Here is a 242519-nt window from a genome sequence, read left to right as displayed (position 1 = left end):
AAAGATGTAGAACGAGCATTTGGAGTTCTTCAAGCTCGATTTGCAATTATTAGAGGAGCGGCTCGATTCTGGAATAAAAAAGACTTACATGATGTCATGTTTGCATGCATTATTATGCACAATATGATAGTTGAGGAGGAACGTAGTGGATATCCAAATGCCATTATTGACTATGAAAGTTCACCCACTGTCCCTCTAGCTGAACTTTCAAGAGATATCAATAATACGAAATATGTTAGTTTTCTTGGTCGACATCGGAATTTGATAAATCAAGGAGAACATAATGAACTAAGAAGAAGGCTGGTAGCACATTTGTGGGATAAACGTGACCAACTAGATGGTGTTGAAGATGATGACGACAATAATGGTGAATGAGACCCTATGCTAATAAGGGGTACTCTTTCCTTGTTAGGCCAAACAAGGTTTTGATAAGGCCCCTTTGACCTTCGAAATTATCAATGCAATAATTTATTTTGGCCAAAAAAATGTTGTAATGTTTTTTTTTAAACCGTGTTGTAATATTTTTATGCATTTAGTTATGAAATTATTGTTTATGTGTGGTTTTATTATATGTATAATAATTTACGTCGATTTTCATTCATGTTTCAATAGTTTTTTAAAATTTAATATAATTCTAAGATTATATAATCAATAAAATTATTACTTATAATCGGATCTATAATCACTATTTTTAAAATTAAAATAGATTAAAATTATGATTAACATTAAATTATAATTTTGTGATATATTTTATGAAATACTATGGGAGACCAAACCAAATGCTATTATCTATAAATAGGAAAATGGTGAAATATTATTATTTTATTGTTTAGTGTAAAATTTGTTGAAATTGGTGGGAGACCAAATGCACTATTTTTTCACCAAAAGTAGTGAAATTATAGAATGGTGTGCTAAGGGTGGGAGATAAACCCATTTTTTCACCACCAAAAATAGGATTTGGTGAAAAAATGGTGATTAGGGTGGAAGATGCTCTTAACAAAAGATTAGGGGTTGAAGTTAAAATAAAAACATTTGGACCATTTCTCGATTTAATAGGGGAAGAAATTTATATTAAAAAACGATTAGGGGTGTAAATTTAAATAAAAAAATATTTTGACCATGTCTCGATTTAACAGGGGTAGAAATTTATATTAGAAAGAGATAAGGGGTGGAAATTTAAATAAAAAACATTTGGACCATGTCTCGATTTAATAGGGGTGGAAATTTATATTCAAAAAAAAAAGATTAGGGGTGGAAATTAAAAATAAAAACATTTGGACCATTTCTGGATTTAATATGGGTAGAAATTTATATTACAAATAAGATTAGCGGTAAAAGTTGATGATTTAATAGGGGTGGAAATTTATATTAAAAAAAGGTTAGGGGGTGGAATTTAAATAAAAAAAAATTTGGACCATTTCTCGATTTATGCGTGTCATCCTTGCGCAGGGGCCATGCTAATCTTCTCTGTATCGTTCCAATTTTATCGGATGTCCCCGAAGGGACAATATATACTACTGATGCTGAAGTATATAAAATGAATGGAAAAGCATTGTTTTTTCGATGTGGGACAGAAAATCGTGTAAATTAGCTGGGCGATAGCGGATGGGCCTGAAATTGATGGGCCGGGCTGAGTTTTTGTTGTATATCTAAAATTTTGTATACACTCTTTGAAACATTATATTTAAAAACATATTATTATATGAATTTATATATATATATATATATATATATATATATATATGTTTTCTTTTGAACAGGTTTATATTTCATATTTCAGATTATGCATATGAAGAATTAAATAGTTAAAGTGGTATTGGTTAAAATATTACTTTTGGAAATAACAAATAATAAAAATATGATATGATATGTGAATGTAGGTTTATGACTTCATTCTATGCTATATTCAGTGAATTTATAATATTTTACTATAAATGTGTTGATATATACATATTTTATACAAATCTATATGTATACATGTGTAGTTGTGTAAAACTACAATATCGTATAATAGCTGCAAACCATATAAGAGAACGTATATTACACTAAGCTAATCGTGTGTGACAAGCTCGACCTAGGGACCATTGACAAGAAAATTCAAACCTAGTTATTTGATATATATTCACATGCTCTAATCGCTAGGTCAACACTTACGGGACGGATACTCGTATTTCTACACACATAGTTTTACCATTTAGAGTAGCGGTGTTACGAATCAAATAGAACGAAACACATGGTTGCTCAAAATTGTTTGATTTTTCTATAAATATTGAACAATCAAAATTGCGTAGGAGTTTTGTTTGATAACCAATTGAGTTGAGTCCGAATGACAGGTCTAATCGAGTCAGACAAACACAAATCGAATTCGAGTAGTTTGGTTTTCTATACATCTTTTATCTCTTTTTCATTTTTTTTATTGAACTCGAGCGAACTTCATAACTTATCGAATGAAAATATGTGTTAAAAGTTGATTCGCTATGTTTAAAAAGAAAAATCAAGCTCAAGCGATCTCTAATTAGAAGCTAATTTTCGTGAATTGAATGTGTAAATATGACGAATTACACAAACAAACAAAAAATCGTTAAGCATGTTCGACATCGCTAAAAAATAATCAAACTAAATAATAATGCCACAAAAATAAGAGAAAATAATTATTAATGAGTTCAATTAATTAAGCCATGAAAAAATCATCTCATAAAGCATGAGAATAATCATTACATGTCAAATGTTACAATTATATTTCCTAGATGCAGCATTACATGTTAGAGAAACAAATCATAACAATAATAATTATAATAATAATAATAATAATTAATAACAATGAATGAATTAGATTCCTAAAAATAAAAAAATGAAAATAAAAAAAAATAAAAAAAATTAAAAATTGGAAAGAAAGAGCCACTACAGATATGATAATAGTTTTGTTCTGAGCAGCAATCACTCTCCCCTATTTGTTGTACTTATTTTCCTCTTTTGCCCTTTTCCCCCTAATTGCTCTTAACCACCATTTTTCTCCAAAGTGTACCTATTTATTCCACAGCCAGACAAACTGTAACATGCAATATATCAGTTCATAATCATTATTCAAATATATTATATATTTTAAAATTAATAAATATATTCATAACCCAAAATTAAAAATTAAACAAAAAAATCATCTATCTATGAATTATATTTAATTTGAGTACACCAAACTTATTTAAATACAATCTCCCTCCATTTTTTTTAAAACCAGTATTGGGGTTTGGTTAAACTTATAAGATTGTTAAGAAAAAGTTTATAAGGTGCTTAACAACTTATAAGCTCTGCCAAAGCGCTTAGTAACTTTTCTTAAAAATATTTTAAAAATTCGAAAAATAAATTGCTGATGAGCAAATAAGATTATTTCTAAAAAGTACATTTATCCCACCTTGGTTATTTAAAATCTTATAATGAATAAAAATTGTTTATAAGATCAATATCGAAACACTGTAAAAATTATACCTAAAATAAGACGTAACAGCTTATCAGGTCTTAAAAAAACTTATCACAAACATGCCCTAATAATATTCATGTATTTCATGTATTGATTAATATTTAAGAGATGTCAATAAAAAGGGCAAATTGAACTACATGTGTAAGAAATTTCTGCAAGGTGCATATAAAATATTAATTTTAATATTTAATTTATTATTTTGGGATCAATTAATTGTTTAATCTGATGATTCCATTAGCCACTCACATGGTCATGGTCAGATACACTTTTGACCATGTGATATAAAGATTCTTCTTTCTGATTAAAATCTTTTCTTTATTATATATCTAATTGTATATATATATATTTATGATGAATAAAGGTGGCAAGCATGCTCTATTTGATCTATCTTTTCTTTTCTTTTATATAGAAATTCGTGTAATTAAAAAATATATATATAATTAAATTTAATTTGTTATATAAAAAAAAAAAAGACGAACGATCGTTTTCATATCTTTCGAAATATATAAAAAAAATCATTTAATACAAATAAAAACATGCTCAACGAAACTATAACGAAAAAAGTCGAACCGAGGCGAATTAACAAAGAATTTTTATAAAATTAAATTTTGCAATAATTAAATTTAATAAAGATAAAAAGAAAATATTAATTATTAAAATGAGTGAGAAATAATTTACCCGCAGCATTAGGAGGGGCAATAGAAGTGGGCTTGGAAATGAGAGTGGGTATTGGGCCAGCTGGCGTGGGTGAGTACACGTGGGCAGGAAGGCCCATTGTCTGTGATTGGTGGAAATAGAGAGGGTACATCGGTTGAATCAGTGTGTTCGCACCTACCATAGCCTGCCCCTGGTACAATTGACTATAATGCCCATTCATGTAGGACCCACCATTGTAACCTAGCTTCTGCGCATACAACACCACCACAAATTTTAACTTTAGTAATCAATTTCATATTATTTTGGTTTTATATTATGCTACATCGGGTAAAATACACTGGTTACATTTAACCATTCATAATCACATTAATACACACATACCCATATTGGTGTGTAAATCAACAATAAAGAATCAACTTGGTATAACTTTCACAGAAATAACCGATTATTTGTTCGAATGTGTGTGAATATATATATATATATATATATATATATATATATATATATATATATATATATAAATAATAAAAAATAAGCGACAGCATATACTTGCAATTTGACAGCTATACACTATAAAAATTGTCTCTTTGAGAAATTATGTAAAATCATATATTTGCACTGAATAAATCTCTTTTTTGTTTAATAATATTTGAATTTCCAAAATTTCGTGCAGACGACAAGCTTGAGTTGACATAGAAAAGTTTACTAATTAAGGAGATTCAACTCGAGTTATTAGACATTGCGATTTCCTTGTTCGGCCGATTAGATCACGTGATGATATGTTATGAATTAGTCACATGATCGATAAATAACGATTATTTGATAATTTTTGCAACCAATAATTGGAGGTAATCGGTAACGCATGCAGCGGATATTATAACAAATCTCGATTTAATTCGAAATTTAATATATATATATATATATATATATATATATATATATATATATATATATATATATAGAAGGACATTACTTACATGATTGTAATTCATGTCGGTTGTTGCAATGTAGGTAGGAGAGTAGCCGTAGAACGGAACCGCCGCTTGGTGGTGGTGCTGATGCGGGTGGAAGGGAGGAGCCGCCGCTGCAGCCGCCGCAGGTGTACCCGCTGGATAGTACCATTGCACGTGACTAGGAGGTGGTGTCGTTGACCCTCTAGCCCTTGGTCCAACATTCACTCCTTCATTATTTCCCAAAATAAAATAAAAACGCATCTTAATTACATTTCGGATTTTATTCCAATAATAATAATAATAATAATAATAATAATAATAATAATAATAATAATAATTAATATTTAATAGCACCAAATTAGATTACATAAAAGTGCAATTCATGAACAAACAGTTACAAAATGAGTTATACCCTGTTGAGGAGGAGTGTTGTTGTTGTTACTGGCGGCGGCGGTGGTGGAGGAGGATCTAGGACGGCGGGCACCAAGGGCGGCGAGATTGCAGTTGGCACGGCGGCCGTTGATGATCGGAGAGGGATCTTCACAAGCTCTCTTAGCGGCGTCGGCATCCTTGAAAGTAACCTAAATAGATCACATATATAATATCAAACAACGTACAATTATATCATGTATATATATATATATAGATATAGATCTTCTGTATCTATATATGATGATGATAATGAGAGAATAGGAGGACTGACGAAGCCGTAGCCCTTGGATCGGCCGGTGAGCTTGTCGGAGATGATGACGGCCTCGAGAATATCGCCGTACTTGTGGAAGTGGTCCCTCATGGATTCCTTGGGAGTCTCCCATGCTAATCCTCCCACGAAGACTTTGGTCAACGATGTGTCTCCCATGCTCTGCACGCTCCCGCCATTGTTGCTGCTGCTCATCATCGTCATTTCTCTGTGTGTATTGAAGAGAGAGAAAGAGATCTAGAGAGAGAGAGAGAGAGAGGTGGTGAAAGAAAGACTGAAGAAGAGTGAAGAGTTTATGAGAATGGAGAAATATAAGTAATGTAATGTGTGTGGGATGACAGGATGTGTGTGTGTGTCAGTGTGTGTGTATATATATACATATAAATATATATATATATGGGAATAGAATAAAAAAGGAGAGAGACAGAAGGGCAGACAGATGGATCCTGGGTTGAGGCCAACATCAAACTTCAATGCTCTCTCTCTCTCTCTCTCTCTCTCTCTCTCTCTCTCTCTCTCTCTCTCTCTCTCTCTCTATTTATTTTCCTTTTTTATTTTTATTCCATTTGTACAAATATATTAATTTGTGTATAAATTGACGATATACCATATTCAATTTATATTCATCGAGTGTAATACTTATTAAAAATAAAATTGTACACATTTCCAATTTTCATTAGAAAACCCTAATACGTTTTATACCGATTTGTTGTTTTTTTTTAATAAAAGAATCGGTGGCCAACTAAAATAAAAGTACTGAGTAAAACTACAATTTGTTGTTTTTTTTTTAAATAAAAGAACCGGCAGCCAACTATATAAAAGTATTGAGTAAAACTACACTCTCGTATAATAGCTTGCAAACTATACGAGAGATAATGCAACTAGTAATCGTTGGCGAGGGAATTCAAACCTAAGTCAACTGACATTTTAATTTCAGGGTACATTTGGTGTATGTTTTTTGCCCTCATAACTACCAGTGTACATTGTTTTTTTTTTTTACACAAATAAACCTCTAGTATGTGTATTATACAAGTGTATAAAATATAAAAACAAATACAATGCATTATACATACTATGATTGGAATAAAATTGAGGAAGTTGATAGAAAATACTGGAAGCCACGTTGCTAGTTGCTTAGTAGTAAGGAATATAGTACAGTTAGAGCCTCTCACGTTGTGGTGTGGTGTGTCCAAAACGGTACCGTTTTAAACGGTACGGCTAAAAGTTATTTAGCTGTCTTCTTGTTGACTGTGACGTATGTTTGACGTGTCCCAATTATTATAACTGCACGTGGAACCCAATTCACTATTTACTGAATAATTTCATGGACAGAAAATTACAAATAAATAAATAAATCTAGATATGCTCTTGAATAATTGAAAAGAGTGGCGATTATTCCAGTTAATGATTTTTTATTTATCTCTAATTAAGTATTAAATATTTTTTTGATTGTTCTCTTATTTGTGTATAAATGATTTTAAAAAAAATTAAATATATTATACTTACAAAACCTTTAGAAAAATTACTCATCATACTTTTAAAAACATAATTAAAAAAAATTGCTTGAAAAACTTTAAAAATATTAAAAACAAATTTATTCTTGTAAGTATATATAAAAAAAAAAGAGAGAGAGAGAGAGAGAGAGAGAAAATTGAAAGAGCTTGCACTTAATTTTTCTTTTAAATATGAGTTATGACCATTGGTGAGCCTTGATTGCTGATTTATTGCTGAATTTTCCTCTCTTTTTTTTCTAATTTAAGAACTTTGACAATTGGACTCGGTGGGTGTCTAATTTACATTTTTTTAATTATTTTCTAATTTTTTTTTTTTTTTTAAATTGTTGAACCACCGGTTACGGTTCAACATTTTTATTTCAACATTTTTATGAATCTGAAACGAACCTTACTACCCAATTTTGGTTCCGGTTTGCATTGACCTGGTTTCGGTTCCGATTAACCAGACTATTGACCGGGGTTGGTTCAGGTTCTGGTTCGAAACCGGACCGTGGTCAGGTCTAGGGCTAACTCAACCCAATTTGCCTCATGGGTAATGCCCGAATGGAGATGGATCTCTCGGCCCATTAACTTAATGGGCTAACTTGCCTTTCTCAATAAGCCTTCAAACTTTATACTACTTCTAATTTTTGTATTTACTTTGTTAAAATATATTTTAATATTTTTTATTTCAATTATAGATTTTCAACAAATAATACAAGTGAAGTTCTCATAAAATATGTATATATTATTTTATGTTGTGGCATATATAAGAATAAATGAAGTGGAGTGGGGTGAATATAAAATATAAAAAAAGTTGGAGGGCATAGTTGCAAATGGGCACGTGAGAATGATGAGGTGCACAGAACAATATGCTCCATGCTTTGTCTCCTCTTTTATCCTCTCGAAAATATAACATGGCCAGCTGTTTGCCAATTAAGGGCATTTCTGGCATTGAGAAAAAAGGTTTGATTTGACCATTGACCATATATTTTTATTAAATTAAAAAAAATATATATAATTTAATTAGGAAAAAAAAAACAAATAATATCTTTAATCACTGTGCAATGGGAGCACGCATATAATGGTGGTGCTAGCTGGAAACCCTCATCCTCTGAGTTGGCAAAAGTGGGAGGGCTATATTTGTAATTTCGTTCCAACATTTGTGGGGGTCTCTATAAGATTTGTTACATCTTTGATGAGTTTGGTGCAAAATTAGAGATTAGACAAAGTTTTAGTTTAATGATTTTTAGTTAGTACACTAGTGGAACCAGAATTTTAAGTTTGCAGTGATACGAATGCATTCAATTTTTTTCGTTTTCATATATTTATAGGGTAAATTACAACCACCCCTGAGGTATGGTTAAATTACAAAAACTCCCCCTCTTGTTTGGATAATTACAACATCCCCACAATTCCTCAAATTTAGTGGAATACACGATATTTTATGGAATATTATCACTTTTGTACCCGTTTTATCTCATTCGAACTCTACATTTTGAAGCAAAATGATCATGATATGTGTTTTTTGGCTTGTATATATCAGATTGTGGTGCATCAGAAACTGTATTTTTGCACAAAACAAGTACAAACTAAAGCACATTCCACGAAATCTAGATGATTATATTGAATTTGACACCATAAGGGTGGAGGTGAAGAAAAAATCATAGTTGAGGGGTAGATGTAATTATCCAAATAAGAGGGGTTTTTTTCGTAAATTGACCATACCTCAGGGGGGTGTTTGTAATTTACCCTATATTTATATAAAGCAATAGAAATTTGAGAAATGTTGTTTGGTGAAGGGTGACCCCCCAAATCTTATGCTGGCTTCGCCACGTGAAAAAAGAAAGGATAAATTACGACCACTCCATAAGTAAGGTTAAATTACGAAAAACTCTTCATGTTTGAATAATTACAATTATCCATCAATTATGAATTTTCTTACACGTCCACCCTTATAGTGTCAAATTTAGTGGAATCTTCTACGTTATGTGGAATGTTCTCTAGTTTGTACCCGTTTTATCCCATTCAAAGCTCCACATTTTGATACAAGATTATTATAAGATGTGTCTCTTGACATGTAAATATCATATTGTGGTGCAACATAAACTGTACAATCTGCACAAAATGAGTACAAACTAGAGAACATTCCACAAAACCTACAGGGTTCTGATAAATTTGACACCAATAGAGTTGACGTATAAAAAAAATTCATAGTTGAGGGAGCTGATGGTAATTATGTTTTTTCATAATTTACACTTACCTGAGGGGGGTTCGCCATAATTTACCCAAATAGAAAATATATGACAACGAAATTTTAAAAAGAATAAATATTCAGCCCAATCCCAAAATCAAAAAATTGATTTTAATTTTAATTTTATATGTTATTATTATATTTATTGTTAGAGGGGGTTGGGGTGGGTGGTAGGGGGTGGGGGTGGTCAATGGAGGTCAGCTGGGGGCTGGCAAGAAATGATGGTGGCGACGTGAGGGGGTGTGTGCCATAAGGAGCTTTTTAGCATAAAAGAATCCCATTACAACTCACTACTCTCTCTCTCTCTCTCTCTCTACATAAATTATCGACCTCACGTGACTTACACATGGCGCACGTGAATTAATTCGTCCCTCACACTAAACACTCACAAATCACAATTAGGGGATGATTAACTGGTTAAGTGGTGAGTGACTGTGAATTAACTTGAGATCCGGCCCGTTTAAGTTGTCTGAACTCAAACCCGGATACGTCCTAATACCAAACTCAACACACTATAATTAATATTTAGAGGATAAATTTCCTTTTTTTTTTTTTAAATAATTACTTTATGAATAATTTAACAAATAGATTTATATATATAGATAAATATTTTTATAAAACTTCTCAAGTTTTTTCAAGAATTTTCACCAAGAAATGGGCAAAAAAATGTCGAGATCATGACACTTCTTCTTCTGTTAAGATGATTAAGGGGCCACAAAAAAAAAAAACCGGCTAAACCCTGAGACGATAAAAAATTCCGACCACATGCTGTCCTAAACAATTCCAACTGAAGCTATTCCTGCATGAACAAAACCAAGTAAATATGATAATTATACGAGAATGTACATTCGAGGCGAAACTGGTCAGTCAATCAGTTTACGGAAAAGGCCGAAACTGAATTGCTAATATACTTGATTAAACGCAAGCACACTGTTGGTATCAAACAATATTTGTTTTGGTCAATTCGACGTCGTGTCTCATTTATCATTCCCTTGTATCTCAAAATGCTAAAAAAGAACGATCTCGTAGAAAGATTACAAATCTTCAATCTCGTTAGGATATACATCAGAAAGGGTGACAGCATCCATCGACGGTTAATATATATTATGTATTATTTGGGTAGGGAGAGAGGGAAAACTTACTCAATATTCAATTTCTGGGTTTGAGTAGCTGAAACCTTGTGAAACGGACCCTTGATGAACAAACTGCCATTGGCACCCACATGGAGAAAATAAAGAGTTAGTTTTCGGGTGATGTTCTTACGGTATTAAAAAATGCTAACATCCCCCGATGAAATGAGAGCACAATATATATATAATGGCTACCTGTGAATCAGAAACTTGCCGAGTCTCTTTCTTTGAAGATCCATCAGCACCTTTACCAGGTCCCTTGATGTCACCCTGCAAATAGGTCTCAATTCATTCATCGCAGGAAAATAAATAAATAAATAAAAAATGTTAAGGCAATGGTTATACATGTATATCATACCTCTAACTGAAAATAGCGGTGGTACGCAAAGATCAACATTGCCACACAAAAAAATACCGAGTGTTAGATTGAGCTCGTATACTATTTATTTCAAATTGAAACCAAACAAAAAATGATTCTCTTCTCATGCAACTCATGCAGAAAGCTCTTCGGGAGAAAATATGAAAAGACGAACAAAGAAATACCTCTCTGTATCTGGCCAAATAAACTTTTAGTGGAGCTATATAATCCTCAAAGCCTAAGGTCGCGATTGCATACAATAAATCATCCCCATTAATCGTCTTCCTTTTCTCCTTTTGGCACTTATTGCTTGCCCTGTTCAAACAAAATGCAAAACGAAATGATCAGTCAGTAATCAAAAAGTAAAAATCTCGGAACAGCCGATCGAGCTACTTAATTTCGAGGCGTGCGTGTCTGCTTGTAAATAAATATGCACAATAGATAGCTAAGAATTTACAAAAAATATTGAAGCAGGGATAAACACTACACATAGATACACACTATTATGTATCTCTGAATTTGTAATCGGAAAAGGAGCTGCCATAGTATGGGAAAACAATCTGACCCTGGGGTTTAAACTCTAAATGGATATAAACACTATAAAATTATTTCTCGAAGTAGTATTGCCGAAGTGCTGGAGGGAAACGATAACTGTTACCCTGGACCGTAATATTGATGGTGGAATACTTATGCGAGAAAATCTTTAATTGGATCAACTAAAACTTCTGTGACAACCGAAAACACAATTTAGTAGCGCAATTATCCATGAAATATGTGGTGGCTTAAATGAATGAAAGGTTCAAAGAAAACAGAGAGGGATCAATTTTTCGGCAGCTGTTATGCATGACAAACGGGCTCAATCACATGTTGTGTGCTCAATTCCCTATTAAAATCCTGTGTTATTACATCGTATCTTTTGAAATTACCAATTTCTATTTGACCTCTGAGTAAGTAACTAGTACTGTGGTTAAATACTTGACCTAACATACACCAAAAAGTACAACCCCTGGAGTGTAAGTATTCAAATTATTTCAAACACAAAAACGTCGTCTACTTTTTTCAATTAAAAACCGCAGAAGGTTCTTTCATATCATAGAATCATTGATCGAACCATACTCAACATTCAGCTATCTCTCTCGATATATAACTTATAAGCATACGAATTTACGAGCACCGTCTATCAGATAGAAAGCGAAAAACTCAATTCAATCTTTGGAACAACCAAAACACATCCAAAAAAAAAAAAAAAAAATCTGGCACAATCTAAGCAAAATGACTGACTATTCAAAGCAATCTAAAGTGCTTACTCGCTTGTGATGAAGCCAATGAACTCCGATACACATTCCTGTACGGTGTCCTTTGCATCCTTGCCAATTTTTCCATTGGTCGGAAGGGCCTTCTTCATGATTCGGCCAATATTCGCAATCGGAAGGAATCGATCCTGCTCACGCACGCCTAACCGCGGGCTCCGATCGCCGCCGCCGCCGCCGCCCTCGTGGCTGCCGTCGCCGCCAGGACTGTCCGCCATTTCTCAATTTAAAAAAAACGAAACCCTAGCCACATACAGAAAAATAAAATTCGAAAAATTACAACAAAAAAAGGGGAGATGGGGAGAAAGAAAAAGCAAATGTGTAGGTCAAATTCATCTCCATATCAATCGCTACATGATCAAACATAAATGTATATATACTTTCACAGTCGGTGAGTTTGTTTGGGAGGAGGAGGGGAGTTACCTTGTGGAGGAAGTGGATTTGAATTTGGCGCGCAGGGGAGTAGAGAGAGAAAGAGGAAGAGAGAGAATTGGATGTGATTGGAGAAATCTGAGAAGGGGGGGAAGATCGGACGACGGGGAGATGAGGAAGGAGACTTGCTTTATTAAAACTGCTTCAATCTGAGTAGTGTGTTCATCCGCTGTCAAATTACATCCAGTCGTTCATTTTTGAGAATATTCCTTTTTATATTTAGGGTTTTGTATTAAATTCTAGGTCCAATTTTTTTTTAAGTTTATTTTAGCATATTAATTATATTCTATACTTAATAATAACTAGTAAGTAGTAACCATAACCCGTGCGTTGCACGGGTACCATTATAGAACAAATGATATTTAAAACTTAATATGTTGAATATAATGAAATTAAATAATTGAGAATACATCACACCATAAGAAAATCGTAAAAAGAAACCAGGACATAACCCGAGCAACCATTATAAAAAAAAGTTTTAAACCTTAACATATTAAATATAATGAAATTAAATAATCGAGAATACACCAAACCATAAGAAAATCGTACAAAGATGGATAAATGATACTGAGAACTTGATTAATACAATTAACTATAGTTTTAATGATTGACCAATCAAACCTAAGGCTCTATAGTTTGTCGAAGTACAACAACATATTGTGACTTGCCATTTCTTGCTTCGTTGTTTCTCAATCCTCAAGAGTCAAGATTGATATATGCAGAAGTTGTGACAAAGTGAACAAAACCATGTAGTAGATATGAGAAGAGTCATAAAATACTGAATGGTGTGCTTGTATGAAAACGTAAGTAAACTATCAATAGGGGCTATAAAATGACCAATAGATCGGTATCGGTAAAAACAAAAAAAAAAAAAAAATCAAATTTTACAGCTCACAAATTTACCTATTCAATGTTATCAGAAAAAGCAGCAACAAAAGTACCAAAATGGTATTTCGATAAGTCAAGTCTTCATAGGAGCATTATAGGCCTTAACAGTCTATCTATCAACTAAAATCACCACACAATTAAACCAAACAATATCAACCCGAAAACCTTCTAGGGCTTCCCGAACTGAGGTAGTGCCTCTTCAAGAACAGGTTACGCCTTTTCCCATGTAACTATGTCTTCAAGATATTTCTCTGGTCTTTGGAAAATAAAATGAGGATATTTTCTTCTTCAATATCAACACAAATCAGGTTTTACATGTACATAAAGTTATGGTTTATATGCACTTAAAAGTTACAGACCGTGATAATGATAGAAACTCTTCAAAAAAAATATACATAATAGACATAATTTGCAATTAAAAATTATTTCCAGATTCCACGTACAACCATTCTATATTTATATCCATGGCTAGATTAAATCACATAAATTGTTGAAGGAATTTCATAAGAATTACAACTATCGGGATTAAATCTATAGACGAATTCCGGCTGGTGTTCGAGTCCAGACCATGGTCCGAAGAGATATTAGACGAATTCGATTTCATCTTGCTATTGCCATATGATAATTCTTGTCTTAAATTTTCTAATCGATAATTCAAATCCGCCAGCCCCGACTACATAACCTGAAATATCAGATTTTACACGGCACATAACGAATTCACAGAGAGAGCAATATCACGCAAATGAAAAAAAAACAAATCTCTAAGATACAAAAATCTTACCCCTAGGGAAAATTGCATTTCATCATCGCGATAACGAAACAATCAAATGTTGATGTAAAATTCTATACGATAAAACCAAATTAAAGTAACATGTTATAAAAATATCTTGAATTTTGAGTTGTCTTCCAATGTTAAAAGAAACTTATTCAACGCGCTAGCCTCAAAATATTTTTAAGCTTATAAACAGAGGAATGATTTTATTGTCGGGTCATCTTCATAGGGTGGGATCCTGTTCATGACGTTTTCTGTCTTCCTCTAATAGCCAATTACGTACTCTTCATCTTTGCTTCCATAATTTATCAAAGTTACTACAAATGACAGAACCTACCAGAGCAAGATTGAAAATTGAATATATTGTCCTTAAATATTCAGTAGATTTAGTGAAAAAAAGGAGAAAAAAAATCCTTAAATGCTTACTCATTTTCATCTGTTGGGAAACCTTATTTCGTCACGCAATTTCAGTCGTTGAAATCACTTAATTTTCCAAATTCTCTATCACCAAAATTGCGGGGTCATATAGAAACTTGTGCACATGAACAGTGAACCTCTGTATTTTCAATTATCTCATTTATCGTAATTCTTAATTTATAGAAAATATTTCCCGTCATTTTCGTCTCATATTTTTCACCATGTGTCTACAACAAACAAATGGGTTAAAAGGCGTTGTATGAATTTCTAGCAGAGAACGGATGAAAAAATCTATTCCTAAATCGTTGTATAAGATTCTCATCATCTGATATCCTTGTGACTGTGAAAACCTGTCAACACGCTGATTTCTGTTTTGAATAGAACGTATCAACCAAAAAAATCCATGGTCGCGTGCATTCTCCAAATTTGTGACAGATATCAATTACCATAATATCGTTAAGAAATACATTAAATCGAAAATGTTATTTACAATTATCTTTAATTACATTCAACGAAATTACCAACTTCTGAAGACTTGACACCGGAGACTGCATCAATTTGTTTTGGAAAATCCAAATTACCAAAATTTAGTCAAAAATGAAGAAAAAATAATATATGTTGGGAAAAAAAAAGCACATGTAAATAAACAAATATCGGAAACATTGAATGGTGAACAATAACAACACCAAAAAGGTTGATGGAAATTTGATGTCAGACGATTGTAATAATAAATCAAATACAAATATATAATCCTAATTCGGAAACACAATACATAACTGCCCGCCTTACTTCTCAAGAGAGATCCGGCTTGTCTTTGTCCTATCTAAGTTGTTTCCTCTGCATTCGAATTTACTAAGCGAATTTGCAGAAATAAAGTGAGAAATGGTTGGTGAAAACTTACAGTACGGATGTGAAAGGGGATGAGAGAAAGAAAATTGTAACCGTAGATGAAATGCGTTATGTACAGATCAATTGGAGAAGAATAGATCGTGAGTTCTTTTAACAAACTATCAGGGAGGGGGGCCGTAAAGAAAGAAAAACAAAATTAGGGACATAAGGAAGATCGTGTACTGAATTTTATTCGGAGTGGACGATTTTTGTGTTTAACGTTGTTTGAAAGAAAAAAACTGTAAAAATAAAAAAATTGACTAAAATTTTCCTAGTAACCATGCCCAGTGTGTTTCACGGAATACCATTACAAAAGAGAAGAAAATAAGTATTTAAAATTTAATTTGTTGAATACACTGAAATTAAATAATTGAGAACACATGACACCATAAAAGAATTATAAAAAAAAAATAAAACAATATTGAAAACCTGTTGAATACAATTAATAATAGATTTCATAATTGAACAATCTAACCCAAGACTTCATATGCTGAAGTCCAACATATCATCATTTGACACCTCTTACTTTGTTGTTTCTCAACATACTTAAGATTGATATTTGGGGAATCCGTGACAAAGTGTATAGAAAGACACTTTAGTTTTGATAAAAATAATAGAAAAAAAAGTATAAAAATAAATAAGTAATAAAGTAGTACATGGACATAGAAATAAGAGAGTCTCAAGGTACACCCAAGAATTGTTGCTAGTTTCCACCTCCAACGAAGATGAATCATTCACAACCCTAATTTTGAATAAATTACAAAAGAAAATTCAAATATGAACGATTTTCTTAGAACATATATGAATTTATTATATAGTGGATGTGAGAAGTTATTAATTAACGGGGAATTACTGGAAGTGGGGAGTTGTTGTTAATGTGTGTTATTTAGGAAAATTATAGATAATAAATATTATTGAAATAGGTAGTGACGATAATAATTGTAATAAAAATAAATAAATTTAAATTTCAGTAATAACATTTACATTGCTACAAATTTGATAATGCAACATGATTAACTACGCAAAATGCTTAACAAAAATTCTTATATCTCGAATAAGTAGTTAGATCTTGTTGCGGGTCGCATTTTATTGTGCAATTCTTTTCTCGGATGCAGCAAAATCAGTTTTGCGATCACTTCACTCTACAACTGAAATAGACAACTATGTGCAACAAAACTTTGCCACATGAAATGAAGCGTCGGTGAGACATGAAAAAAAAGAGCAAAATGTTAGTTTAAGTTTTACGAAAATCATATGAAGAAGGTAGCTAGGTTTTGGGAAAAACTTGCATACACGATTCACATTTAAAAGAAGAGTAATTGTTTAATCAACCACAAAATATATCTACTACTCTTAATACACGGTTATATGGTAATTTGTTTTTCTTTTCCTTTTATGGGAGGCAAATAATTTTTGTCATGATATGCACGAATCTTTAATGATTATTTATCAAATAAAATCATTGGATAGTTTTTACAATATTTACTCTTGCGTTTTAAATTTTTTCCCCTTATGCAATTTTTTTTCTCTAAAGTTTTTGATTGAATTTACAACGATGACAATTCAAATTTATATACAAAAGCTGCAACAATCATTAAAAAGAATACTAATTTAATTTTCTAAATTAAAAATAATGAGAACACGTACATTCACATTAGTTGAGCAAACAAAAATTAATTGCATAAGTTCTCAAATCAAAATCTATGTCAACTCTATCAGAATATGATGGATCAACGAACGAAAAAAGAAAAAACAAATCGCAGATTTATGTTGCCTATTCAAAAAACAATAATGGCCTTGGAGCTATCAATATACTCACAAACTTAAAACCTAATAATATAAATAATAGTTCCCATAATTACATGAGCCTAGCATGAATGTTTGTAGATGTACAACATGTTGCCAAGCATTTCGTGTATGATGTGAGATGATAATGGTTTCTTCTCTTCTTTACTGAATTTTTCTAACATGTTGCCAAGCATTTCGTGTATGATGTGAGATGATAATGGTTTCTTCTCTTCTTTACTGAATTTTTCCCGTTTGATGTCTTAAAATTGCTGAGTAACTTTATATACAAATACAACAACAAAGTTTTGTAAGTTATAAAACTTAAATATTATAAATAAATTATAACAAAAAAAGCTTTAATTTGAACTAACAGAAGCACATAATAAATGTCTGACATAATTTTTTTTCCTTCTATCGAATTGCGTGAGTACCTCGTTCCAACCACGAATGATTGTTGATACGAACAGACTTGCTGCAAAAGAAATTTACAATATATCAAATACAAATGCAAAAATAAATAAATAAATAAACGGCATAGCACAGTTATTAAATAAACGAAGAAGAAGACGAACAAAATTTTAAATGAGAAAGAAGAAGAAATTTGGCAAAAAAAAAATGATTTTTGGTGGAGTTCTTGTGAGTTTAAATAGAAGAATAAAATTGGTAGGGGTTGAGATCATGGTGTGATAACTTCTACCATGATGAATTAGTGGGGTTTAGTGGGTGGTTAGAGTTGAGAACAAAAATAAATAAAAAATATATAAATAATTAGAATCATACTTACGGTATATTTAAATATAGGAGTTAGTGTTTAAATTATAAATTTATTAATTAACGGTTAAATTAGACATTTATTAAATTACAAAATTAACCCTAGGTTTAGGTCTAGGTTTTAGTTCAAAATATCTTCGTTTTATATATAAGATAATAATAATAATAATAATAATAATAATAATAATAATAATAATAATAATAATAATAATAATAATAATAATAATAATAATAATAATAATAATAATAATAATAGATTTTAATTATAAAAAACCCCAATGTATGTAACCTCCGTAAACAGGTCTCCATGATTTTATATATAAAATAAAGAAACATTCGTTAACCTAAGAAATCCTAACGGCATATTGTGAAAATAAATTAATTTGTGTTTATATATAATTTATTTATTGCTATTTTGCATCCATTTTTTTTTCTAATTACTCTAACTACACAAAACATCGGCTAGTACAATCATAATCCACTACATCTATATATTTTTTTAATTATTATTATTGTTTTCTCTCCTATTTTCAGCTTATTTTTTCTATAAAAAAATGCTTCATTTGTTTAATATCAATTTCATATTATGACAAATAAAGTTTTTATAGTTTTTTTAATGAGTTTGTATTATTAATTCGTATAAATTTTGATGTTGTTATATCACTAACAAATTTTACTATAATTGTCATTATCATGTATTAGTTAAACTAATCATCATTTTCATTTGAAATGCTATCCCGTGCATTGCACTGTTGAAAATGCTAGTGGATTTTAATTAAAAATAATAATTTGTCATTATAACCTAGAAAAAATATGTTCAATTTAATAAAATATTAAAATAAGCTAAAGAATTACTTAAATAGTTATCCAAATATTGTTTGCAAGATGAGTTATAATGAAAAAAAATGACTTTAATTTGTATTTTTTATTTTAGCTGAAATATTTCTAATACTAAAATTCACATATATTTTTTATAGATTAAAGGTGGGGGTAAGATTGTAATTGTTGAAGAAAACTAATGTCTTCACAATTGTATAAGTTTGACTAAAAATTATACAGTTGTATTTGGTGCGTTTCATAATTGAGAGGTGTGTATGCGGCACAATCTATAATTCAGGTTGCAAATGATAAGTAGTTGTGTATATAATTTATCTAGAATTAGTTTGTGAACTATATATTTTTTAGGTGTAGGAAAATGGATATAAAATTATTGTATGTTAAGTATGTTAATGTAAGGTATCAATTTTGAATTCATCCACTGCAATATCCATTAATACTCATTTCACCTATGGCCCTATGACACAAAATAAAATAAAATAAAACTACAAAATATTATTTATTTATTTATTTTTGGTACCGATTCATAAAAAATACTCCATCATTCCTCAAGTGATGGTAATATATTTACTTGGCACAAGAATTTGAAACATTTTGACAAGAATTATTCTTCATTAATCAATAAAATCGGATTTCAAATCATTAGCTCGTCTCAATGACTACGCCTACACGAGCGAGATCCTTCCGCAATAAATCCACATCTTTGAATTGAATACCGACGAAACCAGCATCAACGGCAGCCTCGACATTCCCCATCCTGTCATCAATAAAAACACAACACGACGGCTCGACATCTAATTGCTTCAAAATATCCCGGTAAAAATCAAGATCCGGCTTCCTCTTTCCCATTACGCACGAACAAAAAGTCCAAGACATGTAATTCGAGAGTTTTAGCTTCTCCTCAATTATTTCATACCAAATGGGATAATTAGTCGCAGTATGCATTTCGTATCCATTTTTCTTGAGATCAACAAGTAATCCTTCGACTCCTTCAATGTAGGAATATCCTCGTCTCATGCAGCTTTTGAGACCTTCTAAATCAATTATTCTTTCATCCTTAAAAAATATGCGACCCAACTCCTTCTCGTTAATGAGACCCTTCTCGAACTGAATCCATGCAGTAGGATGCTTGCACTCTAATAGCTCTTTCATCGACATCCCGAAGAAGGAAGTGACATCATGGTAAAAAGGGTCGCGGACAATTGTGTCCATTACGTCGAAAAGAAGTACGGGCGACCTTTTGCTGAGAGAGAGAGACATTTTCTTGGGAATAGTAGAATAATTGGTTGCCTGCGGTGGTGAAAATGAGTTTTGTATATTAACAATCGGAATACTACTATTAAATCTCCAAATTAACTTATGGGAGCCCATTCATTCGATTCAATTTTCCCCGCTACTAGTTGCACCTGTGGACACGTCAAACCAGTGAAAAGTGAAAACCCGTGTTGTAGGGACCGGACTAACGACCCGTAAAAAAAGTAATAAAGAGAGTTTATTAGAGGGTACAAAGTCAATTTGCGATCACTGACTTATGTCCAATAAGCTTACATGTTAGATTTGCCGATTCTTCCCACTTCACGAAGAGCAAATTGTATGTTTACAAAGCAAGCTTTTTGTCTTCAAAAACTGCAAAACACAAATATTCGACTAGAATTAGTTACGAAGTTGATTAAACAAATATTCGACTAGAATTATTCGACTAAAAATGACACAACCACAAAATCAACACATCGTCCTTTAGTGGCTATATGCAAAGCAACATATCTACCTTTTAAAGAGTATTTAAAAAAAAAAATAAGAACACTCCTATCGGACGAACGAGATGAACGAAGTACCAATTGTGGATCTATTCCAACTCAATATAATAACTGGATGCGTCGAAAGAAAGTTTAGAATAAAACAAGAAGTACATTTCTTAGTCGAACACGAAACGAGAATCATTTTTATTAGTCATACTCGTGTACTATATTACACCCGAAAACCTCGACCATTCTCAAACAATTCATTGAGCTTCACACTCAATAGCAACAGCTAATTCTAATTGTTCAACAATGTTCACCAAAGCCGCAGACAGTTGACTTTAGAAAGAGGTCAAACCAATAAATTCCGGTTAAATTGAAAAATTCAAAAAATAGGAGTGAAATCAGGACTATAATGGGGATCTACATCACTAATCTGAAAACAAAATATTTTTCACCAAAAGGCAAAAACACCAGCAATCAAAATAACAATCCAAAAATAAAATAAAATAAAATTGAAGACTCAGACAATAAAGCGATGGATAATGTAATTTTGAATAATAGAGATTTTGAAGTGATGGATAGTGTAAGGTGACTAACCAGCCTCGGCGGCGGAGAAGTGGCTGAGTACGGCAGCGACGGTCGCACACTAAGGCCACGGCGACGGAGGAGTGGCTGAGTACAGCGGCGAACGGTTTTAAGGTGGAGGAATCGACGGTGGTGGGTGAATGAAATCTGAAGTGTGTAGAGAGATTAGAAGAAGAACCATAGAATTTCATCTGGATTGGAGCGGGTATATAGTTTGTAAATATAGCGGGTCGGGTCGGGTCGGATCGGGTTTGTGGAGCGGAATTTGACATTCAAGCTCTTAAGTCCGACCCGCACCGTTTGGGTTTCTTTATTACAAAATTGCCTCTCAATTTAAAAGGTAAATTACAAGTACTCTGAGGTATGGTCAAATTATAAAAAGAACTCTCATGGTTGGATAATTATAATTACCTATCAATTATGAATTTTCTTACACGATCACTCTTATAGTGTCAAATTCAACATAATCTCTTACATTTCGTGGAATGTTTTCTAGTTTGTATTTTTTTTGTGCAAAAATGTAGTTTCTGATGCACCACAATCTGATATATACAAACCAAAAAACACTTATGCTGATCATCTTGCTTCAAAATGTGGAGCTCGAATGAGATAATACGGGTTCAAAATTGAGAATATTCGATATGATGTAGAAGATTCCAGTAAATTTGACACAACAATGTGGACGTGTAAGAAGATTTATAATTGATGGATGATTGTAATTACTCAAAAATGAGGGGGGTTTCGTAATTTGACCATACCTCAGGGGTGGTTGTAATTTACTCCAATTTAAAATGTCAGATTTGCGAAACCGGGTTTTCGGACTAACTGACGGGTTTATACTTTGTATATTAACCCCTATGAAGGGGTTGAAATTGGAACATAAATCCCGATTTTGCCAATTCTAATTTGAAAAGTCTCGATTTTGGAACAATATTTTTCAATTCGAATTCTGGAGTTTCGATTTCTGAATTTTTTCGATTTTTTTGGCAAATAATTGTAATACATGTTAGCTTTCAATTTTCGGAATATTTCAAAAAAAGATTACCAGAAATTTGGAATTTCTTAATTCTACCAATTCCAATTCCAATTCGAAAACTTTCGACTTTCGAACAAGTTTATTTATGAAATTCCGATTTCTTATTTCTTTTGGAGCTAAATTGGAATTAGTTTTGCATATCCGGAAGAAAAAAAAAGATTTTTTCTGAAATTCGGATCCAATATGTTCGATTTCCGCCCCTACCCATGGAAATTTGGAATTTCTAAATTTTGCCAATAACGATCCAAATATTTCCAACTTTGGAACAAGTTTCTTCATTCCAATTTTTTATTTTATCATTTTTTTTAACTTAATTGGATTTAGTTTTCTACTTTTGAAAAAACATTGAAAATTTCTGAAAGTTCTAATTCCGATCATATCGATTAGATTTCCGCCCCTACCCCTAGCTCATAGGTATACCAAAAAAGACACTTATGTAAAAAGTTGGAGTGAAATGGAAAAATGAAGAGTGGGAAGTAGGATATAAAAGTAAATAATGAACATAAAAACATAAAATGATGCAAAATGTAGATCTCTATCGTTCATCTACATACAATATATATATATATATATATATATATATATATATATATATATATATATATATATATATATATATATATATATATATATATATATATATATATATATATATATATATATATATATATATATATATATAAGTTTAGCCTATCTTTGGTGAAATGAAGTAACCGAAAAGGCTTCAACAGCAGCTTCGTCCATAATTGCTTTCTACCCCATTGAAGCAGAAAAAACTAACAATTACTTCTCTCGATTTGAAAACCGAAAAACAAAATCAAGAAAGTAGCATAGCTTATTATTATTATCTATAAGATTGCGAATCAGCAATGTAATTTACCTGCAACAGTGATGTGATCTTCCCTGGACAATCCTGATTCAAACAATATACATAATCGATTAATTCTATATAATAATAACGGAGGATTGTATTAATTTAACTATCTATTACAAATTCACGAACCTCGAATCGTTTCTCGACCCATGTTATCTCCTCCCAAGTATTTGATTCAAACGAGTTCCAGTCGTTCGGAGCTTGTATTGTTTCCACATGTTGTAATATCCTAAGACTATCTGCTAAATTTAACATAAATTAGTCTTCAATGCCAAAAAAAAAAAAACAACAAACAAACACTAATATTATATAAATATATATATATATATATATATATATATATATATATATATATATATATATATAATATATATATATATATATATATATATATATATATATATATATATATATATATATATATATATATATATATAAACAAAGTAAAAAAAATCCACGAAGTCACGTGCATAAATGCAAGAAACCGTGGATTTTAATGTCCAGTTTCTCGTATAGAAGTCGACAAACTACTGAGCTGATAGGCTCGAATTTCCACATGTACAAAAAAAAAAAAAAAAAAAAAGAAAAAAGATGACGAACTCACTTGTGATGAATGCTTCAATCCACAATTCACGTTTCGACCACGAAGGCGCAACTTCTCGGAAAGGAATTCCGATCTTCAAGCATATGCTGCACATATTACGAACTTTTTGAATCATGGTAAAAAAAATTCGTATATACACTCTTTACATTCACAAATCCTTCATAACAACATATGACGACTATACACGAAACTCTATTATGTGTATTTTCGCTACATTCATTTTTGTGAAAATATCTGCTACAACTTTAGTACTTACTCTATAATCACTTGTCGAATAACTCCAGGAAGAACACCGTCACTCAAGGGAGCAGTCTGAATTTCGATGCTTCTCAAATTCGGTAATTCATTCTGCCCAAATGTGTTACTATCTTGATCTTTCTCCTACAAACGAATACTCGTCGAAGTTAATCTTACTATAATATTTGACAGGTAATTCGAGACAAAAAAACCTCAAAATCGAACACTGAAAACATTTCATCAAATGCATTTTCTCTCACCTTTCGACAAACAACGAAAAAGTTGGTCAAACATCCTTCCAAAATGCATTCGCCGTCGTTCGATAACAAAAGCTCGGTAACTGAAGGTGGCCTCAGCTTCTCCAAAGGCTTCCTTAGCCTACCACCTACAAAAGCTCTATCAAACAATCCCAAATGCATTTCGTATTTACCCATTCTAATTGCCTAACCAAACTTTCAAGAACGTTTATTAGCTAACGATACACATCACGAGAAAAAAAAAGGCTAAAATATCAACTTTCTATCAACAACAATACACTCGATAATCTCCTACAGTAGAACCTCATAAATTAATAACATCGCTTAAATAATAGTTTTTTCTGGTCCCAACTCGGTAAAAACCTACTAAATTATTCGTTCGATAATTTAATATTTCGCTAAATTAATAGAATTCTACTAGTCCCGATTGTATTAATTTATTGAGGTTTTACTTAAACCTCTATAAATTAATATAGTCAGGACCAGCAAAATTCTATTAATCTAGCGAAATGCAGATAAACCTCTATAAATTAATAGAGTCGGACCAGCAAAATTCTATTAATCTAGCGAAATGCAGATAAACCTCTATAAATTAATAGAGTCGGACCAGCAAAATTCTATTAATTTAGCGAAATATTAAATTATCGAACTAATAATTTTATACGTTTTTATCGAGTGGGGACCAAGAGAAATTATTATTTAAACGAGGTTATTAATTTATCGAGGTTCTAATGTATTAGATACGAAAAATTAGCCACAGCATTTTTTTTTACCTGACCCAATCGGAATACTTTGCGTTCGCAAAATCCCGACCGCGACCGACCACCGCCAGACGTGCGGCGTTCTCGTCGAGACCAAAAACAGGCAGAACATATCTACCTATATGTAAATACAAATCCAAACCCTCAGAAGTCTTCCCCTCATCGAAACCACCCTCCGAAAGATCCAAATTCTCCGAATTGCCACTCAAAAGAGCAGTAATTGCCATTTCCTCCCCAAATCTCCTCTCGTTTACGACAAAAGGCATCGCTTTCCTCATAGAATCATCGACCAGAGAACGAATCGCCGAGTCCCACATCATTGCTCGGTTCGATAATTTCAAACCGGGGGTTTTCGATAGAAGTTTCGGATTGTGATTCAGCAGCAATTTGAATGAATTCGATAGCCGATCGAGATGTCTTTCCCAGAAGAGGAGTTCGGTGCCATTGTTGTGGGTGCGCGTGGTTGTATATGCACCTGAACACAAAAATCCGATCAATTGAACAAATCCGATAATTCAAATCTACCGTAGTTTCTGAAATGCTAAGGAATCGGAAATTGAACACATTTTTACCTGGGTGTGATTCGAGAAAAGCTGCCACTGAAGGAGTGTCAGCCGCAGGTAAAACGACGCCGTTTCTGAACAGAAATCTGTTGCCATGGGACATTTTTTTTTAGTGTATTGTTGTGCGCTTCTGAGAGAGGAAGGAGGAAGCTGCTATTTGCTCACCGGAAATGACTGTTTACAATACCAAAAAAAATACAATTACTAAAACACCCTTAATGGTAAAGACTAAAATAACCTTCGAATAAGAAAATTTGGAGGGTTTTTTTTTTTGCAAGGGTGGAAGAGAAGGGGCTTCGTGTGTAATTGGTGAAAAAAAAATCGGAAAATCAAAATCGTGTCGGAAATGAGAAGATTCCAAGTATGTTTAAGAAAAATTGGAAATCGTAACTTTTGGAATTCGAAATGGAAATAATGTTCTAGGATCGGCAGTATTCGGAACAGAATCGGTGAAATTCAAAAGTTTTCATTCTAATCTAAACATTGGCGGAAAATTGGCTGAAAATTTGATAGTGAACTTCTAGACATTGGCAACAAAAATTCAAAAAATCGAGTATTTGAACAAAATATGGCAACAAATTTTAGAAAAATTGCTCGAAATTCAGAGGTAGACTTATGATAATTGACGGTGAATTTGTGAAAATTAATAGTGAACTTCGACATGTCATAGTGCGTCAATACTATTATTGATAGTGTGCGCGCCCACTGTATTCTTAGAAACTTTAATAATAAGCTAATAAAAATGTGATGGTATTTGCAAAATACACGAGCGAGACAATTTTATCAAAATATACTAAGAAAATAAGTGTATTTTTTGGCTAATAGAATTATATTAAAAGTGAGTTTTAGCCAATTGTCCCAAAAAATAATAATAATAATAATAATAGTTAAGATAATAATTCTTTTTTTTTTTTTTTTAAGTGTAGAAAATAATTTAAGAATTTAGGAAATTTGGGTAAGATTAGAAAATAAATAAATAATAATAGTAATTGTGCACATCATTTATTGGCTGGGGAGAGAAATCGAACCAGAATCGTGTTTTCGTCAGCGTGCCCATTCATCTTTACACGTTTTTATTCGACAAAAGAACCGTCGCATTGCTTCCTACAGTTTCTTCCAGTTTGTGCTAAAATCGCTTTTGGAAATAAAAATCGCAACCGACTTCAGTTCAAACTTCACCACCAATATTTTTGAAAAAAAAAAAACCACAGTGAACCGTTGCTCCTGAAATGGGAAAAACATCAATACAGAATCCTACACACCGATTCCGACCAATCGCCACCACCCTACAACCGGCGTCTCCCATATATATAAATACAAATGCATGTATCTATCCATCCATCCATCCATCCGGCCACCACGAAAATCGAGAAATTAAAAAAATGGACAACGGCGGCGACCAGTCTCTGTTCCCGCCGGAAAAATGCCCACAAGTCACCGACGAAGCATTCAACCTGTTTCACGCCATAGACAGAGAGCTCTACACCCGGTTGATACACAATCTGGGCCGTGACCCGGCCGGTTCGGTTCAAGTCATGGCCTTCTGGATATGGTTAGAGAGAGAAACTAACGACATGAATCTCATCAAGAGGATGCTCTCCCTCCCGCCGTCTCTCCTCAACGAAGCCGCCGACGAGACGGACACCTGTCTCAAGTGCGTCGAGACCGACTTGTTCCCCTTCGGGGAACATCATGCGAACGAGGTTTCCCTCCTGTCGGGCCTTCTCACCACCCCCATCGTCAACCTCCGCTTCCTCCACGACCACCGCATCGCGGTCCTCCGCGGTGTCACTAGAGTCATCAACACCGTCTGCTCCCGTGCCTTCAGCGACATCCTCCGCCCCACCTGGCGCGGCGGCGGTGGTGGTGGTGTTCGTGAAGTCGGGGAGTCGAGCAGGGATGCGGCGGCGGCGGCGCCGCTGATGATGCGGAGGATGTTGTTCCATCCTCCTCACTTGAACGTGCCGTTTGTGCCGCTTCCGCCGCCGCATGTTCTGACACCGGGATCCCACGGCGGGGGCCCTCCTCCTCCTCCGGGGTTGGTGGCGGCGGATGCCGTCGGGATACCGATTCACATGCTGGGGGCGGCGGGGAGTTTTCCGGTGTACGATTTGGCGGCGCAGAGGCAATTGATGGGCAGCGAACTGGGAGAAATGCTGAGCAGGAACTTGACTATAAATAGCCCCAGAGAAACCACTAACGCCGTCAACTTTAACGGAGGAGTAGCCGTCGGAAATGACGGAGAGGAAGAAGTGGGCCCGGATGACAGGACAATTTTCTTGACATTCTCTAAAGGGTACCCCATCACGGAGGATGAAGTTAGAGAATTCTTCACTAGGTAATTTATTAATTTTAAATAAATTACAAAATATGTTTATTTATTTTATTATTATATATTTAAAAAGAAGAAAAATAATTATATATAATTAAAAACAACACTGCAGGAGATTTGGGGATTTCATAGAGGATATGATAATGCAAGAAGTAGGGGAAGAGGAGCAAGTTCTATACGCGAGGATGGTGTCGAGATCAACGGCTGTGATCGAAGCAATCGTCAGAGGGAACAAAGCGAAGTACTCTATAAACGGAAAACACGTTTGGGCCCGAAAATATGTCAAAAAATCCACGTCGTCTTCGTCACCTCCAAGAGGTGATCATACTGCTAATTCTTCTTCGTCCGGACAAGCGGGTGCAGCAGTTGCCACCGGTTCTCCTTCGTCGCAATTTTCTTGATTTTCGTGTGTGTTTTTAAATAATATTATGTGTATCGAACATACATGTAATCTTGGATATTGTTTGAGGTTGCTTTCTTTTTTTTTTTTTTTTTTTTTTTTTAAATTATTGTAATAATATAGTTTGCATAATACTGTATTTTTAACAAGTTTGGAAACAGATATTGCATTTGGAGGTATTTGCAATACTGAATTTGTTACTACAACACCAATATTTGTTTAAATAAGTAAACTAGAATCAAATAAGCAGAGGATTATATTTTTGCATTTAACAGAATAAAGAAGTGTAGGGAAATTGGAATGAAATTTCTGATTTTCATCAGTAAAGAATAAATTCAATTTGGAAGAACAATATTGAAAATTCCAATTTCTTTCTGATTTTACAATTTTTTTTTTTCTATTTGATTGGATATATATATGAGATCTCGTTTATCAATCCAATTTTAACATATAATAGATATATGAGATCTCGTTTATCAATCCAATTTTAACATATAATAGATGATTCCGAATTTTTCGATTTGTGAATATCAAATTTATGTATATTTTTATATTGCTGGAGAAGAATAACAAAAATGTAATTTCTAAATTTCCAATCCATTTTTTATTTTTATTTTTTAAAAAAATTTGGAACAAGTTTTTTAATTCCAAGTTCCTAAATTTTGATTTTTCCGAATTTTGTGGACTCATTACCGGAAAAAAAAATTCCAACAATTTAATACAAAATGTAATTTAAAGACACAAAACATGCAATTAAACTAAATAATTAATTAATCTATTATTATTAATTTTAAAAAGTATATATATGTATATCAGGACAAAAGAAAAACGTAAAAAAAAAAAATAGCGGGAAAAAGAAGTGTTCTCTCTGTTTTAATTTCTCCCCTTTCTTTCTTCTGCGAAACCCTAGAGACTGTCTCAAATTTTGTTTTGCGTTGAAATCGTGAAATTATGCGCCCTAGCCCTATTTTCGCAGTGCACTGGGCAGAATTATGAAGGTGAGGTTTGTTTATTATTATTATTATTATTTTTTTTTTGTATATTGTTTTCTTCCGGTGAATTTTGGATGCTGAAGATTATGTTTTGACTGGGGATTATTTTTTTCTCCCGTTAAAGATTTTTTAGTAATTGATGCGCCAACTTAATTGAATTAATCATTGAGATTGAGTTTGAATTGTGTTGTTGTTGCTGTTGTTGTTTTTTTTTTTTTTTTTTTTTTTTTTTTTTTTTTTTTTTTTATCATTTCGCTGAGTAGTTTATGTTTTTCTGCTATTGATATTTGAGAAAACATCATGCTGAGATTATCAAATTTTTGTTTGGCGATGTTTGTGTATTAATGAAGTCCCTGCTTTTGATTATGTGTATTACTATGATCCCTGGATATTCGCGACGAAGAAAATGTATAACTCGTTTCGAGCTTTTCCCTTTATCCTTCCGACACCAATTTTTTTTTTTTTAATTATCTACTAATGTTATTTAACAAGTGAATGACATGATAACTAGTTACTGATGGTAATACATACAAACAAGATGAAGAAAGAGAAACTTATGAATTTACGATACTATTTGAGAAACCAAATTCTTGCCCCTGCACGGCTAATTCTTTCCTTGTGGGTCGAATGGTTGAACATTTTTCTTCCTTTTCTCAATGGTTCCTTTTGCTTCAGATTCTATGACAGATCGTCCAGTGCACAGTGAGTACCATTCTGGAGATGCGTGGAGTGGATCTTTTGAATATGGTCAACTTCTCGGCGCATTCGACCATTTCTTCTAATCGGTTCGACAAATTGACGCGGCATGTCACCCAAACGGAGCTCTTTGAGTTGAGCGACGTTCTCAATGCCTAGTGGGATACGCCTCAAGTTCTGACATCGGCTTATTATCAGTTTCTGAAGGCACGGTAATGCCCGATGCTCAATTCTGATTACTGTCAGCTCTTCCATTTGATCAAAATCCAGTATCTTTAGCTTCGGAAATCGTCCAACATGAAAATCTAACCGGTCTCCTTTGTAGGCATCTAGCAGCTGGAGCTCCAGCAAACTGGGAAGTTCCCCAAGAATTGTGATGGGGTTGTTGTCTTGTCTCAGCCTAGACCACTTGAGACGTATTCTAACCAGGTCATGAAGTTTCGAGATCCACTGTGGCATCTTCTCCAAGCGCCCTTTCAAATACAAACGCTGAAGGAGTGGAGGAGGGTTGTCGATTCCTTGAATGTGTAGAACTTCCTCCCTGTGTAGTGATGTCATATTCAAGGAATAAAGATCCTTTAAAATTTGAATGGCCTCGCACAGAATCGGACCACTGTTACTTGGTAAATCAATAATCCCTAGCTTCCTAAGCTCCTTCATTTTTTTCAACTCCTGAATCAGTTTGTGATCCCCCCTTACAAATGACAGCTTCTGCAGATTAGTTAGTTTACTGATTTCTGTTGATACATCAAATCCAATCACCGCATCGAAGGAAAGATAACCATTAAAATTGTAGCGGCAAATAAGCAAGTGTCTGAGTTCTGCCAGCTTAGTCAGCGTGTTTGGCACTGCTGTCACAAATGTATGTTTGAGATTTAAGGTCTCGAGGTGCTGCAATCGACCAATGGACGAAGGGATCAACTTGATTCTTGTGTTGCTCAAGCACAAATACTTCAGTAGTAAAAGCTCATCAATTCCGCTAGGAAATGAGTCCACAGATGCACCATCCAAATGCAATATTTTCAGTAGCTTGAATCCGGAACTAATGCGTATTGCGGTCTTGGTCTTCAGGCATGCGAACAAGGTACGAAGACGCCACATGTCGTTGTTTGCCATAGTGAATTCAGTGTTCTGGATTGATAGTCTTCGAGTCTGGTCTGAAATCTCACACCTGTGATTTGTCCAAATTGTACAAAATTTCTCAGTTTCTGATTTGGAGAGAGCAATCTTGTGCATAAGGGTATGAACTCGGCAAGTTTGTGGCCTTCCATCAAAGTCCAGTTCACCCGCCTGCATTAAGTTCCTTTCTATGAGCTCTTGGAGGTACTCTTCTGCGATATCTTCGACTTGTTTGCCAATTGTTGTTCGTATGAAACCTTCGGCTATCCACAATCTAATCAATGTTCTACGCTTCACCAAGTAATACTCTCCAAACATGCTCATGTATAGAAAGCAACATTTTAGATTGTATGGCAAATCATCATAACTCAACAGCAGTAGTCGTCCGATGCTTGATAGTTGGCCCGAAGCGATCTCTACTTGAAGACTATCATGTAGTTTTTTCAGCTCAGATTCACTTTTCTCTCTCGACAAAACTTTTCCAATTTCAATGATCCCAAGTGGCAGCCCTTCACATTTTCCCAAGAGGTTTTCAACCCACAAACTCTGTCCTGTTGCTGAAGGAAACACGCCACTTTGTGGGATAGATCTTCTTCGGAAAAGTTCTCGAGCCTTTTTTAAAGGTAATGCTTGGATCCTGTGGACATCGACCCAACTTTCCCTACAAGAAGAAGCTATATTACCTCTCCTCGTGGTGATTATAACTCTACTGCAGTTATTTCTAGGTAACACATACTTAACGCCATCCCAAACTTCTGTAGTCCACAGATCGTCAAAAATTATAAGGTACCTTTTGTCTTGCAGATAGTTATTCAGCGTGCTGGCTAGATCCTGGAGTGCTTGAGAAGGATTCACGGAATGCTGAGCTGTTTTGTTGCATAGTTTGCTTAGCATGATGGAGAGGAGTTCTTCACTGCTCACAGACTTTGAAGCAGTGAGCCAAACATGGCAGTCAAAGTCAGTCTTGAGCTGATCGTATACCAGTTTGACGAGTGCAGTTTTGCCGGACCCACCCATTCCCACAACAAACATCACCTTGTAAGCCCGTTCAATATCAAGTACCCAAGAAGCCAGTTCTTCTCTTTGTTCCTCAACACCCACAATTTCACCTTCTGGGGTGTACAAAGGAGCAATACCTGATTCATGATGAGCTCTTGAAGTTGAAGCAGGGTGAGGAGAAACTGTTTTTTCATTTGAAGTCCTCATATCTTTGATGGTTGTGATATTTGCCTCAATCTCTTTTATCAAGGAGCCGATGGAATGATTTCCTATACTTGACCATACCCCGATACGCCAGTGGGTGTTTTGATGGGAAATTTGATATGCTCTCATATCAAGAACATCCTCAATCTCATAAGTTACACCCTGAAGAAGTCGAATCCACTGCTGGATTTGGTTACTCTGCTCTCTCTGGGCGTCCAAGTCTTTGAGAATTGCTGTTGCCATCGACAGCTCACTATTCAACCTTTTGATTCCTACCCTGACGTCATCAGACAAGCTCAATTCCTTAGACAACCAATTGTCGCTTTTTTGAAGTAGAAAGGTGACTGCAGCCTCGGCCATCTCTCTCTGTTTTGGAGTCTAATTATCTCAAACTGGCAATGGCAGATTTTGAAGGCTAAAGTAAGAAATATCCCACAGGTAAGTTTCGTTCATTCAGAGCATCTCCATCTTGATGGTATAGTGTCTTTCATTCATTTTTCAAGACTCGTTCATTTTACTTATTTTTTTATTAGATGGGATATGAAGGAAAGAGCGATTAGTCGCATTAAACTCTAATTTTCGTGAAATGGTGTGTACTAAATCTTGCTTTCTACGCGTTCCATTGTGTGATAGGCTTCAAGTTGTTGGTGAGTTGGTAATTTGAACAAGCAATTTGATATTATATTACCAAGTTTGTTATGAATAGGTTTTTTATTGAATAAAAGAGAAAGACTTGATCAGATTTCAAGTATTTTTCTTTAACATATCGATGCCCACCTGCATAGATGATTTATAAATTAGAGACTTGTTGAAATGGGACAATTAGAGGCTTTAAGATAACTTTTATCATTGGCTATCACATCAACATGCTACACTCAGTCTCTGCTAACAAGTTGCATACATTAATTAACAAAAAAACAGTAAAACCTTTTTGCATATATGGAAAGGGCAGCTTAGTTTCATTTCCTTTCTTTATTTATTGCAATGCAGTTGTTTGGAATCCAAATAATTGAGATTCTCATGAATAACAAAATACAATTTTATTAAATGAATAAGAAAATTACATGGATAAAAGTGAGGTTGTTAGTGTACTATCGTTGATTATTTGAACAAAACTTATGTCTCAAAGTCTGTTTTAGTTATGGTAAACGGAATAGCTCTTTCGCTATCGTGTTATTTTATTTAACTAGTACATTTTGTATGTATTGAGTTGGATAAAGTGAATTAGTTATCAATCATTTACAATTGCATTGCTTGGCTATGTAAACAATAAACCATGCCAGTTCGCACTTTGTGACTCGAGTCAAGTTTTATTTAATTCAGTCTTCTTTAAGTACGTTTCTCCGTCACCGATGATGCAAAAATATAGCAATGGCAGAATGGAATGGAAGGCAGGAATATTTTTGGCTAGCATTGAAACTACTGCATACTTCTAAAAATTATTGGAAGATACAATATTTGCTACGAAACATCCAGAGGTAAGTATCTGTCTTGTTTCTAGCTGTCTTGGAACAAAAATACGCAGTCAATTTATTAGGAGGTTTCGGGCTTAAATGAATTGTGAAATTACCCTGTATGGTGAATTTTAAATGTACTTGGGCGAAATCAGACGGATCTGATTGGAAGTAGCATCTGAATTTCTTTTGAAAGTGAAAAACTGACCTCAATTTTGTTCAAGAAACTTTTGGAAAAATCGGAAATTGGAATTAAAAGACTTGTTCCAAAATCATTTTTTAGGGTAAATTACAACCACCCTCCTGTGGTATGCTCAAATTACAAAAAAAGTATTATCTTATTTTTCCCTCACCCTTTATTGATAAAAGTCTGATCCGTTGGATTCTTAGTATTATCTCGGATCATTAGTGCTCGTTGCATATCATGTTTGATCACATATAAAACTATTTGAAAAGATCAAAACAGGTAATGAACTAATGTTATTTAACAAGTGAATGGCATGATAACTAGTCACTGATGGTAATACCGACAAACAAGATGAGACTAACGATGAAGAAAGGTACACTTATGAGTTCACAATACAATTCGAGAAACCAAAGTTTTGCCCCTGCATGGCTAATTCTTTCATCGTGGGTCGAATGGTTGAACCTCTTCCTTCCTTTTCTTAATGGTTCCTTTTGTTTCAGATTCTATGACAGATCTTCCGGTGGCCACTGATGACCATTCTGGAGATGCTTGTAGGAGATCTTTTGAATACGTTGAACAAGTCGGCGCATTTGACCATTTCTCCTAATCGGATCGACAAAATGAGGCGGCATGTCACCCAAATGGAGCTCTTTGAGTTGAGCGACGTTCTCAACGCCTAGTGGGATACGCCCCAAGTTCTGACATCGGCTTATTATGAGCTTCTGAAGGCACGGTAATGCCCAATTCTCAATCGTGATTACTGTCAGCTCTTTCATTTGATCGAACTCTAGTACTTTTAGCTTCAGAAACGTTTCAGCTTCGAAATCTAACTGGACTCCTGTGTAGGCATCTAGCAGCTGGAGCTCCAGCAGATTGGGAAGTTTCCCAAGAATTGTGATGGGGTTGTTGTCTTGTCTCAGCCTAGACCACTTGAGACGTATTCTAACCAGGTCATGAAGTTTCGAGATCCACTGTGGCATCTTCTCCAACTGCCCTTTCAAATACAAACGTTGAAGTGGAGGAGGGTTGTCGATTCCTTGAATGTGTAGAACTTCCTCCCTGTGTAGTGATGTCATGTTCAAGGATTGAAGATTCGTTAATATTTGAATGACTTTGCACAGAATCGGACCACTGTTACTTGGTAAATCAATAATCCCGAGCTTCCTGAGCTCCGTCAGATAACGCAACTCATGAATCATTTTGTGATCACTATCCGCCCTTACAAATGATAGCTTCTGCAGATTAGTTAATTTTCTTACTTCTGTTGGTACCTTGAATCCGTTCACCGCACCAAAAGAAACATACCCGTTAATATTGTAGCGGCATATAAGCAAGTGTCGGAGTTCTGTCAGATTAGTCAATGTGTCCGGCACTGATGTCACGAATGTCTGCTTGAGATTTAAGGTCTCGAGGTGCTGCAATCGACCAATGGACACGGGGACCATCTTGATTCTTGTGTTGCTCAAGCACAAATACTTCAGTAGTAAGAGATCTTCAATTCCTTTAGGAAATGTGTCCACGGATGCACCGTCCAAATGCAGTGTTTTCAGTAGCTTCAAGCTGGAGCCAATGTGTGATGCGATCTTCAGGCTAATGCTTGATGTGAATAAAGTACGAGCATGACACAGGTTTTTGTTTGGCATGTTGAATTCAGTGTTCTGGATTGACAGTCTCCGAGTCTTGTCTGGAATCTTACCTTTGGCATTTAGCCAAATTGTACAGAAATTCTCGGCTTCTGATTTAGAGAGAGCAATCTTGTGCATAAGGCTATGGAGTCGGCAAGTTTGTGGTCTTCCAGCAAAGTCCAGTTCGCCTGCCTGTATTAAGTTCCTCTGTATGAGCTCTTGGAGGTACTCTTCTCCAACATCTTCGACTTGTTTGTCATTCTCTCTCCCTACAAAACCTTCGGCTATCCACAATCTAATCAATGTTCTTCGCTTCACCAAGTAACACTCTGGAAACATACTCATGTACAGAAAGCAGCACTTTAGACGGTCCGGCAAATCATCATAACTCAACAGCAATGCCCTTCTAATGCTTGACAGTTGGCCTGAAGCGAGCTCTGCGCGTAGAGTATCATGTACTTTTCTAAACTCAGATTTGGCGTACAAAAGTTTTCCAATTTCAATGATCCCAATTGGCAGCCCTTCACATTTTCTCAAGAGGTTTTCAAACCACAAACGCCGTCTTGGTTCTGAAGGAAGCGCACCACATTTTCTTTGGAAGAGATCTCGAGCCTTTTCCAAAGGCAAAGCTTGGATGTTGTAGACTTCGACAAAGTTTTCTCTACAGCTGGAAGAAGCTATATCGCCTCTTCTTGTAGTGATTATAACTCTGCTGCAGTTACCTCTAGGTAATGCACACCTGATATCATTCCAAACTTTTGTAGTCCATAGATCATCAATAATTATAAGGTACCTTTTGTCCTGCAGATAATTTTTCAGCATGTTGACAAGATCCTCGAGGGCTTGAGAAGAATTCGTGGGATACTGAGCTGCTTCATTGCGTAATTTATTTAACATGATGGAGAGGAGTTCTGGGCTGTTCATAGACTTTGAAGCAGTGAGCCAAACATGGCAATCAAAGTCGGTCTTGAGCTGATCGTACACCAGTTTGACGAGCGCAGTTTTGCCGGACCCACCCATCCCGACAACAAACTTCACCTTGCAAGCACGTTCAGAATCGAGTATCCAAGAAGTCATTTCTTCCTTTGGTTCCTCGACACCTACAATTTCATCTCCTGGAGTGTCCTCGGTAGCAATTTCTGCCTGTTGATAACTTGGAATTGAAGCAGGATGAGAGGAACGTCTATTTTGATAATCAGCCCTCTTGTCAGTGATTCTTTTAAGGTTTGCCTCGGTCTCGTTTATAAATGCGGCGATGGAATGCTTTCCCATTCTTGATCCTCTGTCATACCATGGGGAGTTTTGATGGGAATTTTGATATGCTCTCATATCAAGAACATCCTCGATGTCATAGATCACACCCCGAAAAAGGTGAATCAACTCCTGAGTTTGGTTATCCTGCTCTCTTTCGGTATCCATATCTTTGAGAATTGCTTTCGTCATCGGCAGGTCGGTCTGCAACCTCTCGATTCCTTCCTTAACTTTATCGGACAAGGTCCATTCTCTAGTCAACCAATTGTCTGTTTTTTCGATTAAATAGGTGGCTGCGGCCTCGGCCATGTCTCTATTTGGAGTCTAATATCTCAAATAGCAATGACAGATTTGAAGGCTAAAGAGACAATACTTGGTAAGAAATATCACTTTTACTTATTCTTTTATGAAATGGAAGATCAAGGAAAGAACGACTAGTCGTATTAAACTTGAATTTTCATGGGTACTAAATCTTGCTCTTTCTAGGCATTCCGTTGTTTGATAGGCTTCAAGTTGTCGGTGAGTTGGTAATTTGAACAAGCAAATTGGGATTATATTACTGAGTTTGTTATGAGTAGGTTATTGTTTATTGAATAAAAGAGAAAGACCTGATCAGATTTGAAGTCTTTTGATTTAACATATCGATGCTCACCTACTTAGATGATTTAAAAATTAGAGACCTGCTGAAAGAAGACAATTATTGGCTTTAAGATAACTTTTATCATTGGCCTATCACATCAACATGCTACACTGGTCTTGCTAACAAGTTGCATACATTATTTAAAAATAATTTCATTTCCTTTCTTTATTTTATTGCACTGCAGTTGTTCGGATGAATACAAATAATTGAGATTCTCATGAATAACAAAATGCAATTTTATTAAATGAATAATAAAATTACGTAGATAAAAGTGAGGTTGTTTAAAGGCAAGTTGATGATAATTTGGTGGTCGGGCTTGGTTAGTAATTTTTGGAATTGTATAATTGAGTTTGTCATGAACAGATTTTGTTATCGAATAAAAGAGAGAGACTTTATCAAAATTGGAAGTCTTTGCCACTTGCATGAAATTATATGCAGAGTTGTCAAAATGGGACAAATAGAGGCTTTATGAAATGGTATTGGTGTAGGCCAACAAACAAGTTGCATACGTTATTCCAATTAATTAGGGGATTAATTTCCATATTGTATGAAATTATTGAGAGAGGTGTAGATTTCGACAGTTTTCCACTTATTTGGAACAAAAATAGGGAGTCGATTTATTTGGAGGTTTTGGGCTTAAATGAATTTTGAAATTACCCTGTATGGTGAATTTTAAATGTACTTGGGCGAAATCAGACGGATCTGATTGGAAGTAGCATCTGGATTTCTTTTGAAAGTGAAAAACTGATCTCAATTTTGTTCAAGAAACTTTTGGAAAAATCGGAAATTGGAATTAAAAGACTTGTTCCAAAATCATTTTTTTTATCAAACAGAAATTTGAAATTTCATTTCTTTTATTCACATGTAATACTAATATTGATACTATAAGTATACTTGTTGGAGTCATTTTCAGAAAGTAAAATCGAAACGAAAATTGAAATATCATTTATATTGCACTCCGATCCAAAAGAAAATCAGAAATTTTGAAAATCGAATTTCTCTTGATTCAAAATGAAAAACACTGCTTCAATATTTAAAAAATTCGAATCGCAAATCTGCTGAGTCGAGAACTTCGTTTCAATTTTCAGCTCCTAATCTCACCAATTCAACTGTCTCTGACTGTAATTTAACACAGCTGTCTTGAAACTTGTTCCCCTTTCTATAAAGATTCTTCACTAATCCATATCAATTTCAGATTCTATGACAGATCTTCCAATGCACCGTTGTGAAGATTCCTGGAGTCGATCTTTTGAATATGTTGAACAAGTTGACGCATTGAACCATTTCTCCTTAGCGGATCGACAAAATGAAGCGGCATGTGACCCAAATGGAGCTCTTTGAGTTTAGTGACGTTCTTAATGCCTACTGGGATATGCCTCAACCTCTGACATCGGCTTATTATGAGTTTCTCAAGGCACGGTAATGCCTCCTCGTCAATAATGATTACTGTCAGCTCTTTCATTTGATCGAACTCTAGTACTTTTAGCTTCAGAAACGTTCCAACTTCGAAATCTAACTGGACTCCTGTGTAGGCATCTAGCAACTGGAGCTCCAACAGATTAGGAAGTTCCCCGAGAATTGTGATGGGATTGTTGTCTTGTCTCAGTCTAGACTGCTTAAGACGTAGTCTAACAAGGTCATGAAGTTTCGAGATCCACTGCGGCATCTTCTCCAAGTGCCCTTTCAAATACAAACGTTGGAGGAGTTGAGGCGGGTTGTTGATTTCTTGAATTTTTAGAGTTTCTTCCCTCTTCAGTGACGTCATACTCAAGGAATGAAGATTCCTTAACGATTGAATGACTTGGCACAGAATCGGACCACTGTTGCTTGGTAAATCAATAATCGCTAGCTTCCTGAGCTCCTTCAGATTTCGCAACTCTTGAATCACTCTGTCATCACTATCTGCCTGTACAAATGATAGCTTTTGCAGTTGAGTTAATTTGCTTATTTCGGTTGGTACTTTGAATCCATTCACCTCATCGAGGAGCTGCAAATGATCATAGTTGTAACGGCAAATTAGCAAGTGTCGGAGTTCTGTCAGACTAGTCAATGTGTCCGGCACTGATGTCACAAATGTTTGCTTGAGATTTAAGGTCTCGAGGTGCTGCAATCGACCAATGGACACGGGGACCATCTTGATTCTTGTGTTGCTCAAGCACAAATACTTCAGTAGTAAGAGCTTTTCGATTCCTCTAGGAAATGTGTCCACGGATGCACCGTCCAAATGCAGTGTTTTCAGTAGCTTCAAGCTGGAACCAATGCGTGGTGCCGTCTTCAGACAAAAGCTTGATGTGAATAAGGTACGAGGGTAACATGGCATTTCGATTCGCATATCGAATTCGGTGCTCTGGACTGACAGTCTTCGCGTCTTCTTTGAAATATCACCTTTAGGATCTTTCCAAACTGTACAGAAATTGTCATCTGCTGATTTAGAAAGAGCAATCTTGTGCATCAGGCTATGGAGTCGGCAAGTTTGCGGCCTTCCATCAAAGTCCGATTCACTTGCCTGTATTAAGTTCCTCTCCATGAGCTCTTCAAGGTACTTTTCTCCAATATCTTCGACTTCTTTGCCATTCTCTTTCTCTACGAGACCTTCGGCTATCCACAATCTAATCAATGTTCTTCGCTTCACAGAGTAATGGTCCGGAAACATGGTCATGTACAGAAAGCAGAATTTAAGATGGTCCGGCAAATCATCGTAACTCAACATCAGTGCCCTTCTAATGCTTGACAGTTGACCTGAACTTGAAGAAAGCTCTGCTTGTAGACTGTCGTGTAGTTTCTTCAACTCGGATTCACTTTTATATCTGCTTGACAAAGCTTTTCCGATTTCAATGACCCCAAGTGGCAGCCCTTCACATCTTTTCAAGATTTTTTCAGCCCATAAACGCGCTCCTGTTGCTGAAGGAAACAGACATCTTCTCTCGAAGAGCTCTCGAGCCTTTTCAAAAGACAAAGGTTGGATCTTGTGCACATCGACCGAGCTTTCTCTACAGGAAGAAGATATATCACCTCGTCTCGTAGTGATAATAACTCTGCTGCATTTATCTTTAGGTAATGCATACTTGACATCATCCCACACTTCTATAGTCCACAAATCATCAATAATTACAAGGTACCTTTTATCTCGCAGATAATTATTCAGCATGCTGACAAGATCCCGGAGTGTTTGAGGAGAATTCGCTGTTTCGGTGCGTAATTTGCTTAACATGATCGAGAGGAGTTCTTGGCTGTTGACAGACTTTGAAGCAGTGAGCCAAATATGGCAATCGAAGTCAGTCTTGAGCTGATCGTACACCAGTTTGACGAGTGCAGTTTTGCCGGACCCACCCATTCCCACAACAAACATCACCTTGTAAGCCCGTTCAAGATCAAGTACCCAAGAAGCAAGTTCTTGCCTTTGTTCCTCGACACCCACAATTTCAACCTCTGGTGTGTACAAAGGAGCAATTCCTTCCCGGTCATAATCAGTTGCAGTTGAAGTTGAAGCACGATGGGACGGAAATCTGATATCGTAAGCAGCTTTTCGCCTTTTGATGCTTTCTAGGTTTGCTTCGATCCCTCCTATCAAGGCTGCAATTGAGTGATTCCCAATTCTTGATCCTATGTGATACCAGGGCGTGTTTTCATGAGCGTACTTTTGATACGCCCTTATATCGAGAACATCCTCGATTTCATAGCTTACATTTCGAAGCTGTTGAATCCACTCCCGGATTTGATTGCGCTGCTCTCTCTGATTATCGATGTCTTTGAAAACGGCTCTCATAATCCCAAGCTCGTCTTTCAAGCTCTTGATTCCTGCCCTGATGTTATCAGGTAAGTTCAATTCTCTGTTCAACCAATTGTCAGTTTTTTTGAGGAAAAACTGCACAGCTGCATCTGTCATCTCTCTCTCTCTCTCTCTCTCTCTCTCTCTCTCTCTCTCTCTCTCTCTCTCTCTCTCTCTCTCTCTCTCTCTCTCTCTCTCTCTCTCTCTCTCTCTCTCTCTCTCTCTCTCTCTCTCTCTCTCTCTCTCTCTCTCTCTCTCTCTCTCTCTCTCTCTCTCTCTCTCTCTCTCTCTCTCTCTCTCTCTCTCTCTCTCTCTCTCTCTCTCTCTCTCTCTCTCTCTCTCTCTCTCTCTCTCTCTCTCTCTCTCTCTCTCTCTCTCTCTCTCTCTCTCTCTCTCTCTCTCTCTCTCTCTCTCTCTCTCTCTCTCTCTCTCTCTCTCTCTCTCTCTCTCTCTCTCTCTCTCTCTCTCTCTCTCTCTCTCTCTCTCTCTCTCTCTCTCTCTCTCTCTCTCTCTCTCCCTCTCTCTCTCTCTCTCTCTCTAAATCTTTTGGCCTAGCCTTGTATAACTGTGTATTTCTTGAAAATACGCGTGCATCCTCGGTTGCTTGAGGCTGGAAGAGACAACATTTGCTACGAAAGAACATGTAAGTTTCTGTCTTGTTTCTAAGTGTCTCTATCTGACAGGTTCATTGTTTGTCATTCATGCTCCGAGAGGGGTTTATTTACCTTCGAGCTCATAGTAAATTCAAGAATGGCTCAATTTTTTTTTCGTATCTCCTAAAAAGTATTGACAAAGGGAATTCAAACTCGAGTCGAGTGATATAATAATTTCTTGCTCCGACAACTAGATCACCCGATGCGAACTAATGTTGACAGATTGAAAGCCATGGTAAGGTGGTAGTTGGGCAGTAACTGAAATTATACAATTTGAGGTTGTTATGAATATATTTGCCACTTGTATGAGGACTTGTCAAAAGGGGACAAATATTGGCTTTAAGATTCCTTTTTATCATTTTCTATCACATGGGACTCGGATAGGTCAACCAACAAGTAGCCTACATTATTTTAAAATTCAGAAAAATTAAATAAATTATATTTAGGGGTTTATTTCTGTGTAATATTGAAGGTCAAATTACGGCCACCTCCTGAGGTAAATTCAAATTATGAAATCTTCCTCCTGTTTGGATAAGTACAGCTTATCAACTTTGTATTGTCTTACACGTTAAATTTACCTATTGAATGGGGGTGTTTTTCGTAAAACATTACATAGTTGAGAGGTGTAGTTGTAATTATCCAAACATGATTTTTTTTTTTTTTTTTCTGTAATTTGAGCTTACCATGGAGGGCTGGCCGTAATTTGCTCAACATTGAAAACTACTGAAGGGTGTAATTGTATTTATCTATTGATTTTGGAGTAAATTTTTAGGAGATTTTGTTGGCACAAAATTTCGAACTACGGTTAGGTTGAAATGGAATTTTTGAATTTTTCTGGAAGTTTTCTATTATAAAACATTATTTTTTATTTCGATTTCTAACAATTTTTTTTTTTTTTTTTTTTTTTTTTTGTAATTTTTTCGATTTAGAGATGAATGAGAAAAAGAAAGAGTTTTTTTTTTTTTGGTTTGTCGACTTTGATGTGACAAATTCTTTTTTGGTTACAATCTTTTTTCCTTTCCAATTTCCGATGCGATTTATTAACTTCGAAGTTTTCTTAAACAAAATTTGAATTAGTTTTCAATATCCAAAGTTTTCATTCCAAATTTCGATTGATTTTCACTTGTAATTGAATATTCATGATTGTACCAAAATCTCAAGTCTTCGAAGCTTCTCAGAAATGGTCAAGCCCTACGGGGCAGGGCATTCAGCATTATTCTGGAAGACTTATTCACAACTTCATATCCATTTCCTTTGTAACTTTCAAGTCCCAGAAAGAAATTTCGGAGAAAGAATCGTTCTCCTTTAACGCCGTGCAAAAACTGAATAACTTATGATCAACTAAGTTACCATCGTATTTAACAACCGCAGTCGGGGGGCTATGGCCCCCGTGGTCCTCCGTTGGCTTTGCCACTGCTCATAATCGAAAGATAGTTTGAAATTATTTCAATCCGTAAGTTAGCAACGGATAAACGAAAATTTTGAAGTAATTGGTTTAAAGTAGTATATGAAAATAAACAACTAACTGTAAATAATTGAAGATGGGGTTTAACAAATCTCTATGCCTAACAAAATCGGAATTAAGGAATTCTTAATCGAGCCGATTAGAAGCAAAAACACCAGCGTAGATAGAATTTTGTCCGAGAGATTCACACATTTTGTCACAAATCGGTTGTTTTATACTGTTTTTTACATAAAAGAATATCTCTTTTACGCAAGTTTTTAGTGTGTGTTTTTTATTTCTTTAAAGGTGTTAATAGATGAAAGAACACATGGTTTCTTTATTGGACAATTTGGATAATGTCGTAAATCGACCTTGGTGTAAACAAAGTATAATAACAACGAGATAAAGAAGGAATGCATATGAACGTAATCCGTTGAGAGACAATTGTGGATGTGTTTTGGTGAGTGAGAGATTTCATTTATATAAATGTAAAAACATCGAAAGTTATAAGAAGTTACAAAGTCATTTTGCGATCCAACCCAAAGCATTATTCTAAGTTTTAGTATGAAAAATATGTATCATATATGTATGTTTATTCTTAATGGAAAAATTGCTAAAGTATTAGAGTAAAAACTAGACAGTTTAGACTGAAAATAATAGTTGTAGAGTTTAGACTGAAAAATAGACAATTTAGATTTGAAATAGACAGCTTAATTGAAGAATTTGCACTGAAAATAAACATAGATGAAAACAACTTTTTTCCCATAATATTGTGGCGGAAGGCAACGGCACGGAACTGGTAAGGAGAGGAGGAAAAGTGAAAGAAATATGATTTTTTTAGAATGGATGTAATTTTGAGGATGGATGAATTGAAGGATAATAAGACATTTTCAGTCTAAAATGATTATTTTATGTCAAATCTCTTTAACTAAACTACTCGGTATACTTTTATCAAAACGCAAAAATAGTCATATACGATTGTCCCGATTCGAAAGGATATTAGTGCTTAGGATGTTTAGCAAATTGTCCATATTCTTAAACATGTAACAATTTTTGAAAACATTTGGAATTGTTTTTGGGTAAAAAAGACAAAAAAAAAAAAAAATCGTTTCAATTTATAATATTTTAAGCACTTCTCAACATAAATAAGGCTTAGGTGGTGTCTGCGAACGTTTTTCCAAAGTGATTATGAGTTTTTTAATGTTTAAAGAAAAACTGATTTTGTACCAAAAAAAAGCTCATAATCACTTCAGAAAAATGTTTGCAAACACCACCTTAAAATATAGGGTAAATTCTACTTTACCTCCTTTACTTTGGCAGGATATCACTTTACCCCCTTATACTCTCAACTGTATCGATTTACCCCCTTGCACTTTGGTTCGATATCACTTTACCCCCTTCTACTCTCAATTCATCGATTTGCCCCCTTGTACTTTGGCTCGATATCACTTTACTCCCTTCTACTCTCAATTGCATCGATTTGCCCTCTTTCAACTTGAAAAATAATCTCAATGTGGCCATCGCCGTTAGTTTTCGAACCTTTGACCTTAACACCGTTTTATCTACGTTTGGAAATTACAAAAAAGCCACCCCTCCTAGTTTAAATAATTATTAATAAAAAAATAATAAAAAAGAAAATTGTGGCTAACGTTGTAGACTATGTTTTCTCGCTGTCATGAATTTTTTTTTTTGTTTTTTTTTTATTTTTATTTTTTTTTTATTTTTTTAATAATTATTTAAAATGGAGGGGTGACATTTTAGTAATTTTCATACTAAAATCAAACGGTGTTAAGGTCAAAAGGTCTGAAAACTAACGACGAAGGCCACATTGAGATAATTTTTCAAGTAAGGGGGGCAAATCGATGCAATGAGAGTAGAAGGGTGTAAAGTGATATCGAGCCAAAGTACAAGGGGGCAAATCGATACAATTGAGAGTAAAATGGGGTAAAGTGATATCGAACCAAAGTACAAGGGCGAAAATCGATGCAATTAAGAGTACAAGGGAGTAAAGTGATATCCAACCAAAGTAGAAGGGGGTAAAGTGAAATTTACCCTAAAATATATTTAATTTGCGTGGAATATTTTCCACAGCATAAATACTAAAAAAGAAATGACCAAGCCTCACTAGATGTCACCTTTCATTGAAGTTATAACAACTATCATCAACACTTTGATATATATTTTCCCAGCCAAAGATCATAACCACAGTTGATTTACCACATATCACTATTAATAAACGTCCTTCCCATTTCTTACTAGAATTCAGAATGTACACAATCTTCGTTTTTCCTTTTTTTTTTTTTTTTAATACATATATATATATATATATATATATATATATATATATATATATATATATATATATAATATGTATGATTAAAAAGAGATCGAATAAACCTGGGGCTAGCTTCACTGGCCGATGATTTTATTGAGTGGTTTCGAACTGGAGCTAACGGTCATAAGAGCCTGTGAAGAGATGTGTCGGCAAATTGCGGTGTAGATGTGGATGATGTCAGCGAGTTGGCGTACGGAGAGGTTGCCGTAGTCGTCGTTGTAGTAGTGGCAGAGAATCTTGATGATGTTGCATTATACGAAAAATGTGGCACAGCTCTTTCCTGATACAACAACAAAAAAAAAAAAGAATTTTCCATCACTAATTTGTGACCCTAAAACAACATTTAATTTCTTTTCGATCCAACATTAAAAAAATAATACTAATAAATCAAGAATGCTTAGTAATACAATTAAGCTCGTTGATTGATTCTTGTTTAGAGATTAATTACCTTATTGTTTGGTGAAAAAGCAGAATATGTGGCGTCTCCCATTGAAGCACACACAGCTGTCATTCTGAGCCCGTGGGAGGAAGAGGGTTCAATAACCTGTCGAATCGAACCAAAATTTAATATGGATTTATTAAATGAGTTCCGAAGATCATATTATAATAAAACCTTGCAGTGAATAAATATATATCAGTACCCGATCGGAACAAGAGCAATATAATAGCCCAAAATAATTATTTATCTATACCTAGATCAACACGAGTACATCCAAGAAAAAAACATACATAAGTGGTTTTTTTAACGGTTTATCGTAATTTCTTCGTATTATTGTGGAACAACATTTATTTTAACATTTTACGAAGACTGACACAGCGAACAATGATCGGAGGATGGCAATTGGCATAAGCTCAAACTAAGTGAAAATTAACGGAAAAAAAATTGATTCTCTATCTAAAAATGAAAAATCAACACGAGAATATTCAAACACTGAAGCAAATTCATGCATACCTTTATTCTTTTTGCGTCCGGAGATCCATTAGATGCATAAGCGGAGTGCAAGTTCTTGGCGGTGTAATTCGTGAGCGGACTATCCGAAGAGAAAGAAATTCCAAGGCTCAGATCAAGATTCCCGCTACTACCTGAAGCAACAATTCAACTTAACAGAATCAGCGAAAAAAACGAAACTAACAAAATCGTTTCCACACACACACACACACACACACACACACATATATATATATATATATATATATATATATATATATATATATATATATATATATATATATATATATATATATATACCTCCGTCTGTGGAAGTGCTAGTTATTTCGGTCTTGTAATTACTAGGCATGACGTTGGCAAACGGCCGTCTCGGATTATTCATAATAGTTGCTTTGTCGTAAACCCTAATTCAGAAACGCAAATGGAAGCTTAAACGAAACCCAATAAACGAAAAATAGGTCCTCGTACAAACATATATATATATATATATGTGTGTGTGTGTGTGTGTGTGTGTGTCTATAATCCTTTTTATACATGAAAAGTTGAAAGGGAAATCATACTTATGGTGGAGGATTTGACCCATTTGTGCTTCCCATTGACCATATTTGTGCACGGTTACACCTCTGTACTTTGAGTTTCCTCGAGCGAACCCACTGCTTTGTCGCCGAAGTGTTTGAACAAATTCTTCTTTCGTCAAGTTCTTTATCTACAAAATCATCAATTCTTGTCATTGAACTTCGTTAAAAAAAAATGTGTATATATAAAATCTATATATACATATACATATACATACACCAATCTATAATAATCAACCTGTTTCATGTCCTCTACATAATCATTGATATTGAAATTAATGTCGGCATCAACTCCACGAAACTTGACCGCTGCACGATCGTATGCTCTGCGAGATACAGAATGTAATTTCACTAAAAATTAACTTCTAAAAAGAATTTGAAATTAAAAGATTCCGAGCGTCCATTTCGTAACTCGCAAGTCGTATTTCTTACCTAGCTGCTGCATCAGCAGTGTCGAATCCTCCTGGAAAGAAACACGAAAAACTCATCAGTAAGCAGAACCGAAACGAGGAGAGGTAAACGGTCGATTACATAAATCATTTAGGCAAAATTTATCGCTCGTTGTTTCTACACAACAACGAATTGAAAAACGGGATAGATAAAACGAAATGCTCACTGTTCTTACCCAAATATACTTGTTTACCACAATCCCTGCAACATCACAACACACAGAATTCAGTTACAGTCACAGTTACTCACTCAAAATCACACCCACAAAAAACACACAAACACACACACCCACATTGGTGGGTGTGGATCGATGGTAAATACCCGCCGAGTGTAGCATAGAAAGAACCGGAAAAGCCCACAAAATTTGATCATCAAATTGTGAAAGATGGAATAATTTCCAAATTTATTGGGACTAAATATAGAAACAAGAAAAACCCTTACTAATGATATATAATAATAGATATATTCTATATATAGCAGCAAAAATACAGGTACTGTAGTATGAAGTACAGAATATATCCAAAGAAGGAACCCTAATTAAAACCCACACATCCACATATATAACCCACCCAGACATGCATGCAATATATAATGTATGTATATGTGTGTGTGTGTGTGTGTGTGTATAGACGGACCAGATATGCGACTCCCATCTTCCAGTTCTCCGGTAGAAAGTAACCCCTCTATACTGCGAGCTCCGAGAGCGGGGCCCACGCCGACCTTTCTTCGCCGCCGCCGGCGGTTGCACCTGATTATTAGGGGACGGCAGTTGTACTGCAGTCAAAACCCCCAATTCCACCCCACCGGCGGCGGAGACCTCCGTCGCCGCCGACAAATTCAACCAGTACCTAGCTTTGTCCGCCACCGGTGACGAATACAAATCCCCCACCGGAAAAAGCTGCAGCTCGTTTCTGATATTATCATTAACCACGTCGCGATCGATTTCGACCACGTCTTCGCCAAGGATGGAGAAATTGAGAGTGGAGACGAAGTCTCCGGGAGCACGGCTGTCGGAGTCGAGCTCATCGGCGGCGGAGCCGCCATTGTTGGTGGCGGAGGTAGTGGTGGTGGAGGTAAAGGAATCGGCGTCAGCGGTATTCTCCTCCGCCTTCCGATTAGTTTTCTCATCGCAGGAAGCGGAGTCGGCGGAAAATCCGGCGTCGATGTTCAGATCCAGCATTTCACACACCACTGTGTGTTTTTGCGTAGAAAACAAAAAAAATTAAAAAAAAAAAAAAGAAAAAAGAAAAAACAGCTGTAATTCTATGCAGCAGTTGTACACCGCCTAGCTGGGCAGTATTTGCAGATGGTTTCTCCGTAAGAGAGAGAAAATACTAAATCGAGATACCATCTGGTAACTGTGTTTATATATATCTGTATCTATACATATCTCCATTATATGTATATATATACCTGAATGAATGAATGTAAGCACAAATCAAAAACCGAAAACCCCAGTCACCAAAATTGATGAGAGGGGAAAGGGTTTTTAGTGAGAGAAAAAGAGAATCGGAGGAGTTGCATTTCCGAACCGGGTTCAATTATTGCCGTGTTGAGTAAATTCTGATCGCTTTCTAAAGGAAGGATGAAGAAGAAGGAAGAAGAAGAAGAAGAAGAGAGAGAGAGAGAGAGAGAGAGAGAGAGAGAGAGAGAAATGTAGAGAGAGAAAGAAAAGAGGAAAGAGAGTGGAATGTTAACAGTCTAACAAACAAACGCTCATGAAATGAAAGATGTCTGTATTATTATTTATTTATTATTATTATTATTTATTTATTTATGAATGTATTTATTTATTTATTTATTTATTTTTTATTATTATTATTATTAGTAGTAGTAGTAATAATAATTAGAGTCGATGACTTAGGTAAAAATTGAATTATGAAAAATTCTCTTTTATTTAAGTAATTTTAACTGCCCTCAAGTATGTATTGTCTGACAAAAATACTTCCTTATATATTTTATTGAGTCACATTTCTCGAGCTTGATTAAATATTAATGAATCCATTGTATATCTATGTGCTAATCGTCTGGGTGATGCCATCGAGACGATTATCAGTGCTTCACACGATAAATTCGAAACAACTAATTAGTATATGTATTTATCAATTAGATAAAAATCGTACATATACTTCGATGATATTTTCATAATTCAAATTTTGTAATGAAGAAACAAGCAGCGAGTTATATATAGGTGCACTGGATAAATTACACCCACGTACAATAGTTTGTTAATTATATGAGAGACGTAAACCACACTAGACTACTTAAATATTATTGCTATGATAATTATGTAACTTGTATATACACTTAATCGAGTGTAGGGTAATTTAATTTAACAAATTAGCATGAGTAATTGATGTGTAATTATATATTTATTCATGCCAACCCTAGAAAGTACGCACTTATATTTTCTTTAGTAGACTTATTTGGATGAAAACTATGTAATATTCGTAACACATATAATTAATTAACCATCCTAAACAAAATAATAAAATAGTACTTATTCTATGCTTTTTTTAGTAATAAGAATGGTATTTAGTGCAAAAAAGAAAAATAGTAATTATTCTATACTTATTTTAGTAAGAACCGAATTTAGTACAGAGTTGAGAGTACATGTATTGATATAGGGAAAATTGTAATTTCGGTCCTTTATGTTGGTCTATTTAGAGATGTAGTCCTTCGAGTTATCCCATTTCAATTTCACATGCAATAACTTTGTAATTTTGGCATTTTTATCCTCTCTTAATTGCTTGAACTCAAATTTTATCATATGACAAACAAATTTAACGGATTTTACTTATACGGACTTCTAATTTTTTTAATTCCACATCTATCTTAGGTTTTGGTAGAATTTTTATCACATGAGATGACAAGTTCATAAATCAAGGTAGAGAACTATTTATAATTTATAAATATTCATATAACTAAATTAGGATGAGGTTGTTAGCCACAAAATTTATCAAATAGTAGAATTAAAATTTCGAAATAGGACTACAAAACGCTAAATTTGTAAAGTTATTGTGTGTAAAATTGAAATATGACAATCTAGAGGACTAATTCCTAAATTGGTTAACATAGAGGACCAAAATTACAATTTCGTCGATTGATATAACATCTCGAATCTTAGGCTTGGTCCAAATAGGATTTTTCTTTTAATAATTAAATAAAATTCGGCAATTAAAAAACAAAGAAAAATACAAAGATTAGTGTTTAAACAACAAATCCTATTTTTTGAGAAATTTGGTCGCATTATAATCTTAATTTTAGCAAAATTGTTACAATAGCACCTCGATAAATTAATAAGTTCGCTTAACTAATAATTTCTTATGATCCTAACATAGTAAAAAAACACTACATTATTAGTTCACTATTCGAATATTTATTTAAATTAATAGAATTTTGTTAATACCGACTGCAGAGTTTTATATTTATTTAGAAATTTAGATTTATAAATATTATTAGGGTGGAATGATAACATCACGAATGATGTCAATTTGCAAGAAGAGGGGGATTCTTGTCGTTCACACAAATACCAAAAACATAAATAAATAATAATAAATAAATAAATAGAATAAATAAATAAAATAACTTAAAGAAGAAACCAAGGCCACTTGCCATTTTCATGCATTGTTCCCCTTCCCCCACACGAAAGGGCACTGTCAAAAATCAATAATGTATGAAAATGGAAAGTTTATTCTTCCATCAAGATTGATTTGATACCCACCCACTTAAATTTAGTACTTTACTATTTAATTACATATATTTAGTCATTTAAATCTTTTGTTTGGTTGTGATTAATTATTAAGAATTAGTGATGTACTTCATCCACTTCGTTTAAAATTTTTGGCACAATTATTTATCAAGACAGTTAATAAATATAAATGAATTTTATAGACGATAAAAGCTTATTTAAATGCAGAAGTAAAAAATTAAAACAACTTATTTTAAATAAGATAAAGCAAAAGCTTATTCTCCAAACCTAAGAACATGTGTACTGAAAAAAGCTAATAATCTATTTTTGAAAACTTTTGCAAACATCACCTTAATAAATCAAAAAATGAAAAAAAAAAAAATAGAATGTAATAAAAGCGTTATTATTGAAACGAAAAAAAGTTCTTTAAAAATTACTATTAATTTGAAGCGAATGGAGCGTTCGATAGACAGGGTTTAAAAAAGTAATCTGGGTTCGCTGTAAATGTCAAAATCTGCAATTAAATTTTACAAATCAATAATATTACTAGATGCTCTATATATACCCATGCAACTAGTTTTGTAAATGGTGACTAAATTAGGGGTGTGCAAGGGTCGGTACGGCTCGGTTTTTCCAATAAATCAAACACGTACCGATAATATCGGTTTCTCATATTTTAAAAACTGAATATGTCGGTTTTTTCGATTCGGTGTGAATCGGTTTTTCGGTTTTCGGTAACGGTTTCGGTATCAATTCGGTTTATTTTCGGTTTCGATTTCGTCTATTTGTTCGAACCGGTTCGGCATAAAACCCATATATTTGGACTTTCATTATATTTATCTGAGAAAATTAACAAATAACAACCGAAAATTAACTAATAAAAAACACGTCACAACCAAAATTAATTAATAGAAAACGACGTCACATGGAGGCGCTCGAAAGATAGAGGCACGCTAGGGTAAGTATTTATAATATATATAAAAAATACATCATTTTGTATAAATCGGTTCGGTTCGGGAAATCGGTTCGGTAATTTTTAAATTCTCCATACACAAACCGATATTTACGATTTTTCAAAAAAAATTTACCGTGTATGCGGTTTTAAGTCGGGACGGTACATATCGGCTCGGTTTTTTTCGGTTTTCGGTTCGGTTTTTCGGTTTTTTTGCTCACCCCTAGACTAAATGGAGAAGAAAAAAATGATTTATATGTTTTAAAATGAAGAAATCCGCAATTAATATTTTGCTCTCGCGTAATATTTTGAACGTAAACGAGAGGTACAAAAATTACACTAGACAATGTAAATTTTTTTTCTGCAACAAGCTCGACTTAATAATATTTATTACATAGAAAATCAAACTCGAATCGTTAGATATATGCACGCGTTTCGTTAATCGTTCATGTAATTTTGTAATTTAACAATGACATTTGTTTTATTTGTACGCACAATTTGGAACACATGTAACAAATACTAGTTGAAAAATAAATAGTACTTGGGCATTAAAATAAATTATTTGAAGTGAAAGGATAAATTTTAGTTTTAATATTTGTTTAGCTAAACTTTAAAAAACCATGGTCTAAAATCTAAGAAAAAATCTACCATTGATACATCACCTCAAAGGCAAAGCTGCTTAGCTAGATGGTTATAAACCAATAACAGACCGCCACGTGGGCATCAAGAACCTTAGGAATGACATGTGGATAAGGTAGTGTCGGCCGACCTTTTTTCTTTCTTGACTAGACCCCTATTCTAGTTTTACCAAACGCGCCATAAGAGCCGTGCTAATAACGTAGCCCAGATATTAATTAGGAGTAATTGAACATCTATATATCTATATCTATATGCATGTATGTATAACCCCATCCACACATTACCAAATGAACTCTTTAACATAAATTGTTTGATTGACTTTGTTTTAGTATCTATAGATTAACTTTAATTACATTATAGATGTATGCAATAAATTTTAGTCAATTTTTGTTGGGATAATTAACAAGAACCCCTCGTCTAGTAAAATGAGTTAAGAAAACATCTCCTTCAAAAAATAATTAGAGAAAAACCCAAAATCCCTTTTGTTGTTAATTTGGATAATTAATAAAGCTAATCTTCTAATTATACCCTTACTCTTAACCCTAAAGTTTGACATATCATATTCCCCCGCTGTTATCTCTTTTCTTCTCATTTTCCCTCTTCTCTTCTCTCGTTTTTTTTTTTTTTTTCTTCTCGATCTGCTTCTTCTCTTCTCGATCAGATTTCGGCCGACGCTGTTAAATACTGTTCCGACGAACATTGGCAGACATATTGGGTGAAGAACTGTTGCAACCATCATGATTGGACATATTGGGGGTGGAGCTCTGACCGCGAAGGCTGGCGACGACGAGGTTTCGGCTCGACGATATGAAGACCCCGTCAAACAAGCTGTTGCCGATACGGGTTGTTTTCTTTAACTGATTGATTTGTTTTTATTTTAAATTCATCATCTCCATTAAATTTTGATTTTGAATACTCTGCAACATCAATTTTTGTGAGTAAAAATTGATGGAGTAATTAATTACTGTTTGTTTTATTATAATTTTATTTGTCGAAGAAATCACGTTTCTCAAACAACACGCATACTATTGAGGATTTTCTACAACAATATGAATAGTGTGATGTGGCGGCGGTGTGGTGACGATGGGGAGGCAGATTTAGGGTTTTTTGGTGGATCGGGCGGAGGACGGCGCTGGGTAGAGAATTCCGCGCATGCTGAGACCTTAATCGACTATGTACATGTTCATAGTCGATTAAGCTAATCGCTATGCTCTGGCAGTCGATTAAGGTTGATCAATCCATTTTTTTTTGAACTTTTTGTTTATTGATTCCAAATTGTATAATCTCATTTATAATATTTTTATATTTTTTGCTTTTGTAATATATAGTTGATTTTGTATTTTTTTCGCAATTGTGATTTGTTATTTTTATTAGCAGATTCTTAATCGACTATGCTTCACATCATAGTCGATTAGTATATACCTGATATAGAAAAAAAATATTAAAAAACAAAAAAAAAATTAAATAATTAAATAATTTCCTTAATCGACTATGAAGCATAGTCGATTAAGGTTAATTGACTATGCTTCATAGTCGATTAAGGAAACTGATACAGAAAAGACGGGAAATAAAACGGAAAAAAAAAAAAAAAATTGCTGAGCGCGTGACCCAGTGCTGATGTGGCGGGCGGGGGTAAAGCTGGGAAATATAATGGTTGAAAATGAGTGTGGATTTTTCTCAAATGGACTAAAATATTTTGGGCCTCCCTCCATTAAAAAAAGTAGTGAGGGGTTTTTCTCAAAGAGCCCCATTTTTGTTAGGTATTATATTTTAAATCAAGGTGATGAAAGAAAGAAAGAAAAATATATTGATTATTGGCTTAATCTACTTTGTACTCTAAAAAAATTTAATAGTAATTTGCACATCCGAAACACAATATATCACGCGCAATACACTCCGAATGAATTTTTAAAGCTACTGAAGGTATTTTATTATTTTTCGTGGAATTTTTTAGGAGGCCGGATGTCAAATTAGTTTTTTTTTATATTTATCAATCCTTTCGAACGTATAAAGTGTAAAAATAAAAATACATCTTTTTGTCAACATATTTTAAAAATCAAGTTAGTTGAAAATAATATTCTCTTTCTAGGATTTAGATTTATATTAAACTAGCATCTTTTCCCCGTGCGATGCACGGGATCGAATTTTAAAATTGAAAAAAGGAATCAATTTAACAAATTGAATTTCTATCTTTATTTCTTAAAATTTGAGATATATTAATGAAAAATAGGAGGTTGAAGCCGGAAGTATTTTTCACGATTCACCAGTTTTGATAATTGTTGAAAATATAGTTAGAAAATTAGTAAAACAAAATTTAAAAATAAATAATTACAGAAATGCCATTAGGGTGTTTTAAGGTTGTCCAACATTTTTTTCTTTTATATATAAGATAAAAAGTATTAAAAATAAATAATTACAGGAATGCCATTAGGGTTTCTTAGGGTTGCTCAACGTTTCTTTCTTTTATATATAAGATTAATATTTTCACCAACTATAATAAAGATCCATCAAACGAATAATTTAGTAAGAAGATTTTATTAATTCTTTTTGTAAATAAATATAGTTTTTTTTTTCCTGTAACTCATGTGGGATTTTTGTTATTTTCGCACTTCGTATGCTCGAAATTAAGTTGGAGGTAGAAAAATATCACAGTTCAGTTTGACATTTTGCATTCGAGAAATAAATAAACCAACAAAATATATGAAATTACATTTGTTAAGTTTTATAAATTCAATTCAGGGTGTATAATGAATGAATCAGTGTGTTTCGACATACCAAAATTCTATGAAGTTCTTTTAAGAATGCGAAGCGAAAAAAATACTACTCCCTCTGTCCCATATTATATGTATTTTTAGAGAGTTTTTTTTGTCCCAAATTATTTGTCATTTTAGATTTTCAATCTATCATTAATTGCACTATTTTCAATTTTACCATTTATCACTCTTAATTAGTTAGTATAAAATAATTATTGTCAGGGACATATTAGTTTTTTCCTGTGCTTTTCACTATAATCTATGCACATTTGTTGATTTTCTTAATACGTGTGCAACAACCCAAAACGTCACTTAAATTGGGACGGAGGGAGTATATTTCTAGGGCGTAAAACAGAATTAATCCCATTGATTATTTGACCCCATATTGAATGGGATTATTAAAGTAAGATTCTATTTAAAAATAGGTGTCTTCTCAACCCTCATTCTAATTATATAATGTTGTAATACTTAATTATGAAGATAATACGAATATTTAATTACATATGAAATTATTTTATCTAAAACTTGAGATTAGACCAGATTTTTCATGCAAGTGGTTTCAAATTTCAATAATTAGTTAGAAGGGGACCTCGATTTCTGAATTCTATTAATAATAATAAATTATTTAACAATAGTAAAACACCTGTATCCTTATATTAATTAATTAAACAAATAGTAATTGTCAGAAAAAAAAAAGAAATAAATAAAATAAAATAAAATAAAAAATCAAAAGACAGGTTTGTACTTGTCGGCAGGGGGTACGAGGTTTTAATGCTTATGGCTGTGGCAGTCGACGTGGCCTCTTCTCCTCCTTGTATACCGAAAGTCTTTTGGCATCATATTACATTATTTCCCGAAATATCCTTCCTCTCATCCGTATTCAGTTTGGGCCGGGCCGTGTGAAAGGCGGGCTTATTTCGTGGGCTATAATCGCAAGTGTTTCAGGGTTTGGGCCGGATCCAAATTTACATTCTTTTAATAATTTTTGGACTGTGGTCCAAAATTCACATGTTGTACATTTGCTAATTCCTTATTAAGTGAAATAAGTAGGGTAAATTACGGAATTCCTGAGGTAAGGTCAAACCGAAAAAGCCCCTTCTGTTTCGATAATTACTTCCACCTCTTAACTTTGAATCTCCTTACACGTTCACCTTTGTAGTGTCAAATTTAGTGGAAACTTCTAGATTATATACAATATTCTGAAGTTTGTACCCGTTTTATCCCATTCGAGCTCCATATTTTGAAGCAAGATGATCATAAGATATGTTTTTCATCAGAAACTGTATTTTTTCACAAGACAATGTACAAACTAGAGACCATTCCACAAAATCTAGAATATTATGTTGAATTTGATACCATAAGAGTGGATGTGTAAAAATTATCTAGAAGATTACCCAAACATGAGGGTTTTCTTTAGTAATTTGACATTCTTTCATGGGTGATTGTAATTTACCCAAATAATTATATTATAGCAAAAAATTAATTAATTATATTTATTATTAAAACCAAAAATTAGAAGGTATCTTTATATTAAGGGAACTTTACAAATAAGCCCATCAATCGATACTTAGTTATAAAGAGATTTAGACAAAAAACTCATTTACCAATAAGTCCACACATAGTCCAGATTTTTGTAAAGGACTAAAATAACCCCTCATACTTTAATATGCTCCAATTTCATCATTAACTTTATTTAACCCCAATTTGACCCCAAATTTCACAAATTATTCAATTTTGACCCAAAACTTTTTTTTTCAAAACTTTTTTTTTCCAGCCGGATTCCGGCGTTGCCTTTCATTTTTTTTTTCTTCCGAATTTTTTCGGCGGTTTCCGGCGTTGACCGGCGGTCAACGCCGGTCTCTAGCGTTGACTTTTTCAAAAAAAAATTCTTCTTTTCTTTCCAACTGTAACCTTTTTTTTCGTTTAAACAGCAATATTGCTATGATTGACAGTAATATTAACTATATTACTGTTAAACACAGTAAAATTAAACTAAACTACAGTTTAACACAGTGATATTGCTATATTAATCTCTAGCACAATAATATTAACACAACAAAACTCATTATTATTGTGTAATAGAGTAATATTACTATGTTGACCGTTCAACAAATGTAAACATAATAAAAAACCAAAAGAATTAATATTACTGTGAGTGACAGTAATATTACTATAACAACAGTAATATTACCGTCAAACACAGTAACATGGTTGTTAAATCGTAAATCGAATCGAAAATCGTTTTATCAAAAATGTGAATCGTAAATCGAATCGAATCGTAAATCGTAAGATTTAAAAAAAAAAATATAAATATTAATATATCCATAACATACTATTTTTCAGCAGAAATCATGTCGCATATAATAAAAATCCATGTCATATGTTTCTTTAAACATGGACTTTTCAACACAACAAAACCACAAAAAGTGTAATACAAAAATAGTATTGCTAATGTCATTAATCACTTGTTCGTCCTTTTCGTTTTCCAAGAATTTCACCAACATCATCTTCAACAAAATTTCCATCATCCTCATAATCTCCTTTCGTTTTTTGACTTTCCAGATAATTTAAAAAATAATTTAAGAATTTCTTTAGAACATTTTGTACATAGTTCATCATTTTTTCTAGTTCCTCCTAAATGATCTTATTCGCATGTTTCCTTCATCAATCTTTTGGTAATGTTTCTATCCTGGATCATCACTGCTCTTGCTTTTCTTCCCCTTTGATTTCCCCATAAGAAATCTGCAAAATAATGATAATATACAAAATTTAAATATATATATATATATATATATATATATATATATATATATATATATATATATATATATATATCTAGAAGAGTGTGCAAAGTGTAAAATAATTAATTACCTGTGTAACTTGGTTGAAGACCAAATCAAGAAGAAGCCCTAGGCCTATCCTAGCAGCTTTGACGGCAGATGGTGGGAGTGGGGATGATTTTTCTTCCTTGAATTTTGCTGAGAGAAGAGAGAATCAAGGAGAATGGCAAAAGACAACGTTTGTGGTTGGAAAGTGGGTCTTCTAAAAATCACTTTATAATTTAATAATATATAATATATTAACAATATGAAGCAAATCTGACCAAATCGCCCAACTCGTACAAATCGCACGATTTGGGCGATTTACCAACGATTTAAACGATTTGGTTACGATTTTTTTAATTTTTCGATTTATTCACCGATTTGAATCGAGTTGAGTCTGAATCGAATCGAATCGGACGATTCAAATCGTGAATCGTTCGATTTTGACAACCATGCACAGTAATATTACAATAATAGACAGTAATATTATTATGTTACTCCATGAATAACATAAACAAATAAAAAATCCAAACAAAATAATAATATTGATGTGGTTGACAACAATATTACTATAATAACAGTAATATTACCGTCAACCACAGTAATATTATTGTGTTTACAGTAATATTACAATAATAGACAATAATATTATTACGTTACTCCGTGAATAACTCAAACAAAACAAAAAACCAAAAAAAATAATAATATTGATGTTGTTGACAGTATTATTGTATTTACAGTTATTTTACTGTGACAGTAATATAATTACGTTCACTTGTCAACAAATCAAACAAAATAAAAAAAAACAACAACAAAAAAAATAATAATATTACTTTAATTTACTGTCAACGGCAACACAATTACATAAATGTATTGTCAACGGCAGTACAATTACGTTAATTAACAGTCATTGACTTTATAATTACGTTAATTTACTGTCAGTGACAGCACAATTACGGTCCACGTTTAGCGGCGGATGTAAAAAAAAAAAAAACAAACCAAACAAAAAAAAAAACTTTAAAAAACACTAAAAAAAATCAACGCCGGAGACCGCCGGAAACCGGCGAAGAAATCCGGAAGAAAAGAAAAGAAAAAAGAAAAAAAACAAAAAAAAAAAAAAAAAGTTTTTTTGAAAAAACATTTTGAAAAAAAAAAATTGAAAAAAAAAGTTTTTGGTCAAAATTGAATAATTTGTGAAATTTGATGCCAAATTGAAATTAAATTAAGTTGAGGATGAAATTGGAGCATATTAAAGTATGCTCCAAAAAAAAGTAAAAAATCATATTAAAGTATGCTCCAAAAAAAGTCAAAATTGATTTTTTGTGGTCAAAATCGGATTTTTGTGGACAAAATTGATTAAAATGGAGTTACAATTAAAAATTGAGTATAAAGTGTTGAGGGTAATATTGACATATACATGAATATTTCTTCTATTTTATAATAAATGTTAAAGGGATGAACTTATTAGTGAAAGAGATATAGTCCCTAAACCTAGAATAATAAACATGCTTGGTTGGGGACTTATGCACAAAAACTCCTTATATTAATTGTTTATTGAATGTCAAAATTAGTTTTCCCTGATAAAATTTAGGGGTTATATGCCAAACACTCTTCATTGAGATTTTAATTCTTGATAAATCATTTATTTATTAATTAGTATAATTATTTAATTTAAAAAAAATTATACCCATAATCCACACCCAAATCTTCTCCAAAAATTATTTCCCTCATCACGCCAATTCAGTTTTTTTTCCTTATCTTTTTTATTTTGTTTAATGGTTTTTTTTTTTTTTTCGATTTAAAATTTTAAACTATTAGTGAAAGTTACCATATTATATTATTATGAAAATTATTAAAAATAAAATAAAATATACAAATCCTCATATCTCACGCCATTTCCTATCTCACGCCATTTTGAGTTTATGCTTTTCCATTTTATTTTTTATTTTTTAATATTTTTTTAATTTCAATTTAAAACAAAAATTTGTTATTTTTTAAAATTTTATTTCAGTTTTTTAAATGGTTCATATTTAAAAAATTGAAATACACTACATATTCATCGAAAATTAATAAATTTTTCGAAAACCACTATAAAAATTATTATAAAATAAGCATAATCCACATTAATATTAACGCAATCAACTATTAAATTAGTGTAATCACTTTGAAATAAGCATGTTTTAGGGAGGAGAAAATCAAAGATACATGACAACCACTCTATATAAATAGCTATATAAACATGAAAACCACTTTATATAAACAGCTATATAAGCTTGAAAATCACTCTGTATAAACAGCTATATAAACATATATATAAACATCTATATAATCATGAAAACCACTCTGTATAAACAAATATATAAACATGAAAATCACTATATATAACAAGTATGTAAACATGAAAACCACTATGTATAACAAACTAAACATGTAAACCACTCTGTATAATTACAAATTCGTTTTTTTTTTTGCTCGGATAAACAACATAACGTCCAAGCAAAACAAACATGTTCATACATCTACAATTCTCTCGAGATAACTCCTGATTGAGATATTCGGATTCGATAATCCATTGAAGACCGGTATTTTTTGGTGTTGATAACTCTACAAAGTGAATCAAACAATATCGAACACCTAGCGTCTCCACTTCACCCACTGTGACGGAAACATATCCAAACCCCAATACAAACGGAATATATATATATATATATATATATATATATATATATATATATATATATATATAATTATACTTACAAGGTGTATTCATAACAGAGGGTTTTTTGTCTTCTTAGAGTGATAACACCCAATTAACACAAAACTTCAACACAAGAGAGAGAGAGAGAGAGAGAGGGGCGATAACACGGTAATTAAATCAGTAACTAATTTCCTAATTATTAGGATTATTTAATGGAAATATATTATATATAATTTAATATCAAAATTAAATATACATTATTTCTTAATTAGGGGTATAATAGTGATAATTAAGTATTTTTAGTTAATATGTATTGTTTTGGATTTATCTTAAAAATATAAAACAAAATTGGACTCATTGTAATGATACTTGTGTAATGAGGGGGTTTTGTCGAATTTTCCCTAAATTTTATTTAAATTTTTAACGCTTATTGTTAAATAATATCCATTATCGTACAAAATTAATCATATTTAAATATAATTTTTACATTATTAATGGCTCATTAATTAATTTCGCGTAATTATGAATTACGAACGGAAGTTAATAAGAACAAATTTAAATAACAATAACCGATCCTCCTACATACTTGAGTTTCCCCCGCCTCCGCTCCGCCACCGCCATTTCAGCAATCCCTTCTTCCTCGCCGCCCTCCGCCGCTCCAAATTCTCTCCCGAGACTCCACCTTTTACCCAACACTGAATCGTTCATTAGCCGTACTGAGAAAGGGGGAAAACAGTGTAGATAGTCGAACCAGGAGATTTCATCCCCCTTTTTTTTTTTTTTTTTTTTATTCCTCTTTGAATTAGGTTACGATTGTAGACGATTGTACTTGTCGAATTGCGCACTGTTGCCCTTTAATTGTATCTTGGCGTATCGCCTTTTAATTCAGGTACAATAATGCTTAATTAATTACCAGTGCGTTGTGCTAATTCTCTGTTCGTAATTGTGCTATTTGGAAAATTTCTTCTTCGTGGATAGTGCATTTTTCAGATTTATTTTGTTGAAATATTCTAATCAAAATATCTACGTTGAAGATATATAGCCATTTTATAAGGATTATTGCTTAATATATTATTGAAATAACTGCTACTGAGGATAAATCTGTTTTCTTACTTATCAGCTAGCTGCAGGCTCTAGAAAAGGTTCGGATTTTCGACACAATGATATTTCTCATCTTCTACCCCATCTTCCAAGCTTCACGTGCCCTCTGCCATATCGAAAATTCGGCAAAAATGTATAGCCGAGTGCAGATCCGACAACTACTCCGCATCCGTATCCAGATACTGCAAATCTCCAGTCGAATAAGCTCACATTTTCCGAACTACCACTGTCCGATAGTAATGGAGGTTGTGGCACTGGATCATCAGATGTGCATTTCTTCGACAATGGCTGCCCACACAATCCAACGTTGCCAATATACGAATCGTTCGTGTACGTCTCGAACTGGTTTCCCCGAGGCACACTCCCTGTCAGATTGTTGTAAGAAATATTAAAAGCCGACATGAAAGTAAGCCCTGTAAGCTGCTGAGGAATATTCCCGGATAGTTTATTCCGCGAGAGGTCTAACGATTCCAGCTCCACCAAATCCCCCAACGAAGGTTGGATTCTCCCTTCGAACCCGTTTCTCGACAAATTGAGCACAACCAACGATTTGAGCTCTCCGATTTCTTCAGGGATTTTTCCAACAAACCTGTTGTTGGAGAGATCAAGAGAGACGAAAATTGTAAGTATTCTCACGAGGACCATTTCGTATCCTTTGCTCATAATCGTCACTGAATCTTGATAGTACTCGTATTGCCCAATTGTTTTAAATGCTGCAGACTTGCTTTTTCTGTTCATTAACATTTCGTCCAAACTTTCCAGAAACTCCCGAGGCAAATCTCCGGTAAAGTTGTTCGACGAGAGGTCGATTATTCCCAGCTTTGGAAGAGAAAAGTTTCTTGTAGCCGGAAGTTGTATTTGCCCGTAGAATTTGTTGTTCTTCAAGACAAGAACTTTCAGGTCGGGTAGTTTATCCATCCAGAAGGGAAACGTGTCTGTGATCATGTTGTTTCCGAGATCCAACACCTCGAGCATTTTACAGTTTGCTATTGACCTCGGAAGATTTCCTTCCAAGAGATTGCCGTTGATGTTTAAAGACCTCAGTTTGCTTGCTGGTGCAAAATTTGAAGGGATTCGTGTATACTTGTTCCGCTGCAAATTCAACACGGAGAGAGAAACCATCATGCCTAGACATTCTGGAATTGATCCGTTGAGTTTATTATGAGAAGCATCCAGAATCGAAAGGCTGCTCAGTTTGCAAATCCCTTTTGGAAGCGATCCCCGAAGTGAATTTCCTCGAATATCGAGAGTTGCCAGCAGATCCAGTGTGATATTAGGATAGAATTCTTCCATCGAATCGAGACTATTGTGGGAAATGTTCACGTATTGGAGACTGCTCTTCCAAATCCAGCTCGGTACTTTGCCCTCTATTTTGTTGCCCGAAAGGTCAAGGTACCAGAGGCTGTCCGTCACTTTCAGAAACTCCGGGAATTCGAAAACGTTGCAAGAACGCATCGTCAATTTTCCCAAAGGAGAAAACGTGCCGTTTTCTTCGTGACCATTAGGAAAATCTACCTCGTTTTCTGAAAGATCCAGCTCATTCAAAGAGCTAGTCCACAGCCACTTAGGAACAGGTCCTCGAATTTGATTGTTCGAAAGATTCAATGTCCTAAGCTGTTCTAGGTTCTTGAGAAAAGCAGGGAACTCTGTCAGGTTGCACCTGCTCAATTTCAGCTCCTCCAGCATTGGAAACACCAAATCCTGTTTGTCGGCTCCGATGGTTAAGCTGTTGAAAGAAAGATCGAGGCTCGTTAAGTTTTCGAGGTTTTGGAAAGCATCCATCTGCATCGAGCCGGTGAATTCGTTGGCAGCTAGCGAAACGAAGCTGAGGCTCGGGATCTCGGAGATCGATCTCGGTATACCCCCACTCAGATTGTTGCCGTTCAAGTAAACCTTCTCCAAAACCGAAGAGGAGGCTGAAAATTCCCCAACGACCCCACTTAAACGGTTGTCGTTCAAGTACAAGATTTTTAAAGACGGGAGTGTGAAAATACGAGGCTCTATTGTGCCCGTGAGTAGATTGAAAGATAACCGAAGATCTTGAAGTTTCGGCACGCTGAAATCTCCGAAAGCCGGGATTGTGCCTTCAAACTTGTTGTAGCTAATGTCGATTTCAGCCACACTAGTGAGGTTTGCTAGTGACCGTGGGATCGAACCATAGAAGTTGCATGTGTAAAGAAGCAAATTCGTCATGGCCTTCAAATTGCCGATCGAATCTGGCAGTTTCCCTGTGAAGTTCGTTTCGTACAGAGAAACCATTTGCAACGAGCTTTTTGAGGGAAATTCAGGCAACTCCCCCGTCAGGTTCGAGTTCTTCGACAGATCGATGGTTTGTAATTTTGGTAAGAGGAAAACATTTCCAGGGAAGTCGCCATAAAGTTGAGTCGAAGCGAGATTCAACACTTGCAAATCCGTAAAACCTGGTAGAAAACGAGGCACCTCAGACGAGAGATTGTTGCCTTCCAGGTTGATGAAGTTTAAAGATTTCAGATTCTTGAACGAGGTATCAATAGGACCGGAGAGCCGACAGTGAGGCAAACTGAGGACTTTAAGGTTGTGAAGTCCCGATAGGGCACGAGACCAGGTTGTCCCTTGGGCAGAAAGATCCACATAATCAAGATAGACTTCCGTCAGATTTCTCAAATCCCGAAAAAACGAATCAAGATTCGGTTTCTCGAGCCTCAATCTATGCAGCTCTTCGAAATGGAAGACATGGTTGGAGTCCGGATCATTGAAAGTCGGAGGCAGCTCACAAAAAGAAATCGTGGAGAGATCGAGCGACACTAGTTTCTCCAAACGAGAAATTCCCGGCGGAATTTGGTCGGAGAAGCAAGAGTAGGAAAGATTGAGGTGCGTCAAATTCGCGAGCTTCTCAAAACCGGAAGGGATCGGACTCAGCTGGAAGTTGTTTCGAGCGAGGCTGAGATTTTGGAGATGGATTAGATCGAACACGGCTTCGATTCTGCCCGAGATTTGGCTGTAGCTGAGGTTTAGGCTAACGACGTGGCCGTAATTATCGCAATGCACGCCTTCCCACGAACAGCAGTCTACTTTCTCGTCCCAATTCTCGACCTTCGGGTACGAATTGTCGTCGAAAGTGATGGAGGAAGCGTTGTTGTTGAGGATGTCTTGTTGGAGTTTGATGAGAGCTCTTCTCTGGTCATGGAGGCAGCGTTGTCGGAGATTTGTCGACTTGGATACAAGTGCATTCTCTGAGATGGAGAATAAGAAGATCAGAAAGAACAGCATGGAATTATTCGAGTTTGAGGTGAGTTTCATCTTTAAATTTTTTTTTTTTTTTTCTTTTCTTTGATGCTGTTATAATTGTTTGAAATTTTGGGTGAGATTTATAGGTGTGAGAACTCTTACAACTAGTTGTTGTTAGCTGGGGTGTTAGTTCTTGATTATGTCTTAAAACCCATGATTAATTTCTGGATAATTAAGGATTAGTGCAGTTGTGTTTTCTTCATTATGGAGAAGTCACCGTCAGTTGTCATGCATATAGGAATTTAATAGTTGTACAGGAGAGGCCCCAATTTCTTGATTATTGTGTTTTTACCCCTCATTTTCTTGGAAAATAGCAGATGAGCCCTCGAGCTATTAAAATAGGTTAGTTAAGCCCCTGTTTTCATTAAACAATGTACTTACATCTTTATAACATGTGTTTATTACAGTAATTTAATACTTAATCCCAAGTTATTAATAAAATAAACAAACATGTGGGGTAAAATAAAAAATATATAATTTCTTTATAATATTTGAAGTCAGGTCTTCAATCCAAGTCAACGAGGGAGTCTTCCTCTGTCAGTGTCACTGTCTCTGATGTTGAAGTGAGTGAAATATAATATTTATTAGCAGGTCCTTTCATACTGTCGTTGGATAAATTACGGTTGCACCTTAGTGTAAGGTCAAATTACGAAAACCCCTCATATTTGGGTAATTATAATTATATCCCTCAATTATAAATCTTCTTACACGTTCATTTTTATGGTGTCAAATTCAACATAATTTTCTAGATTCCATGGAATGTTCTCTAGTTTGTACTCGTTTTGTGCATAAATGCAGTTTCTACATCACAATCTGATATACGCAAGTCAAAAAACACAAATCTTATACTCATGTTACTTCAAAATGTGGAGGTCAAATGTGATAAAATGGGTACAAACTGGAGAATATTCCATATAATTTAGAAGATTCCACTAAATTTGACACCGCAAGGGTGAACGTGTAAAAAGATTTATAGTTGAGGGCGTTGGTTGTAATTACTCAAACATAAGAGATTTTTTTCGTAATTTGAGCTTACCTCATAGTTGCGGCCGTAATTTACTCTATTATCATTTGGCACTTTCTGTGGAAAATTCTGAATCGAATTAAAAGTATGTAGAGAGTAGATGTTGACATCTTTTCATGTATTGGAAAATATGGCACAGGAAATTAGTTGATGCATTAAACACAAGCAGGGAAAGCTTGAAAAGTCAAGGATTCAAAGTTCAAACACAACACATACTTCGGTTCAGAATGAAGCGTTAATAGAGAAAAGAAAAGAAAATCGCGTTTTTTGTTTACATATATTTGGCGAGAATGGACTCGACTACGCCCTGGGCAATAGGGTGATAGCAAGCACATGCCTCCGAGAAAACCCTCTTTGCAAATATTTTCTCCTCTTCTTTTCCGGTGCCTTGGACCAGTGCAGTGTACAGTGGGCGCAGATATTTCATCCTCCCAACTTCTTTCAGAGTTTTCTCAACCTCGTTGTAGTAATTACTACACCTCGATGAAATAGCGAGATGGAGAAATGCTACTTTTACCTCGTAATCTTTGGACTCCGATAGCCTGTAACGTTCATCCAGAGCTGATACCTGCGTTAAAAAAACAAACGTTTTAAAACAAAATCGGCTTAACAAGAAAATGTGTATCGAGGAAAATCAATTTTGGTTCTTGATAACACATGAAGCATATAAGGCTGGAAACCGGATCGAAATCCACCGATTTGAAAAAAAAAATCGATTTTTTTTTTTGAAACTCAAAAGTAACATCTGATTCCGATTCGGAAAATTTCGGTGTCTGAAAACCTATTCCGACTCTGAAAGGCGAAAAAAAGTTGGAATTTAGGAAATTGGATAGAAGAAACAAATACGAAAATCGGAAATATTTACATTGGCATCATTCCACCCCAAGATTAGAGAGCTAAGGTTACTTTTGCTTTACATGAGAAGCTACGAAGACTATCGAAATTACGTATATCATCTTAACTACCACAGACAAACAACTCCAACTAATTACAAACCCCAAAAACATCCAACAGCTAAAAGCAGAAGTAACAATCTCTCAGAATAGTGCAAGAAAATATACTTTATCTACCACAGTAATGAAATGTAATAGATTTATTATGCCATATTAGTACCTGTGAAGCTTCAACAGATTTAGGCAGGTTTTCTAAGTAAAGCTCCCATTCTTGTCCACCCCATTCAGCAACTTCATCTTCATTCGGCATTCGACCTGCCTTAAATTCATTAGCGAGTGATAAAATCTTCGTATAGATTTCAGAAACGGGCTCCATTGCATCCGAAGGAATCCCAGTACCCTCGGTCCATACTTTTAGATCAACGTGATCTTCTATACCAGGAACATTTGGTTTCAGGAAATCAAGAAACATATCAGTGTCGATCGATTGGAACTTGAAAGTGGCAATATACTTTTTGAGAAATTCGTCGAATGCAGGCCTCCCAATCTGTCACAAAGAACGCCAATTAAGCTTCTATAGGGAAGATATGAAAGAAATAGAAAGTATGTTCTTTATTTACCTGTCTCTCGATTCGCCACAAAAATTGGAACCCTTTCTCGTAAGGAACTTGAGAGTATACATCATCCGGGTCTACTCCTTGTTGGTTAGTTTTTAGTTTGGTGAATTCCATGTTGTCTTTAAACCTCTCCATTTCTTCGACGAGTCCTTTCCAACCGATTCCGATATTCAGTACAGCCCTTTCTATTCCTTGCACAGCCTCAACTATCCGCCGCTCCGCATATGTTGTGAAACCCTATCAGCACACATGCAATATGTAAAAAAAAGTGTAATGTGTGCACAAATATTATCGACTTCCCATTTGTCTATAGTTTTCCCATCTTATGGCCGCTAGATATACAATAATATCCAACCAGGCCAAAGTAAATCTATTCATGCCAAAAACAACGACCCTTATAAAAAGACAGAACACAATTCACTTTAATAATAGTAAAATATCAGGAGAAGAAGCCCTGCGGTCTGGTAATTAGAAGTTCTACGACCAACTATTTGTAATCATAGTAACCTATCAACGAAACCACTAAAATTCAAGTAGGCCTTGTGGTATATTGCAAGGGATGCATAGTTCGACTATCGTTTGAAAGAATTTAATCGTGAACACCACATGCTAGCATTTGATTGACCTGTTCGAAGCTTCATAAACTACTAAACAAAATTGACATAAGAATAATATAGGGATCGTTAATCCTCCGTACAACAGGCAGGTTTTCCAAGTCCAGTGCAAACGGCAAGTGTATGGATACCGTTACATAATCAACGACTCTTTCAATTAGTTTGTTCTGTAATAGGCAATAGACTACTCATGCATCGCAATACCTTCTCTCGTACTTGGCAAATAAGACAGCTAAGTTAGCTACTTCCCATAAACCTTTCTATATACTCAAATTACAAGCTATCCCCGTCATTAATTAGCAACCCTAATTGCACGAACAGAGACAAAAAACAAGATAATCAATATACCTCATTCAACCAGAAGTGATCATTAGTCTTATTGGTGATCAAATTCCCCGTCCAGCTATGCGCGAGCTCGTGAGCCACGACCTGGGCCCCACTCGCGTCCCCCTTGATCACGGTCGGAGTCAAAAACGTCATCCTCGGATTCTCCATTCCTCCATAGGGAAAACTCGGCGGCAAAACCAACAAATCAAATCTCTCCCACTCGTAAGGCCCGAACAGAGCCTCCCCTACCTTAATCATCTCCTCAGTTCCGGCGAACTCTCTGGCGGCAGCATCCAAAACCGCCGGCACCGCCTCGGAGTAGATCTTGGTCCTGGGACCCAGCTCCCTGAACCCTAACTCCCCAACAGCAAACGCGAACAAGTACGGTGGCACGGGTTGCTCCATCACGAACTCCTCGACGATCCTGTCCTCGCCGCACCACAGCGACTCGTCGCACGCGCCGCCGCATTCGACGGGGAGTGGGTCCCGCCTGGTGACGTGTCTCGCGGCCATCACCGCCGACAGGTAGCGCGGGACGTTCAGCTTGGCGGAGTACCTGATGCGCGCGGCGGGGGTGTCTTGGCAGGGGAAAATGGACCTGGCGTGGATGGCCTGGCACTGCGTGTAGACGAAGGGGAAGGACTTGTTGAACGTTTGCGGCGGTGTCAGCCATTGGAGGGCGGAGGAAGAGGGGGATGTTTTGAAGACGACCAGCAATTGGGAGTGGTTGGAGAGGGCGACGGTGATGGATTGTCCCAAAACGGCGTCGGGTGAGGCCGGGTGGAAGGTGAAGGGGAGAGGAGCGAGAGTGGCGGGGTCGACGACGGCGGAGATGGAGAGGGAGCGGAGATCGAGGGTGAAGGGGCCGGAGTGGGGGGCGGAGAGGGAGAGGACGGCGGCGGAGTGGATGGTGGAGGAAGGGAAATCGAAGTAGAAGGAGAGGGAGATGTGGGTGGTGAGTGGGTGGGTTGAGTCTGTGTAGGAGTGAGGATCAATAGGCGCCATTTTTTTTTTTTATCTTACGGCGGTGCACGGCGGTGGAAGGTGGCGGAGGGTTTTAATAAGGGGAAGAAAGTGGAAGAGGGAATAATCAGATTACAAATCCCACTGAATGTAATTTAGGGATTAAATAATTTGGAGGGAGATAAAGAGGTGGGAATAAACTCATAAAGCCAATTAATTATTATTATTTTTATTATTTATTATTATTAAATTAAAGGGATAATTCCACTGTTGCGATAACCAGTCATCAATCATTAAATATTAGGAGGGACAGAACAGTAATTCCCGCTTTCTACAATTTTTCACTAAATTTAAATTTGGGCAAATTGCACATCGCTCCCTATAAATTTTTAATTTTAAAAGGAGTGAAGTGCATTTTGTCCTTTATCTAATGAAAAAGTAAAAAGAATAACTAATAATAAATTTATTCATATTTAGACTTGTTTTAGGGAGAATTATACTTTTGGTCTTTTCATGTTTGACTCGATTCCACTTTTGGTCCATGTTGTTCTAAAGTGAACAAAGTTCATCTCCACCGTTCAATTTTAAACACTTTCGGTCTCCGACGTTACATGCCCGTCTGCAAGTAACCGAAAAAAACACTATTTTGGGGCCATAATGAAGTTTAATATTTTTTTGAGATGAAAAATAATTAGAAATTCTAAAATATACTACTTACAATTAAATTTTTAATAATATTAAGTATAAATGAAATTTGGTTAAATTTTTTTATTATTAATTTTTTTCAATTATAAGTAGTTTGATTAATAATAATATTAAGTATAATTAAAAATATATTTTTTTAATTAATTTCTTTTCTATTATTAAAAATTTAATTATAAGTAGTATAATTATAATAATATTTTGGATAATTAAAAATAATTTCTTTATTTAATTTCTTTTTTTATTATTAAAAATTTAATTATAAGTAGTATGAGTAAAAATAAATATTAAGTATAATTCAAAATAATTTGTTCAATTATTTTCTTTTTTTATTATTAAAAATTTAATTATAAGTAGCGGTGCGGCGGGGTTGACCGCTTCAGAAAATTCGAATCTTCAAGTCCCTTCCATATTAGGCCTGTTCGTCGAGGACCTGTAAAAGGGACCGGGAGAGGTGCTCCCGGCGTTAGCACTCCGACGTCAAAGTTAGAAATACCTTAAAGATTCAGAGAGAAATATATTCGGGAGAAAATGGTGTGTCAAGATCAAGAATGCTTACCTTGAGGGTGATGAACCCTCTATTTTATAGAAGAGCATTTTCGGATGTTAACCATTTTATCCAATTCAGTTAATAGAATCGTTTGATGTCCATGGAACTTTATGATTTTTAGTGGTTAAGTTATGAAGATGTTTCATATGCCTTAGTGTTTAAGTCATGAGGTGGCACCTTCAGCACGTCTTTCATCACTCGATGCTCGGTACTCGGCAGTTCATCACTCGACACGTCATCTACTTTCCGCTCGGCGCTCGGCACTCGGCACTCGGCACTCATCACTCGGCACTCGTCACTCGGCGCTCTGACTCTTGTTAGCTAGTCAGAAGTCTCCTAACTCGTCGGAGAGCTCTCCAATCTCCTGCTCGTCGGATGTCTCCTAGCTTGTCATTCACTGACAATGTCTATTCCTTACCCTTGCCGGACCAATATTTTGGGCCATTTAACAAAGTCCGATGAAGTGGGCAAGTAAATCCGGATCCTATGTTGTCTTATCTCCTCATTTGGATGTGGGCCAACTCTGTTGGGCCTTGCCTTGTTGGGCCCTATAAATATGGCCGGATCAAGTATTATATTTATGATAATATTAAGTATAATTAAAAATAATTTTTTTAATGATTTTTTTATTATTAAAAATATAATTATAAGTAGTATATTTTAAATTTCTATTTATTTTCCAGCCCCATTTTTTTTTTAAATCTCAATTTTGGTCGCAAAATAGTGTTTTCCGTTACTTGCTAACGGACATGTATGTAACGACGGGGACCGAAAGTGTTTAAAATTGAACCTTGGAGGTGGACTTTGTTAACGTTGGAACAATATAGACCAAAGGTGGAACCAGGCCAAACGTTAGGGACCAAAGATGTAATTCTCCCGTTGTTTTATTATCAATCAATTTTCGTGGGTGCGCTTTCACACAGTTCTGTGCAGTACCAAGTAAAGTCGCTAAAGTTACAAAACGCGACTTCTGTACAAAGTTCATAAAATTGGATACCCGAAAAACCCCAAAGGCAACGAATATTTGCAAGACGAAAATTACTAAGTGCAAGACCTTACTTCATGCAAGACCAAAATATAAATAAATTTACTAAGATCAAGACTGGAAATTACAAATATAACCCCAATAATAATTTAGATATTATTAATTTAAATTAACCTAATTGCTATTGCAAGACCAAAAAAAAAATACAAAAAATTTTTACTAACATCTTCTTCTTCACCCTCATTTTACACATTTTTTTCCACAAAAAATCTTCCATATTCTCCAAAATCCTTATCACATAAAACCCTCAAATCTTTACTAAAACTTGAAAAGAAGGACATTATGGATACACAAGACTTAAATATGGAGGATTCTAAGGTCGAAGAACACAAAGAGTTAATAAATATTGTACTTTGTGATCGTTTTTCTCGTTTTTCGCACCTCATTTCACGTACAAAAAATTCGACATGTACAGGTCGAAATATCCGCTTAATATCGACACAGTAGTGTCGAAAATTTCAACATAATTCGACACTCCTTAACTGTCGAATTATATTGAAATTTTCGACATTCTGGTGTCGAATTATATTGAAAATTTCGACATTCTGGTGTCGAATTATATTGAAATTTTCGACGCTGGTGTGTCGATTTTTCAAAAATCGACACCAGTGTGTCGAAAAATTTCCAAAAAATCGACAAGTACAGGTCGTTTTTTGTAAAACCGCAACTCCTTCAACAATAGTGCTACAATCGAACCCTAGAATCATTAACTATGTTCTAAAATGACTTGAATTCATTATTCTAACAATAAAATCATGTTTATCACATTTATTTCTCAAAAAAAATTAATTCAAAAAGTAATTTCCTTGTTTTTCGTGAGATTGTTGTGGCGGGGTTGGGGCAACAACGGACTTCAACGGCGACGGGGAGTGGTGGACTTCAACGGCGACGGCGACGGCGACGGGGCGACGGCGACGGAGCGATGGGGCGACGGTTGAGTGCTGCAATTGATTTTCTTGTTTTCTTCTTCCCTTCTTCCTCCTCGTTTTTCAATTCTCTATTCAATTTCTTTTTTCTTTCTTTTTTTATTAATTTTTCTTTTTTAAACTGGTCTTGCAAAAGGAAATTAATAAAATAATTTTTATTTTGTTTGTATTTTATTAAGGTTATTATAGTCTTTTTATACTGAATTTAATAAAAAAAATTAATTTGGTCTTGCACTAAGTAATTTTCGTCTTGCAAATAGTCGCTGCCAACCCCAAAACCAAAACCAAAATCAGAAACCAGAAAAACCAGAGATGGATGATTACACGAGAGAAATGATGGATTTGAAAACCCTAGTCACTCGTACTTTGGAGAAGAAAGGCGTTCTTGCCAGGATCCGTGTTAGCTTTTTTCCCCCGCATTTATTTATTTATATTTGTGAAGTAATTAATTCGTCTTTTTTGTGTTTGTGCTTGTCGATTTATACGTGGGCTTGAAAGAGTATTTGTTCTTAGGATCTCATAATTTAGGGTTGTGGTGTATTAGTATAGAGCTAAGACAATTTTTTATTATTTAAAAAAAAAAAACTACGGATTTACTTTTAATTTTTCGGTAGTTGTCGATAGATTATGCATTGATAGTAAAACATGCCATTGCTAAATTTTGCTGAAGTAGGATTGCTTGGACTTGATTGATGTCGGAACTCCAAGATTTTGGTTTTAAATTTTTGGTTTCGTATCTAGCTTCTGGAAGGCTTGTTAAGAAGGTTCTCGGATTTCAGTTGATAGACAACCGACGTTAGTAAAAATGCAGTTTCTTAATGTGTTTCTATATTTATTGCAAGATTAGAGTTATTTATTATCCATCTGTAAAAATATTTTTAAAATTCGTGGAGGACAAATGTTCGATATAATATGCTGAAAAGTTTCGATTTTTGTGGTTATTAGGCTGAATTGAGAGCTAGTGTGTTCGAAGCAATCGAAGAGGAAGATAAAGTTATCGAAAAAGACGAAGGTCTTCCTCCTGCTTTATTAGGCAGCTGCAATGATCGTGCAAAGCATCTACACAATTCGCCTTCGGGTAATTTTCGTTTACGTTTGAAAATATGGCTGAAATTTTATGAAAAGAAATTATAAATAATGTTTAATTTTTTAATAAATTCCAGGAAGGCTTCTAACTGCCTTAATATGTGAATATCTGGATTGGGCGCAATTAAACCACACGTTGAAAGTATACTTACCGGAGTGTAATTTGGTAATTTTATCCACACTGTTGTTGGACTATTTTTTTTTTCACCGTGTGGTTTTATTTATTTACGATTGGACAGTTTTGTTGAATTTAGTTTTTAATTTCAGCCAAAGGATTCTTGGAAATCGGAGTTAAAAGATTTCGGGAGCAAGAACGCGTACGACATTAATCGGAACGGAGAAAGTGGGCCCTTGCTTTTGGATGTTCTTGAGGGTTTCTTAAAGTACGAGGTCAGATAAAAGTCCATTTTTTCATACAAAGCCTTATATACGATACTGTCCTTATATGAAGCACACATTAAATGGAAGCTATTTCGACGTAGAAATATTCAATTCCCGAGCTAATACGTATAGGCCTCGTTTGGGAACTATGAGCTAATTAATACTTACGAGATGAATAAAGTAAATTATTATGGATATTGTAATCCTAACCAATTCAATTAATTTTATCAATTCTATCAACATTCCCGAACGAGGCCATAGGTGTGAACTTCCATTGATAGAGAAGCTATAAATTATATTTTTGTGCCTTTGTATGGCAAATTACTCGCTTCACTAGAGTGTAAACCACTGCTATATAATTGTATTTCCGTTTCTTTTCCACTTTCTTTCTCATAAATAATCAGTTTTCTTTATTTTTTATAAATATATATATTATTGTAGAATTTATCTCAAGAAAGAGGTGGCAGCCAAAGATCGAACACGCCTGAAGTCGAATTTATACCAAACATGGAAATTCGAAACAATAGGAGACCTTCATCTACTTCACCGGCTGGTGGTTTACCTCCACTAGGAAGGTTAATCATCAATAATTATTCCATTTATTTTTTTAAAATTAAAAAAATTAAAAGATTATAACTTGTAGTTCATTAATACTCCTTGCAGGCCTCATCACGCTTCACAGTCATCTGGTAAATACGACAACTATTTGAAGTTGATCCTTAAACATTTCTTAAGTTATTTATTATTTTATTATATTTTATTTTGTTATATTAGATCGAAGAGCAAGGTCATCTACATCGGGATATAGGAAAGATGAATACAATTGGCGGTATGGTAATAATGAAGAACTTCCGGAAGATGTAGTCCGTGCTTCTACTGCTTTGGAAAATCTGCATTTGGATAGAAAGACTCGTAATTTGACCACATCTTGGAGGTTTCGTTTCTCAACCCCTTGATAATATTGATGCTTTTCGTTTCACAGAGAAAATTTAGATATTGAAAAATAACATATCGAAAGGTTACTTCTTGAGAATGAGGAATTGGTGTACATTATTATCTTACAAATATAGAGGCCTAGATGTCGAAGTGTTAAAAATGGTGAGCATTTAGGGGCCTTGGCCCCCCGCTATTCCTAAAAAATCTTGTATTTTTATATATCAAGTTATTATTTTTTTCGAGTAATGTAGTATTGTTGCCTCTTAGAGAATTTTTTAGTGTATATTTGGATTGGCCACACGAAGACAAAATCTTGGCTCTACGACCTTATAACAAAATCATCGTTTACTATCTTTTCCCATGAGTGTTGTTTTTAAATTTTATTGACTCGAACTAATCCTTAATATCATTATTTATGTCTGTATTTTTCAGTGCAATATGATAGGCGATAAATGTAACTTATTTGTGTTATGTATTTGATTTCAGACATGCTGAGGATGAAGTTTCCGAGGACGATTGTACCGGTTAGAGACCAATTCCAGACGAAAAATCTTTTAACTTAAAACTTATTAATAGGATTTGTTTTTCTATTGATCCAACAATGTTGATTTTTTATTGTTTTTTTTTTTGTGTGTTAATTTTTGGCCATGAAATGGCTTTGATTTTATGTAACATGTGCTTGTGTAATTTAAAATCTAGTGATCATTAAAACTAATTTTTATGTCCTCTCCCCATTTTGTTTTCACCTTTCACCTAATTAGGATATTTTAAACTTTTATTTCAACAATACATTTGATTTGTTTTGTTTTGCTTTATTCATTGGTTTTAGTGCTTGTAATAATTACCATTAACTTAATTTTAATATGGATTTATATCTGTGTTTAAAAAAAAAAATCAGAAATTGCATGAGATGTGAATATATTTTTTGCATGGTTTTGTGGTCGATAAAATCCAATGAATAATTGATTTACTAATCTTTATATATAAAAGAAAGGTTTTATCCGAAACCCTAGATCCATTTCTGTGAAATCTTTGTAATTTTATCGATGTCTTTGCAGCCGAAAGAGCGGCCTCTCGTTGCAAATGTTGTAAAGGTTCCGAAAAATACGAACACGAGACTTAACCAAGGGAGTTTCGATACTAGTAGCTTCCGGAAGAAATGCAGTACGAGGGTTTATGTTTTAGTTAATATAAACGGCTATAAACATCGTGTTTCGTCACTATTTGTAATGAATGATACTGGTAGTGATATTTCATGGTTTGAATGCATCTGCTTAGTTTGGTTTATATGTGGTGCAATTGCTCAAACTTTAGTGGCTTTAAATGAAAGAATTGATGATGTCCGACGGTTTTGTAGATGCAACACCTGTCAAATTCATCGAGTATGATGTCTTCATACATGTTAGGGGTGTAATCGGACGGAAAAACTATTTTTTTTTTCAGAATTGAAAGCTAATTCCAATTTTGTTTCTAAGAAAATAATGAAAAGACCGAAACTAGGAATTTCGGATATTGGAATGAAAAAACATGTTCCAAAATCGGAAAATTTATGATGAGAATGAATGGAATTCAAAAAAAATCAATTTTTGTTCACCTAAAAAGTAAAATACTAATTAATAATGTTGGCATTTTAAGTATATTATTCAGAAAAAGTCGGGAAGAAAATTGGAATCCCCTATGTATTCCAATTCCGATCCAAATAATTTCAAAAAAATGGAAAATTGAATTTCAAAATTATTGTTACAAAATCAAGAAAATCACTGATAGAAATCGGCGAAAATCGGAAATTATGTTCCAATTGTCACCCATAAAAAAATACATTTAATGCAGTAATATAAATCTAAAGTGACAACTGACAGATAATATGAACCAAAAATATTTAAAAAAAAAGATAGTTATTATGTACAATGGTCAATGATGCTAAAAAAAACTTAAATATGTGTTTCCTTCTTACACTTATTTCCTTACAAGAGAGACTATTGCCAATGAAATAAACAAACAAAAAAATTAAATGTTTTATCAGTCCTCTTACTCTTGATAATAAATCGAAAGTACCGAACAAAATCACTCTTTATAAACTCCATTTATACCTTCTCGTCCACCTTATGTCCGTTCGTCTCCTCATTTTCGAGGCTTAAACTCCGATTATCCTCATTCGAAGATTTCCCTTCGTTTTGCTCTTCAACACCACTCGACTTCTCCTATTGCATACAAATTCTTGTTTTTGTTACGGATTTTTCTAGTATTTTCTAACATACTTCACAAAAACCCGACACAAGAAATAATAATATACGACTTCACAAAAAAAAAAAAGGGCGGCTTTTGTATTTTATTCAACTGTTTGTAATTTCGGGAACAATTCGGCTAGGTAAGATTATAATTTAATATGAGTTCTAAGACTCGAGACTTCAGTTTGTAATGCCTAACTCTTAATAGAGAAAAGTTAATACTTGTTGGAATTTTACGAATAAAAACACAAACATAAGGAATACGCATATAAATGCAGGAATACGAACAAGTAATACTAACCTTATTCTTGTCTCTCCATCGAGAAAGCAAACTAATCTTTCTCGTTGGCATTTCTTGCGAATGATCTTGATCACTTTGCTGAACCGATCTACAGATAACACCCGAGATTATTATCGAACTATTAAAGATGCCCGTTTTTTTTTTTTCTTTTTATGGGCAAGGAATTAAACGAGGGGAGCGGTAGTAATTTCATGGAAATAAAAAAATAAAGTTAGAAAAAAACAATTGTGTTACCGAGGAGAAGACTGTGCTTTGGTTTGGCCCGACTGGTACTGCAAGGTAGCTTCGAGCATAGACTCTGCCATAACCGCCCTCTTTTCCATCTCCGCCAGGGCGGCAGTTGTTTCTTTATATTTATCCTGCACGTGATTGTTGCAATGTAAAGTGTAAACGAGAAAACCCAATAAAATCTAAAATCAAATTTAAAAAAAAAAAAAAAAAGAAACCTGAAGAACTTGAGCTGCGTATTTCTGAGCAGCAGCATCTTGCTCGGCAAATATACGAGCATCCTCCGTCACCCTCTGTGCTTGTTCTACCCTCATTAATATCTGTTAAAAATGAAAAATTAAAAAATAATAATAATAAAAGAGTCGGAAATTTTCACCGAAACCGAATAATACAGCAGTAGTTATACCTGAAGCATGGCGTTCTCTTGTTCGTGCTTATCAACAAGTGCTTCCCGAAGTTTAGAGACCTCTTTTTCTAATTGCTGAACCTATAATAATAGAATTGAAGAATCAAATTAAAACAAGTAAAAAAAAATTAAAAAAAAATTATAAAGTATTGTGCATGGAGCATTTTAGATACCCTTGCACTTAGTTGTCGCCGATTGTCGTGCTTAACCATCTCCATTAATGCTGTTTCAAGCTCTTCTGCTCTGTTATAAACAAAACTAAAACTCGTTAATACAATTCATTGATAAATATTAAATTACGCATTTCCATATAATAGTTAAAAAAAATTATATCTTGGTAAATACGAATTTTAAGACAGAACTACAGAGTTGCGTTCACCTGAGCTCAGCAGATTGTTTTTCCTCGAGCAGCTTCGATAGCTCAACCTTAAGCCATACCACCTGAATAAAATCAACATCTTATAAAGTTGCTGTAAAAAAAACATGTTCGATAAACGGCACAAACAATTTAGTTACATTCTATGCATGCAAAAAATAACTAAAATATTTGAATTCAGAAATTGTTACATCTATAATTTACACTTTCGGCAAGTAATGAGTAATAGCTACCTGTTCTTGAAGATCTTTAGTGGGGTCCACCTCCACGTCACCATTCAAGCCCATATATATCTCATCCACATTCGACACATTACTATTCATCTCACTATCCGTTTTTTTTCCCGATTTATCATTTCCTACAAGTATCGAACTCGGATCCTGTTTGAAACTATATAAATCCCTCCAAACTCTCATTCCTTTCGATCTTTCTTCGACTGCAGCTTTGACCGTCGGTCGGTGTTTATTCCGTAATTCTTGCAATCTTTTCTCTTGCACGTTTTGGAAGCCCATGCAAGCTGTCAGTACAAGTTGACTGCTGTCGAAGGTTGACCCCGCTAGTGACTGAAGCAGCGTGACCGCATCTCCAGCATCTTTTGTTGTAACCAATGCAGGTCCTACAAAATAACTGAACAAAAATAAGTCTCGTATTCAAGTGGATTATTTATTATAATTTTTTTTTTGGTAAATATATTTCGAAGAATAGTGATGGACAAGTACCATATAGCTCCATCAAAGCGAGTGCTGTACGGAATAGCATTACGCGATTTCCTTCAAAGAGGAGCACATCCCAGACTCTAAGAACTGAAGGCAGATAAAACTAATTAGTTTACTTTTACAAATTTTAGTAGTTGATTAATAAAGAAATGATATATAAATTCTCCAGTAATTTTTCGAATTTAGTAATGCATGACTGAGATAAAAGAATCTGACCGCTTTCCCATGGAAGCATATTCATAAATATTGTGAGGAACCACGGTCCAGTCACCCATGCCACCTGTACTCCCAAGTAATCCAGATGGTTTACTGTGGTAGACACCAAATTTCACGAGGAGCATAATTTTTTTTTTAAATAAATAAATAATAATAATAATTGAAAGAAAAATAAAAATCAAAGCTTTTAGCAGAAAAGTTATCAAAAGGAACGGACCCATTTTGGGAAATTTTTCGCGCACCAACTCTTCAAGAACAAGCTGATCAACCTACCAAGAGATGATTAATCATATTATGCCTTTTTATCAAAAAGACTAGATAAATTGTCTCTTATATTAAGCAAAAGCAAGGAATACCTGACATTCGATCATTTCTTCTGAATAATATCCATCAAAATAGTCATCTAGAATACCCAGTAAGGCCCTGAAAATAGCATCAATAATGTCTCAAACAAGTTCGCAATTCTATGCATTTTATAGAAATGCAAAACAAAACACACTTCATGTAATTAAATTACAATATCTTGATGTGCAACGCAACATTTTACATGGTCGGCGACTATAAAGTATTTCACAAAATGGGCCTGAAATAATATAATAAAATATTTTACCAAGATATTGACCTACCAAAATGCATTTTCCTCTGGCATCAAAAGCAATAACAAACCTGCAAAGAAATTCATGGCCTGCATAAAAAAGTAAAAGATAAATAAAAAAAAAAAAAAATATATATATATATATATATATATATATATATATATATATATATATATATATATATATATATATATATATATATATATATATATATATATATATAAGTTATTAAAAAAGAAAAAGAAAAACAACGACAGATTTACCTGGCAGTATCCAACAGAGGGATTATGACGGGCGTATGCAGTAAGTAACCGCCTTAAAGCATTTCTACCATCCTCGTCTAAAGCAGGGTGACCAGGAAAAGTTCTCGGTAAATCCTGTATCAATAAAATTACATATCCAATTATAAACAGTAACAAGAAAATGATTTCACATATGAAGAAGAACGAAGTAAAAAACCTTCTCGATCTGCCCTTTCCATTTTTCCGGCACACCGACACACTCCACTTGGTTCGTAGCTTCTACATCGGTATCTGGAGATAGCAAATTCTGATAGTAATTCTCCACTCGACGTGCTCCAACACCAACGAAGGCTTGCCACATCTGCAAATCCAAACAAAAATAATAATAATAATAAATAAATAAATAAATAAATATTAGAAAAAAAAAAGAATATTCAGTCTTACGACTCTTTATCTTACTTCTCCCCTTAGTGCCATCGGCACTCCTCCTTGAACAAGACACTCAAGCTCCTCTTTCCAATGAGGTGGAGATTCCGAATTCATAACGGGAATATTCGCTCTCGAAATTACGTCTTGAACGGGGTCCGATTCAGATCTTTCTAAATCGTAAAACTCCTCATCGGATTCCTCTTCGGAAGCTTCTATAGAAGGAAGCTGCGTCTCACTTTTAACCAAATTGGCCTTCTTTTCTTTCACACGAGAGCTCATCATATCTTCAATGGCACCAAGAGATGGCCTGATCTCTGTCCACGTTAGTACTCGATGAAGTTTTTTACCGGGCCCCTCTTTATTTTCTTCGTCATTTTCATCAACATTTTTGGAACTATCGCCAGCTGTAATATTGGTGCTACTGGTTTCGAGTATACCATCGGGTTTCGATCGCCTTTCAAGAAAATCCTTCCATCTATCTGACCTCTCCTCCTCTTCTTCCTAAGAGAATTATCAAATATAAATATAATTCGAATATAAAAATATTCTTCTTCTACTGAAGATCGAGTTTGTAGAGAAGACGGGAAAACAACCTTGTATATGCTAGCATATTCCCGGTATCTTTGCAAGTGTTGAGGTCTCACCGAAAAGCCATAAGCATCCCTGTTTACCGGAAACAAATATTAAAAACAAAATTATATATAGATATTACGAATCCATTTTCCGTCACTCGATTTCTAAACAGCAGTTTCGAGTTTCGGATGCCTTACCAGTAAAAGGATACAGACTAAATCAATATATACATGCCATACATACACACACCCAGTTTAAATCAGGAATTTCTTTAGATCAAAAGGAACATAGCAAAGGAAACCCTAAAAACCCGGAGATCACAATAGAATCATAACACTCTTAATCCTCAATTCAAATGCTGTCGATCTAAATAATGTGAACTAAAACGTTTCGCAGATTTACAAATAAGCAAGAGACGGTCAAAATTAAGCAAAGCCGAAACGAACGAACCTCTTGTGATCAAAAGTAGCAACAGGAGCCGGGCTCACCACAACCGCCGCCGCCGCCGCCATCGCCGGAACAACAAAATCCAACTCAAAAATAACTCCTTTTTTGTTCTATTCCTCGTTAATTCGCTGCAAATCAATAAACTGCACCGGTAAATATAAAATGGGAAATGCGCCTCTCTGCTGTTTTCTCGTTTATCGACTACACTACACTGCACAGAGTGATGAATAAAACAAGTGCCGACGGTAGTGTGTGTAATTACTGTGTGGGAGTGGGGGTGGGGCCCACCAATAATCACATGGAGAGTGCGAATTTACCGACGGGGAAAATGGTTTACATGTGAGAGAGAGAGAGAGAGAGAGTTGACTTCCTTAGAAGAGTGAATTTGCAGGCAGAAAATTGTTTTGAATATGATCCCTTTGTCGGTGCTGATTAGCAACGGCGGTGAAATTCGGTTTGTTCGACCCTACACCCGGTGAAAAACACCGGGTGGGTCTTCTGCTGCCACGTGTTCTTTTTTTTTTTTTTTTTCTAAAACCCCTAAAGGTAAACCCTAGCGGGGAATCTATTATAAAATACAAAAAAGAGACACGTGGCAGCAGAAGACCCACCCGGTGTTTTTCACCGGGTGTAGGGTCGAACAAATCGTGAAATTCAAGGGTTCTCCAATGGAGGTGGCTTTTTTTATTTATTTAATTAATTCGTAGCGATGATTTTGTAATTGGTTTTGAATTTTTTTCCGTAGCTGATTTCTATAAAATTATAGTTGATTTCGGTAAATTTTAGTTGTTTTCGATGATTTTGTAGTTGATTTTGATAAATTGAAATGATTACACGGCAGTAAAATTACGAATATGTTCGTTCACAATAGTGTTCTCTTTCTCTCTCTAAAAATCATCAAATCCACCCAAACCCCAAAATCCCCAAAAGCCCCAAAATTCACAAAAACCCTCAACCTCTCTCACAAATTCTCCCAAATTCGAAAATCTCGTCAATTTAAAAGGTAATTAATCATCTAAAGTAGTTATATATATTGAATTTGTGGTTAATCATGTGAAAATCCCCAGAAAATCGCGATTTGGGGCTGTTTTAATTGTTGGGTTTTCGAATTTTCCACGCCCAAAATGGGCGTGTGAAAGCAGTTTCCACGTCTGGTTTATGCGTGGAAACTGCTTTCCCAGGCCCAAAATGGGCATGGAAAATTAGTTCGGGCGTTCGGTCCAGATGCCGATTCTGGACCGGTCGTCCGGTTCAAATTTTTATTTTTTTTTAACCAGTATAACCGAAATGAATCATTAGATTTAAACAAGTATCAATTAACAAACTCGTTGTAGCCTAGTTGGTCAGACGTTTCATCTATTACACAATAGATCCGTGTTTGAGTCTTGGTAGCAACGCGTATTTATTAATTTTTTTTTGTCCAGTATAATGAAATAAATAATTATAGTTAAATAAGAATATGTTATCAAAATGGTTGTAGCCAAGTTGGTATTTCTAAGAACCCGTGTTCGAGTCCTAAACCGGGCGCGGAAAGCTGTGTTGCGGGCCCAAACCGGGTCCGGAAAGTACTTTTCCGCGCCCAAATCGGGCGTGAATCGAGCTTTTTTGCGCCCAATTTGGTCGTGAAACGTATTTTTCGGCGTCCAAATTGGCCGTGAGTCGCGATTAAAGAACAAAAACGAACAAATTTTACCTCATTGGGTTCTGTATCTCGACGACCTTCATTCGATGCACTCATTTTTCTTTGCAAATCGCTACAATAACATGGGTTTTGGAACGATTTCTAATATAAAAGCTATTAAAAATAAAATTGTAGAGAGAGAAAGATAAGTAGAGAGTGGATTTTTTAAAACCGCATTCGTAATTTTGCTACCGCGAATATCACATCCCTTTGATAAATTATAGTTGTTTTCGATAATTTTGTGGTTGATTTGACAATTTTGTAGTCAATTTTAATTTTGGTAATCTGAAATGCTAATTGTAGTGGGACTTTTACCGAAATTGGCTTATTTGCAGCGGTACTCTCATTTGTCAATTTTCTAACTTTCTAAAAAATCGAAACTCTCTCAACTATAAAATCGAAAACTTAGAATATAAAGGTCGTTCGACAAATTCGAAACCAAAAACAACATTTTTTTTATGGCCAATTCATATTACTTTTACAAGGTAAAAAAAAAAGGAAAGTTAGATCGTGTTGTGCAGCACGTAGGGCATGAAAAAAAGGAAAAAACTTTGAAGTTCCCGTCCTTTAGGGGCCGGGAATATGGGTTTTACTTTTTTTTTTTTTTCTTATTTATTTTTTTTTTTTTTTGTTTACTTTATTCCTTTAGTATTATTTGGTAGGGTGATGATGGTGATTTTGACGAAAAATTTGACGATGAATATACAAACGAGTACAATAATCCGAATATTTGTTATCATGTTCATCAAATAATTACAAAATTCGATATTTAAAAAAAAATAAAAAAAACTAAAAAAAATAATTAAAACATGAAGTTCCCGTTCTGCAGAACACGGGAACTTGAATAATCTTCAAGTTCCCATGTTCTACAGAACGGGAACTTCATGTTTTTTGAGTCCTCCGTTCTGCAGAGCACGGGAACTTGAAGATTATTCAAGTTCCCGTGTTCTTCAGCACGGGGGATTCATATTTTTTTTTTTTCGAAAATAAAAAATTAAAAAGTTTTTTGAGTTTCCCGTTCCACAGAGCACGAAAACTTGAAGAAAGTTCAAGTTTCCGTGCTCTGCAGAACGGGAAGTTCAAAAAACTTGAATTCTCCGTTTTACAGAGCACGGATATTGAAAATTTACATGAATTGAGCCTCGTCTGCTACGGATTCAAAGTCGAAAAAAATCTGAAATTCGAATGTCTTGAGAGAGTCTGGGAATAGGAGAGAGAATTTCAAAAAAAAAATGAAAAAGGTTCCGCTGCAAATAAGCCAATTTCAGTAAAAGCCCCGCTGCAAATAGCAACACCCTTTGGTAATATGATAATTTTATAGTCGATCTGAAAAAAAAAATGAAATTAAAAATAAAATGTAGTTGATTTCGAAAATATTTTAGTTGTTTTCGAAAATATTGTAGTTGATTTCAGTAATATTATAGTCAATTTTTTAAAAAACAAAACTGAAAATTAACAAAAAAGAAAATGAAAAAAATAATTATTTTTGAAATAAAATATTATTAAAAAATATTAAATTAGTATTTTTGAAATAATAAAATTAAAAAACGAAAATTAACATTAAAAAGGGGGGGAAAGATCAAGTAGTGGGTAATGGGAAATAGTGGAAGGGTAAATTTGGAATCGATGAATTGGATCTACGGCTCACAAGAGAAAAGTGGTTGGACATATCCTTATAAAAAAAAAGGGGTAGCGGCTAAAACAAATACTGTTTCTTTCTCAATTCAATACCATCAACATAAAAAATAAAAAAATAAATAGGTAATGACATTATTACCCTTAATGAAAATCAATATCACACACAAAAGTTATCGCGGTTGTAAAGGCCCGGTTATGACGGTGGCAGAGGCGGAGGGATGACGGTGGTGGGTATGGTGGGGGTAGTTATGGCAGCTGCAATGACATTAGTGGGTACAATGGGGGTGGTTTATGGCGGCTGTTATAGCGATGGTGGTCGTGGTTATGTTGAGGTTTTAATGGCAATAACGAGGCGACGGCTATGACGTTGGCGGTGGTGGTAGCGAATCTAGATTTTAATATTGGATAATTGTCGATGACTACAATAGCTATGTTGTAAGTGTTTGCGGACGTATAGGGTTCAAAATTGGGATATTTTCAAACTGTGCGACTACGAATTACTATGAGTATCTATATATGACTATAGTCGAAAAACATAAAATAAAAATCTAGTTTTAACAATTTTCCATATTCATGTAAGGAAAAAATAGGTTTTTATAATAATGAAAGAAATACTAAAACAACAAAAAAAAAAAAAAAATAAAGAAATACATTTTACGTGGAAAAAAAAACAAACAAAAATGGTAGATACAAAATTGATAATATTAAATGTTAAATAAAAATGATAAATAGCATTTAAATATTACTTGGTGAAAATTTCTTAATTTGTGTGTGCAGGGCAATTTTGAAATGAATTTAATAAATAATGTGGAACAAGCGTCTTAACGTCATGGCCAAGAATATGGACATGGTACTCGGCGCTTGGAAGGGACCGATAGACTTCTCGGTGGGACCCATGTACAATTTCCATGTCGTGCTTGGCTTGGACTTCATGCGAAAGATAAGTGCCGTTGTGATGCTTTCTTTCAATATTATTTGTATACTGAGCATGGTAACGGATACGAGTGGACCCAATTAAGCCCAAAGTCAAGCAACTGCCGACTCTATGCAACTTGCTAAGCACAATCTGACATGCTTGGCAACTATGGCAATAGAGGATGCCAAGCCACACCCTCGATGACATCTTACCCTTTAGCACTCCCAGAATTAGAGAAACTTCGAAAATAATTGACCGAGCTTTTGGACAAAGAGATGATCCGACCGTCCAAATTACCTTATGGAGCCCCGAGGTTATTCCAAAAGAAGCACGATGGAACTTTGAGGACGTGTGTCGATTATCGAGCGCTTAACAAGGTAATCATTAAGAATAAGTACTAGTTTATTCCCCTTATTGCTGAGTTGTTTGATCGTCTTGGAGGTGCTAATAAGTTGTATACCAAAATTGATCTTCAAAAGGGGTACTACCAAGTGAGGATCGCTGAGGAAGATGAGCCCAAGACAACGTGCATCACTCGGTACGATTCTTTCGAATGGCTCGTGATGCCATTTGGACTTGCCTATGCGCTTATGAACCATATTTTTCAACATTACTTGGATTGGTTCGTAGTCGTGTACTTGGACGACATTGCTGTCTACAACAACACCTTGGAAGAGCACGCCCAACATCTTAGGATGGTGTTCAAGGTCTTGCTACACAACCAACTCTTCGTCAAGGAGTCCAAGTGCGCATTTGCCAAGTAAGAAGTACCATTCCTTGGGCATATTATTGGGCGAAAACTAAGGCGATCACGGAGTTGGAACCGCCGACCAACGTAACCGAGTTACGTTCTTTCATTGGTTTGATTAACTATTATCAACAGTTCATTCTAAGCTACTCGGACCGAGTCGCGCCTTTGGCAGACCTTCTTAAGAAGAAGAATGAGTGGAGTGGCCCAAACATTGCCACAAAGCGTTCGAGGACCTTAAAAAGGCAGTAAGCCAAGAGCCGGTCTTGGCGCTACCCGATTTCACCAAGGCATTCGAGTTGTACACGGATGTCTTTGACTTTACTATTGTTGTAGTGTTGATGCAAAAGGGACACCTGATATACTACGAGAACCTTAAGTTGAACAATAGGGAACAACAGTACACCGTACAAGAGATGGAGATGACGGCGATCGTTCATTGCTTACCATTGTGGATACATTACTTGTTTGAGGCCAGGTTTGTGGTCAAGGCCGACAAGATTGCGACGAGCTACTTCAAAACCGAAAAGAAGTTGTCCCCCAAAGCAAGATCGATGGCAAGATATCTTAGCAGAGTTTGACTACACAATGGAGCATAAGCCGGGCAGAGCCAACGTCGTAGCCGATGCACTTAGTCATAAGGTTGAGGTCGCGGATCTTATCACCATTTGTGGAAACCTATCCGAGCGCATCAAGGAAGATTTGTGACAATTCGCCAACACCATCAAGGTGTTTGAGACGACGAGGACGTCGCCGGATTAGGTGGTGGAGAATGTCATGACCGCTCATTTTGCCTTGGAACCAAGGGGTTAAAGATGGTCCATGAAGCGAACCCAAGTCGAAGAGACCCAATTAGGAACAAGATTTCTTAGAGGAATTTGATTACACGTTAGAGTATAAGCTGGGAGCCAACGTCGTAGCCGATGCACTTAGTCGCAAGGCTGAGGTCGCGGATCTTAGCACCATTTGTGGAGAACTATCCGAGTGTATCAAGGAAGATTTGTGACAATTAGTCAATACCATCAGGGTGTTTGAGACGGGACGTTGCCAGATTAGGTTGTGGAGAATGTCATGGCCGCCCATTTTGCCTTGAAACCAAGGGATTAAAGATGGTCCATGAAGCGAACCGAAGTTGAAGAGGGCCCGATTAGGTCTAAGAGTAGAGATCCTTAGAGAATTCTCGAAGATCTTTTAGAATCTTCCCATTGATGTAAAAATTCTTATATGATCTTCCTTTGTATATATTTGGTAGGAGATTATAGGAGTTAATATTAGTTATTAGATCAAGATGATCATCACCATCCATTGAGGAGGTTGATTTGTATAAATAGGATAGTCTCATTCATTTGTAATTATCTAAGAATTCATTGAATAAAGTATTCTTAATATTATACAACACTTGTATTCTTTCTTAACCACTTGCACACACTCTTGTGCACTTTCCAGTGAAACTGACTTAGTATATTCGTCAGGGGCAAAGATCGAATAAACACGAAGGGTGTTAATTTGTGGCTAAATGCCGCAAACTACTTAATCGAGGTTCAAGTCCGTGATATTGGACATTCTCATCGTCTTGTGACGTGATAAGTAAACTAATATTATTTTCGATATATATATATTAAAGTCTAGTCTAAGAATAAGTGCTTTTGATAAGAGTATTTCATTCACTCTATTTTCTTTTACTCATAATCATAATTTGGGTACATATTTTGCTTGTTTTATTTATTTATTTTGTATTTTGTTTGGTATGTTTCTCTCTTTATTTTGGATGTGTCCTATGCATGTCAGAGTGAACACTTAGCTGGGAGCAGAGCACTTTCGAACTATGTTGGCTGAATTATCGAATGTGGAAAAAAGATGTTGGTATCAAACGAGATCCTGAAATTGATGCCTTTATAAAAGCCATTTATATGCCGAACAAAAGACTAGTTTGGTCACATAGTATGTTAAATAATAAATTTAAAAAAAATTACTTATATAATAAGGGTTTAGCCATACTAAACTCATGCTCATTCATATATTTTTCAAACTTGATAGAATGACTCAACTTCAGCTTGGTTCACAATTAATTAGGTTCGGCTCAAATAAATTCTGGTCGAGTCAGTGGATTTGGGGTAGACCCGGCTCCATTGCTAGTTCTATTAATTTGTAGTACTTTAATATCTTTAATTATTCTTAATGCTTATAAATTTATAATTTAAAAATGGGTATAGATCGTCCACCTTCATGAGGTAAGGTCAAATTACGAGAAAAAAGATTCTCATGTTTGGGTAATTACAACCATCCCCATTAACTATAATTTTTTTTACACATAGACCCTTGCGTTGGCATTTTTAATGGAATCTTCTAAATTATGTGGAATATTCTCCAGTTTGTGCACGTTTACCCCAATCGAGCTCCACATTTTGATGCAAGATGATCATGGGATGTGTTTTTTGGCTTGTATAAATATATATATCAGATTGTGGTGCATCAGAAACAACATTTTTGCACAAAACGAGTACACACTAGAGAAAATTTCACGGGACAAGAAAATTATGTTGAATTTGACACCATAAGAGTGAACTAATTGTAAGAAGATTCATAGTCGAGGGGTGGTTATAATTACCAAAAAAGAAGGGATTTTTTCATAATTTGACCTTACCTCATGGGTGGTCGTAACTTACCCTTTGATATTTGATAAATTTATCGGGTAAATTACAACAAACCTCGAGGTACGGTCAAATTATGAAAAAAATATCATATTTGGAAAATTACAACCACCCCCTCAACTCTGAATCTTCTTACACGTCCACCTTTACGGTATCAAATTAAACATAATCTTTTGAATTTTGTGGAATGTTCTATAGTTTATACTCGTTTTGTGCAAAAATGAGTTTCTGATGCACCACAATCTGATATATATACAAGCCAAAAAACACATCTCATGATCATCTTGCATCAAAATGTGGAGCTCGAATGTGATAAAACGGTACAAAATAGAGAATATTCCATATAATCCAGAAGATTCTCCTAAATCTGACACCACAAAGGGGACGTGTAAAAAGATTTATAACTAAGAGGATGATTGTAATTACCCAAACATGAGAGATATTTTTATAATTTGACCATACCTCAGGGGTTGTTGTAATATACCCAAAATTTATTTGGATGGTTGTAATTCTAAATGCAAGAAAAGGTTAAAAAAAAAAAAAAAAAAAAAAAAAAAAAAGAAATCCTTCTCCAGCTGGATCAGCTCTGCTAACATAAGCCTCACGCTAACGTGAGCCCCCATGCGCAATTAACCTATACTCTTCTCTACCCACCATGCCAGGCGCACTCAAATTCACCAATTTCACCATCTTTCACTCTCACAAATTGATCAACAGTTTCTCGTCTCCGATCCCTTCCGCCGCCGTTACCGCAGCCGTCGATTCGGGGAAAATTCTCCGGCGCAATTACTTCGCCGGCTGGTGGTGTAGGACGACCCCATGCTCAACCCCCGCGCTCGGTGGCACCACCCCCAAACTTTTCCCTACCCGTCGGAATCACTACCGGAATCTCAGCTTCTACACCTCCGATTCTAGGAATAAGGGGCAAGACAGTCATTTTCATTGCACAACGAAAAACAATTTCGGAACTCAAATGGGCGCCGGTGTCAATTGCAAGGTCGATACCGCATCTGACGTGTCACCGCCGCATAAAACGCCGCCGCCGCCGGATTCGTCTAGATTGCTCACGTTGCCCACGATCTTGACGATCGGCCGCGTCGCCGCAGTCCCGCTCCTCGTCAGCAGTAATTTATCGAATTTCGAATCTCCTGTTTGTTTAAAATCATTTGATCTCCGATTTGGTTAGAGACGAGAAATAACGATAATTGCAATTAGAATTCATGGCAGCTCAAATTCTTGCATTAACATAGTTAACCTGAATTTTCCAAAATCAGGAGAGAGAGCAATTTGATTTAATGTCCAATTCAATCTATTTAGTAGCAGCCATTTTTGTGCCAATTCCATAGTTAACATATTAATATATCTTACCAGCCTTTTATGTTGAGAGTTGGTGGGGACCACCTGCCACGGTCGGAATTTTCATAGTGGCTGCCGCTACAGATTGGCTTGATGGATACCTTGCTCGAAAGGTACTGCTTTTTCAACATTTTAATTGGAAAATCGTCTGTTTTTCTCTTTATTTTGATAATTACATGTTCATCTACAACTATGGTGTAACAGATGAAATTGGGTACTCAATTTGGAGCATTTTTGGATCCAGTGGCTGATAAGGTAACACTACCTATTTTTGGCATACTCTCAAATTATTTGCTCGAGTATTATTTCGTCGACGAAGTTTTTAATCTTGACAAAGCTTTTTCCTTTTTCTTTTTTTGGTATTGATGCAGCTCATGGTAGCTGCCACCTTGATCTTATTGTGTACCAAACCCTTTGAAGCTGGCATGTTTGGACAAGCACCATGGCTATTGACTGTGCCTGCAATTGCCATAATTAGTAGAGAGGTATAGTTCCAAGGCTATATTTGATAATCGATTTAATTCGCCACAAATAGTTCGGCTACACGTTTCATCACTCGCAGTGACCCAATTCCTTCTTTCCCAGACAAAACAGGGCCAATACACGTCAACATTTGTACATTATCTAATTTTCATATTGTCATAAATATATTTCGTCTTTTTTTTTTAACGTTAAAATACAACATATAATACTAAGAAAGCTTGATGCCAATACTTCAGTCTTCCTACCAAAGAGCCTGATAGAGAGGCTATAAATGGAAGGGCTACTTTTTAGAATGCATGGAATTGGTTGTCAGGAATTTTAAATATGAACTCCATTTTTTTTAGTATAGTTATGGAACACACCTAGATATTGTGAAAATTTTCTATTGAAGGGAATGTCAATAAAGGAAAAGGTACTTTTGGGAATGCATAGAATTGCTTCTAGCTCTTTATAAGGAATTGTATAATACTATAATAGTGTACTCAAGACTTCTCGTTTAAAAATTGTTTATGAATTTGATAACTATTAACAAATACTTACTAACCAGGTGTTACATTAGAAACTTCTATTGTACCTTTATATCAAGAATGACAGTTTCAATGGTAGAACACTAAGACCTTTTCTAAGTTATTGACACTCAGGTCAATGTTGGTGCTTTCCTTTTAATTATGTTTGAAATTGTTCTGCCTATCCTTTTTTTCTTTTTGAAGCTCGAGATGTGTTGGTTGAAAACTGTTTCCGTGCTTCCTTGAATGACTAACACTGTTGAAGATTGCTTGTTTTTTTTTTGTTTAATGTAATTTTGTACATGCATTTACATGTCCTTCTTCAAACTTGTAGATAACCATGTCTGCAGTCAGGGAATGGGCTGCTTCTCGCAACAGAAAGCTCTTAGAGGTTTAAATCCCAAGCACATTTAACTTGATATTAGAAATACATTTTGTTGCTTCCTCAGCTAATTCATTAAAATGCCATCCCCCCTTCCCTCTCAGGCCGTTGCAGTTAATAACTTAGGGAAATGGAAAACTGCGACACAAATGTGTGCTTTGACTGCCCTTTTGGCTGCCAGAGATGGAAGGTTTTTTTTTTTTTTCTCTCTAATAGAATTTCAGTATTTTGAGGTTCTGGAAAAGGCATCTATAACTCTCTCTCTCTCTCTCTCTCTCTCTCTCTCCAGTCTTGCAGGGGCAGAAATTCTTGTTTCTTCTGGGGTAGTGTTGCTCTACTTTTCAGCATGGCTTTCGTTGTGGTCATTGGTTGTGTATATGAGAAAGATATGGAGAGTGCTGCTGCTATAGTTGTATTTTTTGGTTCATATCATTTATATAACGGAGACTGGAGCCATCTTTTGCTATACGGAAAGTTGGTGCTTCCTCTGTATGGATCAAGTGCTGAGATTCTTCATCTTCGTTTGGGTTCAAACTCCTGAAAGTTGTATGGTTTAGGAAGGGGCAATCAAATACACGGGGTGAAAATAGCTCTCATCTGTCGTCTTTTTTAGAGTGACCTAAAATCATTGACAGAGCAATATTTGGATATTCAAAGTCTTCCACCCTCCAGCAACCATTTTGTTGGGGATAGACTGGGTGCACATGCTTATTGTTGGTCCCTTCGGTATCATAATCGTTTTCGCAGCTCTTAACTTCATTTGTTCGTAAAGAGTCTGCACTAATTTAACTTAAATTACTTGATTTTTAATGTTTTTTTCTCTTTATAATTGTAAAGTGGTGGCTGTCTGTTCGAGCTCGAAATGCCGGTTTATTGGATTTTTCTCGAGATTTGGAGAAAAGTATAGCACATTCTTCGGTTATTTTCTATTGACTCATGTTGCAAAAATTGTGGTTGCATGTACTTCCTAATTGGCCTTCACACTTTAAATTTAAGTATGTATTGTACAGGAGCCTGTGTTAAATGGACATTCCAAGGCTTTACTTTACATGCTTTACGGTTTTAGACTCGAGGTTGTTCTTTTTCGTTTGGGTAAATTATGAAGTAGCCCCTCTTATTTGTTAAATTAAAGCAGCCGGCTGCGGATAAGCCAGCTTAAAGACTCGACCTTCAATGGGATATTGAAAAATAATTCACATTTACTTTGGTAAAAAAAAAAGGAGAAAAAATCACTACCGAAATTCAATGATAAAGTATAACTTAATTTTTTTTGCTTGATAAAAGAAGAAAAATATAACTGAACTATTGCATCAAGCGTTAGAAGAAGCTTTCAAAAGCTTCTGATGAAGCAAAATTTTCATCGACTATAGTGATGCTTCCACCAAATTATTCCAACCTAAACATAAATATATTCCTTACTTGCACTTACCGATACAAAATTTACTAAACCCACCCCCGAAAATCTACACTAAGAACAGATGCAAGAAAGTTTTCTATACCGGCAGTTTTGGTTGAGCTGGTGCTGGAGTTGGCAGAGTTGCGAAACGATCAGACGTATTGACAAATCTGAACCGTCGACAAAAAATGGGACGAAACCGATGCCGGGAAAGAAAAAAAACGATTCAACGGCACATTTCATCCAGTGAAAAGCTTCCGGAAACTACCGTCCTTTCTATCTCTGGTAGTTGACTCAGTCAAGGCAAGAAATCTCCGAATCCCAGTTGTGGCGGCACCTCTCCCAAGTGCAGCTGCTCTTGCCACAATTTCTTCCTTCAATGGAATAATTCCAGGATTATTAGCTTGATTAGTAACCACAGGTGCGCTGACTGTAGTTGGGGTGGTTGGCTTCGTAACCGTAGCTGGTTGGTAGGTCCCAGCTCCACGTTTGTTGTAATCGTCTAGTATGCTTTGTTGTTCAGTCCTCTTCAGGCCCTGCAAAAGAATGATAAAGTGAAATAAATAGCAGATAATTTTCGTTTTCCAGATAGAAAATCGTATAGAAATGTCACAGTAGACTCTCATATTATTGTTGATTAAGTAACCGAAACGTAAAACTTTTACATTCATATATCATGTATGCATTATAACCAATAATAACTCAGGGCCTCTACTAGACTCTAATAATATTCTAAATTAAGCAATATATATATATATATATATATATCGTGTATATATTCTAAAGAATGAATTTCTGATCCAGTGGCAAAATAACAAATTCAATATTACGATTATGTCACCTTGAGGTCCAGAATTCGCTGGAACTCTGAAAGGGTACCCTCAGGCAGCAGAGCACAATATGTATCTGCGACAGAGTCAACTGCGGACAAAATGACCTGTTTAACAAGAAACGGGGACGCGTTTTCAGGTAAAGGTATATAAACACATTTTGACGGGGGGGAAAAGAGTTCAGTGCAAAATTTAGATCAGACCTTCAGCAGTGCTTCAGCTTTGCTCATTTCACGAGTTACAAATTTTGAGTAGCCAGCAGCTGCAGATTTCTGTTCAAAGCAATAAATGTAGTATAATAATCATAATCCGAGACCGAAGTTAGTTTACTCCCTATAAATTGTTAGCTTACCTGCTTTCCGAGGGAGGGGATATCCAGAAGAATCGTTTTTACAGCTTGTGTATCCAACAACATCTGCAAATTGCACGACAAGTATAATGTATGACTTACACAAATAATATATGTAAATGTATTTTTATATATTTGAACAACTATATATCCATAGGGTCTTCTGATTTAATTGCAATACTATAGGGTCAAATTAAGGGTAACAATTTTTTTTTAAGACACAGAAAGAGTATAACAGTATCAATACTTGTTGTGCTCCTGTTTCCGATATCTGCTTGCATTTGAATATATTGAGGTAAAAACGTGGACCGAGATTTGACGCCAGCTGCAAAAGTTAATATAAGTATGAGCATCGAATCAAAGACAAAGTACAGAATAAGTTCACAAAAGCAAAGAATTTCTCGTCATGGTTATGTCTAAAAGTACAACTATCAGCACATGCGGTTGTCCATTTTCTTACTTGGTTTACTCTCCACTTAATTATTAGCCATTCTTATCGTCTTACCGTGGTTATTTCTCGACAATTAAACTCAGACTGAACATATGAGAAGTGGAAATACATGCATATTCACCTTATCAAGAAAGAATTGGAAATATATAGGAGAGAGAAGGCGTCCGAGTACAGGAATGCTAGCAGTGAAAATTGTATTTATGCCATTCACATACCTGCAGGAATATCCATAAAGTCAAAAAAAAAAAAAAAAAGGAATAGGATGTTCAGTGGTTAACATATTCCGATTCATATTAAGTCATCTTACTCCGATTGGTCACCAACACTTTCAAGTGTACCCCAAGGAACGCGTGTCATTGCAGCCATTTCAACATCAAACTTAGTTTCTATACCGTGCACAAGAGTTATCAATGCTTTTGTTATAACAGCTGAGAACTCATCCTGAACAATGCAGCAAAGTTACATAATGCATGTCAACAAAATTGGAGGTTGGGTGGGTGAGAATTTCTACCTGTACTTCGGACATATCTGTACTCTCTGCAAACTGGGGTTCGACTATTTTACTCACATTTTCAGCCAATTCACCTGACTGAAGACATAGAAAGGGAGTTAGAATAAAATAGACAGTCGAAAGAAAAAAAAAAGGATAAACAATGAAGGATACAAGAACTGGATTAGTTATGACATCATCTCGTGTTTATTTAGTTTATATATGAAAGTTTATTGGAGTCATATGGCAGATAACTATTAGAGTCATTTGATGTTGGATAAAGATATATGATTACTTAACGGAGGATGCAATTTTTTGGCTGCAAAAGACAATTCACCAATTTGCGACAATCTTGTCATTTGGAAGAGAAATTTTGTAGTATCAGACATACATCTTTCGAAGATCACAGTAATTTAAGATGTCGTGCCGTTTTTACAAGACTGAAATTTTATTTCATCATAGCAGATAATTAATCATCTTAGAAAACCAACCGTCGTGTGGCAATATTCAGCTGTGTTGACAATATAACAGATCACACGTTCGTCTCTGTCAGATGTCTGTATAAAATAGCCAGTTAGTGGAAAAACTAAAAATAAATTTAAAAAAATTGCCTAACAACATAAAAAAAGGAAGCAAGAAATGGATACCTTTATTTGACCATCCATTCCTGTGGCTGCTGCTACGATTCCCGTCCCACTCTTTGGCAGTCTAGCATAAAGCTTTGTCGCATATGCTTTAAGAATTCTTTGGAATACCTATTACGGGATTTTAGAAAACGTAAAATGCAGCTCAGCAGATGGAAAACCTTTCTATAGATAATCAAATTAGAACATATAAAGTGGGTCGAAAAATGCAATCTAGAGTCTGTTTTCTACAATACATGAAGAATCATACAGTGCCTAGACATATATGCATTGCACTTCAAATCGACAATGTTAAGAATGTAAGAAGTTCGTATAAATTTTGAAGTCAATCAATCAAGCATGAACATTATAAAGGTGCCTATCTAATGCACAGGGCTTTTCGGCCTGGTTCATTAAAATAAAAAAAAAGTATGTTACTAAAATGAAAACCAGTACAAGTATCCTAATAGAAGTAAAATATCTGATCCAGGCCGAGCAACTACGAATGGAAATGGAAAACCGCACCTTGAACAAATTATAGAGTGTCTGATTTTTTGTCAAAGCACTGCATCTCTTTAAGCTCCTCCGAATAATTAAAAAGACCTTCATAAAATGACAAGCAATATTTTCACCAAGTCAATGAAGATGTAAAATATATGGTAAAAAAGATCAACTGCTACAAAAAGTATTACTTCCAAAATGTTGCATAGCTGCTTCATGTATTAATGTACTTACGGTAATATACACTCCATAAAAACACAACAATAAGATATATTATTAAGCATATGCATCCACACAATATCTATCACACGGTATATAAAACGCAATGTGTTTCATTTGTTACCTGCATGCTGCTAGATAAAATATTAGTTTGACTCCCTTCTTCAATATCCCATGTCTCTTCCTGCATCGTAAGATATAAATGCATATTAGCGCCGGAGATTTTTCAACCACTTACATAGTGCCGAAAAGTCGTAGCAAAGCCACAAACCTGGACAAGTTTCTCCAGATGCTCCATCAGGGTCTTCTCTTCCAATTCCACGTATACCATCAAGTAAGGTTCAAAGCATGATGATATGATCCCTCGAAAGTTGAACTGGCACATAAATCAAACCAAAGCAGTCAATATACATCGGAACCGAGGTAGAAATAAGAGATATAATAAAGCTGTAAAAGTAAATGACATTTTTGGTTCAAACCATTTTCCAATTACGATTACTCAGAGCATCAATTATGCAATGAATGTTTAACCACATTGTTCAGTCGCCTATTTAAACAATGAATGTTTATATTAACTAGGAAAGATGAAGAAAAATCAAAAGTTCTAAAAGCGGAGTATTTTAATTTGCTGCACATAAAGTTTTGCATAAATATCAGTTGAGAATCTGACTCATTTCAAATGAGGAAAACATGCTCTGCAGCCCGCTGAATTATCTAGTGCAACAGAACATAATTTTTGTATTGAAAATGTGGAGAGAACAAAAGAAAAAACGTCATAGTAGAATTACTAATAAAGGTGATGCCATGCATAAGTTGCTGCCAAAATATACAGATAAAGGAACTTACCCCAGCCCCAGGCACTGACAAATCTTTGTTGCCGTCTTGATCCTGACAAGGAAAAGAAATATCTCAGTTAGCCAGAAATAAGATGCAGCCAATATAACTAACTTGGACAAATCTGTGCATTGACTAACTATAGTAACTATACAATCATATGCATACCTCATTCTCGTTTCCATTGTGTGCTGCAAGCTTCTTCTCGTACTTCTTTCGAATGTCCAAAATAGTCTGCTTGCTATTTCCCATGTTATTTTCCCCAATATCGCTTCCTGATTCTCTGCCACGACTTCCATCGCCAAATTTTTCTGCTAATTCTTCCTCGAATTCCAGAGTCCGTTGCAATGCCTGAACCATCCCATCAATTTTAGGAGGATCGCAAAGGTAAAAAAATGGTCACAAGCAAAGCTATCATAAAAGATACTGGAAAAAGGTTCCTTTAACCTAAAATTAGTTGATTACTTGATTTTTGCTCCAAATTGCAAAACATGCAAAGACACATTTAGAAACTGTTAAACCTCAAAGAGAGTTTACCAGCAATAATGTTCCGACATCTGGCTTTTCATTAAGATTGTTAAGGATTTCCACAAGTTGTGCCCTGAAGAATACAGACAAGATAAACACACATTACTATATCATGGTATTATGGAAATCTTTCAAAACATTTTGCAGCATTTCTCATTAATGCAGATCATGGTTAAATTTCTATTTTACATCTCATAAATATATAACATTTACTACTAACAATATTTCCGGCAGTAACCACAAAGCTATAAGTCTATGATGGCTGATACAGTAAACAAAAGTTAAATAAATTCTCATGTACAATTATTTGACTAAATACTATCACAATGATCAAAGAATCGCCTAAATAATAAGAATCAAAATTTTAAGCTTTACACTCAGCCAGAAGTAAATCACCAACCTTGTCAACTTACAGAACTGGATGCAGAGCAGATATGAAACATGCCATTGAGGTGGGAAAATTTTCCAAATCTCTTCGTTGGTCCGTAATCGACGCTTGATCCAAGCATACCTTCTTTCTGCTTTATCCAGCTTTGCTAATTCTGTTGAGAATAGAATATAACAAAAATTCAAAATCTTTGTCGTCAAAGTCGAGTTAGAACAACATTAATTACCAGACGCAATAGTCAATATATTAGACATACCAGCTCCCTCAAAAATTTGTTGATACGATGTAAGCTCCCTGCTGCAAAAAATCTTTACTAACTCTTCCCTGACTGATGGCTCCAAAGCATCAACAACTAGGCATGCATCTGATAGCTGATGCAGTAAAGTAGTATCTTCTGTCTCTTTCCCTGAACCTAAGCTGTGGACAAAGAAGAGATGGCAGGAAATTTAACAGAAAATCGATAAATGAAGGGTAAAAGTAAGATGAAACATGATGGACAATGCACATATCCCATTAAAAGAAGTTCTACCCACGTACGAGCTTATAACCGGGTCATTTAAACATAGAAATCTAAAGAAGCTTTACAGAACAACCTAGGAAAATGTAATAAGAAAGTAGAGAAGTGAGAAAAAAGATAGAAATACAGTATGAACCAGACAGAAAAGTATGAAACGGAAAATTAAAGCCCAACATCAGGAACTCATCCATAACAAGATAGAGTAAGAATCATGACCGGGTGTATAAATTCACTCGACGCTGAGAACACTTGTTTTCTCCATTGATTGACATCCATTAAATATACGGTTATTATGGTATGTATAAAGGTCTCGTATTTCACATCTTTCAACAATCTTCTCAAAATTACAAAATAAAATACTTGTTGAAAAAGAATGTCAGAACTTAAGAACAATACGTCAACAGATCTAGACATTCTGGTACTTAAACAACAGACTAGTATATAGAAGCAACCAAACAATTTCAAGATGAGTAGAAAACAGCCTTTCGGTATTTGAAGCAATGGTATAGAAAGAGCACTTTACACACCTAGAGAAATCTGAAAATACATGTGACTTTAGAATTGTTTTGATGCTCTTAAACTTGTCCTTAAGATCTGTAATTTTCGGAATATCTCTATAAGCTTCAAAATGGCTGCATAATTGGTTGACAGCCTGAAATGTATGAAAAATCCATATTATCACTGAAAAGAATATTCATAAATAAACAAATAGCAACCAAAAACACTGAAAAAGGTTCCAGTTTTCAATTAGCCACATGAATGTACAACTACATAAAGAGGGAAAAATGGAAGTGATAAGATTCACTAATAGCATATTAAACAAAAGTTTAAAAATATAATTGATTTATAAGTGTAAACTATGATGCAAGCCAGTTGAAAATAAATATAATCCAGGAAGACATACTCGTATGAAGTCTAAACTTACATCACAGAATGAAATAAACATTCCAACATGATATGCTTAAATAGAGTAAATTGCATTTAACAGCGGGCTAGAAATAAAATACCACTTGAATGCTTTAAGGTTAACCGTTAATCTGGCAACTATATAAACAACTTGATTAAAATAATAAGAATAAGCAATGAAGTTCAAATATATAGAGCACATTAGTTTGGGGATAACAAGCAGTATAATAATGCAAATGATTCATGTTTTCACACGCATATGATAAAATTTATGTTTCACTTGATAATCAGCCACATGATTTATATACAATTTCGGTTTACGTACGAAAATATACATTTAGTTTTACACATGTTCAGAGATATAAATACACATGGTTTACCCTCCATTCTCCACCTGAAATACACTACCTAGGAGAGAAGCTGCAATAGTTTAAAGAAGATTGGACATAGTGGTATAAATTAAGAACAAATTCACAGACAAATATGCTTTTAATTCAAAATATTAAGGGCTTGATTAAGGCCTTAGATTAATGTTAAAATAGTGATAAAATAAGCAAGTAAATTATAACTAGAATATAAAATGGGATGCAAGCCACTCTACGCAGTTATTTATTACCTCAAGCTGTGCAGCTGCCTCCTTATATTGTCTTTTAGAAGCCATAACTTGGAGTTGTTCTACAGCAGAGACTGTAATACAAAAGAAGGATAACATTATCTCTTTTTCCTAAATCAGATGAATATCATTAAGCACATAATTTTTGATATATTGTTTCAATAAGTTAAGGCATGCTTGATTTCTCAAAAGAAAAAAAATGTTCATGAAAAAACTGATGTTACTTTAAACATATCGTCTGTAAAATATAATGCTAACACAAAGGACTTCAAGAAGGACTACCTGACTAGGTTTTCATGGATTTTCTAGAGTTACGTCGATCAGCCAAAGATACCAAGAAGACAAAAGGTTGGCAAAAAGAAAAGGAACAAACAAAACTGAATTAGCAAACCATTCAACAAAATTCTTTATTGTGTGGAATTGAACAGCAACTTCTCAATTACCGAAGTTAATAGGCAAGCTAAAGTTATCGCAAAAACAGTACGGCTTACAAACCTAAATAGAACAGGTAAACTCTATTACAAGATAATCGAGAGTAAGACCGCTAACCTAGCATGGTAAGACGATGAAGAGCAGTAATTGTTGTAGTTATATGCTTCTTTGCAAAATCCAGTTTCTTAATATCACGGCATATTTCCTGAACCATTGTTTCACTTTGCTCAGCTTTGGTTTTTATTGCTTGAATTTTAAAAATGAGTTCCTGGTTCAAATGATAAAATGGATTAACTTAAAAAGAGCAATCAGAATCTAAAGTTGTTGGAGAAAATGACAACGAAAATCACAGGAAGATAAAGACATATATGCAAGGAAACCACCAAAGTCCTCAGAAAGAAAAAAAAAAAGAATTGTAAAATGAATAAGCGAACCTGAACTGCATGAGTAGCTGCAGCAAGATCCTCCCGGGCCTTCGTTCCTGAATTACTCTTTGAAAGAGATAAGGCGAACAAGTCACTAAGAGGAAAATATTGCCAAGTATCAAAAGACATGAAAATTCAGACTAAACACAATCATTCATCCTATCTACAAAATAATAACGGTAACCAGACATACTAAAGAAGAAGGATTTAACAGAATTTCGACATCCTATTTCAACCAGCATTTTTCTTGATGTATTTAAAAACATTGCATGACACTTAACCAATTAAAGGTGGTAAACGAACAAACAAAAATACGATCACCGTACAACTGTTATTGATCATATGAAGCACCAACACGATAAAACATTAGTTTTAATATTTAAACCCATAGAAAAACTAGCAAGCATAAACTCCAACCTGCTGACGGACAGCTGTTAAAATCTCTGCGTCCACTTTACGAATTTCACTATGTATTTTCTGCATAAGGGGCTCGACACCGGATAGAGATGCCTCTGCATGTAACCATCATCCACATTGTTAATTAAACATTTTTTTCTTCTTCTTCCAAATATAAATTAAAACAACCCCTAAGTTTCAAGAAATGATTTCATGCATAATACCAAGACAAATTCTCGAAGCACGCATTAGAGAATATTCGACCAGAGATCATTCTATTTCAATTCGTTCACAAATCACAACCTTATTAGGCACACTAAATTCGCCCCAATTTACGTGAAACTATGCCGCTATCCGAATTTTCAAACCGAAAAGAAAATGAAACTCTTAATTTTATAATCATAAACCAAAGTCTGCTGGGCTGGATTCAGTAACAATAAAAAAAAAAATTTAAAAATTAAAAAAAAATTAAAAAAAAATCCTACTGAGTAATGAGTACACAACGTTAATATAAAAAAAATCGATAAATTCGAATCGATATCAACCGACGGACTCAGGCACAACAATGTATGAGTAAATCATAACCTGTGGGAAACATCTGGTTGATGTAATCCAGAGCATTCTGCTTGCCGGCTGTCGCCATTGTTTCGTGATTAAAAAATCTGAAAAAATTAAGGAACAATTAAACAATAATTCAGTCAAAAACGCGAATGGACGAACTCAGCATTGGATTCCGGATCGGTGAATTTAACCTTGCGATTTCTACAGTAGGTTCGAATTTCAATGGGGTGATTTCGCACTTTCTACGATCAAACAGAAGAGAAGAAATGAACGACCTTTTCAAATGGTGGTGAGATCAGAAAAAAAATATATATATATATTTTCAAAAAATTGTAAATATGGGGTTAATGTGATATATTTGTTAAATTATGGGTTCAATGTGAATTATTTGTTAAGTTAGAGTATTATGGATGGTAATAATTAGGGCTGGAAAAAAAAAACCAATTACCATATACCATGGTATATCAAACAAGAATTACCGAAAGAACGGTTACCATTGTCTACAGTACGGTACTAGTTCCGTACCATTAAAGTATGGTACGGTAGTGGTATTGTGTTTCTAATACCATGGTAATACTGTCCGTACCGCAATTTACATTCTATAATCCGATTAAGACATTTTTTCCGATATTATGTTTTGTAATTCTTATTTTTCTACATAGAACCTTATATAAATGGCAATAATTATTTTTACCTTGAGTTAATGGTAGTGTATTTGTTTTTGTTTTTTCAATACCAAGTGGAATATTGTAATTGAACATATATGTTCTGTTAAATGGTCTTTTATGTTCCCCATTGCCAACTAATTATATTATGGGATAATTAGCAAGAACCCCCTCATCTAGGAAAATGAGTTAAGAAAACACCCCTCCTAAAAATAATTAGAGAAAACCCCCTTACCTAATATCCTACCCAAATATTACTTAATAATTCTCAAACCACCCTTATTAGTTATTACCATTAACCCATTGCCGTTCACTCTGTTTTTTTTTTCCTCGTCTTCTCGTCTTCTGCCGTTCTCTCTTCTTCTTTTTTCGTCTTCTCTCTTCTCTCTTCTTTTCTCGACTGAAATTCGGAAGAAAAGCAAGACATCGACCGATGGTGGTGGTGGCGGTGGAGAGTGTTTGTCACCGCCTTTCGCCGCCGCGTGAAGGGTGGTGATGGATCTGTACTTCGCGGCGGTGGTTTCCACCGACGACGTTGAAGATGATGACTGAATCGTTTCTGTTTTTTTTTCTTTTTTTTTGAACATTGAAATGTTAATTTGTGTTTTTTTGTATGAATTATTTAATTTATTGATTTTATTCTTGTTAGGGATTGGTTGAATAGTGTATTGTGGCAGCGGTGTGGTGACGATGGGGAGACAGATTTAAGGTTTTTTGTTGGATTGAGCGGATAACGGCGCGTGTAGAGAATTTCGCGCAGGTTGAAACCTTAATCGACTATGTACATATTCATAGTCGATTAAGCTAATCGACTATGTTCTGGTAGTCGATTAATTAAGGTTGATCGACTCCAATTTTTTTTTTTAGTTTTTTTGGATTTTTCGTTTATTGATTCCAATTGTATAAATCAATTATAATGTTTGTATATTTTTTGTTTTTGTAATATATAGGTGATTTTGCATTTTTTCGCAGTTGTGATTTGTTATTTTTAGTAGCAGATTCTTAATCGACTATGCGCTGGTATCGATTAAGTTTGATCGACTCCAATCTTCTTTTTTTTTTTGGTTTTTTTGTTTATTGATTCCAATTGTATAAATCAATTATAATATTCTTATATTTTTGTTTTTTTGTAAAATATAGTTGATTTTGCATTTTTTGCAGTTTTGATTTGTTATTTTTAGTAGCAGACTTTTGATCGACTATGCTTCATCATAGTCAATTAATAAACCTGATATAAAAAAAAATTAAAGAACAAAAAAAAAAATTTAAAAATAAAGAATTTCCTTAATCGTCTATGAAGCACATTCGATTTAGGACTAATCGACTATGCTTCATAGTCGATTAAAAAAACGGAAAAAAAATTAAAAAAATTCGCGGAGCGCGTGACCCAGTGATGAGGTGGCGGGCGGGGTAAAGCTGGAAAACATAATAGATGAAATTGGAACTGGGCTTTTCTCAAATGGTCTAAAATATTTTGGGCATATCCCCATTAAAAAAAGTAATGTGGGGGTTATGTCAAAGAACCCCTTATATTATATTTGATGTATGAATATTTTTTTTACCTACATGTATGTATAGCATTGGTAAAGTATTTATTGTATGTAATCAAGTACAATCAAGTTTCTAATAAATACCTAGTTGTTCTATTAAATCACACTTACATTACTTTGGTATGTGTTCTCGTTTCAATAAAGGAAATTGTGTCAAATTATGTTAATTATTCTCGATTATACACCGGACCTTATTAGAAAATAAGACACACGAGTAACTAGAACTATTTGCAATTGTGATTTGTATACTTTAACTTTTGATGTATCACCAAGTACGGTAGAGTACCACGTACCTATTGTACCGTAACGAAAATAACGGTATACCGAACATTGGTATACTGAACTTTTTGGTACGGTAATGGTATGAAAATTTTCAATACCGCAATGTACGGTAGGTACACGGTATTGAACCAAATGTTTGGCAACCGTACTGAATCCACCCCTAGATGGTATTGATGTAAATTATATTGTGAGGGCATTTTGGGTAAGAAACAAGGTGATGGACTTTTTTGTAGGACTAATTTTGGTCTGGATAGAAGTGCATATAACTTATAAGTTCGTCCTTCTCCATGGAGTTATATGTAGAATTCTTCCGATCCAAAATTATTTGAATATAGAGTCCTATTTTCTCATTTCGATTTTTGAAGTTCCGATTTCTGATCCATATTAGTTCTGAATATTCCAAAATAAGGATTGATATTTTAGCTTATCCATCAATATAAAAAAAATAGTGGAGTTAATCAACCAATCAAAAGAAATGATTTTGACATATAGAAAAGCTAAAATTCAAAATTTCATAAAAGGATACTTTGGTGTTTATAGAAAATATTTATTGAAATCTCGAATTTATTAATTGGTATGTAAGGATTAATTTGACAAAAATGAGTTATTTCTATACTACACTCGGTGAAGACTACACCAAGTGATTTCTTACAGTTGATCTACACATCATTGTGGATGTGTGGGTATATGTTTTATGTATTTTTGTATCATTTTATTAACAACCTACCCTTTCCAAACAATAGCACAAATTCCAACTGTTGGTTGTCTATTGTCTAATAAAGAGTTAGAATACTAAACAAACAACAAATCTCCAAACCAAAAAAAAGAATAAATCAATACAAAATCTCTATCGTCGTTGTCGTTATCGTCGGAACCTCGTAACGGCAAACGGGGCAGGTGTGGCTAGTCCTCAGCCACTCCCGGATGCAATCTCCGTGAAAATAATGCCCGCACGGCATCGAATAAGCTTCGTTGGAAAATCCCTCCAAGCAAACCGTACAAGTCCCGAAACCGCCATCTTCGTCGTCGTTGGAAGAAGAATATTCCGCCACCGTCCTCTTCACCAAGACCCGATCAATCCAATCCTCCGCCATATAATTAATATCCTCGTAAAATATTGGCCCGTCGGCCCCACTAACAATCTTGAATGGCCAAAGCTTGTCATATGCGTCAACAAATTCAGCTAAATTTGAGGCACATTAGACTAACATATAAGTATTAATAAGCAATTATAATTTCATATTCTACATAGTCAAATAAGCATATTAGATACATTTAGGTTAATTGTTTGCATGTTAGACATGAAAACTTACCATATGAAATTTTACATATACATGGTTTTATAAATTTGATACCTATGAATAATCAAATGAAACTTACCATATAAAATTAAATTACACTTTGCTAGATATATTCATTTATAGTGAATTATAAATGAATAAGTCTACTCCTATTTATAAAACTCCACTTCATGGTGATCATCTTGATCTAAATGCTATGATTAAGTTATACGATCTTCTATTAAATATATACAAATAAAGATCCTCTAATGATCTATATATTAATAGAAGGATTCTAGAAGATCTTCTACAATCAACTACTATTGCCTTAATTGGCCTCTCTTCGTCTTTGTCGAGCTCGAACTCATTTTGAGTTTTTTTTTATTATTAATTTTTTCAATAATTTTTTTTATTTTATAATGAAAAATTTTATAAAATAAATAATATACAATAGTTATATATTTTTTAATTTTTATTTTCTTTTTATATTATTATTATAATATTTTATATTATTATGCATTATCTAAGTAGTATAGCTTTGTTTCTATTTAAATACTAGTAATGTTTATTATTATAGACCATTTACTATTTAGTTAGTCAGTAACTAAAAAATAATTCTATCTTTTTTTAGTAATAGTAATAATATATATATATATATGTGTGTGTGTGTGTGTGTGTGTGGGTGTGGTTCGTAATTTTGCTTGAGCTTCAAAACATGAACCGCGACATGCTATGTTGAGTCCGTGGATTTTGTTTATGAATAATAATGTGCGCGACTCAATTTCGTTCTACTTAGCCTTGACTTGGGCTTAACTAAAAATCACACCGGATAATTGAAAAATGTTATATTTTTCTTACAAAATAAAATTAAATAAACTTTTATCACAAAATTATTCGATTGATAAATCTTTTACTCTAATTGGTGGGAAATGGAAATGTTAGGTATAATATTTGGAAGAAAATATGATTTTCAGATAACTTGATAACGAAATAGTTTAAGGATTTATTTTTTCGTAAAATATTTTTTTGTGATAAAAATATAATTTTTAAATACCACTAATAATATTAAATTATCTTTATTAGATTTAGAAACCACATGAGGTGTATTATGCATGATATATTGTGTTTCGATGGTGCAAAGTGCTATTAATTTGTTTTGAGGGTGCAAAGTGCCAAAATGATATATTTCAACGGTGCAAAGTGGATGTGTGGGTTAGATTCTCTTTTTTTTTTTTATAATTTTTTTTAATTATTTGTTTAAGTAGTGTTAATAGTTAATTGGGCGGCGGGGTTGGATGTGTGGGTTAGGTTTTTTTTTTTAATAATTTTTTTTTAATTATTTGTTTAAGTAATGTTAATAATTATTTAATGATGTTAAATGAATGTTAATTATTGTTTCAATTTTTTTAATATTAAAAATACTTAACATCAAAATTATTGTTTTAATTTTTTTAATAAATATTGTAGGGATATTTAATAAACAATACTAAATATTTAAAAAGTTATTTAAAAAAAAAAATTTAATAGATGTTGAAGAGAATTCTTGGAATCATAAATTTGGTACGAATATGGTTAATTCGTGTTTGCTCTTGAGTGGTTTTGAGAGAATGCCCTAAGGGGAAGAGGTGATAGAGAAATAATTTTATAACGTTAGAGAGAAAAACTTTTTAATTTACGAGTATGATTCAGTAAATTTTAGTGCATGATTTAACACTGCCATGTATGTAATCTATGTTTTTAAACAGTAAATAACACTTAACCTCCTTATTGTTTGAACTTTGTGTGCATAACGCTGTTATATTTTCAATATAGCAGATAACCCGTTTGCATTTTAATATAAACATATAATCCTCTTCTACTTTAAAAAAATTCTTCTTCTAAAAATACCTAGTGGCTATGTGCTTATATTGAAAATACAAGGAAGTCAAGTGCACAAAATTCAAACTAGAGGGAGTCATGTAATTATATTGAAAGTACAAGGGTCATGTGTGCAAAGTTCAAAACACAGAGGGGTTAAAGTGCTATTTACTCAAAATTAAATAACCGGACTTTATTTTCCACCTTCTCCGAGGATCGGAAATTCGCTGCCTCAGAAGTACGCATTCTTATGCTCTGCTGTGAACAAAAAGCTCTGCATGCACACACATTTTACACCGCAAAAACTCACACACACAGCGAATATTGAGGAAGAAATATGGGTGGAGTGAGAGGGATTCTGCTGGACTCCTCCGTACTATTGCCCTCCGCCGGCGATGATGTAAGTGGAGATGCCGTCCTCCGCTCCGGCGCCGATTTTCTGCTCCGCAAGCTACTCTACTCCAAAATCCAAACGGTAACATTTTTTTCCCCCAAATTTATTTAAATCCGAAATCGCTATTATTATGCAGTTAATGTTCATTTTGAATGCGTCAAATTGGTTGTTTCGAATGTAAAATTTGTTTGACTATGTAAATGAGAATTTTGAATTTTGAAACCCCAATCACATGCCTCTAGGAGCTGATCCTTCGTTCAGAAAATTCGATTTGTTGGTTATTTAATTTTTTTATTTTATAGATATCTTGAATTAATCATGCTATGTACTGTTCATCATTCATAATACCTTTGTTTCTTTTGTCTGAAAATAAATAAATTATTAGGTAAAAGTGAGATGTAATCCCCAAATTTGTAAGATCTCCGAATAGTTAGTGATGTCCCTGAATGAATCTGAGTTGACGAAGTTTACGGCACTGTAGGGCAATTTTAGTTTTTAGTTATTAGTTCTTTGCATAACAAGGTGAAGAATCAGTTTGGACATATAGATTATGGTTGAATTTATGGGATGTGCAGTAAAAAAAATCACAATTGTGCTCTTATGTTTTATTAGGAGGGCTAATATCCTTTGTAAGCACTTTTTATTTATCTTTTAATAGACATAGTTTTTTTTTGAAATTTATAATATACGTAGTTTTGATGGCCCAAGTTATCTACAAATTTTGCAGGGTATATCTCACGAACAGGATCTTTCAAGTCCAAATGTGAGGTTCCTTTTTTTTTTTCCCCCTTTTTTTCTGTGCCGTTCGTTTATCTTATACTAACTCAAAGGGGATCATTTATGCTGAGTTTAATTTATGATCAGATAGATAATCTGTCAAGCAGTGTTGAGTTTCCTAAGCATTCCCAGTATATTCAAGCGTCAGTTTAAGTTTGCATTTTCCCATATCTGAGGAACACTTTTCACTTTGTAAAGCTTAACTTGTAGAGCAGAATGGCAAAAACGCAATAACTTATGTTTTCGATCTAATTTGTCCAGGTTTAGTCTGCATTTCTTTGCCAGACCAGAAAAATGTCTAGCCATTTAAAGTATATTGTTCAGAAATAGATGCTATATGTTCGGATGTGTTGAAGTTCATACGCTATATAGGAATTTGGAGTTGTAGCGTAGTTTGCAAATCAGTTGCTAATGGTCCAACCTCAAGGACAACAGCAGTCTAGTTTCTTTATGCTCTTTTATGTGGTAAAAAACTTGATTATAAGCGATGCAATATAAAGAATATATAGTTATTCAAAAAGAGTAGATCTTAAATTGTGAAACGCATTTAGGAAAACATGAATGCCTTAGTCTATGATGGTGTTTGCTAAATCAGCAGCCACACATAATTTGGCCGGGAGATCAACTATTAATAATTCACATTTGTCATTTTCTGATGTTGTGCAATCAAGGTCAATCTAGATTCCATAAATTTGTTAACTCGTGCGAAACATCCTTGTAAATTGTTTATCTCGAGCTTTATTGGTTTAACGATTGCAAGAGTAGGGAGCTTGACAACCCTCAGTATTCAGATCTTTGTCTATTATATTGAACTTCTAGCCCTGTTTTGCCTTTTCTATACCCTTGAACATTAAAACATTTTTTTCAGTTGGAGTCTCTGCTTTCTATGGATGCATTAAGCTCACTATGCACGTAACATCAGTTGATAGTTTTATTGTTGGGTTTTGCTGGCCAAGTGATATGTGTGTAAAAATTTGACTTCTGACCAGAGTATTCCTTTGTGTGCGATTATACACTTCACTAATTTCTTATCAATTTAATATTATGTTGAAATTTAAAAAAAAAATAAAAAAATGATGACATATTACCTGCTCAAGCCAAATAAGTTCTCTAACTAAAATTTTAGGACAATTCACTTGTTGATTGATTCGTTACTTGTAGAATAGGTATACTGGATTTACGTCATTGGGTTATCATTTTTCTTCATAATGCTATCGCTGCAATACCAATTGAACAATGAAGAAACTAAAATTGTCTTTACTTTTTATAGGAGTGTCTTCTTCAAGAGACGGCCAAAACCTACACGTGCCCTATCTTCTACTTGTCACTACAGGATGATATTTCAAGTGAGGTTTCTCGAGTTTGGGAGGACAATGGAGGATGTTTTATTCATGTAGTTTCTAGTTTCAGGGAGGACCTCTATCATGGTTCTGGCTGGTTGAAGGTTATAGTTGGTAAGCTGCACTAGTTGCTCAACTCATTAAAGAAGGCATGAATAAAAAAGACAAATATTCTTATTTCTATTAAAACATGACCCGGTCCTTAGGAAGTAAGGGGGTTTTTCTATTTGTAAAATAGTGATAAGTCAATCAACACTTTTGAACTCTCTTACCTTGCTAATGCTGCAATGTAAAAGTGTCTTGTGCTGATAAAAAGATTGCTGCAAATTAATTGATGTGGTAACCAATAAGCATAAGCTATTATATAATCAACAATAATTGAAATAAAGGGTTGATATCATTCTTAAATTGGTAGACTTAAGAGGAACAGCCAAACAAAGAAATGCCTTATTTTATTAGACCATCTCTCTTGTTGCAGAGTTATGCCACGCCATCTTATATCTTGTATCTTTAATCTTTTTACAGGGTCTGCTGAAAAAAGACCATCCAACGGTAAGCATTGCTACCTTCCAAATCTGTGCTAATAATTGTATTTCTCATCACTGTTCATAAGATAATTCGTTGTCCTTTTCTATGCTATTTGTTAAGGATGTCTGTTTGGTAAATCTTAGCTTCATCAAGCTGTAGAAGATTAGTTATCTGCTAAAACGAGTTGTACTTCTGTACAGATGTTGAATATGTTGTTGCAACTGGGATGTCGAGCATATCTATTCACAAACTTGAAGAGCTGCCTCTGTTAATCTGCAATTTGAATAAAAAGGTATTTGTGGGTTTTCCCTTTCCATATGTTATAACCTTTGCCTTTCCGTGTGTAGTTTTCGGACTTTTGCATCTGGTAAGGTATAGTGAAGTTAGTTTCATATGTTAACCTTTTGTCCTTGAAATGAGATATATTTGAACCTGCGTATTACATCATTTGACCCAAATATTTAAAATTCAAGTGATCCTGGGTGAAGTTTAAATATGCCAAATGTGTTAGGACACGGACTGTTCATTATAACTATAACCATGAAACTGACCGGACACAGTCCCATGATTTACCTTGTTTAATCACCATGAAATTGTTAGATTAGGATAAGGATAAAGGATCATGTGAAGAGTGATATATTCAGTATTAAAGAGCTAATGCCTGTAGGATATGAGTTTGGTATCCTTATTGCTGTGTTCAGAATTGTTCGTATTCTCAGTTTTCTTCAGCATTATATCATTTTGTAAAACCTTTATCATTGTAAGTATTTGTACTTCCACTCTTAGTTTTTTAATTACATTGATTATGCTTGTTGATATTCTCGGTGTGCTCTTACATCTGTATTTGAAAGGGATACTGCAACTCATAAAATCTTGCAACCTTGCTAAGTAGCTGATTCTCTCAGCTTTGAGAAGCCATCTGACATTTTCCAGCCCTCAATCCCGAACACTAATTTATCTGGGCATATAAACATTTTAATGTTGCCTTTGTAAAATTTGTTTTTTTCACCAGTACGGACCAGTTAGATAATTCGTGTCATTTTCCTAATACTTGCTCATTTATAATCCCTGAATGTGATTTGTTGCATTCAATAACTTCCAAAATGTTTCACTGTCGCAGGCAATGGGTAAAGAGGCCTTGACAGTGGGCTATGTGATGAAGCCTTCTCGAGAAGAAGATTTTGCAAAGGTAATTTTGTCAGGCAAATGCCAATTATTTTTGCATTAATTTTAATGGCTTCTATGACCTGTTTGAAGTGATTCTTGACTTGTTTGTTGATAAGTCTCTATACTAAGTTCAAATTTAATACCTCCAGTTACTTTGGTGGATGTCAACATAAGATGATATGAAGGATCATTTTGACAGCTAAAAGTGAAATCCTGAATTCCAGATGGACCTTTGACATTGTAGCTTCAGGCATAACCTTATTGCATGAAACTGATGAATTATAACTTAGAGCCTGTGGAAGATTGTGCTATTATTGTTTTAGTTATGTTAACATAAACCTATTCTTTTTAGAAAGAACTCATTTTTTTAGCATAAAACCACAGGAAAGACAAATGAAATGAGCATCTAAGAGAAGTTTGTTTTGATGACTTAATTTGGTAGCTCTTGAACTCTGCTATAAGCAACGTTGTCTTGACTGCCTCATGAATCATGAATGATGAGTTGCTTGCCAGAAATCAGATATTCTTACACTGTCTCACATTTTGCAGAGAGGTGCCTTTCCGTTGTGTCCAACACAAAACGGACTGATATTTTTGCCCCTCAATTACGGACTTCCCATGTCATCTCAGTTGAAACTGGTTGATGCAGTTCTTCATAAGGCAACTGATGAGATTTTGGCTATTGACATGGATAGTCCTTCAGAGTTCAGTGACAGAGTTACTTTTACAACAAATCTGCAGGAGTTGCAAAGGTAAATCTGAAATTTTTACTTTGTATTTGTTGTCTCTAGTGTTTTGTCTATTTGGCATTGGCATGAATGGATATGCTAGCATATTGATATCATTTGTTCCGGTAATGCAACATAAAAAATCTGGTTGCTTTTGAAACTCTCTATTCTGCCCATTGCTTGTTGGTTCAACTCTATGTATTTTAAACTTTTCTTTAGCAAATTTAGTTGAAGTTTTATTAGCTGATAGAGTCTTGCTCACATTTTTTATATAGATAGTTTGTTGGAGAAACATATAACTGTGCATGATCTTTATGCTAAGAGGTATGTTCTGTCATGCCCTAGCATGCTGAAGTCATATAACAGGATCTACTTCCACAATATATGGATATAGGACTCCTGTTATGACTTTTCATGATATATGGTTTTCCTGGGGACCTTGGGTGGTCCAAGATCAACTTACAGAGTTATATCAGTTGCAGCGCCGTAATATCGGTATTTAATCGCGCTTCCTAGATATAACTTATAAGTAGATTACATGGATATTTTTTGCAACAAGGGCTTCTTTTTTTCAGAAATTATAATTCTATGCTTAAACATGGTGTGAAATCTGACATGACCCTTCGTACATCTTCCTCTGAATGCCTCATACTCTTGAAATTGATGAACTTGAGTTGATACATGCATAGCTTGTGATACAGAGAGGGGTTTTGATTTCTCTTATATTTTGTTTGTTCTTGTTGATCAACTATCCACTAGGTGCCACAAAAAGCAGCTGCTGTCCTTTGCCCTCCTTTTTACTGCCATTCTTTTTTACATTTTGCAACTTACCAGAAAAAGTAACTGAATTGATTTTAGAAAATTCAATAGATATGAACAGAAGTATTAGGGAAAACTTGCAATTTGATGTGTTCAATCCTATTTTTTGTTATGGTTAAGAATCTTTGTTAGACATATGCCTATTGCCTTGCAGGAATATCAAACTCCAGCTGGATTGTTGTGTAATTGACCCATTTAACAACATTTTCCCTATATTAGATCGGTTGAAAATCCAGCAGATTCTAATTGGCCTCGAAACTGTCAACATTCAAGGTCGTCATAAAATCAGGGCTCCACATTTTCTCAAGGTCAATTATCATAATTACATCTCTTCTGTGATGGCATAGAATTCATTGATTGAGAAGAATCCATCCATGTTTTGTCTATATCGGACTGGAGTCTAAATGCAGCATATTGTTTCTTTGATTCTTCACCGATTAAAATCTCTCCGGGGATAAGAGTTGTTGAAACGAAAATGTATATATTAGTGTAAGTTGTGAGACCAATAGCCTTCTTATATGCAGTTGTGAGACCAATAGCCTTCTTAAACTGAGAGGAAATGACTAAACAAGGTTGATGTTAAATTCATTTTCTCTCTTCTTATATGCAGCTTCAAATAAGCATGAGTTTATATTTAAGTTAACTATCCTCAATACGCAGATCAAAATTTCCTTCTTTCACGTTCCAGTATGTGAAGGACAACATATTTCTGTTTTTGCTTCTAAAGGTGATATTATTCTCCAATGTAGAGATTGGTCCTGTAACATCTTAGTTAGGCTGTTGTGATATCCTGGACCGTGTAAAATACTGATGGAAAGAAGATATTTTTGTGTTCATTCGAGTTTGCCTTATCTGTGCAATTGCACATTGTCATTGCTTATCTTATATTTCTTCTTGTGATCAAATTTTTTTTTAGTTTTATTTACTGTTCATTTATATGAAGGTAATTTCACTAATCACAAGAAAAGAACATCTCCCCCCTAAACTTTATTAGCATTTCAGTTAAGCTTATTTGACTCCGCACTGCAGGTTGATAGCTTTGACGAGCCCAATTTGGATCAAAGGCTAGCAGAAGCAAATTTGTCTTTGCCAAATATAGTGAAACCTCAAGTTGCATGCGGTGTATCTGATGCTCACAGTATGGTATGTGTGTTTTGATTAAATCTGAATTCATAATCAAGTATTTTTAAATCTTTGATTCTTAACTTCTCAGGAACTAAATGATTAACTGTATTTTTATTTCTTTTAAGAAATTCTTCCAATGTGATGGTTTTCACTTTTTTACTTTAACCTTTTCCATTTCCAGGCTAGTAATATTTTTACATTTTGTCCTTGTGACACATCTGTTCCTTGTGTTAAGAAACTGCTTGTCTTACTACTAAACTCTAAAGTATCTGTTATATTTTGCTAAGCCATTGCTTTGTGACCACTTAATCGAATCTATTGTAGTTCATCTCCTCGTATAGTTATTTACTTCCTTAACCTTATTTTGGACACAAGGTTTACATATTTTGGCGGATGGGATTTTAAGCATTTGGTTTGTGTCTTAGTCTCAATTGAAGTAATGACCAAATGTTTGAATGGCTTATTTTACTTGATTGGGTGTTTATTAAGAAGCCGCCTAGCTGAACTGTGAAAAGTATAACATGATGATAAATTTGGCGGAGAGGGAGTTTGATTGATAATTAATTGTACGATCAAGTATAATTTTATAATACAATCAAGTCAAAATAAACTGTTCTCTGTACGCAAAGTCGCAAAATGATCAACCAAGTTATGCGGCGAATTTTAGTTGCTGGGCCTTATTAAGATCCGGCGTGACCCTGTTCATTTTCTGCATCTATGCAAGAATATTTTTAATTTTGGTACTCCGGCAGCTTTCGTGATGACTTGTTTAGAAGTTGAGGTCTGCTTTGATATTTGTTGCAGGCAATTGTTTTTAAGGTGGATCATTACAAGGATCTCAATGTTCCTCTTCCAGCAGTTGTGCAGGTCAGGGACTTCGATAAGTCACCGAGCTTTGTTAAATAGAGTTTCTTTACTTGTGATCTGATTTTGGCTTAGAGCAGCCTCCAATTACATACATGAATTTTGCCTTATTTTGTTGGTGAAGAACAAATAGACTGAGTCGCATTCATATACCTTTCATTTCAAGTGGAATTATCAATTAATCCCCACGCTAATTGTTAAGGGTTTTGGGTGATAATAAGACCTAAATATGCTACCTACGGCAATGTTGGCATAGTATAACTCTTTTCTTTGGGCTTCCATATAGCATGATAACTGTGTCATCGAAGTCTCTGTAGTCGGCAGTTCATCTACCGAATTATCTTCTGCTATATTGGCTTCCCTGAGAACTGCACCGTGAAATGAAATTTATTTGCAGGAATATGTTGATCATTCAGCTGTGCTTTACAAATTCTATGCCTTGGGAGGAAAGATTTTTTATGCAATCAAGAAGTCTATACCAAATGCAGACACTTTAATGAATTTATTTGCGGAGAAGGGACTGAAGCCTTTACACTTTGACAGGCATTATGTGTTTCCTTGCTCCTCCGCTTTTTTATCACATTATTGATTCTGATTTTTCCTTTATGGTATTCAGAAAAATGACGAAACTTTTGTTTTTTCTTTTTTTGGCAGCCTAAAATCTCTTCCTGTTGCTAAAGAAGGACTTAGTGGTAATAGTAGTCAGGTTGATCTTGAGCTTGTGAATGGTGCGGCAGATTGGCTTAGAAGAACGCTTGACCTTACTATATTCGGCTTTGATGTTGTTGTGAGTGGCTTTCAAATTCTTTTAAAAAAGAAAAAGAAGAAAAAAAAAGAAACTAGTGTTGTTCAATTTATCATTGAATGAAAACATTAGCTCTTTGATATATTACAAAATACTGCAGAAATAAGAACTAAAACAGAAAAATAAATTAAGTTAGTAAAGACCGAAAAGACAATCTATATTTGTTTATTTATTTATTGAGTCCTATTCCATATGAAGTCCTATCATGATTAAAAAACGAGCTCTTACAGTATCTGCATTTTGTAAATGCCAGGTTCAGGAAGGCACTGGTGACCATGTTATTGTGGATGTGAATTACCTGCCATCATTCAAGGAAGTTCCTGATGATGTTGCAATACCTGCCTTTTGGGATGCTTTGAAGGAGAAGATAGTTTCAGGAAAGAGCAAACAACCTACAGAAACCTTCTAGTTTTCTTTTCTAATTTTCTGATGGATGCTAGTTGATGTTAACATGGAATTTTTAGTGATTCTTCTTTGACATCTTTTCTTTGTTGCCTGTCTACCAGTATTACATATATGGTCTTGTAGTCTTTTATACTAATTTAATTTAATTCTGTAATATGGTGATTTTTACGAGAATACATTTGCTTTGCTTTCTAAGAAGGGCCCTTTGAGTAATATATGACTTTTGCTGTGTTGTTGTATGTTTACCTAACAAAATGGGGCAAAGATGCAGAATGGTAGTCGGTGAAGTAGATTATATAGTCTGTTAATGGAGTAAATCAAGGGCATCACCTGATATTAGAGATGCAGTAGAGAGTGCCTCCCGATCTAAATCAGCTAAAACAGTTTCAGAACTAGTAGTCAAGACAGATCAAGATTCAGTTTAAGCAGGTACTGACATATAGTACAAGTTTTGTGAATTGTGAACGAGAACTACATTTGAACTCAACTTTTCATACCCAAATCAGATATTATTAGGTGGTTGCGTATTAATGGACGATGTATGAAATTGTCGATGGAAATGAATTGATTTGAGCAGGATAATGTATTCTTTAACTTTGTATAGTGTCTCATCTCATTGAATACGACATTCTTTCTGTATTCCCTTTCGAGCTTTCTCTAACTTGAGCCTAGATAGTGTTGATCAAGTAAAATCATGTTTGAGTAATGCTGACATCCTTCTATATATCTACTACTTTTCATGGAACAGGTTGACCTCGATAAGAGATTTATATCTTAGCTAATGAAGAAAGTGTTCAGATTTGTTTTGTCTGCTTAATGATTTTTAACATACATTAACATTTGGTGTTTGATTTCAAGTGAAATATGGAGGACCCAAAAAATATGTGATGAATACAAGGCACATAAAGCAATTGGTGGACTGTACCATAATTGAACAGTTAAGATTATCTGTACGCAGACTTTTAGATATTGACATACATATTACACATAGTTCTGCTCTTGGACATGATGTCAAAAGTTTTTACATCATGTTGTGTTGCATATATACAGACAAGCATAGGTACTGTACTTATATGACTAGCAAAGCATCACCCTTTCTTCGAACTTTTCACTCTTTCTATAACTAAAACAGCTGACGAGCTTCAGAGATTTTCGCCCGAGCTCCCTTTTGCTAGTGCAGCTACAAAAGCATCACTAAGAGAGAAAAAGAACCATGGTAACCGATGAAAATTCGTGCATTGATTGTTTTTAACGAACTTTCCTGCTGTTGTTCATTCAGTAGTTTCTGTAAGATAAAAAGACGAAAGTATAGTAAGTTAACAACCCTTTATGTTTGATTACGCAATGCTAAGTCTTTTGCAGGTTGTTCTTGATTATACCTGACAGGTTGTCTGGCAGAGATGCTGAGCTTGCATAGTCCTTCAGATCGCTGTGTTTGGATGATGCATGAGGGTCACTCTTTGCTGCCTGCATAAGATGTTGCAGAGTTTCCAGAGTCATTTCAAGTCTTCTGAGATATTTTTAGAGTATTTTATAAAGAGACTTAAAAATTTCGTATTTTTCCACTTGTAATTGCTTTAGAAGAGGTTAAAGTCTAATATGTTCTCAGTTACTGACCATATTATCTGCAGAAGCAGCTCTGTGACAGGAGGAGGGAACCAGAAACTGGTTCATGTTTTCATCACCAAAGTCTCTTAACCTATTGAGCTCTGGCAAAACGACTCGCCCGAGATCCGGCCTGTCTTTCCGCCTAAGCTCAGCACACTGAAGAGCCAGCTTCGCAAATACCAAAGCTTCCTCAACCGGCCAATCTGGTACGGCAGGATCTAGCATCTCTGCGAACGTCCCCTTCTCAATCGAACGGCTTATGTGGTGAGTCAAACCCATCGCTTGCTTGGCTGTTATAATCTGCAGCAGCACCACACCGAACGAATAAACGTCCGATTTGACCCCAAGCATCCCCGTTTGTTGATACTCAGGATCTATGTAGCAGAAAGTTCCGGCCGCTGACGTCATCCTGTACTGTGTGACGTCATCGGCAACAGAAGGAGGTACGAGCCTCGCCAGCCCAACATCGCTGATTTTGCTGACGTAGTTCTGGTCCAGTAGGATGTTTCCTGGTTTGAGGTCACGGTGGACCAATGGCTCTGGTTTTGTCTGGTGGAGAAAGTGCAGGCCAGTGGCAATCTCTGCAGCAATTCTGAACCGAAGTGGCCATGAGAGAGCACCAGTGTTTCCTCTCCTGAAGAGACGGTCCTCAAGGCTGCCTTTAGCCATGTATTCGTAAACTAGACAACCGTATTCCGGGCATGCTCCGAGGAGTAGCACCATGTTGGGGTGTCTCATGCAACTCAGCACTTCAACCTGCGTTGTTCGTATATGCCGCGGAACTAGTAAGTGAACACGTGCATTTTTGCATTGATTTTAGTAAATTATTGACATATTGTCTAATAGTATAATTGATTAATATTAATACTAAAAGCTTTATTTCATTAGCAAATATTAAATAAAAGGGCAAATTGTATTTCACCCCTAAAAATTTTAAATATTCGCAGTTTCCCTTCAACATTAAAAAAAAATAAAGTGAGTGCACCCATTCGAAAAGTTATTTTTGTTGCAAGTTGCTCCGATATCGAGATTTCGATGCATTATTCTACGAAAGTGAGTGTTTTTGTTACACAATCACCCCTTAAACATGTTATTATTTTGCACGTTGCCTTGAAAAATATTATTTGCTCGCCCCTCTAAAATGTTATTTTGTTGCAACTTACCCATCATAAATTATGTTTTGGGGCAAAGTGCAACTGAAACAATATTTTAAAGGGAGGTCGTTTCTTTTTTCAATTTTTAAGGGGTAGTTGTGAATCTGGAAAATTTATAGGGAGCGAAGTGCATTTTGTCCTAAATAAAAATGTAAATAGTACAAACTAATCCTAACCGTCGAAGTTCACATGATGTATGAAGATGCAGAGTATAAAGTGTATTAAATGCGTTAACTGTGACATGAATCACATTTATCTAACTAACCATAATTAGTTTATAAAGTTTATTGCATTTAATACCCCTGTGTTATATCAAATTGCTAAAGAAGTCCACGTGTTATTACTATTAGCAACAACCCCCCTATAATGCATTTTTTAGCACACAACTCCCTAAATGGTGAGGTTTTACAATTGAAAAACTTCTGTTCTTGTCTTACCTCTTTGTGAAACTGTGATCTTCCTTGAGCAGCATCAGGTCGCAAAACCTTAACTGCAACAGGTGTATGATCGAGGTAACATTTATATACAGGTCCATAGCCACCTTCTCCAACTTTTCGTGCTTCAGCAAAATACTCTGTCGCCTCCTCAATCTCTTCGATACAATATCTTCTGTATCTCAACTGTGACATGCTCATCGCCTTGTCTTTCTCATCCGATTCCTGAAGAGCTTTCATTTCAGCGCTTGCTCTCTTTTGGGACTCGATTTCCGCAATTCGCTGAGCTGCTTCAGCGTTCTCCATGGCTGCTCTGCACTTGGCTTTTTCCTGTTCGGCGGTCAGCTTTGCAGATTCCTCAGAAAGCCGAGCCTCTTCTAGTCTCCGTTCTTCGTCCATACGCCATCGATGAAGCTCCACCGCCTGTATGCTCGAAAAGTTATACAGAGAAGTGGGAATTGGTAAAATATCTAATATCGTTTACGTATGCCTTTGATTCTTACCTTTTGTTGTGCTGTTAGAGCTGCTTTACAGGCAGTGCTGTACATTTCCATAGTCCTCTGCAGCTCGAGCTTTAGCCTTCTCATTTCGGCTTCCACGTCATCCTACATAATTCAAATCACATTCTGTGGATCACAAAATGAGCTTTGTATCTACAAATGGTGAGGTCTCTTAATCTTGTAAACTAATTTTCTTCAACTTCTTAGCGTGCTAATATTAGGCCGCATTTGCTTGGTCAGATTAACCATGATTAATTAAATAATTGGATTTTTGGTTAGTGCTATAACTCTTCGGGCCAGCCAGCAATTGTGGAAAAAATGGCTCTAATCTGGGCTAATTGAGAGATTATATGCTGGACCTTCGTCCCCCAACAATATAATTGTGTTTTCATAAGATTATGTAATGTTATATTGGCTAATCTTATCTTAGGAACCAAACGAGGCCTTTGTCATCAAGATTAATCTCCTTAGGCCTCGTTTAGTTGGTAAGATAAATCACGAGCAATTAAATAATTAGATCTTATTAGATATTTGGGCAGTGCAATAACTTTTCAGGCCGGCCCAAAATTATGAAAGAAATGAGCTCTTATCTTGTTTTATCGGGGATTGTGTATTGGACTTTTCACTAGTGCAATTATACAATTGGGTTCTCATATGATTGCATAATCTTATCTTGGGACCATGAGGCCTTACACTTTCGAGTGACGATGAGGAGAAATCAGTGAAACTGTTTTGTTCACTCCCTCTGGCCCCCGAGCGAATCGATCCATAGCTACTATCCGAGCTGGTGGACACTCGTGATGTTCGACAAGAATCAACGCCGTCAAAGAGTAAACCAGATATTCGATCTGTGCTTAACTTATCTACGCTGGGCCTATCCGAGCTTATGAATGATATGTCAGTATCAGGTTCCGAGAAATCACCATACGGCTTCGCATTGTACCTACTTCCCCTCGAAAAAGGTGACCTGTATATATATCATAGAAATGTTTAGGCAGGCCTTAGTATAATTTGTTTTTGCTATTTTTCTTATAGGGTAAATTCCCCTGAGGTAAGACTAAATAACTTACAACCAATATCACAACAGTTTGTAAGTTATTTAGTCTTGCCTCGTGGGGATGCCCGTAATTTATCCTTTTTTTATATATAGATGAGATGATAGAGGATTTACTTGACTAAATCAATGTCATCAACGCTTTCCTTTAGCAAAATCTTTTCTGGACCTGCTCAGACAGAAAACACAGTATTTCAATACCGTGTGTACAGATGAGAAAACATAAGATGGTAGCATTATATATATATATGCCAAAAAAGACGAACCTCTGATACTTGGCGTGTGCTTGTGAAATGTCTGGGGAGGGGAAACATTACCATTGCCCTGCTCCATTTGATGTATTTGAGCTTTAAGAGGGGACACGAATTGCGCTAGGCGAGAAGCATTCTTCACAGAAGATATCTTTGTTTTGGATATGACATAAACCGTGCAGAAATCAGGTGCTGTTTTTGACACGCTCATGGGTATATCTACCGTTTTTAATCTTCTGCCACAGAACAACATTTGTTCATTAAACCTTGTCGAAAATGTGCTAAAAAATTATAAAGTAACTATGGTTAGTTAAGTATGTTATTGATGTCACAGTTAATGCATCCAATATGCTCCCTCTTCATTTGTCGTTTTTGAGCTAATGCACACGTATTAAGAAAACTAATAAATGTGCATGGATTCTAGAAAATCCTAATCAAATGACTAGAAAAACCCCTCTCATCAACTGTTTCACCATTAATTCTATTAAGAGGAGTAACTTTTTATATAATGTAACTTTCTTTTTTTGTATCATTTAAATTACTAAATAATACAATTGTTTAGATTTTTAATGCTAATTTCAGTCAATTAAATTATTGAATTATGTGGAAAATAACTAGTTTCATTTAAATGATTCCAAGTCATGTTTCACTTTACAGCACCAGGTATAAGTAGAGAAGAAAGTAGTGGGAGCTTCACCTTATAAATCCATGGCGGGATGCTCCAAGAACCAAGTTCTCGATTGCAGCATGTGCAACATATTCCGTTATTGCTTTCGCCACGTCTGTGTCCTCCAGAACCACATCGAAGCAATTTATCTGTTGCAAATTGAATTACAAAAAGTTTGCAAGAGCAAAACTCCCGAAAAAAAAAAAAGAGAGCCAAGAAGATCGTTATTCGGCTTACGTCTTTTCTACTACAAAAGCAATGGAAGGTGAGTAGTAGTTCTTTCGTTTGCTTTTCGTGTACTTGCTTGTGGCCACACGTAGCTCCATTGAGATCCTGTAGGGCGAAGTTATAGCCAACTGCATCCACATAGTTGCACCAAAATTACATTTAGGATAGAAATAAATCTAACATAGAATAGTACATAATTATTTCCCCTTTGTAGATCATCCTATGAGATTTCCGTAATTTTTCAAACCCAAGGAGGTGAAATTAGAAACTAAGCTCAGGGTGTAGTTCGTCGAAAAAATAACTCGGTGAGGGTAAAAACGTCATTTAGTGACTGTTAACGGATGTCTAGATAAATTTTCAAACTCGAAAAGGTCAATTAGATCTAATCTCAGAAGTGGCGGAATTTACCCTACATATATATCATCATAAAACACATGACACAAAATTGCAAAAGCTCTGATACCATATTGAATGACCTATCTCTTCATCTAAAAACGTTAGTTGTTTGTTTGTTAGTGAGGCGAATCATTTAATAGTTAATATATTCAACACTAAGTGCATACGTGACATGATCCTCATTGTGTGTGCCGGTCTGAAAAAAAGACATTTCCCATTAGTGGCATCTCAAAATTAAAAAAAAAAAAAAAAAAGAAAGAAAGAAAAGAGAACGAAGGAACGAGGGAGAGAAGTAGGTGCGGTGCGATACATACACGAAGCTAAAGACGATCTCTGAACGACGTGGATGAGAATGACGGTTTGGCCCCTGGTGAGGAGATTCTCAGTGGCCCATTTGAGTGCAGCTTGGCTTCCTTTATCCTTATCAATGGCTACAGCAACAAGACCATTCCTCCCGTTCCTCCTCGACGCGTTGTTGTTGTTGTTCCCTTTTCCACTCGCAAGCCACATTTTTCACTCATTCACTATTTTATTTTTTTATTTTTTATTTTTATTTTTCGGTTGTAGGAATGGAATGTTTGTTGCTTCTTTGTATATAACTATCCTCTAAATTTAGGAATGTTTGTTGGTTCAGATATTAGGCACCATTCATAGAGAAAACACCAGTAAATGGCATCCCTGAAAACACTCCCAGGTTTCTAGTAACACAAATTTATCTGGATACAAATAAATTATTATTATTATTATTATTTTTATTTTTTTTGACAATGGAATCCACAACTAGCTATGGGTGTTCGTTCATCAGCTCGATAAACTGATCGAATCGCGCCTAATCAAAATTTCGTCACGTTCCGAATACCGAACCGAAAATTCGTTCAGAATTCAGTATTTTGGTTGAAGTTTGTTGTGTTCTTCATTATGTTATGACAAATGATAATAGTAATTTTTTATATATATATATTTTAGAACACAAATTTGCATTATATTAACCTAGAATTTATATTTTCTCATTATTATTAACAATATAAATGTAACATGGATATCGAAATATTAAAGAAAATGCTCTTTACGGTTTAATAACTGCTATTTACCGTTCAAAGTAAAAAACAGTTTATCTCTCTAAAACCCCTAAAATTCTAAATTCTCTCCAAAACCACCCCATTCCAAAATTTGCAGAAAATTTTTTTTTTTTTCGAAAAATTTCGAAATCAACCAATTTCTTGCTTGGGCTTCGATTTTTTCAGGTAATTTCAACACCTACATGTGTTATATGCAATGGGTAACTCGATTTTGCAACCAATTTCATGTTTAAAAGCCCTACAAATCGATTTGTAGGGCTTTTGAAATTTTCGGAAATTGTAGCCAAACGCCCAAGTCGGGCGCCGGCTGCATGAACGGACGCCCAAAGTGGGCGTCCGTTCATGCTGCCGGCGCCCGACTTGGGCGTGGAATCACAGTTTGGACGCCCGGTTTGGGCGTTTCCCGGGCGAACCGGCGCCCGGTCCAGGCGTCGGTTCGGCCGGGAAACGCCCAAACCGGGCGTTCGGTTTAATTTTTTTTTTTTTTTTTTCCTGATTTAAAATAAATATTTTTTTTTCTGAATTAAAATAAGTTAGTAAATTTAATATAATTTTGTTAATTCAAAGACAATTATAATAATTTTATGTTTACAGGATGTCTAATTGGGCGAAAAAATTCGGACTGGGAAAAGGGAAAGGACTCCTGATTCGTCCTCCTGCAGATCCGGTGGAGGAGAATACTGCGGAACGGGAGGGAAGGACACATAATAGAAATGTTACCGGTTCTAAACGTCGTGGGGAACGCACTGGTGCTTTTGTACCCCCACGTACGATGATTGAGGAGGAGACAGAGACAGAGGCCGAGCAGGACATGGATGCACCCATGGATGCATATATGCATCCGCAGGAGTACGAGTACGATCCACAACTACGCTTTCAGCAGAAGTATCAGTTTCCGGTGCCGGATTTTCCATCCGATGACGATTACGAGGATGTTCCGACTCCGACTCCGCCTCCTGTCCCGATGGGTGGTACTTTCGGTGGTTCTAATCCTGTCTCGAGGTCCCGCACCGCTCCGAGAAAAAAACTTCCTTCTCGACCTTGTAATAGTTATGCTCCTCAAGCAACCCAATCAAATGTTGCATCACTGTACGGTCACCCCTAGATAGTCTTTTCAATTTCGCCTTCTGATTGTATATTTGTTTCGAATAAGCATCGAGACCCAAACCATTTTTTCTCAAGTTAGCCAAAATCTTCTTGGGCGGCACATGACTTTGTGACAGATCACTAATGATCTTCGCCTCCTCCTGAGACAATTCACTCATCCCATGCCCGGACTTGTATATCGGAACATGATTATGCTTCCCGTATATTACTCTGACCTCCCATCTATCATCCCATCGTAGCTCTCCGACAATATAAAAACCACAGCCTATCTTTTTGCTACCGGTCCTTCTCGGACGCGCGTCTGGATTAGTTGATGGACATTCTCGTTTTTCCCCGAATAGGTCACAAGTCAAAAAAATCTTTTTCTTAGGACTGCTTCTTTTTACTATTTTCACAAAAAGACCTCTTGCAACGAACCTCACCCAAACCACTACCTCGTCCTTCGAGTCAAACAACTGAGTAGTGGTAAAATAATCGGTATGATCAACTTCAAATGTAGACGTATCGTCCTGAAAAAAACGTAAAAAAATTGATTTAAAAAAAAAAAAAAAAAAAGGGTTTAAAACCCAAAAGCCCAAGTCGGGCGCCCGGCAGTGCAGTGCACACCCATGTTGGGCGTGCAGTTGGCCTACAAACGCCCATAATGGGCGTGTAACAGCCAACTGCACGCCCAACATGGGCGTGCACTGCACTGTCGGGCGCCCAAGTTGGGCTTTTGAATGTTTAGCCCATTTTTTTCGATCGAAAAGACGGAATTTTTACCTCGCTGTGTTCGCTATCCCGATCTTCATCCGATGAACTCATTTATGTTCGTATATCACACCAATAAGAATGATTTGTGAAGAAATCGTCTTGAGAGAAATTTTTTTTAGAGAGAGAGAGAGAGAGTTTTTTTGAACGGTAAATAGCAATTTTCAAACGGTAAAAAGCAAATCCCAATATTAAGCTGATTCGCACGAAAATAGGTCATAAAATACAAGCACATAGGTCGGCCTAACTTCTATTCTACCCGCCAAAAATAAGTATATTAATCAATAATCATAATGACTTTAGCGCCCTTTTCACCTTCCTAACCTCTCTTTCTCTCTCCTCTTTCTCTCTCTATACCCGCATTCCGTAACTAGCAACCAGAAAATTAACAAAATGGCGAAGTACAAGCATCCAATTGCAGAAGCGAACGAGACGAGCCCATTCGGCACACTGAGTCCGGACGAGTTCAACGCACGCCACTCAGTGACCCACGCCTCCGAGTACACCACCAGCAAGAAACAAAACGTGGCAGCTGGAGCATTTCCTCTCGATTCCCACTTGGTGCGTGGTTCCCACGCGCGGCTCCTTGCTTGATGTTTCTTTCAAGGTAAAAAAGTTCCTTTTTTTTTTTTTTTTTTACTTCTTTTGCTGTGTTTTGGTGGATGAAACCGAATTTCCGAATTCCGTTGATTCTGTTACGAATATTTTCGACTTCGGAACAATATTTTTCACTCCGATTTCTCCGAATCCTTTTGGAACAGAATTGGAGTACATATAGATTCCGATTTCCCATCCAATTCTAATTTACTAAATTATTTCCAAACATTCTGATTTTTATGAACGTGCTAATTTCGATCCAAGAGATTAGAAAACAAACACAATAGGCCTCTTTTATCTATTTTTTAAATTTTCATAAATCTTGGATTGTTTAATCTTCTTCGGATTGCAATTTATTTATTGAGTTGTGATCTACATAAAAAAAAAGGTGGAGTGGAAGTGGAAATTGGCATTATCGAGCCCCCGTAGGCCGATACAAAGGCCTCGTGCAGCCACAGCACAAGAGCTGATGAGAGTTTGCAGAGAGGTTCAACCAAGTCGACATCCCGTGTTTTTGATTGTGCACGGTGGAGATGATGTCGTTTGAGATCCAGCGTGCGCACGTGCGCTCTATAACCGTGCTCCTGCAAAGGATAAGAACCTCAGAATCTATCCTGGGATGTGGCACCAAATTGTGGGCGAGTCAGATGATGATGTGGAACTCGTATTTCGATGAGTGGCTCGTGAATAGGGCCGACCGTGCTGTCTCCGCACCACTTTAATGAAGTAAACTTTTATTTTTTCTTTGAAAAAAAAAATATAATGAATCAAAATAATTTGAATTGTTTATTGATTTTAATTATAATTTATGGTGTCGTTTCACCTTAATCTTTGGATCTGTTTCTTGAAATTGGTCTACTTATGCCCCGTATTTTAGGGTGAGAAGTTGTTGGATCTCTCTCTCTCTCTCTCTCTCTCTCTCTCTCTCTCCATTTGCAATCATGGAAGATTTATTCGGACAAATCGAATGCAGATCAAAGTCCGATTTGATAGTGATGAGAATATTGAGATCCGCAATGGACAAAGCCCACGAAAAGCTGCAGTCAAAGGACGGACCGATCGAGTTCCTGCACGAGCGGTCAACGTTCTACGAGCTCGCAGCTATTCTAGTGGAGGGCGGTTTGGGCATTGTCCAAGAAGAGACAGACATTCTCGAGGACAGCTCCAACAAAATCCTCTCAGACTTGATGGAGATCAAAAACTGGCTTGAGGGAAGAATCCAAGACATGAAACAACTCATAGTCGAAAAGGACATCGAGTTAATCGAGAGGCTAGAAAACGAGTCGCAGCTAAGACAAGCACTCGAATTGAAAGATAGAGAGCTGTTTTATCTGCATGAAAAAAACGAAGAGAGTAATCATACTCAAGATTTGCCGATAAAGAATGACGAATCTTTATCTACTAGTACTACTACACAAGGGGAGGAAGACATCTTCAATTTGAAAAATTCGGTCGATCAGCAGTTTTTGAACATCAAACAGAAACTCGAAGACGAGAAGAATATCTTGACCACGGAAAGAAGGACAAGAAAATCCCGTGTTTCGAGCCCTAATCTCAGCTTCGATTTCTTGGACAAGGAAATAATTGGAAGCCCGGTTTTCGCAAAGGATGATTCGAACGTAAAGCCACTGATTAATCAAAATGTATTGATTAAGCGGATGAGTTCGGATATCGATATATTAAAAGAAACGTTGGATCATGCTTTTGGAAGGATGCATAGTGCTGAGGTTCTTCCATTGGAGAAACAATGGAGGTGGACTTTGGAGAGAGATATAGAGTCGATTTTGGTGAAGGGTTTTATAAGCAATCTTCGAGAAAATTTCGATGCAGAATATATTACGAAAAGGAACCATAATCATGCAAACCAAACAGATGATAGAGATGGATTACGGGTCGAGATTGAAAAACTAGAAGAAGAGAGGGATGCGTTGCGTTTTCAGATTTTTTCGATGGAAGAAATTTACGAGCTTCTTTTTCGGTGCAAGATTAAAGATATTACTACTGAATTGTGTTGTGAGGGCTCGAATTCGAGTTCGAGTTTCGTACATTACTTGGAGAGCACGATAAAGGAGGATATCTACGCGGGGTTCTTACGAGAAATGGCCGAAGCGTGGCAGTTGGAGAAAGACGGTTTTGCCCTCGAGGCTCTCATGAGGGAAGATATCTACCAGTTTGTCATAATCGAGGCTGTTAAACAGCAGTCACAAAACCATTTCGAAGAATCAAAAGCACTAAAACATCTCGATTTTCAAGAACACTGCACGCCACGCTCGAGGATGAAATTGAACGCTGAGAATCAAGAAGGTACTACGCCTCGCTCGAGGACAAAATTGGAAACTGAAAAGCTCGATTCTTTATTGAAATGTTTGGAAGTTGAGGAGGATTTAATGCTGAGTGCGAGTTCGGAAATAAAAGAGCACGGCGAATATAATAGTTTAGTGATATTGGACTGCGAAGAGATCGAGGAGCGTGATGCAATAGAATGGCTGTTGACCGATGACAAAAGTACGTTTAGATCAGTGAACGAAAAACTGGAAAGGGCTCTTCAGCAATTGTACACGAGTAAAGAATTGTTGGTGGAGTTGGAAGAAAGTCTCGAAGAATTCGAGGACTCGGGTGAAAATTATCAACAATGTGAAAAAACCCGTTCTTTTCTCGATACTGTGTGTCAAGTCATCAGCATGCAATTTCAGATCGCAATCGGAAACGTCGAGCACGTTTTGCTTAAGAATCTGGACCAGAAATGCATAAGGTACTCGGGTTTTTTTTTTTTTTTTTTTTTTTTGGCGACAGTTTTCGAGTCTTGGTTTATCGACATTTCAGGATCGAAGTATTGAAGAGTGGAGTTGATGCACTAAAGAAACCTGTGGTTTTGATGAAAACGAGAAAGACGATTTACGAGAAGGCTTTCGTTTCGAGATGTCACAACTTGAAAATCGCTGAAACTGAGGTATCGTAAAATATCAATATAAAACGAAGATTGTCGATAAGTAGATTATATAAATACTTTGCTGTATCATCTGCAGGTCGATTTACTCGGTGATCAAGTGGAATCACTTCTCTGCCTTCTTGAGAGGATATATGTTCAACTGAATCAAAATGCAACAGTTCTATCAGCCTACTTTGAGGTAATATAATATATGCATTTCCTATCTCTCCAAATTACGAAAAAACCCCTCATGTTTGGGTATTTACGTCCACCCAGCAGTGTCAAATCTAGTGGAATCTTCTAGATTATGTGGAATATTCTCCAGTTTGTACCCGTTTTACACCATTCGAGCTCCACATTTTGAAACAAGATGATCATAACATGTGTCTCTTGGCTTGTAAATATCAGATCGTGGTGCATTAAAAACTGCATTTTTGCAAAAAACGAGTGCAAACATTCCACGGAATCTAGAAGATTATGTTGAATTTGACACCGTAAGGCCGGACGTATAAGAAGATTCATAATTGCAGGGGATGATTGTAATTGCCCAAACAAAAGAGTGTTTTTTCGTAATTAAACTTTACCTCAGGGAGTTTCTCGGAATTTGCCCTAACAACAAATGTTTATATTTTCACGATTTGAATCGGAAAATTTTCTTTTACTGTTTTCGGTTTATCTGTTTTGCCATGGCCTAATTTGATTAATGAAGGAAGGTTGGTTTGAATGCAGGTTTATGATATATTGAAGTTGATCAGAAGAGAGTTAAACAATGGAAGGTCTTGTAAATCAGTCTTGATTGATAAATAAAAACAAAAGAAAGAAGAATATATATATATATATATATATATATATATATATATATATATATATATATATAATTGACTAATTTTGTATCCCACAAGAACAAAACTAATGCACATGTATAATTAGAAAAATGTTGAACAAAAAAAAAAGATTTAGAATGTATGCATTACTTGTAAATGAGTTCGAGTCGAGTTCGTCTCATTTTATGAGTTCAAACTAATTTCGATGGTGCGTTTACCAAAGAAGAAACGAGCAAATACTAGATCTCCATTTTTTTTTAATTATATGGATAAAAGAAGTATATATTTTCCACGTTGGGGACACGTACGGATCACGTTGGCTATGATTGCTGAGCAATGTGGGCCCGACCAGATCGATTAAAACCGTGGATTACCCCCTCATGCATGTAAGAGTGACCGAAATTGGGTCAAACGACGGTTGAACCACTTGTGGTAAAACGCATTTGGGAAAAGAAAGATAGAGAATGATTTCGATTTTCCCATTTTTTTTCTACAAGATTTTTCCATCAATTATTTTTAGGAATGAAGCTTAAAGTTTTCCGCAGATCGTTTTCCGATAGTCCGTTGAGAAAAGGATCACACCTTCAACTAAGTTTTTTTTTTTTTTTTTTTGTAGAATCGTCACTACATATTCGAGCTCGAAATTTCTAAAAACATAAATAAAAAGTTGAAATAAAAAAAAAAAGAGAGAAAAAGAAAGAAAACAAACAAACAAACAATTCAAGAAACAACAAATTTATTCTCATTCTCCACAATGAGAAAAAAACTTTATTCCAAGATAGTGTTATTATACTCTAGGGTTACACAAGCAAACTTGTTTCTTACCATAGATTTTAGGGTCACTAAAACATTGACCACCTGCACAAAACAAATTCCCACAATAGCGTTGACTGCACACAAAGTCACAATTACCCCCATTACATGGTATTGGACTTATATCTATTATTACTGCACCCATTCCACTCTTACATCCAATTCCAAATATAAAATATGCCCAAAATATGAATTGCATCATCTTCTTTGCTTCACTCATCTTTTTTTCTTTTTTTTTTTTTTTTTTTTTTTTTTAATAAAAAAATATATTAAAAAGATGTGTTTTTTTTTTTTTTGATGATAAAAAGATGTGTTTGTAGTGTAGAAAATTGAGATTATTTATACACATGAGAAGAGACCGTTACCAAATCGAAAGCAATCTCGATTAATAACAATATGATTCTACTGATTTAATTTTGTAATTATTGTAATTAACGTTTATTGATTCTTTGGAAGAAATCATAAATGATAATTATCATTGAAATAATGTTTAGAGTGCATAAAATCTGACCAATTATGGAATTAATTGTTAGGGGCTCGTTTGGCTAAACCCATTCTAATAAATTCTAACATTTGATAAGTTGTTTTAAGAGTAGATAAACGTTTACGTTTTACTTTTCAAATTAATTTTTAAACTATTTAGATAGTGAGCTTATAAGCTACTTTTACTAAAGTTGTTAAATAAAAAAGTGGGGTAAATAATATATATATTTTTTAAAGGGTGGTTATATACGCAGGCGCTATTTTGGCGCACAGGCACATTTTTACCATAACTCTTTACCTTTTTACTTTAAGTTTTTACCATTTTACATTTTTTTTAAATCCTATAATTCTTTAAAAGCCAAATTTCAACATTCATTGCAAAAAAAATTAGATATTCAACAATTTCTAAAATGGATCCAACAAATATAGACTCGGAGGTAATATTTTTGTTTTTTCTCGAATCTTCAAGTACTCGTGTGATATTACGCGAGCACATGGCATGTGCTCGCGTAATATCACACGAGTACTTGATTTTTTATTTTTTTTTCTTGTGTTCGTGTGATTTTGCACGGGCACATGGCATGTGCTCGTGCAAAACGAGAAGATGAATATATATATATATATATATATATATATATATATATATATATATATATATATATATATATATATATATATATATATATATATATATATATATATATATATTTTTTTTTTTTTTTTTTCGTGTTATTTTACGCGAGAACCTTCTCAGTGGTCGTGTAATTTCACGCGAACAGAGAAGTTTTGGTCGCGTGATTTCACGCGAGCAAAACATCCATGTTCGCGTGAAATCACGCGAGTAAGTTTTTTTTAATTAATAATAAATTAAATCGCATTAAAAAAAATAAAAAATTGTACTCGCGTAGTTTCACGCGAACAAAGAGCTTTTGCTCCCGCAGAATTACACGAGTACATGGTCTATGTTCGCGTAAAACTACGCGAGTACAATTATTATTATTATTATTTTTAATCATATTTAAAATACAAAATAGAAAATAGAGTAATTTTTTGACACAATAAAGTAAAAAATTGAGTAATCGTTCAACACAATCAAAATAGAAAATCGAGTAATCGTTCAAAACAATAAAAACAGAAAAACAAGTAACTGTTCTACACAATCAAAATAGAAAAACGAGTAACAATCATCCTACTACAGAACCAATGAAAATGGAAAATAATAGTCAAAATAAAAAACAATTGTCATAACTATCCTACTGTCTAACCCTCGATCCACTACCCCTAGTCATCGGTCCCCCACGACCCCTTCCCCTCCCGGGTTTGACCCGAACCCGGCCCGGACCCGCCCGTTGACCGCCCCGACCCGCCTCGGCCCCACTCCGTTGACCATGGACCGGGCCAAGTCCGGATCGGTTTTAGGTCCCGATTATTTGGACCCGGGACCCGACGGATCTACCCGGCGGGGGGTCCGAGGGCTCGGACCCGGGGACCCGGCCCGAGGACCCGGCGGGTCAACCCGGAAATATCCGGTTTTTTTGTCCGAAAATTCACATTTTGGGGTTCATACTCGGGGCAGCGGGGAAGAAGTGCAGCTCTTTACCACTGGGCCAACCAACATATTTGATAAAAAATAGACAATAAATATATATTATATACAACTATGGTGTAAATGATAAATATGTTAAATAAATTAATAATTTTCATATTAATTATTATTAAATAATTAACAAATGCAATATAAGAAAAAAATATATATAATCACGGTTCAACACTTCAAAACATCTATTATTAATTAATATATCAATATAATCTCCATTATTGAAAAATATAAAGTATTGAATCAATTCACTTATGTTATTAAAATCGATAGTGTGAAAAAATCGAATGAAAAATAAAATAATATGTTTATTTAAAAAAAATAGATTATAACTCATTTCAATTAATTTAAATCGATTTACCTCAATTATTGACAAGAACTTATTAATATTATTGAGGATTTTATCATAAGATAATTATTTAAAATTATAAATGATGTTTATTTTAACAAAAATAGATTATATCTCATTTCAATTAATATTCTTACTTTAAAAATAACATTATATATGAATAGTATTATCAAAATATTATGATGTGATTTCTCTTTTAATAATTGGTTTAGTTTGTAAAAATCGTAAGAATTAAATCGTAGATCATATGATTTAATTTTTATTTTATTTTTTACATTTACATTTTATTCGAATCGTAAGATCTACATGGATTAAGCTCAAGTCCATTCATTTTTTATATTTTTTTATTAGAAATAATTTAATTAAATTATTTAATAATAATGAATATGATAATTAATAATCTATTTAACATTATTTATTATAATCATTTTACACATTTTGTTTATGTTATATATATTCCTTGTTACAATAATCCTAACTATAAAATATAAAATATAAATAACACTATCAAATCAAGTAACTGTGGTTGGATTGACATAAATTGTCGTCGCTTTCCTTCTACGATCGGATGCAAGAGCTCCCCGATCTCCAATATGATCCGGATCATCCGGATTCGACTTCCGACCCAAAGCTTTCATTAAACTCTTACCTTTTCCTGTAACTTGACTCGTTAAACTTTTCCCTCTACCTCCGGCCATCTAGAATTTAAAAAAAACATGAATTAGTATTTAATTTAAACAAAAAAAATTTAGAAAAAAAAAATAAATAAGTTGCTCGTGTGAAAACACGCGAGTAGACCAATTTTAGGCCAAATGTCGAATTTTATGCCTAAAATTCGACATCTAAATGTCGATTTTTACCCATAAAATTCGACCTGTACATGTCGAATTCGTTTGCGCGGGATTTTTTTTGGAAAAACGATATTCTAGCTAAAAAACCCCATAAATGCATATCTTCTTGGGTTTTTCCACCGTAGAATCTTCTATTTTGATGTATTCTGATCCATACTTGCCATCTTTGTAAGATTTGTCGAGTTTTGATGATTTTACATGTTTAGGTTTTGTAGGTTTATGGAGGAGGAAGGAGAAAGGTCTTGTGGGTTTTGGAAGATGGAGAAGATGAGAGTTGGTCTTGTGGTTTTGTGATAGGGTTTTTTGTGTTTTTGAATTTTTGGTCTTGCACATTTGGAATATTCTATTTTTTTAACAAGTAAGGGTATTATAGTATTTATACATTGAAATTTTTAATTTGGTCTTGCACAAGTGGTTTTAGTCTTGCATATAGCCGCAGCCAATAGTTTAATATACTAAAATGCGTGTTACACAATGTGTTATTGACTTATTGTTCTTAAAACTATGTTTTCTCCATAATTTTTTTTTTCAGTATTTTCTCCAAAAAAAAATTAGAAGGCCGTTAAAATATTTTGAAAAATACAGAGCCATTAAATATACACTCCTGGTCTATATGTATTTACACAGAATTATATATAAATATATATTACAAATTTCTAAAAAGTAAATACTATATTTACATTGAGACAAAATAAATTTTGTTAGGGATAATGCAAGAAAGAGAAATCTTGAATGATCTGCTGTACCACAATCCCACAAGCAATCAATCCCATACAAACAATCACGGGTTTTGTTCTTGATATCGATACTAATTTTTCGCCTCGTTTTTTCTTCTTCTTCTTATTGATCGTCGCCCACGCCATTGCCGGTGGAAGTACTCCATACAACATTGTCATGCAGTACCCTCCCTATTCATCCAACGAACACACTCGATTATTAGTTTCTTTTTTTCTTTTTTGAAAAAAAAAAATTGTTATCAAGAAAAAAAAAAATATATATATATATATATATAAACAAGACTTACAGCAATATCTGTGGCTGCAGAAAAAGAATCTGGTATAGTTGTAGACACAAAAAGAGAAGGGGCAACAACCATTGCAGTAGCTGTGATGCTGCCTTTGTTTTTATCCCACCATTTATTCATGTCATAATTAAATGAGTTTGATTCCTTCAAAACAATAATTTACTTTTAATTAGCTTCAATCATGCACTTAAAATAGTTATACAGTAGAACCTCGATTAAATAATAGTTTATCTCGGTCCCGACTCGGTGAAAACATGTTAAATTATCAACTCGATAATCTAATAATTCGCTAAATTAATAGAACTCCCCTAGTCCCGACTGTATTAATTTATAGAGGTTTAACTGTATATTTAATTTCTTAAAGCAAATAATTAAGTTATTACACAAGAATAGAATCGTTATACCTCTTCCACAAGAAGTTGTGTTGATGGAGAATCAATGGGCATTTTATTGAGTTGCTCCTTGAAGAACTCCGAAAAGCTCAATAGGGTGCCGATTAATGAAGTTCCGACAGCTAATAGCGAGAACGCTTCCACCATAAACGGAACTCCATCCCATCTCACACTGTAATAGAAATATAGTAAAGTACTCGATATTTCTTTTAAAATAAATTGCATCTTTTGAGTTTGGTTTTGTACATAACAAGGTAAGGTTGCACTCATATTTATGTTCGATATGATATGAAGCTCGATTATTAGAATAAAAATGATTATTAAGCTCAACTAGAGCTTTTTATTTTATATAGCTCGATAAAAATTCTAACAAAAAGTTGAACAATCATGTGCTGCTCGACTCGATTAGTTTTTGCACCTAATCTTGCTCGATAAGCGAAAGTTAGAGTTTGTTGCATTTAGTGCCCACGTGTGTTATGTTGAATTGATAAAAAGAAAAACATCTTGTTATAAATATTAGCAAAAAAAATCCTATAAAATGATGCAATTTTTAGGGGTAGTTTGGTAATAAAATCAAATCATAGGGAGGATTTTGCTAATAAAGGTAAAGACAAGGGTGCTAATTGCAATAAACTTGGGAAAGTAAGTAAGTAACTAACCTGAGAAGCAACTCAACAGGATCAGAAACTTGATTTTCTTGATTGGGAAGGCCTAATGCAATTGCCTCCCATATAAGCAATGCTAACAATGGCACCAAACTCCCGAGAAAAATCGAAGCCCGTATGCGTTTAAGATCGCCTTCCAAATAAGCACAAAGAACTGCACGAACAACAAACACAATTTATAAAAAAACGAAAAAAGTAATCGAATTAGGTATGCATTCTCATGAAAATGATAATTAAGAAGAGATTGAATAAGATAAATATTTATCCACCTGGAGCAAGATCGTGATAAACCAACGTAAATATCAACACCGGAAGAGTTGCCGGAACTTTTGCCCAGTTGCCACCACCGCCGCCATCGAATCCCGACCACCCTCCGAAGTGAACAGCAACAATCTCTATTGCTATAAGCAAACCTGCATTTCATCATCATCTTCTTATACTCAAAAAAAAAATTACTAATCAAGAATTTAGGGGTGAAAATCGCACTGATCAGATCGGAATTTGCACTTTCGGAAAATTTTCGATTTTAATTTTGGAAGTTGAAAAAAGAGTATCGGAAATTGGGATGAAAAAAATAATTTGTTCCAAAATCGGATATTTTCTGAACGGGATCGGGAAAATTCCAATTTTTAGTCACCTAATAATATAAATACGGTAGAACCTCGATAAATTAATAACCTCGATTAAATAATAGTTTCTCTCGGTCCCGACTCGGTGAAAACGTGTTAACTCGATAATTTAATAATTCACTAAATTAAGGTTCGACTGTTTTAATTTATAAAGGTTTAACTGTACTATATTATAAGTGTAATTTTCAGAATTTTTTTTATTGTTTCTCAGAAATTAAAACCGAATCAGAAATCAGAATCTCATACATAATTCCAATTCAAATCCACAAATGTCAAAAAAAAAAAACAAAAAAAAAAAAACAGGAAATCGTAATTTTTGAAATTCGGCATGAAAAATATTGTTCCAAAATTGAAAAAAATTGGATCGAATTCGGCAGAAAATCGGAAATTACGTTCTAATTTCCACCCCTAACCGAGCCGATTATAAAAAAAAATCCTATACATTTGCTTAAAATTGAAGGCAATAATAATAGGGAATTACAGCAAACATTGTACCTATCATAGACACAGTAAGCCATTGGTTAACTTGATCAGTGGTTCTTGTACCTCCAAGAGATATAAGAATGGTGAAAAGAAAAGTGAAGAATATTCCGGAAATTGATTCCGGAATATCGGTCAAACGATGGAGAATCTCGCCCGATTTCGAACAGTAGACAATCATAGAAGTGTAACCTAAGAAAACATATGTGACAGTTGCTAAAGATCCACCCCATTCTCCAAGTGTCTCTTCAGCCATTGTTCTAATAGATATTACCTCTAACTCATCATAATCTTTGTCAACTTTTGATTTCTTCTTCTTCTTTAGCAAACCGACGTTTATTTCGACCAGCAAAAGCGCTTCGACTAACAAGAATGCCCAACACATTGTCATTGATATTGAACTTGGAAGTAGTCCCTACATATATAAGAATATGTACATGAGTGTCGAAAATGCAAAAATATCACTATACGATGAAAGAAAAAAAAGAAGCTCAATTTCGTCGAACCCGTCGATTCTTGATTTGATTTTTCCGAATTTTATTGTTTCCTAGGATGAAAAATTGAATCTTTTTCAGATCCCATTTTCTTGAAGAAGCAATTGGTCTAAAATCAACCAATTTACCAAACCTTTATTGTTTTTTAAGATGAAAAATTGAATCTTTTTCAAATCCCATTTTCATTAAGAAATAATTGGTCTAAAATCAATCAATTTACCTGCTTTTATTGTTTTTTAAGATGAAAACTTTAATCTTTCTCAAAACCCATTTTCTTGAAATCACAAAAAAAAAGGAAAAAGAAATAAGTAGTAATTACAGCGGGTGAAGTTTTCTGAGGAAGAGCAAGAATGCCAGAACCAATACTTGTGCCAACAATAAGAGCAACTGCACCAGCAATAGTGCCCTTTTTACTCACAGCAACAGCAGCTTCATCTTTCGACCTCACTCTAATTATTATAAATCTCTTCTTCTTTGTTTCTGATAATTTCCAAATGTGTGATTTTTGTTGAGGGAAGCTGAATGATCCACACCCAAATTGAGCACTATTGATGTAAACATTGATTTAGTTTAGATACACACAAATGAGATTGAAGTTAAAATATTTTTCTAGTCTTAGAAAAACAAGAAATTAAATTAATAGGTAATAAAATCTCACGTCCTGGATTTCAGACAATTTTGGTGGTGCTGATGAAATCTTTGCCATGGTTGTTTTAGTGGGCTGTAAGTTTTCGAGTGATGGGCAGAAGAAGAAATAGTGTGATAGATGTTCATCACACACACACACACTCACAAAGAGGAGAGAGAGAGAGAGAGAGAGAGAGAGAGAGAGAGAGAGAGAGAGAGAGAGGGATTTCTCTCCAAATATTTGGGAAGAGGAGCGGTAGCAATTGATTGAAGTAGAATCATTATTTTTATTTTTTAATTTTTTTTTTAAATGAAAAAGGTATAGTGTCAAAATTCAAGAAACTACAGCAATAAAGGGTAATACTAATATGTGCAAATGTATTATATCAACACAGTAATGCCTCTCATCAGATCACCAGATATTTACAATATCTGCTCACATTCATAGTATAGTAACACTATTTAATAGAGCTATACAAAAAGAAGCACAAACCAGTCGGTCACTAATTACAATAAAACCATTATCATCAGGGTAGTACTAATGGTTTGATCAATTTGGAATCATGTAACACATTATTGATCCAAGGATGCATCTTGTAATTACCCAGTAACGATCTTTCAAGTGCTTTACAAACTTCGTCAAGTTCAACCGGACCTTCCTTCTTCACTCCAAATATTATTTCGACGAAGCCGTCGTCCACGTACATGTGATACAGGTTGCTAAATACCTGTCAAATGTCCACCATGTATCATCAAAACATAATGCAAAGAGAAGGAAAAAAAAACCCGAAACAAATGTTACTTCACGAGTTTTTCTCACCCTTTTCAATTTTGAATACACCGATGCCCTCATACTAGTAAAGTAGTGCTTCGGGATCAACTTAAAGATGAATAAACCTTTGTCGGAAAGTGAGTCTTTTACGGTCAATAGAAAAGATTCCTCAACAAAGTCTGCCTCTGGACTGATTAAGCCCGAACTGCACAATTTAAAAAAAAAAAAAACAGTACCTAGCAGGTGAAAAAAAAAATGATACCAAAATAAATAAATAAAATTATTTCTTTATTTTATTTTATTAAAAGCTCCGTTACCTTGAGTCTGATGAATCCACATCGATTATAAGTAAATCAACTTTGCTTCCATCTGCATGAACTACGGTTAACTACTTGCTGCTGAGCATGCCGTTGTGACCTTTTCTATATTACTACAGTACACAACTAGTTGTTGCTACTTTATACCTACCTGCCTCAGAATTTGCTTTCTCTCTGACAAACTTAATTGCATCAGTAATATGTACCTGAACATGAGAAGAAGGAGAGTACTAAAAGTATGAGCAATTTTTTGCAGTTTTAAGTCAGAATTAATGTAAGCATCTTCAAACATTTGCATGTTACAGCTAAATGAAATGTGGATGTTTAGAATCAACAGCCTTTCACAACCTTAAACAAGAAAACGTTAGAAAATAGAATATCACCTTCAACCTTTCATCTTCTGTAAAACCAAAATAATTGCTAGCAACATTCAGAACCACAGGATCTAACTCGACGACCTGGCAAATTAAGAATATACATAAGGAGAAGAGAATTGAAAAAAATGGTAAATCAACACAGCCAGAATTTTCGTTGTACCTCAATCTTTAGAGAAGGTAGGCGATTTCTCATAAACATAGGAAGTATTCCTGGTCCAAGACCAATGATCACTGTTTTGACCTGAAAAAAGTGGGAATATTTTAGTTCATTTCCATTACACGAACAGCTGTATGAACAGTGAATAATAATATATTAATATGGAGATACTATATTAATTAGTAAATAAATTAGTCATCAATGTTAATAGCAACTTAGTCACTTATGCAGGTTTTTTGCCTCTATTTTGGAGAATCATTTAAGCAAAAAAGAGATGAGGAAGTAATTAGTAGATGGCTCACCAAACCACCAGCTTTGGTAGTTCTTTTTGAATGTGTAGAAAACAACAGTAGTCCAGCAATAACCCCCTTGTGGAATCCAGTTGTCAAAATTTGGTGTTCAACAACTTTAACACCAATTGATGCTGCCCCGGATTAAAAAGACGATTAATGAAGGTGAATAAATATTGCTACTTGTATTCCTCAGCGGTAGATAACAGTAAGTTTAAAAGGCTTTTAAGGTAGCTTCGAAAAAAAAGAGATGACTTAGAGATGTGTAGTAAAAGCTGCTTGCGTGTCAATTTTCGCAATGAAGATAGTTTCACTGAGCCTTAGGTACAGGTCCTACAATTATTGCCACCGGAACCTAAATATAAATTGATAGATCACATTCTCAGAGAAGCCCGCCTAGCAAAAGAACCTGAAGTCTACCAATCCTAGAAAGTATTATAACTCTGTGTGTGTAAATAAAGAATCGGAGGACAAAATTTGAATTTTCTTTCATCTTAGTATAATATGCAGATGAGAACAGTATAATCTGGAGTATCCTGTGGTTATTTTGTTTCCCAATTCTATTAGCTATGGATGAATTCTTAGAATTAGAACATGGCTAATATCTTATACATGGCTACATTAAGGAAACAAATTATTGAATGTATGCAGCAAAAAGTCATAATTTAAAATGGCTCCAAAACCCAAATGGGGTTAACTAAAGTGCATAAGGAAAAAAAGAAAAGCTGATAGATATCAGAAATTCACCGTGAGAATCAATTTTTTTTGGTTTTCCTTTCTTCTGTCGGAAAGCTTCTGTGGATAATGGAGCTTCAGAATGCATCAAACTCTCAGTTCTTTCAAAATAAAGGCGGCGGAATGTGATATCCTGAGATTGATTATATATCACGTCTTCGACAATGATTTGACCAGTCAAGACAGATGAAACCTGGATGAACCAAAGTAGAGAGACGGAAATACATAAAGAGCAGTAGATATGAAAGATCTAATCCTAGAAACTTGCATTAGAAACATGCCACTGAATATAGAACCATGAAAGTGTGCTAAGAGAGCAAATAATCAATGTTGAGAATTGAAAAAAAAATAGTATGTCAAAATATCCTTTAGAGGTAGTAATAATTATCAGTGAACACCAAAGTATTAGCACATCAATTTAAAAGCTATACCCATATTCTGGAACAAACTTACTCTACACAAGAAAAAGACAATCAATACAACTCCTATAGATCTCATAATATGAGGCAAGAAATAGTAGTTCTTCAACCTGATGGACAATTTTATTCTGCTTAATCCCCTCAATCGTATCATCTTCAGCCGTAAATCTGCAAGAGGTCCATTTGATAAACTCTATTAATCCTTAGAGGAGAACTTTGTAATCAAGATGCGAATACGTGTAAAATCATTCTGGCAATACCATTGCAACAACTTTAATGCTCTCTCATTCCATCAATTTCTTGGTGCACCATAGGGTAAGTTCTATTTCAATGAAAATGAATATGACTTCTCTCACTATCCAAAGCATGAAGTATCAGTATGAAGGAACACCTTCACCATCCCGTGGAACAGATAAATCCTTTTTCACCTACTCTTAGAAGTACTGCATATTTCTCTTGTAACTAGAAGAATATCACACAATCTAAACAAAAATGCCATTAGTACGTGCACCATCAATTGTTTTCCCTCCTAGTCCTAGGTTTTAAACGATTCCTCGTCTGTTCTCACACAAGAATGAGAAAAATGGTATTTCTCATGCAATTCTTAGAAAGAATATAGTAACATAATCTTACTTGCAATCTCAAAACCCATTTATCCAAAACATTTCACAAGTGTTCCCAAAATAGGGTGCATACCTTGGTATACTGAACAACCCATAAACATGCTATACCATTGAAGAAACAAAACCTTGTGCATAAAACACTTAAACTAAGACCACGAAAGATTTATACTTTGCAAATAAGGATGGGGCCAATTGGCGAGCTGATGAAATATAGTATCTAAACAAAATATACTACAAAACTAGCATGGCTAATATGAAATCAAGAGCTAAAATCATTATCGAATGAGTTATGTATTGGACAAGCGATGCTGATGGGATACTTACTCAGCATTAGTGTCACCGTTTCCCACTTGGCACAGTTCATCGACACAATAGCCGGTATCCTCCTGAAAAAGGAAAAAAATAAAAATTTACGTATACATCAAGTATACAGCTCACAATTTGGATTACATATTGAAAATAAATTTCAATATTACCCCTATACCGACCGGGTTAACACGAAAATAACTGCAATCCAGTACAATCTAAAACCAATCAATAAAATGATGTGAGTGAAAAATGAAATATGAAGAGGCAGGTACAGGAAGAAAGTACACCAAATTTATAAATGACTGGAAATATTTACAATCAACAGTCGAGCAGCTTTGAAGCTTTGAAGAACGAGCCATTGTTGGAATTCTGATGCGAGGATCTTCTGGGAAACTTGAGACTGAATTGTAAACCTCAGTCACATAACAGTTGGACTGGAAAAAAATTAAGTAGTGAAGTATGCCAATAGCAAGTGAACCACGTGGTTAATGATTATCTCATATTTAATTTTAATCTCTAACAGATGTAATAATTTAAGAAGCAGTAACTCTAACACACTTCATCTGGTATAGACTACTTCTTAGTAAAGTTTCGTATGTGGACTTTCTCATAAATGGACGATGGTGAGATTCAAATGAACATCTCATGCAAAAGCTTAAACTTTAGAGACATGAGTTATTTAATGTTATATAGCACAGTTGCCTGACCCTATATTGAAAGGCAACAGATTATTAAAATAAGTCATGGAAGTTGAAGCTGGTTAATTTTGAAAATAAGGTATAAAGAGACAGACTCAATGCTGTCCAGGTTGGCAAAAGTTTAAACAGAAAAGTAACTGACAGGAAGAACACGATCTACGATAGACTAACTTAGCAATAAATAAGAAGGAGATAGAGCTTGGTTATGTAGCAAATAAACACCATAATCTCATATTAGATTAATATACTCGTTTTGCACAACTTTTTAAGCAATTAAAGTATATCTATTTTCAGATTTTCCTGAACGGAAGAGCAATAGACTCTTTAACTGTAACTAAAACGACAAGTGAAGGGCTAAGGGGAGAAAAAAGAACTAACTTTCTGCAAAAATAATACGAGAAATTGTTTTGAGAAAGGTCCAGTCTCTGGAGGAGCATCAAGAAGGACACAAGTATAGAAGAAACGCGATATTCCAGTTTCACCTAAAAAAAGCTTTATAACACGACCAGATTCAATCACTCCAATGTTTCCTTTGATCCCTTGCTTCAGCTCTTCAAGTGAGTACCATTTATCAGTGCTCTTGGAGTACTCTTCACGGATGGTATTTTCTCTTTTAAGTGCTTCAAGTAGCTCATCAACCTATAACGTCTCAAAAAGTAAATGTATTTCTCAAGATCCGTAGTAATCCAAATAACAGCACTGGTATCAGATTGTTCGGAATCTTGACCAAAGCGCATGGTCTTAAAGGGGGGTACATGGACAAAAGAAAACGGTCGACTGCTCTCACCTGAATACCCTGAGTTTCTACAAAAGATACATCCATGGATGGTACTATCCGAGACACAACAGTGAAAATAGATTTCTCTGCGACCAACATAAAAGTCTGTTGTGTGGTGGTTCCAGGAGATGCTTCGTCAGAAATGGTATAAAGATTGATCTTCCACCCAAATCGGAACTTTGAAAAAAGTAGATCTGAGAGAGTCATATGATTGAAATAATTTAGTGCAGAGAGAAACGATATACTGAATAAAAATCCAACTACTCCTATCTTCACGTTCACCATAATAATGTGAAACAGTACCTAGCACAAGAGGTTCTGCCAAGGTGAGACAAATATATAGGCCTCCAGCTTTTAACAGTCTTTTAACCTGTTGACAAGTCAAACTTTTGGACCATAACAAGTAACGAGATCGAAATTGTGTCATTATCAAACAAGACTATCATAAACCTCGGATATATAAGATAATGGTCCTGATCTGGGGCCATGCTCGGAATCCATCAGAATATCCAATCCTCCCTTATCGACGATGGCATCAAAGATCCCACTTGGAAACTGAATCAATTACAAATCATTAGAAAAAGGAAATAGATAGAGAAAAGAGTTCCAGAAAATAGGATAAGAAATAAGTTCATGATGCTAAGAGTAATTGTTAACGACTAGCAAATAAGTCATGAAATTGATAAAACAAGCGATAGCGGAACTACCAGGTTAGCACAGAATAGCCAATAAAACAAATGCTTAACTGAGTGCATGCGAATCTACATATAGTAGTGCAACTATCCATCACATTCGCATTGTTGGTAAATGCAATCACAGAACAGAGGCGCACTAATTTAGTGGTTGATGAACAAGGTGGCAATTTCTTCAGAATCCATTCCCGTTCTTCATTTTCGTAATTGACATAACCATGCCAAAAGAGTAAAGTGCGGGAAATTACAGGCTAATTGACTAAAAATGATTTGATTAATCATTTGAAACAGGCACTTTGGAGATGAACTAAATCCAAAAAACTGCACTGATATCCTCTCATTTCACCAAAATTGCAACATGGATTAAAATATCCTAATAACCATATTTTCTGACCCAAAATTAAATTCCCACATCATAAAACCATAATCTCAGTTTCCATAATTGAACAAATACACCAGCCCACTTTTTATTATACATATCGGCGATTTCCTAATTACAATCAACTGACAATTTTTACAATTAATTTGATTACTATGAGGTAAACCCTTCGGTGCAATTGCAAGGGTTAGAAACTAGTGAATTTGTGCATAAGCCCCAAAAACCACATGGCCTAGGGTACTGAATATGAAGAAAAGGGAAAAATTACCTTAATATCAGTAATATCCATCACGCGCCACTTCATCTCAGGCCGTGCTCTGATATTCCTCTTCATCATGGCCTGAATCACCACCTTCGAGAAATCCACACTCGCTATATGCCTAAACCCTTCATCGTAGAGATGCTCCGACAGCCTCGAGGCCCCGCACGCCGGCACCAAAATACTCACCTCCTCCGGCAGCGGTTGAAACAGCGGAAACGAGAGAAGGTTTTTGAGTGAGGTCCGGATTTGGGGCCAGTCGGCGTACCACTCGCAGAAATCGTCGGCGCCTTTTGAGGTGAAGAAACTGTTCCAATTCTCCTGGTTGATGTAGTCCACGGCGGTCACCGGCAGCTCTTCTGCAATTCGGATGCAGCTCTCTTTCGCGGGGTTTTCCTCCGCCATTTTCACGCGTTCTAGGTGTTTCTGTGTGCAATGCCGTTTTGTGTACAGTTGAATATATATATAATTGAATATATATATTTATTTATATATAAAATATTTGAAGTTTAATATCCCGCCTAAACAAATCCAACAAACTACGGTTATAATCCAAACTCCAGCATAATTTTTCCAAAATTACCCCTAGGTGTAAAGACTGTTATACCCTTCAATTATAAATTAAATTTGATAAGAGCAATGATACAGACAATACACAAACATTCTAATTGCAAGACCACAAACACATACTCACTCGTGACATTCTTAGAGCTCGTTTGCTTACTGCTACTGAACTTTGTTAGTTAAATATTAGTGGCTAGTAAGATGATTGACTGATAATATTCGTTTTTAGTCAAACACGTTTGATATATCAAACTGGGCCGACCTAATAGGCTCCAATTTATCTAATAATTAGGCCCAATACACGAAAGCCCAAGCACCTACGATTGAGCCCACTACACGAAAGTCCAAGCACCTTCAAAGTAAGACTTGGGCCCAACAAAGTAAACCCAACTCAATCAACGACATATAAATAGATGTTTTACTCATTTGTTAAGGTACGTTCTATTATTCACAAGTCAATTAGAATTTTATTCTCTCTACAATCTCTACAATCCGTACATCTGACTTGAGCGTCGGAGGAGTTTCCGCCGGATCAACCCCCGGCTTAGTTCACGTGTGCTCATTTCGCAGGGACCTCAGGATCATCAAGTTGTCAAGCTACTGATCCGCTTTGCTCTCCCAGCTCGTTTTATACACTACTGAGTTGGTCGATTCTTGGTAGAGGAAAAGGGTCTTTCGGGCAAGCTTTGTTGAGGTCAGTGAAGTCCACTCATGACCTCCACGTGCTACCGGGCTTGGGAACGAGTACTACATTCGACAACCATTCAAGGTACTGAACTGGTCGTATATGACCTGCCTCTAGAAGCTTTGTATGAGGAAGATGATTGGCCTTGAGATGGGGGTGGTGGACGTCTATCATCTCGTCTTCTAACGTACTGTCGATCATCTTCCCTCTTCCTCTTGGAAGGAGCATGGGTAGAAACTTCCTCTATTCGCACGTATTTCTCAGCACGGTTCAGCAACTCCTCTAGGTTGCCTGGAGGCCTTCCGGCGATAGATTCTTTGAATCTACCCGGCTTCAAGTTTTGTTGCATAATCCCAAAGAGCATGTCTTGCCCTACACTGGGGACTTCATGGACGGCTTCTACAAAACGCTTGATGTAGTTGCGGAGCGTTTCGTTATCTCTCTATACTACAGAGAAAATGTGGGCTGGGGTCTTGGCATACTGGTTGTTGATGGCGAATTGGTTGGTGAACCGTGTTGACAGCCGAGCGAAGCTGTCAATCGATCCCGTGGGTAGAGAGTTGAACCAATTCATAGCTCTCTTGGAGAGAGTGGTGCGGAACATTTTGCGCATCGCAGCGTCCGTCGGGCCATACAAATCTGCCATGGCGTTGAATTTCTCTATATGCTCTTGTGGATCGGTGGTCCCTTTAACCCCGAGATCTTCACTCCTTGAGGTGATACCTCGTTGAGGATGTCTATGGTTAAAGGACTGCGTCTTACTGGGACGAGCATTCTTTCACCCATTGGATTGTTTGGTTGGGGGAAAGGAATTTGGCGAGACATTCTGCTGTTTACCTCGCATTCTCCCTCATTAAAGAGAGAGACTCTCTGTGGAGACGCATTCCCCCGTGGGGGTGAGCGCTGACGTTGTTGTCTGGGTTGTGCTCCCATGTGATTGGTGGATAGCTGCACTCGGGACCGTGGGTCCGAGGTGGTGCCATAGGTTGCACCACAGGTGGAGCTGGCGCTGGTATCGCATTGGAAGCGTTTGCTCCCATCGTGGCGATATATTGAGTCACGGCCTCGGTGGCGGCGCGAGTTGAGGCTTCTGCTATCATGCATTGAAGCGCATTCTCGGTTATTTGAACCGTTCGAGGAGCAGGGAGTGGCGGATCGGCGAGTGGTGGGTCCCGATGGGGATCACCTGAACCTCGCGAGGCGGATCCGCGGCACGTGGAGGAGGTGGCAAGCCAGATCCTCCACGGACTGGGAGGTTGTTAGCTGTGTCATTTTCTCTCCGAACAGACGCCTCAGGAGGATCTTGTTGGCTACGTGATCTGGTTTGCATCGTTCCCACAGACGGCGCCAAAATGATGATATTAATTACTTAGATCACCTGGGGTAGTGTATAAAACGAGCTATGAGAGCAAAGCGGATCAGTAGCTTGACAACTTGATGATCCTGAGGTCCATGCGAAATGAGCACACGTGAACTAAGCCGGGGATTGATCAGGCGGAAACCCCTCCAACGCTCAAGTCAGATGTACGGATCGTAGAGATTGTAGAGAGAATAAAATTCTAATTGGCTTGTGAATAATAGAACGTACCTTAACAAATGAGTAAAACATTTATTTATATGTCGTTGATTGGGTTGAGCTTACTTTGTTGGGCCCAAGTCTTACTTTGAATGTGCTTGAGCTTTCGTGTAGTGGGTCCAATCGTAGGTGCTTGGGCTTTCGTGTATTGGGCCTAATTATTAGATAAATTAGGGTCTATTGGGTCGGCCAAATTTGGTGTATCATTAACTTTATTACACTTAAAACCCGCAATAAATATTATTATTTGGTCAAATTAATAGCACCCTTCCACAGTTCCACTGCGATTAATTTTGGAGGGGTTAATTAAAAAAAGAAAAAACAATTTTGTACTTCAAACAAGATCTTAATTTGTTAATTAAAAGATTTCTTAGACGACAATTCGAATTCAATACTATAATTTAACAAATTTAGTACAAGATTTAATCTAACGAATCAAACATCTTACTGACTAAATAATTAGTTAATGAAATATTAATACAATCTCACTTAATCCAATGTAATCCGATATAGGTAAACAAACGATACCTTACAAAATCTTCTAAATGATCCAATTGATGTGTACATGCAAAACTCTAAAACCTAGAAAAATGACTCAAAAGTTGTGGAAGATTCTACTCAAAATGATCCAATTGATGTGTGTATTTGTGTCTTGTTTCATGAGTATAGTATGAAACAAACTCCATATATAAATCGAAATTGTAAGAATTACATCGCAAACATCGAAATAGTAAAAACCTATATGTCTAAGAATTTCTTGCAAACGTGTGAATATTTAAAATAAGTTAGCTGTTGATCTAGTGAACGTCCTTGGAATTGATTGATTATTTACGACGACTAGGCAGTACGATTCTAGATTTTAATCGAGATTTTCATATATCCAACTTGAAGTCATCATAAGGAGATCCAAAATCGTCATCAAACTAAGAATATTCACATTCGCTCTCTTACTCTTCATACGCACTCCCGGGATTCATACAATGACGAGAATATTTATTTTGAGAAAAACTAGAAAAGTCATCAACGCCTTCGGTTCGCACGAGATAATATGAGTGATATGAACATAGTTGAATTTTAATAATGTGTCATAATATGATCTCAGGTATCATATTTATAAATTTGATAACTCAATTAATTGATATTTATGCATTGAAATTATTACATCATATTATATTAAATATTAAATTCTCTTTTAATATCATATATTTAAAGTTGACCTATTTGTTTGGTTACATCATAAACCCTTGGAATCTGCAATATGTATAATTCATCATAATTCCACTTCACTTTTTGTGTGTTCGAACCATTCATTAAGCACAAGGACAGAAAATACTGTGATGGAGTTCTCAAACACACACACGAGAGAGAGAGAGAGAGAGAGAGAGAGAGAGAGAGAGAGAGAGAGAGAGAGAGAGAGAGAGAGAGAGAGAGAGAGAGAGAGAGAGAGAGAGAGAGAGAGAGAGAGAGAGAGAGAGAGAGAGAGAGAGAGAGAGAGAGAGAGAGAGAGAGAGAGAGAGAGAGAGATTTCTCTCCAAATATCTGGGAAGAGGAGTGGTAGCAATTGAATGATTTTTTTTTTCTTTTTCAATTTATTTTTTTAAATGAAAAAGTAGTGTCAAACTTCAAGAACTACAGGGTTAAAGGTAACACTAGTATGTGCACGGCTAATACCAATATAGTAACACATTTTTGGCCCAATTATGAATGTAATTACAATAAAACCATTACCATCAGGGTAGTGGTTTGATCAATTTGGAATCATTTAACACATTATTGATCCAAGGATGCATGTTGTAATTATCCAGTAACGATCTTCCAAGTGCTTCACAAGCTTCGTCAAGTTCAACCGGAGCTTCCTTCTTCACTGCAAATATTATTTCGACGAAGCCGTCGTCCACGTACATGTGATACAGGTTGCTAAATACCTGTCAAATGTCCACCAAGAATCATAAAAACATAATGCAAAGAGAAAGAAAAAAAACCCGAAACAAATGTTACTTCACGAGATTTTTTCTCACCGTTCTCAAGTTTGAATACACCACACGTCTCACGCTAGAGTACCTTGAGAACAACTTAAAGATGAATAAACCTTTGTCGGAAAGTGAGTCTTTTACGGTCAGTAGAAAAGATTCCTCAACAAAGTCTGCCTCTGGACTGATTAAACCCGAACTGCACGATAAAAAAAAAAAAAAAAAAAAAGAATAGAGTTATCTAGCAGGTGAAAAAAAATGATACCAAAATAAATAAATAAAATGATTTCTTTATTTTATTTTATTAAAAGCTCCGTTACCTTGAGTCTGATGAATCCACATCGATTATAAGTAAATCAACTTTGCTTCCATCTGCATGAACTACGGTTAACTACTTGCTGCTGAGCATGCCGTTTTGACCTTTTCTATATTACTACAATACACAACTAGTTGTTGCTACTTTATACCTACCTGCCTCAGAATTTGCTTTCTCTCTGACAAACTTAATTGCATCAGTAATATGTACCTGAACATGAGAAGAAGGAGAGTAGCAAAAGTATGAGCAATTTTTTGCAGTTTAAGTCAGAATTAATGTAAGCATCTTCGAACATTTGTATGTTACAGCTAAATGAAATGTGGATGTTTAGAACCAACAGCCTTTCACAACCTTAAACAAGAAAACGTTAGAAAATAGAATATCACCTTCAACCTTTCATCTTCTGTAAAACCAAAATAATTGCTAGCAACATTCAGAACCACAGGATCTAACTCGACGACCTGGCAAATTAAAAATATACATAAGGAGAAGAGAATTGAAAAAAATGGTAAATCAACACAGCCAGAATTTTCGTTGTACCTCAATCTTTAGAGAAGGTAGGCGATTTCTCATAAACATAGGAAGTATTCCTGGTCCAAGACCAATGATCACTGTTTTGACCTGAAAAAAGTGGGAATATTTTAGTTCATTTCCATTACACGAACAGCTGTATGAACAGTGAATAATAATATATTAATATGGAGATACTATATTAATTAGTAAATAAATTAATCATCAATGTTAATAGCAACTTAGTCACTTATGCAGGTTTTTTGCCTCTATTTTGGAGAATCATTTAAGCAAAAAAGAGATGAGGAAGTAATTAGTAGATGGCTCACCAAACCACCAGCTTTGGTAGTTCTTTTTGAATGTGTAGAAAACAACAGTAGTCCAGCAATAACCCCCTTGTGGAATCCAGTTGTCAAAATTTGGTGTTCAACAACTTTAACACCAATTGATGCTGCCCCGGATTAAAAAGACGATTAATGAAGGTGAATAAATATTGCTACTTGTATTCCTCAGCGGTAGATAACAATAAGTTTAAAAGGCTTTTAAGGTAGCTTGGGAAAAAAAGAGATGACTTAGAGATGGGTAGTAAAAGCTGCTTGCGTGTCAATTTTCACAATGAAGATAGTTTCACTGAGCCTTAGGTACAGGTCCTACAATTATTGCCACCGGAACCTAAATATAAATTGATAGATCACATTCTCAGAGAAGCCCGCCTAGCAAAAGAACCTGAAGTCTACCAATCCTAGAAAGTATTATAACTCTGTGTGTGTAAATAAAGAATCGGAGGACAAAATTTGAATTTTCTTTCATCTTAGTATAATATGCAGATGAGAACATGACACACTGTGGTGAACAGAGTTTGAATTTTCTCAATGAAGATAGTCTCCTGCGGTTATTTTATTTCCCAATTCTATTAGCTCTGGATGAATTAGAATTGGAACATGGCTAATATCTTGTACATGTATATCAGCTACATTAAGGAAAAAAAATATTGAATGTATGCAGCAAAAAGTCATAATTTAAAATGACTCCAAAACCCAAATGTGCATAAGGAAAAAAAAAAAGCTGATAGATATCAGAAATTCACCGTGAGAATCAGTTTTTTTTGGTTTTCCTTTCTTCTGTCTGAAAGCTTCTGTGGATAGTGGAGCTTCAGAATGCATCAAACTCTCAGTTCTTTCAAAACAAAGGCGGCGGAATGTGATATCCTGAGATTGATTATACATCACGTCTTCTACATAGATTACACCATTCAAGACAGATGAAACCTGGATGAACCAAAGTAGAGAAAGATTTTAAAAGGAAAATGAGAGACGGAAATACATAAAGAGCAGTAGATGTGCAATATCTAATCCTAGAAACTTGTGTTAGAAAACTGACGACTTTTTCCCTATACAAAGCCACTGAATAAACAGTGTGCATCAGTTTAGACACAGTATAAGCACATCAATTACAACCATGAAAGTGTGCTAAGAGAGCAAATAATCAATATGAGAATTGAAAAAAAATAGTATGTCAAAATATCCTTTAGAGGTAGTAATAATTATCAGTGAACACCAAAGTATTAGCACATAAATTTAAAAGCTATACCCATATTCTGGAACAAACTTACTCTACACATGAAAAAGACAGTTAATACAACTCCTATAGATCTCATAAGATGAGGCAAGAAATAATAGTTCTTCAACCTGATGCACAATTTTACTCTGCTTAATCCCCTCAATCATATCATCTCCACCCGTATATCTGCAAGATATCCATTTGATAAACTCTATTAAGCGAATACATGTAAAGTCATTCTGGCTATAATGCACTGAAACCATTGCAACAGCTTTAATGCTCTCTCTTTCCGTTGCTAATGGAGTAAGAAGACATCCCAGGGCACATGGTGCTTGTCAATGATGAAAAGAAGTCATGTGTATCTCCCACAATTGTTTCCCCCCACCACCTAGGTTTCAAAAGAAGTCTATTCTCCCACAAGACTGGCAAAAATGGCATTTCTTATGTTAGAAAGAACATAATAACATAACTTTCTCAAAGAGGCCATCTTACTTGCAATCTCAAAACTGCATTTCAGAAGTGTTCACAAAACAGGGTGCATACTTAAACTAAGGCCACAAAAGATTGAAAATTTGCAAATAAGGATGGGGCCAATTGGCGAGCTGATGAAATATAGTATCTAAACAAAATATACTTCAAAACTAGCATGGCTAAGCAAGAGCAAAAATCATTATCAAATGAGTTCTGGTACTGGACAAGCGGTGCTGATGGGATACTTACACAACATCAGTTACCTCAACGGCTACCGTTGGGCACAATTGAAGGAGAAAAGGGCTGGTATCCTTCTGAAAAAGGAAAAGATTTACAAATTTAAGTATCCCTCAAACATACAGCTCACAATTTAGATTACCTATAGAAAATAAATTTGAATATTACCCCTACATCATCCCCGCGAACTATAGAATAACTGGAATCCAGTACAATCTAAAACCAATCAATAAAATGATGTGAGTGAAAAACGAAATATGAAGTTCATGAAGAAAGTACACTAAATTTATAAATGACTGGAAATATTTACAATCAACAGTCGAGCAGCTTTGAAGCTTTGAAGAACGAGCCGTTGTCGGGATTCTGATGCGAGGATCTTCTGGGAAGCTTGAGACTGAATTGTAAACCTCAGTCACATAACAGTTGGACTGGAAAAAAATTAAGTAGTGAAGTATGCCAATAGCAAGTGAACCACGTGGTTAATGATTATCTCATATTTGATTTTAATCTCTAACAGATGTAATAATTTAAGAAGCAGTAACTCTAACACACTTCATCTGGTATAGACTACTTCTTAGTAAAGTTTCGTATGTGGACTTTCTCATAAATGGACGATGGTGAGATTCAAATGAACATCTCATGCAAAAGCTTAAACTTTAGAGACATGAGTTATTTAATGTTCAGTAACTCGGACATATATAGCACACTTAGGAAGTACTAGGCCTGGCCCTAAATATAAAAACTAATAAATAGAAAGGCATGAAAGTTGAAGCTGGTTAATTTTCAAAATAAGGTATAAAGAGACAGACTCAATGCTGTCCAGGTTGGCAAAAGTTTAAACAGAAAAGTAACTGACAGGAAGAACACGATCTACGATAGACTAACTTAGCAATAAATAAGAAGGAGATAGAGCTTGGTTATTTAGCAAATAAACACCATAAGCTCATATTAGATTAATATACTCTTTATGCACAACTTTTTAAGCAATTAAAGTATATCTATTTTCAAATTTTCCTGAATGGAAGAGCAATAGAATCTTAAACTGTAACTAAAACGACAAGTGAAGGGCTAAGGGGTGAAAAAAGAACTAACTTTCTGCAAATATAGTACGTGGAATTGTTCCGAGAATGGTCCAGTCTCTGGAGGAGCATCAAGAAGGACACAAGTATAGAAGAAACGCGATACTCCAGTTTCACCTATAAAAAGCTTTATAACACGACCAGATTCAATCTCTTCAATGTTTCCTTTCACCCCTTGCTCCAGCTCTTCAAGTGAGTACCATTTATCTGTGCTCTTGGAGTACTCTTCGCGGACGGTATTTTCTCTTTTAAGTGCTTCAAGTAGCTTATCAACCTATAATGTGTCAAAAAGTAAATGTATTTCTCAAGATTTGTAGTAATCCAAATAAATGTTCATATGAGCTAGCAAACGGTACTGTCATCAGATTGTTCGGAATCTTGACCAAAGTGCATTGTTTTTTTTTCCTAAAATGCTCAAGTTATTTCCTTCTCCTCTGGGGGGGGGGGGGGGGGGGGGGGGGGGGGCTGCTACATGGACAAAAGGACACTGTTAACTGCTTTCACCTGATCATCCTTATCCTGAGATTCCATAAAAGATGCATCCATGAATGGTACTATCCGAGACACAACAGTGAAAAGAGATTTCTCTGCAACAAACATAAAAGTCTGTTGTGTGGTGGTTCCAGGAGATGCTTCGTCGGAAATGGTATAAAGATTGATCTTCCACCCAAATCGGAACTTTGAAAAAAGTAGATCTGAGAGAGTCATATGATTGAAATAATTTAGTGCAGAGAGAAATGATATACTATTAAAATCCAACTCCTATCTTCACGTTCACCAAAATAATGTGAAACAGTACCTCGCACAAGAGGTTCTGCCAAGGTGAGACAAATAAATCGTCCTCCAGCTTTTAACATTGTTTTAACCTGTTAACAAGTCAAACTTTTGGACCATAACAAGTAACGAGATCAAAATTGTGTCATTATCATACAAGACTATCATAAACCTCGGATATATAAGTTGATAGTCCTGATCTGGGGCCATGCTCGGAATCCATCAGAATATCCAATCCTCCCTTATCGACGATGGCATCAAAGGCCCCACTTGGAAACTGGATCAGTTACAGATCATTAGAAAAAGGAAATAGATAGAGAAAAGAGTTCCAAAAACTAGGATAAGATAAGTTCATGATGCTGAGAGTAGTTGTTTACGACTAGCAGCTAGATGCAAGAGCTGAGTCAAATGAAAGTAAGTCAGTAAATTATTCATGACCAACTTTGCCATGCCAGCGGCATAAAGAATTGTGATGAAATAAATAAAACAAACGATAGCGTAACTGAGTGCATGCGAATCAGTTAGATTGTATCTACATATAGCAGTGCAACTATCCATCACATTACATTGTTGGTAAATTCAATCACAGAACATGCCAAAAGTGTAGAGTGCGGAAAAATTACTAATCACAGAACATGCTAATTGACTAAAAAAATTGATCCGATTAATCATTTGAAACATGCTCTTTCAGACAAAAGGTCGAACACATTTCAGGACATCAATTTCCCTCCTTCAATTCCCAAACGAGAACACGAAGATTTGATTCAAACCTATCATTACTACAATTTGAAATTATTGATATTCTCTGACCCAGAATCAAAATTCCACATCATAAAACCACAATCTCAGTTTCCATAATTGAAAAAACTCGTTTGGGCGATTTCCTAATTACAATCAACTGACAATTTTAACAATTAATTTGATTATTATGAAATTAATCCCTCTGTGCAATTGCAAGGGTTAGAAACTAGCGAATATGGAGAAAAGGAAAAATTACCTTAGTATTAAGCATATCCATCGCGCGCCACGTCATCTCCGGCCGTACTCTGATATTCCTCTTCATCATGGCTTCAATCACCACCTTCGAGAAATCCACATTCGTTATATGCCTAAACCCTTCATCGTAGAGATGCTCCGACAGCCTCGAGGCCCCACACGCCGGCACCAAAATACTCATATCCTCCGGCGGCGGCGCCGGCGGCGGAAACGAGAGATGATTTTTGAGTAAGGTCCGGATTTGGGACCAGTCGGCGTACCACTCGCAGAAATCGTCGGTGCCTTTTGAGGTGAAGTAACTGTCCCAACTCTCCTGGCTGATGAACTCTACGGCGGTCACCGGCAGCTCTTCTGCAATTCGGATGCAGCTCTCCTTCGCGGGGTTTTCCTCCGCCATTTTCACGCTTTCTAGGTGTTTCTGTGTGAAATGCCGTTTCGTGAACAGTTGATATATATATAATTGAATATATATATATATATATATATATATATATATATTTATTTATTTATATATAAAATATTTGAAGTTTAATATCCCGCCTAAACAAATCTAACAAACTACGGTTATATTCCAACTCACAACAGATGTTTTCCAAAAGGGTAAATTACGAAAATTCCCCTGAATTTAGGCTAAATAATGAAAAACACCCCCATCTATCCGTAAAACCAAATCTCCTCTACGATTAACTGTTGATCGGGTTTTTTAACAGAAAATGTGCATAGTCTATTTAACCAAAGGTTAAATAGGTGAGAAATAAAAGAAAATATCTGAAATTGTATAAAGTCTATTCTAATAAAAAAAAATCCGTGAAAAAGTTACACTGTAAGAGGTTGGTGTAAGCGTAAACAAATCTCGGGGGTTTTTGGTAATTGCGAATAAGTAGGGGTGTTTTTTGTTATTTAGCCTAAGTTCAAGGAGTTTTTGTAATTTACTCTTTCCAAAATAATATACTTGCCACAAAATTCATATAATCAATATAATGAAATTAAAATCAATAAACTAAACAGTCTTGAATAAAATATTCTTATGCTACATTTTCTTGGGGAAAATTAGTGAAAACTCACCTTTTTAAATTGGATTGAGATAGGTCCACCCTTTACATAATTAGTGGAAACCCTCTTATTATTATGTATGTTTTTTTGAAAAATTCTAGTTTACCTTATGTTTTTCCGTGAAATTATAAACTAAACTGAACGTAAGTCGACTACGTTGTTTGCATAGTTGATTCGACTATAGTTGATTGGAATATTAACGCATGTGTTAGACCTAAATCAATAAATCGACTACAAAAAATATAGTTGATTTCTTGATTGACTATAATCGGTTAAGTAAACTGTCACATACGATACTAAAATCGATGGCAAAAAAACTGGAGTTTATCGACCGAATTGGAGAAGCTATGTCGCGCGATGCGTTGGTCAGGTAGAGGAGGAAGTTGCCGATATATGAGAGGAGGATTGTTTCAATTCCGGCGGTGGAGGTGTTTGATTTCCGGATGGTGGTATCTCGGCGACGGTGGATGTGTTTTGATATCCAGACTTCTCGATAGCGATGGACGTTTCTGATATACGGATGGTGTCACCTTAGCGCGCATAGATGTATTTTTTTGTCCAGATGGTCGTTCCTCGACAACGATCGTTCATGAGGAGGTATTTCTCTAAGCTCACTTATTTCGAAAGTTGTAACTAACACATTATGTTCGTTGCCGAATTAAAAATTGACACACACAACCATATATAAATATATATATTAAAAAAAAAAAAAAAAAAAAAAAAGGAAAAAACAGTGACCTCCATTTAAAACTAGGGGGCAACTATTTCAAATACTAACTTTTGCTTACTTGAATACTACCAAGTTTAAAACCAAAATTGAGTACATATTTATCAGTTTTTTCTTACTTTAATACCAAAATAAAAAGAAAATTACAAAAACACCCTTTTATACAAAAAATCAATTATATCAAATTTTATTAGAAATTACCTAATCAAAAACCAAATAAAAAAAAAAAAGAAAAAAATCCCTTTGTTGTAAAAAAAAAAACCTCCAACCCTCTCCAACCCTCGCCGCCGCCGCCGCCGCCGCCGAACGCCACCGTGCGCCGCCGCCGCTTCTTCGTCCATTGTTATCAACCCGCCGCCGCTTCTTCGTTCCGGTTTCATTCATCCAAGTAATAATTTTTTTCGAATTTTTTTTCTTTAATATTTACTTAGGATTTGATTGTTTGATATGGGTAATTAGGATTTGATTGTTTTAGGTAGAAATGATCGTTAATTAGTAATGGGTGCATCTAATTTCAGTCGATTTGAGCATTGATTTGAGATTCGTGGGTTGGTTCTTCGTTCACAATTTTCGACCTGTATATGTCGATTTTTGATGAATTTTCGACAGCTTGATGTCGAAATTTCATCAAAAATCGACATATAGTTGTCGAAAAATGTGAAAGCTTGAAATGGGATTTTTGAGAGTTTTCGACAGCTAGCTGTCGAAATTTGGATGAGTTTTCGACAGCTAGCTGTCGAATATTCAACCAAATTTCGACAGCTAGCTGTCAAATTAGATCTGTGTAATTTTTTTTTTTTTTTTTTTTATTTTTTTTATTTTCGACATTTAGGTGTCGAAAATTGTATCAAAATTCGACACTTAGGTGTCGAAACTTAATAAAATATGAATTGTTATGTTTTCGACACATACATGTCGAAAAATAAGGGTATTTTCGACCTGTATGTGTCGAAAATACATGGCGAGTTTTAAAAAAAAAAAAAAATTCAAAATCGATGTTTTAGCTCAAAAAATACATGAATACATACTTGAATGGGTTCTCCTTGCTCGTAAACTACCATTCTATTGTTATTTGACGCCATTTTGCAAGTTGTGTAAGGTTTTGATTTCTTTTGTTTTGAGGTTTTTTAGGAGGGTTTTTGGGGAGGGAGAAGAAGGAGGTGGAGGAGGTGAGGGGTTTGTGAGTGAGGAGGGGAAATGTTTTTTTTAGGTTTTTGATTATTTGGTATTTAAGAAAGAAAAATAGTATTTGTAATATTTTTGTGGTTTTAATTTTCATTAAGGGCATTAAAGTAATTTACAATTAATTATTTATTTTTTATTTTTTTGGTATTCAAGTAAGCAAAAGTTAGTATTTGAAATAGTTATCCCCTTAAAACTATTTAATTATTTTTTTTGAAATTTAAAAAGATTAAAGATTTTTTAGCAATATAAAATGAAATACATGCTTACCATAAGATAGTCTATTGACCTGGACCACTGGACGGCAACGAATGGTCAACGTTCCGTTGCCTTTGACCCAGGTTCTAACTCTTAGCCACGTTTTGCAAGTCATTTTCACCACAACTGCCCCCACAAACCCCAGATACTTCCATAATGTAATTTTAAATATCTGAAGGGATCTAAGTGTAATTTCACCTAACTTTGTGGGAGGTATGTTTAATTAAAGGAAAAAGAAAATTGATAAGTGCGTCTCCATTCTGCCGACGATTGCGTCTGCGTGGGTCCCACCAGTACCCCATAACCTCATTTCCTTATCCAATCACGGACAAACAGTCCATATTCAATCTACACCGTTGAAAAGTTTAACCTCCGACGGTTGTGATCTCATTACACATCATATTCATTAAATTAATTAAAAAAAATAGAAATTGGGTTAACTACAGATAGACCCCTACAACATTAGGTTATTACAAAGTGCCCCCTTCGACCTCTCATAATTACCTTTACCTCCTTCTGTTCTAGTTTAAAAACGGAATGACAAATGTAACCTTAGTGAAAAAACCGTAACATAAGTATAAAAAATGGCAAATTACGGCCACCATGAGTTAAAAGTTAAATTACAAAAAAACAATCTTGCTTGCGTAATTACAATCACCCATCAAATTTGTATTCCCTTAATGATGTCAAAACATAGGGGTGTCCATCCGGTTGGTAAACTGACCGAATTGAACCGACTGGACTGAACTGAACCGAACTAAAATTCAGTAAATCGGTTCGATATTCATATATATATATATATATATATATATATATATATATATATATATATATATATATATAGTATTTAAACTAAAATTAATTAAAAAAATGAAAAAAAAAACACAAATTTTAAATATTTTTAATAAAATTTCAATAATTCGGTTACTTACCGAACCGTACGATAAATGGTATGAAATTTTGGGATACGATTTTACCGAATGAATACCTCTAAATTTAGGGTAAATTACAACCACCGCCTGAGATATGGTCGATTTATGAGTAAAAAAAACTCTTGTTTGGATAATTACATCTACCCCTCAACTATAATTGTTTCTCAAATCTCAGTCCTTATGGAGTCAAATTCAACACAATCATCTAGATTTTGTGGAATGTGCTCTAGTTTGTATTCATTTTGTGTAAAAATACAGTTTCTGATGCACCACAATATGATATATACAAGCCAAAAAAGTCATATTATGATCATCTTGTTTCAAAATGTAGAGTTCGAATGGGATAAAACGGGTACACAAGTGATAATATTCCATATAATCTCGAAGATTTCGCTAAATTTGAAACCGCAAGGGTTGTGTAAAAAAAATTATAGTTGAGGGTGGTAGTAATTACCCAAACAGGAGAAGGGTTTTCGTAATTTGACCATACCTTATGGGTGGTTGTAATTTACCCTTAAATTTACAAACTAGAAGAGTTTTTTCGTAAGACAATACATAGTAGAGGAGGGTATTTGTAATTATCCAAACAAGATGAGTTTTTTTTCATAATTTGACCTTATATCAGGGGAGGACTCTAATTTAGAAAAAATGTTTATTCTTGAGTCTTTTTACCAGTGCTGTAAAAAAGTAAAAGACAGTAAAAATAAAGCAAATGTTAATAAGAACTTAAGATAACAAAAGAAAGAAAGTGAAAGTCAAATTCATCTTTTGAGAGAAACAATAAAACAAAAATCAGATTTTGTTTAGGATTTCTTTGTCCATTTTGTATTTCTTTTATTGCAATTTATTTATTATTATTAATATTTTATTTTATTTTGTCAATTGAAAAACCCTTTTATAAAAGCCAAAATGAAAACAGACATGCTCTGCAAAATCTGTTGCGTTGTTGTTTGCCTCTCTCTCTCTCTCTCTCTCCTCTTTCTCTCTCTTCTTTCTCTCTCTTCTTCGCCATACCACTCTTCTTCTTTATGAGCGTGGTGGTGATTGGAAATTTGCAGAGAGATAATTTCGAGGATTATGTGAAGTAAGTATTATTTCAATTTCAGAAATGGCGCGTGTTGATGTTCACGGCGATAGTTGTATTAGCCCCAGGGCGATTGAAATGCACGAGCCGAGTATAGATACGGATAAATTGAGCTATGAGATTTTCTCAATTTTGGAGAGCAAGTTTTTGTTCGGCTACGATGATCAGAAGCTTTGGGTGCCGAAGCAGATTTCTCCGGCGAAAAACGCCGCCGCCGACGATGGCGGCGCCGCTCAGGCGATGAAGAATCAGAGGGGGAAAATCTGTGTTCTGAGCATAGACGGCGGCGGGGGGATGAGGAGCATCTTATCCGGCAAGGCGCTGTCGTATTTGGAGACGGCGCTGAAGAGCAAGTCGGGGGATCCCGACGCCAGAGTAGCCGATTACTTCGACGTGGCGGCCGGCACCGGCGTGGGTGGAATTTTTACGGCGATGCTCTTCGCCGCCGACGATCGCAACCGCCCGATTTTTCACGCCGACGACACGTGGAAGTTCCTCGCGGCGGAGGGGAAGAAGTTCTACCGTTCCGCGAAGGCGCGGAGTCCGAAGGTCGGTTTCTTCAAGCGTGTTTTCGGAAAAACCGGCGGCGGCGGCGGCGCAGCCGCCGCCGCCACGGCCGGCTTGGAGAAGTCGATGAAGGAGGCGTTCAAGGATGGGAGGACCGGGCGCAGCCTAACCCTAAAAAACACGCTGAAACCGGTTCTGATCCCGTGCTACGATTTGTCCAGTACGGCGCCGTTTCTGTTCTCTAGGGCAGACGCCTTGGAAACCGACAGCTACGATTTCAATCTCTGGGAGGTTTGCTTGGCAACCGCAGCCGAACCGGGCGTTTTCGACCCGATCAGCATGAAATCGGTCGACGGGTCGACCCGGTGCGTGGGGGTGGACGGCGGGTTAGCGATGAACAACCCGACCGCGGCCGCGATAACGCACGTGCTGCACAACAAGCAGGAGTTTCCCTTCGTGAGAGGAGTCGAGGATATTATGGTACTTTCAATCGGCGCCGGCGGGCAGCTACTGGAAGGAAGCTTCGACTACGAGCAGGTGAAGAAATGGCAACCCCAGGATTGGGCTCGGATCTCCGGCGAGAGCTCATCGGAACTGGTCGACCACGCGGTGGCCATGGCCTTCGGCCAGAACCGTAGCAGTAATTACGTCCGTATTCAGGTATTGTCAAAAAACATTAATTGCAGAATCAACTTATTAAATGCAATTTATTATTTTCTTTTTGTAATCTTTTCTTTTTTACAGTGCTGCCATTATTAACTTTTTTTGTTCTCCAATTTTTACAGTAAGTCACATGTTTCACTGGCTACTGTTAAATTTAATTTTCACATCAATTAACCAAAACTAGCTTTAAATGGATTCTTGATTTATTATAGCCCTGCTGTAATTTTTTCTGTTAAATTACTAGTATTTGAATATTTATTGAGAAGGAAAAAATGGTAAAAAAAACTGTACACAGCTAGCAATATTGTCATTTTTTTGGCATTTTTCACCTGGTGGGGGGTGGGGGTGGGGGTGGGGGTGGGGGGTGGTTTTGTCGTAAGAAATTTATTACATGTACTAAAAGTGGGAGATATGATGCTTATAGTGGAGAGTCTGACTCAAACAACAAAAGGCAGGTTTCCATAACAATCAAGATTTGAACATGATGATTTTGTGCCATTCTTGTGTATCTCTTACAATTTTCTTGAGCACAGATCAAACTGTGGGGTTCTTATTTTTTCCCTATATTCATCATATATAAATTTTGTCTTTTAGAATTCATGTTAATTAGCATTATTGTGATTTAATTTTATTTTTATTTAGTTTTTGTTCTCAAGGCAATGATTTGTGATTTGAATCGACTAAAAGTAGTTAAACCACTGTTGAAGCACATGATAATTAGTTAACGGAATTCGATAACTTTTGAAATATATATGGAGGACGATTTAATTAAATTTGTTCGTAATTGTTTTCTTGTTAGCATAATAATAGTTCTCAATAACACCAATCATTTGCAGTTTGACTTATTAAGGAATATCCCTTTTCCGAAACGGTTATATGTCTCGTATTCATACATGTTTTTACAGTATCCATTAATTTTTCAGGCAAATGGATCCAGCTTAGGCAGGTGCGGGGCAAATGTTGACTCGGACCCAAGTTCGAGCGACATAAAAACGCTAATTGGAAAAGCGGATGAAATGCTGAAACAGAAGAACGTCGAGTCTGTACTATTTAGCGGCAAGAGAATCGGAGAGCAGAGCAATCTCGAGAAACTCGACTGGTTCGCCGAACAGCTTGTGCTCGAACATCAGAGGAGGAGTTTCCGAATAGCTCCCACTGTTGCATTCAAGCAACCAACTCCAAAAACCGGAAAGTAAATCGAATTAAAGTCACCCCTTCAGAAAAAACGGTAAGTTCTCTCTACGAATTAATAATTCTATAGACATTTCTAAAATGCTGTTAATATCAAGTAGGTCCTTTTAAATTGTCATTAGGAATTTGTGAAGAATATTAATAATCACAAGAAGATATTAGTGTTGTCCATGTCTGGTCCCCCCCCCCCCCCCCCCCCCCCCCCCCCCCCCCCTCCCACCCCCACCCCTCTCTGGGCTGTCTTGTGTCATTTTCTATTGATTTAAGAAACAGAAAAAAGCTAACAGAACAGCCTCTGGTTGTTGTAATAGTTTTGTTTTGAGCTACTCTTTGAGATAATAAGAGAGTGAAATTTAAGACCAACAAGCTAACCCTGGTTGTCTGTCCACCGACACTGACTCTTGTTGGACAGAAAGGGGTATATTAGTCATTTTGTACAAAGGGGTAGGCCAGGTAAAATATTTGAGGGTGGATATGATAACCATGTTTGACTCTTGTACAAAACCCTCATTACATCTTTGTCCCTGTTTTTTCATGCCATTTCTATTTCATCTTCTTTTATAAAAGAAAATATTTGCTTTTTTTTTTATCTTCTTTTATGCCCGTTTTGCCCCTTTCGAGCTCCACATTTCGAAACAAGATGTGTCTCTTAGCTTGTAAATATTAAATTGTGGTGCATCAAAAACTGCACTTTTGCACAAAACTAGATAACACTTAACGGAATCTAGAAGATTTTATTTAATTTGATACCATTAGGTCGGACGTGTAAGGAGATTAATAGTTGATGGGAATTGTTGTAATTACCGAAACTGTAAAGATTTTTTTACGTAATCTGAACTTACCTCAGTTGGTGACGGTAATTTTACCCATATATATATATATATATATATATATATATATATATATATATATATATATATATATATGACATAAAGCAATGTCATGAATCTACACATGCTAAAAACTAGCAATTTTGTCATGGTAAAGTGGCAACATATAATCTTTATAACTGTCCTTTGGAGTTTGTCAGTTACAATATGATTACAGTTATTAAAGCAAAAATTTGTACTTCAAATGTTCACAAAATCTTTAGGTGAAATTGCATTTATTTTTTGTTTATTTAATCTCTTTTTATACTTCAACTATCCTAATTTATATACATATTTTTTTATTTGGTGAAATTAATTATTCTTTTTCATGCAGGTAAAGATGTATGAACTAGGAAAAAAAGAAAAAAAAAGGAAAGGGGAGAAATCAAAGTGTGGAAGAAGTACTTAATATAATATAGTGGGGGGTGGGCTTTTACTTTATAGTTTGAAAGGGGAGATAGATATTTCATATTAGGACAAGTGTGAAAAGGAGTTTGATCAACTGTAAAAAAGACAGAAAAAGTGGTGGATCTTGGTGGATTCTTTTGCCGGCCAGCCGCCAGGCACGGCGGCAGCCACTATACTTAATTCTGGTCAAACAAACTATTATAATCCCCTTTTTTCACTTGTTACTCTCTCTTCTTTTTCTTTTTTCTTTTTTTTTTAAATATGGGGAAAGTGTGTTAATTAGTGTATCCTTAAATTTCTTGGTTAGTGCCTATTTTTTACTATTTTTGTTTTTTTTTTGGGTGTTGTTTTGTTTGACTTCCCCACGGTATATCATATGTTTTTGGATGGGAAAATTATTTGAAAATGCAATTTTAATGGGGAAATTTGCATTGATGACTCATCATTTTTATGTTAAAGAAATGCAACCTTTAGCTTTATATTCATTCTTATTCCATATTTTAGCATGAAATCAAGAATATTTTATTCTATTTTTGTGTGATTTGTTTGTTCATAGTTAATTGGTTGTGTTTCATCATTATTTTTTTATTTACTTGTTTATTATTGTATTAATAAATTTAAGTTAAGTGTCCACCTATATAGTACGATACTGGAACACAAACACGACAAGAGGAAAACGAACACGGGAAATTTTCATTTATGAGAAAATGTGTAAATATTAAACAATACAACGGTTGTGTTTGCAAGATATTATGCAAAAGTAAAAGTTAGTGACTGTAGATTAAATATTAAATGCTTATCTTTAAAAGTTTTAGTTGTATTGCTAATACATTGGAAAAATAACTTTAACAGAAAAAAATAGATACAAGAAAAAAAAAATAGTTTAAAAGAGTTTATTTTAAAGAAGTAAAAACAAAAGCTAATTTTCCAAACACCTAAAAATATATTCTGAATTACAAAAGCTCAAAAGTTGTTTCTAAAAGCTTTTGCTAACACCACCTAACTACTTACTATGCAATAATTTAGAGTAAGCAATTCTTTTTTTTTTCAAATTGATTTAATTATGTCGATTTTCATGACTTAGTTTGTTCACCTTTTTCAACCACTTCCTTGTTATATTGTATATCCTTTGTTTTATATGTATAATCCAAGTCACACGCACAAACATGTACACATACTTATGTGTGTCTTATGTGTATATGACGTGTTTACTTTTGTATGTTACAAATATGTATATTTTTGTGTCTATATGAATAGTGGCGGATCCAAAATATTTTATAAGGTGACGATTTTTTTTTCCGAACCGATTAAAAACTTATTACCCCCGATTATTTTAGAGGCATTTATGATTTTTTTTAAATGCAAAAAAGTACACATTTATTGATTTTATTTAATATTATATGAATTTTAAACCATAATATTTTTATATAGTAAGATGGATATGAAAAAATGATATAAATTTACTTTAGAGTTAAGAGTATGGAGAGCCAAAACCGATATTTACGAAAAAAATTGAGGGCCAAAACACTTAAAATTTTGACATGCTATATATTGTTTCATTTTTAGTGTTACTGCTTTTTTTTTTTAATAATATTTTGGTTATTTTATCGGCTTTTTACGCTCACTCCCAAAGAAAGATACGACTCTTACACCATATTTTATGTGAATGACTACTTCATCTAAAATTATTTAAGTTTTTATGAGAATCATTTAGAATTTATGTCACGATACTTCTCTCATACAAATAAAATTTAATATTACTTTTTGATTAATACGACAAATATATTAAAATAAACTAATTTTTCTTTTTTATTTATTTTTTTGACTAAAAATAAACTAATTTTCTAATCGTACATTACATGCATAATGTCATGATTTAGATAAACCCAAACATGGAATCTGCTTTATTAATAAGCATTCTCTTGACTAAAAAAAGAAAGAAAAAGAAGCTTATCCTTAAGTTCTGTTTGGTAGCTCTTATTCACACATAATTCACAAATGTATTATTCATTGTATTAAGATATGTGGTGGGGTTTAAGTAGCTAATTAGGACAACCATCCAAACCTAACTTAGCTATACTTGTCGATGGAAAATTAGATGTTAAGCCTGGTTATTTATACTGTGTAGATTTCAACTGTAGATTTGATTAAATAATCATTTACTAAAGCACACACATGAATGTGTGCATGTGATTATGTATGAATTTACGGTTAAAATTCGTCCAGTATAAATAATCAGATGCAACATCGAATTATCCAGATGATGATTATGACTTGTGGGGCTTAAAGAATTCCCCTTTCCCACTCCAATTATGCACTCTTACTTAGTTTAATCAAAACAACAACTTGGTTAATCTAATAAAATCAAAGACAAGACACAAAAAAAAAAAATTAAAATTAAATAAAAAAATGAAAAAGGTAAAATAGCCTATTATTATATTGAAGCACTCAAGTCAATCCAAATGAATTTTAGTATATTGTATTCATCTAACCACAAACATAATTATAAAGTATAATGTGAAGCTTTACATTAATCAATTCTTGATTACTAGCTCTTTATCTTTATCTATTTTTTTTTTAAATAAAAGAAGAAGAAAAACGGCAATGATGGTCTCTTACGGCGGAACTTTTTTTCGAGGTGAAATAAGGATTTTATTAGACGATAATCGTCATACTGAGAGGTAAAAACGAACATTGCGTACCAACCAAGTCCAAATCGCTCGCAAGCTTATTACATTGAAGTTTGTCGAATATAAATCGTACTCGTTAGAAATCACATTTCGTTTGTTCTTCTGCTCTTAGCTGGAAACATACATCGGGGCATAAAAAAAATGACAAATGACGAGACTTTGAAAGGCGAAAAAAATGACGAAATAAATAGGAATTCAATTGCAGGATACAAGGTGCAATTATACATTTATTCTTTTGAAACAACAAAGGGAGAATTATTTAAATTATCAACTCAAAAACACAAAGAAGCTAACAACAGTAATAAAACCTAAAGACACATTACATGTCGCCAGACGACGGAAAAAAGACTAGGTTTAAATGAAATTTAAAGCCATTCCGCTTTTCATTCCTTAACTAAAACAGTAAATAATTTCAAGAACACACACAACTGTAGGATAAAGATACACTCGTCGTAATAGGCAAGTAAATGAAAATGCCGCAATGTAGAGAGGGAGTCGAGAGAATGTGTACTTAAAGAGGAACCTGTGCCTGCTCGTTTGTAGGCACCTCGAGAGGTTCTTGTAAAGCTGGATTAATCGGGAAAAGCATACATTGCGCGTATTGTGCCATTAATTGGTCAATAAGCACCAGTGCCACCATTGCTTCCACCATTGGAACGGCTGTATAGCAACCATCAAAGCATACATATAAGTGGCCCAATTATTAGATTTATTGAATTGTGTGCAACAGATTTACGGACGAATCCATAGTTCAGAATTCAGATACCATTCAATTCAACACAAAAAAACAAGAAAAATGATTTTATGTATATAGTTGAGGGGTGTACCTCTTGGAACAACACAAGGATCATGACGACCACGAGCTATGAGTTCCGTGTCATGTTTGTCTCTAGTCACAGTGTTCTGCTTCCTCTGCAAACGAATAAGATATGTTTGACATAAGTATATTTGAAAGAACGAGGTACATAGCTAATGATTTGGTGGATACATCCCGGCAGTTCAAAAGGTTCAAAATATTGTTTAATGAGGCAATTACACAGAAACGTCTTATCTCTGTGGTCGAACCTGGTTTGCCACAGAGAAAAGAGAGATACTGAACTACATATTATTTCTTTTCTTTCGCGATTAGGGATCCTGTTCAAACTATTAGCAGCATTACAGACCTTAAATAAACCCACCAAGGCCATTAATATTTTCTGCAAATTTATCTGGCATCCAAAAAGCTTATATTGTGACGGCAGTGAGCTAAATTACTTAATAGTTAAAAACAATAAGCCTCATAATCATGTCTGCCAGCTTGATCCCATCCAAGAATGGAAAACCCAAACTTGTGGATTTGGAATTGCAACAATGGCAAGTCAGCTAGATCAGACACAAGTTATACAGTTGCATAAAACAATAAATGAATGACCATTTCTTATATTTTTGATAGAGTTAAGCAGCCAGACAAATAAAAACATGCACAACCCCTAGGAAGGAGCAGGACAAAGGAGAGAGAAAGAGGGCATACAGAGATAGTTGATGTTGGCTTGAAAGCTACTCTCATGTTGATGGTTTCTCCATTTGATATTCCACCCTAAAAATGATACAATCAATAATCATAAGTCTGATGCAGTGGAAAATGATAAACAACAGCTCCTATATTTGTGATTTAAGAATCTTTACCTGTATTCCACCAGATCGGTTGGTCTTTGTCCTAATCCGGCCCTGTTCATCCATATAGAATTCATCGTTATGCTCACTACCAGTCATAAATGTACCTGGTTGATTTTCATCGGAAGAAATTAGAACTTCAACAAATGTCTCTCGAGAAAAATATTCTTATCAAGAAATTCCTAAACTAGTTAAATGATTATCGAATTATTCCAACTGAAAAATCAGAAGTTGGTGTGCTTTTTTCACCTGCGAATCCACTGCCGAACTCGAATCCCTTTGTTGCAGGTAGTGACATAGCAGCTTTTGCCAATTCTGCCTCAAGCTTATCAAAAACAGGAGAACCAAGTCCCTATACACAAACTGATATTCAGTGTTTTTTTCATGGTATTTCCAAAATTTAAAACTGATGAACCATGAGAAATCCAGCAGTGCATTAATAAGAAAATCACAACTGTGCGGAGCAGAGAGTTTGCCGGAGAGGAAGGGAGGGAAAGAGAGGTGAGTTTACCCGTGGGACATTCCGAACAATGCAGGTAACAACACCGCCAACAGAGTCACCTCTCACTCTGACAGCATCAATAGCAGCAATCATTTTTTCCGCATACTCGGGATTCGGACACCTTACAATATTACTCTCTATCTGGAAAAAATAGATTATAAGGAAATTTATTATGTCAAGAAGGACTAATTGTTTCCAGCACAAAATACAAAATAAAAAAGAAATCATGAAAATATCAGACAAGAAAATTAAAGACTGAACAGGAATGAAAATTGGGCAACTCGAGCAAATTTTCTAGTTATAATTGTCAACACCAAGTTAGATTTATTGATACGGCAATTTGACCTGCATCTATTCTTTCTGTTCATCAATATGGATTAACCAAGCTGAGCATCTTACATATAACTGCTCATCTGTGAGTTTATATGACAAATAAAAATTACTCATTAAAGATTCTCATTCCTTGTAGCAGATCGTGATTACATAATCAGCAACCAAGACTTAATTAAATATAGCAGTTTGGGATTTGCTTAACATTTAATGTTTTTAAGCTCCTAGGCTGACTAAGAAACGTTACACGGGAATGATGTGCAGTAAATAATAATCAACAGTTCTCCTGACAGTGATGGATTACTGCTACACCTGTCCAGCTCTTCCTTACACACGAATCATTACCATTGATAATATGCAGAAAAGAAGTCAAAAAAATTAAACTTCATTATACCTGATCAAGGGTCACAGTTTCATCATTAACAAGGTTTTCGGGAAGGACAACATTGTGAACTTGAGAAACATAAGCAAGAACCTGTCATAGGGAGCATGGGGAAAAAGAATTAGGAAATAACAGAAAATCCATAGCCATGTACACAGGATAGTGAAGGAAAAAGGGTATTCAGGCAATTGTACACAGGCAATTGTTACAAGTTTTAAGGCGTTAATGAAGGAAAAGGGGTAGCAGGCACTCTATTTACACCAAAAACCCTATCACAAAAGAGACAAGGGGAATTTATACTTGTACAAACATATAATTGGTGCGCATATGAATGTGCAAATATATACTTGGTGATCATCAATAGCAATAATATACAATTATCTCTGATACCAAACTGAAAAACTTACTTCCGTCCCTGCATATTGCTTTAAAATCTTCTTGGCGATAGCTCCCGCAGCAACTCTCCCAATGGTTTCTCTTGCAGAAGATCTACCACCACCCTAGATTCCAAAACCCCAAAACATAAACAACAAGTTGATCTTGAAGGAAGATTTAGTAACATTTCATGCTATTAAGAGATAATAAAACTTCTAAAGTAAGGTTCAAAGATACAGATGACATCACGATTGTTCAATCAAGGGTAATAGGAGAGTAGTACCTGCACTGATCTAACACCATATTTGAAATCATAAGTTGCATCTGCATGAGACGGCCTATAAGCTAGTGACATTTCAGTATAGTCCTGTAAAAATCGACAAAGGAATTTGCATGAGCACCATGATAACATTCGTGCAAGTCTGTTAAACTAACTCCCTGAAGGTTTAAGCAAGAATTATTTTTACAGGGAATTCAAAGCATCAAAGTACTTAACCTATATTTAAAAGATTAGACCTAGCAACTATCACGATAAATGACCAAAGACCCATAGCTCTGAAATAGTGCAGTTATAAACTAGCCAATCCGTTAACAACTCTTATATTATTTCTCTCATTTTGGCACCTCATCCCCCCAGAGTAGGGTTAAGAAACAAACCAAGCTACTAGATATTCAGTTTAAGATTGATCACTAAAAGCTCACTTAAGCTCAGTTCATTATTATAACGAACCCAGCTTGATCACCTTTTTTTCCATTTGACATAAGATATGTATAAGAAATTCAAGCTAATCGAGCTCAATTCGTGTTTGACTCGACTGAAGTTTGTTCGAGCTCAACTCAATTAGTAATAATATAAAACTTAAACACAATTTCTGAAACTCGATAAAAAAACAAAATAAGAAAAAAACGTGTTCAACTCGATTAGGTTATTTTACACCACTACTGCAGAGGGCCCCACAAAACTCAACTGTATATGAATAGGATATTTTAGGTGCTTACATTTCCTCGTTGATCTGTATTGGGCACTTCTACCTTGATTGGAGATCCAGTGGTGAACCCTACAGTAGGTAAATTCACCAATTTGCTTTAAGAATCACAAAGACCCCCAATCTATGTGAAAGGTGCAAAAATATAGACAGCTCAAGGGAAAGAAATGAATAACTAACCATCAGCAATCCCTGAAGCTATTTTGCAAGTGTCGGTCTCTTTTCTAGGAGTGGTTATTCTGCTCTGACCTGGCCTCCTAAAAATTTGCAATAAAATCACATGATCAGCCTAATTCATTGGTAAGTGGTAACTTATCAGAAACAAAACACATCCAGTTAAAGTCACTGCTTTCAGATCTCATTACCATATCTCGAGTAAAAAATCAGGTATATCTTAACCAACAGGACAACATCCCAGTGAATAAAATTATCTTTCTTATGTATATTTCACTCTTGAAAAGGTTTCAAACAACACTAGAGCAGAAAACATAGTAGCCAAAAATATATACCTTCTATCAAGATCTCCTTGTATATCTTCTTCAGAGAGGGGAAGTCTAGGCGGGCATCCATCAACAACACACCCTACACCACCACCATGAGACTCTCCAAATGTTGTAACGCGGAAGTAATTTCCATAAGTGCTACCGGAGGCCTGTATTTCTGTATGAAGTAACCATGTAAATATTATTAATGGGTCATACATGACATTCAACAGTATGTAAACTTATCATTCTAGGCTATCCTGAAAAAAATAGTGTAGGTTGAATGTTTTTAGTGAAGGCACAAAACTTACTCAACTTCTTCAAGCAAAGTGTACTAGATGCTTTATAATTAGCAGAAGATTAAATCAAATGTAATACAAGCTGAGGCGAAATCACAACTACGGAAGTGATAATACTGCATTACTCCTCCATTTTAAACTGACAAGTGGGATATCTATGTGATGCTTCACATTTCATTTTGTTGGAATTTTCCCAATTAACAGAAATCAACAAACAGCCTCAACAGAAACTATCCTGAAAGTTGCTGCTAGAAACATATGGATATTTCAATTTGGATATGTGAAATAATAGATAATCCAATGTCAAAATCAGAGAGTCCTTTTCGAATGACATATCAAGTGCATGTTTCCCAGTAAAACTAGATGTCTGTATTGAGTATTCTTGTATTGTATTCTTCCACTTTCTCCTATAAACCCATTACTAAAAGCCATACGATCTACTGATCTGGAAGGAAAGACAATTTCTGTAAGGGCTGCCACTCATACGTGCATGGAACTGAGGGAAATGCATCAACAGAATTATCTAATGACTCTATCGGACCACCTTTCTAACACCACCTTTCTAACGGGTCGTAAATCTTCAAATTGACTTCGTTCATTTACTTTATTGAAGCTGAGCATATTAAGATAGTGATGTTAAATCAAGCTTATTACAATGGATTTAACAAGCAAGCAATTAAACTTCAGCTTAAGCATGTTCATTTGGATATTTGTTAAAAAAGGATAAACAAGTGAATTACGAGCTTTATTCAAGGTCTCAATCAAATAACAAACAAATCAAGCAAAACACCAACAACAATCAAGGAAAACAACCAACAATCACTATTCAACATTTTCATAAGAAACAGACGGAAATTCGAAAATCTAATCAGTAAAAACTAAGAGAGAAAAAGGATCGTGAAAAAAAAAAAAAAAAAAAGCTCACCGAAGCGTTTGGATTGGGATCGGCGAGCAGGGAGCTGGAGGCTCTGTGGCGGCGGCGATTGGAGGGAAGCGAGGCGAGCGGATCCGGCAGAGGTGGACGGAGCTCCGAGGAAATGGTTGGTTGAGAGGTTCGACGCCATTGATACGACGCCGTTCTTCGAATTGGGATTGGGATTGGGGTTGTTGGTAATTGATCTCTGTGGTTTGGTTTGGTTTGGTTTGGTGAGTAGAGTGGGCGGAATTGTTTCACTGGTCGAGAAATTGAAGAATTTATACCAATATTTATATATAAATATATGATATATATAGTTTGGAGAAGCAATTATAATGTGGTAGTTGGTTTACGAAAAAAATAGTTGGGTGAAATTTTTGGGGCCCACAAAAAGGGTTGGCCTTCACCTACCACTTTTCGCCACGTTTTCTTTAAGGGTCCATTTGGATGGAGGGATTTGATTTGGGGAATAGATTTGAAATGACTTCAATTTTGGAGTCATTTGAAATCCATCAATATTGCTCCAAAATCAATTAAAAAGGAGGGGTGGGGATTTGAAATCCATCTCCAAATCCCTCAATCCAAACAAGTCCGAGGGATTTGTTATTATGGATTTGAAATCCCTCCCCCAAATCCCTCCATCCAAATGCACCCTAAGATCATTTCATTATTATTATTATTATGTAAATTACAACCAACCCCTGAAGTATGGTCAATTTACGAAAAATCTCTCTTGTTTAGATAATTACATCTATCCATCAACTATGATTTTTTTCTTACACCTCCCCCTTATGGTGTCAAATTCAACATAATCATCTGGATTTCGTGGAATGTGCTCTAGTTTGTACTCGTTTTGTGTAAAAATACAGTTTCTGATGCATCACAATCTGATAGGGGTGGTTTCGGTACGGTTACCGAACATTTTGTTCAATACCGTGTACCTACCGTATCTTTCGGTATTGAAAAATTCTATACCGTTACCGTACCAATAATTGCGGTATACCGTTATTCGGTATACCGTAAGTTTCGGTACGGTATGATCGGTACGTGGTAATCTACCGTACATCATTTTTTTGATGAACTCGGATGATACCATAATTAAGATGAATACTAAATAAATGCATAAATACAACAAATTAAGCAAATGAATATGGTGATCGATCAAGCAATCTACATGAATATACATTATACAACCGTAGTAGCATATGTTGCTTTAATTAACTAATGCTTACTAAGATATCTATAGAAAAATTGTAGAAACATGTAATGAGCAAAAAAGTTTGATGGTTTAAGTAAGAGAAATAAAAAAAAAAAAAATTGCAATAATGCAAATGAAACAGAAGACTGGGAACTCAGGGGGAAAGAAAGGGAAAATAAAATATGGCAAAAAGTATTCCACCAATAAGTGATTAATTGGACTTTGAAACTAAAGAAGTATGTGACATAAACAACTTTAACGAGAGCTAATATTGAGTTTGCATAAATATATGAAGATAATAAAAAAATTATAATTATGTATATATAATATATATATGATGTATCATATCGTTATTCTTGTTTTTTTATTTTCTTTATAATATTTGTTGACTATATTTTTTTTTATCTAAAGTTGAATATAAAGTATAAAGTTGAATATTTGTTGAATATATTAACTAATTTTAAAAATACAAAGTTGCGGTACGGTACGGTATTACCATGGTATTGAAGATACAATACCGCTACCGTACCGTAAGGCAATGGTACGGTACCGATACCGTACCAAATGTAGTGGTAACCGATAGTTCGGTATTATTCGGTAATTTATGGTAGGTATACCGTGGTAATCGGTATTTGGTAATTTTTGCCCAGCCCTACAATCTGATATATACAAACCAAAAAACACATATTATGATCATCTTGCTTCAAAATGTGGAGTTCAAATGGGATAAAACGGGTACAAAAGTAATAATATTCCATATAATCTAGAAGATTCCACTAAATTTTATAGTTGAAGGGGTGGTTGTAATTACCCAAACAGGAGGGGGATTTTCGTAATTTGACCATACCTTAGGGAGGTGGTTGTAATTTACCATTATTATAATAATAATAATAATAATAATAATAATAATTATTATTATTATTATTATTATAATTATTATTATTATTATTATTATTATTATTATTATTATTATTATTATTATTATTATTATTATTATTATTATTATTATTATTATTATTATTATTATTATTATTATTATTATTATTATTATTATTATTATTATTATTATTATTATTATTATTATTATTATTATTATTATTATTATTATTATTATTATTATTATTATTATTATTATTATTATTATTATTATTATTATTATTATTATTATTAACATTAGATAGTTTTACATCATTGTCGATTGAGCTACACATAATAACATAAAACACCAGTATATAGTTATTTATGTAGATTTACGATTCAAAATCACATAGTGTATTTCACCAGATGTAGGATCTCATGAGTCTCTCTCATAATACTGATACTAGACTAAAACTTAGTTGGTTAAATGTACATCTGATACAAAAAATAGGAGTCCAGAGTTGGTTGCTAAAATGATTCTCAGATCTCCAGTCCACCAATGGTTTATTTTTCTGCACAAACTTATGATATTAAGTATAACAAAATTCATTGCAATGACATATTCTTCTACACTAACAAAATGTTCAGAAGTAATCCAAACAATAGAACAACCAAAACAACTCTTATTTATTTATTTATTTTAATATTATAATAAATAAATAAATAAATAAAAGGTTGTCCAACAACATATAGTTATTTAACCGAAAACAAAACAGCAACATAAATTTACAACACTTGAGAAAACAACGGAAATATATGACGGTGGCTACAAAATGTCGTCGAACGACAAACCAATGTAGAATTTATCAAGTGTCTTTGCTCGAATACAATAAAAAAGTTCATAGGAAAGATCCGGTGCGAGCGACTGGAAGATGTTGTGGGTGCTATAGGGTGTATAGATAGGCATGCATTAAAACCGAGTACATATATCAGCCGAATAAATTTAAGGAATTCAAAAATAATATGAAATTGCTAGAACCAATTTTGTACACCGAAATTAGATCGATCATCCGCCCGATTAGACACATTGGAGTAATGCCTATGAGTCATGCCGTCACCAATTTTATGAACACATGAATGCCGAAAAGAATCACACGATGATTTCTTGCGCCATAGAAGTTTGCTAGAAAGGGAATTAACGATCGATGATAAATTTTCTTAAAAAAAATTGATGATGATTTTTTTCTTTTCTGGAAAAAGAACGGTCGATGATAAATAAATGAGAACAATGGAATTAGGTTTAAAGTTTTACAAAATGTTTTTCTTCATTTATTAATATGATTTCAAATTTGTTGATTTGTTATTAAGGTTTAAATTATTAATTTTCCATTATTTTTTTTTTAATTAAAAGGGGGCTTTTTCGTATTACTTATATACCAGGGTTCATTTTTTTTTTCTGGGTACGTACTTATATGATGTGACAGTTTTTTATTGGTTAATTGTGGTCCGAGAAGTACAACCCTCTTGGACCCTAGACAACCCATGTTTTATCGGCCAACCGATTCACTTTCGATCTGTTTTTTTTTTTTTGTTTTTGCCGATAATTTTTTTGTTGGCCCGATAATTACCGACTCAACTCATGCTCAGCCCTAAAATGTACCATCTATTAAAAGATTATTACTATATATTAAGAAGCTTTTCACTTATATAATATTAGATGGGATTTATTAGAATTTTTAAATACGTACCATCTTATAAATTGAACGAACCGTTAAATTTACACGTTGTCCACGAACCAGGACTACAAAAAAGATTATTTAAGTGAGACTATTAATTAATCTGCATTATCATGTATCCATTTAATTTAAAAAAAAAATATAAGCATAATGCAAATTCTACTTTAAAAAATTCCAAAACATAGAAACTCTTCAAATAAGTTTACAATATTACAAAAAGCCTTCAAGAAATAGGGAACCTTTCTAATTGTCATGCAACGCAACACATTAATTATCAAGTACATACTCAATACTTCAAACATTTAGTTCTCTCTTGAAATAAATTTAAACAATATTAATTAAAAAAAAAAAAAAGGGTGTCTTCAACCCCTACTAATCACCATTAAAGGGGAACCTTTGCCTTTTGCAAGGGTTCTTGTAGTGCTGGATTAATAGGGAAAAGCATACATTGCGCATATTGTGCCATTAATTGATCGACAAGCACCATCGCCACCATCGCTTCCACCACCGGAATCGCTGCACACGATCGAACGGACTTAATAAGTTGAATTATCGTGTTTCCTTTTTGTCGAAGATAGAATTATACAATTTTATGATGAATGGACAAAGGTTTGATAGATAAACTATGCTTCAATTAATGTACCTCTCGGAGCTACACAAGGGTCGTGGCGCCCTCGAGTTGTGAGCTCCGTATCGTGTTTGTCTCGAGTCACGGTATTCTGCTTCTTCTGCATGTTTTAGAATTTGAAATTTAAGCTTCCATTTTACGAAAAATATAATTACGTAGCTGCATGCGAATTGATCAGTAAAAATCAAATCAGGCTTAATCCTAGACTAGGAAAGAAAACACAAGCAAATAAAAATAGGAAAGAAAACAAATAAAAATAGGAAAGAAAACAAATTAATAACACACAAATAAAAATTAATATAAAAATTTACGAGGTATACGAGGTTCACGACGTAATTAATATATACGAGATTGTGTGTTATTTTGCAGTCGGAGGTATACGAGGTTCACGACGTAATTAATATATACGAGGTTCACGACGTTATTTTGTAGTAAAAATTACCCGATCCGGTCGGGTAATACCCGACCGGGTCGGGTTATACCCAAATAACCCGACCCGAATGCCCACCCCTAATCCTAGTAACAAAATATATTAACCAACGAGGCAAAAACTAGACACGCCCCACATTCGTGAACCGACCCGTTGACCATGAGCTAGTTAACCTTTGACCATGAACAAGCCCGTGAATCGAAAAATCAATTCACGTTTTTTTTTTCTCCTCGAACTGACGGTTAAGCAAAGAGGACGTACGAAGATTGTTGGCGTTGGCTTGAAAGCTATTCTCATGGTAATGGTTTCTCCATTTGATATTCCACCCTACAGTTTATTAAAAATACACTATAAAACGACGAGATCTCACCTTTCGGGTGAAAAAATTAAAAATAAATTAATTAATAATTCAAAAAAAAAAAAAAAAAAAACCTGTATTCCACCAGAACGATTGGTCTTTGTCCTAATTCGACCATGTTCGTCCATGTAGAATTCATCGTTATGTTCGCTACCGGTCATAAATGTACCTAGTTGCATTTTCGTTGTCATAATATGTCTTAAATTATAAACAAGTTATATAGTTATTGTCTAAATTTAAATTTTGTTGAATTTTCAGTAATTTTCACCTGCAAAGCCACTGCCGAAGTCGATTCCCTTTGATGCAGGTAGTGACATCGCAGCTTTCGCCAACTCTGCTTCAAGTTTATCGAAAACCGGAGAACCGAGTCCCTACAAATTAAGACCTCATTCGATTGACATAATTAAATCCAATTTACGAAACATTAGTAGCTAGTAACACGTTCTGCTGACAACATTCATACTAACAAACGCGCACAATTAAAAAAAAAAAAAAAAAACTAACATCCTTCGCAGAATTGTATTACAATAGGGGTTGATTTTGACTAAATAAATATTATAATTCATTTGATTGATTAAATTTCGGGATCATTTTCCATCGTGGGCTTGAAATATTAACTCTAATACTCGACAAAATTACATCGTAATTAATTATAGCACGCATTAACGAAGGCGAGTTTACCCGTGGGACGTTCCGAACAATGCATGTGACGATACCTCCAACCGAGTCGCCTTTCACTCGAACATCATCAATAGCAGCTATCATTTTTTCTGCGTACTCTGGATTCGGGCACCTTACGATATTGTTCTCTATCTGGAATTAAATTTAAAAAAAAATAAAAAGTAAAAAAAAAAATCACGATTACGAGAAACTTTATAACATAGGGACCATTGAGAAAATGAAGAGAGAAAAAAAACAAAAATTAATAATTGACTCGTACCTGATCGTGTGTCACGGTTTCGCTCTTAACGAGATCTTCGGGGAGGACAACGTTGTGGACTTGTGAAACATAAGCAAGAATCTGCCATGAAATTAATTTCATTTCCCAATTCCAAAATTTAGGTGATCAATAATTCTGGGTTTTTATCGCAATCACTGCTCCATGTGTTATATCGAACTGCTAAAAAAAATATCCTATGCTGTTTCATAGGGCCGTTTTCGCTAATAAAATAACACGGGGTACTACTTAGAATAAACTCTAGTAATTGTAGTTATAGTCTACACGATATTACAATTTCTAATTAAGAGGGTGTTTGGCTAAGCTTATAAGATGTTAAAAGGAGCTTATAAGATGTTTTAAAGCTTATAAGCTCTTCTAAAGTGTTTGGTAAATTTTTAAAAAAAGATCTTAATTTTTTTTAAAATAAGTTGTTGGAGACCAAATAAGATCTTTTTAAATAAGTACCTCTACTCCACCTTTTTATTTAAGATCTTATAATGAGTAAAAATAGGAAATAAGCTCATTATTCAAACACTCTAAAAATTAATCCTAAAAATAAGATGTAACAACTTATCAGTTCTAAAAACATCTTATCAGATGTAAGAGCTTATCAGCTGTTTAAAATAAGTTTAGCCAAACACAGTATTGGTAGCGGCTAAAATAAATACCATTTTTTTCTCACTTCAATACCACCAACATAAAAAATAAAAAATGAAATAGATAATAAATAGGTAATAACGTACATTATTAACCTTAATGAAAATCAATACTACACACAAAATTTGTGTGGTATTGATTTTATTAAAGGTATTAATGTCATTACCTATTTATTTTCTATTTTTTATGTTGGTGGTATTGAAGTGAGAAATAAACGGTATTTGTTTCAGCCGTCCCCTTAATTATTTTGTTGGGTAAATTACACCCTAGGCAATGTCAAATTACGAAAAAAAATCTCTTATATTTGGATGATTACAACTACCCCTCAACTATGAATCTTTTTACGCGTCCACCCTAATGGTGTTAAATTCAACATAATCTTCTAGATTCCGTGGAATGTTCTCTAATTTGTACTCGTTTTGTGCAGAATTACAATTTCTGATGCACCACAATCTGATATTATGGTCATCTTGTTTCAAAATGTGAAGCTCGAATGGGATAAAACAGGTACAAACTTGAGAATTATTCCATACAATCTAGAAGTTTCCACTGGATTTGACACCGCAAAAGTTGACGTGTAAGTAGATTCATAATTGAGGAATAATTGTAATTACCCAAACATGAGGGGGTTTTTCGTAATTTAACCTTATCTCATAATTGTAAGTGATATATGAACTTACTTGAGTCCCAGCATATTGCAGTAGAATCTTCTTGGCAACAGCTCCAGCAGCTACTCTCCCTATGGTTTCTCTTGCCGAAGATCTACCACCACCCTGGATTCATTAATCCTCGTACATTAAATACATTTTTAATAGGATAAATTACGATCACCCATGAGATATGACTAAATTACGAAAAGATCCCTCTTACAACCACCCTCCTTTTAAATATTTTTATATAAAATTTATGTAATTCGGTTATTTACCGAACCAAATCGTATATTCAGTTCAGTAAACAGTATGAAATGTTGGTTTACCAAAATTTTGGTTCGATTTTACCAAATTAACATCCCTAAATTTTAGCATTGAAGGGGGCTTTTCGTAATTTGAACATAACTCGGAGGTGACCGTGATTTTGCCGCTTTTAATATATTTTAATATATATATATATATGGGTACCTGTACAGATGCAACGCCATACTTGAAATCATAAGTTGCATCAGCATGGGATGGCCTATATGCTAGTGCCATTTCACTGTAGTAATCCTGTTTACAAAATACAAACAAAATAATTATACAGAAATTAAAGTAAAATAGAGCGAGCATGCATGCATGCAAACTGTTTGTTAAAATGCTTCTTAGGTGTGGGGGAAACTTTTACTTCTCCTCTTTGATCCGTATTGGGCACTTCTACTTTGATTGGAGATCCAGTGGTAAACCCTACATTTATTACACAACCATATGTATTGTTAAACCTCTATAAAGTATAAATTAATATAGTTGGAATTAGAGGAATTCTATTAATTTAGCGAATTATTAAATTACCGAGTTAATAATTTAACATGTTTTCAACCGAATCAGGATCGAGAGAAGCTATTATTAAATCGAGGTTATTAATTTATCGAGGTTCTATTGTACATCAAAAACACGTTTTTAATTAGAATAGCAAACATGCACCACTAATCTAATTAATTAGTGAAAAGTGCAAGAAAATTAATTGTACACAAAATATTGAATATGACTAATAATTAAGGGTAAACTACAACGCCATCATATGATGTATGGTCAAATTACGAAAAAAACACTCATGTTTAATTTGATAATTACAACTACCCATCAACTATGAATCTTCTTACACGTCCACCATTGTGGTGTCAAATTTAGTGGAATCTTGTAGATTATATGGAATATTCTCAATTTTGTACCCGTTTTATCCCATTTGAGCTCCACATTTTGAAGCAAGATGATCATAAGATCTGTGTTTTTTGGCTTTTATATATATAAGATTGTGGTGCATCAGAAACTGTATTTTTGCACAAAATGAATACAAATTAGAGAACATTCCACAAAATTAATGTAGAAGATTATGTTAAATTTGACACCATAAGGGTGGACGTGTAAGAAGATTCATAGTTCAGGGGAAGTTACAAGTATCAAAATATGAGGGGGCTTTTTCGTAATTTGATAATAATCCAGGGTGATTGTGAATTGTAATTTACCCAATAATTAATTATTAGTAATTACCATCAGCAATCCCTGAAGCAATCTTGCATGTATCAGTTTCTTTTCTTGGAGAGGTTATTCTGTTCTGACCTGGCCTCCTTCAAGAAAACAAAAAAAAAAAAAAAAAAATCACATGAACATTTAAATAGCCTTGTAATTCATTATTGGTAATAACTAATATCCAAAATAATTAAAATAAAATTTCATACGAAGCTAATTAACGCACCTTCGGTCGAGATCTCGTTGAATGTCTTGTTCGGAGAGGGAAAGTCTAGGAGGGCATCCATCAATAACACACCCTACACCGCCACCGTGAGATTCTCCGAACGTCGTAACGCGGAAGTGAGTTCCGTATGTACTACCCGAGCTTTGAATTACTGTCGAAAATATAAAAATAAAATATATATATAATTTATTGTGCTAGCTAAGCCGACATGTGTTAAATCGGACAAAGTGAAATAAATTATTTCACCATTTGTTTATGAATGAATCTGTATTATTTTCTAGTTGACGATAAATTATTTTTTACTCTCGTAATTTCTAAATATATAATTAATTAACGTACACATTTAATTGACGATGTCTACTTTGATGTCACAATGAGAGAGGTTTTTTTTATTAATAATTAAAAAAAAACGAAAATTGAGGAGAGAGAGAGAAAATCACTGAAGCGTTTGGATAGTAGGGGTTGGCGACGACGGCGAGCGGCAGGGAGGTGGAGGCTCGGTGGTGAAGGCGGCGATTCGAGGAAATGCAGGGTGGAGAGTAGGGGAAACGCCATCAGAACGACGTCGTTTTCTTTGACAAAGTGGTTAATTAATCTGTGTGGTCCGTGAGTAGTCGGAATTTTGCAGTGCTTGATATTTCACACACCGATGACATTAAATATATAGTGCCACTATGCAGTTTATTTTTTTGGCGCGCACCCCTCTTCTCCATCATTATTAAATGGTTAAATTACGAAAAAACCCCTCTTATTTGAATAATTACAACCACCCATCATTTTAAATATTTCTATATAAAATCTATGTAATTTGGTTAAAAACCGAACCAAATCGTATATTCAGTTCGGTAAACGGTATGAAATGTTGGCGTATCAAAAACTCGGTTCGATTTTACAGATTTAACATCACTAAATTTACCTCTGGAGGAATATGTTCGAAAGATATAAATAGTTTAGAATGACTGTAATTACTCAAACATGAAACGGATTTTCATAATTTCACCATGACTCAGGGGTGGCCGTAATTTGCCCTCATTATTATTATTATTATTATTATAAACAACTAAACTTGCAACGCAACCACATATGCATTGCATAAGTCATGTTTTGGTGCAAGTAGTTTGCAAATTACAAATGCCCTGCAATAGATGATCTAGTGGTTGGAGCAAGTGAATTTGCGTCAATTGATCGTAGTTCGAATTTTCTTGTTAACGGTCACTAGGTCGAGCATGTCACACATACACGAGATTTAGGGGTGAGCAAAAAAGCCGAAAAATCGAAAAACATAACCAAAAAATCAAAAATCGAGTCGTTTCAAACCGTACCGAATAGCAATCCGTATGCACGGTTTTTTATTTTTGAAATACCGAATTATTCGGTTCGGTATGGTGGAAAGTGTGAAAAACCGAAGCGAACCGAAACTATAAAATGACTTCATTTTATGTAATATATGTATTATTTTATCCTAAATTTTATTTTATATCTTTCAATTACTCTTCTCACTCTAAGCATTTGTTCAAATATTTGAGACATTGTATTTTATTTATTTAGTAACTAAAATTTTACTTGAGTTCATTGTTTTATTAATGTGGTTGGTGAAAGTAGTAAAAAAAAAAATCATCTAAATTACGTTTAAGTCCCATGGGATTAAGGATTTTATATTTTCATTGCACTGGTTAGTTGTGAAAGTAATTGTAATTGGATTCTTTTATTTGTACAACCTGAATATATAATTACAGTTGAACCGGAAAAAAACCGAATCGATGAAAAACCAACATATGTGATTTTTTTATTTTACAAAATCCGATATATTCGATTCTTCGATTTTAGCAAAAAAATTAAACCAAACCGAGTTGTGCACATCCCTAGCAAGATCTGTGAATTGCAGATAAGGAGATCGAACTGTCACAATCTTATTATGAATTTGCAAATTGTTGGTATTGTTAGATTTATGTGTTGGGTACAAAAAACAAAAAAAATTAACAAGAGGGCTTGCCAGAAAAGATAAAGTCATTTAAAATCGTTTGTTTTTTTCTTCTTCTTTATTTGCCTAAAGTAATAATAAATCCAAACAATAAAAACAAACCAATAAACACGTGAATAAAATGTTAGGGGTAGCTGTAGAAAAATCTACAATCAATTTTGTTGACCACTCAAAATCTTTATGTACCATTTTTATGTTCTTCATTTCTTTTTAACTGTCATTTTAGCCTTATAAACTTTTTTTTTTTTTTACATATTCAAATGTTAATTTAGAATTTCAAGCATAATTAATTATTTTTCCAACACCAACCCTCACACTAATAATAGATCAATGAAGTCAAAAATAGAAAATGTCAAAGTAGTAATCTTTTCCCTTGAAAATCAAGACTATTTAGTAGGGTATTGATAACGCGGTACTGTTTTTACGAATATAGTTTGCAATAGTTTACGTACTACTCTCCCTTCATCTATTAAAGAAAAAACCTCTCAAGCTTTGATATTATAAATCGTCTCGAAACTCATCCTGTTGAAACGATTTATAAAGGAAAATGAATGCATTGGTTGGGAATCAAGATACACAATACAAAGAAATAAAATTTGTTCGTTTTCATTTTATAAATCTGGAAAAGGTGGCTCACTACCAAAACGGGTGCGAAAAAACTATTTTCACATCCAAAATGGGCGCGTACAAGTTCGATCCTCGTCCAATTTGGGCGTGCAGACTATCTTTCGGCGCCCATTTTGGGCGTGTAAAATGGGTCTGGTTTGGGCGTCGACCTCCTCCTCCTCCAATTCAACTAGGGCAACATCTTCAAGCCCAACACCCCACCCTCATCGGGTGTCGTTCTCTTAAAAAAAATTAAAAAAAAAGAAAAAGAAAAAATATAAATCTTAATTAAGCACCCTACTTCATATATTAAAAAAAGAGAGGCAAGAAAACTAATTATCTTCTTGAAACTCCACAACAGCTTTAGTGGGTGCTCTAGTTTTGAGCAGCATCTCTTCATACTCTTCCTCGGGTTTCGAAAGAGCAGTGATTGCCCCACCCGCTCCAATCGAAGCATCCTCACCGTTGATCACAATAGTTCTAATCACAATATTGAGATCGAACGTTTGATTGTACGAGAAGTATCCAATGCACCCGGAGTATATTCCACGGGATCTAGTCTCCAACGTGTCGAGGATCTCCATCGACCTCAATTTGGGGGCACCTGTCATCGATCCACCGGGGAAGGCCGCACGCACGCAGTCGACCGCAGTCACGTCCGATCGCTTCTCCCCTCTTATTGTACTCACCATAGTGTGGACCGTCGCGTACGATTCGATTTCCATTAGATGGGGTACGTGGACCGACCCCGCCTCGCAAACGAGGCCTAGGTCGTTTCTTAGAAGATCTACGATCATCAAGTTTTCCGCTTGGTCTTTCTCGCTGTTAGAACATCAGTTAAATAAGTCAGTTTAGAGAGAGAGAGAGAGAGAGAGAGAGAGAGAGAGAGAGAGAGAGAGAGAATGAAAATTATAAAATATGTACAAAAATTGAACTTTTATTGATGCCATTTATATTCGGCTTGATTAAAGCCGAATAATATGTTCAACTGCAAATCAAACTAAGATCAAATAATTTTTTTGAAGCTCGATAAAAAAATTGGCAAAAGCTTGAAACTCATGAGAGTTCAGCTCTATTCAATTTGTTTAGGTCGCTAATAAAAACTAATATGTGAACAAAACTCGACAAAAAAAAAAAAGTTCATAGAAAAAGCTGAAAATTCGACACATATAGATATGGCGATTTGTATGTTATTGTTAACAAATTAGTAAAACTCACCTGTATTGCAATTGTTGCTTGCGCAGTTCGTCTTCCTCCGGTGATATCCCACGAGCTATAGTACCTTTAATAGGCTTTGCTTCTAGAATCCCATTCCTATCGAGCCGTAAAAATCTTTCAGGCGAAGAGCAACAAATAGATAAATTTTGTTTCGGAAAATTAAGCCATGCAGCGTAAGGGGCCGGATTTTTTTCTCGAAGATTTAAATAAAGGTCCAGCGCATTTAGTTTTTCCCCCACTCGTCTCGTCATCTGTGTCGTAAGACATAATTCATAGCTTTCGCCATCTTTGATAAATTTCTGACATTTCTCAATGTCTTTAATGTAATTTTCCCTCGATTTTTCGGCTGCAAATCCTTCTCTTGGAATTTTTTTCGAAGAAACGGATTTCTTTTTCAGGGGAGGAATTTTTAAATTGAGAAGCTTGTGCTCGATTTGATCCAGCCATGGATTTGTGCTCGTATTTTCGTATAGAGATGTGATGTAAATGTCGTCAGTGTGATGATCTAATACGACGAGATTGTCTGTAAAGAAAAAGCAAGCATCGGGGGCCGTTGATTTGTGACGATTTGAATGGGCCCCACATTCGACTTTGAGATCATACCTGGATTCAAGTGATAAATTAGTATATTCTAATACTAAGATTCCTAATGGATAATCTTATATAATAAAATAAAAAATGAATTTAAATGGATTAATTACCCGATGTAACCAACATAGCCACCGTAGAAATCGAAAGGCAAACCTTCGTAATCTGCTGCTTCGTAGCGAAACGACTGAAGCTCCTGTAGCACGGAGAAGAAAGTGAATTAGAATAAAACCGACTATTCTTCCTTCACTACCAAAAGAATCATTTTTTTTTCTGTTATGAAAATGAAAGTCGAAAAATCCATTTTCCAATCGGCACATTCCAAAAACTTACCTGATTTAAAAAGTCGAAAAATCCGTTTTCCAAATAGGTACTTGTAACAGACCCCTCAGCGTCTTCAATCGATAGATAGCCTCCATGATTAAGTTTCGAATCACTGCAACTGGCATCCACAGGTAGAGCTTCTAAGTAAACAAGATCATCGTTTTAAACAACTAATACGAGTGGCGAAAAAGAGAATTTAATACGATGTAATTAGTAACAATAAAACAAAAATTAGCAATATAACAAGATTGTATTTCTAACCTCTTCTCTGCCAACTTATACGTCACTTGTTTCCACAGTGGCCCACCTTTACCCCCCATAAATGAAAATCGAGCTCTGTTCTACATATTCGAGATCGTTCATCATCAGAAATTACAGTAAATACGATTTTTTTAATTTAAATGAAAAAAAGAAAGTATACGAAAAAAGACGAAGAACAAGAAATAAACCATCTCAGTCGAGGAACTATCCAGCCAAAAAGTGTTTTCTGCACGATTATCTCCAAATAGCTCACGGAATATGTTTTCTGCTCCACCAACTTGGCTTATAGATCGTTCGATTTTTCTCCATTTCAACTTCAAAAGTTTTGAATTTCTCGAATACGACGAATTCACTAAGTTAGAGAGGGTGGCATGCTTTTTTCTATAGAATCCATTCACCGAATGCTTATTACTTCTTGCAACATCTTGGAATAATCGAGTTACATTAGGCACCTGCATGCACGCTAAGTAAAGATCACTGCTCAGAGCGACTGAAAACCGAGCACATTGCATATGGATTACTCTGATATATCATAACTCCTATCCAACACATAATTAGTTTTATTTTATTTTTTTAATTAAAACATCATATTTTTTTTTCAAGTAGATTACCAGAATAATGAACCTTGTTCGAGGATGATGTCCTCGTTAACCAATAGTCTTTTGTGATTTTAGCAAAGTTTTTGAATATTTGCCTCCCGTGAAAAGTCGCAACACTTTCCGGATGAAACTGCAGCAGCCACACACAAAGGAAACTAGTTAACTTTCGGAAAAGAAAAAAAAAAAAAAGCAAATAACAAAAAAAAAACATAGAACTTATAATTAGGATAGCCATTGACCTGTAAGCCGTAATGAGGTCGACTGGAGTGCATAATTCCCATAAGAATACTTCCACTCTGCATCTCTTGTGAGTTGGAAGACTTCAATCCATTCTCGGGGTTTGTAGCTCGTCTATCAAAATCATCAAGATTTTCGATTCCAAGAAACGAGTTCGTTTCAGAGGAGGAGGTCCAGGCTATAGGTATGAGTTGCCTAGGTAGTGAGCTTGGGTCTATCACAAGGGAGTGATAACGGACCACCTACACCAGGTCAATGCACAAAATTTCAAAACAAAAAACAAAAACCAAAAAGCAATTTCAATAAATCGGAAACCAAAAAGTGCGTCTGAGTAAAAAAGATATAGTAAGCGACATGGAAATATCGCTTTCATATAGCAAGCGATATGAAAGCAATTTCATAAAACAGTCATTTAAGATTCGAATGAGGATAAGACGTGTCGATCTCAGTGTATTGACCAAACCTTAAACTCCGAATTTCGTCCAGAGGGAACCCCATGGAATAATCCACAGCCATTGTGCTCGATATCACTGTAGAAAGAAAAAAAAGAAAATCACGGAAAGCCGAAACGTGATTATGGCCAACTAATTGACTAATACTATGTACAAAATAAATATAGCTTCGCGGTTCCGAATTTTGAATCAGGATAGATAGCTTCATAAAACTCTTTACGATTTTTTTTTTTTTTTTGATAGATAAACTCGTAAACGCCTTCAACTGTATGAGAACTGTACCATGCCAAAAAAAAAAAACAAATAAAATTAAAGAAAGAAAAAACGACAAATTATTTACCTCAACCGTCCATGAATAGGTTCAGGAGCATGGATAATCTGAGCACCGTGCACATAACCTAAAGCCTGTAGATTATTTCACTCGCCAAATTCAGTTGAACGTCAGAATATGTGATTGAAGCATCGACTCTAATGCTTGATTAATCAAACTAAAATGACGACAAATCAAGCAATTAAATAACTCTATAACCACATAGGAATCGACCATGTTTTACCGTCAGTGAAAGACTAAATATACCTGATGGCCAAGGCAAACACCTAAAATAGGGATATCTCTGCATTCGTGCAGCAGCCTAAGGCATATTCCTGAGATGCAAAAAATAAGTAAGAATTAACAATCACGATAAAAAATTAACCAAGTAGTAACATTATAGAAATGAACTTGTTCTGTTATTAACGTCGTATTTTTCCCTCGGCACACTTTCCAGTCAGTTCATGATGAGGTTGATGCACGTTCAACTTCCTAAAACAGTAAAGATATTCCCAAACTATATATAAACATAGTAGTCGAAATACTCAGGCCTCGTTTGGTTGGGGTGATTAGTCATTATTAACTAAATAATTAACTAAATAATTGGACTTCGTTATGTTATCATGGTTTATCTTGCCTTTTAGAGGGCTTTTTTGTTGGACGTCCGATAAAATAATTGGGTTTTCATTAGATTATTTAATCTTATCTTGGCAACCAAACGAGGCCTCAATGTATTATAAGACAGTAAGAAAAGAATGAAATGCAATTTTCGGAGCTAACCTATATCAGCAGCACATGTAGGAGAACCAGGACCAGGAGATATCACAATATTGTCGAACGCCTTTTCTTCGTAAAGGTAATGACAAATATCTTCCCAAGACCACTCGTCATTACGAATCACCACCGGAGGCACTGGTACAGTTTCAAGACAAAGAACCGAAAAAAAAAAAAAAACTAAGTATTTGAAAAACAAATCCATTTCCTGAGCTTATCTAATTGATTTCATAACATACTCGAAAAGAGATTCTCGACGTCGGTAATGAAGAAAAGACAATAATTATTTTCTGCTCTTTTCTAATAATTCAATTCGACAGAAGCCGCGCTGAACAGATTTTTTTTTAAAACCAAACAATTATTTCATGATCGAAATAATTCACGTCAACAAAATGAAAGATAACCTCAACCGGATTACTGAATATTATATTTCTAAAACAATCTCGTTTAGTCAACAACCATCAGCCAAGATAAATTCATTATATATATTCCGATAATTGCAACGAGAAAGAAAACTTACAGCCATTAACGACAGAAAGCTCCTGGTAAATATTGTACGTGTAACTATCGTAATTGTCGATCAACAAAGTGCGTATGAATCCCAACTTAGAAGACGGTTCGATCAACTGTTTCTTCCCGACATACGACCCTTCCAAATGCCCCGAGACCGAACGGCTCGAAACGCACGCCTTCTTCACAACCCCCCCGTCGTGTATATCTTTCTGATTCAAGACACTACTAAGCCTCCTACTGAAAGATTTCGGAAAAGCCGATTTCAAATTCTTGTTCTGTGAAATAATGCTCTCAAAACAATGAAACGAAATCTCGGGCGACGAAGAACCGATTGTGAAACCCATTGGAATCGTATCTCTTAATTCAACAGAAAACAAGACAATGAATCAATCTCTCACTCACCTGCAAAACGTAAGCCCAAACCAAAAAACACCGAATGGCAACGTTGTAATATTTCAAAAAATCACCAAATCATCGACAAATTGGGTAACTAGAAATGAGTATTGGACAAAAATTAAATACATAATAAATAGGAAATGGGTTTGTGACAAAGGAATTCAAACATACGACATGTTAACGGATCTCAAGATCTCAGAAACATAAATAATTAAAAAAAAAAAAAGAACAGATCTCCGAGAGTAAGATTAAATTAAAATTAGTACCTGGGAAATGGAAATCGAAATCGAAGTATTGGGTTTTTCAATTTTTATTTTTTTTATTTTTTATTTGTTTGGGGGGATGAGGCGTTTTGCAGCCACCACTTTTATTTTCGAACGGAAGAGTCGGCGGGTATTTTATTTGTGTCTCAAGTATGTGAACTGTGTGCGCAGAAAATCAGTTAGTACCAGAAAAATAAAATGAAAAGGGTAATTTGGTCAAAAATAAAATAAATGGTAGCCAATTAGATTTGGTTGGATCTCGCTCGACCCGAACGTAAGATGGGGCCCACATGGGTTGGTCAGATTGGATCTTGGCCCAATAAAAACTATTGTCAATTAAAGATTTTTTTTTTATGGAAATTAAAGATTTATTTATTATTCACATTGAAATGATTTTTACAGATCTATTTTTACGAATACCGTTCATTTTTTTCCTTCTCTCTAGGCTCTTTTTTCATCCCACTAAAAAACACATCTCGCACCTAGTTTCCTTCAGTCTATAATCTTGCTGCCAACATTATTCGTGAATTTTGTCCATTTCAAATTATAACACAAACACAATTACTTTCGTTGTCCCATCATTCTCTCAAAACATATTTTCCCAAAATAAAATGAAAATAAATCACAAAATATATTCAAACATTGCTTCTTCACTTGAATAAGTGTCCAACACTTTTGATTAGTTAAAACCATTAATTATTTATTCATCCTACTTCATGTATATTAGTTTCTCGATTTAAAAGAAATTCCAACACAAATTACTAATTTCTCTAATCTAAATTTAGGCATCAAATCAGACGAGCTAAAATTAAATGAATGTAAATGTAAAAACAACCCTTAAATTTTAGGGCAAATTACGGCCAACCCCTAAAGTAAGGTCAGATTACTGAAACTCCTCTCATGTTTGGATAATAATTACAACCACTCCATTAACTATGTATTGTCTTACACGTCCACTTTTACGATGCAAATTTACCTACTAAAATATGAGTTTTTTTTCGTTAGAAAATACATAATTAAAGGATAATTGTAATTACTCAAATATAATGGAGTACTTTTCATAATTTAATTTTTTACTTCAGGGGATTACCGTAATTTGTCCTACATATTATCTAGCTTTCAATTTTCAAATGAGACAAATATATGATTGTACTGTACCAAACTGATGACATGTCAAATCATTTTTTAAACTTTTTTCTTTTATGTATTGACAATTTAAAGCTGATTTTTCCTTGTTAACCCAACTTTATGGTGTTAATATATTTTTCTTAAACATAATGATTAGCAAGATTCTTTGACTCATGATTATGTTGTAGGTAGGTGTCTGAGACTTGCATGTTAATTACCATAATTTCTCCACCTTTATTTCATTCTTTCTTTCTTGTCACACCAACTTCTTTGACTTGTCAAAAGTATATATTTAGTTATTTTTATGGTATATATGCACCCGTTGAAGGTTATATCAGGTATATATTTATCATTGATCTGCACGTCAATTTGAATGTGTGTGTTTATGTGTATATGAGCGGTAAGGATCTACTCGATCGATGTACGTATCTCGCCCGATATAGCATAGCTAGGGACCGTATAAGAGCACCTCCAGCCTTGTTGGTTTCATGCTATATATGGTTCATATTTCCTTGCTAGTTTCTGCTACCTCCCCCTCTCTCTCTCTCTCTCTCTCTCTCTCTCTCTCTCTCTCTCTCTCTCTCTCTCTCTCTCCCGTCTCTTTGTGTGTGTGTTGCGCGTGTTTTTGCTTTCTTACACGTTCTTCTTTTTAATTTCTTATCTTCCTTTTTCAAAAGGGTTTGATTCATCTTGTTTTGATCTTCACATCTTCAAAATATATATATATATATATATATATATATATATATATATATATATATATATATATATATAACCTATATGTATGTAGGTATATCTGTGTATGAATATGTAATAAGCACCATACTTGCAACATCTCCATGCACACTTTCACTTCATATTCCCATACATATATATATATATATATATATATATATATATATATATATATATATATAAACTTATGTATGTATTAGTTATGCCTGGCTCCCTTTATGCCATTTGCAGAGCCCATCAGAGCAAATCGATCGATGCGCTCTCCTCAGATGGCGTATGAGGAGCCAAGCATGCATATTATATATTAATTCAGATAGTATATATATATTTTGATTAGGGTTTTCACATATATCCCTCATACTTATTTTACTTAATTTTACTCTATTGACTACTTAATGTTAACTAAAGATTAATTAACATTGTTTAACTGAACGGCGCGAACGGATCCATTAATATAAATTCAAACGTGAATGAAAACCACCGTGCGAGGTCAACCGTCCACGAACAAGGCCAGCAAATCCGCCACCAAACAACCATTCCCACCACCACCGTGCCTGTGGATTTTGAAGTACGAGGAAGCGACGACGCCGCCGAGAGAACTCGAACTTGACAGCGGGCAGAGGCGAGGACGCCCTAGATGGTGAAATGAGTCAGTGTTGTGTGACGACGGTGTGCTGACGATAGGGAGCAGATCTATAATTTTTTGGTTGCATTAACCTTATTTAATTTAGTCGGCTACGTCGATTAAGTTTAATCGACGTTAATTTTTAAATCATTTTTTTTATTTTTTATTTATTGATTCTGTATTTTGCCGCATGTAGTTAGACTTGGGGCACAACGATTGTGTTTTTGTTCTGTCATTATCAATTCATCCTCAAATTTGTTTAAATCAAATACTATTTTTGTATACTTGTTTCTTTGTAGAAATAGTTGGTTTTCGTTATTTTTGTAGTTGTTTTTACTATTTTTGTGGTTGTTGTTCTTGTTTGGATTTTCTGTTGAATCGTGTTAGATTTTTAGTAGTCAATTTCATTATTCATCTACGATTTAATTATAGGAAACATGTAGTAACTCATGTGATGCTTTCCACTTCAATTCTTCTATGTTTTCATTTGCCATATAATTCCAATAGCATATTTCATTAATCAACCACAAAAAGTTCCCATATCTTCATTTATTCCACCATTCCAAAAGTAAAAATTTACTCCTATAAATTTCAAAACTATCTCAAAATATTTATTTATCCTACCCCAAATTTAACAATTTACTAAAAAAACACAACTTATTCTCAAATGGGACACTATTTTCCTTCATCAATAGTTGCAATAATATTACTAATGGTGTTAGTTTGTGCACCAAGATTTGGGCATGGTGTGGAAATTGTTCTAAAATGTGATGAAGTTGAATGTGCATATATTTGCAAGGAAGCCTATAAAGATAAGCTAATCAAATCCTATTGTATGGATTTGCCATTTGGTGTTGGGAAAGTATGTGTGTGTGAGCATTCATATAACAAGGATAAAAAAAAAAAAAAAAAAAAAAAAAAAAAAAAAAGGCGAAATCCCTCGCCCCCAGGGCCCCCATCCCTTGGCCCGACAAGGATTGATGGAGGAATGTAAATCATGGTAACTCAACGGCCCGTTAAGGTAGCGGACCCGGACCTGGATAAAAAAAGATTACATTTATAGTAAGCCTATACATAGAATTTATTGATTGATGTATGAAACAAAAAAGATTAATTGGAAGGAATATTACATTTTTAGCTACTTATTTTGCTTGAAAATTGATAATGGAAAAGAATATATAATAAGTATTTTAGCTGCTTATTTCGTTTTATCGAAGACGACAACAACAACGAGAGACAATCCGTTGACGCCAATGGCATCTCCAACATTTTTTACTAGAGCAAAGGAGAATTTAAGAGTAAGAAGCAAATGGAGAAACCCTAAAAGTCACTTGGGTATTTGACTCAAAAGTTATTTACGAAAATGGTGCTGTTGGGTCGGTGTGGGATCTTGAGGCGGTTTTAGGCCGGTCAATTCGATATATCGGGTCAATAAATCAGAAAAAAAAATATTTTTTTTTTCCTTCCAAATTTCGCCCAAATCAAGTCACCACGTGTAAGAAAGAAGAATCTGACCACACTCGTCCGACGGCTGCTACAGACTGAGACTACTCTCGGTGGCAGCGGCGGCGGGAGGTGGTGGGGATAGAATCATGTTGAAATATTTTTTAATATATGTTTTGAGTATTTGCAAATAATATTTACAAATATATTACAATAAATCTAAAACCAATTTATTTCCGATTTATCTCCGATTAATCATCGTCGTGCTGATTTATCTTGTGACAGTCCATAACCGCCTCAGACCCGATAACCGCTTTTTAGAACTTTACTCCTAATCATAGTCGTTATTGTTACTATTTAATGGGGTTAATTGTAATGATTAGCATTCAAAAGAGGTTTCATTGTTAGATTTCGATATATTTTCTTCTTCTTTTAGTAGTTAATTTCCATTTGCCATATAATAATTCCAATATCATACTTCATTAATCAACTAAAATTAATTCCCACATCTTTAGGCAAATTCAATTTATTTCATCATTCCAATAAAAAAAATTAGGTCTCCTTCACACCATGGATTTCAACCTATAAATTTCAAAACTATCTCAAAAAATAAATAAAAACCATACCTCAGTTCCTCCAAATTTAACAATTTTATTAAAATAAAACCTCAAATGGGACATTATTTCCATTCCCCAATAGTTGTAGTAATAGTTTTATTGGTGTTAGTTTGTGCACCAAGATTTGGGGATGGTCAAGGAATTGTTCAAAAATGTGATGAAGCTGAATGTGCAGATATTTGCAGACTAGAGTACAAAGATAAGCTAATCAAATCCTATTGTAAGGATTTACCATCTGGTCACGGGAGAGAGTGTGTATGCGAGCATTCACGTAACAAGTACATCGAGAACGATTATGTTCATATATAGTAAACCTATATCTGATTAGTTTAGATCCGATGATGTTTGGTTCTGCATTGAATTTTGTATTCAATATGTTAAATTCTGGCATTATATGTGATTTGTCTGTAAAACCTACTCAGACTTTTCATTAATGGGTGAAAGCCTAGTAATTTCATGCGATGCGCGTTTCGCTTCTCTCTTATCGTACAAATCTTGGACACTTCAAAAATGTTGGCTAAGCGTATAATACCGTCAATAAAATTCCCATTGATCTCGCGACTACCTACTATAAAAATTAATCTCGGGGTAGGGGTGCTGCTAATATAATGAAATAGTAGAACTTAATAATAGAGGATTTTAATTTCTGCAATGCATTTGAGTAAATATGAATCGTATCAATCGAACGTGTTACTAGACCCTACTATTTACTCAATAGAACCTTACAGCAGTAACCGACCGAGCCCTAATCGTGCAAATACGACATATGACACAAGTAAATCACTGAATTTAAAGTGCAAAAAAAAAAGAGATACACAAATATACCATGTCCAAATACACATAAACAATAATAATAATAATTAATGTTACAAGGAGCTTTACAATAATGGGTTGAATTTAATTTGGAGACAAAAAAACACATATTTAATTTAGTAAATTATTTAGGAATAAGGACATCTCCAATGTTGTTGTGCCATGGGTCGGCCAAATGGGTTGCCAAGTTCTCCAACGGGCCGGTACCCGGGTATGCCGTTTGCTGAATACAGAATCCAACAAATGCCAACAATGCTAGACGACCTATTTTCAACATTTAAATTAAATTAATTAATTAGTCGAACCCGAACACGAACACGAACCTAGTGTGTTAAATAGGATCGAGAGGAAATCGAAATGAAAATTCTAACTTTTATTTTTCCAATTTCTTCGTATAACTGAAAATATATATGAGATTTCGGTTTTCGGTTCAAGTCTAAGTACAGAAAATAATTTAGGCAATTCTATTTTTATTTTCGAAATTTAGACTTATAAAATAAGTATTATCATGTAAATGAATAAAAATAAGCATATATACAATAGTATATTAACGTAAAATTAAAATGGGAAAAACATAGTTTTAGCTCCTCAAATTAGCACTGATTTCACATTTGGTCCCTCAAGTTTACAAAAAACACATTTGGTCTCTTATGTTTAAAAAATTCAACACTTTTAGTAATTTCCATCAATTTTACGTTAAAACTAACGGAATCAAGCTTACTAGACCAACGGTAAATTAACGAAAATGACCAAAAACGTTAAATTATTGAAACATGAGAGACTAAATATGTTTTTTGTGAACATAGGGGGACCAAATGTGAAAATCGATGCAAACTTGTGGGGTGAAAACTGTAATTTTCCCAAATTAAAATTATGAGAGCATATATAGATAGGGGTGTGTACCATTTTTAATTTCCTTGACTTTGAGCTCTTGAAGCTTCTTCGGGTCCTTGGAGTAACCCAACGGGTCGAAAGCCCCACCCGGGTACTTCTTCTTTTCCGGGTCCTTTTCCATGCTCCTTTGTTGCTCGACAAATGCAATTGCCAAGAATTCAATAGCCAAAATTGTGGGTAGGGTCCCCCACGGAACCGGGTTGCCCAAATAAGTCGCTTGCCCGCCCGGTAGTGCCGCCCATTCTTGTGCCTTTACCCAGTTGCCCAACCCCAACGCCTCCGGGACTAGGATTCCAGGCTGTAAATAGCACATATTAATAAAAAATCCAAAATATTTTTTTGGGTAAATTAGGAAAATTCCCCTGAACTTAGGTTAAATAATGAAAAAGACTCTCACTTATCCGTAATAACCAAAATTCCCTTCTGATTAACTGTTGATCGAGTTTTTTAACATAAAATGTGTACAATCTATTATACCTTATCTGAAATTGTGCAAAGTCTATTAGAGGGAATAAAAGAATCCGTGAAATTAACACTGTAAGGGATTGGTGTAAGGGATTGGTGTAAGACGGAAACAAACGTTAGGGTTTTTTTGGTAATTACGGATAGGTATAGGTGTTTTTCGTTATTTAATCTAAGTTCAGGGGGTTTTCGTAATTTACCCAAAAAATAATTAAAAGTAATTATATTTAGATGTACAACTTACCACAGCAAGCATAGCCCATCTGCAGTGAATGAGCTCAGACTCCTTGTACCTTTCTAGATTTGCTGGCACTTCACCCAGACCAAGTGGATCAAATCCAAAGTCTCTGATAATTCAAATATATTAATAATAATAATAATAATAATAATAATAATAATAATAATTAAAATGCGATAAATTAATATATATATAATTATATTTATATGATTAATTAAATTGAAATAAATACCCAGGTGCAGATCCATCAAGGTAGGGTGGGCGAGGCTCCCCGGGCATCCACTCGGCGGACATTGTGTACCGAGAGGTGGTAGCGCCGCCGCTCGTGGCCATCGGAATTGAGGCGGCGAATCTCGACTTCGAAGATGAGAGGACCGACGGGCGGACGACGGCGGCCGCCGCCATGCCGCAGCTCATCAATGCATTCGCGGCCATAATTTTTTTTTTTTTTTTGATTTTTTCTTTTTTGTGAGTGAAATTAATTGACAAGTGATGGTGCAGTTGTATAGTGAAGGGTGGGAGATATTGGCATATCCAATTGCTGATTGCTATTGGCTGATGTGGTGGTGGTATCTGTTTTCTATTGGTCCACGTGTCCGGTTTAATCCTATGGGGATGTTGATCTGGTGTGGCAGATTTTCAGGGTATTTTGTGTGGTTGGTTTTTAGTTTTGTGGATTATTATTTGTCTACGTGGAAAATGATTATTTGGATTATATTCATGATTTTTTTTATGGGTAAATTACAAATACCGTTGAGGTATGGTCAAATTACGAAAACCCCTATTGTTTGAGTAATTATAGCCACCCCTCAGCTATAAAACTTTTTACTCGTCCACTCTTGAGGCTTCAAATTTAGTGGAATCTTCGAGATTATATGGAATATTATCACTCTTGTACCCGTTTTATCCCATTCGAACTCCACATTTTGAAGCAAGATGACCATAATATGTGTTTTTTGGCTTGTATATATCAGATTATGGTGCATAAAAAACTGTATTTTTACACAAAACGAGTGCAAACTAGAGCGCATTCCACGAAATCTAGATGATTATGTTGAATTTGACACCATAAGGGTGGAGGTGTAAGAAAAAAACATAGTTAAGAAGGGTAGATGTAATTATCCAAACAAGAAGGGTTTTTCGATAAATTGACCATACCTCAGTGGTAATTGTAATTTACACTATTTTATTTTCTTGGGTCGATTGACTTAGATTAAAGGGTTAATTTTTATTATTTTAATTTAATGGTGAATTTGTGATTAAGTTGTGAGACTTATAACAAAGAAAACTTTATTTTATATCCTTATTGTGAAATAAAAATAAAGTTCCCATACTTTAATAATTTTGTGATGCTTTTATCAAATCTTTCCTTGGATTATTAACCTTCTAGATTTTAATACTTTATTTATTTATTTTTTCATGTTATTGCACCTTAATTTTGTTTAATATTATGTTTGCACGATACTAATGTGGGTAAGGATGGTCTATAAGTTGATAAAATTTGAGAACTTGACGTATAATAATTTGACTTTGATTTCTGTTATTAGTATTTCTTATGTCGAACTCGCTATACATAACTTGTTCATTGTAATTTACAGTTTTCACATAATTTATTGACTACTGCACGAGAGGTTAGTAGTTTATTGATTAGAAAGCTAAGTATGTTGATTAATGTACTATAAAATCCAAACACCTTGTTTATTGTTAGTAATTTTTATTTAAAGGTATTGTTAGAGTAGTCTTAATGGCAGGGGGGATTTTAAAGATTTTAATACTTCATGGGGTGTTTGATGCGAAAAACATAGTTTAGAGGTGTAAAGTGTATTTTTTTTTTTCTTAATAAAGATGTATCTATTGCATTTAAATAATATACAAAATTAAAATTGTTAACTCTTGTTTAATTTTTCTTAAACCATTTCAAGAAAAATATAACATGTATACTTTATCCATTGAATATAAAATTTTATCATTATCATGCTAACTTTAATATTTATAACTTAGAGGGTGTTTGGCTAAACTTATTTTAAACAGTTGATAAGCTCTTATGTCTGATAAGATGTTTTAAGAGCTGATAAGTTGTTACATCTTATTTTTATGATTAATTTTTAGAGTGTTTGGATAATGAGTTTATTTCTTATTTTTACTCATTATAAGATCTTATAAAAATGTGGGGTAGATGTACTTTTTTAAAGAGATCTTATTTGTTCTCCAACAGCTTATTTTAAAAGAAAAATTAAGATATTTTCTTAAAAATTTCCAAACACTTTGGAAGAGCTTATAAGCTCTAAAATATATTATAAGCTCTTTTTAATATCTTATAAGCGTAGCCAAACACCCTCTTATAAATGAGTGAATATATTTTACATCAATTATCTACTAAAGGAAATTTAAAAGAAATATTTAAAAAATCCAAAATCGAGTAATTTGAGAAGTAAATTCCAATTTACAACAACTAAATAACATATCCATTGAGTAAATTTTTAAGAAAATGTATAATGATATGCCTAATTGCGCCAACCCAATTGACTTACAATTTATTTACCTATTGGGCCACGAGCCCAATATTGAAAATCACTATCACCGATGTCTAATCATCTTAAAATAAGGTTTGGGCCCAACAATCTCAACCAAGGTATAAATAACGATATAATTCATTTATTAAAGGTACGTCCTATTATCTGAGCAATACTACATGTATTCTCTGAACTATTTCTACTATCCGCACGTCTGACTTGAGCGTCGGAGGGGTTTCCGCTGGATCAACCCCGGCCTAGTGATAAGTGGTCGTTTTGCACGATTTTTGCTTATCAATCTTCGAGTTTTGGTCTTCGTTCGTCCGAGTTTCGGCTTTATTTGTATATATTATTGCGTTTCTTGTTTTATTTCCTTTTTTAGGTTTTGTTAGCTTTTGTTGCCAAGTCGAAGCCATTTGCAAGCGAAACCGATTTTTCAAGCCGAGAAAGTGATCATTAAGACCCAGATCGCGATCCAGGAAAGTCGGATCGCGATCTGGATGCAAATTCCAGTAGCAAGCAAGATTCAGACCCAGATCGCGATCCAGGAAAGTCGGATCGCGATCTGGTGACAAATTCCAGTAGCATCGTGATTTTGGGGCAGATCGCGATCCGCACTTCCTGGATCGCGATCTGGGATGGCGGTTCACGTTTTTTTCGAGAAGCCAGATCGCGATCCGACTTTTTTGGATTGCGATCTGGCACGATTTTCGAGGGCAGATATTTTAAAAAGCAAAGCTTCTTGAGGAAGCTTTGCAATTTACTATAAATAGAAGCAAGCCCTCACTCTTCGTTCTTCTTCGACTTTTTACGGTTTTCGACAGTTCTTCTCGGGAATCATCAACGGGGGTTCCGACTTGGGTTTTTCTTACGCAATTTCTTTACGTTTTGTTCTTCATTTCCTTTGTACATTCTTTTGATACTATGTTTGTTATGAACTAAGAACATTTTCTTCTAGGGTAATGAAGCCTTGTATATATTGATTTCGATCGTCATTTCTGCTATCTATTTGTCGTGTTTTGATTTCGTTTATGTTTTCCTGTATTAAATGCTTCTGATTGTGTTGATCAGCTCTCAGATTGATATTAAATAGGAATGAACTCGAGAGAGGATTTCTTGTTTGAAGTTAGGAAAACATAGCTCGGGGTGTGGAAACGGAGACGTGATGCACTTCGGGTAGCCCTTAAGGACTTGGCCAAAATGCTCTCTTAATAGCAGGTTCTGAACGGAGACGTCGGACCTGTGGGTAGACTCTAACTACACTGGAGACGGGGGTTAGAGTACTTTAGCGTCTGGGTTAACGAATAGGAATGTGGCGTTAGATAACGGATTTGTAGATCGTTGTTGATTATACATAGGTGGATTTGGCCCTAGAAGTCCCCTTTAAATCGAAGTCCCCCGCGTTGAGTTGTCGTACTTTATTTACGTACATTCCATATTTGCATGTTTACGATCTTGCATGCTTTTAAATTAGGGTTTATCACCAATCCACTTATTTACGATCGGCTAGATAATATAACGATAATATAATTACACTACTCAGCATTTGAATCTACAAGGTCCCTGTGGATCGATATCCGGAACCACTGTTCTGCAAAATGCGATATCGTATACTTGCGGTAATTTATACGTGAGGAAAACGCGTATCAAGTTTTTTGGCGCCGTTGCCGGGGACCAATTTGATTTTTATCTTTGTTGATAGTATTACCAATTATCTGATTATTACTTTAGCCATTTACTTGTTTTATTTTCGATTTTTACCTTGATTTTAACCACTCACTTTGTTTATGCCCAGGCGTCGAAATTTGGAAATCATACCTTACGATCCCGAGATTGAAAGGACATTACGTAGACTAAGGGCCACGCGCAACCAACAAAGTGAACCAATGGCCGAAGATCAAGGAAATCCAGAGCACCTGGCCTTTGAGTACGATCGAGAGCCAGGACGAGATCACGAGCAGCCAAGACCGAACCTGCCACCCGAGCGAACAATGCGAGAATACCGAACTCCAGCTATGAATGAGAACTATTCGGGAATCAGGAAACCGACGATAGCCGCAAACAACTTCGAGTTGAAGACGGGGCTAATCAACATGGTCATGGCGAACCAATTCTCCGGAGCAGCCACTGCAGATCCAAATCTCCATCTTGCCAATTTCTTGGAGATTTGTGACACGATCAAAGTTAACGGTGTTTCTGATGATGCCATCCGGCTGAAGCTATTCTCATTCTCTGTCAGAGACAAAGCGAAGAGTTGGCTTCTGAGTCTTAATCCAGGATCACTCACCTGTTGGGAAGAATTATCACAAGCCTTTCTGGCACGATTCTTTCCACCCTCGAAGACCGCACAACTACGAAGAGATGTAGGCAACTTCAGACAGATGAGCCAAGAGTCGATGCACGAATCTTGGGAGAGATTCAAGGACTTATTACGACAATGCCCTCAACACGGATTCAACCCGTGGGATCAAATAGAGTTATTCTACAATGGACTCGATCAACCAGCCCGCTCTCTAGTCGATGCTGCCTCAGGTGGATCATTGCAAAACAAGACTCCCACAGACGCTCGAGACATTGTCGAGCGAATGTGTGAGAATGCTTACCATTGGCCGTCCGAACGGAGTGGTGTACAAAAGGTGGCCGGAGTCCACCAACTCGATCCTTTAGCCGCAGTTTCAGCACAATTAGCTACTCTATCAAATCAGGTCGCCCAATTATCAGTTCGAGGGCCACAGACCGAAAGAGTAGCAGCAGCAAGTACCTCACAAGCCACAAACGACGATTGGGAACAGGCACACTTTATGAACCACCGATTCAACAATTTTCGGGGAACCAACAATCAGAACCAAAACCCTACTCATTACCACCCGGGAATTCGGAATCACGAGAACTTCTCATATGCCAATCCAAAGAATGCTCTACAACCACCTCCCGATTTCAACCATCAAAGAGAGCAACGAGGGCCAACGTATGACGAGCGTCTTCACCGACAAGAACAGGAAATGGAGGGCCTGAAATCAACAATGAAGAACATGGAGAAGCAAATAGGGCAAATCGCCCAATCCATGTCCACGATGGCCAAGGGTGGATTTCCGAGCAATACCGAAGTCAATCCAAAAGAAAGTTGTCAAGCCATAACCACCCGAAGTGGTTTGCAAATGACCGATCCTCCTTATCCGACAGACTAGTCACCAAGGCCAGCTGTACAACCGACCCCGGTCGAGCCGGAAATCACCATCTCATGGAGTGGTACAAAAGAGGCTAGTAAGCCCAATAACATTTCTTTTCCTGATAATCCCCCTCTTATGGTAACTCCTATTCCTTTTCCAGAAAGACAGAAGAAGAAGAAGTTCAAGGATCAATTGAAGAAGTTCATTGAAAAGATCAAGCAGATTCGAATCAACATCCCTTTTGCAGAAGCCTTGGAGGTAATGCCAAACTACACCAAGTTCATGAAGGAAGTCCTATCCAAGAAAATTCGGATCGAAGAAGACATACCAGTGACACTCATGGCAACTTGCAGTGCCATTCTTCAGTCGAATCTACCACCGAAAATGAAAGATCCAGGGAGTTACACTATTCCTTGTATTATTGGCAATTCTACTTTCGATAAAGCTTTATGTGATTTGGGGGCAAGTATTAATTTGATGCCTATGTCTGTGTTTCTAAAACTGGGCTTAGGAAATTTGAACCGCACTCGCATGACTTTACAACTAGCTGATCGTTCATTGAAATATCCCAATGGGATTGTAGAAGATGTGCTAGTTAAAGTAGATAAATTCATTTTGCCTGTTGATTTTGTGGTACTTGAAATGCCTGAAGATGATGAAGCACCAATCATTTTAGGTCGTCCATTCTTAGCCACTGGTAAGGCGATGATTGATATGGAATTAGGGTCTTTAATGCTTAGGGTAAATGGGGAAGAAGTTGTTTTTAATTTGACAGATGCATTTAAACACTCTGAGCATGTTGAGCATTGCAGTAGAATAGATGTGATCGAGGACTGTGTTTCCTCCTTCTTTGATTTGTATGAATTATGTGATTCTATTGAGCACTGCATTGTTAATTCTATTGATTTACAATATGCCTCCCCTGAAACCCCTATTGAAAACGATGTGCTTGATTGTGTGTTGTTTCTTGAGTGTGCCGAGATTTTAGGCATAAACGAGGTAGGGATCGTCCCCGAGATACCAGTTAGTGTGAAAACGGCCCCCGTACTGGAATTGAAGCAATTACCGGATTATCTTTGTTATGCTTTTCTTGGAGCAGACAAGACTTATCCGGTGATTATTTATTCTAGTTTGAGCGAGTCCGAAACAAACACACTGCTGGAGGTCCTTAGAGAATATAGGTCAGCTATAGGTTGGTCTATTGAGGATATTAAGGGAATTAGCCCGTCTATTGTTCAACACAAAATTCTAATGGAAGACGTCTATAAACCGAGAGTCCAACCTCAGAGGCGGTTAAACCCGTCAATGAAAGAGGTAGTCAAAAAAGAAGTCTTGAAATTGTTAGGCGCTGGTATGATTTATGCAATTTCTGACAGTCCGTGGGTCAGTCCGGTGCAGGTTGTGCCAAAAAGGGGTGGGATGACGGTTATTGTGAATGATAAAAATGAACTTATTCTGTCTAGAACAGTCACTAGGTGGCGTGTGTGTTTCGATTACCGATTATTGAATGCAGCCACTAGAAAAGACCATTTCCCCCTTCCCTTTATCGATTAAATGCTAGATAGGCTAGGAGGTTTCGAGTATTACTGTTTTCTTGATGGTTATTCGGGGTACAATCAAATTTCAATCGCCCCGGAAGACCAAGAGAAAACTACTTTTACTTGCCCCTACGGTACTTTTGCATTTCGTAGGATGCCTTTCGGTTTGTGTAATGCGCCTGCTACTTTCCAACGATGTATGATGTCTATATTTCACGATATGGTAGAAGAGTTTCTTGAGGTGTTTATGGATGATTTTTCTGTGTTTGGATCGTCTTTCGATCATTGTGTGCACAATCTAGAACTTGTTTTGAAAAGATGTACAGAAACGAACCTTGTTTTAAATTGGGAAAAATGTCATTTTATGGTTCGTGAAGGTATTGTTCTAAGTCACAAGGTCTCGAAAAAGGGTCTTGAGGTGGATAGGGCAAAAATCGAAACGATTGAAAAATTGCCTCCACCGAAGGATGTCAAGGGAGTTAGAAGTTTTTTAGGGCATGCTGGGTTTTACTGTAGATTCATTAAAGATTTTTCGAAAATAGTAAAACCATTATGTCATTTGCTTGAGAAGGAAGCTGTCTTTCATTTTGATTCTGCTTGTTTGCAGGCTTTCACGTTTCTCAAGGAGAAGCTAACCCAATCACCGATTATGATTACTCCCAATTGGGAGGAACCATTCGAGATCATGTGCGATGCGAGCGACTATGCCGTAGGTGCGGTATTGGGACAAAGGAGGGACAAAATCTTCAAAGCCATCTACTATTCGAGTCGTACACTTGACCAGGCACAAAAGAACTATTCAACGACCGAAAAGGAAATGCTTGCTGTCGCTTATGCTGTTGACAAGTTCAGACCGTATATTTTGGGGTCTCAGGTGATCATTTACACCGACCACGCAGCTATTCGATACTTGTTCGCAAAGAAGGACGCCAAGCCCAGACTCATCAGATGGGTACTCCTACTCCAGGAGTTCGACTTGGAAATCAGAGACAAAAAAGGGAGCGAGAATGTGGTAGCAGATCATCTTTCCAGACTCATACTAGAAGAAGTTCCAGCCGAAGGAAATATTCAGGAATCCTTCCCAGACGAGCAACTGCTCGCCATTAGTACTCACACTCCGTGGTATGCTGATGTGGCCAACTTCTTGGCCAGTGGAATCATTCCTGACGATCTTTCTTATCATCAAAAGAAAAAATTCCTTCACGACAGTCGTTTCTATCTTTGGGACGAGCCATTGCTTTTCAGAACCGGCCCCGATCGTGTCATCCGAAGATGTGTTCCGGAAACAGAAGTACGTGAGATTCTCACACATTGCCACTCTTCACCTTGTGGCGGGCATCACGGGGAATCTCGCACAGCCGCCAAGGTTCTGCAGTCAGGCTTCTTTTGGCCAACCCTATTCCGAGATAGTTACGAGTTCGTGAAACGATGTGATCGATGCCAACGAACAGGGAACCTATCCAACAAAAGCCAAATGCCTTTGAACAACATGCAAGAAGTGGAGCTTTTCGATGTTTGGGGCATAGACTTCATGGGACCATTCCCTTCTTCGAACGGGAAGTTATACATTCTGCTTGCCGTGGACTACGTGTCCAAATGGGTCGAAGCAATTGCCACCACAGCCAACGATGCTCGTACGGTCCTCAAATTCTTCCACAAGAACATATTCTCAAGGTTTGGGACACCCAGGGCGATCATTAGCGATGAAGGATCTCACTTCTGCAACAAACTGCTCACTAATCTCACGAATAAGTTGGGGATCCGACACAAAATTGCGCTAGCCTATCATCCACAGACAAATGGCCTTGCTGAGTTGTCAAACCGAGAAATCAAACAGATTTTGGAGAAGACCGTGAGCACGAACCGAAAAGATTGGGCATTGAAGCTCGATGATGCACTTTGGGCCTATCGAACCGCATTCAAGACACCGATTGGGATGTCTCCGTACAAACTCGTGTATGGGAAAGCGTGCCACCTGCCAGTGGAATTGGAGCACCGAGCTTATTGGGCAGTCAAAAAGCTCAATTTCGATCAAACAGCTACCGGCGATCGTCGATTGCTTCAACTCAATGAATTGGAGGAGTTCAGAAACGATGCTTACGAGAATGCCAAGATTTACAAAGAAAAGACGAAAAAGTGGCATGACAAAAGAATTACAAAGCGAGAGTTTCGGGCAGGTGACCAAGTCCTGCTATTCAATTCTCGACTACGACTATTTCCGGGAAAGCTAAAGTCCCGTTGGTCGGGACCATTCGTAGTCCTGAGCGCAACCCCACAAGGAGTTATCGAAATACGAGGACGAGACGGTCCGTCGTTCAAGGTGAATGGGCAACGAGTTAAGCATTACTACCCGAATGGTGCTCCCGAAGAAGTGGAGCGTGTCGCACTAATTTTTTCCCAATAAATCCAAAAGAAGTCGAGCCGTCGACTGTAAAACAGGCGCTAAATGGGAGGCAACCCATTGTTGCTCATATTCTGTCATCTTCCTTTTGTTCTTGTTTTCGTTTTATTTTTAGCTTTTTCGTGCATTTTTATATTTTAGGGTTCAACATCTCTTTCTCACCCATTTAAATTCTCGTTTTGGTAGGTTTTAGGTGTCCCGGATCGCGATCCAGGTAAGTCGGATCGCGATCTGGGATATTTTCCAGTAGCAGCCAGTTTTGGGCCCGGATCGCGATCCAGGTAGGTCGGATCGCGATCTGGGGTGTTTTTCCAGTAGCCACCAATTTTGGGCCCGGATCGCGATCCAGGTAAGTCGGATCGCGATCTGGGACGTTTTTCCAGAGACTGCGATTTTAAGGGCCGGATCGCGATCCAGGTAAGTCGGATCGCGATCTGGGGCCTTTTTCCTGAAGCTGCAAGGTAAGCCTCCAGATCGCGATCCGGGTATTGTGGATCGCGATCTGGGGTCGAAAAACAGTTCAAAATTCACAAACCCCTTTCATTTTCTTATTCTCCCTTTTCTAAATTCCAAACCCTAACCCCTCCCCAATTTCAAAATCTTCAATTTCTTTCATAAAAAGCACATCAATCACACACTTGATCATCACAAATTCACGATTTGCACATTTATTCCAAGAATTTGTGGGTGAATCTTCAAGAAAAGGTAAATTTTCAATCTAGTCCTAATTTTTTTATTTTCTTCAATTCTTTCGAATTTCCCCAAAATTTCATTTTTTTTCCCCTTGTTTGTTAATTGTGTATGCTAGTACGTGATTTTGTACTAGGTGTTGGGATTCAAAACATGAATTTGCGGGTGAACCAATGTTTAGATATATGAATTGCCCTATTGTTCTTAATTTCGAAATGAAGGATAAAATAAAAATTTGAATGACTTGGGTTGGTTGTTTAGCTACCTATTGTTGTATGTAGTGGTGGATTCTCACTTGGGTGTTGTGATTGATGTAGGAGGGATAGGTACCGAACAACCGGTGGAAACCAAAAGGCTTACCAAGTTGGGCACGCCAAGTGTTCGACAAAATTCCCGAACGAACTTCCAAAAGCTTTCGACCCTCCATCTCGCACAAATTCGAACGAAATGACGTCGCCGGCCAAGAAACTCTTAAAGACGGGCGAAACCACCAAAAAAGCCCAACCAAAGGAGAAGGCTCCGGCAAAGGGAAAAGCCGCACCAAAGAAAAAGGCAGCTACTCGAGGCACGGGAAGCCAAGAAGGCACTTCGAGCGCACCACCACCATCTCAGGTGCCGGAAGAGCAACAAACCCCACGCACGGGAAACGTGCAACTTGAGATGGGATCCCGTGCTAATCAACACACCATCCTTGACCACGTAGTCCTCGAACCGGGAGATGAGTTTTTGTACGTGAACGTCGAGGCCAAAAGAGAATTCATACGTCGCCATAGCCGACCGTTTGTTCCAGAAAGGGAATTAGATATCTATGGCATGGAAAAAGAAACGATCATAACAAACTTTGATCGTCGAAAATGGAAGTACTTGGCCAAACTGTAGCACCCCGTTTACTTTACACTCTATACCGGAAAATGGTATAAAGGTTTTTCTATTAAGTTGCAGCGGAAGACCTTTTGAAAAATACGGTTTTGTTTTTCGAAACAAAGTTCTAGAGAAAGGTGGTAAAGTTTTCTCTAGTTTTGAAAATACTTGAAGTGTTTCGCTTCAATTTTAGTTCGATAAAAAATCTTTCTTGAAAAATCCTTGAAGTCGAACACTTCATAGATTTAGTCAAAACAATTTCACTCTTTAATCGGTGCCACATTTTCCTTTAAACATTTTCTTGCTTCAATAATAAATCCAGGTTGTGGTGGAGCTCTTAAGAAATCAACATTAGAAAAGAACAAGAATAATCGGAAAATATTATATTATACATAAGGATTAAAAATCATTTCCCGATAACATATTCAAGTACTAGGGATTACAATCCACTAAAAGGATTTAAGTACCAAAACGGAAGTTAATTAAATCCACGTAAATTCCATACGGCTCGATTCCTCGGCTTTCCCCGGACTTGGTTCAACTTTGCTCCTCGGATTCGGATCATGAGCTACCTACACCAAGATAACATCTATATGAGCCTTTAAAAAGACTCAGTAAGAATCCGGAAGTAATAACAAGATTTTGAAAAAGACTTTACACATAATTTATATATATACACACATATATATATAGGTATACACGAACACATAATAAACTTACGATCATTCGAAACTTACACTTACTATACTTTACCTTTACCTTTCCTTTAAATCTTTCAAGGATACTTTACATCCTTTCATTTCTTTCAAAAGTCGGGTACTTAACACCCTTCTTTCTCTTTACTTTAATATGCAAAAGTCGGGTACTTAACACCCTTCTTTTCTATACTATAATATGCAATATGCATGAAAATGAGACTTTAGACTTTTAAAACTTTTCATGAGAAAACATTGGGCCCGTTTGGAAAAACAATCGTGGAGTTCGGCAATAAGCCGTGTGTTTTGGAGCTTGTGATCTATAACTTTACTATAGTCACGACTATAACTTTACTATAGCCGAGTTAGTGGTTTATAATCCCGATTCCTATGTGAATCAGTCCCTATGTGGACAGGCCCCTATGTGGACCCCAACTATCAACCACTAACCGGAATATAGTCACGGCTATAACTTTACTATAGCCGAGTTAGTGGTTTATAATCCCGATTCCTATGTGAATCAGTCCCTATGTGGACAGGCCCCTATGTGGACCCCAATTATCAACCACTAACGGAATACCAGCCCCCCGTATCCCATACTTATTCACCTAGATCCACAACCAATTTCCAAACATTTTTAACTTTGAAAAATCGTGATGTATGCATCTTAGACTTACTAATGAATGACATGAAGCTTACATGATCTATCTATGTTTAATCAAATAAACAAACATAAAAGTAACAAGTATCACAACAATTATACTTCACATCTTCAATCAAATCATTGAACACATAATCATATAGAACATAGCACCTTTACTTCACATTTCATTCCATGAACACACATAAATATTTATTATCACATAGTAGCACCAAGAAGGGCATTCTTCAACTTTAACCATATTGTAATCACATAATCATATAACCATGTCATTCATAGCATATCAATATCACTCATATCATGAATTATGAAAATTATCACATACGGCATTACTTTAGTCTAATCACTTAATACATAAACCTTTATTTCAAAAGGGTCACATAACATCACAAATAATATACGAAAACAATCAAGTATTCTAATTTATCATTATAAATCAATTAATCATTTTTCTAAATCTTGCACTTGATTCATAACACCGTTCTAGGCTAATAGACTCTAATTCTCTCTTATAACATGCAACATAATACCTAAACTTAGATCATTAGACCATTACTTAGAGGTTTCACCTTCATCACTAACTTATCTTTCCTACCTCGTATATTAGAACCATGATCACAAATCATACTTTGATAAAAATAGTCATCTTAAGAAAATCAAACAGCTTTGGTATCCTAACTTTGAAAAATCATTTCTCTTGCACCACAAATCAAAAGCCTTTGAAAGTTTTACTACATACTCCTTTATATGCCTTTAAAACCACCGAGAAACAGTTTAGAAAAATCATTATCCGAGTAAGAGATATAAATAAATTTCTAAGGTGGTACAGTTTTGAAATCTGAACAGATGGAGTCACTTTAAAAATTTATTGAGCTTTACATATTCATCCAAACCTTTTGAAATTTTAACTACATATACTATTAGGAGTCTTATATACCCCAGAAAAACAGTTTTAGAAAATATATAGGAAATTAGGATAAATAAGTAAAATGGTATAGTAGTGCAGTTTAAAACTCAGAACAGGGGAGGGGACTTCAAATATATCTTATAAATTATCTACTGTGTCAAACACTGCCAAATATTATCTCAAATGAGTTTTCTAAGTTGGGGTTCTAATCCAACTGGAATCACTAATTTATAAAGAGGAAAACATTAGATTTCATTACTAATTCTAAACTAACTCTGGTTTTGTACAGTTTCGGTAAATAATTCATAACTTATTTATTTCTACTCCAAATATTACAAGCCACATATCAATATGACCATAAGAGAGAGATCTATCTTCATATAAATTTTCATAGTTTTCATAAATAAACTCGTGGGTGAAACATGGGTTAAAATCCGTACCTATGAATCTGAAAATTTTACATATAACAATCTATTTCAAGATTCTAGACCCAATCAACTTATGTGCCTCAAATCAAAACCTTCAACATATAATCATAATTAGTAAATCTTAACATGCAATCATTATAAACATCAAGATAATTAATTTCATAGCATATAATCATCAAATTTTCGGTTTTCTCACCAATCTTCTATTTTCTTTCAAGAATCAAGAATCAAGAGCTAGATTCTCACATGCAAAGCTTTAAACATGAAATTAAACATATCAAAACATCATCATCATTTTTCTCATCAAAGATCAAGGATTCAAGCATGGATCTTAACATGCATGAGACTAAACATATAATATAACACACTATGAACACTTTCTTTCATAAAACATTCGATTTCTTCAAACAATCAAGAAGGGGAGTTTTTCAAAAAGAGAAGAGAAGGAAATACTATTGATGTTAGCTTGATGTAGCAAGAATTCCATGATTCTTACCTTGGGATCTTTTCAAATTTAGAAGAACTTTGTGGATATTTGCAACCCACTAGACAATCCTTCAAGAAATTCAAAAATTAGAGAAAGCTCTTAGGGGATTTTCGAAAATTGAAGAAATAAACAAAGAACAAGAGTTTTCTTACACTTCTTTTTGAAGAACCTCTTTTATTGAAATGAAAAGAGTTCTTGAACTTTACCACACTACAAATTTCGAAATTAAGGAAGAAGAGAGGAAGAGGTTTAATGGGGAAGGCTTGAATTAGAAGAAGAGATTTCTTCTTCTACTTGGGCTATTTTGATCGATGGAGAGGGAGAAGGAAAAAGGGGACTTAGCTGATTTTTGGTGTGTGGAAATGAAGAGGAGAGGGTGGTATTTATAGAATTGGAGAGGCTTGTATTTCTTAATGAGTAAGTATGAAGAGGGGTCTTTTTTGCAATTAGGAGAAACTTGAAATAATCTAGAGGGACTTCTAGGCAATTTCATTTAAGTTATCTTAAAAATAATGCTAAATGAAAAGCCAAGTGGAAATGCACATGGAATAAGTGTATGCATGCAACACATACAATCATAGCCAATTTAAAGAGAGGAAATTACTATCAATTAAGCATAAAAACTTTCTAGTGTGAGAAAATAAATTCTTATATTACTAAAACTAAATTCACGTAGATCACATAATTTCACGTGTTCAATTATATTAAACACATAAAATACATTTTAGTTGCGCAAATAGAGAATAAAATCAAAAATATTCATGTAGACATATAATGCACATTAGTTCACATAAATTCACATAAATAGCAAATATAGCAAATTGAAAAGCAATCAATAAAATTCGCACATACAACACATATTCATGCAAAGGAGACGAGAGGGAAAATACGGAAACCAGGTATCGGAAACGCGGGGTGTTACAATCTCCCCCCCTTAAAAGAATTTTGTCCTCAAAATTGTTAGATGCCCCGAATAAATTTTGAATCGACTCGTGATTTCCTTTGGGGTTCCCAATCTATGTTTTGGGCTTTGGATCAAGAATTTGGATGGATTGTTTGGTAGAAGAAAGGCTAGGGATAATGGGTTTGATTTCAAGAATGTGGTTGGGGTTGGGAACGTACTATGGTTGCATCGAAACATAGAACACATCGTGACATTGAGGCGAACTGTTCGATCGGCACTTAATTTACTGGAGCGTAAACATGACTACTGCAGGTGAGTAGGGTACCTGCTACCATGGAAGGTTCTCGGAGTTCTTCTTGGTCATTGTGTAAACTCTACCAGGCACTCGGTTCGGAGGTTGAGTGCAATCCTTGGCCATATGCCCTGGTTTTCCACACCGGAAACAGTTATTAGTTCCTTGGACGCAAACTCCAAAGTGAGGTTTCCCGCATTTCTGGCATATTGGTTTCATCGGTTGAGCAGGGATATTCTTTATAATCGGTTGCTTCTCTTTGTCGTTAGATTGGTTGGGTCCATCGTTGGGTCCGGTGTTCGGCTTTTTCCACGGGCGGTGAATGGAGGATTCTGTCTTTCGGAATTGTTGGATATCTTGTTCGTCTAGAGCTGCTACGAGGGCCTTGTCTACCATTTCACGGTAAGTAGAAGCAGAGGCCATACGGACATTTCTTCTAATCACGGGATTAAGGCCTTGTAAAAAGTGGTTCTTCTTTTCTTCGGCATCTTTGGCTATGAATGAGGCATAGATGCATCCTTGTTCGAATTTACGAACATAATCGGCAACAGACTGATTTCCTTGTTTCAAATCTAGAAACTCTCTAATTTTCTGGGCGCGGACATCCTTGGTAAAATACTTCTCGAAGAATCGGATTCTGAACGTCGCCCAATCTATATTCTCTAACTCGATTCCTTCTTTGGCACCTTCCCACCAATGACGAGCTTCATTCTTAAGCAAAAACAAGGCACAATGGACTCGATCACGATCCGTCATTTTTTATGTAATCAAAAATCACTTCGAGTGACTTGATCCATTCCTCGGCGATTGTTGGGTCTGAACCACCGTGAAATTCTGTCGGATTCATTCGCAAGAACCGTTCGTACATAGCTAGCGGTGCCGTATTTTGAGGAGGAGGAGGTGGGGGAGGGGTAGGTTGTCGACCACGGGTTTGGAGGTTGACAAGACGGTTAATTTGGTCGTTTTGCTCTCGGATAAGAGCGGTAAGGTCTCGAATGGTGGGTATTTGGTCACGAGGGTTTTCGGTAGGGTAGTGATTGCGGTTGGTGTTTCGAGTCCTTCGTCCCGACATAGTGATACTAAACAAAATAATAATATTCTACATTATCACATAAAACATATAACACACATAATTAAACACTTACATACCGCTCCGATTTGCATCATTGATCCTTGTTCCGGAGATTCCGAGATCGATCGATTCGTATGGATTTTCCCAAAACCGGTGCTCTGATACCACCTCATGTAGCACCCCGTTTACTTTACACTCTATACCGGAAAATGGTATAAAGGTTTTTCTATTAAGTTGCAGCGGAAGACCTTTTGAAAAATACGGTTTTGTTTTTCGAAACAAAGTTCTAGAGAAAGGTGGTAAAGTTTTCTCTAGTTTTGAAAATACTTGAAGTGTTTCGCTTCAATTTTAGTTCGATAAAAAATCTTTCTTGAAAAATCCTTGAAGTCGAACACTTCATAGATTTAGTCAAAACAATTTCACTCTTTAATCGGTGCCACATTTTCCTTTAAACATTTTCTTGCTTCAATAATAAATCCAGGTTGTGGTGGAGCTCTTAAGAAATCAACATTAGAAAAGAACAAGAATAATCGGAAAATATTATATTATACATAAGGATTAAAAATCATTTCCCGATAACATATTCAAGTACTAGGGATTACAATCCACTAAAAGGATTTAAGTACCAAAACGGAAGTTAATTAAATCCACGTAAATTCCATACGGCTCGATTCCTCGGCTTTCCCCGGACTTGGTTCAACTTTGCTCCTCGGATTCGGATCATGAGCTACCTACACCAAGATAACATCTATATGAGCCTTTAAAAAGACTCAGTAAGAATCCGGAAGTAATAACAAGATTTTGAAAAAGACTTTACACATAATTTATATATATACACACATATATATATAGGTATACACGAACACATAATAAACTTACGATCATTCGAAACTTACACTTACTATACTTTACCTTTACCTTTCCTTTAAATCTTTCAAGGATACTTTACATCCTTTCATTTCTTTCAAAAGTCGGGTACTTAACACCCTTCTTTCTCTTTACTTTAATATGCAAAAGTCGGGTACTTAACACCCTTCTTTTCTATACTATAATATGCAATATGCATGAAAATGAGACTTTAGACTTTTAAAACTTTTCATGAGAAAACATTGGGCCCGTTTGGAAAAACAATCGTGGAGTTCGGCAATAAGCCGTGTGTTTTGGAGCTTGTGATCTATAACTTTACTATAGTCACGACTATAACTTTACTATAGCCGAGTTAGTGGTTTATAATCCCGATTCCTATGTGAATCAGTCCCTATGTGGACAGGCCCCTATGTGGACCCCAACTATCAACCACTAACCGGAATATAGTCACGGCTATAACTTTACTATAGCCGAGTTAGTGGTTTATAATCCCGATTCCTATGTGAATCAGTCCCTATGTGGACAGGCCCCTATGTGGACCCCAATTATCAACCACTAACGGAATACCAGCCCCCCGTATCCCATACTTATTCACCTAGATCCACAACCAATTTCCAAACATTTTTAACTTTGAAAAATCGTGATGTATGCATCTTAGACTTACTAATGAATGACATGAAGCTTAAATGATCTATCTATGTTTAATCAAATAAACAAACATAAAAGTAACAAGTATCACAACAATTATACTTCACATCTTCAATCAAATCATTGAACACATAATCATATAGAACATAGCACCTTTACTTCACATTTCATTCCATGAACACACATAAATATTTATTATCACATAGTAGCACCAAGAAGGGCATTCTTCAACTTTAACCATATTGTAATCACATAATCATATAACCATGTCATTCATAGCATATCAATATCACTCATATCATGAATTATGAAAATTATCACATACGGCATTACTTTAGTCTAATCACTTAATACATAAACCTTTATTTCAAAAGGGTCACATAACATCACAAATAATATACGAAAACAATCAAGTATTCTAATTTATCATTATAAATCAATTAATCATTTTTCTAAATCTTGCACTTGATTCATAACACCGTTCTAGGCTAATAGACTCTAATTCTCTCTTATAACATGCAACATAATACCTAAACTTAGATCATTAGACCATTACTTAGAGGTTTCACCTTCATCACTAACTTATCTTTCCTACCTCGTATATTAGAACCATGATCACAAATCATACTTTGATAAAAATAGTCATCTTAAGAAAATCAAACAGCTTTGGTATCCTAACTTTGAAAAATCATTTCTCTTGCACCACAAATCAAAAGCCTTTGAAAGTTTTACTACATACTCCTTTATATGCCTTTAAAACCACCGAGAAACAGTTTAGAAAAATCATTATCCGAGTAAGAGATATAAATAAATTTCTAAGGTGGTACAGTTTTGAAATCTGAACAGATGGAGTCACTTTAAAAATTTATTGAGCTTTACATATTCATCCAAACCTTTTGAAATTTTAACTACATATACTATTAGGAGTCTTATATACCCCAGAAAAACAGTTTTAGAAAATATATAGGAAATTAGGATAAATAAGTAAAATGGTATAGTAGTGCAGTTTAAAACTCAGAACAGGGGAGGGGACTTCAAATATATCTTATAAATTATCTACTGTGTCAAACACTGCCAAATATTATCTCAAATGAGTTTTCTAAGTTGGGGTTCTAATCCAACTGGAATCACTAATTTATAAAGAGGAAAACATTAGATTTCATTACTAATTCTAAACTAACTCTGGTTTTGTACAGTTTCGGTAAATAATTCATAACTTATTTATTTCTACTCCAAATATTACAAGCCACATATCAATATGACCATAAGAGAGAGATCTATCTTCATATAAATTTTCATAGTTTTCATAAATAAACTCGTGGGTGAAACATGGGTTAAAATCCGTACCTATGAATCTGAAAATTTTACATATAACAATCTATTTCAAGATTCTAGACCCAATCAACTTATGTGCCTCAAATCAAAACCTTCAACATATAATCATAATTAGTAAATCTTAACATGCAATCATTATAAACATCAAGATAATTAATTTCATAGCATATAATCATCAAATTTTCGGTTTTCTCACCAATCTTCTATTTTCTTTCAAGAATCAAGAATCAAGAGCTAGATTCTCACATGCAAAGCTTTAAACATGAAATTAAACATATCAAAACATCATCATCATTTTTCTCATCAAAGATCAAGGATTCAAGCATGGATCTTAACATGCATGAGACTAAACATATAATATAACACACTATGAACACTTTCTTTCATAAAACATTCGATTTCTTCAAACAATCAAGAAGGGGAGTTTTTCAAAAAGAGAAGAGAAGGAAATACTATTGATGTTAGCTTGATGTAGCAAGAATTCCATGATTCTTACCTTGGGATCTTTTCAAATTTAGAAGAACTTTGTGGATATTTGCAACCCACTAGACAATCCTTCAAGAAATTCAAAAATTAGAGAAAGCTCTTAGGGGATTTTCGAAAATTGAAGAAATAAACAAAGAACAAGAGTTTTCTTACACTTCTTTTTGAAGAACCTCTTTTATTGAAATGAAAAGAGTTCTTGAACTTTACCACACTACAAATTTCGAAATTAAGGAAGAAGAGAGGAAGAGGTTTAATGGGGAAGGCTTGAATTAGAAGAAGAGATTTCTTCTTCTACTTGGGCTATTTTGATCGATGGAGAGGGAGAAGGAAAAAGGGGACTTAGCTGATTTTTGGTGTGTGGAAATGAAGAGGAGAGGGTGGTATTTATAGAATTGGAGAGGCTTGTATTTCTTAATGAGTAAGTATGAAGAGGGGTCTTTTTTGCAATTAGGAGAAACTTGAAATAATCTAGAGGGACTTCTAGGCAATTTCATTTAAGTTATCTTAAAAATAATGCTAAATGAAAAGCCAAGTGGAAATGCACATGGAATAAGTGTATGCATGCAACACATACAATCATAGCCAATTTAAAGAGAGGAAATTACTATCAATTAAGCATAAAAACTTTCTAGTGTGAGAAAATAAATTCTTATATTACTAAAACTAAATTCACGTAGATCACATAATTTCACGTGTTCAATTATATTAAACACATAAAATACATTTTAGTTGCGCAAATAGAGAATAAAATCAAAAATATTCATGTAGACATATAATGCACATTAGTTCACATAAATTCACATAAATAGCAAATATAGCAAATTGAAAAGCAATCAATAAAATTCGCACATACAACACATATTCATGCAAAGGAGACGAGAGGGAAAATACGGAAACCAGGTATCGGAAACGCGGGGTGTTACACAAACGACCGGAGGACTACAACGAGAATCTAGTGAGGCTCTTCTATGCCAATGCCGGTTTTCACGAGGGGTCGGTGGTCGTTCTTCGTGACAAAGAGGTGCGCTATGACGCTGCTACAATCAACAAGTTTTTCCACCTACCCGAAGTCCCGACCGAGCCGTTTCAACAACTGAAGATGGCAACGACCTATGAGGAGCTGATTCAGACTCTTTGCCCTAGGGGTTCGAAGTGGCAAAAATGAGAGCACTGGTTCCGTCGGGGGGAACTTTCAAGGGAAGCGAAGGTATGGATGTACTTCGTCAGTAGCAGGCTCATGCCCACAAAGTCGACGGCCAAGACCTATGCCACACGTCTTACACTGATGTATGCCATTATGAAGAGGACACCTGTGAATGTGGGCGCGATAATACACGCTGAGATCCGACGATGCTTAGGTGATACCTCTCTAGGTCTGATGTTCCCTTCCCTCATCACTACACTGTGTGATCGTGCAGGGGTCCCCACATACGCTGATGACCGGCTCACCAGGTCACCACAGCCTATCTTCCCTTACCACAAGCTCCAGCCAGTGAGTGGACCCCTAGGCGAGGGCGACTCAGACTTACCAGATGCTGGTCCCTCAGGTGTTCATGCGGCTCGACCAGAACAAAGGGCCAGAAGAGGCAGACAAGAAGCAGAACCACAACTCCCGGAGTATGTCGGCCAATGGATGGATGTTATGGAGGAAAATGTGGGATGGTTCAAGAAAATGATGAAGGCCATGGCTGCAGCGCTTTAGTGCAGGACCGATGACATTGTCGAGCCACGGCCGTTCCCACCACGGCCTCGATATGATGCAGCATCAACCTCCGCCGCCGACGAACGAGCACAAGCGGCAGCCACTACACTGGTGGCACAGGCCTGGGAGGAGTACGAGCGGGGACGACAGGAAGATGAGGGAGGAGCCCACGAGGACGATCAAGACAACTAGGGGACGTTGTGTTTTCTATCCCTTTTATTTTTTATTTTGCTTTTGAGCATAGGGACTATGCTAGAATTTAAGTTTGAGGGTGGTGTGTGTTGAACCTGTTTGTTTTGTTCGTTTGTTGTGGGATAAGTCGTTGGATTGATATTTCGTTTACGATGTATCTTTGCTAGACTTTGTTTTTATTTTATTTTATTTATCTTATTTTGATTTGGTCTTTTGCATGCATATCATATAATTTAGTTTCGTTTATGTATTTTGATTTCTGTTATTGTGTTATGTTTGTCACATGCATTTCATTTAGGATCGAGTGTAATTTGCATTTCCGGGTTCTATTGAAGCAAAGCAATTAATGAATTAGTAGATGGGCTAGTTGATTTTAAAATTGAAATTATGGATCACCGGCTAATTATAGATGAACCTTCCGACTGCGTTTTTGCAACTTGTGTGGATAGTCTTTCGAATCCTTTCCGATTAAGCTTGAGCGCATTTTTCTGAGGGGTATAATAGCCTGAGGTTTGGGGGGGCAAGTTAGAATTGAATTATGTGTTCACGATTTCGAGTTGTTGGCTAGAAGTTCTATCAAGGGTCTTTACGTTTTTATTCGATAAAAAAATAAAAAAAAAAAAAAGAAGAAAAAAGTTGTGATGAAAATCACAATATATCGTTGTTGTCATTTCTTATTGAATAAAAAGACCTACTTATGCCCAACTCGAGTTTTTGAATTTCAGAATCAAAACTTACTTTTCACCCACATTTCTACTCAAAACCCTCGATGATTGTGTTTATTGTTTAATTACGGATTCTTGAGTCTATCTTTCATTTTGGTGTAGAAACAACTAATTGCGTCGGTAGGAAAGTCGAATACCTTAAAGCCATGGGTCATTATGAGATTTTAGGTTATCTAGCTCGTATTATCTTTAGAATTAATTGCAATGCTTTGACCAATCCGGCAACTTTGTGGGTGTGTTGTCTGAAAACCCTCACGAGACACAACTCGTCCTTTGGGGGTACCCAGGGGTTCAAAGGCTTGTTGCATACGCTAAATGCAATCGTGATTCCCTACGTTAGTGGCCTAGTTTAGTTTGTTGTTTTTATTTCATTTTTGTTGTAGTTTCGTTTTGATTTACTCGGGACGAGTAAAGATCTAAGTTTGAGGGTGTGATAAGTGGTCGTTTTGCACGATTTTTGCTTATCAAATCTTCGAGTTTTGGTCTTCGTTCGTCCGAGTTTCGGCTTTATTTGTATATATTATTGCGTTTCTTGTTTTATTTCCTTTTTTAGGTTTTGTTAGCTTTTGTTGCCAAGTCGAAGCCATTTGGAAGCGAAACCGATTTTTCAAGCCGAGAAAGTGATCATTAAGACCCAGATCGCGATCCAGGAAAGTCGGATCGCGATCTGGATGCAAATTCCAGTAGCAAGCAAGATTCAGACCCAGATCGCGATCCAGGAAAGTCGGATCGCGATCTGGTGACAAATTCCAGTAGCATCATGATTTTGGGGCAGATCGCGATCCGCACTTCCTGGATCGCGATCTGGGATGGCGGTTCACGTTTTTTTCGAGAAGCCAGATCGCGATCCGACTTTTTTGGATCGCGATCTGGCACGATTTTCGAGGGCAGATATTTTAAAAAGCAAAGCTTCTTGAGGAAGCTTTGCAATTTACTATAAATAGAAGCAAGCCCTCACTCTTCGTTCTTCTTCGACTTTTTACGGTTTTCGACAGTTCTTCGCGGGAATCATCAACGGGGGTTCCGACTTGGTTTTTTCTTACGCAATTTCTTTACGTTTTGTTCTTCATTTCCTTTGTACATTCTTTTGATACTATGTTTGTTATGAACTAAGAACATTTTCTTCTAGGGTAATGAAGCCTTGTATATATTGATTTCGATCGTCATTTCTGCTATCTATTTGTCGTGTTTTGATTTCGTTTATGTTTTCCTGTATTAAATGCTTCTGATTGTGTTGATCAGCTCTCAGATTGATATTAAATAGGAATGAACTCGAGAGAGGATTTCTTGTTTGAAGTTAGGAAAACATAGCTCGGGGTGTGGAAACGGAGACGTGATGCACTTCGGGTAGCCCTTAAGGACTTGGCCTAAATGCTCTCTTAATAGCAGGTTCTGAACGGAGACGTCGGACCTGTGGGTAGACTCTAACTACACTGGAGACGGGGGTTAGAGTACTTTAGCGTCTGGGTTAACGAATAGGAATGTGGCGTTAGATAACGGATTTGTAGATCGTTGTTGATTATACATAGGTGGATTTGGCCCTAGAAGTCCCCTTTAAATCGAAGTCCCCCGCGTTGAGTTGTCGTACTTTATTTACGTACATTCCATATTTGCATGTTTACGATCTTGCATGCTTTTAAATTAGGGTTTATCACCAATCCACTTATTTACGATCGGCTAGATAATATAACGATAATATAATTACACTACTCAGCATTTGAATCTACAAGGTCCCTGTGGATCGATATCCGGAACCACTGTTCTGCAAAATGCGATATCGTATACTTGCGGTAATTTATACGTGAGGAAAACGCGTATCACCTAGTTTACGTGTTCTCTGTTCGCAAGTATCTCAGGGTCATCTAGCACGTGAGCAATGATCCACTTTGATCTCCCAGCTCATCCTACCTCTCTTATTTAAGGCGATCTATTTATAACATCATCATATAATAAGACCAATATTTTCGTTTTACTCTTGTTCATTTACCGGCATTAAGTTTTGTCGACAAAACAAGAAATACTAGTAAAATTAAGTTCTGTCGACAAAACAATAAATACTAGTAAAATATCCGATTGGCACGATTCATATGCTTACTCAAATATGCATTAACAATTAGAGCCATCAATTAAATGTTATTATTTCGTTGAATTAATAGCGCACATCTTCAAACGAACAATGTTATCCTTCGAATGATTTGTTAAGTTTGTTAACTGAGAAATTTTACAGACTAATTACATAATTTGTTCAATATTACATCCAGTGGATACTATTTACAGACATTCATATGCATATATGTGTGTAATTGTATTCAAATCAAAGGTGGAAAAATGGGGGTAACGTTTTACTATGTCTAAAATAAAGTAGATGCATATGACACATAATATAAAAATTGGGTAAATTACGGCAACCATCCCCTAAGGTAATGTCAAATTAGGAAAAAAATATTTTATGTTCGAGTAATTACAACCACGTTCCTTAACTACGAATCTTCTTATACGTTCACTCTTATGGTGTCAAATTCAACATAATCTTCTATATTCCGTGGAATATTCTCTAATTTTTATTTGTTTTGTGCAAAAATGCAATTTCTAATGCACCACAATCTAATTTTTAACTTTCTCTTTACTATATTTCTCATCTGTTCGTACCTCCACACGTAATGACTCTTGGGTATTGTCCCGCGATACAACCGTTTGACTATGACGATGGCCGTTCGTTTCTTGTTCTATACTTTAGAGACAAATCAACTTTTCCATCTATATAGCAAGTCTTCCTGTGAGTGAGAGAGAGAGAGAGTCTATGAGAGTCTATGAGAGTGAGAGAGTGGAACAAACACACACAATTTGAATTTTTGTTGATTTTTTATTCTTTGATGAGCGATTGAGATTCACTTCTGAGTGAGACAAACACAAGAGAGTTCAAGTATGATGAAGTGGGGTTTGGGTGGGAGACTTGACCAAAAAATTGAGTGATTCCAATCAGATCTAGGTTTCGATAGCTGTGCTTTGTATAAATAAAAATAAAATAAAAAGTTTTTCATTTGGTTTATTCACCTAACAAAATGTGCCATTTACTTCAATTGAAACTGGGTAAATACCATACCAAGAAAATGCAATGTACTTGGAGATGAGAATTTAGCAAAGATATGCATTGCTAGATTTTCTCATCAGCAAATACAGTGGCATTTCTTACTCTTCTTCAAACAAAACTAAATTATATGTGATCTTTCAAGATTCAATAAAAATTGTGGCTGACTAAAAATTGTGGCTGACGTCGTGGACATGTTTTCTTGTTGTATTGAGTTTTTTTTATTATTTTCATCTTTTGTTTGTTTTTTTTTTTTGAATTTTTTTTTAATAATTATTTAACTTGGGAGATATGACTTTTTAGTAATTTTCAGACTTAGATTAAGAGGGTGTTTGGCTAAGCTTATTTTAAACAGCTGATAAGCTCCTACGTCTGATAAGATGTTTTAAGAGCTGATAAGCTGTTACGTCTTATTTTTAGGATTAATTTTTAGAGTGTTTGGATAATTAGCTTATTTCCTATTTTTACTCATAATAAGATCTTAAATAAAAAGGTGGGGTAGAGGTACTTTTTTTAAAAGATCTTATTTGCTCTCCAACAGCTTATTTTAAAAAAAAATAAGATCTTTTCTAAAAAAATCACCAAACACTTTGGAAGAGCTTATAAGCTCTAAAACATCTTATAAGCTCATTTTAACATCTTATAAGCTTAGCCAAAAACACCCTCTAAATGGTGAGAAGATCAAAAGTCTGAAAAATAACGATTAGGGCCATATTGAGATAATTTTTCAAGTACATGGGCAAATGCAATTGAGAGTAGAAGGGGGTAAAGTAATATCGAGCAAAATACAAGGGGCAAATCGATGCAATTGAGAGTAGCAGGCGTAAAATGAAATTTACCCTTAAAAAAAAAAAGAAAAAAAAAAAACCAAATTCATCTGTTCTGGTATACTCTCCAATCTCTTCACAAATTGGAAAAGCGAAATCCCAGTAACTAATTCACATGAGCTAATGATTCACAGTACATTTCCCACCTAAATCTCGTGATTAAACTGATTATCCAAAACCCCACTGCTCAGAAGCCTGTGAAAATTCGTGCTTCCATGGCGTCAGTGTCGCCGTCGCCGGCGGTCACTGTTCTCTGCTCTACAGGAATCGCTCCGAGAACCAGAGAGAATCACCACAACAGGAGCGGCAGCCACGTCATCAGCCCCAGCAAAAAGAGGAACCAGAAATTGAGTAAAAATGGCGGCGGCGGCGGTGGGTTGGGGAATGTTGTGGAGGTGGTGCAGAAAGACGTGGCGTTTCTGAAAGCAGGTTTGGGGAAAGGGTTGCAATGGGCGAACAAGGCGTTTCGGATCCCGGAGGTGTCGAAATCGGTGGAGGATTTTATATGGCTGCGGAATGTGGAGGATCCACAGGCGGCGGCGTTCGCTCCGCCTCCATCCTGGCCTCAGCCTTACTATCCAGGTAGTTAATTAATTAATTAATTGTTTGAATTTGCATGAGATTTTTCAGAATTAATTGAAGTATGAGAATGGTTTTGGACAATTAATGTGCTGTTTAGTGAATTGAAGTAGGAAGTGATTATTGGAAGTGATTTTTGATTTCATTAAGGTTGAAAAGTATGACAAATTTTGCTCAATAAATTTCAATTAAGTCTGCGTTGGGATATACATCGGCAAGGAAGTCGATAATTGTTGTACATGGGTATTGTCTGTACATTTTGTCGCGGTTACCTGATTCTCGTGATTAAGTAGGAAATGAAAAATCTGAATATTCTTTTCTACAGAGATTTCTGGAGTGGATTTGTTTATGTCCGACCTCAAAGCGTTGGAAGTGTATTTTGGCTATTTTTATTATCGATCCAAGATGTGGACGAAGCCTCTTCCTGAAATCTACGACGCAGAGGAAGTTGCAGAGTATTTCGCATTGAGGCCTCATGTAGTTGCTCTCCGGCTTCTTGAGGTAATTAAGAACCCTAGATAGATAGATAATTAATCACACAGCGAATCTAGAATTCATAATGATAAAAGAAGATAAGTTTTGATAGAACGAATGAATTCTCCCAGAATAGTAAACGTGGTACTCGAAACTCGAGAATGCAAAATGTATAAACTCATATCATTTAACTGCCAACTTTTATTCCGGCATGACTTTTTAGTTGGTATGATTTATTTAATTTGGATCACTGAAAGCTATTGTTGATTACTCTTTGGGTCATATTCAATCAATGCACAAGAGCTGTCGTCTTGCAGTAATATTTGATGAACTGCATCTTACTCGATTTTATCTTGTGGAAGGTCTTTACTGCCTTTGTTTCCGCTACAATCAAATTAAGGATCTCTAGTATCAGTTCTGCTGCCGACGAGGATTCTCGTGAAAAGGCTTCTGAATACAATTTTGGGATAGTATTAAAAGAAACAATGCTAAACTTGGGCCCCACTTTTATAAAAGGTAGTACGTGTTCTATGTCGTTGTAATAGAAGTTGGAAGACAAGATACTTAAAGTGTTAGTTCAGCTATTTACAGTTATACTGTAGTGTTTCACATAATGATTTTGATCGATTATGAATTTCCTGATGCAAGCCCTTGTTTTCGTGCAGCTGGTCAGTCCCTTTCTACAAGGCCAGATGTAATTGGTTATGAAATCTCAAAGGTGCGAGACTGAACCATCTTTATTTAATTTAAATTCAATATATACGAAGAATTTTGTGTTAACTGATTTATAGTATATCGACCTCTGTTCGAAATCTTGTGCAATTTAAGTGGTTTGGTCAAGGTTGTTTCCCATGTTGAACGTTAGGCATTTTATTTTACTTGATACTATAAGTATGATAGTCAACTGGAACCTAACAGTAACTGCTACCTGCACAGTACAATATATACTTTCCGAAACAGTCATGTTAGGGCTCATTTAATTGGTAGGATAAGTCATGATTAATTAAACAATTAGGCCTTATTTGATATTTGGTTAGTGCAACAACTTTCCGGGCCGGCCTGCAATTATGAAAAAATAAGCTTTTATTGGGGGATTTGTGTATTGGACCTCCCCTAGTCCAATTTTACAATTGGGAACCAAAAGATGCCAATTATAGTATTTAGCTTCGCATGCTATTTCTTGGTACAAACATTAACTAGTTATAGTGGGTGGTTCGTTTTTCATTTTCATTTTCTGTTTGAAGTTCTGATTGCAGGTACTGTCGGAACTTCATGATCAAATCCCTCCTTTCCCTCGACCTGAAGCTATGAAGATTATTGAGGAAGAGTTTGGTTCTCCCGTGGAGACAATTTTTAGCTATTTTTCTGAGAAGCCTGTAGCTGCAGCTTCGTTTGGACAGGTGTAAAAGATTTCCGTACTATGTCACAAAGAAGAAAAGAGATAATTTAATTACATAACAGACACTGAGTCTTTTTTATGTTTATGCATGTCACCATTTATCATTTATAGGTCTACAAGGCAAGTACTTATGACGGAATTGATGTTGCTGTGAAAGTTCAACGTCCTGACTTACGCCATGGTGTTGTCCGAGATATTTATATTCTCCGCATAGGGGTTCGTCTCAATTCTTGTGTTTAGGATCTACGGTTGTGGGATTTAATGCTGAAATTTAACTTTTGAATAATTATTTCAGTTAGGGATTTTGCAAAAGATACTAAAAAGAAAAAACGACCTTCGTCTGTATGCGGATGAACTTGGAAAAGGCTTGATTGGGGAGTTAGATTACAACTTGGAGGCTGCGAATGCTTTTGAATTCCTGGTAATTCTTTCTAAAACTCTTTGTATGTAGAGAAATTTCTATGCATGGATAAATCTATGAAGTTTTCTTACAGATTAATTTGAAGAACGGTGATATGAATGGGATAACCTTTTCTCGGTGTTCCCTCGTTTGCTAGACGTGACCATATTTTGAGAAAACAAAATTGCTATTCACCTTTTTCATAATTCAGTTAACTGCTTTTTCTGCTTCTTCATGTGAAAGTATCGCCATATTTTTACCTTTTTGATTCCACATTCGACTGAGTTTACACCACTAGAACAGTATATCTTGTACTAGCCCGTGATTATTAAATTGCTATTGACTGTAATTGATTCATTTCATTGCAGGAAGCTCATTCTCGCTATTCGTTTATTTGTTTACCGAAAATATTCCCGCATTTGAGCAAGAAGAGAGTTCTGACTATGGAATGGATGGATGGTGACAGTCCGAATGACTTACTATCTGTGTCTTCTCAGGAATCCAACAAAAAGCTTCTTGATCTGGTATGGGTATCTGTTAATTCTCAAAAAAGAACTATTTGGATGAATTTAGTACAATTATAGACACATTTTCTCATCGATTCAGTAGCAAGAAAGCATATATTTCTTCGAAAGAAACAAGCCTAAACTAGAAAAAAATCATGAAGGAGGTTATATAGTTTCATATATAGAGACTAAACAAGCACTTCTCTCGTAAGATTGTCACATTTAGAAAACAATCATCTATTTGAACAAAAGATGGCTATGACATTTAAGGTTAGAGGAAACCTCACTGATGTCACATATAAGCCCGCAATTTTTTTGGTCTCAAAATAAAGTGTACAATTGCAGTCGAAACTTAATATAAGGTTCGTGGGACATATACTTATTGTGAAAACTTGCAGAATAGTGACAGGAAATAAGAGCTTATTTATACTGCTGCACGAAAATTTCAGGTTAAGAATGGTGTGGAGGCATCACTGGTTCAACTTCTCGACACTGGCCTAATGCATGCTGACCCACACCCTGGAAATTTGCGTTACATATCCCCTGGAAAAATAGGGTATTCGCTCAACTGCTAATTCTCACATGCTTTATGATTAATATTTGAACAGTTCAATAAACATCTAACACTTGGTGATTGTTTTCACATCTTTGTTCTAATAGGTTTCTTGATTTTGGATTGGTTTGTCGAATGGAGACAAAACACCGATTTGCAATGCTTGCTTCAATTGTTCACATAGTAAATGGCGATTGGACATCCCTTGTGAACGATTTGACTGAGATGGATGTTATAAGGCCTGGAACTAACATAACGCGCTTCACCCTGGTAGTATCCCTTGTTCTCCTTTACATTTACTCTGATTTAATCATTTCAATTAATTTTTAATTTCTGATTTTTTGTGTGAAATTTATTCAGGCCCTCGAAGATTCCCTTGGGGAGTTGAAATTTAGCAATGGAATGCCAGATGCCATGTTTAGTCAGGTGAGTTATGAGTATCATGTATGGATCAACCTTACTATCTGCTACGGCCTACGAGGCAATCTTCTGACTTGGATAATAACAACTCTTCATGACTATTTATTTGTAATTTTACTAATTAGCTTTACTTTGTAAAATTTAATGATTTTTAGAGTTAGTTTGTGATTTATGTGCTAACATAAAAGAGGAGCCTGAGCACAGAAAGCATCACTCTAGATAAATATTGTGTTAGTGATCATGTCGTTTCTGCTTTATCCATTTTTAAAACGTTTCTTGATATTTGAGTGGATATGATTTATAATTTCTTCTAGAATTCACTTTTATAAGGAGATGCCTAAAAATTCCGAGACTGCTGTTTACTCAATGTTTAGTTCATTATTCAATTTTTTGTAATTATTTGTCTGATTACTTATCTTGCAGGTACTGAGCAAAATATGGTCTGTAGCAATAAAGTATCATTGCCGCATGCCACCTTACTATATACTTGTCTTGCGTTCTCTGGCATCTTTGGAAGGTAATTGACTCTTCTTTCTATTTTTTATCGAAAACCTTTTTGTCATAGGATGTCACTATTAAATTTTCATATATATATATATATATATATATATATATATATATATATATATATATATATATATATATATATATATATATATATATATATATATATATATGTTGCAGATTACAAAAACTACTAGTCTACTTTCTTTATATGCAAGATACTGAAAAATAACTTGTTGGATCCTATTATGTTTTAATCTTCAAAATCGATATATCGTTTGTGTGTATGCAGCTGCCACGTTCTTTGAACATTTATGTGTTCCTTATTTCTGTTTCATAGGATTGGCAGTAGCATCGGATCCAACGTTTAAGACATACGAAGCTGCATATCCTTATGTTGTTCAGAAGCTTCTTCTTGACAATTCTGCCGCCACCAGGAAAATATTGTATTCGGTACCCTATAGATGATTTATTTATTTATTTTACTTTTTTCTAAATATTTGGAGTAGACCTACAATATGGGAATCTCGGGTTGGTTTATTTATTGTCTGTAGTTTAAATTTTCAGGTTATATTCAACAAGAGTAGAGAGTTTCAATGGCAAAGGCTTGCTGTCTTCTTACGAGTTGGAGCAACTAGGTATTTTATTGCTACTGCCTTTTCTTCTCGAATTTTGAATACGAAGAAAAAATATTTCATGAAATCATGGTTTTGATTTTCAGGAAAGTGATGCAAACTTTGGTGCCGTTAAATAATCGAACTTCTCTTTCTCAATCTGGAAATGGAGTTGGCCCTGATGCCAATCTTGCAAACCTGGCTTTGAGACTCGTAGTGTCTAAAAATGGCCTCGTCTTAAGAAGACTTCTAATGACTGCGGTGAGCAAATTTTTTTTTTTTTTGGCTTGCTCTGATTCGAGTTTGACTGTTGAAGTTTTGCTTATATCCTCGTTCTTCACCGCGGGTGGAAATTAAAACGGAATTTCCGATATCCACCGATTCCGATCCGAATTTTTCCTATTTTGGAACAATATTTTTCATTTTGAATTCAAAAAATTCCGATTTCCGATTTTTTTCAAATTTTTTTGGACCAGAATTGGCATATACACGAGATTACGTTTTGCGATGATTTTAATTTTTGAAAAAGCTTATGAAAATTCTGATTAAAAAAAAATCACTTATAATATCCATTTTATTATGCATTTTATATTTTTTAGGTGAATAAAAATGGTAATTTCATAATTCCTCCAGTTCTGATTTTTTGGAACAAGTTTTTTAATTCTGATTTTCGATATTTGATTACAATTTTTTTAGAATGGAATTAAATCTAGTTTTTCTTGCGAAAAAATCGGATTTTTTGAAAGCGCTAATCCCGATTCCATCGTCCAATTTCCACCCCTATTCTTCACTATAATGACTAGGTATAATTCTTACAATACTGTTAAGCTGGTTATTACCAGGTAGACCCCTCATATTAACATAAATTACGCAAACATCCCTTGAGGTTTGAGTTCACCAACACTCAACTCCATTTGACCATTGATTTGTTGAAAATTTTCAATTCCAGTTTTACCCTTGACCAAATATTGAGTAACTTTGAGTTTAGTCAAAATTGCATATAGACCCCCTCAAATTTTGATATTATTACAGAAACATCCCCTAAATTTCTCTGAATATTAAGCTGGTAGCGAGTGTAAGAAACCATTCTGTATATTATTATTCCGAACTTCGAAACTGAATTTATATTCTAACAAACAGGATGGATCTTCATTGGTAAGGGCACTCGTTTCGAACGAGGCAAGTTCTTACCGGCAACAGCTCGGCAAGGTCGTTGCCGATATACTGCACCGTTCGATGTGTGAAGCCTTGGGGAAAGCTCTCAATCTCGCAATAGCAAAAACCCCACAAGTATCTTCAACCGAAAACGAATACGAATCCATATTGAGAGACCGTCGAATTAGAGTTATCTTCTTTAAATCCTTAAATTCTGTCAAGAAAAATCCCATGTTACTGTTCAGGTTCTGCTGCGCTTCGTTTGCCTTGTTCTTCGTGGCATCGGCTGTGGCTTGTCACAGGGTGTCGATTGCAATTGCAGAGGCTTATTTGGACCGGTTATCGTATAATTCGAAGAAAATTGCGGTGGCTGCTGTATAAGGTACTACATGGTTGGAGAGTTCTAATTATATACAGTGATTGTATAATAAAATGTTAAATCTTTGCTCTACAATGAGTGATGTAAATGTGTATTTTAAATTTAGGTTATCATATTGTTTAACTATTAACACTTTTAGGGTTAAATACAAATTGTACCCCTATATTATCATTAGTGTCGCATATACCCCATGTACTATAAAATGCGACAAAGTGGCCCCTGCCTGTTAAACTATGTCCGAGAATCCGTCCATTTTCAAAGTTGATCGACTATTGCACTAGATGTTGGACAATTCCGGAGGAAAATACCCCCATGGTTGTGTTTAAAAAATGCGCATCTTTCTTTCTCTTTTGTACTCAATTTACTCTCAATTTTTTTTTTCATGTTTCTTCACTAATTTATTTTCCACGGCCTATAAATTTTCACCGGAATTTTCTGAAAAAAAAAAAGTTTATATTCTGAAAATAATCTATAATTTCCGTTTAAATTATGAAATTTTGCAATTATGTTTCCGACTTAAAAATCACCCAATATTTATGAGTTTCTTTTATTTTTGATAATATTTATAAATTCGTTTTAGATGTTTGAAAAGTTTTTTTTTTTTTACTTTCGGCGTAAAAGTTCACGATTTAAAATGTTTCGCGTAATTCTAATTTCAATTTTTACGTCCAAACATAAAAAAACATATTTTTCTAGAACCACTTGTCGTGCCACCGGAGTGTTACGTAATAAAGTAAAAAAATGGCCAAGTAATAAAATCGAGAAATTCCTATTTATGTCATACAAATGTAAGGGTAGAAAGGTAACTATACTAGATAAACTAACGGTGTTAAATATTTGAGGGTTGACAGTTAAGTTGAGGGGCCATGTTATTGCATTTTGTAGTACATGGGGTATATGCGACACTGGTGATTGTATAATGATCCGATTCATATTTAACCCTTTCTTTTTAAGAGAACAATGAACAACCTAGTGGGTTAATATGTTAGAATAGTAGACTAATAAGTCTCACTTTTCTCTATGTAATTGATCTCTTTATTAATAAAATTTATTAATTTTGGTAATCGATAAAAATCTACAAATAAGTGTTTAATTGCTTTTAATATGTATTGTTTGTTATCGATCAATTAAATGAATAAGTCTTTTATTCTAATAGTATTTGAAATAGTGTATTGTACTTTACTTTACGGACCGAATACAAATGAAATAATTTTATGCTATTATTTGGTGAAATTTATGGGAGATCAAAAACACTACTTTTAACCAAAAATGTTGGAAGGGCAAAATTGTCTTTTACTGGGTTCACTCGATTCATTTGTCTTTGTTTTTTTTTAACACTGATATTAGTATTAGCAACATAAAATTATAATTAATTAGAAAAAGAACCCCCAAACAAAAGGATCTAATTGGAAAATTGAGAGGGCCAAACTGAGTAATTTCTACCACCGCATCTCCCGACTGCGCCACCGCCGGAATTGTTGCAGAATCAATAATAATACTAACGAAATCAGATCAGCAATTAACAATCCGGCAATCAGATCGCTCCATAATGAGCTCTTCACAGCTCTCAGGAGTGAGTTCTTCCTTGTTGCAGATTATATATTTATAATTTTATACATATAGATACATTTTAGTCGTTTAACGATGCATTCGTCACTAGATCTGAAATGGATTGTAGATATTTCCCCCCAATTTTTTCTATAGAAAAGATCGAGTTGAAAAGAAGTGTTTATTATGTTTGTGTATTTTTGGTGGGATTAGGGCGGCGGAATGAGCATTTACAGTGGATTCACAAAACTTTGCAAAGGACTGGCAGTTGTGTTAATTGTGGGTCACATTGTTGTTCAGATTATCCCCTCTGCTGTTTCTTATCTTGCTCTCATCCCTGCAAAGTAAGCTTTCGTTTTTTCTGCATTTTCTTGTTGTACCTTCTTATCTTCTCTGTGTGTGTGTTCTTGTTGTGTATATGTATAGATTTGTTGTTTTGAGTAGCTTTTTAGATGAATTAGCCTAGTTGCCATGATCTAGGTTACAAACGCATAGTTCGTCTAGTTGTTTAGTTTTTCTGGTTGTTGGGATAGATTACATTCTTGGCTGATTATTATTGAAATTATGTCAATTCGACATTTTACATTGACATGGGGAGGGTGGGGGGGGGGGGGGGGGGGGGGGGGGGGGGGGGGGGGGGGGTAGATTGTATCTACAGAAAAAGAGGGGTTTGGAACACATATGTTATCTGTATTATATTCCTGGATTTTTTATAAATTGACATATACTTCATAATAGGAGTGATTGGCTACTGTAAATAGGAGTCCAAAGAGAAAATTCGAGGTTGCACGAGATTTATCAGTTATAAAATGCAGCAAGTTAAGTTGATTTGTTGATGGGAAGGTAGGGAGAATTGTATGTTTATTTTATGATCATTTGAATAAAAAACTTTGAGGAGGAACTTTGTCATGTTTTGAAGAGGGTTTATTACTTGTCTTTTTAGTGCTAAATTTTTTTTGTAGCTGCGAGCGATCCCAGTGCACCATGGATTTTACAGCATCTCTTTAGTTGGATTGAAAAAAAAAAATCAAAACGATGACAATGAATTTTTGTTTGATTTATCACAGGACGATCCCTTTTGCATGGAATCTGATAACAGCTGGATACTTTGAACACTCGACATATGGAGTATGTAGCTTTTTTTTTATGTCATGCAACTTTATTCCCTAGTCTCTTTTATATCTATTTTTCCAAGCATGGTTGTTATTTTGCAGCTGATAATTAGCACGATCGGTCTTCTTTTCATCGGGAAGCTGCTTGAACCCATATGGGGTTCTAGGGAATTTTTGAAGTTCATCTTTGTTGTCAACTTTCTGACGTCAGTCTGTGTTTTCGTCACGGCTATTTCATTGTATTACATCACAACGAAGGAAACATACCTGTAAGTGATGCAAGAACTGAAATTTTATGTGAATGAAACCGAAATAAACAAATAGAAAGCAGGTCCCCGTATTTTACATCTAACGTTCAAAGATGATCCTTAATTTTTTTTTTTTTTTATCTTTCCGTGTAGCTATTTGCCTATATCCGGTTTCCAAGGGGTTCTTTCAGGATTCTTAGTCGGCATCAAACAGATAATACCAGATCAAGAACTGTCCTTTTTGAAGATAAAAGCAAAAGTATGATTGAATTCTTTTTTATTTGGGTAAATTACAACCACCCATGAGGTATGGTTAAATTACGAAACCCCCCTCTTGTTTGGGTAATTACAACCACCCCCTCAACTATAAATCTTCTTACACGTCCACCCTTGCGGTTTCAAATTTAGTGGAATCTTCGAGATTACATGGATTATTATCACTTTTGTACCCATTTTATCCCATCCGAACTCCACATTTTGAAGCAAAATGATCATAATATGTGTATTTTGGCTTGTATATATCAGATTATGGTGCATCAGAAACTGTATTTTTACACGTCCACCCTTGCGGTTTCAAATTTAGTGGAATCTTCGAGATTACATGGATTATTATCACTTTTGTACCCATTTTATCCCATCCGAACTCCACATTTTGAAGCAAGATGATCATAATATGCGTATTTTGGCTTGTATATATCAGTTATGGTGCATCAGAAACTGTATTTTTACACAAAACGAGTACAAACTAGAGCACATTCCATGGAATCTAGATGATTATGTTGAATTTTACACCATAAGGGTGGAGGTGTAAGAAAAAATCATAGTTGAGGGGTAGATGTAATTATCCAAACAAGAGGGGTTTTTTCGTAAATTGACCATACCTCAGGGGGTGGTTGTAATTTACCCTTTTTAGTTCAATACGCAAAGTCTAAACTCTAACATGCTAAGTGATTTTCACTTGCAGTGGTTGCCTTCTCTTGCAGTATTGGTGTCGGTATTTGTAAGCTTTTTCACGTCAGATTCAACGTCGTATCTTCCTACCATTCTATTCGGTACCTATATAGGTTGGATTTACCTTAGATACTGGCAAAGTAAACCAGAGACAAGACTAAGAGGCGATCCAAGTGATGAATTTTCTTTCTCTACATTCTTCCCTGAATTTTTAAGGTAATTAATTCGACTCTTTTAGTTGTTAGTTGGTGTATTTGCTGCCTTTTTATTTTCTTTCTGATCTCTGCATTTCAAATTTACGTGTGGGGGGGAGCAGACCAGTGATCGATCCCGTTGCTACAATTATTGAGCGGATGATATGTGGGAAAAGATCTGAGTCGTTGGATGAGTCGAGAGACTATAACTTAGGAGGAGGTACTTCATTATCTGGTACAGATTCGATCGAAGCATCTCGGAGGAGGTAATAATTTTATGCTTATTACCAAACGTCCAATGGATATTTATTTGCTCGTGTATTACAAATGGTTTGTTATCTATATCTTATGTTTGATAGCTATGTATTAGAATTTTAGAAGTTGTGATTATTTTCTATTTTCCGAATTTGCCAATGCATAGTAGCTAATATTACCGAAAATATTAGAGATCTCGTCAAAGTAGTATCAAATTAATTGTGTGAATTTGTAACAGAATGTGTAGAAATAAACGATGTTTCGTTTGTAATGTAATTGCATTGCTTGATTAAATAATTGCAGGGAAAGAGGCGCTCGAGCACTCGAAGAAAGATTGGCAGCAGAGAGAGCGGCTGCTTTGGGAAAAACCGAAGATGCACAAAAAAGAGATGCAAATGAGATTGTGTAGAAAAGTTGCAACTTTTTTTTTTTTTTTTTTTAAGTTTTCCCTCTTTTGAGCACAAATTTGTTTATACTTACTTTTGATTTTATGAGGACTTTTTTTATCGATATGTTGATTTTGGTACTGAATTTGTCCATTTTGGATGTGGGCATATATAATTTTTTTCCCCTTAATTTAAAAAATAAAGCGTAACAGTTTATCAACTTTTAAAACAAGTAGATAACCGACACACTTATCAAGTGTTTAAAGTAGATTTAATCAAACACCCCTAATAGATAATTTGTTAAAAAAAATTATGCCTTGAGATTATTGTATATACAACTTATAAATTTCTTAGATTAGATAATAAATTAATTTTCAAAAGCAACTTTAGTTAAGGTGTAAGATGTGAATTAATTAACATTTTCACAATAAAACGCCTTCAAAATCATTAATATATTGTTATATTATTAGTATTTTAAATATTAAAATTTTACAATAGATAAAATGCGAGAGCTGGCTGATGTGCTTATGAACAATTGTTGTTCGTCAGTAAACTCGAAATGGAGTCGACTCAATTCATTTACAAATCCTAGAATGTAATAAGAAAAATTAGAATTAAAATACAAAATTGCAAATATTAGCAAGCATATCATTTTTTTCTCCACAAGTATTCACCAAAAAAAAGTTTATTGTATTATAGCTAGTGGTTTAAGAGGGTGTTTGGCTAAGGTTATTTTAAACAGCTGATAAGTTCTTATGTCTGATAAGATGTTTTAAGAGCTGATAAACTGTTACATCTTATTTTTAAGATTAATTTTTAGAGTGTTTGGATAATGAGTTTATTTCCTATTTTTACTCATTATAAGATCTTAAATAAAAAGTTAAATAAAAAGGTGGGGTGGATGTACTTTTTTAAAAATATCTTATTTGCTCTCCAACAGCTTATTTTAACAAAAAAAATCTTTGTTAAAAAAACTACCAAACACTTTGAAAGAGCTTATAAGCTCTAAAACATCTTATAAGCTCCTTTTAACATCTTATAAGCTTAGCCAAACAGCCTCTGAATTTAAATATTTTATAATGAATGATATTATTATATAAATCCGATTTTAAATAAGTAAATAATAATTATATTATTACATCCGCCTAAAAGAACAAGCTTATTTCTATCTATTGAATTTGCAGCAGCGAGGCATCGTTTCTCCTCTTCGATCGACTCGAAAATTAGGGTTTTCGCGTAAGTTCTTCAATATTGTGAAAATTTAATTGATATTCCGCTTCCATTTGTTGAATATTATCACGATTTCTTGTGTGAAAATCTGTCGAATATCCTTGTTATTGAAATTTCCGTTTGGATTTGGTTTTCGTGGAGTTTATATTTAACGTGGGATTTAAAAAAAATTAATACCTAATATATGTATATTGTGAGAAATTTCGGTTTACATTTTTGAATTTATGTTGCAGATCAATTCAATCAAATCATGGCAGAGGAAGAAAATCAAAATGGGATCAAGGAGGAGGTTAAGGATGACGTCGGAGATGTTAGTTTTACCAATAAAAAAATATATATTACTGTTACTAATTTTAATTCGATTGTCGATTCTTAGTTGCTGCACATTTCCCCTTTTTTCCGATTTTTATTGCATTTAACATGAAAGGTTTTGTTTTAAGTTAATCCACGTGCTTTTGATAATTTTTAGCTTACGAAAAGATGAGTCTGGGTGTTTCGGTAATAGTTCTCTGAAGTTTAAGTGTTAGAAAGCTAGAAAATATAAATATAGACAATGGCAAAACCTTGGGGATTTAGTCGAACAAGACATTTTTCCTTTGTTATTTCCGTATTTTAGTGTGTTTAATCTTTTGACACCTCACTTAGTTTCTATCTTCCTTCGTTCATTGAAAAGCTCTTACCTTTTTGTCTTTGGTTTCAAGAAATATATAGATAAAACGGCATTTAAACTTAGCATTACTCCCAATAAGATGGTTTCTTTTCCTGATTATTACAGTCTCGAAGAATTTACATGACTTGAACTTCAATCCTAGCTGTGTAAGATGGATTTGTCTTTGTTCGATTTTTCAAAGTTAGCATGTCTCTAAAGTAGAAAAAAATTATAAACACCCGCGAAGTTGAATTTAGCTATGAGCTGGTTGAGTTAAATAGTGGTCACGTAAGATTTTTGGAGCTGAATAGGGGTACATTTTATAACTAAACAACTACTGCTTATGCAAATGAGGCTGAAAATTGGACGATCGTTCCGTATTTTTATTTTGTCCTCAACGTATCATTGTGTTGCAGATAGCTCCTTTTGACCCAACGAAAAAGAAGAAAAAGAAGAAGCCAGTAGCTCAAGATCTAGCCGAAGATGAGTCCGTTAATAATCTGGTCGAGAAAACAGAGAGCTTGTCTGGTATGTATGTATGTATTTAAGACATTCTGCCCATGTACATTTTTATTTATTCATATACCTTCATTCTTTAGCTATATCTATCGTAAAATGTATCACGTTCTTGTGCAGTTTCTGAAGGTCTCGAAACATCATTTGCTGGTCTCAAAAAGAAAAAGAAAAAGGCAGTGAGTGACAGTTTCATCCATTTATATTATGATGATGATTGATAAAGTCTCGTTTTTTATATATAAAATTGTGCAAAATCATTGCAGGCGCATACCGATCTTCTGAATGAAGAAAAAGAGACTGTGGGGGAAGATCTCGATGGTAATGAGTTGTTTGTTTGAGACTGCATTTGCTTTGTGCTTTTCTCTAGCTTTATTTTTTTCTTTGTCGATTATATATTTTTTTTTGTTGAACTTTAGATGTCATTGGAGAGGATGAGGAAGGAGAAGGAATTGTTTTGCAGCAGTATCCATGGGAAGGAAGCGATCGAGATTATAAATATGAGGAGGTAATTGCTTTTTTCCCGACCTTGAACAGTATTCGGGTGAAAAATGCATTTTAATGGAATCTTCTAATATAATCTAGCTGCTCGAAGTTGTTTAATCATTAAAATTTAGAAAAAACGTGCTTGGGTAGGAATAGTGGTTTTTTTGAGATGGACGGTATTTATTGTTTTTTACTTCCGTCAGCAGCTTTTTCATTAACACTATGCCTTGACTTGGCATGGAGTATTAGATAAGATTTATAAAAATGAAAAGAAAAGGGCAAATTACGGCCACCCCATGAGGTATAACCAAATTACGAAAAAACCCCTCTTGTTTGGGTAATTACAGCCACCCCTCCTTTTAAATATTTTTACATAAATTTTAGGGTAAATTACACCAACACCCCTGAAGTAGGCTAAAATAACTTTGAGGTCCCTGTGGTATCGATAATTACATTCACCCCGTGAAACATAGTTAGAAACTCTAATGGAATAATGCATTGGATACGTTATTCCGATAGAGCTCTAACAGACTATTAGTTTCAGGAAGCGGTGGAGACAACAAAGAGTTATGGGTGATTTAAGAAATGTTGCGGGAGCCATGTCACCCCCTAACTCTATATTGTCTCCACCACTAGCTAAAAGTAATAGTCTGTTAGAACCCTTACGGAATAATGTATCCAATGCATTATCCCATTAGAATTTTTAACTATGTTTCAGGGGTTGAATGTAATTATCGATACCACAGGGACCTTAAAGTTATTTTAGCATACCTCAGGGGTGTGCGTGTAATTTACCCTAAATTTTATGTAATTCGGTTATTTACGGAATCAAATCGTATAATCAGTTCAGTAAACGGTATGAAATGTTGGCGTACCGAAATTTCGGTTCGGTTTTACTGATTTAACATCCATAAATTTACCTCTGGAGGGGTATTTTCGTAAGATAGTAGTACATAGTTGAGGGGTGGCTCTACCTGTAATTACCCAAATAGGAGGGGGATTTTCGTAATTTGACCATAACTCAGGGGGGTGGCCGTAATTTACCAAAAAAAAAACTACGCTTGTTACCATAATCAGACTCGTTGAAATGAAAATAACTTGCTACTGTGAAATCTTTAAACATCACGTAAGTTCTTTTACTTTATTGCTCAGAGTTATGTGGTGTATGAGTTAACTGTTGGCAGATCGATTTTCTGCTTGTTGTTTTCTATACTGTTCGGTCGAGAGGATTTTAATTTTTCTTCTCCCAAAAATTAAATAATTATCTTTTGATTTTGTGTAGCTTCTCGGGCGAGTTTTCAATATCCTGCGTGAAAATAATCCCGAACTTGCTGGAGATCGCCGTAGGACAGTTATGAGGCCGCCTCAAGTTCTTCGTGAAGGCACAAAGAAAACTGTTTTCGTCAATTTTATGGATCTCTGCAAAACGTAAGCTATTACTTCTCTATCTTTGTTTTAAATAAAATACCTGCATTTGATGCTTTGTGATTACGTGACGGTATTTTCGATCCTCTTTTTTTTTTAATAGGATGCATAGACAACCGGAGCATGTCATGACTTTCTTGTTGGCTGAGATGGGAACAAGTGGGTCCCTCGATGGACAACAAAGATTGGTTGTTAAAGGCAGATTTGCTCCCAAGAATTTCGAGGGAATTCTTCGACGCTATATTAGTAAGTTTACTTTCGATGAAGAATTCGAATTCGCCGCTATGTTCCTAATATTTGCTCGTGTCTTAAAAACTTGGTTGCTGTAATGGATTCTGTGCAGATGAGTATGTCATATG

General features: G+C 35.2%; 30 protein-coding genes, 2 long non-coding RNA genes, 1 other non-coding gene and 1 pseudogene across 52 annotated transcripts in view; 10 read left to right on the top strand and 24 right to left on the bottom strand.

The window, feature by feature from the left end:
- Positions 1-1403: 1403 nt before the first annotated feature.
- LOC148770313 (U6 spliceosomal RNA) lies at positions 1404-1506 on the bottom strand. The gene has a single exon (XR_016031942.1). It is a non-coding gene; the product is annotated as a U6 spliceosomal RNA (small nuclear RNA).
- Positions 1507-2638: 1132 nt separating this feature from the next.
- LOC105955664 (putative RNA-binding protein ARP1) lies at positions 2639-6124 on the bottom strand. Its single transcript, XM_012979436.2, has 5 exons — positions 5789-6124; positions 5498-5666; positions 5110-5312; positions 4154-4379; positions 2639-3049 (listed from the first exon to the last, which is right to left on the bottom strand). Exons 1-5 carry the CDS (start codon positions 5987-5989, stop codon positions 3030-3032), a joined length of 819 nt encoding a protein of 272 aa, XP_012834890.1. The 5' UTR covers positions 5990-6124; the 3' UTR covers positions 2639-3029.
- Positions 6125-10121: 3997 nt separating this feature from the next.
- Positions 10122-12943, bottom strand: LOC105955665 (nuclear transcription factor Y subunit B-1-like). Of its 2 annotated transcripts, XM_088820021.1 has the most exons (6): positions 12754-12943; positions 12328-12573; positions 11206-11335; positions 10858-10944; positions 10675-10737; positions 10122-10331 (listed from the first exon to the last, which is right to left on the bottom strand). In XM_088820021.1, exons 2-5 carry the CDS (start codon positions 12546-12548, stop codon positions 10675-10677), a joined length of 501 nt encoding a protein of 166 aa, XP_088676147.1. In that variant the 5' UTR covers positions 12549-12573; positions 12754-12943; the 3' UTR covers positions 10122-10331. The 2 variants fall into 2 exon arrangements, 1 of the variants encoding a protein (XP_088676147.1); XR_016031897.1 differs by lacking the exons at positions 10122-10331; positions 12754-12943 and having other exon boundaries at positions 10691-10737; positions 10858-10932; positions 11021-11335; positions 12328-12594.
- Positions 12944-19598: 6655 nt separating this feature from the next.
- FHY1 (Haloacid dehalogenase-like hydrolase (HAD) superfamily protein) lies at positions 19599-21639 on the bottom strand. 2 transcript variants are annotated; one of them, XM_012979439.2, is made up of 3 exons: positions 21463-21639; positions 20672-20749; positions 19599-20529 (listed from the first exon to the last, which is right to left on the bottom strand). In XM_012979439.2, exon 3 carries the CDS (start codon positions 20492-20494, stop codon positions 19766-19768), a length of 729 nt encoding a protein of 242 aa, XP_012834893.1. In that variant the 5' UTR covers positions 20495-20529; positions 20672-20749; positions 21463-21639; the 3' UTR covers positions 19599-19765. The 2 variants fall into 2 exon arrangements, with proteins under 2 accessions (XP_012834893.1, XP_088676146.1); XM_088820020.1 differs by having other exon boundaries at positions 19599-20413; positions 21463-21631.
- Positions 21640-23168: 1529 nt separating this feature from the next.
- On the bottom strand, positions 23169-25955 carry LOC105955667 (D-aminoacid aminotransferase-like PLP-dependent enzymes superfamily protein). Of its 4 annotated transcripts, none has more exons than XM_088820017.1 (8): positions 25792-25955; positions 25232-25694; positions 24462-24579; positions 24221-24345; positions 23965-24050; positions 23490-23602; positions 23367-23399; positions 23169-23239 (listed from the first exon to the last, which is right to left on the bottom strand). In XM_088820017.1, exons 1-8 carry the CDS (start codon positions 25883-25885, stop codon positions 23177-23179), a joined length of 1095 nt encoding a protein of 364 aa, XP_088676143.1. In that variant the 5' UTR covers positions 25886-25955; the 3' UTR covers positions 23169-23176. The 4 variants fall into 4 exon arrangements, with proteins under 4 accessions (XP_088676143.1, XP_012834896.2, XP_088676145.1 ...); XM_012979442.2 differs by having other exon boundaries at positions 23490-23599; positions 25792-25952; XM_088820019.1 differs by lacking the exon at positions 25792-25955 and having other exon boundaries at positions 24462-24586; positions 25232-25477.
- A 1013-nt stretch (positions 25956-26968) lies between these two features.
- LOC105955368 (uncharacterized) lies at positions 26969-28599 on the top strand. Its single transcript, XM_012979085.2, has 2 exons — positions 26969-28120; positions 28227-28599. Exons 1-2 carry the CDS (start codon positions 27012-27014, stop codon positions 28513-28515), a joined length of 1398 nt encoding a protein of 465 aa, XP_012834539.2. The 5' UTR covers positions 26969-27011; the 3' UTR covers positions 28516-28599.
- Positions 28600-29902: 1303 nt separating this feature from the next.
- On the bottom strand, positions 29903-32970 carry LOC105955369 (disease resistance protein RPM1). The gene has a single exon (XM_012979086.2). It carries the CDS (start codon positions 32882-32884, stop codon positions 30185-30187), a length of 2700 nt encoding a protein of 899 aa, XP_012834540.2. The 5' UTR covers positions 32885-32970; the 3' UTR covers positions 29903-30184.
- A 1455-nt stretch (positions 32971-34425) lies between these two features.
- On the bottom strand, positions 34426-37602 carry LOC148770312 (disease resistance protein RPM1-like). Its single transcript, XM_088820015.1, has one exon. The coding sequence runs from the start codon at positions 37348-37350 to the stop codon at positions 34669-34671; it is 2682 nt and encodes an 893-aa protein (XP_088676141.1). The 5' UTR covers positions 37351-37602; the 3' UTR covers positions 34426-34668.
- A 1277-nt stretch (positions 37603-38879) lies between these two features.
- LOC105955668 (disease resistance protein RPM1) lies at positions 38880-41567 on the bottom strand. Its single transcript, XM_012979443.2, has one exon. The coding sequence runs from the start codon at positions 41565-41567 to the stop codon at positions 38880-38882; it is 2688 nt and encodes an 895-aa protein (XP_012834897.2).
- Positions 41568-45904: 4337 nt separating this feature from the next.
- Positions 45905-49592, bottom strand: LOC105955669 (ethylene-responsive transcription factor RAP2-7). The gene is made up of 10 exons (XM_088820016.1): positions 49270-49592; positions 48492-49047; positions 48032-48057; positions 47839-47869; positions 47645-47732; positions 47392-47537; positions 47132-47235; positions 46835-46965; positions 46331-46426; positions 45905-46162 (listed from the first exon to the last, which is right to left on the bottom strand). Exons 2-10 carry the CDS (start codon positions 49034-49036, stop codon positions 46004-46006), a joined length of 1326 nt encoding a protein of 441 aa, XP_088676142.1. The 5' UTR covers positions 49037-49047; positions 49270-49592; the 3' UTR covers positions 45905-46003.
- Positions 49593-58182: 8590 nt separating this feature from the next.
- LOC148770311 (uncharacterized) lies at positions 58183-58898 on the bottom strand. Its single transcript, XR_016031582.1, has 2 exons — positions 58763-58898; positions 58183-58633 (listed from the first exon to the last, which is right to left on the bottom strand). It is a non-coding gene; the product is annotated as an uncharacterized LOC148770311 (long non-coding RNA).
- Positions 58899-62456: 3558 nt separating this feature from the next.
- LOC105955670 (receptor-like protein 7) lies at positions 62457-65977 on the bottom strand. The gene has a single exon (XM_012979445.2). The coding sequence runs from the start codon at positions 65789-65791 to the stop codon at positions 62582-62584; it is 3210 nt and encodes a 1069-aa protein (XP_012834899.2). The 5' UTR covers positions 65792-65977; the 3' UTR covers positions 62457-62581.
- A 957-nt stretch (positions 65978-66934) lies between these two features.
- LOC105955671 (peptidase M1 family protein) lies at positions 66935-70477 on the bottom strand. Its single transcript, XM_012979446.2, has 4 exons — positions 69276-70477; positions 68317-68550; positions 67917-68243; positions 66935-67371 (listed from the first exon to the last, which is right to left on the bottom strand). The coding sequence occupies exons 1-4, from the start codon at positions 70257-70259 to the stop codon at positions 67075-67077; spliced, it is 1842 nt and encodes a 613-aa protein (XP_012834900.2). The 5' UTR covers positions 70260-70477; the 3' UTR covers positions 66935-67074.
- A 3233-nt stretch (positions 70478-73710) lies between these two features.
- On the top strand, positions 73711-76564 carry LOC105955672 (protein TONNEAU 1a). The gene is made up of 8 exons (XM_012979447.2): positions 73711-73839; positions 74386-74518; positions 74604-74692; positions 74794-74916; positions 75349-75482; positions 75571-75596; positions 75682-75841; positions 76330-76564. The coding sequence occupies exons 1-8, from the start codon at positions 73753-73755 to the stop codon at positions 76370-76372; spliced, it is 795 nt and encodes a 264-aa protein (XP_012834901.2). The 5' UTR covers positions 73711-73752; the 3' UTR covers positions 76373-76564.
- Positions 76565-77703: 1139 nt separating this feature from the next.
- LOC105955673 (Ypt/Rab-GAP domain of gyp1p superfamily protein) lies at positions 77704-83375 on the bottom strand. The gene is made up of 19 exons (XM_088820014.1): positions 83248-83375; positions 82605-83045; positions 82175-82244; positions 81612-82082; positions 81370-81513; positions 81174-81287; positions 80941-80999; positions 80671-80737; positions 80532-80583; positions 80315-80407; positions 80102-80185; positions 79616-79998; positions 79386-79447; positions 79180-79249; positions 79007-79087; positions 78819-78920; positions 78607-78731; positions 78373-78460; positions 77704-78044 (listed from the first exon to the last, which is right to left on the bottom strand). Exons 2-19 carry the CDS (start codon positions 82664-82666, stop codon positions 77928-77930), a joined length of 2244 nt encoding a protein of 747 aa, XP_088676140.1. The 5' UTR covers positions 82667-83045; positions 83248-83375; the 3' UTR covers positions 77704-77927.
- Positions 83376-90740: 7365 nt separating this feature from the next.
- PGPS2 (phosphatidylglycerolphosphate synthase 2) lies at positions 90741-94010 on the top strand. Its single transcript, XM_012979449.2, has 7 exons — positions 90741-91359; positions 91607-91704; positions 91796-91846; positions 91963-92076; positions 92915-92971; positions 93067-93152; positions 93252-94010. The coding sequence occupies exons 1-7, from the start codon at positions 90891-90893 to the stop codon at positions 93370-93372; spliced, it is 996 nt and encodes a 331-aa protein (XP_012834903.2). The 5' UTR covers positions 90741-90890; the 3' UTR covers positions 93373-94010.
- Positions 94011-94211: 201 nt separating this feature from the next.
- LOC105955676 (vacuolar protein sorting-associated protein 53 A) lies at positions 94212-103993 on the bottom strand. Of its 5 annotated transcripts, none has more exons than XM_012979450.2 (25): positions 103613-103993; positions 103446-103522; positions 102882-102976; positions 102474-102530; positions 102157-102307; positions 101611-101681; positions 100616-100740; positions 99828-99988; positions 99584-99725; positions 99193-99256; positions 98824-99006; positions 98668-98709; positions 98093-98197; positions 97946-98005; positions 97627-97704; positions 97126-97233; positions 96970-97035; positions 96500-96577; positions 96296-96429; positions 96110-96203; positions 95785-95862; positions 95541-95603; positions 95392-95460; positions 95200-95295; positions 94212-94894 (listed from the first exon to the last, which is right to left on the bottom strand). In XM_012979450.2, exons 2-25 carry the CDS (start codon positions 103501-103503, stop codon positions 94598-94600), a joined length of 2475 nt encoding a protein of 824 aa, XP_012834904.2. In that variant the 5' UTR covers positions 103504-103522; positions 103613-103993; the 3' UTR covers positions 94212-94597. The 5 variants fall into 5 exon arrangements, with proteins under 5 accessions (XP_012834904.2, XP_012834905.2, XP_088676139.1 ...); XM_012979451.2 differs by having other exon boundaries at positions 102474-102558; positions 103613-103706; XM_088820013.1 differs by lacking the exon at positions 102157-102307 and having other exon boundaries at positions 103613-103712.
- Positions 103994-109197: 5204 nt separating this feature from the next.
- ITPK4 (inositol 1,3,4-trisphosphate 5/6-kinase 4) lies at positions 109198-118222 on the top strand. Of its 2 annotated transcripts, XM_012979456.2 has the most exons (13): positions 109198-109530; positions 110177-110212; positions 111497-111680; positions 112092-112118; positions 112295-112386; positions 113215-113283; positions 113811-114013; positions 114963-115116; positions 115838-115951; positions 116738-116800; positions 117195-117340; positions 117452-117584; positions 117856-118222. In XM_012979456.2, the coding sequence occupies exons 1-13, from the start codon at positions 109393-109395 to the stop codon at positions 118009-118011; spliced, it is 1515 nt and encodes a 504-aa protein (XP_012834910.2). In that variant the 5' UTR covers positions 109198-109392; the 3' UTR covers positions 118012-118222. The 2 variants fall into 2 exon arrangements, with proteins under 2 accessions (XP_012834910.2, XP_088676138.1); XM_088820012.1 differs by lacking the exon at positions 112092-112118 and having other exon boundaries at positions 109226-109530.
- A 688-nt stretch (positions 118223-118910) lies between these two features.
- Positions 118911-124932, bottom strand: LOC105955372 (U-box domain-containing protein 35). 2 transcript variants are annotated; one of them, XM_088820010.1, is made up of 11 exons: positions 124614-124932; positions 123913-124031; positions 123706-123824; positions 123024-123244; positions 122875-122926; positions 122397-122670; positions 121707-121808; positions 121207-121626; positions 119625-120371; positions 119387-119474; positions 118911-119292 (listed from the first exon to the last, which is right to left on the bottom strand). In XM_088820010.1, the coding sequence occupies exons 1-11, from the start codon at positions 124807-124809 to the stop codon at positions 119279-119281; spliced, it is 2352 nt and encodes a 783-aa protein (XP_088676136.1). In that variant the 5' UTR covers positions 124810-124932; the 3' UTR covers positions 118911-119278. The 2 variants fall into 2 exon arrangements, with proteins under 2 accessions (XP_088676136.1, XP_088676137.1); XM_088820011.1 differs by having other exon boundaries at positions 123024-123241.
- Positions 124933-127608: 2676 nt separating this feature from the next.
- On the top strand, positions 127609-131580 carry LOC105955374 (WPP domain associated protein). 3 transcript variants are annotated; one of them, XM_088820007.1, is made up of 6 exons: positions 127609-127842; positions 128221-128558; positions 128710-130584; positions 130656-130782; positions 130859-130960; positions 131491-131580. In XM_088820007.1, the coding sequence occupies exons 2-6, from the start codon at positions 128554-128556 to the stop codon at positions 131566-131568; spliced, it is 2187 nt and encodes a 728-aa protein (XP_088676133.1). In that variant the 5' UTR covers positions 127609-127842; positions 128221-128553; the 3' UTR covers positions 131569-131580. The 3 variants fall into 3 exon arrangements, with proteins under 3 accessions (XP_088676133.1, XP_088676134.1, XP_088676135.1); XM_088820008.1 differs by lacking the exon at positions 131491-131580 and adding an exon at positions 131170-131422; XM_088820009.1 differs by lacking the exons at positions 127609-127842; positions 128221-128558 and having other exon boundaries at positions 128717-130584.
- Positions 131581-136248: 4668 nt separating this feature from the next.
- LOC105955375 (uncharacterized) lies at positions 136249-140230 on the bottom strand. Of its 2 annotated transcripts, none has more exons than XM_012979091.2 (8): positions 140021-140230; positions 139682-139907; positions 138884-139283; positions 138029-138172; positions 137754-137913; positions 137107-137266; positions 136703-136846; positions 136249-136586 (listed from the first exon to the last, which is right to left on the bottom strand). In XM_012979091.2, exons 1-8 carry the CDS (start codon positions 140134-140136, stop codon positions 136380-136382), a joined length of 1557 nt encoding a protein of 518 aa, XP_012834545.2. In that variant the 5' UTR covers positions 140137-140230; the 3' UTR covers positions 136249-136379. The 2 variants fall into 2 exon arrangements, with proteins under 2 accessions (XP_012834545.2, XP_088676132.1); XM_088820006.1 differs by having other exon boundaries at positions 139781-139907; positions 140021-140206.
- Positions 140231-140347: 117 nt separating this feature from the next.
- Positions 140348-147255, bottom strand: LOC105955678 (uncharacterized). Of its 4 annotated transcripts, none has more exons than XR_016031893.1 (17): positions 146804-147255; positions 145915-146019; positions 145768-145834; positions 145474-145658; positions 145065-145325; positions 144305-144388; positions 144156-144203; positions 144004-144065; positions 143167-143224; positions 142650-142830; positions 141915-142036; positions 141616-141696; positions 141462-141536; positions 141230-141284; positions 141079-141139; positions 140810-140997; positions 140348-140717 (listed from the first exon to the last, which is right to left on the bottom strand). XR_016031893.1 is itself a non-coding variant. In XM_088820005.1 (17 exons), the coding sequence occupies exons 1-17, from the start codon at positions 147197-147199 to the stop codon at positions 140517-140519; spliced, it is 2199 nt and encodes a 732-aa protein (XP_088676131.1). In that variant the 5' UTR covers positions 147200-147255; the 3' UTR covers positions 140348-140516. The 4 variants fall into 4 exon arrangements, 2 of the variants coding, with proteins under 2 accessions (XP_088676131.1, XP_012834912.2); XR_016031894.1 differs by having other exon boundaries at positions 141079-141130; XM_088820005.1 differs by having other exon boundaries at positions 140810-140966.
- Positions 147256-151171: 3916 nt separating this feature from the next.
- LOC105955679 (uncharacterized) lies at positions 151172-157994 on the bottom strand. Of its 2 annotated transcripts, none has more exons than XM_012979459.2 (17): positions 157534-157994; positions 156709-156813; positions 156562-156628; positions 156267-156457; positions 155776-156036; positions 154994-155077; positions 154852-154899; positions 154696-154760; positions 154104-154161; positions 153503-153683; positions 152745-152866; positions 152446-152526; positions 152292-152366; positions 152061-152115; positions 151910-151961; positions 151638-151788; positions 151172-151544 (listed from the first exon to the last, which is right to left on the bottom strand). In XM_012979459.2, exons 1-17 carry the CDS (start codon positions 157927-157929, stop codon positions 151350-151352), a joined length of 2187 nt encoding a protein of 728 aa, XP_012834913.2. In that variant the 5' UTR covers positions 157930-157994; the 3' UTR covers positions 151172-151349. The 2 variants fall into 2 exon arrangements, with proteins under 2 accessions (XP_012834913.2, XP_088676129.1); XM_088820003.1 differs by having other exon boundaries at positions 151910-151970; positions 157534-157980.
- A 4567-nt stretch (positions 157995-162561) lies between these two features.
- Positions 162562-165164, top strand: LOC105955680 (patatin-like protein 6). The gene is made up of 2 exons (XM_012979460.2): positions 162562-163935; positions 164862-165164. Exons 1-2 carry the CDS (start codon positions 162793-162795, stop codon positions 165132-165134), a joined length of 1416 nt encoding a protein of 471 aa, XP_012834914.2. The 5' UTR covers positions 162562-162792; the 3' UTR covers positions 165135-165164.
- A 4108-nt stretch (positions 165165-169272) lies between these two features.
- On the bottom strand, positions 169273-175322 carry LOC105955681 (chorismate synthase 1, chloroplastic). The gene is made up of 13 exons (XM_012979461.2): positions 175031-175322; positions 173834-173984; positions 173505-173581; positions 173338-173396; positions 172622-172705; positions 172371-172463; positions 171976-172056; positions 171261-171392; positions 170999-171101; positions 170762-170856; positions 170607-170672; positions 169924-170008; positions 169273-169756 (listed from the first exon to the last, which is right to left on the bottom strand). The coding sequence occupies exons 1-13, from the start codon at positions 175167-175169 to the stop codon at positions 169608-169610; spliced, it is 1314 nt and encodes a 437-aa protein (XP_012834915.1). The 5' UTR covers positions 175170-175322; the 3' UTR covers positions 169273-169607.
- Positions 175323-178976: 3654 nt separating this feature from the next.
- On the bottom strand, positions 178977-184845 carry LOC105955683 (chorismate synthase 1, chloroplastic). Its single transcript, XM_012979462.2, has 13 exons — positions 184655-184845; positions 184215-184365; positions 184010-184086; positions 183147-183205; positions 182945-183031; positions 182507-182599; positions 181170-181250; positions 180911-181042; positions 180498-180600; positions 180304-180398; positions 180133-180198; positions 179457-179541; positions 178977-179329 (listed from the first exon to the last, which is right to left on the bottom strand). The coding sequence occupies exons 1-13, from the start codon at positions 184767-184769 to the stop codon at positions 179196-179198; spliced, it is 1278 nt and encodes a 425-aa protein (XP_012834916.2). The 5' UTR covers positions 184770-184845; the 3' UTR covers positions 178977-179195.
- Positions 184846-186779: 1934 nt separating this feature from the next.
- Positions 186780-192930, bottom strand: EMB1997 (para-aminobenzoate (PABA) synthase family protein). Its single transcript, XM_088820004.1, has 14 exons — positions 192740-192930; positions 192085-192479; positions 191571-191702; positions 191058-191125; positions 190821-190885; positions 190492-190558; positions 190031-190270; positions 189804-189921; positions 189381-189655; positions 189193-189272; positions 188941-189049; positions 188721-188803; positions 188020-188622; positions 186780-187623 (listed from the first exon to the last, which is right to left on the bottom strand). The coding sequence occupies exons 2-14, from the start codon at positions 192419-192421 to the stop codon at positions 187134-187136; spliced, it is 2667 nt and encodes an 888-aa protein (XP_088676130.1). The 5' UTR covers positions 192422-192479; positions 192740-192930; the 3' UTR covers positions 186780-187133.
- Positions 192931-198072: 5142 nt separating this feature from the next.
- On the bottom strand, positions 198073-200235 carry LHCA1 (chlorophyll a-b binding protein 6). Its single transcript, XM_012979466.2, has 4 exons — positions 199924-200235; positions 199698-199800; positions 199001-199289; positions 198073-198361 (listed from the first exon to the last, which is right to left on the bottom strand). The coding sequence occupies exons 1-4, from the start codon at positions 200124-200126 to the stop codon at positions 198222-198224; spliced, it is 735 nt and encodes a 244-aa protein (XP_012834920.2). The 5' UTR covers positions 200127-200235; the 3' UTR covers positions 198073-198221.
- A 3855-nt stretch (positions 200236-204090) lies between these two features.
- On the top strand, positions 204091-205959 carry LOC148770310 (uncharacterized). The gene has a single exon (XM_088819107.1). The coding sequence runs from the start codon at positions 204091-204093 to the stop codon at positions 205390-205392; it is 1302 nt and encodes a 433-aa protein (XP_088675233.1). The 3' UTR covers positions 205393-205959.
- Positions 205960-211297: 5338 nt separating this feature from the next.
- LOC105969845 (uncharacterized) lies at positions 211298-216421 on the bottom strand (annotated as a pseudogene). The gene is made up of 2 exons (XR_016031891.1): positions 215272-216421; positions 211298-211436 (listed from the first exon to the last, which is right to left on the bottom strand). The product of XR_016031891.1 is annotated as an uncharacterized LOC105969845 (transcript).
- A 416-nt stretch (positions 216422-216837) lies between these two features.
- Positions 216838-220005, bottom strand: LOC148770309 (uncharacterized). The gene is made up of 3 exons (XR_016031892.1): positions 219800-220005; positions 219657-219705; positions 216838-217041 (listed from the first exon to the last, which is right to left on the bottom strand). It is a non-coding gene; the product is annotated as an uncharacterized LOC148770309 (long non-coding RNA).
- Positions 220006-226023: 6018 nt separating this feature from the next.
- Positions 226024-233612, top strand: ATATH8 (Protein kinase superfamily protein). Its single transcript, XM_012979467.2, has 16 exons — positions 226024-226762; positions 227085-227260; positions 227596-227749; positions 227899-227951; positions 228490-228633; positions 228744-228848; positions 228928-229053; positions 229401-229556; positions 229988-230094; positions 230199-230361; positions 230452-230517; positions 230935-231028; positions 231356-231468; positions 231583-231653; positions 231737-231890; positions 232770-233612. Exons 1-16 carry the CDS (start codon positions 226396-226398, stop codon positions 233163-233165), a joined length of 2445 nt encoding a protein of 814 aa, XP_012834921.2. The 5' UTR covers positions 226024-226395; the 3' UTR covers positions 233166-233612.
- Positions 233613-234508: 896 nt separating this feature from the next.
- On the top strand, positions 234509-237981 carry LOC105955421 (rhomboid-like protein 19). Its single transcript, XM_088820002.1, has 8 exons — positions 234509-234736; positions 234925-235055; positions 235779-235839; positions 235926-236092; positions 236225-236330; positions 237036-237238; positions 237339-237482; positions 237775-237981. The coding sequence occupies exons 1-8, from the start codon at positions 234713-234715 to the stop codon at positions 237878-237880; spliced, it is 942 nt and encodes a 313-aa protein (XP_088676128.1). The 5' UTR covers positions 234509-234712; the 3' UTR covers positions 237881-237981.
- Positions 237982-238955: 974 nt separating this feature from the next.
- The window catches only part of LOC105955687 (eukaryotic translation initiation factor 2 subunit beta), a 4022-nt gene continuing 458 nt past the window's right edge, over positions 238956-242519 (top strand). The window contains exons 1-9 of the mRNA XM_012979468.2: positions 238956-239093; positions 239321-239397; positions 240153-240264; positions 240373-240428; positions 240516-240570; positions 240669-240757; positions 242018-242163; positions 242264-242406; positions 242504-242519. The exon at positions 242504-242519 is cut by the window's right edge and continues 70 nt beyond it. Of these exons, the coding sequence (XP_012834922.2) occupies positions 239338-239397; positions 240153-240264; positions 240373-240428; positions 240516-240570; positions 240669-240757; positions 242018-242163; positions 242264-242406; positions 242504-242519 (677 nt within the window). The 5' untranslated portion in view covers positions 238956-239093; positions 239321-239337. The remainder of the gene's footprint in view (positions 239094-239320; positions 239398-240152; positions 240265-240372; positions 240429-240515; positions 240571-240668; positions 240758-242017; positions 242164-242263; positions 242407-242503) is intronic.

Source organism: Erythranthe guttata, chromosome 6, assembly GCF_056151865.1.
Source record: "Erythranthe guttata isolate IM_541 chromosome 6, IM_541, whole genome shotgun sequence".
NCBI classification, from domain to species: domain Eukaryota; kingdom Viridiplantae; phylum Streptophyta; class Magnoliopsida; order Lamiales; family Phrymaceae; genus Erythranthe; species Erythranthe guttata.
Note: the sequence above shows the minus strand (reverse complement) of the source record. Positions and strands in the feature narration are given on the sequence as shown.

Bases quoted from the DNA above. Each gene is read 5' to 3' on its own strand.
- LOC105955665 (XM_088820021.1), bottom strand. From the start codon at position 12,548: ATGGCGGACAGTCCTGGCGGCGACGGCAGCCACGAGGGCGGCGGCGGC. The intron at 11,336-12,327 runs GTAAGCACTTTA...TTGTTTGAACAG, and splicing joins ATTGGCTTCATCACAAGCGA to GGCAAGCAATAAGTGCCAAA. The intron at 10,738-10,857 runs GTAGCCATTATA...TGCCAATGGCAG, and splicing joins GGCAAGTTTCTGATTCACAG to TTTGTTCATCAAGGGTCCGT.
- LOC105955667 (XM_088820017.1), bottom strand. From the start codon at position 25,885: ATGTCCCATGGCAACAGATTTCTGTTCAGAAACGGCGTCGTTTTACCT. The intron at 24,580-25,231 runs GTAAAAAAAAAT...TGTAGGTGGTAG, and splicing joins AAGTATTCCGATTGGGTCAG to GCTAAGGAAGCCTTTGGAGA. The intron at 23,240-23,366 runs GTAAATTACATT...TCAATGGGGTAG, and splicing joins AGATCACATCACTGTTGCAG to AAAGCAATTATGGACGAAGC.
- LOC105955683 (XM_012979462.2), bottom strand. From the start codon at position 184,769: ATGGCGTTTCCCCTACTCTCCACCCTGCATTTCCTCGAATCGCCGCCT. The intron at 184,087-184,214 runs GTGCGTTAATTA...GTTTTCTTGAAG, and splicing joins CAACGAGATCTCGACCGAAG to GAGGCCAGGTCAGAACAGAA. The intron at 180,399-180,497 runs GTGAAAATTACT...AAATGCAACTAG, and splicing joins CTTCGGCAGTGGCTTTGCAG to GTACATTTATGACCGGTAGC.
- ITPK4 (XM_012979456.2), top strand. From the start codon at position 109,393: ATGGGTGGAGTGAGAGGGATTCTGCTGGACTCCTCCGTACTATTGCCC. The intron at 110,213-111,496 runs GTGAGGTTCCTT...TACTTTTTATAG, and splicing joins AGGATCTTTCAAGTCCAAAT to GAGTGTCTTCTTCAAGAGAC. The intron at 115,952-116,737 runs GTATGTGTGTTT...TATTTGTTGCAG, and splicing joins TATCTGATGCTCACAGTATG to GCAATTGTTTTTAAGGTGGA.
- LOC105955673 (XM_088820014.1), bottom strand. From the start codon at position 82,666: ATGGCGGCGGCGGCGGCGGTTGTGGTGAGCCCGGCTCCTGTTGCTACT. The intron at 79,448-79,615 runs GTAGCTATTACT...GATTTTATTCAG, and splicing joins CTAAAGATCTTCAAGAACAG to GTGGTATGGCTTAAGGTTGA. The intron at 78,045-78,372 runs GTTAGTATTACT...TGTATGCAATAG, and splicing joins GATGGAGAGACAAGAATAAG to GAGAAGTCGAGTGGTGTTGA.
- ATATH8 (XM_012979467.2), top strand. From the start codon at position 226,396: ATGGCGTCAGTGTCGCCGTCGCCGGCGGTCACTGTTCTCTGCTCTACA. The intron at 227,261-227,595 runs GTAATTAAGAAC...ATCTTGTGGAAG, and splicing joins TTGCTCTCCGGCTTCTTGAG to GTCTTTACTGCCTTTGTTTC. The intron at 230,518-230,934 runs GTGAGTTATGAG...CTTATCTTGCAG, and splicing joins CAGATGCCATGTTTAGTCAG to GTACTGAGCAAAATATGGTC.
- LOC148770312 (XM_088820015.1), bottom strand. From the start codon at position 37,350: ATGGCCGAGGCCGCAGCCACCTATTTAATCGAAAAAACAGACAATTGG.
- EMB1997 (XM_088820004.1), bottom strand. From the start codon at position 192,421: ATGGGTTTCACAATCGGTTCTTCGTCGCCCGAGATTTCGTTTCATTGT. The intron at 188,804-188,940 runs GTAAGTTTTTGG...TCCGTGCTACAG, and splicing joins TTTTCGACTTTTTAAATCAG to GAGCTTCAGTCGTTTCGCTA. The intron at 188,623-188,720 runs GTAATTAATCCA...ACTTGAATCCAG, and splicing joins GGCTATGTTGGTTACATCGG to GTATGATCTCAAAGTCGAAT.
- LOC105955670 (XM_012979445.2), bottom strand. From the start codon at position 65,791: ATGAAACTCACCTCAAACTCGAATAATTCCATGCTGTTCTTTCTGATC.
- LOC148770310 (XM_088819107.1), top strand. From the start codon at position 204,091: ATGGCCGAAGATCAAGGAAATCCAGAGCACCTGGCCTTTGAGTACGAT.
- LOC105955669 (XM_088820016.1), bottom strand. From the start codon at position 49,036: ATGCTGGATCTGAACATCGACGCCGGATTTTCCGCCGACTCCGCTTCC. The intron at 47,236-47,391 runs GTATGATTTCCC...TTTCTGAATTAG, and splicing joins GGTCAAATCCTCCACCATAA to GGTTTACGACAAAGCAACTA. The intron at 46,163-46,330 runs GTAATTAATCTC...TTGTTGTATCAG, and splicing joins CTTTTTCACCAAACAATAAG to GAAAGAGCTGTGCCACATTT.
- LOC105955375 (XM_012979091.2), bottom strand. From the start codon at position 140,136: ATGAACATCTATCACACTATTTCTTCTTCTGCCCATCACTCGAAAACT. The intron at 139,908-140,020 runs GTGAGATTTTAT...TTACATCAATAG, and splicing joins AATTGTCTGAAATCCAGGAC to TGCTCAATTTGGGTGTGGAT. The intron at 136,587-136,702 runs GTAAGTCTTGTT...TTGGATGAATAG, and splicing joins CTGCAGCCACAGATATTGCT to GGAGGGTACTGCATGACAAT.
- LOC105955681 (XM_012979461.2), bottom strand. From the start codon at position 175,169: ATGGCGTCGAACCTCTCAACCAACCATTTCCTCGGAGCTCCGTCCACC. The intron at 173,397-173,504 runs GTTAGTTATTCA...TACCTACTGTAG, and splicing joins AGCTTCAGGGATTGCTGATG to GGTTCACCACTGGATCTCCA. The intron at 171,102-171,260 runs GTAAACTCACCT...GTTTGTGTATAG, and splicing joins TTGTTCGGAATGTCCCACGG to GGACTTGGTTCTCCTGTTTT.
- LOC105955676 (XM_012979450.2), bottom strand. From the start codon at position 103,503: ATGGCGACAGCCGGCAAGCAGAATGCTCTGGATTACATCAACCAGATG. The intron at 98,006-98,092 runs GTTTGTGGCTTT...CTTACGATGCAG, and splicing joins ATCTGGAGAAACTTGTCCAG to GAAGAGACATGGGATATTGA. The intron at 95,296-95,391 runs GTCTGATCTAAA...CTTGTTAAACAG, and splicing joins AAGCTGAAGCACTGCTGAAG to GTCATTTTGTCCGCAGTTGA.
- LOC105955668 (XM_012979443.2), bottom strand. From the start codon at position 41,567: ATGACAGATGCAGCTGTGCAGTTTTTCCTCAAAAAAACTGACAATTGG.
- LOC105955679 (XM_088820003.1), bottom strand. From the start codon at position 157,929: ATGGCGGAGGAAAACCCCGCGAAGGAGAGCTGCATCCGAATTGCAGAA. The intron at 156,814-157,533 runs GTAATTTTTCCT...TAACTGATCCAG, and splicing joins TGGATATGCTTAATACTAAG to TTTCCAAGTGGGGCCTTTGA. The intron at 154,900-154,993 runs GTAAATATTTCC...GATTGGTTTTAG, and splicing joins AAGCTGCTCGACTGTTGATT to ATTGTACTGGATTCCAGTTA.
- LOC105955680 (XM_012979460.2), top strand. From the start codon at position 162,793: ATGGCGCGTGTTGATGTTCACGGCGATAGTTGTATTAGCCCCAGGGCG. The intron at 163,936-164,861 runs GTATTGTCAAAA...TTAATTTTTCAG, and splicing joins GTAATTACGTCCGTATTCAG to GCAAATGGATCCAGCTTAGG.
- PGPS2 (XM_012979449.2), top strand. From the start codon at position 90,891: ATGCCAGGCGCACTCAAATTCACCAATTTCACCATCTTTCACTCTCAC. The intron at 91,705-91,795 runs GTACTGCTTTTT...ATGGTGTAACAG, and splicing joins ATGGATACCTTGCTCGAAAG to ATGAAATTGGGTACTCAATT. The intron at 91,847-91,962 runs GTAACACTACCT...GTATTGATGCAG, and splicing joins TGGATCCAGTGGCTGATAAG to CTCATGGTAGCTGCCACCTT.
- LOC105955374 (XM_088820007.1), top strand. The intron at 130,585-130,655 runs GTACTCGGGTTT...TCGACATTTCAG, and splicing joins CTGGACCAGAAATGCATAAG to GATCGAAGTATTGAAGAGTG. The intron at 130,783-130,858 runs GTATCGTAAAAT...TATCATCTGCAG, and splicing joins TGAAAATCGCTGAAACTGAG to GTCGATTTACTCGGTGATCA.
- LOC105955368 (XM_012979085.2), top strand. From the start codon at position 27,012: ATGGGAAAAACATCAATACAGAATCCTACACACCGATTCCGACCAATC. The intron at 28,121-28,226 runs GTAATTTATTAA...ACAACACTGCAG, and splicing joins GTTAGAGAATTCTTCACTAG to GAGATTTGGGGATTTCATAG.
- FHY1 (XM_012979439.2), bottom strand. From the start codon at position 20,494: ATGGGCTCCCATAAGTTAATTTGGAGATTTAATAGTAGTATTCCGATT.
- LHCA1 (XM_012979466.2), bottom strand. From the start codon at position 200,126: ATGGCCGCGAATGCATTGATGAGCTGCGGCATGGCGGCGGCCGCCGTC. The intron at 199,801-199,923 runs GTATTTATTTCA...TTGAATTATCAG, and splicing joins CTTGATGGATCTGCACCTGG to AGACTTTGGATTTGATCCAC. The intron at 198,362-199,000 runs GTACACACCCCT...TGTTGAAAATAG, and splicing joins AGTCAAGGAAATTAAAAATG to GTCGTCTAGCATTGTTGGCA.
- LOC105955678 (XM_088820005.1), bottom strand. From the start codon at position 147,199: ATGGCGGAGGAAAACCCCGCGAAAGAGAGCTGCATCCGAATTGCAGAA. The intron at 144,066-144,155 runs GTAATATTGAAA...TTCCTTTTTCAG, and splicing joins TTAACCCGGTCGGTATAGGG to GAGGATACCGGCTATTGTGT. The intron at 143,225-144,003 runs GTAAGTATCCCA...GACCTCTTGCAG, and splicing joins AACGGTGACACTAATGCTGA to ATTTACGGCTGAAGATGATA.
- LOC105955369 (XM_012979086.2), bottom strand. From the start codon at position 32,884: ATGGCCGAGGCTGCAGTCACCTTTCTACTTCAAAAAAGCGACAATTGG.
- LOC105955421 (XM_088820002.1), top strand. From the start codon at position 234,713: ATGAGCTCTTCACAGCTCTCAGGA. The intron at 237,239-237,338 runs GTAATTAATTCG...GGGGGGGAGCAG, and splicing joins TTCTTCCCTGAATTTTTAAG to ACCAGTGATCGATCCCGTTG. The intron at 237,483-237,774 runs GTAATAATTTTA...AAATAATTGCAG, and splicing joins ATCGAAGCATCTCGGAGGAG to GGAAAGAGGCGCTCGAGCAC.
- LOC105955372 (XM_088820010.1), bottom strand. From the start codon at position 124,809: ATGTGGCTTGCGAGTGGAAAAGGGAACAACAACAACAACGCGTCGAGG. The intron at 124,032-124,613 runs GTATGTATCGCA...ATGTGGATGCAG, and splicing joins GAGATCGTCTTTAGCTTCGT to TTGGCTATAACTTCGCCCTA. The intron at 123,825-123,912 runs GTAAGCCGAATA...AATTTGCAACAG, and splicing joins GCTTTTGTAGTAGAAAAGAC to ATAAATTGCTTCGATGTGGT.
- LOC105955671 (XM_012979446.2), bottom strand. From the start codon at position 70,259: ATGGCGCCTATTGATCCTCACTCCTACACAGACTCAACCCACCCACTC. The intron at 68,551-69,275 runs GTATATTGATTA...GTGTGCTGATAG, and splicing joins ATCACTTCTGGTTGAATGAG to GGTTTCACAACATATGCGGA. The intron at 67,372-67,916 runs GTACTAATATGG...TTTTTAACGCAG, and splicing joins AATCTGTTGAAGCTTCACAG to GTATCAGCTCTGGATGAACG.
- LOC105955672 (XM_012979447.2), top strand. From the start codon at position 73,753: ATGGATGATTACACGAGAGAAATGATGGATTTGAAAACCCTAGTCACT. The intron at 74,917-75,348 runs GTCAGATAAAAG...ATATTATTGTAG, and splicing joins AGGGTTTCTTAAAGTACGAG to AATTTATCTCAAGAAAGAGG. The intron at 75,842-76,329 runs GTTTCGTTTCTC...ATTTGATTTCAG, and splicing joins AATTTGACCACATCTTGGAG to ACATGCTGAGGATGAAGTTT.
- LOC105955664 (XM_012979436.2), bottom strand. From the start codon at position 5,989: ATGACGATGATGAGCAGCAGCAACAATGGCGGGAGCGTGCAGAGCATG. The intron at 5,313-5,497 runs GTATAACTCATT...GAAATAATGAAG, and splicing joins CAACACTCCTCCTCAACAGG to GAGTGAATGTTGGACCAAGG. The intron at 4,380-5,109 runs GTAAGTAATGTC...TTGTATGCGCAG, and splicing joins CCGACATGAATTACAATCAT to AAGCTAGGTTACAATGGTGG.